The sequence below is a fragment of the Perca fluviatilis genome, chromosome 13, assembly GCF_010015445.1.
Source record: "Perca fluviatilis chromosome 13, GENO_Pfluv_1.0, whole genome shotgun sequence".
Classification (NCBI taxonomy): Eukaryota; Metazoa; Chordata; class Actinopteri; order Perciformes; family Percidae; genus Perca; species Perca fluviatilis.
Genome location: NC_053124.1, coordinates 23,056,908 through 23,291,907, shown reverse-complemented (window position 1 = coordinate 23,291,907; position 235,000 = coordinate 23,056,908). Strand labels below are relative to the sequence as shown.

Below are 235,000 nucleotides of genomic sequence, written 5' to 3'. Positions count from 1 at the left end.
CACAATAATGTTAGTGAGTAAATCTACTGAAATGGCCACCACACCATAACAGAGGAGTGTGATGTATAAGATGAGAATGCGGAGGTTAAATCATGGATGTGGTTGTAAAAAATAAGTGGCAATTGCACATCTTTACCAAGTGCTTACCATTACAGAAGATGTCCATAAAGTGATGGGGAGGGTCATGCCTCTTTTTGCAATCATTTTGGAGGGTCATAGAAATGTTTTCACTGGCGAAGGGAGGGTCAAGTCTATTTTTACAAAAGGTCCCAAAACTCCACCGGTGGCCCTTTATATAAATAACGAACAGTCCCTAAGAGGACAGTAAAAATGATGCATACCGCAAAAACTAGGGCAACGGACAGTCACTGTCGGCCAAACATCCATCACCCACTCAAGTCTGATGAAAACAGCCCCCACCACACCTTTAGCAACAGTAGATAAAAGTTGTCAGTACTGTACCTGCACGATGCCAGCCGTAGCTGAGCTTGTGTGTAGCAGGTCTAGAGGAGAGCCAGAGGGATAACAGGCTGATAATGAAGCTGACTAGGTCCACAAGCAGGTGGGCAGCGTCTGTCATCACTGCAAGACTGCCTGCAAAATACCCACCTGCAGAAGGAGACAATTAATTCATAGAAATATTATGATATTGTATGGCTAAAATGCTAGATTGATTGTGTAGGAAATAAGCAATAAGCAGAAGTTAAAGTGGGCCGGTATGATCCGGAACGGCGATCCTGCACCTTCGATTAATAAGTAAATTAATTTTATTGGCAGTTTCATACATACATACATCAGTTTTTCCTGTTCCTTTAAAATAAAAGTTTCCCCTATTTATTATCAGCAGCGCACCACCATGAGTCTATGAACGAGGAAACTGTCTGTGGTTAATAATAGGTCTGTAATAATAGCAGGACAGTCGTGTACTATCAGGTAAAGTCAGCTGAACAGGTGAAGATCACGTTGTCGGTAGCCTACCGGTTACAAACAGGACCGGCTTGCCTTTATTGTTCTTAGTGAAATTAGCTGGAAGTGAATGTAGCCCCGGTGGGTTTTATGTGGACTGACTGCGTGAGACACGGTTTTAAAAAAATAGCTTTTAAATGCTTGTCAGCAACCGGTTGTATGGTAACTTAGGAGGCAATTTGGCCTTGTATGCTCTGATAAATGTGGCATGCAGTTCACACACCATTCATAATTTAAATGAAAACTCAACTCCTGGCAATTTCTGCTGATGTTCATCAACACTGTTTTGGAAGGAAATAACAAGAGTAGCAGGTGAACTAGCTTTAAAAGTGAGTTTTGTTTATGTGTAACAGATAGAGTATCCCATAAATCAGGGATTAAAGAAATGTGAGGAAAACAGAATGACTCACCAAGGATTTCACCGATCATGAAAACCAGGCAGATGACTGAGACTACATACAGCCTCCTCTTTGCGACTTTCTTCTCTAGTTCACGATCCTCCTGTGCATGGCTGTTGTCATGGCAATGCTTGATGTCACCTGTGCCGTCCATCTGTAATGCCTCCTGGTTGGACACGCTGGGCAGAAAATATGCAGTGAAATGACTTTGTGACTCTTTAACGTGTTTAGGGTGCAACAAATCATTTTCATTGTCAATAAACCTGTCAATTATTATTCAACGTGCCCAGAGCCCAAGGTGCCGTCTTCAAATCATGTGCTTTGTGCAATCAACAGCACAACATCCCAAAAATATAAAATTTACAATTATATAACAGAGAAAAAGGAGCAGATCCTCCCACTGGAGAGGCTGGAAAGAGCAACTGTTTGGCATTTTTGTTTGATAAATAGTGTATCAACTCCTACATTAGGCCAATACGGTGGAATCAGGGGAGAACTTGCTTGTTCTGCGTGCCAATAATCAATATCCACAATTTGTCTGCATTTCGGCCTGCTTACCGTCACACAAGCATACAGTCCATTTCATTTTATTTCTGGTTTAGTTCCATCCATTATCCTTGTCAAACAACTTAAACACTGACACAACAAACACGGTGAAAAGCTGTCTGCTTTCCCCATTTTCCACACACCAGTGTACCTGCGGCTGATTACCTTTATGCCTTCCCAAAGGCAATGCTCCACCCAGTGCTCAAACATAAAACTGCATAGTAATTAGCATAACCAACATGGTAGCCTATATAAACAAAACAAAGTGGTGTAATGGCTCCAACAAATAGAGTTTATCGATTGTCACATTTGTCTGAGATAAATATTGATTCTGCTTTGTTTTACATTTGTACAGGTAAAGGTATGCTTAACTTAATCATGTGCAGCCTTTTCTTATACTCTTATTTTTTTGTGTGTGTGTGTGTGTGTGTGTGTGTGTGTGTGTGTGTGTGTGTGTGTATATATATATATATATATATATATATATATATATATATATATATATATATATATATAAGTTTAATAAAAACAAACAGTGGAATTTTAAGTTATATGAAGTGGGTTTGTTGTATAATAGGATATGAATAAACTCGAAATAAGTCTATTTTGGGGGAAACTGGGTGGAAAATTAAAATAGTTTATAAAAGGGAAATAGGTGAATAATTTAATCCAGTGATTCTCAAAGTAGGGTCTGTCTCTCTCTGAAAAGTTTTCAGAGAGAGAGAGAGAGAGAGAGCGTTTTCTCTTGGTTTGCCTTTGATATTTTGTTTAGGTAGTCTCAGTGTCACTTGCACCTAATTGAATTGATGTCAATTGCATTGTTTTATGGGTATTCTGTGTTGAGATTTTTAATACATGTCTAATATATTTCTAATTAATGTATCGTGTGTTGTTCTTTCACATAAATAAGGATTTAGAAATATAAAGATAGGCTACGTCAAATTATTCCAAGGGAAATATATGAGGGGTCCCCGGGATATTCTCTGTCTTGTAAATAATGAAATATTAGAGCAGTGCTGTAACCTGTGTACACCTCCCTGTGTTTTTAATTGTGACGTTTCCATCAGCAATGAAAGGAATGAACCTGCACGTTTGCGCACTGCTAATCAGAGCAGCAGAACCCAGACCAGTACCGTGTGGAAAACTAGTAGTTCACAAACTAGGGAACGTGAGCAAAGACAGTGCCCACTGCACAAGCATTACTGAGAAAAAAGTTGTATATTTTCACAAATGTTTGTCAAACGTCCTATAGGCTATGTAGGCTTATTTGAGTGTCACTAAAAGTCACTGAACAATTTCAGGTAAACAAATTATATAAACAAATAAAATGCTTCATAACACAGCCTAGGGATAAACAGATAATTATAGCCATGTTCTTCGACTAATATAGCGCAAATGAAAGAATAAAGGTTTACCTTAGAGTGGTGTATGAGTTCCTCACGTCTGACACCAGGGCCATTTTTTCTGGATCCTTTTTTTTGAACATGACTGACGATGTGGAGAATATCAGATTTAAATAGCTCGCTCAAAGTCGACTAAAACAAACACATGCTAAAAAAAACAAAAACTATAAAATGTAACTTAAAAGTAGCCTACTTCTAAGAAAGCTATATAGTTCTGTTAATACAAACTTAATTTGTATGTCTTGTTCTGATCTTCTTTAGGCTTTGTTGTCTCCTCTCGAAATGTGTTTTTAACAGCCGCTGGACATCCTCTGAAACCATCCGGAGTGCAAACGGCTACATATGTGATGCAGCCTTGTGACTAGCCTACCACTGATTGTACCGTGTGCAGATGCACCGCCGGTTGGCCGCCTGCAGCGCTATCAGAAGAAGAAGTTGGCCTACGGGGATTCAAAATATAGGCTAGATGTAGCCTACGATGGGTTTAAAAGACACCAACTCTCTAAGCACAATGTTGGTGGGAGAAGCACCCCATAAACACCTATCAATGTCATTGTTCTCTTGAATGTAGCCCTAAAAGTTGAAGACAAATTCACCTTGTGCGCACTGCTCATCTAAATCGGGAGGGGCACAAATAGCCTAGTTGTTCTGTTGTGTTCAGCGAGCCAAAGGCTGAACTCATTCGGGATCCGCCCCCCCCCTTCCCTTGACCAGCCGCCACTGGTTGTACAATCAAACCCGTGAGCTCTTTTCGTGTGTTTCATCACATGGCCATTCATTTCTGAATACAGGCTCATCCCAGTTTAAATAACAATCGTAATGCTGTATAAATAACATAGGCCTACTTGTTAATCGAAAAATCTACCTTAAGCTGTAAACACCAGTATAAAGTTAATTTTACTTTAGTGTCTCCTGTGAGTTTAGGATATTGTTGATTGTCAAATATTAAAGTCCCCCTCACTCAAAAATGTGTTTTTGCTTATTGTAACTTGTAAGCTTCACTTTGCAGAATGATGTGATTTATTATTTGACACTATAAGGCTAAAAGTTTCTCTGTGCTCACTTTAATTTAGAGTTTAACACATGTTATGTATGTATGTATGTATGTATGTATGTATGTATGTATGTATGCTGATTTTGATTTTGAGACATCACAAAGAAGTCAATCTTGGAAGAAGAAACTTGAAGCCTCCGGTGCACAAACACTGATCATTTACTTTTCAGTGAAGTGGGAGACATCTTGTGTCCAACAGTTAAACTTTTAAAATAATATTACCATTACCTGGTTGGACACGCTGGGCAGAAAATATGCAGTGAAATGACTTTGTGACTCTTCAACGTGTTTAGGGTGCAACAAATCATTTTCATTGTCAATAAACCTGTCAATTATTATTCAACGTGCCCAGAGCCCAAGGTGCCGTCTTCAAATCATGTGCTTTGTGCGATCAACAGCACAACATCCCAAAAATATCAAATTTACAATGATATAACAGAGAAAAAAGAGCAGATGCTCCCACTGGAGAGCTGAAAAGAGCAACTGTTTGGCATTTTTGTTTGATAAATAGTGTATCAACTCCTACATTAGGCCAATACGGTGGAATCAGGGGAGAACTTGCTTGTTCTGCGTGCCAATAATCAATATCCACAATTTGTGTGCATTTCGGCCTGCTTACCGTCTTACTAGTTTTTGATGAGGGAGAAGAAGTAGGTATAATTTTAAAGGTGCAATATGTAATACTGACAGCTTTTTAACCTGGAAATGTAACTTTTTTGTAGAAAAAAAAAACGTATCAGACACAAATTATTATTCAAAGAGTATATTATATATGTTTTAAAAGATAGTGGTTCCTAAACTTTTTTCACATCAAGAAACCCTAAACTGACACAAATTAGACCACAGATCCCAATTTGATAAGATTTTGTCCTGGGGTCCCCCATCTGATAGGATTTTGTGTTTTTGTTTTAGATGTTTTAATAAAGAAAGCGTATGAAACCCATAACAAAATAGTCATACATTGGGTCATTGTGTTACTCCCTCAGACCCCACTTTGAAAACCACTTGTCTGTTAGACAGTCCAAAAATATTAGTAAACATGATCAACTCTCTTTGTCTCAAATCCAAAAACTAGAGTGCTAAAACTCAAATTTGTGATGTCATCAAGTCTGGAACTGCTAATGTTCTGAGTTCTGTCTCAGGAATGAGAATACCACGATAGAATAAAGCTCATTTGGGTATAAATAAAGAACGTTCTGTGGGTCCACATTTCCATTCATTGTCTGTGGAGCAGCTCTAGACTTCATTCTTCATGAAACCACAAGTTTGAGACTTACTTCTCTGGTTTCTGACTCTAAAGGAGAGTGTAGCTCATGTTCACAAATATTCATTGAACTTTCCTAGGCCATGGAAATAACATATTGGAATTCCAAATTTAAGGTGGTATGTGTCGTCTTTGACATGGGGCATTTTGTATTTCATACGTCCATCTTAATGACCCATACCAGAGATTATGAAAAATCACATGTTGAGATATACACTCAGTCTCACATCTTTTGTAAAACTAAATTGCAAAGCGGTGCTCAACATGCCAGGACACGTTGAGCAGGCTTTAGGTAATTATAAAGTTTCCCAAGCTCATACTAGGCTCTAGGAAAATCTGCTAAAAGAATGAATGGTCCTTATATACTGTACAGTATGTTAATCTCTGCATCTCTGAAACACAAGCAGCAGTTGTCAATGTTTGATTCCAAAATGTACCACAAGATGGCGACAATGAGCCATGTATAGAAAGTGTTCCCATGTACTACACATCTGTCATGTGAAGAGGTTTTTAAAACCCAGGATGCTAATGATGCAAATTAATATATTATTATTATTTATCATTAATATATTTGTCTGATTGTTTATCAAAGATTTTGGCCCCAATGGCTTTCTCTATGTTTCTGTTTTACATTGTTCTGAAAAGGGACATTCTGCATAATGAGTACTCTTGGTAATTTAAGTATATTTTGATGCCAATACTTTTTTACTTCTACTAAAGTTTAGTATTTTTACACTGTGGTTTTGCTATTTTTACTTAAATAAAATATCTGAGTACTTCTTCCACCACTGTAATCATCACACCTGCAACACAAAAAAAATTGTGGGAAGAAAAGTGGTTGCAAACTTTAACAAAGACATACTGTCAAAATATACATTTGTTTTGTATCATTTTAATTTAATTTAATAAATGCATACTTGTGACACCTCAGAGTATAGTTCCTTTTTTCTTCCCAAAAGACATCATTTTATGATTTTATATTTTATATTTAAGTAATAATAATGATGATATAGATATAAATAGAGAATGATAGAAGGTGAAAAAGTGTAATATAATGCTCAATTATACACATTCACTCATTCACAAAGCAACTGGTGACGTTACAACTCATACAACTTACGTCAGTGCTCTTCAGTCTCTTTGAAACCCGCTTTAAGAGCATGAGACAATCACACAATGGAACTTAAAGGCTGCTTTTTTTAATTCCTTTTGAGAGTCATGGCATGTTGTCTTCTTGGAGAGGTCTAAAAGTGGAGTCAGTTTGACTAAAAATAGCTTTCAATATGTCAATGTGGCTATTTTGGTTGATACCGTCTGTGGACTCTTAAAAAGTGGGCCAGTGTTTGGTTTGCCAAGGCGTGTGTGTGTGTGTGTGTGTGTGTGTGTGTGTGTGTGTGTGTGTGTGTGTGTGTGTGTGTGTGTGTGTGTGTGTGTGTGTGTGTGTGTGTGTGTGTGTGTGTGTGTGTGTGTGTGTGAAATGTGAATAGATGGTGAAGTAGGGTTGCTAGGGGCTGCAGAGTGAGAGGAAAATGGCACGAGAAGGGTTAGTTACACATGGGTGTTCACACTGTTGTTAAGATCCTGCCACTCATCAGATCATGAGAGCTCTACGTACACTAAAGCCCTTTGTGTGTGCATGTTTGTGTATCTGTAAGTGTGTGTACATACCTTTTGTCCTCCCTGCATCCTCTTTTAACAGGCCATAACCATTGCAAGTATTTCTTAAAGACACACAACGGTTGTCGCCATGGCAACCGTCCATCCGTCCTCTCCATCCTAATGATCATTCTGTGTGTTTGTGCATCTGATAAAAGCCCCCCAAAAAAAAAGAAAAAAAGTGGTAAACAACTCCAGGTCAGGCATCTGGACAATGCCCTGACGTCAGACCTTCTCCGTCAACATTCACACGCCACACGGAGAGAGCAGAGGTGGGGGCTGAGACAGGAGTAGGGATGAAAGAGAGAAAGGGAGAGTGAGTTCCTCATAAGTCGTCAGAAGTGTGAGGGACCTCATAGCAGAAGAGACAGAGAGATCAGACGAGGCTGCATCTACACAGCACTACAGCTGAGAATAACACAAGACGCTGCAGAGGGTCTAGAAGAAACCCGGTTGGAAAAATTGAGGACATCACTAACCTGACATGATGGAGGTTGTCCTTACTAGATTGCGGGACTTTTCCTGCAAGACCTCCACCTTTGATAATTGTAAAACAGCAGGACAGAGTGCATGCAGGGATCCTCGGAGCAGAAATGGCTGCACAGCTGAAGAGAAAGGCAGAAAACTGGACATAGAGAGCGCTCTGGCCTGGCTGCGAAGGGAACTGGTAAGACTATGATGAAGTCTCACTCTTCTTTCTACATGAAGTCCATAGCAATGTGGTTTTTTTCAGTAGCAAGTACATTTACTAAGTACAGTACATAAAGATAATTTTGATGTGTATCTGAGAAATATTTACATTACTTTATACTTGTACTTCACTACAGTTAAGTTAGATATTTTACTTTTTTTTTTTATTTATTTAACAGCTATAGTAGTTGTTATAGATTAAAGCCCCTGCATACCCACACGGGTCATGTTGGAGTTGTGCAGGTAATGTAATGTAATGTAATTTTAATTTTTTGGCACAATTGCTATTTTCCACCAGTAGTCCCTGGGCAGGTAGATAGAACAATCAATTATTAACAGAATTCTATGCAAATGGAATACAAAACACCACGTTACTATAAGAATGATAAAGTTGTAACTTCCCACATTAGTCACAAAGTCCCACATTAAAACTAACAAGAGAGCCCCTGAAGTCCAGAAAGAAATCACACTTTTTATCTTGTGCTCTCAAATAATCATCTTGTGCACATAAGATAAAAACATATCCACTTTCAGGACCTTGGGGGCTCTATGATTTAACACTCTGAAAGGGGAAATTTTGCATGAGTACTTTTGATACTTTAAGTGAGACTATGTAACTTTTGAAAGAAGAAATTAATTAATTAAATGTTTCCTTTACAAATAAAAAGTTGAATTCATGAGCAATAAATGCACCCTCGCTCAGGTAAATACACTCAGGGATTTTGCTGCTACAGCCTCACTTAGTCTGGCATGACCAGTAGATTATGGTGCCTAATTTTAGCCAGTATTGCTATGTAACAAACATTAGTGAGTCAGTTTTTTTTTACTTGCTTTAAGAACTTTTTGCCGGTAATATGCAGTACTTTTACTTGGAACAGAGTATTTTTACATTGTGTTATTGCCACTTTTGATGGTTAGTAAATGATCTGAATATATCTACCACCACTGCTGTATGTGGTATGTTGTGAACTCCAGAGTTCCAGTATTGAATTGAATATTTCAGCAAAAGTGAAATAACAATTATATTAAAGCATTTTATTGTCCATAATGCTAAAGGTCAAATAATATGTCACCACAACAAAATTACCTCTTGGAACATCCTGAATGTTTCTGTGTGGGAAGTTATTGCCTTTTTGTTCCTGAGATGCATGTAGGTCATGTTGTTACAATGTCAACCCCTATCAAACCATCCTCTCCAGTCAAAGATGCTCTGTGTGTGTGTGTGTGTGTGTGTGTGTGTGTGTGTGTGTGTGTGTGTGTGTGTGTGTGTGTGTGTGTGTGTGTGTGTGTGTGTGTGTGTGTGTGTGTGTGTGTGTCTGTTTGCACCTTTGTGTAAGGCTCATTGTCACAGTTTAATATATCACTTGGCATTTAGTGCATTCAGCCAGACAGCTCGTCATGGTAACCGAGTGTCCTGAGCACACAGAGGAGGAGAAACCTTGTGTCTAAGTAGGAGGCTGACAAAACAGCCAGTAAAAACAGTTTACCGTATTTCAAAGCCAGATCTTACTAAAATATTATGTCCCATCAGTTATATGACATAACTTAGCATTAGTATGATATAACTTATCATTGTAAGGCAAGTCCACAGGGCAATCATTAGACCTTTAGAAACCGGGATAAAGCTCAAATAACTGTTCTCAAGCTTTTGAATCATATAATATGATCCTTATGAGCAGACGGAGTTTGCCAGTTGTCATAGAAATAGAGATGTTCAAATGTACAGTTTCTCTGAGCACTTAAATTAGCTTTTGTCCATGTTGGCTTTAAAGTTGAGTTTCAAGTTTTATTCTTGACTTTTGAAACAGCAGTTGACAAAACAATCTCACCTCCAAGTGCATGACAAAGGTGTTAAAACCACCATCTTTCAGCCGGAGCCCAGTCTCAGCCGGGAGCTGTAATTAACAGGGAAAAGAAATGCAGATGGTTTTTTGGTTTGGGACATTCCTCACTCCTGAGGACAAACTTGGACTCTGAAGTTGCTGGAATTCTGAATATCTTATTTTACAATGCTCTGCAATTAGACAGCCTCTCATAAAAAAAGAGAAGAAAGGGAACAGCAGAAAGATGCATTTGCATTTGAAAGAAGGCAACGTTTGAATGAAATGGCTGCAGTGTCACACTGAGCACGAACCCCCGTGAGTAAGAAAAAGAAAAGGCAAGAAACTCTTGAAGTTCAGTTTCAGTTTCTTTAGGGGTACTTTACTGTTCTATTTCCTTCAAGTTCATAATATGCTATTTGGGCCTGTTTGTCTGTTTTCCTCTCTTTCCAGCATATGTCTAAAATGTATAAAAGTAAAAACTAAACATATGTTTTTTTTATAGATGGAGATGCGTTCCCAGGATCAAGCTCTGATCCGGCAGCTGATCGAGCTTCACTCTGGCATCCAGGAGCTCAAGCAGGAGTTGTCTGAGGAGGAGCAAGACGATGGTAAAGACCAGGGGGAATCGGAGGAGGAAGAGGAAGGCAGCTACTGGGACTCTGAGAGCGAACAAGGAAGTGGCAGTGTCTATTCCGGCTCAGGGGAGGTGGGCTTTTCCATTTCCTGCCTGAAGACGTCTCCATCCCTTCACTCAAGGGTTTTATCAAAGAGGTCGTTCAGCAGGAGAAGCTCTGTGCCTTAAAAATCCAAATATATTGGAAGAAATTCAACTTTTGAAGTCCCTTCTCAACTTCCTTCCATATCCTCTAAGACAATCAACAAAGACAAGGTGGAGCAAGATAAATACATTCGCAATTTCCCACCATAAATTTACTTCCCTCTCTGTATTTTCATTTTTTTTTTACAGAGAAGCCAGACAAGAGGATAAGGGGTGTTGAGGGAGAATAAAGGGAAGCATGTAAATGGTCTTTTTATGTTTCATTCAAACCCTTGCACAAAATATGTCAATAATGGCTTCTTTTTTCTTACAATTCTAACCTTTGTTGATTCTATTTTCTTAACGAAAATAATAATGTAAATTAAAACACGACCATTTCTGACAAACTGCTATGAATTTACTGAAAGACATTTTTGGAAATACACTTATTCACTTTCTTGTCAAGAGTAAGCTGCATCCAGCATTTGGCAAGATTTGCTTAGCATAAAGACTGGAAACAGAAGAAACAGCTAGCTTGACTCTGTCCGAATGTAAACTTCAGTTTTTGTACAGATCAAACAAACGAGAATACAACATGTTAATTGGTGAGGTTAAGAGGTACTGGTAGGTGGATGTTGTTGACTTGGGACAGAGCCAGACTAGCTGTTTCTCCCGTTTTTATGCTAAGCTATGCTAAGATAAGCAACTAGTGACTATAGCTTAATATTTTAGAGATAGACATGAGGTATCAATCTTCTGTTCTAACTCTAAGCAAGATAGTGAAAAGGTGTTTCTAAAATGTCAAACTATTCCTTTAAGTTAGTAGGTTATATAAATTGTGTGACAAAGGATATATGTCCTGTATTAAACATTGACCTAAAGACAATCATTGTTGTCTTTGTGTAGCACTGTGTTTCAGAAAGGCACAGGTCAGATTTTTTGGACAAATGTTTTAAATTTCCAGATTTATATATATACAGTATGTACGCTTTTGTGTGTGTGTGTGTGTGTGTGTGTGTGTGTGTGTGTATGTGTGTGTGTTTGTGTGTTGTGTGTGTGTGTGTGTGTGTGTGTGTGTGTGTGTGTGTGTGTGTGTGTGTGTGTGTGTGTGTGTGTGTGTGTGTGTGTGTGTGTGTGTGTGTGTGTGTGTACACACTGGAAGCTCACTGACCTTTAATGACTAACTGCAAACCGAATGGATTCAATGCAGCAGCAGGACAGCCTGGAGTTCATTGCATCTTTATTGTGCACATTCTGGTGACAGTATGACATTGTTCTATGTATTCTTAAATATCTCTTTGAGAAAGTATTATTAGGACATCTAAGTTAGTACAGTGAACCAACATGTAAATCCATGTTTAAAAAATATTACTGTGGTCGATTGTGTATAGAAATATTTTTGAATTGAATTAACTACAATTGTTTGGGGATGAGACATAGATGTAGTTAACAACCATACCTGAACTTCTAGTAGTATTTCAAACAGGTACTACAGTGTGCCAATAAAGACACAATAAAGATATAAAATCATTGATGGTCGCATTTTATTTTTTGTCAAATCACAAAATATGTCAATATAAAATTGTGAAAAGTGATTTTCTATTTAATTTTTACATTCATAATGCATTGTTTCTTCACTAAGCAAAGAAACAAAACTTTCTTTAGTACAACTCTGCATAAGTGCAAAGAAATCTAAAAGAAAACAACAAAAAATAATGTGAGTATCACACAAAAGAAAGCAGATTCTGTCTTTTCTTTTTTTTCTCTACCCAGGTTACTTTACATGCAACAGGTTTCTACTTTTTTTTACCATGACACATTTTATTAAAATGAGCTATTATCACAAGAAAATGCTTTCAATCTCTTCTGTTCTTTTGCAACTTGCAACATTTCCTTGTCCGCCATGGGTTCCAGTAAAGGCATTCTGCCACCTCTAGTCACTGTTAAGTCTTTGCCCAGAGAAGGGGCTATCTACTGGGGCCGTTACTGCTGATCATCCCCCTCTACTTCCACACCTCCGAAACTCTCCCTCCTCAGTCTTTGGATCTCTGTGTTGAGACCCAGCAGTGTCTGAGCCAGCTGGAGGTCCTGTGAGCGCATCTCCAGCTGCATGACAACAATGGAAGAACTTGATCAGCCAGATCAGTTTGTAGCTATAATGTTTACACTAGATGCAGCGACACAAAAGGTATCCTTTCCTTCCACATTTTCTACATTAATGAACTGACAAAAACAGATAAATCAGACATTTCTGGACATGACAACTGTTGCAAACTGGAAAAGGCACAAAACGCCAAATCTGTCAGTCGACTCACCAGTTCAGACCTCAGCCAGGTTATCGCTCCATCTATCTGCGCCCTCCGCAGCTCTTCATTGGCTTGGTAACTCCTACCGATGCTGACTGGTCTGACGGTGGAACCAGAGTCTTGAGGGTTTTCTCTAGACTCTCCTGTCGCCCTGAAGGCATGAATCAGTTTGTTTTTAATGTTCTCCAGAACAATAGTGGACAAAGTATCCTCGCTTTGACTGTCCCGGTCCATGCTGGGAGGGTATGAATGTGTAGGGCAGGTACTGTAAGTGTGTGCCCTCTCACGTGTTGCCTCCCTGCACGTTCTTTGACAGCCTGATATACTCTTTCTCATAAAACTCTGGTAATCTTCTTTCTTCTCTTTTCTTTGCAATCCACTAGATCTCCACCTCTCTGAACCGGTCTTCCTCCTCTCCCTATGTGAACAGCACTCGGCACAAGTCTGTGTGCTTCTGTTCAGCAGCTGCAATCATCCCTTTTGCCTGCCTGGTGTTAAACTGGCTTGTTTTGTCATTGTTACTATGGAGAAACTACCCTCCGCCTGCATGCCCCATCCCCTCCTCCTTTCGGTAACCCTAATAAGAATGGTGGAAGATCTCGGACAAAGACTATTGTTGCCTCCTAAAAGAACTGAAAAGACCCCCCTAACCACCACCACCACCACACCCTCCCCCTCTTTCTCTTTTTTTTCTTAGTCAATCCCGCCCCCATACAATTCCAGTGTGAGAAATGTGTTGTGAGTGAGCTCTCATTTGGACAAAGTGCACAAGTGTAGATGGGTGTGTGTGTGTGTGTGTGTGTGTGTGTGTGTGTGTGTGTGTGTGTGTGTGTGTGTGTGTGTGTGTGTGTGTGTGTGTGTGTGTGTGTGTGTGTGTGTGTGTGCCCCAAAACGTTTTTAGTGCTTCTCCCTAAATAAGACCTGTTTGTCAGCTTAGAGATGGACAGGTTGGACGAGGAAGGAGACACAGCCTCAGTGTTAGCCGATTCAGAGGCACAAAGGCCATCCTACGGTGAAATATAACCAGGCCCTTTGTGCCCAAGTTAATTCCATTCCCCTGTGGGGTTTGTGGGATGGTTTTTGGCAGCTATGAGCCGTTCTTCCCCTGACTTCTGTACAGAGATGAGACAGGGGTCTAGTGTATTTTCCTGCCTGACTTATGGTCCTGGCTGTGAAGAGTGAGAGGGCAAATTCGGAGGGGACATCACACTCAGTCAATGTTTCTTTCCCCAAGGAAATTCTTTACGTTGAGAAATGTTTTGCTCTTTTAAAGTGCTATGTCATAGGAAAAAAGAGGTGTGTATGTTAGTGTGTTTCTGAGAAAGACTTGATACCTTGTGCTGTCCAACACCTTATCAAGAAACTCTTTACACCGTTGACCATTAAATACATGGCTTTGATTTGCAATTCTGTCATAACATAATTTGTAAAGATGGATGGACGAGCATGTTAGAGAGACGGGGTACTTGTCAGAGCTCATAAGAGACGTGAGCTATGACTCCATTTGTGAGGTCTGTGGAGCATGAGAAGAGGTGGGAGGGATTGGGCCATCAGTCTTGAAGGTCAGGAAGCAAGTCACATATGTAACAATGACAGAGACAAACAAGCTCCCAAATACACAGACTAAGCCTCAGGTTGTGGGATAGGTGGTCGTATTTGACTTTAAGATATCCTGTATTACTATATTATGGCCAGAGGCCACATTTTTTTGAGTACATTGTTTTGAGTGAAAAAGTGAAGGCTGCCCTCTTGAATTCTACTATATAGTAGATAGAACATGATAAAGCCAATACAGATTCTCCTATATAGTGGATAAAACATGATAAAGCCAATACTGTGGCCCAATGTGCAAAAAAACGTAAAGTACACTAATGGGTGCCCTTAAAATGGAGAAAACCCGATGCAATACTGTATTTGTATAACATGATTTTTAATATTTGGGCTTGGGGAAGAAGTTAGACGACTAAAGTCCAAGTTGAATATCAAGTCATTGGCGTTAAATAACAAGCTATGTGAGCATCAGCACACTTAAAAGTTTACAAATGTAATATTGAAGTAAATGTTTTTGACTATGTTGTATATATTTTAGGCTGTGATAGTTTTTTGATTAGTTTTTCATTTAAATATCTGATTAGTGTTTAACTAATCTTGCATGTATTTGTTAATACTACTGACAGTTATTTTTAATATAATGTTTTAATATTGTGTGCACCTGCCCGGGGACTGCAGATGGAAACTAGCATTAGCTAACTCTGGTACAAAACATCTTTTCGTAAGATTAATGTATTTTGTACATTGTCCCTGACAAATAAACTAATTAAATAAATAAATAAAATAAAATAAAGTTGTAAATATCTTTTGATTTTGTCAACTGACGTCATTAGATCTTTCAGATTTATTCATCAAGTCTGTCTCAAGTCCAAGCTATGTGACTCAAGTAAAACAATAGTAGGATTATAAAGTACAGGCTGAATCTGAAGGTATCTTACAAAAAAACATGTCTATTTCCATTTGAGGAAGCACAAAGTTAAGATTCTAGGGTTGTTTGTAGGAAAATACATTGTAGTAATGGACTGCAGGCTTCAGCTCCACTGTTTAAATGAAATTGCTGTAATTACACAAATGGAATATTATGCATTATGGTTAGTCAAACTTTGGGAACCATTATTGCCTTGAGAAGAAATCCATTCAATTAAAAGTGAAGTCACTACCTTGTATGACGATTGTTATGGATTTTTATCCACCACAGTCTTGTGATTTTTCTCTCCACCGAAGAGCCTCCACTTCAACGTTTTACACCTGACATTTCATATTAATCATCTAAATTCAGTGCTGATGGGATCAAGTGTATTATCTGAGTCGCATGTTACCTTTCAGCTAACTTTGCTGCCTCCTGGTGGTACTTTCAGAAGAAAGTCACAAATAGTGCTTTTTAACATGTAACATGTGCTTGTGGTGGTTTGTTCATGTGTACTATTTACTTGTACCGACATTCAACCAAATTGACTATTTTTTATTTAACAGCATAAGCTAGATCAGTGGGGGAGACTAACTGAAAGATCAAGTTGATGTGAAATGCATCATTGTTTAAATGGACTATTGGGCAGTCGCGAGCCAGAGAACTGTAAGGGAAACCATGAAGAAATGCTGGTGCATTTTGAACATCATCAAAAGAAAATAGGGCATGCAGGGAACACAATTCAGAGTGGAATTCAGCTACACAGCTGCCTTTCTAATGCCCTCAAATTTGTCTTTTTGGCCTGAAAACTGCTGCATAGAACAGGATCAGCTGAAACTGGGAGGTAGAAAGCAGTTGTTTAGGCTCTTCTTCAAGGTGTAGCATTTTTCCTATTTCTGTGATATGTTCCAGTAGCCTAAGGGACTGCAGTGTTCAGACATCTTTCAGCTGAGTTGGTTCTGTGTCACATGAGCAAACTACTGTTCTCCATGCTGAGCTCCTGGTCAATTAAAGTAGCTTTAGGAGTGGAGTTGTTCAGGCCAAACAATATTTGCATAGAACCTTTATACAATGTTAAGCAAGATTAGAACTAAGATTTGTAAGTAGTAAAGACAAAGCTGACAACTAAAAGAACATTTTAATAGATGTTTGCTATAGTCATTTGACAGCTAGTTGGTTACTTAGCAGATTCATAATTTAAATACAAAACATGTGCTCAGTTTTGAAATTCAGTTCAGATATGATCCATTCAACCAACAAGAGGCAAATGGTTAGCTTACAATTTGCTCCAGGCAGCTACAACATTAAAATAAGCTGCTGTATAACGTAGCCTAACACTCTCTGAAAAGGTTCATTCTGCATTGGTACTTTAAGTAGGCCTACTTTTTTTCTGTGCAAACAATTTAGTAATAATTTGGTAGGAGTAGGATTTTAATATTGTGGTGATATTGCTATATCTTTGTCTAAGAAGTAAATTATATGAATACCAGTAGTAAAGTAACTAAGTACATTTACTTCAGTACAATTATTTAGGTAGGCCTACTTGTATGCTGAGTATTTGCATTTTCTGCTACATTATACTTCTACTTCACTACAATTCAGAGTTAAATATTGTAGGCTACTTTATACCTTACTACATTTATTTAACAGCTAAAGTCAACAGTTCGGCCTACGTTGATTTTGCATACAAAATATGATCAAATGATAAAAAGTACTGCATCATTAAAGGCTATGCATACTCACAGGTGTTTTATGGCTAATTAAACCTTCTCATATTGGAGTTGTGCAAAGCTACACATGCTGGGATTTACATGGCATCATTATGTACTAATAATGATAAAGTTGTAACTTGTCTAACAAGAGAGCTCCTGAAGTCCAAAAAAATCCAATAGGGAAGAGCCGGTGTGCCAAGGTACTTATCCCCGCCAGGATTTGTATCCCCTGGCCGCGGGAGCGCGCGTGCACTCGGAGCGGAGCTTTGGTCCCCCTACAGGTTGTCTCATTGGAACTACAGCTGCAGTTAAAAGTTACATAGTGGAAGACTGACAGGGTTTTCCATAGTAACAAGGGTCTCATTTATCTCATAGACTGTTATACAGTCTATGGGGAAAAACTCTCAAACAAAATGAACCAACCTCAAGGTATTTCTTTTAACCATTATTTGTCAGGCAATTATGTCAATTCCTTTTTTATGAAGCCTACTGATTGCCATGAAGTCTATAAAATCATTTCAAACTTGCGAAGCACATACACTGCTGGTGAGGATGAAATCTGTAGTAAAATTCTGAAAGCCATTGCACGTGATATCATGGAGCCACTTACTTATTCCCAGGTGAAAAAAAATTCTATTAAAAATATACTTTAATAAAGTGTACTAAGTATATTTTCTAAATTTTGTACTATTTTCGTCAAATCCAAGTATAGTTAAGTGTATTCAATTATGTATTAACTTCAACTTAACATCTATTTGACTACACTTCAAGTGTAAATAGTATACTAAAATGGAACAACTTTTTTTAAACTTCAAGTGCACTAAAATACACTAATGAAAATCAAGATTCATGAGCAATTAAGCACACTTACAGTACAATTGCCATTCTTATTGAAATACACTTAAAATGGCATTGCAGCGCAACTTAGTTGCGTTTAAGTATATTTTGTTCATACTGCTATCATACTTATAATTACTATAAACTATGTTAATTTAGTATGCCTCTCTGATATTTCAAGTGATCTACAAATGCACTTCATAACTATATTTAGTGCTTTTAAAGTGTCCCACTATGACAATAATAATGTGTTTGAAGTGAAGTTCAATTACAACTTAAACATCATAAACACGTACTTTCAGTGCAATGTTATTATAGTGTAAGGTAGAAACAAATTGTTTGAAGTATATTTCATCTGTACTTTTATCCCCATTTTGTTATACTTAAGCATGAATGTTGCTATTACACTACAAGTGTATTATATTACAATTCAGTTCAAGTGCATTACATCAACAGATTATAAATTGCATTTCAGAAAAGGATCTTTATTATTGACACAAAAGTAAAACACAAAAGCAGATATTGGCAAAAGCAGGACCCTTGAACAGTAAAGGCAGCGTCCGAGAAAAAAAAAAAGAGAAAGAATATGAGCGATATCCGCCGTGCTCGGACATACGCCGCTGTGGACGATGTCTTCCAGTTCTAGTGTTAAAAATTCCTTAGAAATAAAAGTTTATTGATCTTTGAAAAAGTGTACCTGCATTATTATGCCATTATCATTATATTAGATGAAAATGGTCTCAGGACGACAAGATTATGGTTTATCACAATAATTTCTGGGACAATTTATCGTCCAGCAAAACTTGTTATCGTGACAGGCCTACTCGCTTTATACTGGACCAATGTCGAAGATCGTTGTTCCCAACAGTAACAACAACAGAGGAACATAGGGTCCAAGTTGAAAAACCCGAAGTTACCCTTTAAATTGTTCACTCTGTTTTCAAAATAGTTTTTCAAATGACAAAATTTTTTAACCCTGTGTAAAAAAATAAATAAATTCCATCTGGTATAGCAGTACCAAAGATGCCTGTTGGTCTTTAATGTAGTCTGTTTTCTAGAGAGAAAACTTTTGCTTGGTTTGCAAAAGGTTATTTCCATGCAGCTCCATGCAAATCCTGTCCAGTTAATTCAAACAAAAAAAACCTAGTCCAAAGAGTACAGCCATACCAACGATGCCTTTAGGGACAACTACGCTGTTTGGTTGATGGCCGTCTCTCTGGCCCTTTCACTGGAAGAGCCTGTTTTTTAGAGCAAGTGCTTTGTTGGTAAGTTTCCCTCCTCAAGTTCCATGCAAATCTTTTGGATCAAAGGCAAGCAGGGTAGCTGAAGTTCAGGGCATACTGTACATTAGTCCAAACAGCGTAGCAACAGGTAATGCTACATTATAAAGATCTTGCAACATCTTGATGCCTTCAAGGACAATACCAATGTCCCCTGGTTCATCACTTGAAGCATGTTCTTTAAGAACATAAATCCCAACACTGGTTTCTTCAGTGGCCTCGTTGATGGCGTCTTCATCCATGCCCTATTAAAAAAAAGAAGAAAAAGGCAGTCAATAAGACCAATCGAGAAACAAATACACAAGTATTAAATCATAAGGGAGTAGTAAGTAGGGCTAACGATTTTAGAAAATAATCTAATTGTGATTTTTTTCCACAAATATTGTGATTGCAATTTAATACGCAATAATTTTTTTAAGCTCTTTGTCTTCTGTATTATTCAACAAAGACAAGTAATACATCCTTGTATAGTATGATTAGACACAAGATTAGATAGATTAAGATTATTTCCTGAAGGCCAGGTCTGGATGTGATGATGAAATTAGGTGATGCATGAATTTATATGAATGACATCTTTTATTTAACTACTTCAATCACAGTAGTATATTGAGCACTGACCAAGCCTGGTGTAAACATTCATATGCAAGTCAGAAACAAATCACCCAAACTAAAGTGCAGATTGCAAAACTATGTGGCTTTACCACACTTAGTAGTACTTAGATTATTTAATTATTATTAACTGTAATAAACATGTGGATTGCATTGTTTGTTTTTTTAACACAAGTCAACTGGTGTACACTGTCATATGGGTACATATTTCTCTAAGAATATTACAACATGGTTAGTACAAAGGTACTAGCCTTGCTGTCAACTCCAAACACGTAGGAAAGAGATTGACAGTAAAGACAAAGAAAGATACAAATATGAAGATAAGTAAGAAAATAAATAGAGGAAAGGTTAAAACTGAGACAAAAAGATGAATATAGTAGGAGAAAGATGAAAAATAAGTAGACGTTGGGCCTTGCCGTTCTTGCCAATAAATTGTGGTATGTAAAATATAACCTATAACATTACATAACCTTTCCACAACTCTAAAATCGTAATGTTTTTCAAAAAAAGAAATAACACTAAACAACCAGTTGGTGTTTTAATGTTTCTGATACTGTTAAAGTTTAAATTGGCAATATATGTGAGAGTAGGTCCATTTTCATTTGTAAACAATTGAGAAACAAATAAATGTTTCCATCTGTAACTTTCAATTATTTTAGGAAATATACAAAGAAAAAACAAATATGACAGCACTTACCACTATAAAGCATTTGATTGTGTATGCTGTTCAAATAGGATCCTATGAAAGAAAACATTTAGAATCAGTGAGGTGAACCAAGCACATTGACTCAATAATTAAAAGACCACACAAAATAAAGCACACAACAAAGACACAAAGGTGGGCTAAAAATCCAGTTTGAGTCCGGACTTTAAAAACGCTTGCTATTTATATGAAAACTTAATGATTTATGGAGGGCTTCTTTAGTGTGCAGGAGGGAGAGAGATTTAGGAAAATGACATGGTAAAAAAAAAAAAAAAAAAAAGAGTTCCCATACACTGTGCTAACGTCAGTTGCCCCGATACATTTTCATGTCAGCAGCACCCCCCCCGCATATAATCGACACACAAAAACACACACACACACACACACACACACACACACACACACACACACACACACACACACACACACACACACACACACACACACACACACACACAGTCTGTAACTTAATAACCGACAGCTTTAGCTACAACACTGTCGCTTTCTTACCCGACGTTACATTGAACTTGTAGCTAAGCCTGTGGTCTTAGCTAGCTAACCTTAGCTATTAGCAAACCAACATATAACGTTATGCCCAAACAACTCGACGGACCTTTTTTTGTTACATAAAGTAACGTTACATCAGCATCAATGTAATCTAAATGTTGCGAACTAAACCCGACCACTTAACACTCATTCTTATGAGGCTGACTGGCTCCTCTTCACCGGCTGCCATTAACATTAGCGCTAATTGAAATACCCGTTTAGGAGCAGGACCGTCAGGGGGAGAAACACAATTATTAATGCTAAACTAAGTAGTTACTAGTTAGTGATGGTATTAGCTAACTTAGTTACAAGAAAACCGATATATTTATAGAATGCACAAACAAGTGAACGGACTTTTGTAACCGTTACATGCAGTACAAAAACATGAACATGAAAAAAATAATTTTGATTGATGCTAACTTACTTTTTTGTGAAGAAGACAACACATGGCTGCTGTAGAATTAATCCTGCACGCAGCCAACACATACTCAACATTCTTCTTGTTTTGGCGATGTCCTTGTTGAAACAGTTTGGCTGTGTTGGCAGCATAGATAGACAGTATATAAACGGTTGGTGTCAGTGCCCGGGAAGTGCCACCTACACTTCCTGGCGCCATTTGATTCAAATATACCATTTCCGGTAGTGACCAAACTTAATTCGATCATTTAAAATGTTCAATTCAATCAATTTCAATCAACGCAAAAGGAATCTATACAAAAACACCTGAAGTCTACAAGATTGAACCATGTTCTTGAAAGGAATATAAATGAATTGCGTAGCATATTCTAAATTCATTTTTGTAAATTCAAAGACCTGCTATTTATTTGTTCAGTGTACTTTGATATGCTAATAAAAGTACACTTATATTTAGTGCACTTTGTTTACAGTGTACTAAGATTACACTACTGATGAAGTGAAATTAGTGTACACTTTCAAAAATATACTAACTCTGTATTAAAAATAAGTGTACTTACTATAAGTGTACACTAAGTTACCACTATACATTTTTGTATTTTAACATATTTTATGAAAGTACTCTGATATGCCACTAAAAATACACTTATTTTAGAGTGTACTGTATAAAGTGTACAGAAGTCACACTTCTAATGAAGTGAGATCATAGTACACTTTAAAAAAGTATACTAACAATTAATTTCCAAAAAATATACTTCCCATAAGTACACTGAATTGCCACTCTAAGTATGTCAAATTTAATACACTTAAAAAAAATAAACTTCTATACTATTTAAAATACATTAACAAAAAAATACACTTCTAAAAAGTACATTTTAAAAAATAATTTGATTACTGGTAAATTAGTATACTTACTTTTTGGACTCTGAAGTTGAACTTAATTACATCTATTTTGAAGTATACATTTAAAAAGTACATATTAAATACTCTTTAAATAAAGCACAACAAGTAGAAGCATACTTGTTTTATACTTCATGTACTTCATTCATATTTCTAATACACTAAAGTATACTACTTTTTTACCTGGGTTGTATCAATCTATCAATTCTATCTGGAATTGTGCCGAAAAGGGCAAAAATTGCAAGAATTATACCAATATTTAAATCTGGGGATAAAAATGATACGACCAATTATCGTCCAATATCAATCTTGCCTACAATCTCTAAGGTCTTAGAGAGAGTAGTGTACAATAGGTTAAATGGCTATCTCAATAAATTATATATCATTGCTTCATCTCAATATGGTTTTAGGAAAAGAAGTACTACATGTATGGCTGTGCTAGATCTGATTGAAAAGATTAATGATGCCATTGATAAAGGTGACTGTGGTATAGGCATATTTTTAGATTTATCTAAGGCATTTGATACTATTGATTTTGATATTTTATTGAATAAATTACATCATTATGGAATCAGAGGAGTAGCACTTAGCTGGTTTACAAGTTATTTATTTGGCAGACAACAATATGTAAATATTAACGAACAAATTTCCATAAGCAAACCCAAATTTGGAGTCCCCCAGGGATCTATTTTGGGCCCTCTTCTTTTTATATTATATATTAATGTCTTTGAAAATTCTACCATGACTTTACATAAAGTCTTATTTGCTGACGATACAAATTTATTTATGTCACATAAGAGTCCAGATGAATTACAAGACATAGTAAATAGAGAGTTAAGAAATGTAGAAATTTGGTTTCGGTGTAATAAACCGATCTCCGAATCTCTTAACATCAAAAAGACAAACTACATTGTGTTTCATTCCAACAAAAATGAAATGAAAAATAGGCATGTTTGTCTTAAAATAAATGACCAAATTATTGATAGAGTAAAAAACACTAAATTCCTTGGTGTTTATATTGATGAATGTTTAAATTTAAAATGTCATATTGGTCATTTAACAAAAAAATTATCTAAATATGTTGGGTTATTTTTGAAGTTAAGACATTTTCTCCCGCACTCAGCACTTCTCACCTTATATAAAAGGTTGTTTGAGCCTCATTGAAACTATTGTAATGTCATATGGTGTAATACTTTTCCCAGCCACTTGAAAAACCTACAGATTTTACAGAAAAAAATCATACGGGCATTAACGTGGTCTGAGCCTAATATCTCCACTCGTCCTCTATTTCGTCGTCTTGGCATATTAAGGCTTACTGAATATAATGTCTATCAGAATGCCTGCATGATATTCCAGGTTATCCATAGGTTAAATTACCGTTTATGTGAGCTTATTCCAATAAATCGTCCACTGCACACTTATGACAAAAGGAAAAAATATCTAATTACTGTCAAAAAACGACGGTTAAAGTGTACGAGCCTGAGTGTAGTTTGTAGGGGACCACAGATTTGGAACGAGCTTGAGGAAAACTTGAAAGTGTCGTATTCTATCTCCATCTTCAAGAAAAGCCTAAAGGAAAAATTGCTCATAATATATGACTGCTAATTACTCTTTTAACTGTTTTAGTTTGTGCTGGGATTGTTCATTGATTGTTTGTAGTATTTGTTTGTTAGTTTAAGTATGTCTGTATTTTGTTGTATTTTTTATTTTGTATTTTGGTAAATTGAGTTTTGGTTTGTATATTTTTTGTTGTTGTTTGTTATTGGGCCCCCTCCGAAAAGTTTTTAGTAGCTTATTTGGGGTTCCCCATTTCACGCGCCTTGTATATGATTATTGTACTTTATGAAATTGTGTTAAATGATACATTGATGACGTGTGAAAAAATAAACGTAAAGTAAAAAAGGAAAGTAAAGGGTCTGTCCTGTCATCATGTGTGTTATTTTCTGTGTCTACCAGGTCACAATAAATAACTTGAGATAATATGGAGATGTCTGCTGTTTTCTAGCAATAGTTACATAGGGATACACAAAATATCAGGCCGTTTTTCACCTGATATAATGTGTATCCCCTCCCATAACATGCAAAGGGTCTGTCCTGTCATCATGTGTGTTATTTTCTGACTTTACCAGGTCACAATAAATAACTTGAGACAATATGGAGATGTCTGCTGTTTTCTAGCAATAGTTACATAGGGATACACAAAATATCAGGCCATTTTTCATCTGATATAACGTGTATCCCCTCACCTAACAAGCAAAGATCTGTCCTGTCATCATGTATGTTAGTCTGCTTTTGGTTTGTTTTTTATTAAGTTCAAAAGCTGTTTTAAAAAATCAATACAGTAAATAGGCCTTTACCAAACAAGCGCTAACTGACTTATAAAAAAAGTTAAATTATACAAAATCTTAGAAAAAGGACTAGCTTTACGAAAATTATAATAAAGAACATTACCTAAAACAAGTATACATATGCCTGTTTAGGCCCTCAAATATGCAATTAACAAATTAACAACTACAAAATACTCAAATTACACTGGAGGGAGAGGGAGAGAGAGAAAAAAAAAAAAAAAAAGGGAAAGAGGGACAGAGAATTGGGTTCATGTCACACACGCGGAACAAATGAATGATCCCTCTGCTGGTGGGCTTTTAATGCACAACTGGTGGAACCAACGGCAGCAAAGGTCACATTGAATCTGGAAAAAAAAGAAAATGTCTTCAGTGAGAAGTTACACATTTTCATTCTTGTGTTACAGATCTAATCTTAATATACCTGTATTTCATAAGGGGCTGAAAAAAACTAAAATCTTAGTCCTTATCAAAATAGAATAACCTAACAAAAAAATATTGTCAAGAACTATAGTATCACCATTTTCAGCAAAACTGCAGTAACAGAACATATCTGATTTCATATTATAAAATTGCAGCTTTTTACGGTTATTGGTTTTGTTACCCAATTACAGTCCAATGCATGCTCCACCTCTCCACAAAAGTGACACGTCTCTGTCAGGTCATCTGTTGAACAGAAAAACAGCAAAACAGCAAGCCTGCTTATTTTCGTCATGTATCCACATTGTTATAATATTTAGGTACATTTAGAATGATTCTGACAAGTGCATATTGTATTTTGACAGCAACTGTAAGAGTGATTATTTCATTTAACAACACATCCCATAAAAGCCTAATACTTACCACTCTCTAGGAGGAGAGTGATGGCGATTTGCAGCCTATATTGGTTAACGTCCTGTTGATTTGCAGGAAAATCTACTTCTTGTTTTTTTAAAAGTAGCTCTGCAAACTAAAGAAAAATTGACATTAGAGAGATTCCAAATTACAACCTGTTAGTAACAAAAAACCTATATATATATAAAGCCTTACAGAGACAAATCAGTTGTCAGTGAACAACATTTTAGTTTAAGTCATTGGTTGTCTTAAAAACTATTTTTTGTCTAGCATTTATAACTGGACATCAGTGGTATTATACATTGATATGAGAGGGAGGACACTCGTCTGGTTAGTAACATACTTTCAGGGCAAATACACCACAAGAGGTGGAGTCGGACTGTTTGGGATGCTGGACTGTCTCACATCTTCACCTTGACACATTGCATCCCTTTATTCGCATGAATGCCCTGAAGACAACAATATTAAAAAAACATTATAATCATTAATGTTGGCATTGCGGCATGCAAATTATAATATATACAGTATATTTCATATATTTATGTCCACTGTCATTTTTTCATGTAAAGTGGACATAAGACAAACATTTTTAATTTTTAGCAATCCTTACCTTGTTGTTTCCAAACATCTTTGGAGGTCTTTTTTGGACTCCCCCAGCAGATCCAAGAATAGAGACTTCTTGGATCCTGGGTAAATGACCTTCATAGTTAAGAAATAAGCATTATAAAAAATAAGCAATACATTTTTTCTTGACATGAAAGTTTTTGCAGATTTATGTTTAGAATTTTTTCTACCGCTAGTGTCCAGTGGTGATGGTCATTTATAATGCCCACAACAATGTTGTACTCCTGGGGTTTCATCTAAAATTGAAGAAAAAAATGTTGGAATGAAGATAAGTGCAACTTTATGAAGGATTGCAGCCATTCATTCTTATTCGTCTTTCAATACTGATCTATACTGCTCTCTTATCAGCTGACTGTGTGTTAACCTTTCTTAATGAAAAGTTGTTCCAGACACTATGTTGCTGAAAAAAAATACAACTACTTATATTTTAAGTTTTTCCAAAAATGTTATACTTTATATCATGGCCATTTTTAAGTCATCTGAAGAGTTCATTGGAGTACATCCATGAGATATATGATACCAATACAGACCTTGAGTCTTGGAGTCCCCCTGTTCCAGATGGTAGTCATAGCAAATGAGTCTATAAATGCTGCCATGGCTGTGTTTTCACGATTATGGTTACGCACCAATACCGCCAGATGTGCATTGATTGACTGTGAACAAATATTAAACATATTATATTGTTTTTCATAAAAAGGTGTTGATAGCTCTATAGCTGACATACAAATTAGCCTCTAAATTTAATTTCCAAAAATGTTTAAATTACATCATCTCACCTCACTTTCCAGCTCCATGTTGGGACCAGTTCTCTTAATGTCCCAATAAAATAATTTATAGGCCCCTATCTTGGAGAGCAGGACATGGGCATCCCTTCCTGCCCAAGCATCCTGTACATCTGTCAAAAAGAATGTAAAAATAAATAATTACAATAATCTACAACACCTTCTAAAAAAAGTTGGTACACACTGCCAACAAAAGACTGGAAACATTGTGAAATGCTTAAAGAAAGAAAGTGGTGAAATGTCACACATTTAATCATACATTAGCAAGAATGGCAAAACATTTCACATTAAAAATATTAAAAAGTGGTCTTCTCAGTTACCAGAGTCTTCGTTAAAGAGGAGGTGATGAAGAGAGGTAAACATGACCTGGCCCCAACTTTTTGGAGACGTGTTGGCCACAGAAACAGGACAGACAAGAAAATTATTTGTTTGTATATTGAAATATAATACGTACATTTCTCAGCAACAGCTAGATTGTATTGAAGTGCTGCCGATGTTGCTGGCTGCTGGGGGGCTGCAGCTACTGGAGCTGCTGGCTCCTGGGTGGCTACTGCTGGTGTAGAAGCTCAATGCCTTTGAGCTGAGGCTGGTGGAGCTGTGGTCTGCTGTGGAGCTGTGGTCTGCTGGGGGGCTGCGGCCAGTGGGGCTGCTGGCTCCTGGGTGGCTACGGCTGGCGTAGCAGCTCGATGTCTTCGAGCTGAGGCTGGTGGAGCTGTGGCCTGCTGTGGAGCTGTGGTCTGCTGTGGAGCTGTGGTCTGCTGTGGAGCTGTGGAGCTGTGGTCTGCTGTGGAGCTGTGGCCTGCTGGGGGGCTGCGGCCAGTGGGGCGGCAGCCAGCTGGGGAGCTGTTGTAGCACCCACTGGAGCGTTGCGTTTGGTTTTATCCCCCCAGTGTGGCACTCGGGGTGTTTCCCTAATGTTGTGTTTGAGCTGGTCAATGTTTATTTTGCGCAGGAGTGCTCCATTTTCATCCTGCAGATCAGCACTTTTATGTTCCACTGCCATGATTATGAACGGTCCTACAAAATGTGCCTCCAATTTCCCCCCCTTCCTTTGTTGGCTCATAATGTTTTGCCTCAAAACACTGTCCCCGACTTGGAAGACTGGGGTTTTCTCACTGGCTTTTCCTTTGTTTTTTCGTGTACCTTGGCCAGGTTTTGTTGAACAAGGTCCATTAACTGTTGTTGTTGTTGTATGTCTTGGGCGTCAACTTCCTGCCCCACAACGTCCTCCACAGTGCTGTCAAGCTATAACCAAAATTACATTTCCATTAAACCCTTACATAACGGTGTGTTATGCATGTCTGTCATATACACAAATAGATAGATAGAGATAGAAAAAAGGATTGAAAAATAAAAATATATGAGAAAACAACGATGTAATGCTCAGGGACTAGCGAGCCTCTCTGCCGAACATGAGGTAGTAGGGCGAAAATTTTGTTGTAGTTTGTTTTTTTTGTTCGGAGACTGAACATTACAGCATCCAGATAATCGTCCCAAGTATCTGGATGCTGGCCCACTAGTTTGCTCAGGGCTCTGACAATGAAGACAAACATATTTATGACATAATCATCGTAATATTTATGACTGTGATCTTCTTCTTTTTTATTGTATTTATATATTTCTCTGTATGCCATTTCAGTGTAAATAGTACATAGAATAGTATAAGAATGTTATGACACATAAGTATAAAATCTTAATGTAGTAAAACAAAGAGCTCACCTCTGAATTGTGTCATTCATCCGCTCAACCAAACCATTAGTTTGCGGATGATAAGGTGAGCACAGGCTCCTTTTGATGTTTAAAATCTCACAAACTGTCTTGTTGATCTGCAAAAATAAGCCAAAATCATAACATACATTTTGTTACAGTAATAGCTGGTATATCAACAACATGTACACAATTTTTGGCTAGGAGTGAAGTAGGCTACTTACGGAATTGACAAATTCTTTGCCCTGGTCAGTTAGAATCCTTTTGGGGGCTTCAAACTGATGGACAAATTTTAGGATGCAAGAAGTCACCTCCTTGGCTGACTTCGATTTCAGAGGGTAAGCCTGTGGCCATTTAGTAAAATAGTCTATCATGACACAAATATATTGATGTCCATTTTTTGTTGTGGACAATTTTCCAACCAGGTCCATCCCTACCAATTCAAATGGTTGAGTGACCTGAAAGTATTGACAAACAAAAGATTTCATGTTGAAATTTTTATTTAAGACATAATTTCTTAAACAACTTTTATTTTATCAAGCACTATGAAGAGAAGAGTAGGTGGAACCAAAAGCAGAAGACAGAATGCACAAGATCTGAAGAATAAACATTATTCACTGAAAAATTATTAATATAAATGGGTTACTAGAAGAAAATAAACAGCCATAACTACTCTTGGCTGAGGACAGATCAAAAGAAGTTCTGCTGCTTTACAGTAAAGAAATTGTTATTACTTGTAAACTCATGGCATGTTACCCAACTTGTACAAGCAACTGTCTGACGTCACACAACAATAATGTCACCCGGTGGCAGCTTTTTATAGTCATCCAAGTTTTTCTATTTTTGTTCTCATGGATGTTGGTGTGTGGAAATTCCAAGTCCAAAATATCAAACTTCTGAATTGTCTGTAAAGCAGCATTAATCAACTAGTAATACTATCATGAAAAGACCAAGTAATGGAAGATTTATGTTGATGTATTTTATTTAATACTTTTAATTCAATGTTTTTAGAATTCTTTGACATACTTTTTAAAATACTTTTTAAAAAGCCTTTTAAAGTTTTTGGAATAACTAACTAACCTTTATTGGGGTGTACTCTGTTGGCTTTTTAATTGTTATGGTAGACGCCTGGCATGCAGAGCATTGGGAAACCTGAAAATTATAAACACATAATTTAAATAACAGGAAAACATTTTTATAAATCATTTTAAGTATATAGAAAAATAAGACCCATGAAATGACAAGCTTTGTTATAGAATAATAACATACAGTTAATATTGCTGACTTACCCACTTGTTGATATAAACTGACATCCCCAGCCAGTAAAATCTGCGGGATATGCTCTCCCGGGTTTTGGTCTGGCCACAGTGTGCCCATATGGGGCTTGCATGAAAGTCACGAAAAATGTTGTCTGCTTCACCAGCACCACAGACAGCAACACTTTTGTTTTCACAGATTTTGCAGTCCCTTTATAGCGGGTGTAGTAGAGCTCGTCCCCTAAATGTCGATAAAAAACATGCTTGCTTACAAATTGATTTACATCAAACCTAATACACCTGTACCTGGTAATCACCATGATAATAGTAGGCCTACAAGCTTGAAGAATTATTTGCAAATCATTTATAAATCGATCTTTTTTAAGAAAGACCTATAGAAATAAATGTACACAGGCTTTTCTTTTCAATGCAAGTGTCAGGTTATCATGGCCTTTGTCAGGTTTACATGGACTTTTAGTTGGTGTTCATTGACTTTCTGTTTGTTTCCCCATTCACCGTCACCAGCACTCACTCCTCTCATTCTCCAGCACACTCCTCCTACTGATTACACACTCCTGCACTGCATCAAGCACATCATCAGTTTACCACCTGCAGCTAATCAGTGACTCCCTACTTAAGCAGCACAGACACTCACACTCTTCGTCTAGTCTCGTTTCTACACGACGCTCTGACCACTCACGTATGTCTAGTTCATCCAAGTTTACCTTACCTGATGTCTGCCTGCTGCTCTGAGCCTGACCTACTCTGCTGCCGGATTCCTGCCTGTTCTCTCTCTTCTCAGTTTTGGATCATTGAAATAAAGCTCTGTTTAACTACTCCAGTCTGTCTCCTGGTCGTTCCCTGACAGCAAGTGCAAGTGATATGAGGTTATACATGTTTCATCAACAGCGAAAATATGTAACCTAAAGTTTTTTGCAATTAACTTGATTAAGCCACAATGCTTTAACCAGTAGCCTATAGGGGAAATTGAGCTGAGTAGGCTATAGGCCTCCACCACTGTTATTACAACATAATACCGGCCCATGCTCGTTAACTGGCGGAGTAAATTATCAAAGAAAGTTTCAAACTCAAAATAAATTTAAATTAACCTACCTTCAACATCATAAAGGCCAGCTTTTCTGCAAAGGAGCAACTTTTCGGTTTTTGACAAGTTTGCTGGATACTAGCGTTTCCCTTTATAATTAACTATCTTTTGTTATTCTTCAGGATCCATTTTGAACGATGTTGAATACTGACAGTAGTTTCTTGACTCGTAATAACCTTAGCCTCTGACCTCAGACGTCATGTAACGTGACCATGGGGAATTGTAATTTTTGGCTTTGATGTCATTCGTGTTGTCCTGGGGTAATTCTGACCCCAAATTATGATAATGAATATAGACTAAAAAATGTAGGCATCGAGTTCAGTCACAATGGTGATAAAATACACAGAAATAGTAGAAATAACACATTATTTTTTACATTTGTTTTGGGTGAAGGACACAAATTGTCCACTGGTGTCACTAGTGTGCTTTTGAGTGATGTCTGTTTAGGTAGGAACCTTTAAGCAGATAACATGGGGTGCTGTTCATCGGAGGAGCACAAATAGTTTTTGACCGCATCAAATCGCAACACACCGCAACGCTAATGTGGATGTGTAAATGTTTGTTGGTGGAGCTTAATGGACATATTTTTTATTGCACGTTCATTCAAAAACATTGTAATCAATAAATGTCCATCAAAACGCAACGATGACTAATGGAGTCTATGATTTCAACAGTAGGCTACTGAGCGTTGTAAGGTAGAAGAGAACGTGTCAGCTAGTTTACTAGCCATAGACAGTTTGTTTGAAGTCCGTATAACCCTCAGTGGCTTTAAATGATTAGGCTTAGCCATTATTGCTAGAAAACAGCAGACATCTCCATATTGTCTCAGGTTATTGTGACCTGGTAAAGTCAGAAAATAACACACATGATGGCAGGACAGACCCTTTGCATGTTATGTGAGGGATACACATTATATCAGGTGAAAAACGGCCTGATATTTTGTGTATTCCCTCTGTAACTATTGCTAGAAAACAGCAGACATCTCCATATTATCTCAAGTTATTTATTGTGACCTGGTAAAGTCAGAAAACAACACACATGATGGCAGGACAGACCCTTTATGGGGTTCCATTTGTGCCAAAATTAAGTCGACATCCTACCTGTCTGGGAGGGGATACACATTAGGCCTATATCAGGTGAAAAACGGCCTGATATTTTGTATATCCCCTCTGTAACTTATATGGCAGATAGGTGAAAAAAAGCGTTTAATTGAAAAGCCATATTAAACTAAATTAAATTAAAACAGAAATCACGTTACAGGGCAGGGAGAGACGGGTTAGCAAAGACGAGGAAAAAATATTGTTCACTAAAGGAAAAAATATTGTTCACTAACCTGCGTGACATCCTAGGGGATTCAAATCCTGGCGGGGATAAGTAGGCTACCTTGGCACACATTTTTTCGATTATTAATGAGTGTTTTTCATTTAAAGGTTCGACTACATGCTTATTCAGTAGACCATTTAGTGTTCTCCACAATCCCAGACTTTTATATTGCATGCTTGTTTACATGGAAAGCAAAACAGGTTATAATGGCATATGTCTATGTCGGGACGGTTGAAACAGCTGTTTCAACTGTCCCCGACCTGTAACTCCATGTATTTTAAGTAAATGCACAAATATCTGTGTTTATACAATATGGAGGGGAGACATGGAAAAGCAGTTTTAGAAAAATGAAAATATATTTGGGCCCCACCAGGTAGGGGGTCGAGTTTTTATCCTATGGAGACTGACGGGCTATGGGCACTTATTTGGATGTGCAGTGACCTAACCCACGTAAAAACCTAGTAAACGACATTTTCCACAATAGAAACATGATATAAATGGGAAAACGTACTGTTCTAGATATAAACATGGCAGAATCATCCACAGTGCATGCTATTTCAAATACCGCTTCATACACGCTTCAAGGTGACGGCAATTAGTGGTTAACAGATATTCACCAAGCCCAGCAACAATCTATCTAAAATAACACCTTTTGGGAGTATCATTCATGATATGTAGTAAAATATTTAAGTTGTGGGAAGTTTATAAGGCTTAAACTGTATGTTTCATTCGTCCCCCTATGCTGTTTCATGCGTCCCGACCAGGAGGGACGAATGAAACATTACGCACGTCCCACTTTTGCTGTAATAGGCCTAATTCCTGAACGGTTTTGTTCAAAGCTGAAAATGCAACTGCATTTGACAGATGACAGGTGTAGGTTGCTAGTGACAAAATAGTAGCTTTCAGTGCGATACGATCGCTTTGTAAATTACGTTTAATTAAAAAGGGTTTCAACTGTCCCGGCTCTCCCCTACTGGCATTGCTCTGAAATTGGACATAGGCTACTGTATGAGTATACTTTTGGTACTTTGAGTAGGCCTATATTTTAATGCCAATGCATCACAGTAAATTATCTGATGAATACTTCCTCCACCACTGAAGGTACATCTCTCTCTCTCTCTCTCTCTCTCTCTCTCTCTCTCTCTCTCTCTCTCTCTCTCTCTCTCTCTCTCTCTCTCTCTCTCTCTCTCTCTCTCATCAGCACCACTCTGTATCTTGCTGAGGTTTTTTTAAGGGTCCAATCCTGTCAGGGGGAGAGAGGACGCCATCTTGTTTGTTTTAGTCGGAGGAGGGGTGGAAAAACAGCCACCACCACCACCCGCAGCAGCACCACCACGGCCGGCAAAACGAGATAAGCACAAAACGGCTATCCAGTGAGTAAGTTAGGCTTACGTTTGATGTGATTTCTGTTATTTATCGTTTTTTTTAACAAAGACACGCTCAGGTTTTAACGGCTAGCTTGTCTGCATCATCACCTGTTGTGACACAGGGGAGAGCGTCACCGGTTAATGCGGTTAAATGCAACTGTCGGTCTGTCGCCTCATTTTAAAGACATTAACGAATAAAAATGCCTGTCTGTTTTTTTGCCCCGAAAATGCTGGACGCGTAGCCTACCTGTGTAACGTTAACGTTGCTGACTCATTTTGTTTAAAGTGATAAGTCTAATATCTAACGTTTGGTGTAACGTTACAGGTAACGTTACACCCATGGGCGTTACATTATAGTGCTGCCTGCCGGTGTTGTGCCCGGTATGGCTAGATACCAACCTGGCAGACGTAGGCTTACCACATCCACGTTAAAACAGTAACATCTTAATTGATAAGCATCACAAGACTGTTCAGATCTTGTACTAAAACTGGCAATACCACAGTTTAGAACTACTCTGATACAAGTAAATGTCCATTCAAAATTGTAGTTATAGTTAGGCAAAAATACGTAAATCAATATCATCTCCAGCTTGTTACTCCTATAGCCTACTTACTGACTTAATTACTCTGCTTTTTAAACTACCAGTTCCAAGGGGAAGAAAGAACCGTAAAGCTTTAAAATGACAACTATAGAAAATATAGAAAACAATTATCATTTAGTTTCCAGTGGTGAAAGAAGTCTGATCTTTTACTGAAGTAAAGTAGTAGGGGTGGGGGAAAAAATCGATACAGCATAGTATCGCAATATTTTCTGTGGCAATACTGTATCGATACACAGACGCCAAGTATCGATCTTTTATTATATATGTGTTGGTCAGTTTGTCTGCTTGACAATCAGATTTTGCAGCAATACAATTGAAGTGAGATAAACAAACAGATAAATGTATCTTTTTAGATAAAACAGATGTTGACAAAGTTTCCTTTTGGGGACATAATTTGAAATTGGGAAAAATTTGAAGTTGGAAAAAAGTTAATGAATTGCAATATATCGCAGAATATTGCAATATGTTTAAAATCGCAATAATATCTATGTGTATATATATGTGACATAAGTATCGTGATGATATCGTATCGTAAGGCCTCTGGTGATTCCTACCCCTATAAAGTAGCAATACAGTGTAGAAATACTACAATTAATAAGTAAATGCCCTGCATTCAAAATGTATTATACAAGTATTAGCATTAAAATATAGCCTACTTAAAGTACTGAAACTAAGTACTCATTATGCAGAACGGCCCGTTTTAGAATACACATATTACTGGATTATGACTGATACATTGATATGTGCTCTATAATAATACATAATTTATTAGTTGATTGTTGTTTATTTATTATTGCTCTGCACTGACTGGTGTATGGATAGTGTAGAGCAGAGCGGGGCAGTGCTGAGATTATGTATGCTCAGCTCACCCAGTCTCACCCAAGCCTGTAAAGTGAAGCCAATGCAGAATTGCATTAATCCTACATTATATCTCATTTCCAGCAGGGGGCGACTCCAATGGCTCAAAAGACCTATTTCTGCTCAACTCTGATAATTATCCTACTAAAGTTCATGTCTTAATTAATCAGCTTGCATCCTTCTGTCTTAACCTAATCCCTACTAAAGTCAACCACTGTCTAATTTCAACATGTTAAACTGTACTTTGTGTTATTTCCTCTCTGGCCTGCCCCTTTCTTTTTTCCCTTTGTGAGGAATTTTAGAGACCTTCCCCCCGCCGTTATGCCCATTTTGCTCACTCAACGGGCCGCTGGGCCAACGTAAATCTGGCTGGCGGCCCACTGGGACAAGAAGCTGACCAAGGCACATGTATTTGAATGCAATCTGGAGAGCAGCGTGGAGAGCATCATCTCACCCAAGGTAATTTCTCAGGGTCTTCACTTTCACAGAGCTGATGGTTTTAATTATAACATATACTTTATTGTCCCCAAAGGGAATTTGTTTTGGACTTACAAAGGCAACACAAAATACAGAAAATAAGCATCTCTCATCTCTCTGCAGCACAAAACATGCTTTCATATAATTGTCCTTTTTGTTATCATGTGTTGATCTACAACCAGTCATCCTATAATTACAAAGGTTCTGTTTTATGTATTTTTGGGACCCGATTGGTATTTTGGGCTTAATACTCTGATTTGGGTCAAAAAGTTAAGATATAAAACAGACAGCTTTTGATATTAGTTAATATATTACAAAATGTATCATGCATTTCAAACATTTACTGTAAGTCCCATTTAACAATGTCTGATGTATTATCAAACTTTTATCATTATGTCTCAACTTTCTTTTTATGTCCATCAAGGCTCCTTGTATCATCTAGTGCTGAAACATTCATTGATTTGGTCTAACAAAAAAACTATAGCTAACAGTTGGTTGTATTGTCTCAAATGCAAAACATTACTGATGTTTGTTTACTTTAATTGTATATCATTCCAAATTTAGTATTTTGAGTTTTGTCCCTGCTTGTTAGACTTAATTTTTTACACATAATTTAGGGCCTTTGTAACACGTGATTGTTATTTGATTGAATGAATTTAATTGTATCATCACTGATCATTTATGCACATTTTATAGGTGAAAATGGCTTTACGCACATCAGGGCATCTGCTGCTGGGGGTGGTAAGGATCTACCACAGGAAGGCCAAGTACCTGCTGGCAGACTGTAACGAGGCCTTCATCAAAATCAAGATGGCATTTAGACCAGGTTGGGGGCAAAATCTTACTTATGAGTCAAATAAAACCATCAGCGGTGACTGAGTTCTATGCTTTCCTCCAGTGGTCCATATGACATACAGTATCAGTCAGACATGACATGCAGCAAAGGGCCGCAGGTCAGAGTTGAACCTGCAGCCGCTGCGACAAGGACTGAGCCTTTGTACATGGGGCACAAGCTCTAAGAGTTTTTAACTGTTTATGAAACAGTCTCAATTTAATACTGATGCCTCTATATGACCTATATAAGCAAACAAGTCCATCAGAGAGAATATTTGCTATTTTCTGGCCAGGAGCAGAGCTTCGCCATCACTGGAGTCTAGCAGATGCAGATATTTACAACACAAGGTGGTAGTGCTCAGGAAAACGCTTTTGTCCACAGGGGCCGCCAAAATCAATATAAAAGTCCCTTGTAGTAACTTTAATGGAATATATGTATCTACACAAATGCATGCACACATGCCACAATTATTAAATATATTCTACAGTATAATTATGACAGTGTACAGAGTTTATACATACAGTATTTACCTCTAAAATGAGAGAATGCAGCAAGTTCTTCTGATACATGTTGACTCTTAAAGAAACAAAGAAAACACACTGTATGCACACCTACATGCAATACTTATACCGTACATACAGTACAAATACACCAATTCCTTCACCTTCTGTCTATATGCAAAAGTCATATACCAAATGTATTCAGATATTAAGTTATTTCATTATTTATTATAATTAAATTTGTTAAAATGGTTTTCACCAATGTGTCCAGCTGTTCTTGGTTTTTCTGTACTTTAGCACCAATTTTAGGATTGTTCTTAAAACTGCTTGTGTACATAAACATATTATCGAACTCAGTCTGGTTTATCTGCATGTTGTTACTCTCTTCCTGCACTGTGGTGTTTCAGGTGTGGTGGATCTTCCAGAGGAGAACAGAGAAGCAGCCTACAACGCTATCACGCTTCCTGAGGAGTTCCATGATTTTGACCAGCCACTACCAGACCTAGAGTGAGTCCTCTGTCGGTCTACCTCTTCCAGAGAGAGCAGTAGTTAGAGATATGATAGAAACTAAGAGCTATAATAGAAACTAAATTTAACTGCGCAAATGGAGGAGTGGCTGGGGGTGAGAGTCAGGTGACTGGGGGAGGTGGAAAAGTGTTTGGAGAGAGGAACAGAGAGGCAGTAGAGAGATGCTGGGTAAACAACATCAATTTGAATTGTCTTTCTAGTAATTTTCTGCTTGTGAAATTGATTATTTATAAATAATGTATAACCATGCATGATTTTTCTTTCAATTGGTGTAATTGTTATGATGGCTCTCGCTCTTGCTCTCCACCTGCACATATGACATATTTCTATATTCTGGGAAATGTAGGTAATCGCTACTAACACACAAATGTTAAAAGAGACAAAACAGGTGAGCTGACAAGCACTTCATCACAAAATAACTGCTGGAAGACACTAAATGAGCATTGAAGTGTGGATATATTTTAGCAGCACATTTCCTCTTACACTGCTCGTGAAAAATGTATTTGAAGAAAAGTGCTGTAAATATAAACATTGAATTGACTGTGGTTTGTTTTGTACAGTGATATTGACGTTGCTCAGCAGTTCAACTTGAACCAGAGCAGAGTGGAGGAGATCACCATGCGAGAGGAGGTGGGAAACCTCAACCTGCTGCAGGACAATGACTTCGGTAGGCATCTTTCCTCTGAAAACTTGTACAATAATGTTATGCTTTAGAGTCACATTTTTGAACACGTAATGTACTTTTCATTGTTAGTTAAGAGTGTAGCTTCCTCCACTGGCCCACATTCCTCACTGTATAGTGTAAAGACACACATTTCTGTTGTGCAGCTGACTTTGGTATGGACGACCGGGAGATGATGCGGGAGGAGAGTGCGTTTGAGGTGGACATCATGGGAGTGTCAGCTTCCAACCTGCTGCTGGAGGCTGAGGGTGGAGCCAACGCGATGGCTGACAAATCCAACCATCTAGAGTACGATGACCAGTACAAGGATGACTTCGGAGACAACCCCATGGAGAACAACGAGGGAGGCATGCTGGGTAGGATCTTGTCAATATAGGCACTGATGTAAGCCATTTGTAATGATGAATGTTGATAGCTTCAACATGTCTATTTGAAATTGTAGCATTTAGATGGACTGTTAATCAAAATGAATTATCTTGATTGTAATAATTGAATGACCTCATCCCTCTGTGTAGTGGACAAGCTGCTGAGTAACGAGGATGGAGGCGGCATCTTTGACGACCCTCCAGCCATCGCAGAGAGTGTGATGATGGCTCAGGACCACGGAGACGATGACGACGACTTTGATGCTCTCTCAGGTCAGTTCCACAAGTAACCTCAGCAGTAGATCCTTAAAAAAAAGCCATATTGTGTTGCAATAGCTTTGATTATATACAATTGAAATGACAATACAGTTACCTACATATCACAATGTGTATCCAACATGGTGTGATTGTGCGTTGTTAGCGGGCGCCCCAGATAGTCCAGACTCAGGCCCAACAGAGCCCCTACCAGCCATGGCAGACCAGACAGAACAGACCACCCTGGTTCACAACGAGGAAGAAACCTTTGCCCTGGAGCCGATTGACATCACAGGTAATGCAGCTGGTTTTAAGAGACAACATTTCTTGATCCCTGTAATTTCCATTTGTGTGCTTCAGTCTGAATTTCCCATACAGTTCCTAGTTGTCATTTTTTAATAGATGGCCTTCCCTTTCCATGAACAAGATCACATCTTGAGCACAGATTGCATGGGTGGCATAGGGATCCAAAAATCCTAGACTATCAACAGAAAGAAAAAGCTAACAACAACAAATTGGTGATTAAAGTGTCTTGATAAGTTCTGAGTAGAAATCAATCAATCAGTGATAATCCCATGAACACACCAGACCAGCAATTTCTACAAATAAAAATTGAAGTGTACAATTACAGAATGGCAGTTTTTGTCTACGCAGGAACAATGTGTTTATATGGAAATGGTGTTTTTGCTCCAAATATCAGAGCTATTTTGGTTCACTGAGCTCATTTATCTCCGTCTCCCTATGGACTGTGCAGTGAAGGAGACCAAGGCGAAGCGTAAGAGGAAGCTGATTGTGGACAGCGTGAAGGAGTTGGACAGTAAAACCATCCGTGCACAGCTGTCTGATTACTCTGACATTGTCACAACCCTGGACCTGGCACCGCCCACCAAGAAGCTGATGATGTGGAAGGAGACGGGAGGAGTTGAGAAGCTTTTCTCTCTCCCTGCTCAGCCTCTCTGGAATGCCAGGCTGCTGAAGGTAACAGAATGTTTCAGATGCACAGTCATTCAGGGATAATTGTATCAGAATCCATAAAATGGATAGAAAGGTCACTCCCATTCGAATCAACTGGCAGATAAGGTTCTTGTGGCGTGAGGTTTTGGTTCTGATGGACCGACGCCTCCTACCAGACCAGAGTGGAGTTGTTTAACAGTTTGTATCCGGGGTGGGAGGGGTTAGCCACAATCTTTCCTGGCCGCCTCAGGGTCCTGAAGGGACAGGAGATTGCAGCCAATCACCTCCTCCGCAGAGCGAATGATACGCTGCAGTTTGCTCTTGTCTTTGGCAGTGGAATTAAAATAGTGTATCTCACTGGTTGTTCTCTCTATCTGCATCTTCGCTTTCTCTCGTTAGATGTTTACAAGGTGTCTGACGCCACTGGTACCAGACGAGCTTAGGAAGAGGAGGAAAGGTGGAGAGGCTGACAGTCTGGATGAGTTCCTCAAGGATCTGGAGAACCCTGAGGTGCCCAGAGAGGAAACAGCAGGACACCAGCAGAGAGACATCATGGGTAAGAAGTGGGTGTTTTTTTGTACATTATATGTTTATGCCATAACAAAACAAAAAAAGGGCTGGGGTTGTTGTAGTGCTTGAATTTGGGTTGTTAATGACGTGGTACGAAATTCATACAGGTGTATGGGTTGAAAAAGTGGTGACGGTTTGAAATATAATATTTTTGTTAATTTGTGGCAGTCTAGACCAGTTTGTAGAAAGAATGACCTTGAGTTAGCCATTCAGTGGGAAAAGAAAAGATTATGTGCGATTGTGGATGCCCACAAATCGATGATCTGAAACATTCAGCGTTCCCATGTACAACAACATAAATAGTTGGTCCATGCACAGTTTTTCTAACATGCACAGTATGTCCCCCTTTCCTTTCCAGACCAGACCATCATGGAAGAGGCCAGTGTTCTGCAGACTTCAGTTGTGGAAGGCAGCAGGACGATACTGGACGAGTCGGCCATGCCACCTCCGTCCTCCCAACCTAGCCTCAAACGCAAAGCCCAGGACACGGAACCAGCCCTGCCTGTGAGTACAGAGGTCCCCTATTAGTAGTAGTGCCTGTATATACTGAAGCAGATACATCCTTAAGCCGCCTACACATGATCAGAGGTAAAACCGCGAGGTAGGGTGCAGAGCATATTGCAGGCAGAGAGGCAAAGGGCAGCGCAGGTATATGTCATCATTGCTTCTGGCTTTTGGTTGTGCCTTGAAAGGTCAACGGCAACGAGGTCAAAATTGAAATGATTTGAACTTTGAAGCACAGTGCTCAGCTGCAATTTGGAGCGGTGCGCCATGCTAAGGGTAGTGCATTCTCCGAGTTGTCTCCACCGCTCTCCCCATGGGAAAATAATGGAACAGCGAGCGCAGAGCGGGTTTTACTGCAGATCATGTGCTTTACACCCATGAGATTTTTCCATATCTGATATCACGCTTCTTTCACTAGATGGGAGCTTTGGACCAGCAACAACAGCCGCAGGGGTCCGGAGCCTCTGATGTGTCCCAGCAGCTGGAGACATCCAATGTGGATCTGCCCCCAGAGGAAACCACTAACATCAGCCAGATGATAGAGTTGGACCTGCTTGGTGACAAGGACAAGAAAAAGAATGATGGTGACTCTGATGAAGAGGTGAGATTACACAATAGGACATTACATTAGATAGCCTTTATTAGTGTTTCTAACTGTGTTTTCTGTGTCAGGAGGAGGAGGGGCAGGGAGGAGACCAGGACCAGGAGGAGAGGAGGTGGAACAAAAGAACCCAGCAGATGCTCCACGGCCTCCAGGTATGTATGTTTTCACATCTTATTGGAAGAACTGAAAGAAGAGGAGGATATCTTGTTGCTAAACTAAAGAGTTTGTTTTTAATTACAAACTGCAACACCCTGGACTATGTACTTTTTTATTATTGATGGAATTTTTTATGAAATCTTAATTGTGTTTTTCCTGGTATTTGAACTGAAACTCTGATATTATATGTTTTTTAAACTTTATTGACAAAATATCGAATACAGCTTACAAACAAGAACAAGACAACAAAAGTAGGTATTACATAACAAGAACAATCTAGCAAACAATATATACAGTAATTTTTTCATAATTTATATTAAAAAAATTAAAACAAAAAGAAATTTAATTCAAAAAACAAAAACACATTACAGGTTATTTGTACTCATGTAGTGGTAGTTCTACGCAGTGTTGTGCTTGAACGCGTTCATTGAACGGTAGTTCATGAACTCGTTCATATTTTGGGTGAACATGAACTGAACGTACTGTATTACTGCCTGATGAACGTTACTGTGAACTCGTTCATTCTGGTGTCTGTGAACGGCACGCTCTCTCAGTTTAACTTCGTTCAATAGGGTGCCAGATTTCTATAGAGCCTTCCAGGCGAAAACCTGGCTAAAACACCCCGTAAACAGGCCTTAATATGTAGTGGAAAAAACACCCAATATGGCAACACCAGCCACCAGCGTCGCACCGCCGCATGCGTCATCAAAACAAAAAGTAGCATGGAGGCGACAGCAGCTTGGAGGCGTTTTATGACAAGGTCGGTGAAGATGGGGAAAAATCTTATATTTCTGTGCAAACTTTGCCCGTCGGCTTTCAAAAAGAAAAATCCGCACTTCAGTCACATTCACAGCAAACCTGAAACGGCACATTGAACTGAAGCAACATATGGAAAAAAAGAACTATGAACTAGTTCATTTTTGGAACTGTGAACTTAGTTCAAAATTTGAAGTATGAACTATGAACTGAGCTAGTTCATTTTAAAATGTGTGAACTGAACTTTGAACTAGTTCATGTAGAAAGTGAACTTTCCCAACACTGGCTCTACTTGTGCTTAAAGAGTGCAGGAGACGCTAGATTTCTGTATCTGATATCAGGTAGCCTATCGTCTGCTGCTTAAAGTGATGGTTTGGAGTAATTTCACCCTAGGGTCCTTTGCGCCATGAACTCGAGCCAAACAACCCTCCAGAAGCTTTTTTCACCTGGATCGAATATTGGGCGAGTTAGCGTTATCAGCTGAATAGCTTAGTGCAGGCGCTAATGGATCCAAGAGTGTATCTTGTACATTACCCCAGTAATAATGCCCGAAATGATACCAAACTTCTACACTAGTAAAAATAGGTTATGTACTCATAAAACGATGGATGGAAAGTTTGTAAGTACACCAGGAGTTTATTTAAATAACACTTACCTGCTGGCTTCTGCTCTTTGCTGCTACTGCTACCGGCAGTAAGACGAGTGCTTAGGGACGTCTACAATTTACAACACCGAAAAGAGATACAACAAAAATATTTATTAATTTATCTTATTTTTTAAAAGTGCTGTAGTACAACTAGCAGGAGACAAGTTTGGAGACACTACCTTATTTAATCATTAAATTAATAAATATTTTTGAAGTTACTCCGAACCATCACTTTAAAGTGAAAGCAGCAGGTGAGTAACAATATTACAGTCAACTTATAGATGTACCAAAGCGCGCTAACCTGACTCCGCCAGATGGATTGCTTCGCATTTGCTCGGCATATCCATCTGGGAAATTCCGTTGGAGAACTTTTGGGAAGGGGCGAAAATACTGGTTAGCTGATTGGATAAACCATCAGTCTATCACCTATGTTAGTGATAGACAGGCCAAATCAACCAATCAGATCAACGAAGCGTATGAAAATACAACCACAAGCCCCTGCTGCTGCAGGCAAAGCATAGCTCGTTAGCTCAGCAAGCAAGCAACATGTCGGTATAGGATATTTGCCGTTTGTGTAACGAATTTACGAAGAATTTACGAATAAAAGGCACCCTTTCAGGTTCCCGGTCCATATTCCAAAAGAAGGATCCAAGAGAAAACAGCATTAGCGAGCAGCTAACAGAATTAGGGCTACCGCTGGCTGAAAATACTGGTTAGCTGATTGGATAAACCATCTGTCTATCACCACCTAAACCTGCCTAAAAACCAACGCTGATTGGCCCGGTCGTTTGGCGAACGGCTCCAAATTTTCTCTATCTCAAGATGCCAGACTGATCTGGTAGTGGAAAACTGGAGCTCGCCAGATCAGGACGGTCTCACGAGGCTAAAAGCGCGCTACTTGAATGACTTTAAAATATTCTTTTGAATGACGCCCTCCCCTCCTGACTGCCTCTGTCTCACCTTGCCACAGAGGGTGATGGCCAAAACAGGCGCCCAGTCGGTCGGCCTGCTGGATCTGTGCAGGAACAACAACAAGAAGCAGGCGGCTGCTAAGTTCTACAGTTTCCTGGTTCTGAAGAAGCAGCAGGCGGTGGAGCTCGTCCAGGAAGAGCCTTACAGCGACATCGTAGCTACGCCCGGACCTCGCTTCCACATCATCTAGAAAACACAACACAACTCTACACTGAGAAAAGGAAAAAGGAACCCTGCACACAACACTGTGTGTCTGTCACGTTTTATTTATTTATTCAAATTGTTGACTTTGTTTTGTGTATGATGTGGAGTTTTATCTTCTGTCTGCAATATTTTAATATTAAGCTACGGTGGAAGGAATGAGGTCTAAATAACATGGTTGGATTATTAAGAGGTTTCTTCCAACTCCAAACAATGGGCACTTTCCTTATTTGTTATTTATTATTATTTATTGTATCTTTTTATTATTAAGACTCACTTTATAGCCAAGTTAGTATTAAGAAGATAAGATAAAGTGAGCACAGTTTATTCCCTTTTTGTCTGGAGTTGCCTTCATCAACTCAATCTCATTGTTTTTTTTCAAGGTGATGTCACCAACTTTGACGAGCACTTCTTCCCTCTACAACCTGTTGTGTTGCACTGGCATGGCACCTAAGTTAAAAGGAGTCTATTTTAAGATATGTTTACAGTAGGCGTGATAACTCAATCAACCATGTTACTTGGAGATTAATCTGTCCCACCACTGCAGGAAAGAAGTTCTCATGTATGTAAGGACATTGGCCAAAAGAAGCATGCACTACTGTATATCCAGAGTGTGCAAGTACATTTAAACAGTTAGTATGATAGTGATTCGCAAACTCGACCAGCAATGAAGCATTATAAAACTGTAGTGTAGCACTTTAAGCATTACAAACTCCAAGTTGTCATTTTTGCAAATGCGTTGCTTGCATCATCGACTGTTTGCACAAAACTGAAGTTGTGTCCCAAATCTATACTACATACTAATCCAAAAATTTTTGAGTGTGTTGTTGTTGCACAATATTCTCCTACAACGTAATGCACAAAGGAAATAAAAGGAGACCCTCATAAGTGGGAAAAAGTTCAAGCTAATTGTAGATGCTGGTGAAACTGCTCCAGGAACAAAGAACTATTACATTTCTGGACAAACATGTCACTGTCTCTTTGTTTAGTTAGCATTCAAAAGCTGCAGTTTAATTAACGCCAGACAACACTTATATTTTTACTGTGATTTCATGTATACAAACTGGAAAAACGTATACTATAAAGGTTAGTATAATACATACTGTATATAACTAGTACGTACTATGGAGCTGGGACACAGCTTATGAAAAGAGCTTCAGTTTCAACCTCTAGATGAGCTAAACATCAATAGTCTGTTATACTTGCATGCTCTGTCCTGAAATATTTTATTAGAGGGGATTTACTCGAGAAACTACCATTTGTATTACCGTGTTGCAATTCATTCTTAAGACTTTATCCAGTGTCCCTTTTATATATGGATTGTCATTTAGTTACAACTGGGTGACACACAGTAATGTTTAACTGACGGTGTAAGTCAAGTAGATACTTGTTCAAAATTCATTTATTGATATATATATATATACAGTACAGGCCAAAAGTTTGGACACACCTTCTCATTCAATGTGTTTCTTTATTTTCATGACTATTTACATTGTAGATTCTCACTGAAAGCATCAAAACTATGAATGAACAGATGTGGAATTATGTACTTAACAAAAAAGTGTGAAATAACTGAAAACATATATTAACATATCTTATATTTTAGATTCTTCAAAGTAGCCACCCTTTGCTTTTTTTGATAACTCTGCAAACCCTTGGTGTTCTCTCAATGAGCTTCATGAGGTAGTCACCTGAAATGGTTTTCACTTCACAGGTGTGCCTCGTCAGGGTTAATTAGTGCAAGTTTTTCCCTTATTAATAAAAAAAGCAAAGGGTGGCTACTTTGAAGAATCTAAAATATAAGACATGTTTTCAGTTATTTCACACTTTTTTGTCAAGTACATAATTCCATATGTGTTCATTCATAGTATTGATGCCTTCAGTGAGAATCTACAATGTAAATAGTCATGAAAATAAAAAGGAAATGCATTGAATGAGAAGGTGGTTCCAAACCTTTGGCCTGTACTATATATATATATATATATATATATATATAAAAAGACACGATCAAGTGAAGTCTGAATGGACATATGTTATGAACGTTGTCGCTTGGACTCTAAACTCATTGTACCAGAAAATACAAGTTGAATTTAGCAGACACTCAAATTACTCAGCATACAGCGAAAACAAGCAGACCACCAAATCATTGTGACCACTCTTCTTGTGCTTCTGCAAAGAAAGCTGAATACATCATTTTTGATATCCACTTCCATGTAAACTGTATATCATGTAATGTCTAAGTGCATCTTATATTTTAACTATGTGCCTGTAAACCTGCTATTTTTTATTTTGTATAAAAGCCAAGACAAATCTTCTCGAACTCAAAAATACTGCTATGTTTCTGAACGTTTTCAGCCCTGTGCCCGTAAGCTGTAAGCCTGAGTCCTGGAAACTGTTGCAACATTTTTCTAAATAAACAATACCATGAGCAGTATTTTAAAATGTAATTTTGTGTGATAAACATTGATTTATTCTATGCAGTAACATCAGAAAAAAATGACCAGGAGTGTAATTATTTTAAATTGGGATCATGGACATCTTCAAACAATATTTATGCAAGAAGCAAACGGCTGAAGTCTCTGTCTTCCTGCTACACTATTTATTTGTAACCGCAGGAGCAGACATGTCTCCTCCCTCCGTCCTTCGTTTCTTGCGTCTAATTCTTTTCCTCTTCTCCCCCTGGTCCGTCTTCTTCGGCGGTGTTGGCCCGCCTTTCCTCTTCTTCAGGCAGCTTAGAGGGTTAGGATTGCTCCGTTTCCTCTTCCTCTTCTTTCCCCGCCTCTCTCCATCCTTCTGGCTGATGCCCTGCTCCTCTTTCAGGCTGTGGATACTCTGCTGCTGGGCCGGGCTGACCAGCTCTCCCAGCTGGACGGCCTTCACGTGGTCGAGGGACGTCTGGCAGGGCTTGTCCAGCACCATGGTGTTGAGGATGATGTAGAGCAGAGGAACGCCAGGGATCTTCTTCAGGCCGGCAGTTAATGTGTGGTCCTGGAGAACACACGCGCCGCACGCACACACACACACACACACACACACACACACACACACACACACACACACACACACACACACACACACACACACACACACACACACACACACACACACACAGATACACCAAATGTGTCTGAGGGGATGCCAAATGTATACATGTCAGGTACTTCCAACAGTTTTAGTTTGTCCTAAGGAACTTCTCTTCCTAGACTTGCAAATGATTATATGGGGAGATATCTAATTTAAATTAAAACTAAATAACTATTTTTTACACTATTTCAGGAGCTCCAGAGCTCTTCCATGACAAGGCTCATAACAAGCAGCAGCCTCTGCCAGTCCTGGGGGGGAGGGGGGGGGAATCTCTAAATAAATGATTGTCTTTGGATTGATGTTGTTAATAATGCTTTTATGGTGCTCTCAGGTTGTGTCATAACTGTTAAGGTCTTTCTTGCAAGTTGCAACTGCTTGCAGCCAGGTTTACCGAACCCCAAGTGGTGTACCACTGCTGTAAAAACCCCACACTAAGATGGAACCGATACATTGTACGTCCACAAGCCGCAAAGTACCAACATGCCAATTTAGTTAAGGTATTACTAGACTGTGTGGCAGGTACAATCAGCCAATTGTGGTGTATCAAGTTATTGTTCATTAATACTTTCCCTTTAACCTGACGCAATTTGACATTTTGCCACCCATTCCACCAAGCATGTCAATATTTGTATTCCTAGTCCTAGGTCACTATTAATTGGCAAGCTCTGAGATATAAGAATCTAAAATAATGCTTTATTAATGGAGCACATGCTGCAGAGGTCAACAAGTTAGTATATGGCTTATATACAAAAAGGATGATTTTAATTTCCAACAACAAAGACACTGTTATTTGTAGGGGTGGAGGAAAAAATCGATACAGCATAGTATCGCGATATTTTTCGTGGCAATACTGCATCGATACACAGATGCCAAGTATCAATCTTTTATGATATATGTGTTGGTCAGTTTGTCTGCTTGACAATCCCATTTTGCAGCAATAAAATTGAAGTGAGATGAACAAACAGAGAAATGTATCTTTTTAGATAAAACAGATGTTGACAAAATTGTCCTTTGGGGACATAATTTGAAATTGGGAAAAATTTGAAGTTGGAAAAAAGGTAGTACATTATGTTTAAAATCGCAATAATATCGTATTGTGACATAGGTATCGTGATGATATTGTATCGTGAGGCCTCTGGTGATTCCCACCCCTAGTTATTTGTCATTTAATTTCCCCCCAGTGGGTGATGTGTGTATCTGTTAAGGATCTCCTTATATTTACCTGTGTAGCAACAAAGTAGTGGTGTGGGTTTGTCTCCCCCAGCATGGACAGCAGACATTCTGAAGCCGGGACAGGGTCCTTGAAATGTGGACATCTCCTCACCTGAAACCTCTGCAGGATGATTTTGGCTCCGTACAACTCTTTTCCCAGAGTCTCCAGTTCTTTCAGTGCACAGCTGCGAATAAAGAGCCAATCACGTGATATTAGATCAGATATTTACATTTGACCTGTAACGTTACGTAAAGTAAATCTACTCACTTTGTAGTGCACAGCTGCACCTCTCCCATCAGGTATTTGGGCATTTGCTCTTTGATCTGAATCTTGTTCTTTAAAGCCGCCTGACAAAAAGTCCCGTCGAAGAGGATCTGAAAGGGCTCCCTAAAGCTGAAGTTGTATTTGTAGAAACTTAAGGTTTTCTTGGCTTGTTTCTGTCGCTTGATCCCCATGGTGGCTGACAGATGAAGTCAGAAGAATGGCTACGAATAACCGTTTACGTTCAAATATCCGTTACCGTTGAAAATGATTCTTCCGGTTACATTAACTCGTTTTATCGACGTCTTTCATACACATTTACAATGATCCCTATCGGATTCTTAAGCATGGACATTCTACTGTACACACAACATGCTTGCAGTCCTGCTTCTCATGACTCCGTGCGGAAACAAGTTATACGACGATGGTTCCGGAGAAATGCGCGCAGTAGTCTGCTGTAATGATTTCTACAGCAATGTACCGTTTGAAAAAAAGGATATAATCTTCTTTGTGGTATTCATCAATGGTGATTGTTATTCTAAAATTAGGGTTTTCAAATATGTATACATTTTAGTATTAGCCTACATTTGAGGACATGGGTCACTAAAGTCTTTCAGACTGCATGTTTGGTCTGCCACAAAATGTATGTCCTTATTGCACATATGATATTTTATTTTGTGTTCACTTCAGATCATGCTCAATAACCTTGGCGAATATGGAGAAGTTATTACTTCCAGATGACCAAGTAATCGAATCCATGGTCAATTTTAACATTGACAAATGAAAACATATTTTATTTTTAAGATGAGCCATTCAAAACCTCGTTGATTAAACAAAACTAAAACGACAACTTGAGTTGACATTTATGTAGATAGCGTTTGATTTAGTTGGTCACCATTTTTACTCCCCATGAGTATTTATTTATTTATTTTATCATTCCTAACATTTCATCAACGTTTCCCCCATATTTTGTTGATAATTGATTTATCGACATTTTACTATTATCGTTATTAGTAAGCTTATCATGATTATGCTGATTATTATTTATCATTATTTGGGATAGGTGTTTTATTTTTTTTAATCCCCGCCCCTCGTCTGTTTTTCCCGGAAGCGGAAGTCCTAATTCAGGTAGAGCGACAGCAGCAGCAGCAGCAGCCTCAGCTCGGTTGGTGCTGGTGACACTTGTCGTCGCCTCTGACTCACAGCTAACGTTAGCTCGGGTCGGTACGTTACACACTCACTTGTACGGCGGATATTATGGCGGCCGCGGATCCCCGGTCCTCAAGTGACGGCGGGCCGGCCAGCAGAGGCGGATTTCCAGCCGGGGAAAGCAGCAACGACCGCGACGGGCCGGGCGGCGGCGGCGGCGGTGGTGGCAGCGGCGGCGGCGGCAGCGGGGAGGGCGAACGGGAGCGGGACCGGGCCACCTTCGAGTGCAACATTTGTTTGGACACTGCCAGGGACGCTGTCATCAGTATGTGCGGCCACTTGTTCTGGTACGAGACGATGCGGGGGAAGGAGGGGACGTTTTAATGTGTGGAGGTGGCTGTTTTTGTTTCGGTTCTGTAGTTTTGCTGTCTGTGCGGCCTCCTTTTACCGTCAGTTTGAGTTATTTCACGGCTAAATCACGCCCAAAACGCGCTTTTACCAGTCGTTTGTCTCCGCATGATTATTATTATTATTATTATTATTATTGTTATTATTATTGTTATTTTGGAGATGACAGCGGCCAAGATGGCTTTTTAGAACTGAACATGGTATCGGTTTGCTGTTAGTGCTGTGGTGATGAACGAAGTGTGTGGCTGGACATTGTAAACCGTGTTCGTGGTCCTGATGTCTCGAAGGAAGGCTCTGATCTTGTGAGGAGTTAAGTGGCTCAGCCTGATCATATGATATTGTTTGATGTAGGTCAGAGGTCACAATTGGTCACTCACCTTCTGTAACACATTTACTTTCAGGTAATCATTGGCAGCTTTGAGATCAGGTCCATGCTCAGTTTTTCATTCCAAACATGCCACTCTCTCTGATTCCAGATTCTCAAATGTACTAAAAATACAATGTGACCGTTGGTTGGATAATACAATTGATTAACTTGTGATGGACATTTCCCACAGTTTTCTGACAGTATACATCAATCAGTTGAGATGCAAATAACTTAGCTGTAGCCCTGGTAAATCAAAATGATGCAATACAAATTAAACTTTGACCAATAAATAAATGTATCTTCTAATATCTGCTCAATGTATTTATATTGATATTGGTGTTGTGTTTGAAGGCTCATTCATGATTGTTGACTGAAGGCCATCGTTGCTTGCAGGTTGAGGCTAATGTGAGATTAGAGCCAAGAGATTGGGATTGGGGGTCAAACCTAAGGGCATTATAATCAGTAGTAAAACTCATTCACACCAAAGAAAAAGTAACCTCTCTTCACCTGTTAATGAGGTGCGTTTTGTAATTTTAAACGATAACGATCTGTTTGGGTGTGCACTGCGTGTTTTGGAAACAGAAGTGGAGTGAAGTAGGTAGTAGGATGCTCCCGCTGTACATTTGTAAACGGTGATCTCTTTGTGACTACGGATGTTATCTCCTTTCAGTGTCAAGGTTTTGACTTTTTGATGGAGAAACTCTGTGGCAAACCAAAGAAGGCCACAAACTGGTTTTAGCTGCACAAGACCATCATGTACAAGGGGTGACATAGCTACCTAAACCACGGTTTTAAACTGCCGATCCGGCCTGCAAGTGAATTACTTATTGTCTATTTGAAAATAATAAAATATCTGGTATGGCTGCAAAACTAGCATAAACATTGGCTTTATTTGGCCTATCTGAACAGCTTTTAAAAATGGAAACTGAAGTCCCTTGCCAAACCGAAAATAAAGATTGAACTGGAGGACAGACAGTTGTAAGAGTGTTGGGACAGTTGATTGTTGCCGTTAGCAGATTCATGTGACTACTTTCTGTCTCGTCAGGAGTAGTGATCCTAACAATTACCCATTTTCAAGCACACAAGATTTTATTACTTAATATTGTCTAATGTTTTACTGTAATTTATTTAATATTTGATCTGAGAAATTCACCTCAGTTACATGTGCAGTTGCTTTGAAGCTCCTGTGTTAGGGGAGCTGATGTAACTTAGTTGCTATGTTACCCCTCATCTCTCATCTTCTGTGATGAAACTGTGATGAAACTATCAGCAAGGAAGAAAGGTGTTGATGTCAGCCCACCTGCTGCAACTTCAAATTTCAACTTTTATTGCATATTAATTGTGTTTATTTCTATTACATTTTTTTAAATAAATACATTTTAACATACATTTAGTCACAGATTACCTTAGTGTGAGTTAAACTCCTAATCCTGGCTGCATCTATTCAGCTTTTATTTAACTTTGACACCATTTATTGCTTTGGAGCAACCTATTGGCATTTCTCCATTAGTTAAGCTGCAGCAAAACAAGTATTTGTTGCCAAAATGCCCACAAATAAATAATTAGCACAATAGACGTGCTTTGCAGTATCACTTTTCTAGCATCAGAAACTATTAACTGGTACTCAACCTGCATTTTACACTTGATTGGGTTGAAATGTGACAAGAGAAACTATTCAGGAAACTAACGCATTTCTCATGAGAAGACTGCCCTACACCACCTCACTTTAGTTTGAAATTAAAATATCAAAACAAAAAATGAGAAAGCAGCCCTAGTGGCAAACAGTGCAAGAGATTCTAGAGGAATGATTTGTGTGAAAGGGACATTGTCCCTTAAATATTAGGTTATAAGGGTTAATGAATGTGTGACATCTTTACGATCCGAGTGAGAGTCCACTTGTCGTCGTTACAGACTGCAGTGAATTTTCTCCCCCTGTCTGAACACTGAGTGAGAGGTCATCGTGTTGGCATTTGAAAATTTAAGAAAAGTTATATCAAAAAGGAAAGCGAGAGAGTGGAGGGACATTTGCACAATAATACCATCCATCTAGCTTCTGACAAAGATTTCAGTGTTCGCATACACTACCGGTCAAAAGTTTGGGGTCACTTAGAAATTTCCATTCCACAGAGAATACCAGCTGAGATCAGTTTGTTTTTTTTAAGCAGGGCAGCAGTTTTAAGATTACATTATGTGCTTACATAATTGCAAAAGGGTTCTCGACTGTTGTAGAAAGAAGTGGCTGATCCATAATGCAATATCTACATGGGCTATTATCAGCAACCATTCATCCAATGTTCCAAAGGCACATTCTGTTTACTAATCTGATATTTTAAAAGGCTAACTGAGAAAACATTGAGAACCCTTTTGCAATAATGTAAGCACATAATGTAATCTGAAAACTGCTGCCCTGGTTAAAAAAACAATGCAACTGATCTCAGCTGGTATTCTGTCTATAATGGAGTGGAATGGAAATTTCTAAGTGACCCCAAACTTTTGACCGGTAGTATATGTAAAACCTTCAAGATACACAATAATGCCCACATAGAAAGTGGTTTAAAACAGTGGTTTCAGTTTGCCTTATTCCTTATATTGCCTTATATTTGCCTTATTATTTTGGAGGTCTATAAAACTATCTGGTAGAAAACCTAATAATCTCAACTCAAAGTCTACATACTTGCTTTTATTAGAGCTTTCACCTAGGGCTACAGTTAAGGATGATCTGCCAATTACTTATTTTTAAGATTGACTGAACAGTTTAGAGCTGAAACAACTGTTCAACAATCAGTAAGTCGATCACAAAAGTATCAGTCGTCATTTAAGTAAAAATGCAAAACATTGTCTGACTCTAGCTCCTCAAATGTTGAGTGTTTGCTGCCTCTCTTTGTCACATATGAATATATTTGGAGTTTGGACTCTTGGTCGGATTAAGAAAGCTATTTGAATACTCTACCTTGGGTAGGGTCAAATTAAATATTTTGACTTCTCTGCTCACTTGCAAACGGATTTTCTTCGTTTAAATCACTGTTTACTGAATATCTTAAATTTTGGACAATATAAGACACATGAAGATGTCAACTTTGGAATTAGGAATTAGTAGTTGCAGCCGAAAGTTTAGGACAGTAGTTGCATGCAGCCTTGTCTAAATCCACGACGTTCCACTTCCGGGATTGCTCCGGTGCCGCAGGAAATTCCGCCGGATGCATGTATTTTTGCCGATTTCCGTTTCATTTTTTAGGAATTTTAAACTCCAGTGGATTTATGAGGACTATGGTTAACTGCTCCTCAGATCTCTGCAGGGTAAATTGAAACCGCTAGCTAGACTAGACTATCTGTCCAATCTGAGTTCTCTCTCGCACAACTATTTTACAGCTGCTCCGTGCGGAGCTTAGCGTCGCCTATTACGATTGTGATTGAATTTCTTTTTTAATTATTTTTTTTAGATCAACTTTTTGATACATACGGAACAGAAAAGGAGAAATACAAACTGAGCAAGAACAAGAACCCTCACCCACCCCCCACCCTCTACGGTCTCAAGGAAAAAAACAACAACAAATAAACAAACAGAATTCACACCTTGCCTAGTCACTCTCCTCTAGTTCTTGTGGCGCTGACAATTGTGATTGATTTAAAGAAATGCCAATAAACCAGAGCACGTTTTTCTCCCATCCCAGAATACTATGTGAACTAGCCAGACTCTCCTCTGGCATGGTCTGGCAAAGCGAGACTACATGCAGCCAGACTCTTTCATTGCTCCTGCTGACATTTCAGATGCCTAAAACAGCCACCAAGCATTGTGTTGACTGAAACATAACTGCAGTCTGTCTGTAAACACATCATTAAGATCAGACGGGAGTAACTAGACAAGAATCCAGCCTCTGCTTATGTTTTTATTCTAATTAAATGATGAAAAAAATGAGAGATTCTGCATCCATTTAATGGAGTCTGTGTGTGTACACTCTGCAGTTTTTTTTAAGGTCACAAGAGCTCAGGCTATACGTGTTAAATCACAGTTGAATGGGTTGTTATGTCAACTTAGGCCTTACGCTTTGTTCAGCTGTTTGGGAATGCCATTCTCAGCAGCGATCTGATAGCCGGAGTCACGTTAATACTGTAACACTGTCAGCCGTGCTCAATAGATACAAATGTGTGGAAACGCCTGCAGATTGGCACAAGGTTGTGTTTTACTTTTTAGTTCATTTGTTCACGGTCATGTCGAGGTGTTTGGTTAGGCCCACCTGAGGCAATGAGGTTTTGACTGTTTTATGGTTATGAAACAGCGAAAGTGTCAAAAACCAGTCCTGCCTGTTCCTCTGCATGATCAGACTTATTCTGCTGTTGAAGTTTCTCGCAAGGAATCTGTGACAGAAGCATTTAGAGACTATGAGAACACGGAGCGAGGATAAGAGGCAACATGGATAAATGGCCCGCAGCCGCACCAACAAGACCGTTAAAAAAAACAGTGAGCACTGAGAGTTACCAAAAACAGACAGACTTTACATGTATTCTATCCATTGAGATGTATATGATGCATATAATAAATTGTCTCCAGGATTGTGCTGTTGTTGAAGCAGGAGGCTGACATTTTAAGAGAAAAGAGCTGTTGTGAGAATGCAAATTCATCTTTGTGTTTGTCTCTGTCTCTACAGCTGGCCCTGTCTGCATCAAGTGAGTATTTCCTAATGTCACCCTTTGTTTGGTAATACTCGTTAAACAGCCACACGGGTGTTTTCCATACCCTGACTGATTAGACCTCTACTTAGGTTAAAGTCACCAAAACCTGTGTAGTAAGAAATAGTGGGTCTAGTAAAATGTTTATTGGATGACAAAAACGATTTTAATAACTGATGTATCGTTTACGTCATTTAGCCAAACATTCACAGGTTCCATGCAGATTGCGGTTTTTCTGATTGACAGGGAATTCATCTGCAACTATTTTGACGATCAATTTAACTTTTGGCTCACTTTCCAAACAAAAATGCTAAACATTTATAGTTTCCAGATTTTTTTTTTTTTTTTTTTCCTTCTCTCCATTTTATATGAGTGGAAATCTGTGGGTGTTTTTTAGACTGTGGGCTTTTGTTGGTCGGACAAAATGTGAACGTGTCACGTTTGTCTCTGGAAATTTGAACTATTCTGATAAATCAATTCATCGAGAAAGTATTGGCAGATTAATGGATGACAGTAAGCCCCAAAAAGAACCTATTTAAAAAGACATCCTGGTTCTGAGAAATCAATTTACTATTCTCACTTTTTTTAATAGATGAAATGATCAAATTAAAACAATTGATGGATTAACTGTTAATGAAAATACTAAATATTAATTTCATTAATAATTATATAATAATAATAATAAATATTATTAATATAAAAAATAATTAATTTGCATCAGTCTCTGAGAATATTATCTCCATTCCCTCACACTGAAGCACATATAAATGATTAATTGATGAACATGTATTTGCCAGTTTCTGTGCGAGCTCCAACCAGCTCAGGCAGTTTCATATGTCAAAACCTACCTGTCTTGCGCGTTTGTGGCCGAGCCATCGATTAAATGTCCCATCAATCGGTTTCATACACCACCACCAGACTGCAGCAAAGCTCTGTCTGCACATCTACGTCTTGTTTTGTTGCATGCTGTTGGACTGTGTGGTCTGTCTGAAAACGCTTTATCAGAACAAGACAGAGGGTCTGTACCTGTCCACACAGTCGTCTCTAGTCAGACACAGTGAGTGAAAGCACCTGTGTGAGCGAGCTATTGCTGAGTAGGGCCCTTCGGACTCCAGCACTCAGCAAGTTAACCTAAATGTTGTGTAAGGATGTGATGTAACCTCAGCGTGGAAACTACACGTCGGTTGACTTAGTGCAGCTTAAACATGCTAATGCACTTAATGCCTCTGTTTACTGCAGCTTTTTCTCTGTCACTCACTACTACTCAACCACGTAGAGCTGTACTTTGCTCTGTGTAGCAGCATAAGCACTACATTTATTCAAGTACAGATTAAAAATGACTGCAACCATTTGTGGAAATGTACGTACTGTTAATCCAGAAAAAAAAGTTGTTGTGATGTGCTGCTGGGGCCAGTGATCCTTGGTGTGCTTCAGGTAACATTCGCAAGAGGAAATCTTCAGTTAGACTGTTGCCGCACAAGCCTTTCTTAGAAAATGTGCCAGTATTTAAACAGTTAGGAAGGGGGTTTATCTGATCTGTGTTATAAACATTTTGACATCCTTATCCTCTGTGGCTCCTCTCAGTGGTTGGAGACGCGGCCCAGCATGCAGCAGTGTCCTGTGTGTAAAGCAGGCATCAGCAGGGAGAAAGTCATCCCACTGTATGGCAGAGGGAGCTCCAGCCAAGAGGACCCCAGGTAGTGTGTGTGTGTGTGTGTGTGTGTGTGTGTGTGTGTGTGTGTGTGTGTGTGTGTGTGTGTGTGTGTGTGTGTGTGTGTGTGTGTGTGTGTGTGTGTGTGTGTGTGTGTGTGTGTGTGTGTGTGTGTGTGTGTGTGTGTGTGTTTGTGTGTGTGTGTGTGTGTGTGTGTTAGTGTTAGTGTGTGTTAGCCTTATGGTTGCCTTATGATTTGATGTTACTGTGGTCGTTCAGGTTGAAAACTCCACCTCGGCCTCAGGGACAGAGAACAGAGCCAGAGAGTCGAGGCGGGGTGAGTCGTCTTACATCCACTGATTAAGTTCATAACTACAATAATCTCTTTTATGTATTGTAGGTCTTCTCATTTAAAAAACAAAAAACGTAACCCTGTTTTTACTGTCAGATGTTTCAGGGTTTCGGGGACACTGGCTTCCACATGTCTTTCGGCATCGGGGCTTTCCCCTTCGGCTTCTTCACCACTGTCTTCAACGCCAACGACCCCTTTCACAGAGCAGGTAAACGCACAAACACAAACATCGTTTTCTCACTGATTACATGAGCCAACATCTTTCCTTCCAAGTAAAATCAATCAGAAGCGTCTAAATAGCTGATGAGTGTCTTTTGCTTGCTGGTTTGTGTTATTCAAACTGAGGAGCCATCATTTGTAACCAGGTCTGATTTAAAGCACAGCTAAAAAGGTAAATATGCAAAATCTAGTTTTAATAGATGACAACTATACTATACTAAAAGTAGGCCTGTCCTTACTAGAAACAACAGGGGAACGTTTCTTTATAACTGTCTTCTACTAAAGCTGTATCAAGAATTTTCAGTGGCCATGGTATACATGTCAGTAAATGAATGTACTTATGAATAATTGTAGTCTTTATTGTGTTCCAACTAAAAATCCTAAATTTGCATAAAGCCTGCGGCTGGATTATTGTGATTATTAGTGGGTAAAAAGCTCCATCCAAACACATCTGTTGCCTTCAGGGCGACATAATTACAGTACAGATGCAAACACCAGCACCCGGAACACTGGTGTGATAACATTTCCCACCCATCTCTCCCCCATGTCAGACCAGTATGCAGGTGATCACCAAGGCAACACTAACCACAACAATGGCAATAACAACTGGCAAGACTCCCTCTTCCTATTCGTGGCCATTTTCTTCTTCTTCTGGCTGCTGAGTGTGTGATGGAGACCGGTGGATAGGCGGATAGACGAGAGGATCGATGAGCGCAAAGAAAAATGAAAGAAACTCTTACACACTTAAGCCACACTCACACCACCATTTTAAATTTCCTAGCAGGTACTAACTTGGGAGAGAGTGTGGCATTGTGTTTGATCCCAAAACAAGAAATACAGGATATAATACTATGTTTGTTTGGTTTTCTCCTCCTGGCAAAGGCAGACTCACTTTAGGATTCTCAACCACATGCTACGTTGATTTTGTTTATACAAAAAACACTGGAAAGTAGTGGTGCGTGAATCCCAAAAAAGGCATGTTGGAACTCCCTCTCTACATGGACCTGTAGATATATGCACACAGAAAAATAACTGTTGGGGTTCAGAGACAGTATTAGGTATCAGGGTATCAGGGTGAGCTATGTAAAGGATTTTCATATTTTTTGGGGGTGCAGAAAAGAGGTGGGTGTAGGATAGTTTGGCTGACTTATTCTGTTTCAGTTTTTCACATTCCTCTTAAAGGTTTATTCCTTCAATAGTTAGAGGGAGGTTGTGGACAGTTCAAGTGGGGTTAAAACAGGGAAGAGAGGGAGCACTATGACATAATGTAGTGGTTGCTATAATAGCAACTTTTTCTTACTCTAAAGGGCCAAAGAGTAGCAGACCAGTCATGTACGATGCCGGGGGATGAAAATTGTAATTGAATTATGTTCCTGTTAACAGTTCCCTTATGAATTAAAAAAAGTACTTCTTGAATTTGTGACTTACTCTTAAAAACAGATGGAAATAGCACAGATGGACGCATTTTTTTTTTTTTTATATATATATATATACATTTGTCTTAACAAAAACCTGCCATTGCACTGTGAAGTTATTTGTATACGGAGCTGTCCTAAAGATTGAAGCGTGTGCTGGTGTTTAACCACTTGCTGTGTCTTTCCTCACAAAGCTGTACAAAGATGGATAAGTGTACTGTTAAAGGGCCAGTTTGGGAAATATTTGCATCAACATGAGAGAGCAATCTGACAAGCACAGTTTGTCAATTAAAATTCCCGACTAATTAGTAGCTCAATGAGATGCTACACAATACTTGTGTAGCATCATTAGGGCTGAGTCGATGCGGTGTCCTAGGGGAGGAGAATCCTTTCAATTAGTCGTGGAGGTGGAAGGGTCAGCACGCTAAGAATTTACTGGAATGACCAGCAACTGTTCAATGAACTTTCTGTCACAGTTGATTAGTTTTTTTTTTTTCTGACTGTATGTGTCTGAGTGAGTGTGTAAACATTATATATTTGTATATATGAATATTGTAAATGCTGTTTCTACGTGTTCTGATTGGATGGCCAGCCACAGAGGGCGATAGGGGACGAGATGAGCGAGTAGGCCTAAAGATGCTTTTGTAAAGCGAAAAACGATCTGGTTCCTGGTTTGTCATTATTACCTTTTACTCAAGAAAAGGCTTACAGCCCAAATGAATAACTCTTCTGCTAACCTCTAGATAATTGTCTTTCTTTCCTTTATCATTCAGCTCCTTTGCTCTCTTGTAACTGCATTTTAAACGTCTCCCTTTTAATGTACAAACTGTTTGAAGCAGTTGAGCAACGTAAAAGCAGAGATGAGGACTGGGCTACTGGTAAACTCACTTCCTCCTAAACTCCACTCCCCCAGATTTTTGTCATTGATGTGTAATCTCACTAGGTTTCAGCTGAACTAGATCTAATGAATCAGGTGTTTGGCACATTCAGGGTCAGAGATGAAACTGTAGGATGGACAGGATGGCTGCTCGGGCTCTTCATTGCCTGCATATTTGTCTGTTCAAGCTACACTTTGTATTATAAGGCTTATGTGACACTAAAAACAAGTGATGGAGGTCATGATTTGACAAACTAAAACTGGAGACGTGCAAAACCATATGATGTAGAAGATTAAAACTTCATTTAAACATTGACTTGTTTTTTGTCGTCATTATCTACATTTTAATAATATCAAAGGACTCTGTGTATCATCCGTTCATTACATTATTTAATTCAACCTGGGAAACAATTCGTAGGCTTTAGAACAAGCGTTTTCTTGTTTTCGTTTTGAAATGGATAATCTAATAAACAAGATACCAAAGATTAGAAAATATCCACCAATATGTCTGTCATAAGGAGAAACAGTCAAAGGGTTTAAATGTAGGTTGCTGGCAGCCAAACACAGTAGTTGACCGCTGGGTCATGTACAGTCATATTTACAACTTTTACATTATATTCAATATAAGCAATAATGTGGTCATGAAAATGTTTTGTATTTGTATTGTATTTATATTTTTACAAATATTTGAAAATATAGCACGATTTAAGAATCTTTTTTTGCAATTGTTACAATTTGTTTAGTTCCATCTGAAGAAATCACATCCTTCCTATAAGTCCTCTATAAAAGATTCTCAGCCAAAAGTAGAACAAAACTAAATCTTACCCGCATGAAAGCTGCTAAACTGGATTAACGGACACAGTCTAAAACGTCCCAAGTGTGCAGTGTTAATGTTAAGTCGTCTGAACAGAAACCAATATTCTTTAAAATAATAGAAGAAAATGTTTTGGGACTTTGAGTCAAATCAAGATCAAAAGCCAAATCAAAGATTGTTTTAACAAACCTTGCAACTTAACATTTAACATAACATTACCTGCATTGACACACTCAGTCTTTTTATGTGTACAGTCATTAATACTACATATGCTCATAAACACAATAAAACAATTATTTAAAAGTGCAAATTAGTTTTGGTTAACTTTTTTGGAAAACAATGGAGTGTTAAAATGTAATGTAAAATAAATAAATAAAGAACTTGGGATAATGACCACGGTGGGAAAATGTTCTTCAGTCTTTGTCTTTACCCTTTTTTTGTGCTTTGTTGGATTTGTTGAGGATCTTCATGAGGTTTTTGGACATAAAGTATGGCTTCTGTAAAGATCCATCGTTCCGCTCCAAGTCCTCCACTGTAAGAAAAAGAGCCAAATTGAGTGACGTGATGATATAGCTTATTTCGGTGTGTATTGTTGTGTTATTCAATTAAAAAGGATTCTAGTTAGCTTTTTAGCTTGAAATTGACACATTAAAATGTGGTTATCTTAAAATGATTTGAGTATATTTGCATGTTCCAAAACCTTTCCTTATACAAATAAAGATTCCTTGTGTCGGTAGTATTTCTGTGTGAATAACGTGACTGGTAAAGGCGTTTAAAAACACTTGCGGTAAACTGCAAAAATCTACTCACAGAAGCAGAGGAAGAGTGTATCGACACACATGTTGTACACACTGAAGAATCCGTGAGCTATGAGGTAGCTACCAAACACCACCGTCTACGAAAAACAGATTTGGAAGAAGAAAAAAGAATTAGAACAAACTAAATATCAAAAACAGAGAAGAACCATTTGTAACTTACAATAATTGGCATCCAGTAGTAGTTGAGGGTTTCCGAGTTGAAGGTATTGCCTGGTAGCACTATTCGTCCAGAGAAGAAGAAGAAGGACAATACGCCTGGAAGAGACAGAGATTTCATTGTCTCCAATCTTTCCTGATGCATTCATGTTCATTTCGTATTGGGCTTCACTGTATTAAGAACACATCGTCATTCATTTACTGTATTTATCTTTTTTTATTTAGGTAAGATACTAAAGATACTCAGAACAAAATATTGTAAATCTGAATGTTTAGTCCAAATATATTGGTATCAGCCTTCAAAATTCAATCCATCAAACCCATCACATTTCTTTAGTCTTGGATTTGCCTAAGGAGGCCAGTATACGCAGAACTGCATGTTGGATGGTGGTTGGCTGTGTCCGACAATTTCTGTAACTTTCGAAACTGACGATGCGACATGCATGGAGGTGAGAAAGGAGCCACAGTTTGAACTTTTCTCTCCACCTCTCTTTTTTTATACTTGTCACACAGCTTTAACGTGTACAAAAAAAGTATCTTCATGAAAAGACTGAAGTCTGAAGATGCGCCCAGTTATCCCCGTATTTAAATGACATCACGACTCCCGCCTCTCGGCTGGCTCTCCACTCTGCCTTCCAGTTTGGCCGTTCCGAACAACTATAAACACTTTTGGTTTCCAACATAATCAGACAACACGTCGTATGAACTGCTTCTTCTCTAGTCTTGTTCTTCTTACCTACTCCTGCGACCACCAGCAGCTTCCCGAAGAGCAGCAGCAGGTCTGTCACTTTATCAAGCACCACGACCCTGAGGGGACACAGGCAGAGTCAGAGAATCATGACACTACTCACTGAGTCGCTCAAACACAGGCAAATATATTCATGTTAGGAACAGGTCAGACAACATGTAGCCAGCCAGCATTGGAAACACTAAATCTCATTTAGAATAGGGAACATGATTTCAGCACAAACCTCACAACATTTCTCATGAGCAGGGAGAAAGCATTTTTGGCTGAGACGCAAAAGTTTTTCCCATAAATGGCAATCTGTGGAGAAAAGAAAATCAACTTTTTTAAGGAAAAGAAAATCGAGAAAGTCTATATAATAAAAATAATATCCAATATATTATATGAAAACATTTTTGTTGTGCTGCTCAGTAGGTTTTTAATGGAGTCAGTAGAAAAAGCGTAATTTAATTTCCAGCAAAGCATGTTTTTTTTCCCCTTTTGATAGTACTTTGTATGATTTAAGATGAGTGCTACAAACATATTATTACCACAATAATAATAGTAAAAATTAAGATAAGAGGCCTAACACCTGTACAATAATATGCTGTGCTCACCATGATGTAAGCGTTCCTATTGATGAACTTGATGAACTTCTCCAGACACCAGAGGCAGCACTTCAGGCAGCACAATATGAAACGTGCACATGGATTCTGCGCCGCTGGAGATAAGAAGCCAAAACATGTATAAGTAGCCCGTCATTTATTGGACTGTTTCTTTTCTGCATGTCAACTGCCTGCAAATCTTTAGTATTCATTCATCCACTGAGACATTTGTAAAATAGGACTGGAGATTAAGTAAAGAGACTTTTAAAATTGTGTCTGGATTCAATCTCAGAGAAAACAGATCTTCGCAGTGCTGTAAAAACTATGCCTCTAAAATGTCATCTTTTTATGAGCTAAGAAAAACAGCTTTGCTTTGTGACCATGTATTTTTTCAGCTAACCCCATGGGTTTGTAAAAGTTTATTTACGTACCCATAAATTAACATGCTGTCCTTTAGTTTATCTGAAAAAGATAGTTGTTTTGGACAGTGACAGCATGTAGCTTAAAGGGCCGTATTAATACATCGGCCAATAATCACTGAAATATGTCCTGGGATTCATATATTATACCCTCAAGACTAAAAGTTGCACTGACTAAACTTTGATCCGATGTCAAGATTAGGATTTAGCAGATAAAACATGTTTAGTATTCTTTTAGGTAACACAGACAGTGAGATGAGGGTAGGTCAGCCTCTTACCTTTTGTTTTGTGGTCAATGTACTCCAGAATCATCCTTACTATCTGCACCAGGGTCAGGATCAAAGCACCAAATGCCAAGGAGCCCACATGGTACCTGAAATGTAAAAGATGGTACCGTCTCACTGTCTGGCTGAGGTCTGCTTGCCCAAACTGTTATGTGTAGGTCTAATGCGCCCTCTAGAAGCCAGAGAGGGAACTGCAGTCCGCCACTATGTCCTTGGATGTACTCTGAACTTTTGGGTGAAGTTCCATTTCTGCATCACCCTCTACAGGTATTTAACCGATGTGACAGCAGCTCATTAACCTACCTGAGTGAGCGTATAAAGCTACCACACACGGGAAACATGGGGATGTCAGCTGGTTTGGTGAAGGCCCAGTAGTAGGAGGAAAAGGCACCGGCCAGCGTACACTGCCCCAAGGCGATGACGAAGTTGACACACCAGAGAAAAGCCACCACGTTGTAGATCTGCAGGTTGAAGAGGTTCCTCTGGAAGAGACCCTCGTTGTTGTATTTGATGAAGATGCAGCTGGCTGAGGGGCAGCCTGGGTAATCGGACGAGGTGAAGTTCTGAGAGGACGAAAGAATGAGAGAAAGAATGATGAACAGTTGGTGCAACATTTTCTAGATGGCTAGTATTTTAGTTTTACAGAGGAAATATTTAATATTATTATATTATAGTTGTCTAATTAAACCAAAGATAAAAATGTGAGAAGGTTTCACTGTTTATGTCCACCCTGAGTTCCCATTCTGCCCGCTCACCTGAGGGTCACAGTCCACAGTGCCATTGATCATCTTACAGTCACTCAAAGTGGAGTTGAGAGCCACCACTTTGTAGATCGGGCCTCCTGAAGTGGCCAAATATCTACAATCATCAGTTTAGGAGAACAGATCCTCTGGACTGTAGAGTAACAAATAAACACACAACCTCAGACATGTTTTAACAATAGTCCGTGCCTACACACGGTGGTATTAACAGCATGCATCCAAACATATACACACATAAAATTAAAGGATACAAAGCAGTGGCGCCCCAGTAAGCAACACACACCAGCAGGAGAACAAAGGTGACCACAGGGTACAGCAGGGTGGACATCATGTGGCTGATTGCCCTGGAGATTATGAACACACACATCTTGAGGTTATGCCGAGGTCATATGCACTCTTAACGGAAAGATACGTAAAAAGAATTTAAACATTAACCTGATTAACCTTTAAAAGTTGCCCACAAAACTGTTTTTACTTGCATTTTTTGAAATATGTTAGGTCCATATGTGTTTGTGTTATGTCGTGAATGTGAAAATGAATTGCCACCTCCTCTGTCAGCTCTAGCCACTGAAAAGAAATAAGCGGAGAAATCAGGCCAATTACAAAAGCTGGTCAGTCTGACATCATGTTGCCTAGGCTCATTACTATTCATGAGCTCGTCCAGTTGCGCTGGGTAAAGGATGCTGATAGCCAGGCTCTCATTGGCTAGCTGTTAGCCAATCAGAGTCAAGCAGCTTAGCTCATTGAATATTAATGAGAACTGGCACAAACTGAGCTGAGTCTTCCTGCAGGCTTTCTATACCACGCTAGAATGGCTTGAAACAAGGTAACCAAGGTATTTTATTTCCACGTTATAGAGTCCATGGTAGAACTTCAGACATTACCACAAAGTAATGAAATACGTGTGGCAGGGCACCTTTAAATAAATTCCTTTTAAGATTGAGAACATCTCACATTAACAGACATTGGTTAATATTTGGTGTAAACCCTGTGGACAGACTTTTACTGTGTGGCATCAGGACTCACTTGCTGGACTCCTGGATGAGGGCGATGGCTATGAGGATTCTAGTACGCAGGAAGATGAGGGTCAGGAGAAGGATCGCCTCCACCACAGATATGATAATCACTGTTCATAATCATAATCATAATCATTAGTTCATAATATCAAATATGAACTACAAGTTGCAGCAATAACAATAACCCTTACATCAGGGTTATCATTTATCAGAAGTATTTTACAATGTAATGAATAAAGTGGTGTTGTAAACATGACGTGTGGCTTGTTCGTATACCAGCAATGGTTTTATTGAATTATTTTTCAGATGTGGCTGTGATTTGGCATTTATGATGTCATTAGTTATTTCCATTTTATACCTCTCATTTCCTTTGTATTGGTATTGTATTTGCCTGTGCAAAGGCTGCTGTGTCTTTTTATTCAATTTTATTGATTTCTAGTATACAGAGATCTTTTTCTTTGTTTTGATCTTTGAATCCAGAAGCTAACCTAATTAGGTTTTTGACATGAACACACCTGCCCACACACCACACCTAAAAAATAAAAAAACAACAGAAAAATAAAAAAAGATAAGACTTATCCCTACACTGTGAGAAACCTTTTGTGATGTTAATCAGACTCACAGAACGCCAGCCAGGTCTCTTGGACTTGCAGGTAAACCGCGAAGTTAGTGGTGAAGCCAATGTTAGAGATGGTAGCATTGGCTTGCTTGTAGTTGGCATACTCCCAGTAGCAGTGCCATATACCTGCAAGAGAAACACTCCAACAACTGAGAGGCTACTAGGCACATATATTTTTGTCATAACAAACAAACTGCCCTTGTCGACTTTGTGTTCGTTTGAGCTCCACTTGTTCACAAGCGAGGTTAAACACAGGACCAGCAACACTTGTTTTTGGTTGTGTGAGAGTCCGCGGCAAAACTTTGCATTCATAACCTAACTTCTAATAAGGAAAGTTATTTATCGAATCCACAGCCTTTCTATTCCACATGTTCAAGTGAATTTCCGAGCAGAAAAGAATGGAAGAAATAGTACAATTATTAATATTTCTTAAGAAATCTATATTGGTACTAAAAATCCTACTTTGCCTTAAATAACTGCTCCAGGTGAGTGTTTACCATATGCCCCAGCGCCCAGGACTCCTATGATGAGCACCCACACCATGACTGGAGCAGTGAATCTCAACAGCAACAGGAACAGCATACTGACCACCATGGCTATTAGCAGACCACTGAGAGGGGAAATGAAACCGAGGATTAAAAATAAAATCTAAAACCAGTTTAACAGTTTAACAAAGGATGAAGAGGTTTAAGAGTTAAGCATATTTTTATTAAACTATAAGAAATATGAGACATATAAAATGTATATCAAATGAACATAACAACCTGTGATCTAGAATTGTGTTGTCATAAAATTCTAAATAACAATTAAATGCTTATTTGATACAACCAGGAGTTCAGCTCTGTAATAGATGGCAACTCACAGGAGGATCCATGGCCATGACGACGCAAAATCCTCAAAGATGCGGACGCCAATCTCTCTGGCATTGAAGCCATTCACAATATCCCTAATGAAAACAAAAGCAAGGACAGGCTGCGTTGGCGACAGTTCTCCTTTTCAAACAGTAAAAGTGAAAAGTAAAGGGTCAGGTAAAACAAATACAGCGAAGAAACAAGGGAAAACTAACAAATGTGTTCATAAAATAAACAAAGACAACATTTCTGTAAAGCCTGTTGGAAGTTACTAAAAGTAATGTAGTGGTAAAAGCAGGCTAAAAAGATCAGAGCTAACCCCAGGCACTTAGTATAGAGAGACAGAGAATGGACCTTTGTATGTGTTGTAAAAATAATATACAGTAATGCGCTAACTCTGCAAGCACCAAGAGAGCATTTCACACGGCATCTAAGGCAACAAGAGCAACTACAACCAGCTGCTACACTAAAGGTCAACACAAAAACTCACGAAGCCACCAACCCTTTGCTGGTGATGAGCAGGAAAAAGAAACGTGGTTATTAAAAAGTGTATTTGTCTTCATATGTGCAGTTGTCTGTGATTTAAGACCATGTCCTGAAATTAAGATTCATTTTATTTTCAAATCAACACATGATGAGGTCAGGAATCCACTGGATCTTACCCAGTACCGTTCTTGATTATGCCGACTGTGTCATTGACTGAGGAGGGTAAACCTGGAATATTGGAGAATTGTGGAGGGATGCTCCCCAGCGCTGAGATATCGGGCAAACATCTCCCCAGCACTACAGTAGAGAAAATAATCAGCTTGAAGTGGATGAAATTATAATTCATTATTTGATTTGTTGATCTCTTATTAATTTTGCAAACTTTGCATCACAATCCACCATCCATTGAACATACAGAGACATAAACAAAAGGTAGCAGTATACTTTCTGTTTAGTAGCAGTTAAATTAGTACTAATATTTAAACGAGCCGAGGCGTGTAACTCATGAGCAGCCTTTACTACAGTGCTAATGTGTCCACCGCTTACCAGGGATCGTGGGTATATAGAAGAAAGGACACAGCTCCTTGTCCACAATTTCTTGAACAGTCTGTAAAAACATGATCATGTTGTTTAAAAAAAATAAATAATAACTACATTTGAATGGCTCAAAATGTCAGGTTATTTTTGCTGATTATTATGCAGCCCATCTTTTATAAAAAAAAAAAGGTTGCATTGCATTTGGGATTTTGGGACACACAAAGTTTACAAGTGGTAACAACATGGGACTTACCAGCCAAGTATTCATCAGGTTTATGGATGGCGCACAGAGGCTTTGATTGAAAACGTCTTTTGGCTTTACGTTTGGCAAATATGCCTGTATTCCCACAGCCCAGAACTGAGTGGGACAGCTGTCCACGCACACCTACAGGTAGTGAATAAAGAAAAATGTTTCTGGGACACTGGGAAAGTAACATTAGAAACAACAAAATCAAGCAGCCTTCTCTACCTGTGTGGTTGGACACTGAAAACCATTGAGAGCAGTTGCCATAACGTTAATAGATGTGGCACATTTGAGAATGTCAAAGTAGAGCAAGTTGGGTTGGCCTCTGAGAGAGAGAAGACAGAAAGAAAGAGGTGATTTTTAATCAGTAAAATGCATATTCATTATCTCATGTAACAATGATATGAAAAGGCGAGAGAGAAAAGGGATTACTTATTTGGTCCAATGCCACAGAACCATCCAGTTGAGTTTCTTGGATAAAGAACATGTCTAGGATCCCCGAAAAGCCAAGCTGATAGAAAAAAAAGCACATTAAAGCGCCCATATTATGCTCATTTTCAGGTTCATAACTGTATTTTAAGGTTGTACCAGAATAGGTTTACATGGTTTAATTTTCAAAAAACACCATATTTTTGTTGTACTGCACAGCTCTCTCTCACTGCTGCAGATCCTCTTTTCACCTGGTCTCCGTTTTAGCTACAGAGTGAGACCTCTTTTCTTCTTCTGTACTATCTTTGATTGCACTCGCACATGCACAGTAGCTCAGATGTAGATCATGTCAGCTAGCTAACTCTAGAGACAGTAAAAGAAAGGCTGTTTCTCCAACTTTGGTCAGTTACAAGGCAGGATTAGCTGGGAGACTTCTAAATGAGGGCGCACATGTAAGTAGTTCTTTTGTAGATTATGGTGAACTTGTGTGTGTTGTAGCAGTGCTTTGCTATTGAGAACGAGGTAGCATGCTAGCGTTAGCATTAGCGTTAGCATAACGCTACGAGCTAACGGTTGTGGTTAGCCTGCTCGTTTCGGATTGTGACGTCACAGTCCGAGCCGATTTTGAACAGCTGGACAGCAGGACACGTTCAGAAACCGTATCTCACTCAAAACAGCATGGATGGATTTTTTTCAAAGTTTGTATGTGTGTGGAAGCACCAGAGACACAAAATAACACCCCAAATCCCAGAAAAAGTGTTTTTTTTTCATCATATGGGCACTTTAAAACAGAGATAAGGAGAAAAGTCAATGACGTAAAAATGAATGAAAAGTTAGTCAGGCAATTTCGATTTTATGTTTTGCACTGAAAACAGTTCTACTGCATGTTTTTACTTAACACAAAAACTGCACTTTTTTGCGTTTGTTTGGGAGGGATGTGAAAAAGATTCTCTACTGATTTATTGATTGAGGCGTGGGTGTGAGTTTGGTGTTACACCAAATCTGTAACCCATCAGATCCTCTAAACTATTATAAACTACTGTATCTAAACTAATTAGGACATTTTCAGTACAAATATTTTCATCATATTTACTCAATCACATACTTTATGTATTATGTTATATTATATTATATTATATTTGGTTAACATGTCAAATATTTAGATTGGGTCACAAATGATAATTTTTGTTGACACCTTTAAAAAATAAGGTGTCTTCTTGTTCCTTTTTAATCCTATTCAGGTCACAGAATTTGATGTAATACCAGCAATTAAAGAATTGTTTCAGTCCAACCACAAGAGGGCGCACAGTCTGACAGGATGCACTTTCAAGTTTTGATAAACATTTCTGTTGTTTGAATGCACTTATTGTAAGTGGACAATAGTGTCTGCCAAATGAAGAAAATGTCCATGTATTGTTTCTTTATCTGAGCTAGACACACACATGCCACCTCTGTTGATGTCATATATTTAGTGATATATTTGGTTGCTAAGAAATAAATCCAGCCCTCATGTACAAACACTGGCCAGTAGATATCTCCACTTAACCACTTCAACAAATCAACCTTAGCTAACCAATGCTTTTGAACTGGCTCCACTAAAGGGAAATAGCTGATTATTTGGGACAAACTCAGCGGCTGACACCCTTTACGTATCAGCCCTCTCTGTTGACTCTAGATAAGAGAGTTTGAATGAGTTTGATGACAGGGCAATAAAGAGCCACTGTCTCACGTAAAAATCAGCTGTTTGTACGTAATATTATTACTAAACATATAAAATGTACCTCTTTTTTTGTTTTAAAGCTATAGTGCGTAGTTGCTGTCGCCCCCCCATGAGGAATTCTAAGTAATGACAACAAAACTGTCGGCGCGTCCACATGATACAAGCCTTCCATGATCGCGCCCCCACACCTCCTCGATGCAGTTGCTAGCAGCTAAGGAGGACAAGATGGACTCTTCAGAAGAGGTCATTATCTTCACTTGAGTTTCTGCGCGGGAAAGTCGCCAGACAACACAATCTTCTGAACATAGCCAGACTGAGAAATACAGAGAGAGTTGTGTGGAGCTGATAGTCTTAATTAGCTTTGTAGCAACTAATTTGGCCATGGCTTGAATGTAACGGGCGTTCATTAATATCAAAAAGTTACACACAAAAGCTTTAATAATAAATCAAAGTATACAAATTACAATACATTAATTTGAAGAAAGGTAGGAGAGAAAAAAAAAAAACTAAGGATCAATAAATAAGAATATTCAATTAAATTCACTGATAAACAGCTAAAGCATTGTGGTAGCTCTGGCCCAACTGTGGAGTTCTTTCTATCTTGCGTAGAATGACAATTATGATATTGTTCCCCATTAACTGATTAAATGACTGCAAGCTTTAAAGAAATAGTAAAGATGTACTACCAAAGAAGTGAATAAAACAAGAATTAAATTGATTTGAGGCAGTGACTCTTACAAGCATTCAATGGAGGGATTGAGCAAGCCATGGTGAAATGTCAAAGAGACACACAACAGTCATTGTCTGAGGTTTTAATGGAGCAACTGCATTTTGGAACTCTGACCGTTGTGAAAGCTTAGTTACTTTGCTGGTTAGGATCTACAGTACGTAAATCCAGGAAGTAAAACCACAAACTGTCGTCTTTACACTTCAGTTTTTGTACGAAATAAACCAACAAGATCAAATGTGTTAATAACTGAGCTTTAGAGCCGTCCCCTGTACCCAGTTTTGGTGCTAAGCTAACCAGCTAGAGCAGTAATCAATGTTCTTATCTAACTCTCAGCAAGAAAGCAAATAAACACATGTCCTATGTTTAACGTTTTTCTGAATAAACAGAATAGACAAGAAAGGCCCAGAGAGGAGATGGTGGAAAACAATGATTAGGTATCAGTGGGTTAGGGAACGAGGGGCGGTGTTGGTGTTGTCAGTTTACTCTCACCTAAAATCCCGACTACTATGTAGCCGAGGATGACTGCCATGAACAGGATACAGCATAATATATCAGTGCACCCCCTGATGAAGAAAAGAGAGACAGCAACAGGTTAAAGTGAGTTGAGGCTGAGCTTTGCATCAAAGTTTGCCTTGGGGCTGACAAATGTGATTCAGTCAACAACAGAAACTTGGCAAACACACAAACAGCTAGACTGAGGATTTGGGGATTGAAGGAGTTAGGTAGAGAGAGGCAGCCTGTAGCCAATTGAGACAGATTCACCTTTTCTTAATTGGTCCATTGAATGCTGGGTCAAACTCAGCAGGTTCTCCTGGGAAAAGAAAACAACATTAGCTAGCTTTCAATGCAAATGAATCACTGACTGGTACACCGTTATCATGTTGCATTAATCAGCAACTGTGTTTGGTTTCAGACAGATAATCAAGGACACAGTTTATCACTCACTTCTGTAATGGCACTTAACCTGCAATTCCACCTCAAGGAAATGCACTGCTGATTAAATCAGTATATATGTGTGTGTGTGTGTGTGTGTGTGTTTTTTTTGTGTGTGTGTGTGTGTGTGTGTGTGTGTGTGTGTGTGTGTGTGTGTGTGTGTGTGTGTGTGTGTGTGTGTGTGTACAGTAGTTGAAATACTGAAAATAGGGGGAAGTTGGTGTGCATAAAAAACAAAGACTCTTAAGGGGAATGGCTAATTTTGTTAATTTTGACTCAAGTTCACTTTGAACACGGTCATTATGGGTATGAGTTTCAGGGTTAGCAATAAGAAAGTTTGTCCTTTTCTTAGAGTTAATGAATTGCAGTCTACGTGAATGAGGAAACACTTTTAGAGCCAAGAGAAGGAATCATGTATTTTTATAGGTTAGCTGCTCACAGGTGCTTTACAATAAAACCACTGTAACAGAGGTGACAGGTATTACAGGAAAGAAATGTTGTTTCCTGAAAACAGAGAGCCTGACCCTGTGAGCAAGCACAAACAATAAAATCTAGTGTGTCACACAACAAGCTGCTTTCCTTATGAACTAAAAAAACATTAGTTCCTTCATGTGCTAAGAGAGTAAAGAGAAAAGGGATCAGAGTTGAGGCACAGCCTTGACACTAGCTCAGGCTTATTTGACTAGAATTTGAATTTTAAAGCTTTCGGTGGAGGGAGATTCACAGAGGTTTAATCATTTTAATTGTTAAAATTGATCTGAAAACATGTTTGAGGAGATCCCAACTGAAAACATTCCTATAATGAGAGTCATCTTTGAGTCCCAATTAGCCTCCGTTGCAGGATAAACTGTCAGGCAGGATAAACTGCTCAGAGTACAGTAGGAGTGTGGGAGACTGAAGGTATGCCAGGCGGAGTGCCAGGACGGTTACAGTAGTGCAGGCAACAACTGTGTGGCCCTGTGCAGGTAACCGCATCTCTTCAGGAATAATTCCAAACAGTGACATAAGAGGGCCTGGATTAATTTGAACAGCTAAAACTGTAGAGAGAGCTTTGAAAATAGCCTTTCAATACCCCTCTAAGTTGGGACGGAGCAAGAACATGTGAATCAGTGTTGCATCTGCAGACTTTTATCACATATAGGGTTCATTTGTGAGTATATCTTAGCTAGTTTGGACTTGAACTTTAAATTGAACCAGAGTGTCAAGCACACATAGACGAAGAGTGAACTCAAAATTAGCCCAGGTCTCCTCATCAATTGTTATTTGAAGGTCTTGTTCCCATGTGCTCCATGTTCAAATTTTAGACAAGGAAGGGCTGGAAAGACATGACAGCATCAATCATTTTGTTTGAGGGTTTATTGGGAATAACACCCTTAAGATAATGTCAAATCTGTTAATATCTTTAAAAGAAATTGGTTATGTTACATTTTTTCTGACAACTGTTCGAAAAAGGGAAATTTGTTTTCTATAAAGAGGTCATTGAAGCAATTCAGGCCCCTCCCATGCCACATGTTGAGAGGGGTATTGTGTAGTTAGTGGTATGTGATCATGAAGATGCCTTAAGAAAGGTGTCAAGTTGAAAAACACACCAAAAAAAGGAGAGAATCTGCCTTTTTGAGCTCCAGAACTTTACTAGAAAAATAATAGTGGTAAAAGGTTGTGATGGAGAGCCTGAACCGTGATAAAAAGTATGCAGGTGTTCCTTTGGTTATGTGTCAGATTTCTATCTGATACATTAAAATACTAACATGCTTTCTCAATTTGATTGGTGCCAAAGGTATGGACATTTAGCCAGGCAGCTCACCATAATAATTTCTCATAGCAGCTATAGAGCTGAAATTATCTCCACTGGCTGTAATTTGAATAGGGGTGAATGGAGACTGTGTCAACACTGCGAGCACACTCTCGCGTCAGGACATCAGAGTAGGATGCAAATATTCAACCAGGATGCAATACATTTGCAGCTTTTTATTTTTTATTTATTATTATTTTATTTATTTATAAGCTTGGCACAGGATCAGATTCAGTCTAAACAATATACCAAGAAACTAAACACACACATTCAGAATAGGAAATGTTCCATTGAGCACTGGTACACTGAAACAAAAATTCCCTGTCTTAGATGAGAAGGGCACTCCTCTAAACAAACTCCTCTCAGTAATATCTGATATGGATCTTATGTTAACAACAAACAAGTGTGTGAATGATGTCAATGCCTCTGTGCTGTTTCCTAAACCTTCATTTGTGGAAAATCTGAAAAAACACTCTCGGCTATGATACTAAATGTTCTCAACAAAGAAACCGGTTGATCAGCCTCTTGTCATGCCATGAGTGTCAGATTTCAGCTCTGCTAGGATAGTGTCGTGTGTTTGGACTAAACGACAACGTGGACAATGGCTCACCGGGACTGTGTGACACATACTGTATAAAAAAGGACTTTTCAGTTTTATGCCCTCGTAAAAAGATGGAGGAAAGCTTTAAACCTTTAAACCTGGCTAGCTGTAAGACGATGGGTGTGACAGTCATCCGTTGACCTTGTGTCTCTAATCTTACTTTACTTTGCCAAAGTTGGGTAACATAATGAATCAAAAAGGTAATCAGTCATTTGGGGCAACAAATGAAGATAATGATCAAAGAAATTGATCACTTGACTGAAGGGATGCCTCTCTTTGTGATCTAAGTAAATATTGTAGACTGTTGGTTTACTGTACAAACCTCACTCTTCTCTATATTTCACTGTGAAAAAAAGGATGACAACAAGGTTAATTAGTAACTTGTCCCAATGGCAAAGAAAGAAAGAAAATCTTCTTTACAAAGTAGTGTAAGAGGGGAAGGGATGTAATGATTTAAAAGTGATTGTCTAAACTGTTATGGGAGTCCTGAATACTTCTGTGGTTAAACAGGTCAAAGCCATGACAGCAACAGAAAGGATTTCTTATTGTTTTCAATATTCAGAGAAATGGAGAGGGTGCAACTCGCGATTATTTTTGATTATAGATTAATAAAATGTATTCATCATTTAGCATACAACATGTCAAATAATAGTGTGAAATGCCCATTAAACTTCTCCAGAGCCCAAGATGCAAAAGTGCAAAACCTAAACATAACTGGTTTACTACAGTATGGCAGAGAAAAGCATCAGTTTCTCACAATAGTGAAGCTGCAACCAGCAAATGTTAGGTTTTTCTTAGACAAATGACACGTAATTGTTAAGTGCTAATCACTCACCAAATACTTATGACTTGTTTCCACTCTAATGGAGAGAGTTGCTGAATCTATTAAAAGTCAGTAGATGTCTGTTCATTAATCAAATTGTCTTTACCCCTTGTTACCTCAGCAGATTTAACAAACTTTCTGGTCAATGATTTGCAGAAGCAACCCATCGCATGCCACTTATTTCCCAACACTGAGTGTCTTCACATTCTTAACAGAAAAATAGGTTGCATTTGAAATGTGTAACCGCTCCGAACAAGACAAAACCCAGACATATTGTACAAGCGGCAACAACAGGCAGTCTGAATTAGGAAGTCTTAATGTGTTCAACATTCAAAAGGATATCTACTTCCTCAAGGCTACTACAACAGTAGAGAACTAGCAGGAAACAGATTCCCAATTAGAAATGATGATGATCATGAATTTACATATAAAAGGCATTTTTTGTTAACAGAGGTTCAGTTGTCACCATGAGTAGTAAACAGCCAGATCCGACACTTTTTTTGGCGACATCTTATTCTCTGTTGTTTACATAAGTTATTTGAGAAGACATGAAATGTGATTAGATATTGACCTCCTCCAGGGAAGGTTTGTTTACTGTAGCCTTACAAAACCTCCCAGACTGTCAATAGATGTGTGACTCCATCATTTGGCCTACATCAAATACCACAAAGAGTAAACAGGATGCAGAGAAACAGAGATCTGCTACACATGACTACAGACAGCTGAAAGTCAAACAGTCACAGGTAGGTAAGAAATGTTCCAGCAGATCATACTCCAAATATCTACTCTGTGTCTTTTAACACTTTAAAGCAAAAACAACAACAATTCTCTGAAGACCTGCAAAGGTGAAATTATTCAAAGTTTTTTTTTTTAAAGAAACAATAAAAAGAAAACTTTAATAATAAATTATAAAATATGTATTTATTTAATTTCTATAGCCAACTCAAAGCTGGCTGTTTATTTTAAGCATTTATCTGTAGTACAATTGTCTAGGATGTTTTGGCTCAGCTATAAATATATTATGACATACCGGTAACGTTAATTTAACAAGTTGTTTGTAAACCATTAACGTCCATGAGTGTACGAGTGTAACGTTCCCTCAGGTAGGCCTTGTTGGCACTCAGGTATACACTCACAAACATCAAGCCTACATTTGGCTTTAGGGAAATATTTCAGTTTCTCTCTTTGGCTCTATTTCACTAAAAAGGAAAAAATCTGGTGTAAACAATATAATTAGCTACCTATAACATGTAATATGACTTGAACAGTAGCTACAGTAAAACAGACAGTAAGATATCCATGCCAAAATAAATCACGTAATAAATCGTGAAAATCATTTGGTAAAATCAATTATTATAAACTTTTCTTGAAACACAAAATGTGTTGAGAACTCAGTATGAGACAAAAAAATAATCCAACATTATAGTTAGTAAACTACAGATAACTATGTAAACAGTGAACCCTCTGAGGTCGCTAACGTTAACGGGCGATGTCTACTCACCATATTCGGAGTCCGGCTTTGTTTCCTGTTTTTTACCCATTCTCCACCAGAACCTCCACCTGTATCTTCCTTAACTTCTAAAACACAACTTCCGTTGCTTAAAGTAATGTTAGGCCTAGTCTTAAAACTGTTTTGCAAACAGCTAAAATCGCGTTTAAAACGAGCAACACCGTGTCAGAGCGGCATGGTAACTAAGTTAGGAAATCTTTTTCTTCCTGGCAGTCGTAACTAGGCAGTGACGACATGAGCGCACCTGCTGAGGGATGCGCACCTGCGCATGCTATCAAAGATTGTTTATTACAATGAGGGATCACTCTGATCTGATTAAACCTCTCTCACAAAGAGTGAGAATGACCGCGTGGGCAAGGCTAACAGTATAGTTGCTATCATAAATATACGTATTTATATCCATGAGTGGTTATAAGTAGGCTACAATTTTGAAGTCCTTATACTTTACCTGAGTATTTCCATTTTGTGTACTCAATACCTGTACTCCACTACATGTTGGAGGCAAATTGCACTTTTTACTCCACTAGATTTGACACCTTTAGTACTAGTTTCTTTGCAGATAAACTATAAATAAATTAATAAATGATGATATATTATAAGCCAAGCTGTCCAGCATTATATAAAGTAAATAAAATTAGCCCCAGATTCACCAGCAGTATCAGCAACGTAATGTAGGCTACACATTAATGCATCAATAATTATAATCCAGTAATGTATATGATTCTGAAATGGGAAATTCAGCATTGACTTTGAATGTATTACTTTTAAGTGTAGTTGTAACAGAGTGTTTTTACACGGTAATATTGTCAAAAATCGGAATACTTTTTGCACCACTGTTCATCAGGTGGCAGCCGCACAGAGGCTCTTTGGTAATACTGCTTGCATCACTAAAAGCACAATATAAAGTAAATTGTTGGGGCTCTAAAGTGATACCATCATTATGATCTTGAGGGTCTAACCCAGTGGGGTGGGGGTGGGGGGGCTCTGTGTTCTAAAAACACAACTTGTGCTTAATGAAGTTACCACTAGCTAATAACTAACTCATACGTACACGAGGTACAGGGTGGTAAACGTTTTTCATAATTTTAAGACTTGGCTACTTCTTACTTCCTGAAAGTAACTCCTCCTTTGACAAGAAATATAAGCAGTTTTATAATAGTGAGTCAGTGTTAATCTTTAGACTTTATAAATGGACAATAGATACAAAGTTAATTAATAACGCAGGAAGTTTGGTTGGGATAACCAATGAACATTTGTTCTCAGGGAACTAAAATGTCCTTTTCTGCAATTCAGAGACTCATGGACACAGAATTAATGACAGAGTGGGACATCTTTCTTTCACTTCGTTTTAACATCTGGAAGTGCCAGGCAACATTAATGATGAGAGCTCACATCTCTCTAAAAACTGACAATGTCAAATTGTATATGCACAGAAAATCACTTACGATATAGGTCAGATTATAGGATTACAAGGGATATTGTAAACCAGTGAGCACGGATTTATAAAGAGAATGTCAAATTTAAAGTGCTCATATTATGCTTTTTGCCTTTCCTTAATTGTGTATATATATATATATATATATATATATATATATATATATATTTATTTTTTTGTGCACATTATAGATTTACAAAGTGAAAAAGCCCAAAGTCCACCCAAAGGGACTTACCATCTCGCAGAGAGAACACTGTTCATAAACTGCTCCAAACAGCTCTATTGTAGTCCAGACTTTACTTCCGTGACGAACGTGCATCACTTTGTAACACACGTTATAATGCTCGCCTATAGCTGCTAGCGTGGCACGCCCTTATACTCTGCTTCTGACTGGCTAGTAGTCTTTACCTAGGTACTGCACATGTGCGACTCCCAACAAATATGGAACAGAAGTGAGATGCCTCACTCTGTAGCTAAAAGAGAGCTCAACACACAGGGTGAAAAGAAGAGCTGCAGCAATGTGCAGTACAAAAAAAATAGTGTTTTTTGAAAATCAAACCACATAAACCTATCCTGGTACAACCTCTAAATACAATTATGAACCTGAAAATGAGCATAATATGAGCACTTTAATACAAGAGCCCAAATATCAACTCATGAGCTAATTTATTATACTAAATGTGATCAAGAAAACAATGCGTATAAAAAATAAAGCTAACATAATCATCCATAACCAACGCTATCTCTCAGGTCCTTATTGAGTCCAGTATGGGCTAAGGGTTGACCCATTACTGTACTGTGTTAAAAATGCATTGCGTTTGTTGGCACAAAAGAAAATACATATGTATGACAATTACATGACGGCAGACTAATGCACTTCATGTGTCAAGGCAAACAGACAGTGATATACAGTAAACATACGGTATGTACAGAATCACAAGTTGTTGTGATTTATACCCACACAGTTTAAAAATATGTAAAGGCCCATGTCCTCTACCTGATGGGAAATGATCCTCCTAAGGTGGCACATTTTAGAGAAAAAAAAAGGACATTTCAAGTAGAAAAAACAGCACCATGCACCAAACACAGAATTTCAAACATGATAGAACCCTCAAGGTGTATTTCCATTGCCAATGTGCGCATGTGAAATGGATGAGGTTAATCCAAAGGCCCCGTGGGTAAGCGTTTTAAGAGTTTCCAAGCATGGTCATCCCACAGTCAGTTCCCGATTCTGCGCAAACGTCCAGTCGAGCCAGTCTATTCTGCTCCAAGGCGATGGCCTCGGCTGAGTGTTTGCATTTTTCCGATCCACACTGACAGGTGAAATACTTGCTCTTAATGTCCCAAAAGCGATCTCCATAGTCGAATCTGTTGAAACAGACAAATTAAAATAATAAAAGCTTACATGTGCAAAAATCTCTCCCCAAAACAAGGCAATCCAATGGAAATGATCGTACTATAATAGAGGTTTGCGAAATATAAATGTCAGAAAGACTGGAAAAATTACAGAAATAAGCTCTGAGCAGGTGATCATAAACATCTCAACTTCTCACCCCAGCTCTTGTCCACTGTGGATGTCTCTGGAGCTGAAGAAGGCAATGCGGGGAAATCTCAGGTCCTGGTGCAGCATGAACACACGTACTGGGATGAGGTTTGGGTCGCACAGGTGGTTGATGAAGCGGCTGATGTTGCCATAGTACCGGGCATCAATACAATACACCTCCCCATCCTTTACAAAAAACACAAAAAAAACACACAAAAAAACATGCATTGTGTTAGAAATATATACATTGTGCATGATAAACAGATCCTGATATCTGATATTCCAAGTTAAAGACCACATGTAAAAACACTGAGATTTATTGTAATACGTTAGTTTTAGAATGAATAAGCACTCTGATGTGTTTTGTCTGTACGAGTTTTATTGTCTACTTTGTAAAATAAATTCACATATATTATTATGATCTTAATGTTTGGCTTGTTCTGCCTTTTGTTTCATTGATATGGTGGGATTCTGGCAGCGGGGCGACGATTTCTTCCACCTGAATGAAGCAGTCCCGCATGCCTGGATTTGTTTACATCTGTAAACCCCGCCTCTGTCCGGGAGGGGAGGTGGTCTCGCATTGCTCTATCGTGAGAACTGGAAGTTTACACCCCTGTCCGCTCACTGAGATCCTCCTCAACAGGCCTACTGCATGTCCCTAGTGTGAACCTCAACACCTGTATGAGAGGACTATCATTTTTAAATAAAATGTATTATTATTAGGGGTGTGACGAGACACTCGCTCACGAGACAAGACGAGACACGAGATTGGGGTCACGAGAGCGAGACGCGATTTTAACACTAATTTAAAGAAAACTTCAGTTAAGAAATATGACTGGGAAAAATAGTCTTTACTCAGAGAACCAAGGTTACAAGCTAGGGGTGTGACGAGACGCTTACTCCACGAGACGAAACACATCACGAGATTGGGTTCATGAGAACGAGACGAGATTTCTCGTCGCGGTGAAAAGTTGTCTCGTGAGGCGAAGTGATGTCAGCGTGATGGAGCGTGGAATTACTATTGAAAATCCCCCTGCCACTTTTAAATCATTTGTGTGGCAACATTTTGGTTTTCCTGCGGAAATAATAAACGGCGAAAGAGTGACAGACAAGACGAACACAATATGTAAACATTGTAAGAAAAAAATGCCGTATACCGCGGCTAACACGAGCACTATGCAAAAACACTTACAGCACCACCACAGCTCTCTACTAACTACTGCAGTTAGTAGTACGGCATTTCTTTCTTACAATGTTTACATATTGTGTTCGTCTTGTCTGTCACTCTTTCACTCTTTTCACCTCGACGAGAAATCTCGTCACGCGAGATCTCGCGAGATCTCGTAAAACGAGATCTCGTCACACCCTTAATTATTATTATTATTATTAATTGTTTTGGAGTTGAATTATATTATTATTATTATATATAAACCCACTAAAAACATATGTACAACATATGTATAACATCAGCAAAATACAGAGACGGACAACCAATGACATACAACTGTTTTATGTTTTATGTAGCACAGTATTTCACAACAGAATGGTGTCTGATTCGGCAGATTTCAAATAAAATTTGACTTTGACTAAATTTGTTAAAATTATAAGTGCAGTACATTGAGAAATGTCAACAAAGGATGGGGAATTCTTCAACACTGCACTTGCCATAGAAAATGTTACTTGTTTTTTGTATGAGTTTCCGTATGAGTAAAGGTCTGGCTAATTAGTTCCTTTAATAGTCATGTATTATTGGTTATACAGGAAATATGCCAAATGCTCTCTCTCGTGTTTTCCGTCAGTCATCTCATTTTTATACAGCAGAAAATAAAAAAGAAAACACTTTTATTTCTCACCTTGTTGTCCAGGTCAAACAGGTAGGAGTCGTCTTCTCGAACATCTGCCTCTGCGTCAGAGATGAGCTCCCCAACATATCTGTGTGAATGTAAGGAAAGAAGCTTAATGTCTAATCTCTGACCTTTCATATACAGTAACAAGAAACATGTTGTTTGACTAGTGGACAGTCCTCTCACTCGCAGATGAAGCTTCCCTGGGGAATGTCCTGCAGAGCTCGAACTCCCCAGCCCATCTTCTCTGTCCTGTAGAGCTGAAGACGAACTCTGAAGGAAAAAAAAAGGAAATTATGAGGGTTCAATGCCCCGGCATATACAGCTTTTGCCTTCCAGTCAATAACTATAATAATTAGGTTAAAAAAAAATTCTTACTTGATGCCTGCCTGTACCACCCTGTTTTTGCATGTTCGGTAACAGGAACACGCCATGTTGCATTCAAATATAAGTGGAGGTTCAATTTTGTTGAATTCCTGGAGCAGGCGCTGGTCCTAGAAAATATTATAAAACAAGATAAGGTTAGTTTCAGTCCTTTAGTTTCTCCTGTAACTCATTAATCCCAGTCATTGACCTCATGGATCTTACTGACTTTCAAACCAAACCTCATTAGAATTCCTGCTAAAAATTGCAGATTATACAGATTTCTATTGACCTCACGGTGCTAGTCAGTCAAGGCTTTTGATTAAATCGTACAGGTTTTCTGAGCAGATTACTTTAATGATGTGGCCGTAAAACAACATTTCTATTTACCTTGTCGTACCAGCAGCGGATACTCAGCTGTCCACAGAGGCAGTTACTAGATGAGCAGTCATCAGTGCAGCTACAGTGCTGAAGTAAAGATAATTAAAAAGGCATGAGATGCATTTTTCATTGCAGCTGAAATAATTGGGTAAGAAAGATTACAGTTCAAACGAGAGCCTGATTAATATTTTACCTGTAAGTGTGTAATATTGCGGTCTATGTTCATTGCTGAAGTTTCACAGTTTTCTGAAACATATTTGTAGTCTGAAGGACAGCCCTCATCGTCCACTGCGTTCACACAGGGAATCGGTACGTTCTCATAGCCCTGAGCAACATCACTGGAACAATAAACAAGGAGTTAAATCATGAAGAAAAACAGGAAACAACAAGAGGAAAAAACAGACTCCATGAAAATAGCACAAAACCTACCTGCAGATGATTCTCTCAGTCCGAAGCATACGATTGGTTATTCCCCTTCTCAGCTTCCTGTTGATCTGGAGTGCCACCCACACCGGCGTGTCGGCCCGTGCAAGGCTCAGAGGCGTATCTCCTTCCCTGTTCATGATGTCAATGTCTGCACCTCTGGAGAGGAACAACCTGCAGAAGAAAGAGAACAATTTATTTCTTGGTATATGGTAGTGGGAACATGGACAACTGTTAGGGCTTCGAACTAAAGCAAAGAATACATGTAACTCATACATTAAATTAGGCTACAGCTTGTGATTGACATTGACTCACGTAACACAGTCCAAGTAGCCCTCTCTGGCGGCGATGTGGAGCGGCGTGTCTCCGTGCATGTTAACCGAAGCAAGGGGACAGCCAGAGTTCAACACCAGCTCTGCTATATCCACATTCCCTGCATACGCCGCCCAGTGGAGACACACGTTCAGCTCCTGAAAGGAGGGTAGAGACTGTTTAAAGTAATAACCTGAAACATTTTCATGCAACTACATCCATTTTGCCCTTTTGTCTGTGTCACTACTTATTACAGGACAATAAAGCTGAGAGGGCCAGCAGAGAGAAGATAAAAAACAATGGATTGCTCCAGAATCACAGAGGACATTTCACATTTTTACCCACCGAAAAATTCAAATTCAAATGAATCAGTCTGATTATCAGGCAAAAAAAAAAAACACGCACACTGTGCTTTGCTTTGGTAAGCAAATATAAACAGGCATACTCAGAGGAGCTGCTATGCATTTAGCAAAACAATGTCATGTAACACAACCTACAAACCTCAGTGTTAGCGAGTAGAAACTTACCTTGTCATTAATGGTGACATCAGCTCCTCTGTTCAGCAGCACTTTTATCACCTCTACGTGTTTGTGCTCTGCGGACCAGATGATCGGCGTCCAACCACCGCTGTCCTGAAACGACAGGAAGATTCAGAATTACTCTACACTGGCCTTTTAAATCGGTCACCTCCAGTAAGACAGATATGATGTACAAACTGACAGTAATTATAAACAAAGGGTTATCCGATGTCCCTAAAATACTGACATTTTGGCTTTTCCTTTACCTGTGCGTTCACATCAACCTGACCCGTTTCCAGAAGCATGTTGACAATTTCCAGGTTTCCCAGCTTGGCTGCGTGGTGGAGGCCAGTATATCCATCATCCTCCTGAAGACATAAACAAATATCAACCAAACCCCTGAAAGTTCACAATTATGTTTTAATTTTAGGTGCTAACAGACACTCACACTATGATAGACACAGGCGCCGTTCTGGACCAGGTAGTGAGCCACCTCAATGTGATTGTTGATGATTGCTTCCAACAGAGGGGTCCTTCTGTCCTTGTCCAGGGCATCCACTTGGGCACCGGCCTGTCAATATACAATCAAATATAACCCCTAATCTCAGGCACAAGACCAAATAAATGCAAAGAATAATGAGCGCTCTGTTTTAGGTTTCATTTTGGTAAGGTAAGGTAAGGTAAGGTAAAGGTACTTTATTGTCACATACACATAGCGAAATTTATTCTCTGCATTTAACCCATCCCTCAAGGGAGCAGTTGCTTCAAATAATGTCAGCAGTGACCCTGAATGCAGGTGTTATAGATCATTTTAAAAATGAACCTGCAATAACAGCTTTTCTTTTTCACTTTACAGCACATGTACTAGTTACATAAAAGAAACCAACAAGACAGAAGCTAAAATTTGTCACCTGTACAAGTATGTAGCAGACTTCTAGCAGACCTCTCTGGGCTGCAGCATGTAGAGCAGAGCGCCTGTTCTGAGAGTCAGGCTGGTATGTTGGATCTATGCCCTCCACTTTGACACACACACACACACACACACACACACACACACACACACACACACACACACACACACACACACACACACACAACACACAACACACAACACACAACACACAAAGCTTTTTTATATTTAAACCATCTACAACACTCTGTCATAAATGAAAAGTGCAAGCTCACTCACTCAGCATGAGCAGGACTCTCTGCACTTCTCCTTGCTTGGCAGCAGGGTAAAGCTGACGGGGGTGGAACCTCAGTTTCTTCTTCCTGGCAAATCAAAAACAACAATCACCAATTTGGTCTCAACTTGTCTGATGTCCTCTTGTCCACTGAAAGCTTTGTAATTTCCCTTGGAAGAGCTAAAGCTAGCAAAACAGGAAATCATTTCACTGCAACTTGTAATTTTGTTGTGGCTGCAGAGTGTTCTAACAGCAGAGAATGAAAATACTGATTTTATTCGTAAATTGTCTGCTGCTAAAGATCAGATATGTTCAAATAGAACAAGTTTCTGAACTGCTGGCACAAAAACTTCCAAAGAGTAAAATGTAAACAAACTCTTTACCTTAAGGGACATTAAGGATACTCTTCTTTGAAAACTCATTTTTTAAACTGAGCGTTTAAACTCAACATTACATAAAAGATCCAAAAGAACATGATTTAGAAAATACTCTTACATCTCTCAATTACTGTATCTATTCCACTGTTCAATCCTTCAACCTACTGTGACGAAAAATAGTCAAATCTAAATTCCAACCTCTCAGTGTCCTGTGTGAGAATGGCCTTCTGCAGCGCCGCCCTGCTGGGCCCAGGTGGAAGTGCAACAGGGCTGATGGGTTTCCCATTTGGCATACAGAGAGAGGGCCCCACGCTGTCCACCCCCTCCTCTGCTGGGGGGATGGTGGCGCCAGTCGCTGCAGAGGCTACAGGCTGCGGGGGCTGCTGCTCCACTGCCGGTGTCACTAAGCCATGACTACGCATACGTGCACTGGAAGGAGGTAGTGAAGGGGAGCACAGGTAAAAAAAAAAATGAACTTTTCTATAGTTAATAGAAGAAAAAAAAAAGGGAGCCAATAACATCTCTCACACGTCATCCAATCTTACCTGACAGGTCTCTCAGGCATCTTCCCGTCCTTCATCCCTCCTGTCGAGGCTGTGAGTGAGGGTGCCGTAAGAGCAGACGGCGGCAGAGATGGGGTGGTGGTGGAGGAGGCCGACATGGTAACGACGGTGGTCACGGAGGCTGTGGCTGAGCTGAAGGATGGGATGGTAACCTCCTGGGCCTCGGAGGCATCTTCACCACAGTGGGGACAGAAAAGCATACCGCCGCCATTTGATCGGCTGCGCCCAGCGCCCAGCACCGTCACACAACCTCGATGGAAACGGTGAGCGATGCGCTGGTCTGGGCAGCACTCAAGAAATGTGCCCTGAAAGAGGAGAAAGTGGTAGGATATGGAGGAGGAGAAATAAGAAAAGAAGGTAGGATATAGAGAGGGAGAAAGAAGAAAATAGGGTAGGATATGGATGAGGAGATCAAGAAGAAGTATGATATCAAGAAGAAGATAGCATTAACATTAATTTAAGCCAAAATTAAGTTATAGCTTGTAAAGCCCTACAGCATTAACAGCATTGGTAAAAAAACTATTGTGCAGCGATTGCACAATTTCACAACTGAGCCACATTAAATCCAGTATATTAGGCGCTTTAAACACTTTACCGCTATGCAGAAGTATCCACACCCAGGACAGCAGTGGTGTTTGACCATGTGTGAGCGATGGACTTCACAAAGCACCATGAGGGGCACCCGACTTGACGGCCGCATGGTCTCCCCCTTTATAGTCCGATTGGAACAGGCCCTCAGCTGACAAACAGCAGGAGACAAGATTACACAGTTACACAGATGTGGCTTCAAGGAAAGTTATCCGTGCACTTAATCAAATACCAGACCAGCAGAGACACTGTCCTGCTATCCAAGTCTACAAAGACAAACCTCTCCATTGATGCTCTCAGTGGCCATACATGGTCTGCTGATGCGGTGGCTGGTGCTGTCGACTCGAGGAGCCTCCATTCTGCAGCTGCAGAGAGGAAGCTCCTCTAGCCGCTCTGTGTCTCCTGCATCACTTCCTTCTGTAGAGGGGAGTTTAAACATTAATTGTTTATGATGTTCATTTATAGTCTTAAGGCAATTGTCCATTTAACATTAAAGTATGGTCACCAACCCTGAATATGTAGTGTTTATAATACAGCTGAAATGCCCTGGCAGTAGTCAATACTAAGGAAGAAAATAAATGTAATTGTCCCAAAACTTCGCTCTGTGACTGTTTTGTTAATACTACCCTGATTGTAGAGAAAAAGATTTTCAACCAATTCAGATTACAGAGACATATGTGTATCATAAACCTACCGTGGTGAGGAGAAAGTGTCAGACTGTCAGCAGCAGCGATGTCCAGAGCACCCAAGGGAACCTCTGTGTACTCAGTGGACCTTTCTTCTGAGAATAGACCAAATTAAAAAGTATAAGCACTGGCCAGGAGGGATGATGATTTAATGAGGTGCACATGCTTAAGATACAATAGCAATAAAAAAACAATACACTGGGAGACTTTTTTTTTTTACACAAAAAATAGAATTTACAGAAAAACTACTGGCCCCATTTTCATTAACCTTGGTGGAACGGTGTACCATCGGAAAAGGAGTAAGAGTAACTGTACAATCATGTGTAAACATGGAAAAAGTCCTATTAGCAAGGTTATAACGGGCCGTGTCTGCCATTGCACGAAATTCCATCTTATTTGTGACGCCTCACAAAGGCGATAACAGCAAATAATCTAATGTTACAAGCCAAAAAACTTAGTTTTTCTGTCTACACGTCAACACTGAAAAAATAAGTTTCTGGATATCTTCACCCTGGAAGGAGTTTTCCAGAAGATCTGCTTTCAGTGACCTAGAACGCAGTTTGCTTGTGGACAAAAGGACGCATAGAAAAAGCTATGTTTAAAAAAAAAATACCTGTGTATGTTTGGACTAGGCCTCAGGTGGGTTATAGTAAACGGGGTGAACACTTGCACAATTTATTTTACATTGTACTTAATTTAAATTATTTTGTATAGATATTTTCCCACTATGCCATTAAAAAGATGTTTCTGTTTAAAACTATTCTAACTACATCTAAAATGATCCAGTGTTGTAGAAAACCCACTAGGTAATTAATGTCACTCACCTCCCACTATCTCCACCACATCAGCTGTGTTTCTCTCTTTGTCCGGGTCTGTTTGCTGCCACAAAGACTTCTCGCTCTCATTTCTACTCTGGACGGCTCTCTTTGTTTCAGACTCTGAACCCTGCAAGGGAGAAATTCTGTCTGAATATAAAAGTGTGACATCTGTGAAGGGTAGAAAAAAAGGTAACTGACGATTTTATAACACAAAACAAAGAAGGTATGTGAAGTTGCAGTGTTGAGGTGTCCTGTGGAGTTGTTCCTACCACTGTTTTCCCACTATTCTAAAAGGTGGTGACGGTAAAAAAAAAACACAATTTTAAATAAATAGATTACTTTTTATTGGCTTTGCAATAGTTTTATGAGGAAGCAAAATGCACGTACGTTGTTTGTAAGGGGTAAAACTGAATGTAAACATAACTGTTTGTCCACAGGGCACCTTTAAACGTGAATTATTGACTTGCAGTCTTCCTATTTCCCATTTTACAGTGCACATTGTGTTGCATCTACCTCGGTATTCTAGTGGGATAGCATGTGTGTCAGCACAATCTTCACCCTCCAAGTATGTAAACATGACCCAATTACAACTTTTCGACTAGCTAAATGGCTAGAAGACAAAGTAAGAGATTAGTGTAGCTAGAACTAGATAAGAGGGTATTAAATTAATAAAATAGAATGACTCACATGATCTGACATATTCACTGACCCCTCTATGTCTTTAGTGTGCTGCCTTGCTTCTGCCCCACCATCCTCAAACTATAATAGAAACGCAATGAAAACAGGTTTGACAATAGAAAAAAAGATTACCATTCAGTTTGTTCTTTTATAAAAATCATGAAGCACACATGCTATAGCATTATGTGATCACTTCACTCACACCTTTTCTGAATTTCGCGTGGACCGACTGGAAATCTGAATTTTCTCAGCTACTTCCTCCTCTGACCTCCCCTCATTGCTGTTGCTCTTCTCTGGTGCAGTCTTGGTAACAGACTCCATCTTTTTGTGAAATAATGTTTCTTCCTGAGTTTTAGCAGAAATAAAAACATTAACATCAACCTAATTACATGTTATTAGATTAGTAAATGTAAATCATGTACCTGCAAAGATGTAATCTTACCACAGTTTGAACATTTTCTGGAACGTTCTCTGACTTCTCAAGTGTGCCATCAGATAAAATACCCAGTTTTCTCCTTTTTGCAACTATTGGAAACATGACAACCACGACAGAGTGAGTCTTAACTTATATAAGACACTAATTAATTTGTATTCATAGCAATTTAATTATTTTACACAGGCAAACATTAGTTAGTGTGAGTAAATTACAGCCACTAACCAGTTTCAGAGTCAGAGGATCCTGGAGGTGCAATAGGTGCTTCAACATGGCTCATCTGTAAAACAAAAATAGTAAGTGATTCAAATGGTAAAGAAAAGGTTGCAACAAAAAACTGAGCCACTGCTTCACGGTGTAAGTTTTGTCAGTGGCTGAAATATTTCTTCACACTGAAACATCACAACACACTTCCAAGAGTGTTACTCAGGTCAAGAACAAAAAAGGGCCAATGCAGAACAAATGCTGGTACACAATCAAGACAGAGGGGTACACATCTCATTTTACTCATGCCAAATGGAAATGCTAACTACTTGCTATATAGGCTCACCTGCCCTAGTGGAGGCCTGTTCATGGTCTTGCGGGCCCGGTGGATCTTGGGTGGGCCAGGGGAGACAGAAGGAGATGAGGAAGCTGTGGCAGAGGATGCAGAGGATGAAGAGGAGGAAGAGGACGAAGAGGAGGAAGAGGAGGAGCCAGGTGCCAGGACGGATTTACTACTGCCAGGTCCAGATACACTCATCTTTGCTCGGCCAGGGGACAACGTTGAAGACGTAGAAGTAGAGGAGGACAGTGATAAAAGGGACTTTGCTGCATGTCCTGTAAGAGGGAGGTAAATGCATGAATACTTTGAACTTCTTGAAAAATTATTTTAAAGCTTTTCCAATAATGAGTAGCACATTCAATTTGACACATGCAAAGCTGTTATTCTAACAGCAATAAGAAATATAAAAAAGTATATATCAACATGTTTATCTTCCTCAGCTAAGCAAACTCTTGCAGGAAAATAATTTACTCTCAATGTATGCTTTGGGATCAAATCACCTCAATGTCAAATGTGGTTAATCAAACAGAGAGTCACCGCTTTAATAACATCAATTAAAGCTGTACGGATCCAAAGTCTTACCTGCTGCAGGTTTGTTTGGAGAGGATGCAGGTGACCATTTCTCTCCCTCCTCTCCAGCTCTGGAAGCGTCCTTCCCAGGCTGCAGAGATAACATTGATGGCATGCCACCCATGGGCTCTGTCTTCTTGGCAACAGCAGCAGTGGTGAATGCTGCATTATCTGGAAAAGTAGTAACAACAAAATCACACAATGATTATGTTTATTTGTGTACCTAAAAGGCACAGATGTCAAACATTAGACATCTCCCTATAGACATACCTTTCTTTACTTGACTTGGTCCAGCTAATGACTCTGCAGGTGTTTCTGAGTCATTTCCTTCAGGAGGCTCCTGACAAAGAAACAACAATTAGCAAGAAATATCATGTTAAAAATAGTAATCTTTGTCCTTATAAAAAGCAACTGATATTCAGGATTACAGACTACTGGATCAATTTATTTATTATTCACCACAGTACACATTATTGCTGATCTGCTGGTAAGTTCAAGAAGCCGCACCAATGTGAAACCATTGAGCTATACTTGGTATTATGAGGTACACAACTGGAAATGTTCAATTACCAAATATCTAAATTAAGTACATAGGCTGTAACATGTATATAACCCAGGTTTGGCAGTGTCTTTGTGTTATACCAGGTAAGAGAGAGACACAGTTAGACTGTTTTCTTTGTCATTGGCTTGTTAATAAGGAATGCAACATTTTATAAAATATGTAACAGGGTTACAATGGATAACTTTTGTGTAATAAATACTAACTCTTTTTTTTTTCAACCAAACCAAGGCTGTCCAGTCCGCGGTAGTAATTAGCAAGTCGATTTAAAGTATATTTCGCACACTATTTTAGACCTAGAACATGTTGCTAGTGAAACACATTCCCCAGGAAACAAAGTTAATACTAACTCAGTGGTTCAGGCTTTAGTTTAGGTGTAATTAGCGGTAAATGTCACATATTTGAAGTCTGTTATTCCAGTGTAAATCAGCATGACTGACAATATAACTTTACTTATACGTTACCATTCTCTCTCTGACTATGACTATGACTCTGACACACACACACACACACACACACACACACACACACACACACACACACACCTACCTTTTGGGTCATTATAACTAATACAAATCTGTTTAGTGCGTCTACTTGACTACTACTACTAATTTCCGCAGTCTCCTTTCCAAAATAAACTTTTCAACAATAGTCCGTAAAATGAAAAAGGAACTGAGTTGGATTTCACACATTGACTGCTTCAAACCCACAACCATAATTTAACATCTCCACATAGACAATCATTTCTCTTTTTTATTGCAATATTTGCACATTAACACTGTACATTTTATATTTTATATATTATTACTGTATATTTGTTTTTATTATAGATGTTAAAAGTCTTGATAATATATGTTGTTTTTAATTTGTTGTTTGTATACCTGGAGTGGTAATAAAAATAATTTCCCCTTGGGATTATTAAAGTATTTCTGATTCTGATTCTGAAACCCTCCCTTCTTTTCGCTGGGATTAACTCATTAACGTTACAATGTAACTTTACAAAAGGACACTTTGTCTCAATATTAGCTTTAAAAACTGGGTAAACTGAGCATACAACATACAAAATACAATACAGAAACAGCAAAACATGACAAGCAACGGAATACGACGGGCATACAATGGTTTAAAGCTCAAGGAGTCAAGAAAAATGGCAAAACAGTAACAACATTAGAGCAATTTAACGTTGGTTAACAAAAAACTGTTACATGCTAACGTAGCTAGCAGTGTAGCACAGCTTGCAACAAAGAGCTCCTATAATCGACAAGTGAAGACATTTTGCATTAAAGCAGAGTGCAGCTTTACTAGCATGTTTTTGCTATGTAGGCCAATGCGTTTACAAGTGGTTAAACAAACTTCAATTCCGTTAGCATGTAATTTTGTGTTGCAGAGGGTTTGCTACCTTCGTCGTTGTCTCAGATGCCGACATGTTTCGCGACGCGCATCAACGACGTATAGTAAACGTACCGCGTCACCGTGCAGAGCCCCGCCCTCCGTGTGCCAATTTAGTTTCCTAGGATGGCGAAGGCATGACCCGCCCTGCTCTCCCTCTGATTGACTGATATTCGTTGCATTTGTTGATTAGGTTTAGGCAAGAGGATTGGGATTGGTCAAGGTTATGATAAGAATGTTAGCGTAAGCCAATCAGAGGCAAATCAGGGGAAAAAGATACTCGCCCCCCCCCCCCTTGTGTCCACTGATTTGAAAACAACTGATCAGAAGTCAGCGTGCGTACTGTTATTCTACCTCTAACCGCGAGGAGAAGCTTCCCACGAAAACCGATTCACAGTCAGTTTGTATTTGTTGTCACGAGATGTGATTCCTCCAAAAATGAGCTAAAGTAAACAGAAATCTAGCTAGATAGCTAGTATGGGGATGAGGAAATACACTCGGTTAGCTAGGTAACTAACAGTAACTGAATCAACGGTTGTCCTGTTAAAACTAACTGACATTTTTATTTCAAGACATTCAACCAAATAAAAAGGGAAGGTAAGTAACGGCAAAGTTTCACGATAACTGGAGAGCTTTTTTTTTTTTTTTCTGTGGTGGGTCTCAAGCAGATGCCAGCAAGCTAACCAAAAGCTAACGTTAGCTAACGTTCAGGCCAGAAGGAAAAGGATTACAACAATTGTGTTAGGATCGAGTTAAACCTCTTACGGCTATTGACTAACGTTAAATTGACTAATTTTATAGTAGACTCCACTAGCTACTCATAAACAACATTAAATGTTTGTATTCATAGATGGCTTTCCTTACACCTAACGTTACATGTTAGCTAACTTTTCAAGTCAAAGCTGGCGATTATCAATAAAATGTCGCTGGTGATGTGTGTGTGACTAGCGTTATGGAAACCCATTTCCGCCAGTGTGATGGAAAAAGAGATCCTGTCATTATATTTAGTTAGTATCTTAAAATAATGAGAAACTTTCTCAAAATAATGACTTGGCATCCATTATTTTGAGATACTAAATAATTTTTTTGAAGTTTCTCATAAAGTTTTTCAGGATTTGTTGTCGTCACTTTGGCGAAAATTGCCTTCTATAGAGACTAGCTAGATGCCAAATTTGATCTCAGATGCCTATTTGGTTTAGATTCGGTATCTATTTTTTTATCCTTGATTTAAAGAGTAGCTAGCCCACCTCACTGAGTTATTTGTGATGAAACTACCTCTGTTTACATGTGTGCATGTATGTACATATGTGTATTCTTATGTATGTGTATATGTATAGGTATACACTTTTTATATACAAACTTATATATGTACATAGTCAAATGTTAATGTTTGCCTTGTTAAGCCTTGTACTTGTTTTTAGCCATATGCCTATTCCTGTGTATGTACTGCTAGAGCAACAAAATCCCAGAGTCATATTCCTTAAATATGTTTACACTTGCTTGGCCATTAAAACCGATTTTGATTCTAATTTCTCTTCAGACATGATGGAAATGCTGTGTTTCCGGTTACCGGGCCACGGGGACACGACCCTGAAGCACCTGAATTCACTGAGGTCTCGCCAGCACTTCTGTGACATCACCATTGTTGCAAGCGACAATAAGACGTTTAGGGGACATAAGGTGGTGCTGGCTGCCTGCTCGCCCTTCTTAAGGGACCAGTTCCTCCTCAACCCGTCCCCCAAGCTTCAGGTAGATAAATGTCAACACACAATGTCACACTACCAACTCTGTGTCTCTCTAATTTCATGTGTCTCTTCAATGTTATTTTGCTGAGTAAAAACAGTGCTTCTTGATGTTATTTGTTTCACATCCTTACCCAGGTGTCGATGTTGTACAGCTCCACAGTGGTGTGTGATCTGCTTCAGTCTTGTTACACTGGCGTCCTGCAGTTTAACCCAGAAGAGATTGTCAACTACCTGACCGCTGCCAGTTACCTACAGATGGAGCATATTGTGGAGCGCTGCCGAGGAGCACTGAAGAAGTATGTGCAGCTAAAAAACCCCAGTCCACCGAAGGTCAGTAATCTAAAACAATAAATTTAAATGCTTATATTCATTCTAGTTGAGTTGATACATATGTTGTGCAGTGATGGAAAAATAGGTACCCCTCTTTGATTGTCTGGAATCTTTTAGGATTAAATTGGTCATAATTTATAGCTTCTGGGGTAAAAAAAACAACATTTTTCTTTTCATTTTTCCTGTTTCATGTAAATCAATCTTCATTGTAAGCCATTTATTATTCAAATTTTATCACAACCATAGGAACTTCCTTATCTCAGTAATTGTATGTTGCAATAGGAGTAATTTCAGTTCTACATTTTGTACATACAGTAATACATTTTCAGCACTTTCATTACTTGTAGTAATGCAATTTCCATACATTTTTAGCAATCTCATAATCTGTTTCCTTCCTCTAGATGACTTCAGACGAGAGCCAGACTCAACCGTTGATTGTCAGTGGAAGCATTCACTCTGTTGCATCTCCTCCCACTAGCCGACCCTCACCTGTGCACCCACACAGTCCTGTAGTACGCTCGGTGGAGGAGAACGGTGGTGACATGTCTGCTGAGGGCAGCAGCCAACACCACGGTGGCAGTCCCACGCTGGATGAGCCATGTATTAAGGTTTGTGTGTGAAAGAAAAACCAGAGACCAGGGTATCTTTTTAATCTACATTGATTTACAAATCTACAGTGTTCATGTCATAATAAAAACACTACTAATAATTTCAACTTCATTTATGTAGCACTTCTCTAAACAGTTACAAATTGCTTCAAATTAAAACAAAAAGCAAAAAGGCTAAACTGATTAGATTACAAGAATAATTTAAAGAATAACATAATAAAACATTTAGAAGCATCCAATAAAAGTGAGTTTTCAGAAGTTACTGAAAAGAATGTCCCTTTAACCAGCTTTTGGTTGGTCACTGATGTGAATTGAAACACTGGTGTTTTGTCTGTCCTGTTGAGACGTATTCAAAGCAACAAAGATAAGCCTTTTCTGATCCTGAATAAAGTCTGGCCACACACAACGGAGGAAGACCTACGTTTTCCTTTGTCCCTTCAGGACTTTTATACAGAAATGGCAGATGGTCAGTGAAGTGGTACAGGGTAACAGGATGAATAGATGAAGAAGATAACCGAGAGCATAGGATCAACACAGAGAGATGTTTTTAGGGAGAATGAAAATTCTTCACAAATGTCAATTACCTGTGTCTGTCTTTTAAAGCACAATTCACCAGTACAAACATAATAGTACCAATAAAAATCATTAAATTGCTATTTTAGTCCTGTGAGGAATGGCTGCTTTTCTATGTTTTTATATCACTGTAAATTTAATATCTTTGGGTATTGGATTGTAGGTTGGACAGAGTGAGCAATTTTGGAAATTTAGATTTTTCACATCAACACCACACACACTTTATTCCGTCTTCTTTTCTGTTACAGGTTAATGCATCAGATGAGGAGGAAGAAGCCAGACAGGAGGACTATGATGTGTTCAGGGTGTACATCTCAGATGAGCAAATGAACAGAGAAAGGGAGGAGAGAGGAGCTCCCGCTGATGGACCTCAAGATGCGGGTTACCCAGAGACAGAAAGTGTCGTTATTGGAGGAGAAGACGGCGAATATGACTTGAATCCAACAGAAGATGATCTCAATATGGGGGGACTTTCAGTAGAGGGGCTACGCGCTCTCGGGCGCAGGCTACCTGACCCCAAAATTGGCCGGGGCCGAGGGAGAGCCAGGGGCGGGGTTTTAAGAGGAGAAGGTGGGTGTCATCGCAGGAGAAAAGACCTCCAGGCATGGCTCACCACCAGGATTTGTGGTACCTAGCATCTGGGGGGATGGGAGGGGGTTTCAGCTTGGACTACAGCCAAGAAGGACTTAAGGCAGGAAATTACATCCCAGTTGAACTCCCCCAGTTAGACTTCAGCATGGGCGACACGCAGGGAGAAAAGGCCTCACCAATGGCTGCCAACAGTTTGACCCAGTACGCCCTGGAGGAGTCTAGTTGTGGTCCTGGAGAAGGGAGTTCAGGGCTGAGTTCAGCTGTGGCAACAAACGAGGGAGGGGATGAGTCTGTTGCAGTGGTAGGATCCACTTCAAGTGTAGCTGGGCCTGTAACCTGCGAGCACTGTGGCATGACGTTCCCCTCAGCACACTCCCTGGCCATCCACTCCCGCTCCACTCACCTGCTGTACGCCTGTCCCTGCTGTGGCAAACACTTCCACCACTCCGCCAACCTCACCCGACACATGACCGTGCACCGAGGCGCCGGAAAAACCCACCAATGCCCCCTGTGCTATAAGACTTTCACTCAAAAGTCCACACTGATCGACCACATGAACCTCCACAGTGGTGAGCGACCGCACCACTGCGCATACTGCCACGCCCGCTTTGCACACAAGCCTGCCTTACGACGCCACCTGAAGGAACAACATGGAAAAACCACGGGGCAGAACTCTCTACATGAGCAGGAGGAGAGGGAGCGAGCCGGTGGAAGAATAAGAGAGGAAGAGCAAGAATGCCTGGTTACTGCGCAATTGTCATAGACCAAAGCATTAAAGACCGTTAAGTGTCTTGTGTAAACATCTAAAGCTCCTCAGGTTCGGCAGCTTACTGCAGTGATAGTTCACCAAGTGACGAGTCCAGAGGGGAGGTCAGTATGTGTGGGGGCTCACAATCCCCATGTAGATATGAGGCCTTTTAAAATGTCAGACTGTGACAACAAAAGCCCTTTTCAAATGAAAATGGTTTCAGATGTGCATAAAAATATACTGAGTGAAGGATGTGGGTAAAATGACTGGGACTGAATGGTCCTCCACCCTCTTACACTGAGACAAGGCCTTTTTGACACCAGACATTTTGACTTGGCACAGGTATTACTTATAACATTAACGATGACTCTGTTGTATTCAAGAGTCCCAGTAATGCCCAATTTATGGTTCTGTCTGACAAGCACCTCCCCAGAAATGTAACTACACGTTGCGGCAACGTAGACCGCAACAACTGTGATCGTTCCGCTTGGTAGCGGCGTGAACAACATGAAATCGAGGAGAGGGTTAACTTTTCATCCTGTAGCTTTTTGACCGTGCTCAGAAAGCACAGGAGAGAGACTCTTTCCGCAATCTTTCATTTTGTTATTTACACCTGTGCTTTTCATACTGTGACATGTCAAAGTGTCCCCAGTGACAAAGTCCCATTGATTATCGTGTCTCTTAGAATAAAACTGTAATGTTAAACTTGAATATATGTAATACATGTTCAGTACGATGACATGCCACAGTTCAAAGAAAAGATTATGTAAATCAGTGAAAATAAAATAATTTGAAAGTCTCCTCAGTTACATACAAACATTAGTCTGTATAATATTAATCCACGCACAAAAGGTTTTTTTTCCACTTTTGTTGACTAATTAGAGGCATCTCTCACTCTGCTGTTAGTTTTGTTGCACCTGTGAGGGCTGTTGTTTAAAACTTGACAACCTGACGTTTGACATTTAGAAAGTGGTATTGTTTTTAAAGGATTCACACAATTACTCATTCAATTTTCAATGTTGGAAAGTTTGTCTCAGGTCATCTGTGGTTTTATGGTAGTACACATAAATACATACACATCCAACAAAATGGTCTCTAGGCCCTCGTTGTTCAACAATTCCCACTTTGACAGTGTCTTGTTGATACAAGGCTCATGAAAATCTCGCTTAAGATAACAATGTTTGGATACTTTTTATTGAGCATAAAACAGTATCTCTTTAATTTTAATGAGCCACACTGCACATACCGACCATGTAAAGTGATCTAATCCAAAAGACAACTGATGGTTTTGGATTTATGCTGCAACACAGACAATGTAAGCAGCTGACAAAAACATGAAAAGCTATATGCCAAAATAAAAAAAAACAAAAGTTTTTTTTTTTCATCGCAGGAAATCTTCACTGTACACGACTTGGTTCCTCTTGTCCCTGTAGGAGCCTTTTGTGCTGTTCTGCACAGCTGTGAAAGAAGAGAGACATTGTTGAAGGTGAATCCACGCTGTGCAGACACACAGAGGGTCTGATCAACGTCTAAACAGACAATAAGAGCGCTGTGTTTATTACCCAGTGACGCCCAGACAGATTTGCCAGTGGCAGCCTCCAGCATGGGCTGCTTCCTGGCGATGCTGACTTTGATGTGAACATCTCCCACCGTGGCTCCATTCAACTGTGAGACAACAGCGAGGTGAGTTTAGAGTGTCGTCAGCTTCGTATACAGTCTACAGGAGCAAGCCGTAACCTCAGGGTGTCTTCTAGTAACATAATGACTAGATTTTATTAGACATAAAATAAAAGGAAAGATGAAGGAGGCTGTTCACATACAACGCCGTGGTTACCAGGTTACAATCTCCCCGCCTGTAGACCAACCATCATACTTAGGTCTAGTAATGATTAAGTAATAAATCCATCGCCCATTGACAACTAAGCAAATTCCCTCCGCTAATTATTATATTAGGCAGTCTCTTACACATAAAAATTAGTTTACTCTAAAATCCACACCTACGTTGCATTACACTTCATGCTGTAAAACATGTATTCATGAATATTCTACTTATTGTTTTAATGGTCGGCTGAGTTGCTGATATTACACGTATGTATTATTATTATAATTTTTTTTTTTTTTAAATGGCCTTTAATTGATAGGATAGTTTAAAGACAGGAAAGGGGAGAGAGAGGGGGGACGACATACAACAAGGATCGGGTTGGATTCAAACCCAGGCCGCTGCCAAGTTCTCAGCCAACATGGGGCGCACACTCTACTGGGTGAGCTAGAGGTCGCCCCACGTATATTTTCCTTAAAATGTGTTTGCTGATTCCTGTTTGTTGCTGTGTTTTGGAACTTGTATTATTACCAGAGGAAAAAGATCATATGTATAATTGTCTGTTTTTTCTTATATGGAATAACACCAACCTCAGCTACAGCCTGGTCTGCAGACTCCATCTTCTCAAAAGTGATAAATGCACAACTAGAAAGAACATCAAGAAGAAAAAAAAGTCACAACTGTATCATAGAATAAAACGCAGGAGAAGACCGTATAGTATATGTAAGAAGACAGCAACACATTGATAACAGTAGGTAGAGATGACCACTATGTGCACACAGAGTTGTTGAAAACCCTTGTGTTGACTTTGGGTCAAATTGACCCATTTTCAATTTTTGTTTTATATCAGAAAATATGGGATGTAGAAATAAGCGCTGAAAATGTGTAGAAGAAAAATTTTACAATTTAAAACATTGGAAAAAGCAAAAACAAACTGTGAAAAAAAGGTGTAAAAAAAATGGTTGACGGGAAGACAACACAAGGGTTAATGGCTCCATACTTGCGTGGGTTGTCCATAGAGAGGTCGATGATGTTTCCATGTTGAGAAAAAGCAGAGCGCAGGTTGTCCTCGCCGAGCCCAGAGCCGTAAACATACACCGTATTCCCCTTCCGTACCCCTCTCCGCTCTGGGTACGAATCTGACCCTGAGAATGAAAACATGGGGGACAGAGAAAAATCAGTGTCAATCAAATCAATGTGTCCTTTATGTGTCCCAGCATGCCATTTCACAACCACAATGCATCCACACTATGGCATGGCTCTGCACAGCATTCTCGTCAACTGATGAACTGCATTTCTGCCTTTCCTAAGGATGGATTCTTTTTTTCTTGGTTGGTTACTCACGTCTGAACGGTCCATCTCTTTCTCTGTCTCGTTCCCTGTCGCGGTCTCGATCCCTTTCTCTGCTTTGGTCTCTTTCTCTGTCCCGTTCCCGGTCTCTTTCCTTGCCTCTGTCTCTATCCCTATCCCTCTCCCTCTCCCTCTCCCTCTCCTTCTCCCTCTCCCGGTCTTTATCACGGTCTCTGTCCCGCTCTCTATCCAGTTCTCGTTCTCGCTCTCTGTCTCTGTCCATCTCGCGGCTGGATGACATGCCGCCTCCGTCCTCCTCATCCCGATATCGGTCGTTTGAGCTGACAAAGCTGCAGGGGGCACACGGGTAAAAATTATGAAAACACCCACAGATACTTACCGTCATTGTTTTTGCATGTTCATCGTGGTTTTTAAGATATTACCTTTCATACAGAGACTTCCTGTTGGCTCTTTTCCCAGACTAGGAGAAGCACAAATATGACCACATCAAAATAAGCTGTTACACTTTTGTTTTCTGTTCAAATACAACTAAGAGCACTACAGCTTTTTCCTCCACCTCTATTCATTTTCAGACCTTGTAATGTGCATAATATTGCCTATGTGTTTTTTTAACGCTACCACTAGGAGTCACCTTTGACAGAAATTCTACATAAGGCATTTAAAGTAGAAAACACTAGCTGAATGTGTCGCAACCAAATCACAATCGGCTGCCAAAGCAAGATGTAAACATTGCATTAGTATTTTTTCCCAACAATATTCTAAATTTCATGACTTGATGCAGCAGCCATGTTTTTTTTTTTATCATGTTTTATATCCACTATACCTCAGGTTGTTCTTCATCTGTAGAGACACTCCTTTGGAATGGTAAGAAAGCAGGAATTGAGCCTTTCTCAGGGTCCTGCGGCAGATAAAAAGCAACAATTAAATTATCAAACAAAGCAAAGCAAGAAAACAGCTGAACATCAGCCAAAACAACTCCGTCTAAGGAATGACAGCTCACCTTGAGTTTAATTTCCAGCATTCGAGAGCGTTTAAAGCCTGAGTTCTTGTTCTCTGATTTGATGGCACTGATAGCACCCGTCTTGATCAGCATCTTTGCTTGCTCTGTTGCCGTTGCAGTGTCAACAACAGGCTGGTCCGACAAAGCTGTCATGAAGGAAAGTGTTAAGTTAATAAAAGTATACCCAGTGTTTAAGTAGATTAAAGTAGTATAAAATAAAACTGGGCCACAAGAAGCAGAGTATACAAATAGGCATATATATATATATATATATATATATATATATATATATATATATATATATATATATATATATATATATATATATATATATTGTCTGGTTATATTAGTATTTACCTTAATTATTTTGTGTTTACTCTTGTCACTGTGTTTTCATTTGTTATCTTAAATTCTTGTGAACAGGTCATTTTTGTACATAAGATAAGAGTCTCAACAGGTGTCATTGTATAAATTAAAGTGATTGCGTGAATGAATGGCTTAAATCATACACACTGGATATGCTGGCGGTGAGTAAACACAAGGTGTATTTTAGTTAGTTTAGAAAAGACAAACGCTGAAGCAGTCAAATGAACTTACTCCGTTTCAAGCCACTCTGGTTTGTCTGGTTAGTTGAACTCTGCTTCTTCAAGGCAAGCAGCGCCTTTTTCTGAAAAGACAGTGGAAAAAATGAAAATGCTAAAAATAAAATAAAGACTTATTTCAATGTGGTCCTTTGAGTTGCTCACTCCATACCTGGGGAATTCAGCACTTGCTATTGAAACAGATGTGATATTTTTAAACATTCACGTCTTCATAAAAAAAAAAAAAAATGCAAGCCTTACATTTCCATGGTATTAAAAGGATGTTAAAACAATCGTTAATTTATTTACCTTTTTCTTGAGTTTAGCATATTTCTTTTGCAGAGCCTCCTCTTCCTCCGTCAGTGAATTTGGAAACACCGCCATGATGGCAGCAGCTACAATACAGACAGTAACACAAAATAGCCATTAACAAATTCGCGTATTTGGTATTTACTCCCGATCACAGCTGCTAGCCTAGGTAACCAAAACCCGACTTTCTTCCGAGAATGTAAATGTAGTTAGCCCATCCAGACCACATAGAAAGTAAACTACTAGCTTGCCAGAATAATAAAAAAAACATTCGTGTTTTCTTTTAAAACTACTATAACAGTTATTAGCGTTTATCAAATTCATTCACTCACCAAATTCAAACGGTGGTGTCTCAACAAAAACACCGACGCGTAAATATGACGTAAACGCTACTAGTCGTGTTTAGCTTTTTTGCAACAAAAAATACTAGCAATTACATTTAGCAACGCACACAAAACAACATAAATCCGGGAAATAACAACGAATTACATGTTATAGACATGGTTGTAGACAGGTTTGTGAAAACGGGTGACGTGTTTACAGTTTAGCTTTAATTTAGCTAGTTCAGTAGCCAATTCCGCCTATCCATTTTGGCAACTTCCGGGGCGACAGCAGGAACTAGTTGGTGGCAACTTTTAGCTCTACTTGGGAGCTATGCTTGGGAGTGGGAACATGGACAGAATAAGTAAGATGTGGCTTATTAAATGTGTAGTCAGGTTGCATATTAATGTTTATATTGAAACGCGTTTCATCTTGCTAACACGCCTCACTGGTGTAGCTTGTGTGATGATGTGGCTAATAGGGTAGCTGTCAATCAGTGCTCCATTCAGCAGCCTCATGGCTGTTAGCTATATATATTTATATGTCATTCAGCGAATTACTCAATCGCTGTATTTGTATCTATTCTGTCTTTCTTGAAAAAACCATAAAGACAAGTTAAGTTAGCATTTGGTGCATCTTCCTGTTGCAACATGCATTATTAGCCTTATTGTATTTGTTTGGTCCATTCATACTCTCGCTCCCCTCTGCAGATGTTCCCCCCGCGGGCCCCATGGACCTGCCGCTGTCCCTGCTGGAGATGGGATGCTCTGGCAGGTTTGAGCTCATCACACACCCCATACCTAACCAGCCTTTACCCCCACAGAGCACAGTGAGTATGCAGCAGGATGACTGTGTACATTTACTCAAATACTGTACAATTAAGTTCAATTCGCACTTACTTTGTGTACTTTGTATTTACTTTGATTGTATGTGTTTTGTCTTGTTTTTGTCTGTCTTTTGCTATGTTATGTATTGTGCTATGGACTGTTTTTTTGTGTCCTGAATAAAGTAAAGTAAAGTTTGTATACTCACACTTCGAAGAGGGGGATATTGTACTTTTTAATACATTAATCTGACAGCTGTATAGATACTAGTCCAGAACACATAATTAGCTCATAAGTTATGATGCAGATAGTATGCAAAGTAGCTAAAACTGCTGCATCTTGACCAACAACATTAAAACATCTGTATTAATGATCCAGTAATGTAATACATTTTTACAGAGGCATTTTTTTCTGCATAACGAGTACTTTTACTTTTGATACTTTAAGTACATTAGGCAGCTAATACTTGCGTACTTTACTTTCATACGTTTTTCAGTGCAGGAATTTTACTTGTAGTGGTGTATTTTAACATTGTTTTATTGTTATTTTAGTTTAAAGCATCTGAATGCTTTTTCTACCACTGCTGAGCTTTCATACCTCCAGTCTTTTTTTTTTGTTGATAGGGACAGAGCACATTAATAAACATCAGTATAAAATACAAGATGTAATGTAAACATACCGGAGTTAGCAAGAATGCTGATTTACATCTGTAGTTCCTAGACAGGTAACAAAAACAGCACATTACCAGAACAATATGTAGATACAAGTATACAATACACAAGTAGAGGAGAACAAATACATTATGCAGTATGTTGCTATCAGTTAGATTCAACTTAATATTATTAATATTAAAGTAACTAAAATGTGTGGTTATAAATAAATGTCTTTTAAAGGAAAAAATTACACTTACTATATTACATATACATTATTATTAATTTCGTTTGTATTATTTTTGTGCCATTTTATAGATGGATGGATGGATGGATGGATGGATGGATGGATGGATGAATAAATACTTTTGAAAAGATAGACTTTAGTAGATACAGTAGTTGACAGTAATCATGAGGGAGAATGACAGGAATTAATATGTGATATAAGAATCAAACCTGGGATTTAACGGTTACATGGTATGCATCTGCTGGCTCACTTAATAATAAGTAGCTGAACATGTGATCCTATCTTTCCCTTCCTCAGCTCCCTCATGGGCTTCCTCCCATCAGCCTTAGCCTGGAGACAGAAGTAGAGAAACAATTTTTACGGGACGCGGCCTGGCTTCCCATTCACGACACAGACTTTGCCTTCCAGAAGTTTCTCAAGTACGTATTCCTTACGCATGTGCTTTAGATTTGGCGCAGGTTGCTAAAATGTAATGTGCATATACTGTATGTTTATAATTGATTTTTGTACACCTTTGATAAAACCGTATATTAAACCATTGATTGAATTTGAATTCCCTGCTTTTCCTGAAATGTTGCCTTAGAGATTAATAAATCAAAGTAGCCAGTGTATGAAATAAAAATGAGACTTAAAGAAGAATGAGATATGATTTATGAGCTGGTATCTTCGTGTCTGGGTGCTTACCCGGCCCATCCATTATAGGATTATTCAGACACATTTTAAATAAACACTTTCCTAGTGCTGACACAAAACAAAATAAATACATAAAGGATACAAATATAAAATTAACAATTCAACACAAAAACAAAGTAAATACAAGGAGGGTACAAACATAAAGTTAACATTTCAACATTAAACATTTCAGACCAGAAAAAAACTATGATACAAGTAGAAAATAAGCAGATTAGGCAAATATTGTTTATAGGATTTTTTTAAAACAACCATATATATCTGACGAAGATGTAACTGTTGTGTCGTCGTCTTTACCAGGGTGACTCAGAGAGAAGTTAATGTTGATTCTCTAATCAACTGTACTCCATCTTCACTTCACTCCGATGTCTCTGTTGTCAGAGATCCAACCACAGGGATGCTGCTGGACTTCACAGAGGTAGCTCACAAACACACTGGCCCACTCTTCCCATTGTACTGTTATTAGTTTAAAGAGAATAATGTCATCTAGAGTCGGTCAACAGAATATTAATCTGCAACAGCATGTTTTACGATTTTCTGATATTTTATAGACCAAACGAGTAATATAATAATATTGAAATAATAAAATGAATTGTTAGTTGCACCCTTAATCATGTCATCCTGTTTTAAAAACTGGTAGAAATGATCCTACTGAGAAGAACATAACATAACTATATTATTGAAGAATCGATCCATGAATCCATCTAATTTAGCTACTTTTTGGGGTCTGTTTTGTTTTTAATTCATCTTTAGGTGTTACTGGAGAACACAAGCCTGTCAGCAAAGAACTCACTTTCATTACAACGCCAACCGGGGCCTCCTTCAGAGAGCCTTCGAGGAAGCAATACCAACTACCCCTTCCTCCCCGGTGAGATAGATTCATTCAAAGCGTTTTCTCTTCAGTCATTTACGTAGTCTTCGTTAAGTTGCAAGTCATAACAATATATTTGTTGCGATGGTGTTCTTCACAGGAGGAATGGAGGAGCTTACTCTGGACCAAATACAGAAGAAATCTGAGCTGGAGGAGGACATAGACTTTGAGAATGGTGATTTTTTTAATTTTGACATGCAGTGTTGTAAAATACTGGTAAGACTTCTGTTATTATTTCAGCTCTTTATGAATTTGTCATTTTATTTCTTCCCTCAAAGATTTACTCAGAATCCCACCTGGACTTAAAGCGGGGATGGACTTCACTGACAAAGGTTAGATCTTTTAATTTCTAATTAATCCATTAATCTAAAAATTAATAATAACAATAATAAATTATAATTTATATATATATATATATATATATATATATATATATATATATATATATATATATATATATATATATATATATATATATATATATATATATTTTATATATAAAAAAAACATTTTTTTTATTTCCTGAAGATGCCAAGATTGCAAAGGCAGAGGTCAACCTCATGTCCCTCCTGTCCACATTGAATGACATCACTTACTTGCAACCTGAGGCAGAGGAGAAAGAGGAAGGCAAAGGAAGTAAAGAAGCTCCCAAACTACCCAGAACAAACAGCCTTGAAGACCTGGGCATCAAGGTACTGCAGTTTGTTTGTTTTCTCCTCTCTGAAATGATATTCAACTCTAAAATGGTTAACTGTGAAAAGTAACATTTCTTACTTCAGATATTAAATATATATTAGTTTCACTTTAGAAATGTAGAAACATGCTTAATTATGTGTTATGTTAAATTGACCAGTTTCAAAACCAATCTGGATACACGCAGGACTGCTGGTGTTTGAGTTAGGGCTCTCGTGGTCATTAAATGCATGTTGTTGTTTTTTTTAATTTACTGAAGAAAAGAAATGGATGAAAATAAAGTCCATAAAAACATTGGAAATAAAACACTGTATGTCTTCGTCATGCTAATAAAGAGTACAGGCCAGCAAGTCTGTGTGCGTTAATCAAAATGTACAGATGTTTGACATATTTGTAGTGTATTTTTGACTTAAAATGATCAGATTTATGGTTAACCTTTTATTGTATACGTTTGCATGATGAGATGAAAGTTTAATGCAGAAATCTCTTTGTCATTTGACAGTCTCTCGACTGTTTTCAATCCCTGCAGGTATTCTACATGTAGGAAAATTATGTAGTATGAATAATATGTCGACTGGTTAATTTTTCAAACAGAAAATCAATCACAAAGTAATGTAGCCCTGTCTTTTCCAAACCACAGTAGTACTGTTATAGATACAATCTCAAATCCAAGTTCCAACTATGCCTCTGGCTAAATTTGAACTACACTGAAATCTGATTCTCCTCCTCTTTCTTCAGGATGTTGTGTCATCCTCGACTCCCTCAGATAAAGGAAAAGATGACAAATCAAAGCCAAAAGGGAACTTGGAGGAAAATAAGAAATGGGCTATCCCTGTCAACATTACTTCACCCTGCGATGATTTCTATAAACGCATCCCCAACCCAGCTTTCAAGGTTAGTATTCTAGAAATCATCCAGTTAAAAATGATATACTGTATTTTTCTTCATATGTAGTCTTCAAAACATCACATGTTACCACCATATGTATTTGCATGAAACATGAAAACATGAAAATCTGCTGATCATCCTGTGATAACTGATCTGTCTCTCTCCCCTCCTCTGCTACAGTGGCCGTTTGAGCTGGATGTCTTCCAGAAACAGGCTGTGCTGAGACTGGAGGCTCACGACTCTGTGTTTGTAGCCGCACACACATCAGCTGGCAAAACAGTAGTGGCCGAATACGCCATCGCTCTCTCACAGAAACACATGACAAGGTGTGTGTATTTGTTGGCACAAATCAATTTTCTCTGCCCTCACTGTGTGTGTGTGTGTGTATGTGTGTATGTGTGTGTGTGTGACTTAAGAGCTTGGAGAATTTCACAGAAGAGCATTCAACATGTCCAAAAACATGAAAAATGACCAAATTAGAGAAACTTTAGCAGCAGCGTGCTTTCTTTCACGCTCCAATGAAGGCAAGTTTATGCATGTCATTGTTTTCTATGTAGAGATATAACGTTTTTAGGGGACTAACAAGTATCTCAACAGTATCAACATTTCTTTCTTCTTTTGTGTTTATTTTAATAGATTTTCTGTATCTGCATATTCTATTCTGATCCTCTTTCTAATCTGGTGTTTTGATAGGACCATCTACACCTCTCCCATCAAAGCCCTGTCCAATCAGAAGTTCAGAGACTTTAAAAACACCTTTGGAGATGTTGGACTTCTGACGGGCGACGTGCAGCTTAGTCCTGAATCTTCGTGCCTCATCATGACCACTGAGATCCTCCGGTACTCTGGCTGTTTGTTTTAGATTATAAACTCCTGTTTTTAATAAAACCGAAAGAGCTTGTTATATTTCTTGCTCTCTTCCAGGTCCATGCTTTACAACGGATCAGAGGTCATCAGAGACTTGGAGTGGGTGATCTTTGACGAGGTTCACTACATCAACGATGCTGAGGTCAGGAACGACCCCAACTGCTTTCTGTATTTTTCATTGATCTCATTTTACTGTTTAAGTCAAGACTAATGGTTTATCCTCTTTTTTTTTTTATTACCGTGCATTGGTTTTTCCTCAGAGAGGGGTTGTATGGGAGGAGGTTTTGATTATGCTCCCCGATCACGTCAGTATCATTCTCCTTAGCGCCACAGTTCCAAATGCTCTGGAGTTTAGCGACTGGATCGGGTAGGTGCACTCAATACAAGAGAGTATTTATCAAAATAAGAGCACATCTGCTATTATTTATTGCATTTTGTATCCTTTGAACATTTCCCTCACTCCCCCATGCATTTTTCTTTAATTCCTAGTCGTATAAAGAAGAAGCATATTTACGTGATCAGCACAATGAAGAGACCTGTGCCTTTGGAGCATTATCTGTACACTGGAAACAGCACCAAGACTCAGAAAGAGATGTTCCTGCTGATGGATGCTACAGGAAACTTCCTCACTAAAGGGTACAAGAAGAAAGTTTTGTGGTACTCCCAATTATTTTAGTCCAGAAAGCAATTTCTCATAAAGAAAGCTGTGTTTGTTGTTCAGGTACTACGCAGCCGTCGATGCCAAAAAGGAGCGCACCAGCAAACATGCCCAATCATTTGGCACGAAGAGTACTTCTCACAACACCTCAGCTAGTCAGGTAACTCCTTTCCCTTCTTTTCTTTGATTTTTCTCTTACAACATGTTGCTTCACGTTCTCATCCCTCTCTGCATTTTTCCCCCTACAGGACCGATCGGTGTGGCTCACTCTCCTGCACTTTCTGTCCCAGCGGCAGCAGACGCCGGTGGTTGCGTTCACGTTCTCTCGGACACGGTGTGACGACAACGCCCGCTCGCTGGACTCCATGGACATGACCACCTCCATAGAGAAGGCTGAGATCCACTCTTTCTTCCAGAAGAGCCTGAGTCGCCTCCGAGGAGGAGACCGACAGCTGCCTCAGGTAATGATCGGCTGGCTTAGCCCTCAGATTTTTCTCACCTCAGGCTTTTATTATAGGCGGCATCCTGAAGGGATGATGAATTTCCTTTTTAATATTAATATTTAATAGTCATTTGGCTCAGACAGCTCCCCTAGGTACAATGTAGCGATCACAAGGGAAGGCTAGGAAAATATTCTCTATTTTGATGGTACATACACTGCACCGGGCAACTAATGTGCCATTGCTTGGCCACTGCGGTTTAAAGCTGCGCAAATCAGTATTTTTATATCAAGAATGGATCACATTCAATGTGTTATGTGAAAGGGGTGGTTCTTAGTAACAAAACCACGCAGAATTATTACTTGACTCCCCTCAGCATTTTACTTTCTTTTAGCTCATTGTTTTGTTTTTTTGGCAGGCAAATTTACTTTTTGATTCAGTCTCACAGCTCATATCAGCATTGTTTTCAGCTAAAAAGCTCTAAAACAAGAGCTCTTATAACTTAGCACTACTTCCATCAGGAGATGGTGGACACAAAAACAGAGCTTAAAAGAAGTTTTAAAGAATATTGATATTATTATATATTATTATGAAGTTTGTGTTTTGCAATCATGTCCTGTATGCCAGGAAGTGTCTATATCTCACACCAGAATCTGATTTTTGCCAAATGAATATAAGAATTGTGTACAGTAATAGTAATCTCTCTGATGGGCAAACAATCAATCATTTAAAACAACCATCAATGTGTTGCAGCTTATGAAGCATAAGCTGCAACAGATAACCCAATCTCCAAAAAAGCATGTACATTTAAAGTCCGGTCTGAGTCAAATGGCACACCCAACCCTAGGTGTATCTGTAGGAAGTTAAGTCTTAATGCTCTATTAACAATAAAGTCAACCACAATATGTGATTGTAACACATACAAATGCCATGTTTAGATCTTGGTCATGAGGGACCTGTTGAAGAGGGGAATAGCAGTCCATCACAGCGGGATCCTGCCGATTCTAAAGGAAGTCATTGAGATCTTTTTTTTTCTAAATCTACGGTGAATCAGTCGGATGTGTGTGAGTGTCTATATATATATATATCATCATTTATAATGACAAATAAATGATTCTGATAATGTCTTCACCAGAGGCTCTCAGTATCTAACGTCCCTGTTGGCAACACTCTGATTTTATTTGTTTGTTTTTTTTGTTATTGTGTTTTTGTTCAAAGGACTTTAAGTTTCATATCTTAACTTTGTATTTTTATACATTTTATTTATCAGAACTTATATATATATAATGTTAGGGAAATCTGTTTGTTTTGTTACGTGTTTCTGGATTTTTTTTTAAATATATATCGGCCAATATATTGTAATATCAGATATTTAAATCACCAAATATTTGTATCGGTATCGGCCTTAAAAATCCTTTATCAGTCGGGCTCTAGTCTGAATGGTTCATTAATAAGGAGAGAAGATAAAATATAAACCTTTTTCAAATTCAAGTGTGGTACTGTCAAAAAGATAGAAACACTATGTATCTGTTATTTCAAGAATAATCTGCAAATACACGTCAGCCAACAGATGGTTGAAACAATACTCCTGCATCTCTCAGGTGCTGTTTGCCACAGAGACATTTGCAATGGGAGTAAACATGCCTGCCAGGACTGTGGTGTTCGACAGCATCAGGAAACATGACGGGACCGGCTTTAGAAATCTGCTGCCAGGTTTGGCCCTCTCTGTCTTCGTTTCCTCTCTTTCATCTGAGCTTGTTTATCTCTGAGAATGAGTCAGAGTTGAGAGAAAACTAAAATATTTTATTTTTGATATCTTTTGAATTTGTTCTTGGTTCAGGTGAGTATATTCAGATGGCGGGCAGAGCAGGCAGGAGAGGTCTGGACCCCACAGGCACTGTCATCATTCTGTGTAAAGCCGGAGTTCAGGAGATGTCAGATCTGCGTGTGATGATGCTGGTAAGGTCCATGTTTAAACAGCAGTTTATATATCATTTGGTGTGGTATTAAATCTCCTTCTAAAGGTCAATATTGCAAGATATGTATAATCTCTTAAAAGCAAAGCCTCCTGTATATTTTGGCGGTGTTTCAAGGTAAAGTGTTACACGCTGAGTTAGTCATTTAATATTTGACCGCACAGTTGGGTGGGCTCTTTAACTCACTTCCGCTTTGAGCGAAATCTTTTGATTTCAATGTTCTCGTCAACAGAAATAATTCTCCTTCCTCTCTACTGAGAGTACTTCCTGACTAAAAGTGCTCTTTTCTTTCCCAATTATTTTCAAGGTATGTTTACATTGGCAAACTTTATATGGATTTAAATATAAAGGCAAATGAAATTGCTGGCAGTAAAGGATATGTCTAGTTGATACCCAAACCAACAATGACTTGATCCTGAAATGGATTCAGAGCTATGGTTTCAGAATATATATATAAAAAAGGATGACTTTTCTTTGACTGACTATCATCCTTTTTATCTGGCTCAGGGTAAACCCACCACACTCCAGTCCCAGTTCAGACTGACCTATACGATGATCCTTAATCTTCTGCGAGTCGAAGCCCTCCGCGTGACCGACATGATGAGGAGGAGCTTTTCTGAAAGCCACAGGGACACTCAGGTAATGTACACCTGCTGAAAAACAACAGGTTTGATCATAAATGCTATACGGCAAACGTAAAAAGGTGTAAGTAGACAACATAGAAACATTACATGCAGTTTCAAAAAGTAATGTTCTCCTCGCTCCTCTCTCTGGCATCTTCCCTGAGTCACGACAACAGACAATTCTGTTATAAAAGCTCTTTCTTTCCTCTTCTTCTCTTCCTTTTCTTTTTTCCACATGCTGTAGGCCCATGAGAAGAGGATCAGCCAGCTGAAGAAGATGGTGTCTTCTCTGCCTCCTCTGGACACAGAAGGCCAGCTGTCCGACATGTTGCCCTACTACCACACCGTGACGGAGCTACGGACCACCACTGAGGCCCTCCAGGTAAACACGACAAAGTTCATATTCGTACAGCTTTAATCTGCTGTTTGCTACATTTCCTCACTGCTGTCTCTGGTTTTAGCGCGCTATTCTGGAGTCTGTCAACGGGCTGAAAGCTCTGTCTGTGGGTCGAGTTGTGGTGGTGAACAACGAGCAGCATCTTAACGCCCTGGGAGTTATCCTACAGGTAGGTGTGTGTTAATGTGTGTGTTTTTCATGGTGGCTTGAAGAGTAGCAGCAGACGAAGACATGAACATCACACTGTACACATATCAATCTTAGCTGCTTTCTAAAACCCTGCAAAGTGACAATATGTAATTGTAAGCCCTGCTGTTCTAAATCCAAGCATTAAAATACAATTCTGTTTTTGATGTATGTAAAGTTAACAGACTGTCATACTGTCTGTCAAGTGGTGTACAATAAACTAGAGTGTTGATGTTCTGAGGAGTTTCTAGCTATTGGTTGATTTATTTATTTAATCTTTATATATCTAGCTAAATCCCATTGAGGTTGCAAACCTCTTTTGCAAGGGAGACCTGGCTGAGATGGTTGCATAAAACGTTGAGTTGAGAAAATTTAAATTAAAGAAGAGCAAATAGATGAGGAACATACTATTGGCAAAAGGGATACATGTTCTGGACAGAAAGTGTAGCAAAGATTTCCTTATGGTAATTTGGTACAGGTCAAACAACCACATAAGTCTCTAAACATAAGAAAAGAAAGAAGTTAATGTAAAACTATGCAAGTCACTTTAGTAGGCACCCAGGATACTCAGTGGGGTTGTGTAGGACTGGAGCCGATCCCAGCATGCAGTGGGCAGGCGACAATTAAGCTGGATGGATCACCAGTCTGTCGCAGGGCTGACACACTCAGACATTCACACCCGCAGGAAGTTTAGAGTTTCGATGTCACCCAACCTGCATGTCTTCAGACTGTGGGAGGAAACAGGAGCCCCCAGTGGAAGCCCACACGTGGAAAAAAAACATGTTCCTGATTCCTACACCCATCTCTTGATATCTACTCCTGTCCTTTCTCAATGCCAGGTGTCCAGTGACTCTGTAAATCGCACCTTCACAGCTCTCGTCATCTGTGAGAAGGGCAACGAGGAAGGGGAAGGAAAAGAAAACAACAACACATTCCCTCACTTCTACAACACAGCTCTCTTTATACCTGAAGGTTAGACATGACGTACATTTACATTTCAGTCATTTTCATGAGGCTTTCACAGAGTCATTTGCGGTGAGTGTAACAGAAGTGTAAGCATGTATGATGGTTCCCTTGCTCCTTTTGTTTTTGTCAGGCCCTTGCAGCCACACAGTGCAGAAGTTGAAGCTTCAGGATATCTCAGCCATCACAGTAAAAACCCTCAAAGTGATTCCAGACAGGATCATCGACAACTACAAAAAGAGGCAACAGCCGCGATTCAGGTGTGTGTGAGAGACCTTTCCCCATAGAAATAGAATGAGAGTAGAACAGACTAGTTAGCCCGCTACAATGGTCATAGTTTACATACTAGTTAATAGTTATAGTCCTAGTTCATAGTGCATATAAACATGGCCACCGCTCTGACCATCATGCTATGTTGATTTGAATGTGAATGCCCGTTCTACTCTTATTCTATTTCTCTGGGTTTTACGCTATTCTGCTGACTGACGGTTGGGGGCAGTAAAGACCCAAGAAACATAGCATGCACTGTTTGTTTACAAGAAAACCCCTTCCAAGTTCATCTTAAGGCTTTAAAGTCCAACAAACATAAGCCAGCCCATATGCAAAATAAAAGCCCTCACTTTCTCGTACTTCAGGCTTGACCCTCCCGGCCAAGCCATCTCCACGGCAACCCAGGAGCTCCTGCGATTGGCCGAGGCCAACCCCAGCGGCATAGCGACCCTCGACCCCGTGAACGACCTCCAGTTGAAGAGCGTCGATGTGGTGGAGGACTCCATGAGAGTCCGTGTGCTGCAAGACATCCTCCGAGAGTTCAACTGCATCCACTCGCCCACCTTCGCAGAGCAGGTGTGTGTTTGTTGGTTGATGTGTTTAACTGCTGAGAGAGCACTCTTTTTAAGTTCTTTCTTCATCAGATAAATGATGAGGCAAGTGTTTAATTTCACCGTTTCTTTAATAAAGACATTACCTTATTTTGTGCCGCAATTGCATATTTATGCAGCTAATAACATCATACCCTTACATAAGACACTTAACAATTGGCCCAATTCTGATGCCCCCTTTATTTCTCCCAGCATCAGTTTCCTTTTATACTTTCATAATTTCTCATCTAGTTTCAAAATAATAACATCAAACTCAACCACAATAGTTCTGCTTTTGTGTTTGCGTACCCTGTCTTCCTGGCAGCTTCGTTGAGGAGATAAGATGCAAGAATCGGAGCCGGCTGTTTCTATAATTACCCATATATAGGCTCGTAGCTGCAGCTCATCACTGTCTCACTTTGTGTCATTTAAACTATTTTACACACACACACACACACACACACACACACACAAAAGCTTTCATTACTTTGCAAGATAACAAGCTTACTTGCAGTATCACTGTCGCCTCTCATCACTGTAGATTCACACTTTCTTGTGTCTTTATGAACCATAGTGGGTATTATAAAGCGGTGGTTAATGCAGTATGTTTCACAATGCAAGCTGTTAGTATACAGTAATTGGCCTCTGTGGGTTTATGTAACATATTCACTCCTCTGTGCTGTCAATGACAGTACAATAGGCAATGTTTTCTTCTCTTGGTTATTTTGTTGCACTGAAATCAGGTCAAGTGCTGCAGTACTGCTGTTGTATACTCAAGTTAAGTAACTTCCTTCCCCCTCACTGTGTGTGCGTGTTTGTGTTTCAGTTTGCTCGTGTTAAGGAGAGGATGAGTGTGCAGGAGGAGCTGGACCGGCTGCTTTTCCTGGTGTCGGACCAGTCTCTGTCTCTCCTGCCTGAATACCACCAGAGGATCAAGGTTTGGATCAGACGTTTGGCTCGCTGTCCTGACCTGTTTCTGCCAGGGCGTTTTTTTATTTTCGAGATATGATTTAGTCTGGCCTACGAACTTTTACTTTTTAAAGGGCGTTTTGCCATTTCAAAGAGGAGTAGTATTTTAATTGCAGCCCGACTCAGCTCGATTGATCCTGACTGAACAAACGCACTGAGAGGTTTATTTCCCCGCTGCTCTGCCTCAGGTGCTGCAGTCCCTCCAGTACGTCGACAGCAGCGGGGCGGTGCAGCTGAAAGGCCGCGTAGCCTGTCAGATCAGCAGCCACGAGCTGCTGCTGACCGAGCTGCTGTTCGAGAACGTCCTGAGCCCGCTGGCGCCCGAGGATAGCGCCGCTCTGCTGTCCTGTTTGGTCTTCACACAGAACACACAGGTGGAGCCGCACATTACCAACACACTAAAGGAGGTAAGGAGGAAGAGGTTCACTCGTGCTTGTATCTCCATGAAAAGCACAGCCATTTAAGTGATGATGTCATGATGTGTGTGTACTGACATACTGTACAGACTTTGCCTCCTCCATGGGTGACTCACATTCGCTCTTGCTATCACATTTTACATTCTCTCCCTGCAGAAAGGACAATAAGGGCACTTCACCTGAAACATCCCAGTCACTCGCTCAGTTATTAATTTACTCTCGTCTGACTCTGTCAAACTTCCCTCTGCTGTGTCAGTTTGTGTTGTGAACGGCCCCTGATACATGAAAGTGCTTTATGAGGGCCTGAATTAGTGATGAACCGAGCTTTGTAGACCTGCAATAGGAGAGCAGATGCGCCATTGGTATGGTTTGTAAAACAGATTTCTGGAACATCAAATAGAAGCAAGAGTGATGCATTTAAGGGCCGCTTGTAATACTAAAATCTCTTTCAAGCATAACTTACTCTTTCCCATATGTTCACTATCTCTCTTGCTCTCGCTCTCTCTGTCCTTTTCTTACAGGGCATCGATCGGGTGCTGTCAGTGGCCAAGCGTATCGGAGAGCTGCAGAGGGATTGTGGGATACCACAGACAGCTGAGGAGTTTGTTGGCCAGTTCAAGTTTGGCCTGACAGAGGTGGTGTACTGCTGGGCCAGAGGCATGGTGAGGTTTTACTCTTTGTTGTTGCACTTGCTTTTGACCCCATTTACACCTGGTATTATTCTGCTATTTGTATCTGGATGAGAACTCACGGCACTAAACCATATTTACATATCAAGATTAGTTTACTTTTAAATGTTTCTGGTGTTGTGTTCAAGATCTCTGCAAGGTGTAAATATAAGCTGTGCTGTTTATTCTTAAAAAAAAAAATACCGGCCAAACCAGTTCAAAAGTCACTTAACTCCACCTCTTCCTGAGATCTCAAGCAAGCTGGCAAAAAGCTACAGACGACCTTTAACCTGAGACATGCCATATTTGTTGCCAGCTCTGCCTACCTCATTTTTCATTTTGTGGCCTTATAACGAAGCATGCAGAATCCAGCTAACAAGATCACTGATTATAACAAGTGTTAATGAAAAGGCACGTTATCAGAGGTCATTATTCAGATAATCTATTAAGATTAAAACAGCAACTAACAATTGTTTTTATAATCAAATCTGCTCATTATTTTCTCCAATTGATATATTTAGATTGATTTTTTTATTAAACTGTATGAGATCTCAAAGCATGAGTTCAGGCTAGTTTTGCCCATCTATCTATTTATTTATTATTAGCTTGGTTTGTTTTGATTGTTTAAAATACTTTTTTTTTTAAATACACTGCAGCAGATTTTACAAAATGAAAAGCATTGGAACAGAATATGTATTTCCTTCTGAAGTCTTTCCCTGCTTGTTGCATCATTCACCATCTCACCATGTCACGTCTCACCTTCTCTGGCATCCATCCTCCTCCTGTCTCGCTCCTGCTGTCCCATCACAGCCGTTCGCAGAGATCGCCCAGCTGACGGACGTCCAGGAGGGCACAGTGGTCCGCTGCATCCAGCGCCTGGACGAGGTGCTGAAGGAGGTGCGACAGGCCGCACGCATTGTGGGAGACTCCGTCCTGGGGAGCAAGATGGAGAAAGCCTCCTTGGCCATCCGCAGGGACATCGTCTTCACCGCCTCCCTCTACACCCACTGAGAGAAGGGCGAATGAGAGATCTGCCTGCAGCCAAGTGTTTCTTTGTTCGAAAGGTGTGAGAAAGATGGGGATACAAGTGGGGGAGGTAAAGAGATGGTTAATGTTATCAATTGCTGTATGTGCCTATAAGACATGTTGATGTTTACATGAAAACTCCTGAGCATTAAAAAGGGAATGATTTTAACCAACAGACCAAAGTACAGACTGTGGGAATGAAATCTGGATTGTAATTTATTGTACAGTAATAAAAATCTGTATTCCAAAATGAACATGTTTGTTTGTGTCGGATATTTGTAGAAATTAAAATGATAGGAGATGTTTGAAAATGTTTGGTTGCATGCGTCATATCCAGTGCATTCTCCTGGCTTTTCTGACATCCTGTAAACCCCTCGAGGTAAAATCTGCCATCTGAGGATAACGTGCCTGCGAGGAAAAACTGAGGTGGTGAAATGTCAAGCGAGTAAAGAAATCCGTGGCTCCGTTGAGCTGTGATGGGATGCTCCAGCACAGTGCATGTGTGGTTTCGCAGTCCGGGCTGTCGCTTTAAGACAACGATAGCGTTGAGTCTGATTAATTCAATGTAAGGCGACGCGTTAGTGGAGAAACCTTTATTAGCCGCACAAAGAGAAAGGAGAGGAGGAGCACTGTGCGCTGGGAGAGAATTGGGTTTACTCTAACACTTGGAAGTTACCATAATAAAAGCGTGGGTGTTTTTAAAATGAAGACATCTTGAGGATGGGTTGTTTGGAGTAAAAGTCTGCATCATCGCGCACGAAAGGAGGGATTTTTCACCATCAGCTTGGAGTAAAAACACCACAAGTGGAGGACAGAAGATCGGAAGGCATGTCGTCGGAAAAACACGGTGAGGTGTTTTAATTGTGTAAAATGTGGCGCATTTTAAAGCCTAATTGGTAGCCTAATTGAGCCACTTCTTCTTAACCCTCTTTAAGATGTGAGAATTTGTTTTTGTTTTTTTAAATGGACATCGTTTTGTTTCATCTGCGGATACATATCGGGCTGACGAGATCTTTTTGTCCAGTTCCCCTCTTGTCAACATCTTCATCCGCTATTTATCTGCACAGCGGTGTTTCTATAGGATGATGCACCGCTGTGTGGGTGCAGACTGGCGAGCAAAAAGCACCATAGGGCCTCTTATTATATCCATGGGTTCTTTTAATAGAGAGTTTAAAGTGACATTATTAGACTTTATGTGATTGTATTTGTATCGTAAGCAGTGAAGTTATTTTATTGATGTTACTGCTTAAAAATATATATTTATGTAACAGGCTACTTTACAATTTATTATGGGGTTATTGTTATTTTTTTTCTTTTGTGCCTCATTACCATCATTGCCCACAGGCCTACGTACATCTCTCCTGACTATAGACATCAGTGTGGGTGTTCTCTGCGCGTGCACGCCTTCACTTGCGCGTTTTTAACAGCCTTAATTAATAATCCTTAACGTCTGGTGCACTGAAACAAAAAGCAATTTTGTCTCGTCTTTCCAGAATTCTCTTCCATTTCAGGATGTTAAAGTGCCAATGAAGGCGCTCAAACAGCAGCTTTACAGTAAAGAATAAAATAATAAAGGTCATAATGAAAAGCATAAAGTTGCACTGGTACATTACAGGAGACTGCAGACTGTAAACCTTACTGTTGTCTCGTGCGTTAATCAACCCTGTGTGGCCCATAATCCATCACTGATACAAAAACAAGAACAACAGCAGACCGACAGTATAATGTTATTCATGAGGATGCAGTACATTGTCAATACATGTAGGGATATGATACCTTGCAGATGTCTGAGTGGGAATGGTTTTGGTTCATGTTAAATTCAGCACAGCTCAGTTTTATGTATTTGAGATGATATTCATTCAGTTGTCATGGTTCACCCTTCTGCTTCCCTCTAACCTGGGGTTAAATTACACCTGCAATAACCTGCAGTACTGTTTATTCCTACTATCCTAAAAGGCTAAATACAGGCACTAGCAGCTACTTATTTTGTCACTAGGAAAGGATATCTTAAATATTATATATAGGCCTACAACATTTTCATAACATTTCATCTAGTTACTTATCAACAAAATGTGTCATGTTCCTTAATATGTAATTGTTAATAATTAGGGCACTAATTTAAGTTCCTACTCTTCAGTGCAGAATAAACTGTCGACACAGAAATCTGGGCTGTATGAATAAAATTGACCTGACCTGTCAAACACAAGTGTATAATAACATTACTACATTCATTTTAGGTCCCAGTATGCACAGTGTTGGGCATGCTGGTTCACTGGATTAAGCAGAACAAGCATAAATGTTATTAGTTACACTTGTGTGCTTTTCCTGCTACTACAAGTCAAAAATGTTCCCTGTGAGAAGTCTGTTCAATTTCTATTTAGTTTGACCAAACAAACTGGTTTTTATTTGTTTTGGTAAAAGTCAATATTTTCAATTCGCCTGCTAAAATCGAACATTCCAATTGTAACAACTAAAATGTTGCTTAAAAACTACTATTCAAAAATAAGTATTTAACAACTAATTATAGCTAGAGTTGGATCAATAGGGACTTTTAGCCCAATTCTAAAGGTATTATAGCTCAATATAATTAAATAAACCTGCCATTTCATATTCCTTGTACATAGTTATTCCCAACAGTATTACCTGTATAGAGCCACTACAACTCAACAATGTGCACTACCCAGAAGTGGAATATCTCATCTGTCTATTCTGTGCAATGACAAAAAAGAAATTATATTGTATTATATTGTATTCTATTAGTCTATTAGTTTAAGAATTGAGGACTAAAAAGCAAATGTTAAATTACCTCTAAAATGTATAAATCAGTCATTTTACTTTGATTAATAACACTTGATAGCTATCCATCCATTTTATCTCTGGCAGCTTGCAGCACACACCTACAACTTGGCTTTTATTTGTGAATTTGGTGCTTTTTTTTTACTGGAAATACCTGCTGCATCACCTGCTGTGTCGCCAATGTTTAGAACATGTCACATGTTACCTATTTTAAATTGAAAATCCACCACTCCCTATATTCTTTCTTCTGTTTAATCCTACTTTGACAGATGTTGGATAAATAGCGAAACACCAACATTTTGTCTCTCGTGTTTGCCAAGCTGCTCTTCACGTCATGCTCTTTTTTTATGATTAACACATTTTGTTTAACTTTAACACAAAACATACAATTTGCAACATGCACATACCCCCCTTTGACATCACTACCTACCCAGACAAAAATCCAGAAAAGATAACATGGACACAACTACAATATTCAAGACCATACAACAAAATGACAACATAGACAATAAACTATAAACCAAAAAAACATATGCATAAGCCCATCATACTCTCCCTCCAGAAAGCTCAGGTGCTTTCCCCATTTTATAGTGAAGACATCCAATCTGGAAAACCGTTTGTATGACATCTTTTCAAACGCCGCCACCCTAACCATCTCACAAGCCCACTCTTGAATTGATGGCACATCATGCCCTTTCAAAGGTGTCCCTTACCTCTTGCTCGCTCCTTTCACCTCTTGTCTGTTTCTGGTCCATGTCCTGCTTCTTAGTTGTGACGGAGTCGGGGACTCTTACGTAAAGCCGGTCCCCGAGCACAAGTTGTCATCACTCATCACTCAGCTGCTCTGCTCTGCAAACTGCCTCCTGCTCTCTCCTTCCTCTGTCCCATCAAATCCTTACTCCTCCATCCTCACCTCCATCTTCACTTCCTCCTCCCTCCTCATGTCCCTGTCAAACTGGATTACCGTACCCTCGGCCGCTTCCCTGCTGTGAAAACACGACACCCCATCAGTCATGTTTAATGTTAAACAAATACAAAGGAAGCAGAGGTGTGAGCATCAAATGTTCAAACGCAGAAGGATGCTTCAGACACATGAAGTTCTCCATCTCAGAAATGCCACATTTCTTTCTTTTTTGGGGCATTTGTAGGCCTTTATTATGACAGGACAGCTTAGACATGAAAGGGGGGAGAGAAGGGAATGACATGCAACAAAGGGCCGCAGGTCGGAGGTGAATCTGCTGCTGCTGCGTCGACGACTGAGCCTCTGTATATGGGCACGCGCTCTACCAGGTGAGCTACCCAGGCGCCCAGAAATGCCACATTTCTAACCGCTAATAAACATTGTTTTTGAAAGGAGAAGGAGAGAAAAAGGCCTTTCTTCTTTGGAGGTGAAAATGTCAATCACTAGCACACAGACTACGAGGGTTTTCTGTCTTTGTGAATGCTGTTTGAAGTCTTGCTGAGGAGCTGTGGTCTGTGTAATTGTTTCTCCCCCTCCTCAACAGTGAGATAAGACATATTACATTCAACATGCAGACAAATGTGTAACAGTGCTCGAGTTAGATAACGCTTGCGCGCTCACTCTTACATCTGTTTCTTCTCTTGCTCTTCCTCTGCTTTTTCTATTTATGATTCCTCTCCTACCTGCTTTGTTCTTATCTTTTCTCCGTCTTCCTCTTCATCTCTCAGGTCTCGATGACTCTGGCCGTCAGACCATGCAGCCTCCTCCGTACCTCCCCGGCCCGCAAGACCCAAACGTACCTCATCATCCCAACATGCAGCCTGCACCGGGCACCCAACCCAACTACCCTCCTCCGCCTCCTCCTCCAGGATCAGATGGATATCTTCAAGAAACCCACTTCCATTGCGGCCCGCTGGGTCCCCAGGGGGCCCCGCAGGGCTACGCGGTCCAGACCCAAGGCCCCGGAGGGACCATGCCTCATGCCCCTGTAGGATACATCCATCCGGGCTACCCGCTTCAGCTGCAGCCCTGCACAGCTTACGTACCCGTCTACCCCATGGCATCGGTGAGTCTGAGACGTGTAAAGTGCTTTGAAAGATTGTACAAGTCTGAATTACACCAGTCTCTGTTTGTTTATATATACGTTTCTTTTCACCTCATATCACAGGTAATAGTTATCATGTTTTCCATCCTATACACTTTATTTTACAGGTCCATAGTTTCATAATAATTGACTAGGAAGTTTGCAATTTGGTACTAATTATAGGGAAAGTACAGTGGTCTGTTATCTCAGTTGTTTGTTGTTTTCAGTTTGTATAGGTGTTGATTTTCAAAGGAATTTCTTTTAAAGAAAAGCTCCATTGTTACCAGTTAAATTGACCAAATAAACACTGTCTCTAGTTTTCCCTATAATTAGTACAAAATTACATACAGTACTTCTTTCCAGGAAACTTCATCGGAAATTATTAAAACATTATCAGAAAAACTACAAACCTGTAAAATAAAGCGTTCCCTTTATTTTATGTCAAACTCTGTTATATGTCTTCTAAACTATACATTTGGGGGCGGCCTATAGCTCACCCAGTAGAGCGTGCGCCCCAAGTAGGCTGAGTCCTTTGCGGCGGTCCGGGTTCGAGTCTGACCTGTGGCCCTTTGCTGCGTGTCATACCCTGTCTTTCTCTCCCCCTTTCCTGTCTATCCACTGTCACTATCGAATAAAGGGAAAAGCCCCCCAAAAAATAATCTAAAACTATACATTTTTTGCAGTATGTTGTCAAAGATGTTGTTGCATATCGCACGTATATCTCTTTTACAGTTTAAAGCAACTTTAAGTAAATTTTTTATTTTAAGAATTTTATTAAAAAACGGTTTGCAGCAATGTTTGTAACAGCTAATGTGATCAATGTTGATTTTTAAGGACAAACCGATACACAAGCATCTAGTAGAATATTCACTGACAGCTAATCTATATCCACAACGTTCCACTTCCGGGATTGTTCAGGTGCTGCCGGAAATTCTGACAGGTAACAGGAAAGGCTAACTTCATTTGATTGACACATTTCAAACACCGGTTAATTCAAAGTGATATATGTAAGACACTGAGACTAAAAACAACAGAATATGACATAAATTACATTTGCTTACCATCGTGAGATGATTAACAACATAGGAGAAAAAACTACTTCTGCAACACAAAAAAGTGACTTTTTAAGTGTGTGCTTTTTTGCTTGTGAAATAATACTGGAACAAACCGCAAACTCCCAGATTCCCCTCCTTTGTTGCATGTCATCTCTATCTCCCCTCATTTCCTGTCATCTTCCTACTGTTGGCTATCTATTAAAGGCATAGAATTCCCAAAACAACAATGAAAAAATGAGACGGGAACATCCGTCTTTGTCGCTCACATTTCATAAAATATGCAAGCTGAGACGAGGGGATGTGAGTAGGCATTGCTTTGGTATAAAAACAGGTTGTGTACCAGTGCTCAGATAAATTGCTATTGTACCCTTTACTTATTCATTAATTTTGTACAATAATAAATCTAGCTGCACATGTTTACACAGTAGATAAAACCATCCACACCACCCCCTTGAAGTAAACTGAAAGTGGTGTAATTAGGCCCCAAAATGTAATTGAGTCATCAAAAAACTGAAAGTGCTTTTGTGCTACTAAGTCTCACCACCAAGCACTGAATTGAAAACAAGAGTTCCACCTCACCAGTCTATTTTGAAATGAAATATTCAAAATCCCTGGCAGTATAATTGATGTTGGTGTGCATACATTCTTGTGTACGGGAATACAGGAGGGTGGGGGAAAATGTAATCAAGAGCCAACTCACTGAACCATCTTGCAGGCTAGCTGTAATCTCACATATAAATCATAAATCTTTAGACATTTCTGATAAAGCTACGACATGCACAACTCTTTAATACAATACAGAGACTGTGATAATGCAGCTGAACTCCTCTTTGACTGTGTCACCTTGTTCCTGTGTCTTTGGAGTGGAAAGTGCTTTGTAAGCTGCTCTACAACAGCTCTTCTGTTTTTAAATAGCACTAGTACTTACTCTCTGTCTTCTTCTCTCCCTCTGTTTAGGGTCAACCCTACATGCCAGCCGGAGGAGGCCACCCAGGGATTCTACCGGGCCAGAATTATCCCATGCAAATGCCACCCAGCATCACCCTAATGGACCGTCGACCACCACACGACTACCTGCCCATCGCCGTGCTCACCACCGTCTGCTGCTTCTGGCCAACAGGCATTATTGCGATCATCAAAGCAGTGCAGGTTAATGCCACTTCATCATTCATCTTTTGATCTTTGAGTTTTATTAACATAATGTCCCCTTTACCAGGGAGACTGTAGTGTGAATGGATTCTAGAGTCATTTCGCCCTTCATTTTATTTTCAGAAGTGTACTTTTAGAAAGACACTGTGATAAACAAAGTTATAGTATGCAGAAAAGTAAGATACTATAAATCACACTTATTTTAGTCACATTAAGATTGAGTGTTTTGGGAAAATGTCATGTTTATATCCGTGCTAGCGCCATGACTCTAGGGATGGTCATGTCATTCGGTCCAGCACTTTGGTCCAGACTGAATTATCTCAAAAACTATTTGATGGATTGCCATGTAATTTAATACAAGACGGTCATGGCATCCAGAGGATGAATCCTAATGACTTTGGTGATCCCTTGACTTTTCCTCTGGCGCAAAAGTTTTTTTTTTATTGTGCACATAATTGTGTTAATACAGGTGATTTTTCAAACAAAATGTATATTTTGTGTCAAAATTAGCTTGTATTTGGCTGCTTGGATTTTTTGTTCAGTTCTCCGGCCCCTCCCTGTCAAGGACGAAATAGGCAAGACTCTGTAGTGTATAACTGATGTAGACACCATATGTTTTCAATTGTTTTAAATTATGCAGAATAAGGAAAAATAGTCAGCAGCAGAAGGAAACTGCCACCGCAGGATTTATATACACATTTAAAGAGAATTTATCTTGGGTCAGCGCACCACCATTACACCTAAAGTGCATACTTTCAGCATAGACAACTATACCACCTCTGCATTAAAAGGCACAGTTTGGTATCTTGGTCGAGTTAAGTTGAGCGTGATGTGAGAAATGTAAAGGCTCAGTCTGGTGGCTCTCATACCTCACACTGCCTGTTGTTTGCCTCTGTAATGGGAGAATGTGCTGACCAACATGCACACAACAGACCACATTACGTAACTGCACCATTGTCGGCGCAATGGTATTGAATGGATTTTTTCCTCTGGGCCTGCTCAGCTGGCTTTGAGTTAAGTTGAGCTGACAAGGCATGGACCAACCGGTCTGAGCTGTATATGTTGTTATGGTGTGTTAATGTTGTGTGGAGTGGCCTCTTTCTCCACATTCAGGCTGTGCTGCAGTGAAATCGATCCATTCATGGTGTTTTAGACTTTCTCCTGCTCCCACTCATGCATCTTCTTGTTACATAACATATTTTCTAATTCCTCTTTTCTCCCATACACCCATCCCCTCCCTCCTGCACCACTTAGGTGCGCACAGCGATATCCAGAGGGGACATGGTGACGGCGGAAATAGCCTCCCGTGAGGCACGCAACTTCTCCTTCATCAGCCTGGCTGTTGGCATCGCCACCATTGTGCTGTGCACCATCCTCACCGTCGTTGTCATCATTGCCTCGCAGCACCACGATGACGACTGGGAGCCGTAACTCCACGCAGCGTCAGACAGATGGGAAATCATGGCATTTATTAGCTAGCTAACTACTCTCAATCATTTGGAGGTGCACTGAGAATGCACACAAACTGCTACTGCATTGCTGGCTCTCTGTGTACAGCTACACACACACACACACACACACACACACACACACACATACACACACACACACACACACACACACACACACTGAGCTCTGACCTAACCTGCTGCCATCAAACACACGCCGACGACCAAAAACAACCAATCACAGCTGATGTTCAAACACCAAATACAAGCAGCTGTAAAATTAGGCCCAGTTTTGCTGTTAGCACAGTGACCACTTAATATTTACACCCAGATATGAGCTCCATGAGGGAAACAAAGCTCCTTGTATTAATAATTCATTTGACGCTGATTAATTCATACTGATGATGTAGTTAGATAAGAGGATAGGTCACTGTGTGTTTCAGTTCTAAATATTCCAACAACTAAATCTACTAAATGTGCCCACGCAGAGTTATTTTTTGGATGGTTAAATGCATATTTTAGTCTTAACTGCAAGTACTAGTATACATGTGTTTTCTTCTTTAAAAACACTGTGCCATGTTGAAACTGTTTTGATTTACAGGAGTAGTGTTATTGCTGACAGAGACTGCCAAACTGATTGAAATTGTTAGATGGGGTGATCAATACACATTTACCACACCAAATGGAGACTCAACTGACAGAGTTTCTAATGTAACCAAACACAGAGTATTTATTTGAGATTGGTTGTTGGTATATTACATGGACATTTTAGCTGGATGAGATGATACATTAATTATAAATTATATGTTGGTTGATTTATTTAAAATCTGTTATTTATTAATTAATTCAATATCTACCCATGCATTGCCTTTGTCTTCATTAATTTACAGTATATCACTAGTTTTTTGCAGCAATATCTGACACTTTGAAATTGGCTTAAAATTTGATTTCTGACGATGTTGCGCTTTGTAGTAATCAGATGATATGATGTAGCTGCTTACATTCAGAGTTCTTATAGTGCATGATAAATATAAATTTAAGCTAATGGGGCGTTTATTGCAATAATAGCTTGTGTCCCAGCTGTTGGTGGGAATATTTCCTAAAATGTCTAAAAGTGTGTGGTACAGTAACTTTCAAACAAGCTACTGTAAAGAAGACAATTTAAATGAAAGTATTTGAATCTTTGCAAATATTGTTTTCGCAAGTATTAGGTAAGTGTTTTGACCTTTTTTGTGTTGCACATCCCTTAGCTATTTAATCTCTGAGACCCTGTGTGTGAAACTTTAGTACAACATTAGACTTCTAAGGCAACATAACCCTGCATGTCATCTACAGTTTGTTTCCATTTGTCTTAAATATCGAGGCTAGATGTGTGCTCCTTTGACGTTGTTTCACTGTAACACATTGAGTCAGGGTTCATTTCCTATGAGTATGGTCTCCATAATGTAGCAGCAGGTGTGCTGTTCTTTATAAGAGCCAACATGGCCGTAACGTTACTGTATGAACGACTATATGAGGTTTCTGGAGTAATGGGAGGAACTGAAAATGAATGTTTCCAATAAGACAGAGAGAAAATATTAATGCCAATACTGTATTGTAGCACTTTCAGCTCTATGAAATGTTTCCTCTGGTATCTTTCCTCTCTCTGTTTGTCTTTCTCCTGTCCACATGAGTTATTAGACCAATTCATATTTTCCTTCTGCTTCCCCCTTTCCCCCTGTTGGTCTCTATGATGATGCTATTTTCAAGAGAATTATTCAGAGATATTAAAAATGATGTTTGTTGACAATGAACACAAATAGAGACAGTATAAATACAGTTTATTATGTAGTTTATATATTATTATTGGTATTATTATTATTATTGGCAACTGCATTGCATTTGATTATCACTCATAATATTAAATACATATGTGCATGTATTTATCAAACTTCTAAAAACTACAATTAATAATGCTCTTAAAAGCTTAGTAGTAAAAAAAAGTGACTTCCTCCTATTTACAGCCAATAACTTTTTCTTGATTGATCACATATGCTCGGAGCAGGAATAGCCAATCAGAGACAAATATTTACCCAACAACTGCTTTATTGTTTATTATTAAACAAAACAAAAACAACCCTTCATCCAATTACTCAGTGATGAGGTTTTCTGCTAAAACGTGATTATTCTTACTGCTTTCAGATAACATTTTCATTACAAAAAATTATAGTTAGTACAATCAATCCAAAACTGTGTGTACGCTAAATGTAACACAACAGCCAGGAGACGATGATCTTAGCTTAGCATAAAGACTGGGAAACGGGGAAACAGCTAGCCTGGCTCTGTCACCTCGGAATTGTTGTTTTTACACTTTAGTCTTTGTTCATATAAAAAAAAGAGAGAGACATAGCGCAAATTGGCTAGTAAGTGGATTTTATTACCTTTGGATGACACCAGGCTAGCTGTTTCCCCCTGTTGCTAAGCTAAGCTAACTAGCTTCTTGCTGTTGTTTCATATTTATGGTATTGGTATCGATCTTGTCATTTAACTCTCGGCAAGAAAGCGTAGATAAGCAAGTAACAATGAAAGATTTTTACTTTAAACTTAACTTTTAGCCTTTTGATAAATACATGCCCTGTCCTTTATATGACTCAGTGATATTTCTGTGTTAAAAGAGTAAATGAAACACAGTATTATTTAGCATTATTATTGTACAGAGGGCTCTGGCAGCGAGTGTGTGTCTACTGAATAGAGTCACTCCTAGCATATCTAGTTTATACAGTGCTAGGCTTCGTCTCCCTGTGTGCTTTCTGATGGGAATCTTCTGTGCTCAGCAACAAAGCTGTTTATTACCCAGCTGGTAGATGGGTTCTTCATTTTCATTCTTTTCGTTTTGTTTTTGAGCTTGTAAATGCGATGGGTTGCTTGTTTCAAAGAGCCAAAAATTACCTGTGTACATGTGATTCTCTTGGGGTTTATTATTATAATTACAGTATGTACATGACTGTGTTGCACATGGTTGGTTGTTTGAGTAATGAATAAAAGAATCATTTTTGGGTTGTGAACGACACGTTGGTGAAGGCAGGGTCTCATTCTGCAGCTCTGTTTTTTCTCTCTTGGTGTCTCTACATCCTCTCAGTGTCTCTGTGGCCTTTCCTCTCTCCCCTCATCACTAAGGTGCTATTTATAGTTGCCCTGGTTTTCTCCCTCTCCATCTATTTTTCCTCCCTCTGTCAGAACATGAACTACAGTATCTCTCACTATCTTCTGTCACTATCATTGTGTTTTACAGCTGCTTTTTGTACATTATGGTGGCATTTGTGTTTTTGTGCATCATCTGTACCACATAAAAAGATTTTGCCTTCCCTTCCAGGCAGCTCTGGCCTATCTTTTGGGCAGTCCACCACTTTGGTCCAGACTGATGTATCTCAACAACTACTGGATCGATTGCCATTGCATTTTGTACAGATATTCATGGTCCCCATAGGATAAATCCTAATGACTTACGGTGACCGCCTGATTTTTCCTCTAGTGCCACCATGAGGTTGTCATTTGTCAGTTTGGGTGAAATGTCTAAACAACTATCGGATGGATTGCCATTAAATGTTATACACAAACTTATGTTCCCCTTAGGTTACTATGGCTGAACAAACAAAGAAAAGAGTGATGACTACAGACGATGAAACTGAGCAAAGTAAAAGATCTAGTGCCACCATCAGGTCAAAGGTATTTTGGTTTATGACCAAATACCTGCAAAACTAACGGCCATCACTGCAGCCTCAGTTGTACCTTGTATTAAATGCTAGTGTGAGAATGCTACAACACACAGATGTATTATAAGAACTTGCCTAATACATCCATGGGAACAATTCTACATTTTCAATCAGACCATAATAGCTTAGAATGTCTGTTCCATGTCTTGTTATGTCTTCACATCTCTTATTTCTCTGTCTTCCCCTATTTTTGCTGCTGTTTCATCGTGATTACGATTTAAAATCCTTTAAACCTGCAATGACTTTTTTTTAATTATAAATCATATCTGTGAAAAGGTGAAGTATGGCGCCAAACAATCCGTCCAATGGAAAAGAGGTTTGAGGGAGAAACTAAAGGTGGGAGCTAAGCCAACCTGTGTGTGAAGGATCACAGATGGCCATTTAGCCTCCTGAGGACAGCCAGCATCTCTAAGATCGTTTAACTTGGCCTCACGCTGCACGCGTCTCTCCTCCATCACACAATCCCAGCTTCCCCCAGGTCAGCCACGCTGGCTGTCTCACTGTGTGTTTGTGCCATCCTGCGGCTCTCTCGCAGGGCTGTCATCTCAGCCACAGCACCAGGACTGATGGGTAATCGCTGGTGAGAATCCCAGCATCCTACACACAAACATGCATAGATATACTGTATAATCCACCTACACACATAAAACCAAAGGGTTGAGAACACAAAAATAAACACACTCTGGTTCCACTTCTGTTGCTGACATTTGAGGTAATACAAAACTAAATCCAATGATTCTACTGCAGAATGAATCTACTGCAAATCAAATCACAAGAATCTATATTTATTATTTGTGCAAATAATTTAAACAGCAAGGCTAAGGCTGTGATTGTCATGTGTGCAAGAGTGCAAATATTGGTTTACAGCAGCTGGATCAGACAGCGTTTGGCATGGTGCAGAAATTGTTGGGAGCAAATGGACGAGGATCCAGGTTGTGCAAATACGGAACTGGCATGAAGACAGCAGCCGAGGTACAGGTGGCTGCAAACTGGAGACTTAAAAACAGAGAAATCAAAAGTGTGAAGCTCTGAAAAGGTTCCTTCATTTGACCTAAACAATATAATCCATGTTTGCTGCAATGGAAGTGCTCCTACATGTCAGTTTGTCTGTTCAAGAGCATGGGTTCAAAGCAAAAGTCTTGACACTGGTTCTGTTATTGAAGGATCTTCTTTTTGATGTACTGGCAGAGGCAGAGAGGGGCGGTGGTGCAGTGATTCCTCTGGGGGCGTAGGCGGTGGTGTGACGGTCCTGACAGCCTCTTAGACACCAGCAGCTTCACATAAGCTGCACTGTAGGTCATCAGAAGCTGGTAGGCTGTAGCCTGCAAAAAAGTACAATACCACTAATAAATTGTAGTAAGCTGCTTTCACTATGAGAATGAAAAGAGTAAAACCAAGATCGGTGGTGATACTGAAACTACTTAACTATAATTAAACATGTGCAAAAGAGCAAACTTCAGGCCCTCACACATAGAGGAACAGGGGGAATTTTTTAAAATCAAAACTCCACATTCTCCTGATCTAGAAAACTAACCCAAAACACCTTAAAAACATTAATTGATCTAGTTTACATGCACTGCAATTTCTTTTTGTGTTTCAGCAAACATATATTGCTCATTCTGATGTATCTATAATAAAACAATGCTGCTGATCATATAAATATAAATTCCGTCAGTGTGGGAGCAAAGACATCTTGCAGCATCATGTCTCTTTACCTGAGCAGGTAACGATGCGTTAGGGATGAGGCTGTAGTTGGTGGTGACTTTGGTGCCCTCCTGTTGGCTGGATGAGGTACAGCAGCCGTTGTCCTCATGTCTCAGCAGAGGCCTCCGTTCATTTGAGTCCTGCTGCTCCACATCGGACCCTTCGTCCTCAGGGACAACAGCCGCGTCCTCGGTCACAAGAACGAGATGCGCCATTTTCCTCTCCAGCTTTTTCTGATGAATGTGTGAAATTGATCGTTTTAAACTTCCTCCACGCTGTAAAAAATTGAAGCTATGAAATGTGTTATTGTACTTCAAAGACTAAACTTCTGTTTACCAGAAGAAGATGTAGAAATAAATATCCTTTCAACAGCAGCTAGAATTATGTTTCTATTGATTTTGAGGGAGGACTAACATGGAATCACAAGCAAAATCAATAAAGCAGCAGGAGAACAAACAGAGGGACAGATGTACCCGACTCACTCACCTGGGTGTCATTCACCACAAAGCTGCACTCCTCTAAAGTTTCAGTCAGTGCCCTCAGACAGTGGGACATGTCCCAATACACAAAGTACAGCTGCAGAAAGACACACAGAGATAAATACAACAGCATCAGTGGCTGCAGAAGCAAAAATATTTAATTTGTGGTTCATTACTGGTGTACTAGCCTGGTTCCAGACCACTAAATCACCACCCACATCTCAAACATTTTTATTGATCACATAAAGCTTTTTACTCCCACATGATTAGTGGAGATGCACTTCAGTACAAGACATTTATGGTATTAACATTTTGTTTTAGCATTTGTATTTTTATATTTTTATTTTATTACTGACCTCCACATTTTCTGTTTTTTTATTAGATATATACTATACTACTTGTTTGTCTTATTCCACAGCGCTGTGGAGATAGGTCTGGCAATGCGAGACAATATTACAAGTAAAATAGACCTATTCCGGGGTGCCCAGATAGCTCAGTTGGTAGAGCAGGCGCCCACATGTAGAGGTTTACTCCTCGACGCAGCGGTCCCGGGTTTGACTCTGACCTGCGGCCCTTTGCTGCATGTCATTCCCCCTCTCTCTCCCCTTTCATGTCTTCATCTGTCCTCTCAAAAAAAAAAATGCCCAAAAAAATAATCTTAAAAAAAAAAAAAAGACCTATTCCCTGAATTACCGACAGATCTTGAAGATGACCTTTGTGCTGTTTGTTTTGAGCAAACCCACTCAATACCAACTTTTTCTTGTTGCAGGCCCTTTAGTCAATAAAACTCCAATGATTGGTTCATTGTACAAACCCATAAAACTTTATTTTACATTCTAGTGGAGATCCTAAAGTTTCAAAAGATACCAAATATTGCAGAATATATTTTGGGAAAATGTCTATAAAGTAAAGCACAAAACATGCAGACGTTTTATTGTATGATGCAGCGATAAAGGATGGCATACTGGATTTCAATAATTTACTACTTTCTACTGTTTTTTTTTTTTTTTTTTTTAGATTAATAGACAACTAATCATTGTCATCTCGTTGTGTCATTGATTGGTTTTGTTGAATAATTCTTCCATCTTCTTGTTGCATTGATCTCCATGTCATAAATTCTCCTCATCATCTTGTTATTATATCTTTGTGTTGTTCTTCCTGGCATGTTGTTGGGTTGTTTGAAATGTGCAAATAAGATGAAACTAAGAAACGAGACAACCACAGGTTGATACACAAAAGCTGTGTATCAACCTAAATAATATCTAACAACAGTAGACATGGACACATGTATAAAGACGTTTGTACACTTCTGGCCCATATGGGACCTGATATTCTCACAGTTTCAGTTGATTTTATAAGAACAACCTTCATGTTTCCAGTGCAGGACTGCACCCAGTCGGCCACGGCCACCAGCAGCTTGTGTTTCACCATCCTCTCATTCACCTGGATTAACCGAACGTCTACGTTCATGTTGATCTGACAAAGAAACAGACAAAGAAATACGTTTGAGAATCATTTATTTCCCATTTCAAGTTTGTAATTTATTTCAAGGAATTTAAGATTCCTCTTCAGATATGAAGGTGTCAGTATTAATGTAGTCTATACTCTATATCGACGACTTTCTCTTTTCCCGGGATTGTTCAGGTGCCGCCAGAAATCCGGAACTCCGGAACTCCGGTGGATTTTATGAGGACTATGGTTAACAGCTCCTCAGATCTCTGCAGGGTAAATCCAGACAGCTAAACAGCAAAACTCAGAATGGACTGTCCAATCTGAGTTTTCTGTTGCACCTAAAACAACTTTTGAATGTACACATGTTCCACTAAAACAAGTTCCTTCCTGAGGCTATTTTGCAGCGGCACCGTTGCTCTGTCCGGCACTTAGGGCCGCCCAAGACGACTGTGATTGGTTTAAAGAAATGCCAATAAACCAGAGCACGTTTTTCTCCCAACCCGGAATGTTGCGTGGACTAGCCAGACCCTCCTACGCGTCGCTGTGTAGGAAGGTCTGGCAATGCGAGACTAGTATTACTGTTAAAGGTCCGATGACATGGTGCTCTTTGGATGCTTTTATATAGACCTCAGTGGTCCCCTAATACTGTGTCTGAAGTCTCTTTCCCGAAATTCAGCCTTGGTGCAGAATTACAGCCACAAGAGCCAGTCCCACAATGAGCTTTCCTTAGGATGTGCCATTTCTGTGTCTGTAGCTATTGAGGAGGAGAGAGGGAGGGGCAAGGTGGAGAGTGGGGGTGTGGCCTTGACCAACTGCCACTTTTCTCATTTGAAAGCCATGATATCTCTCTCTCTCATGGGTTGGCCAAATTCTCTGGGCGGGCAAAGCAGAGAAAGGGGAGGTAACCTTGCTCCTTATGACCTCATAACAAGCAAGATTCCAGAACAGCTCATCTGAACAGGATACCCAGGGCTCGGTTTACACCTATCACCATTTCAAGCCAATTGGGGACCATAGGCAGGCTGGGGGAACTCATATTAATGTTTAAAAACCTCATAAAGTGAAATTTTCATGCCATGGGACCTTTAACTAATTTTATGGTAACAGACCCCCTCTTTACCTCCTTGTTACTGTAGTGGAGAATGAAAATGATGACAGTGGTGAGGAAGATGGAGACCAGGCTGACAGAGAGGCAGAGAACCCAGTAGTCACTGACAGTGATAAAGAGGTGGAGGGTGGAGAACGTAGCGCACCACACCACCACATACAGCACCTGGAGGGAGAGGAAATATTAATTAGTATATTCTCAGTGACAGGGGTATCCAGCATTTAAAAAAAACATTTTGGGAAATATGCTTATTTGCCTTCTTGCAGAAAGTTAGATGAGAATATAAGAATATAAATCTCATGGCTGTCCAGTAAATAGCAGCAGGAGGCAGTTAGCTTAGCATAAAGAAGTAAGGGGAAACAGCTAGCCTGGCTCTGTCCAAATTCACAAATACACCTACCAGCACCTTAAGCTCACTGATTAGGCTAACACACGTTAGCCTATATCTTGTTTGTCTCTGTTCATCAAGAAATAGTTTAAGCATGTAATTCTACGTAAAACTTTTACATTTTTGTTTTTGTATGGCATAAACAAACAGACAAGATAAGAATTAATGTTGGGCTACTGTCTCCTAGCTCCAGCTGTGGAGCAAAACAACCTGGTGTTTCTAGAGCTTCTTCATTTTTTATTTTTATTTTTAAATCTGTCTCTTGCACATTCCCAAACTTTATGGAAGTGTAACACTAAAACATTAAAGTGCTCATTTGACACAAACCAAAAACAGAAAAAATGAAAATGAAAAAAATGAAGTAGGCGAGAGTTAAAACTGAAGAGGAATAGGGAGAGAGGGATATAATCAGACTAAATATTTGGTAAACTGGACAGAAAGCTGGAGGACATACCGGTGCCATTATAAAATGGAAGAGAGCCGAGTTAAAAACCATGTATCTCCTAACTGAGGGAAGGTCCAAAGCTGTCTTCAGTGGAGCTTCCATGTCTCTGACTGGAATCTAAAAAAAATTACAATTTAACAACCTGGATTAAACACAGATTAAAGTAAAGATATATGAATTTTCCAGTGCCACAGTAGGTCATGTATGTGCGTGTGCTGACCTGAAAGCCATCATTCTCGAGTTTGGCACGACACAGAGACAGATCAAAGCTCGGGTTTAGCATCGAACAGTTTGGCATCGCCACAACACACTGACCTGAAAGTAGAGAGAGAGAGAGAGAGAGAGAGAGAGAGGCATGAGAGAGAGATCATCATTATCACTACATAAATGCTGAAAATAGAAGTGTGAACCTGCATTTGTCTGAAACACTTGTCTGAAAATGTTTTAGGACACAAAAACATAAAAAGGCTATACAGTCAAATATACTGTAAACAATCCCTCAAATCTCACTGACCTAGGGTGGGCGAGTCCCTACAAACTCATTCATATATTACAAGTCTAATGAAGCTCAGCAAAAATTCTTTCAGGAAGACTTCTATATTACGGCAATCACCACTATCACTCCCTAAAACTATTTAGCTGTTAAGAGGCTTTCACTTTTCAGTAAACCAACCAGAATTGGCCACAGAATTCATTATCCAATCACAGCATGACATCCTGCTTTAAATGTCTTCTCTCCTTGCTATCAGCTGTCTTTTCAGGCAAACGTGCAACCCTCCTCCTCCCCTTCCACCTCCGGGCATCGTCAATCACTGCAACCTGAGTCCCTTTCTGGCAGTCAGGTCCTTCGTTCGGTCCTCTCCTCCATCACCAGTGTCTAGGCTTCATCTGGGGGAATATGTCTGGCTTCTCTACCCCTTTAAAATATTTTTAATTATGGAGTCTAATCCCCAAAGACCCTGTACATTTCATATCATATTATGCTTATTTACAATAAATATTTGCATATCTGCAACAAAGTCTCTCCTGATTGAATTAGGCTCTATGTTGAATTGTTAAAAGATTTCTCATTTACATCTATGCATGACTGTTTACTGGCATCTGAGGCATGTGAGTGTGATGTTATGGTGACTACACAGTGATAATGCTTGTCTAATGGTGTAGAAGTACTTGTACAGTACACACAGTAGGGCTGGTCACGAGGTAATCTAAAATAAAAGCACTGATCTTTTTTATACTTTAGTGACATAAACTATAAAAGAAAATCTGAAACAAGCACTGTAGGGCAAAGGTTTATGAGACAAGACAGCTGTAACACTTAAGTGTGACTGGTGCACATTTTATACTTAACTTGTCATGGTTGTGTATGTTTCTGTTTCCTGTTTTATTTTGTAGTCTGTTTTTCTCCTTTGTCTTGTCTTGTTTACTTCCTGCCTTGTGTTTTCCCGCCTTTGTAATTGTCTGCCCCACCTTGATGTGTTTCACCTGTTCCTGAGCCATAGTGTCACCTATTACTTGTTTCACCTTGTTACCTCTTGTATTTGTATTTAGTCTCTGTGTTGTCTTTGTCTGTTGTCAGATCAGTGTACTGTATTGTTTGGAGTGTTTGTGTGTGGAGTCTGCCCCGTTGTCTCAGTGTTCTAGTTTTTCGGTATTCCTGTTCTTTTGCTTCCTCTACATTCTGGAATGATTTTGCCTGCTACCTAGAGGACTCCTTTGGTTGTATATCTTTTTATTGTGATTAAATCCTCAAGCTCGCCACTGCCTGGCTGTCTCTGCATTTGGGTACTGCAATTCTCTGCACCTTGTAAAATAACTTTTGTTACCAAAATCTGTTTCAGGATTTATTGAGGGTGACAATGACATTCAGAAAGATGCAGTGAATAAGTAATCTAATCTCTGTTTATGACTATTTGGACAAAGATTAGATACATTTGATAATGTGTTGGCCTTTTATTAAATATCAGCTATAGATACCAGATAGATACCAGCTTGTCGATACTGTCTACTGCCAATATGTGTCAAAAGCTTCACAACAACAGTTTATCACCTGCAATTCCGGGAAATATATGAGATTCCATCTGTGCAAAATATCCATGTTAATTGTGGACTGGCGCATGTTTTGCATCGGCAAAAAACAACAGACATCAGTCCATGTAAAATGTCAAATGCCAGTAAAATGTAACACAGTGCAGTCATTAACATTAAAACAAGAGTACTACTATACTGTAGGTCTACATGTATGCTATAACATTCAAAAACAGTATACAACAACAAAATTGTTTACACAAATGAAACTCCATATATATATCACTACCTTTTTAAATACAAAAATATGTATGGTAGGCTGTATATATTAGCAAACTAGCCCATGTGAGTCATCCTGTTTTTGCTGTACAATTCACCAAATAAAAACAAAGAGGCAGCTGATTACCATTTGACCAGGTGGGTCTGTTATTGTTGCTGGTCTGCTGGGGCTGAGCTTTGGTTTGTCTGATCTGCACATCCACCTCACTCTCCTCCATCACATGACAAACTCTGTTCTTGTCCTCCATCATCTCAGAGGTAACCACGTCCTAAAAAAAAAACAGAGCAGGAGAAAACGAGGAAAAAGCTGCTGTCTTAAGCATAGAATTCTGAAAGTGTGTTACGATTTCCTGTTAAGAATTTCTAAAAAAAACAGAAATTGAATGAAAAGAGGTCTTGAAACCTGACACTCAAACATCCCTGAATCTTTCATTTCAAGTCAGAACAAAAGAGGATCCAGTGGTTTCATGTGACAGCAGACATGCATCGTTAGCAATTACATAAAGTCACAAAAGAAAGGACTGCGACAGAGCTCATGATCGAAAGCCATAGGTGCCAGCAATCTAAAATAACATGAAATCAGTGTTCATGTGATTGTGACTGATACAGGAAGGTAATAATTATTCAGGAGCAATTTTGTTTGGAGAAACTTAGTGAGGCAGCATATTCTTTTGGTATTTATTTACTGTATCTGGACATGACGTGATAAAGACAAAATAATTTTCAGGAATTACACAGCATTCAAAAGGAGATTAAACTTGAAATTAAAAGGGCTAAATGGGACTATAAACTCAAAGTGGAACACAAACTTAGTAATAACCTCTTAGGCTCAGCATGGGACAGTATTAAAAAAATGGTGGGTCTAAATGACAAAACAAAGAAAAGGGTGGCACTGGAAGGCTTTACCCCAGATACATTCCTGGCCCAAGAACTAAATCAATTTTATTCAAGATTTGACAAATATGATTTTAGCAACGAAATTGTTGGCCTAAAACAGTCCTTACTTCCCCTGTCCCAATCATCTGTCTGCTTCTCTACACAAAGTGTTGTGACCATCTTTAAACACTGCAAAGCCAAAACAAGTCCGGGCCCAGACAACATTGTTAGCCGTGTTCTCTCCTGTTGTGCCGAACAGCTAGGCCCCATTTTTAATTATATTTTTAATCAATCAATGTGTCAACAGAAGGTTCCTGACTTATGGAAACAGTCATTTATAGTCCATAAATAATAAATAATAAATAATTAAAAGAGTTAGCGTTAGCGAAAAGTAAAGGATAAACAGTTGAAAGAGTTAGCGTTAGCTAGTAATGTATAAATGCTTAAAACTTCCAGCTTAATGTTACTCCATGATGTAACTGTTTTGAGTAGGGCTGGGTATCGTTTGGATTTTTATGATTCCGATGCCGAACCGGTACTTTTAAAACGATTCCGATTCCTAAACCGATTCTTGAAAAACAGAAAAATGACATCAAAGAAAGGCTCTTTTATAGAGTTTAAAGCCACACTTTAAACCGCTTCGCTTTAGGCTTTTTAAATGCACTAAAAGCTAGCTTGCTAACGATAGACTAGCAGAGCAAGTGCAACAATCACGTGCAGTGAATGGTTAATATGCTTTTACATCCGTTTTGGTGAGCCCAGAGGGAAAATATGCCATTTTAAAAGTAGCCTACATTTACGGTAGCTAACTAACGGTAGACTACAGAGAAAGCGTGATATTTTTACGTCCGTTTCGGAGCGACAGAGGGAAAATATTTCAGTCGACATATTAAGTGGAACCGAAATGAGGAACCGAAATTTGCGTTCTAATCTGGTCCGATTCCTACCGGTTGCGTAGGAACATTCATAAGGGGAAGGTAGAGGGGTACTTGAGCTCATTTGATGTGTGGGCACATCAGACATGATGAAAGATTGGGAGCCACTGTCCTAACTAATAGGTTAAACATGTCATGCTTGAAGAAAAGGAGTGGTCCTGCCAGATGAGTGTGATCTTTTTCTAAAAGCCCTTAAGATTAACCACTGTCAGCCTTTATCTGACAGACATGTTTACAATTTATTTAAAGAAAGGCAGAACATCTCAAAACCTGCAGGAAACCAGATAACTTCTGCTGTCAGGGCTGATGGCCTTTACTGCAGTGACATCGTCATGGGGTTATCTGCTCTTATCTGCTATTTAAGTGAGTTTGCATTTTTATGAACCATTAGAGTTGCCGATATCTGTACTGCCTTAAAGTGTCCAGAATGTCATGTTTTCTCATTACATAGCTCTGTCTGTTTAAAGGATAAGGGGTATCTTTAGTCGTGACTCTGGACCTCCATATAGCACACTTTTTTTTATAAAACTAAACCAGCTCTCTCTGCGTCTCTTTCCATCTTGTAGGCCTACTCTCGCCTGCATGCCTGTGACGGAGCCACATTTTTGCACTTAAGTGTGAAAACTCAATGCTGCAGTTCTGATGTAGTCTAACCTCTTTCTCAGTCCTCTCTTTACACACAGGCCTCTCTGCCTTTATCTACACTCTCATTTTCACTTCCTTGCATGTAAATAAAGTCACACAGACTCTGGGCCATTTTATTACTGCCTGCTTACATTGCGCTGTGAAAAGGCTACCCTTCTCCCTTTTCACTAGGCCCTGTTCCCAAGATTGATACTGTTTTGTGTCTGTTTAATTCTTAATTTCACTGTAATGTTGTTGTTTTAGTTTGTTACTTTATTATTTGACATAGGCCTATTCGGCAGGTTTTATGGGTTCATTAGGTCCTTTCTGTAGGGAGGGGCTGGGCAATACTAAGGTGAAGAACAATAGGTAAAATAGTGCTGCAGTAAATGACATGTTTATAATATTTGGGGTGCCTACTGTAGTGGGTGCACATATATGTATAAATAGTAATGTTGGCAGTAACTGATCTATCCGATTGTAATGATGTTTTGAGAAACTTAAGTGTAACTGTTGCTCACCCTATAATCACCTGCGCAGGTGGTAGGTTCTAATTAGGCAGGCTGAGTTAAAAAGGGCTTCAGGAGAAGAAGGCTTGAGAATCTTGGCAGCTTGCTGTGAGGTTACTGTTTTGTTTGCTGTTATTTTGCCTCAGTTTAATATCTTGTTTTTTGTATTTTGGTTTTGAGTATATTTTGGTGTCATTTTGTTAATAAAGACAAATTGTGAACTTGAAAAGCCTCCTCTCCAGTCGTCAATCGTGACATGCACCTGCTCAAAAAGAGAAAAGAAAACATACTATTGTTCACACATGTCAGTGCAAGCAGAAGGCTGTGGTCAACACACAGGCAGCAGTATTTCCCTGTTAGATAGAGGAAACAGCCCAGATGTATTAAGTTTTTTAGTAAAAACTCAACTCACAATCTCATATCTTAAAATTGCTGTCTGTTTTCACGCCCATGTGTGTTGTGTTACATACTGCTGGACCTTATTACTTTGTATTTGTGTCTATTTAAGGAGCAATTCCTGCAGAAAAACATTTCCCAATATTATTTTTTCCTAAGTTAAACTGATATTTGCATATTGAGCTGTGTCATAGCCTACTTAAGTAGCTCACCTCTGAAGTCATGAAACCAAAACCAACTAAAATGAAACTAGGAAGTACATATTTAACATGATCAAACACAGCTTACCTGTGTTTTAGATGTACCATCATGTCAACAAAACTGTGATTATATTTCCATGTCGGCCAGATATGTATTAGATCCCTTGAAAGCAGCAATATACTCTATGTCTGCGCCTATATTATACAGTCTGTAGTCTGCTCAAACAGACTGTGGCGTATGTTGCTTTCTGACTTCGCTCTCTCTCTCTGTCTCTCTCTCTCTCTCTCTCTCTCTCTCTCTCTCTCTCTCTCTCTCTCTCTCTCTTTGTCTCTCTCTCTCTCTCTTAACGTGTGACTCAGATCAGCTCGGCCTCATGACTACAGGAATGTGGTTTGTGGTTCTCAGCTCAACACAATCAACCCTAGTAGAAGGCGGGTGAAAAATTTTATATGTAGAGGGTATTTAAAAAAGCCCATTCACACCTTATTTTGACGTGGGACTTGTGGTTTTGACATAGACTTAAGTCTGTCTTTTATTGGCATTACGGAGATTTTCCATTTAGTTTTCAGTTTGGCATCATGTAGTGGATCAATGGAGGTCATACATACAAGGGATAAAAATTCATACACACGTTTCCCTTACTGCAATTGTGAAGACATTGGATAGAGGTCTACACTTACAATACATTAATCTACTTTTGGTTATATATGAGTCTTCTGTTTTTGCTTTTTGCTGCAAATTGCTACAAAAAATAAACTTAACTTTGCAATTAAGACATGTGAATTGATTTGAAATGTAACTTTAACCATGGTGTTATTTTACAACTAAAGTGACTCACAGCATGGTTAAACTCCTGAAAACTGCACCTTAGTGCTGTATACTGTCCACAGGACTTTATACTGTACACTGAGTGGGTGGGATGTTGTTTTAGAAAAATTCTGCCCCTGTCTGGATAAAAGTTGTAAGTGTATTTAGCATTATGGTAATGAAAGAACATTACAATTAAATGCATATATCAACTGAAATGAATAACACATAGTCTATTTTTTAATCTGATAGCAGTTATCCATGCCTACTGTAAAAAGTAAACACAAAAAAATGTACTCCTTCCGCAGCTGATCTTCCAACTTAGCAAAGAGAAATGTGATAGACATTGGATATGTGGTTCGTAGATTTAAAATTGTATTGCAAGGTATTTTTTTTAATCGTTTTTTATTGAAATGTAACAACACACATTTAAACATCATCAGCAGCTTTATAAGGTACATTATTGTGCATACAAGCATCATTCCAAAATTATTTGAAAGCCAATATAACTATTTATAAATAACTATAAAGATAATCCTAAAATGCTAAATAAATCATAAGTAGACTGAATAAATTACGATTGCTCAAAAGAAAAATCAAACACTCTTCCTTTGCAAATGCTTTATTGTTATACATAAATAAGTTAATTTTATATTTGACACGACAAACGTGTATAGAACTGTGTAAATGACAATCATATTTACATTTAATATAAATAATATAAAGGACAAGAACAGTAAAAGAGAAAAAAACTATAATTAATTAAACAATTATAATAAATAAATAAATGCAATAACGTTAAATAAAGACGAAATGTAATTATATCATTTGAGTGTGTATATTATTTATTATTTAACTATTAAATATTTGTTATATATTTTTTTTTAATAATTATTCAATATTATTTAACTTCCTCTTTTATTTTGGTGCTTGACGATAGTCATGTGATCACCCACCTTGGTCACATGACATGTGCTGGAGTTTTGTGGATGAGCTCGAACCAGAGCATTTCCGCTTTTTATCTCTCCGTCCGTTTTTAGTTGTTTTTTTAAACTCATCATCTGTACTTTACTGATATTTATCTGTAGGAATAAAGAAGAAGGTTTCAGGATTTAAATCTAACAAACATGAAGACAGGAAGCCGGCTCGCTGCACTGTCCTTACTCCTCTCCGCTGTGTTGTCTCTCTGTGTTTGTACTTTAAGCCCTGATCAGGTACAGTAAACTAAATATCTTAGAAATACGTTACAACACAATGTAGTAGCCCTGCTGTAGGTATACATGTTGTTTTAGCTCCGTCGACTCATTCTTGAAGGAGGCACAGCTGTGTAAACAAGCACACTCGTTATAAACTAAAATGTATTAGTCAATAATTTGCCCCTCGTCAGTTAAGCAGATCAATGGGCAACTCCTGGCTGGAGGATAGACAGAAGGGTAGGGGGGGAGGCACTGACTCAGATAACTGCTGGGTTGTTTTTTGTTGTGTTTTACAGATCGTGAAGTGAGACATGCTTTTTTATGTAATAAAGTGTGTATGTTTTGATGTGTGCTATGTCTTGACTTTCTGTAGCTCTTAACAGAGTGAATGGCGTGGGAATAATTGGTGTTTTTCTCTCAGGCTGATGATTGCAGATGTGTTCTTATTTAATGTGTTTTGTTGTGATATCTGGTCTTGATGCAGCAATTTCCCCACAATTTTCTCTCATAAATAAAGCGTTCCTGAAGTGAAAGTGTGATCATCACCTGCTTGTGTCACCTGACACCTGACGCATCCTGCAGATATTCTAACTGTTTTTTCCAGCAGATATTTAAACTCTTTCCCTTTCCTTTAGTCAGCCTCTCTTCATTGTCCTGTCTTGTCTTTCTTTGATATCCAGATTGACCCTCTGCTGTATGAAGAGCAGCTGCTGTGGGTGAGTGGAGCCCAGGGGCAAGTGAGAACCTATAGGATCCCGCTGCTCACCTACACCTCTAAAGGAAGCCTGCTGGCTTTCTCAGAGGCCAGGAAGTCGACGAACAACGACGTGGGCGCAAAGTTCCTCGCAATGCGGCGGTCCACAGACAAAGGCAAGGACGACCAGCAGTCAGATATACAGACAAAACACACACACACACACACACACACACACACACACACACACACACACACACACACACACACACACAGGCACACAGACAGACAGACAGACAGACAGGCACACAGACAGAAAGACAGACAGACAATAACAGAGTGGTTACAAATTCACAGGGATATATTTAACATTCAGAAAAGGAGGGAAAAGTTCAAAACAATAGTTAATAATCACTTAACCTTACTGTAGTGTGCTGGTTTATGTTGTGACATAAAGAGTCAAACAGAACAAGAAGTCAAAGTCACAACTTTAACTTAATGAATAAACTGATTTTTTTGTTTTATTATATCATTAAATAAGTTGGTTATTATCAAATGTATCAACAAAAAAAAGACAAACACAAAAGTATAGAAATGAAAAAAATTTAAAAACTGATGTTTTTTTTTTTTTAATAAGTAGTGCAATTATTGAATTCAGAGTAAAAGTAGTCAGGATTTGTGTCTGAATCCTCTCCTGTTCCTCCTCTGTCCCTCCAGGAGCCACCTGGTCCCCGACCACCTTTATAGTCGATGATGGAACGAAGCCGGATGGCCTGAACCTGGGCTCGGTAGTGGTGGACGAGGAAGTGGGCTCGGTGATTCTGGTCTACTCCATCTGCTTCCACCTCTTCCAGTGCCACCCGTCCAGCACCATGATGGTGGAGAGCATGGACGACGGGCTCAGCTGGAGCCCGCCCAGAAACCTCTCGGTCCAGCTCGGAGTGAAAAACTTTGCTCCCGGGCCAGGCTTCGGCATCCAGGTCAGAGAACAAAGTAACATAATATACGAACCCGTGGCTGAGCTGCTTTCTAGTTGTAAAGTGAGATCAAATTGAAGCTAAATTACCTCCATGCTGCGTTCATGTCACATTGGTTTTATTGTGATTATGAGCTACTGACAGGTTAGTCATTCACGTCACGTACTAAGGATGATTACAGGTGTTAAAGTGAGTTGTTAAAGGCACAAAAACGTGATCTACTCCCTGCAGGGATATTATGATCATCTGTTGTTGCGGGTTTACTCACCACTGAGTGATGAATGAAAAGAAGTGTATATTGAACTACATAATTCTGTCCAAATTAAGGAGTGAAAACTATCTTAGTTCTAATATCAAGCTGAAACTAACCAACAGGGACACGATGGACACTGATATACTGGAAGTAGAGGATACTCTGTTATTTTTGTCTATTTAATAGAGTCAGACTGAATATGTTATACTCTTTCATTACATTATATACTATAGAATATTTCTATATTAATAAAAACAAACACTTAGTATCATTACTTAATCATGTATATTATTCTGGTGTACCCTCTCTGCTATACTGTGCTGACAGGGTCACTCTTGCCTTTAAATGCTCTAGTTTCTATTCTTATTTTATATACTTCTAATTATTTATTTTGTACTTTCTCTTTTATCTGTACTTATTTCTGTCCTCGTGCTGCTGCAACACCTGAATTTACCTTCTGGGAATCAATAAAGGCTTATCTTATTTTCAAAATTAGATGTTTGTGTTTTAGAATCAAGGTTGCATCATTGTTTATTTTTTGTGTTGTTTCTATTCCATATTTGTTGTGTCTTTGCACTGCAGAAGCGCTACAACCCAGCTAAGGGGAGGTTGGTGGTGTGTGGTCATGGGACATTGGAGGGAGACGGAGTTTTCTGCATCCTGAGTGATGACCACGGGCGTAACTGGTACAACGGCGCTGCGCTGAAAAGCATCCCTTACAACCAGAGGAAGCGAGCACAGGACTTCAACCCTGACGAGTGCCAGGTACATTTGCTGCCATTTGTGAATTACGCCAGGATAGTCACATCTTCTTTGACAGCTCACTGTAGGGTTAGTTAACGATGCTATGTGTGGCATTTTAATGCAATACCAGGAGAAAACCTTTTTTTTCTCCTTCGCCTTCATGAAGATGAAACTTTATTACAACAAAAAGTGCTTATAACTTCTTACAGTGCTCTTATCAACCCAGTTTCCAGTGGCAGAAATTTGTAAATATAAAAAAATTAGGATTAAAGAGGTGATAGAATGCAAAACCGATTTTACCCTGTCATAGTTGAATAACGACAGTTCAGTGGGTAAAAAGGACATACATAGAAGCTCAAAATCCCATTGACACCCCTTTACTATGAAAATCTCATATTTTGAAACTGCCGCTGAAAACGGGCGAATCTCAACAAAGCTGAGGTGTGCTAGCAAGCATCTCAAAAATCCGAACCTTAAGAGAACGGTCCACCCCCAACATTTACATAGGCTACACAACTGACCTGAGATCAGGTAGTTTTCTGAATCTAGCTAGGTCACGTATCTCTGCTATTCCATTACAAAATTCACTTCTGAAACTTTTTTATGTGAGAAATCAACTATGTAAAGCTCAGATATGGGCCGTTTACAAAAATGGATGGCTAATTGCAAATTTTGTCCGACTGTGCCGGGTTGGTATGCGCCGGTGCTGCCTGGGTTTGTTCCCCGGCCTGCTGTGAGCTCCGTTACGGCTGGCAGCCATACCCACCAGCGAGAGTCACTGGTAACACCGCAATGGACCACTAACACGCGCGCCTGCCTGACAGACCTCCAGGGCCTAGCTGGGGCCCCCCCCCCCCGGCTCCCCTCCCCCCTTAATGCCCGGTATTATGGGGGGGGGGCGCGGTCAGTGAGCTTGTTACACCAGCAATCTGTTACCACAGGTTCCAGTTACTCTTTTAATGTGTGTAATTATAATGTGTTGAGTTATTTAAACAAACGATTGGGGAAATAAACGCCGCTTGTCCGCGAGTCTCATTGATAGCGCCTGCGGCTGGACGTAGCTCTATCAATGAGAGCTAGCTAGCCACCTCTTAGAATTCCTCTGGAATTCACAAATATTCATTAACTTGAAATCGGACACCGTTGTTAGCTTTATAAGACCTTTAGGTAGATGTTGTATAAGTGGCGTGACAAAATTCAAACTGTAAATATACTCAAATTAAGGCGAAAAGGAAGCTAACTATCCGTGATTTGTAGCTAGGATTGACGGGACAGTCACAGCTAACGAAACACCTAGTCTTCACAAATATTCATTAACTTGAAATCGGACACCGTTGTTAGCTTTATAAGACATATAGTTAGATGTTGTGTAAGTGGCGTGACGAAATTCAAACTGTAAATATAATCGAATTAAGGCGAAAAGGAAGCTAGCTAACTATCAGTGGTTTGTAGCTACACATAGCTAGGATTGAAGGGACAGTCGCAGCTAACGAAACACTTTGTCTTCAAAAATATTAATTAACTTGAAATCGGACACAACGTTGTTAGCTTTATAAGACCTTTAGTTAGATGTTGTATATGGTGCGTGACATGTGTGTAACATGTGGTAACAGATTGCTGGTGTAACAAGCTCGCTGGCGCGCTCTCACTCTCACACAACGGGCTATTTAGCGCTAGCAGGAAGAGAGGAGTGGAAGGCCCTTGGAGCTCTGTCAGGGAAGCGGTGTTGGTAGTCCCTGCTGAGGGCTGCCAGCCGTGGGCGCGTCCAAGTCACCTCATATAGCCGCCGGGGTCTGTGAAGGAAGGAGGCCGGGCGGCGAGGCAGCACCCGCGGCGCCGAGGCAGCACCGGGCGGCTGAACTCCGACACACAGTCTTACCAAATTTGCAATTAGCCATAAATTTTTCGTAAAACGGCCCATATTTGAGCTTTATATAGTTGATTTCCGCTGAAAAAGTATCAAAGTAGGTAATTTATAACGAAATAGCCCGATAAACAATGTATAACTTTGCAGTGTCTGAAATATGAGAGTCTCCCATGTGTTTCTATGTAGTTTGCTCAAACCAATCAGCGTGTAGCTCATTCTGAATATTCATGAGCATACCATATTTGGAAGAAAAGCTCTTGTTCCAAATAGAGCCATTTTCACAGGGTAGTTAAGGGCCTAATAAAATATAATTCGGGCAATTTTCAGCCCAACCAATGTTACATACCCCATTAGGAGACCTTAAGGAACAGTGTAAAATACCCTATATAATCATTCTATCACCCCTTTAATGTATGTGATAAAGCCACTGTACGCTGCTTGTCCAGTACCATCAGCAGACAGACAAAGTAAGCAACTAGTTAAAGAAAAGTTCTAGCAGGTAAAAGAGGAGTTGGAGTCGGAGGAGAAAAAAACATTACAAAGCTGCAAGGAGAGTTTCGCACTTAAATTTGACGAATATATGACTCCTAATGAATGCTAATGTGTTGCATTGTGTCTGGTGGATGTGTGACAACTCTTATTAGGGCAGATTATCTGTCTCCTTGCTGTGGTGTTCTTCTGTCCTCTAGGGGCCAAAAGAAATGCAGCTGTAAAATGTATATTTATAAAAAAACTGGCAGTTATATTAACCATTTAGCAATGATACCAAGGTGTCATAATTAATCAAATAACAGCTCCTGAGAGCATTCGATACTGTCAAGCTAAACCTTTTCTGCTCCTCTGCAGCCGGTTGAGATGATGGACGGCAGCATTGTCATCAACGTTCGGAACCAGAACAACTACCACTGTCGGTGTCGCATCGTGGTACGCAGCCGTGATGGTGGATTGTCCCTGCCCGTAGACGATCTGTTCTTTGACTACGAGCTGGTGGATCCTGTAGTAGCAGCTGGAGCTCTGCAGAAAGACGGAGTGCTTTACTTCACTAACCCCTCAAATGAGCAACACAGTAAGAACTGCTCTTCTTCCTTCCTAACTTTTGTCACTAATGGTCAGTGGTGGAAGTAAAAGTATCAATACTATTCTGTAACAAAAAAAAAAAAGGTCAAATGTATTATCAGCAATATGTACTAAAAGTATTTGTTGGATAGAATTACCCCTTCCTCAGAATGGATTATTAGCATATATATTATATAATTGGTTAATGTGAATTTTATGTTTTTTATATGCTGTTGGGTACTGTAATCTATAACAACACATCATATTTTGTAACCAAATCTTTTTTTTGTAAAATCTTAAAGTTCTCATATGATGCTTTTGGGGGCTTTTCCTTTCCCTAATAAAAAAAAAAAATAAAAAAAAAAAAAAAAAAAAAAAATAATATATATATATATATATATATATATATATATTTCTTGTGCATGTTATAGGTTTACAAAGTGAAAAAGCCCAAAGTCTACCCCAAAGGCACTTACCATCTTCAACAGAAAACACTGTTCACAAACTGCTCCAAACAACTCTGTTGTAGTCCAGCCTTTACTTCCATGACAAATGAGCGTCACTTTGTAACACACGTTATAATGCTCGCCTAGCTGCTAGCATGGTATGCCCTCATACTCTGCTTCTGACTGGCTAGTAGTCCTTACCTAGCTACTGCGCATGTGCGACTCCCAACAAAGATGGAATAGAAGTGAGATGCCTCACTCTGTAGCTAAAACAGAGAGCTCAACACACAGGGTGAACAAAAATATGGTGTTTTTTGAAAATTAAACCACGTAAACATAATCTGATAAAACCTCTAAATACAATTATGAACCCAGAAATGAGCATAATATGGGCACTTTAATATAGAAAGTAACTTGTAACTTTTGCTAAGGTCTGTGTTGTAAAAGATCAGTATTATCAGTACATCATACTAACTGGTTGCCTCTGGCCCCTCAGGAGTTAACCTGACCTTACGTTGGTCACTGACTGATGGCAACTCTTGGGTGCAAGAAGCTATGCAGATATGGGCCGGTCCAAGTGGCTACTCCAGCATCACATCGCTGAACAGCGGCTCTCCAGAGGACCGGAAGTACATCTTTGTCATCTATGAGAAGGGCCACAAGGACTATGACGAGACTGTCTCGTTTGTTAAGATCCACCTGTTTGGTGGCCGGTAGAGCATGTGAGAGGGAGGTAAGCAGATGAGCATCAACAGGTACGATGCATGAAAACTGATTTCTATAGTGTTAGTTTGAACCCTGTTTTAATTTTCCCTTGTGTTTGTCTCCCAGATTCAAATGTTGGAGGGAAAGGGAAACAGGAAGCTGTTGTATACTCCCACTACTTTCTCAGGAAGAAAATAAGACTTTTTAAATTCACTTTATGATATTGAAAATGGGAGGCTCAGCACCATGAATGTCCAGCAGTTTTCGGCCTGTGATGATCTAAAAATTTTCGCCTTATTTTATCTTCCTCTTCTCTTAAATTCCCACACTTGATAAAGTCGCAAATCAATGTCCATTTTTATGTGTTTGGATATTTTACCAAGTGTTTGTTTTTGCTCAAATTGCACAGCCACAATATTTTGTGAGTTTTCTTGTTCATACTCAAAACAACATATGACAAAGCAAGGGACAGTTAAATGTTGAAAATTCAACTTCAGACCAAATACAGTAGTTTCCAATCATACTGTCATGGAAATATCTGTTTTGAAGTTGAATACTTAATTTTTACATATGTTTACACATTCTTCCATAAAGTAGACGACTAATGACTTTCAGCGGTTTCAATATGGTATGCAACCACCTCTGGCATCTATCACTAAACTGTCATATATGTTTGTTGATGGTGTTAAATGACTTCTATTTGCTCAGATAATATAATGTCATGGAAGTAGCCTACTTTCAAATTTTTTTAAAGATTATTTTTTGGGCTTTTCCGCCTTTTAATTTTTGACAGGACAGCTAACTGAGAAAAGGGAGAGAGGGGGGAAGACATGCATGTAATCGTCAAAGGTCAGATTTGAACCCTGGACCTCTGCGTTGAGACATAAACCTCTCCGTACACGTGCACCTGCTCTACCACTGAGCCAACATGGCCACTGCTTTCAAATCTTATATGGGTCTGAGTTTGTAATTTCCATGAATGCCTTCTTTAGGATGCGAGTGTGCCATGAATACATGCTATGTGTGTGTGAGTGTGAGTGTGAGTGTGAGTGTGAGTGTGAGTGTGAGTGTGAGAGAGAGAGAGAGAGAGAGTGGTAAGTGCATAATGTAGCCAAAGAATCATCTTTTGCACTTGTGCAGAATGTATTCTGATATTTTGTAATCAGTCTGAACTCCTCTCTATTCAGATTTGGATACGTATATCAAATTCATGAATGCCCTGTATTACCAGCATTGTGCACAGGGTTACATTGTTTTCATGCAGGAAATCTATCTAATTTGTACTATCTGTAAAATAAATAAATGATCTCTAACAATTGTGGGCACAGCTGAGCTCATTTGCAGTGTCATTCATAATTTAGTCAAAGAAATATTAGAATTGTTTTCCTAAGCAGCAAAAAATTGCATAAATCCACAGATTTTCTCATCAAAAACCCTGCAAAAATGGTCAGCAACAAATGTTATTTCCACACTCAGTGTTTTTGGAAAAGTAAACAGTCAGTTTCACCAGAACATGTTACTAGGTGTCCTAAATAACTTTTTAATGGACACCCAGCAGCCAATTAGAATTGGGTGGCGCTAAGCTCTGCACCGAGCCGCTGTAAAATTGTTGTGCGAGAGAAAACTCAGATTGGACAGATAGTCTAGCTAGCTGTCTCATTTTACCATGCAGAGATCTGAGGAGCAGTTAACCGTTGTCCTCATAAATCCACCGGAGTTTAAAATTCCAACACAAAGAAAGCGGAAGGAAACAGACATCGGCAAAAATACATGCATCCAGCGGAATTTCCTGCGGCGCCGGAAGTGGAACGTCAAGGATATAGACTACCATACCTGTGACCTGAGATACCCTCTTTGAATCACATCGCTCTCTTTGTTTTGATACTTTTCTCTGCAGCCTTTGCATTCCTTTTCTTTGCTTGCTCAAATATAAAGTTGATGTGTGCAAAGCATCTTTTGTCTTTTATTCCTCATAATGGGATTATGACAGTGAACGTGAAGATAGCAGATACAGTGAGAACAGTCTACACATTTAATTTCATACTTAATCCATATGGTAATGAGAATTATTCTATTAACGTTTATTTCAAAGCATTTAAATAAGGCTCACATTTTTTTTTTTACTGTAGTGCAGAGGTTCTCAATCTTTTTTCAGCCAAGGACCCCTTACAAGGTAGAGAATATGCCCCCTTATGTATGTCCCTTGGAATAATTAAAGTTTTTTTACACTTCTATAGTCTTAGTTATGTTATGTGAAAGAACACTGTATTTACTGACATCATTACCTTACATATGTTATGGCTCTGTCAAAACTTTAATTTATAATTGCCAATACGGCCCCAAATCACAGAGATGCCGATTCACACAGGATTAATATTATCACACAACCTCTGCGTTTGGCGAAATATGACAAATTACAGACATGGCAGATTCGTACCGGATTAAGATCAGATGACCTCCACAATTATTACAAATTACCAGAGGTCCCCAGGTAGGCCTAATACTAGTCCTGTGTAAACAGGGTTTTTGAAGCTTTTTGTAAAAAAAAAAAAATTTAATTTAAAATTTTTACATCATGATAACTTATTAATTAATGAATCTGAAACTTTTCACGGACCCAATGGCAGAGTTCCACGGACCCCTGGGGGGCCCCGGACCCACTTTGAAAATCACTGTTGAGGTCCCAAACGGCTTCCATCTCACGAAATTACCCAGTAGCCGTTGACGGCTCTTTAGGTGACGGATCGAGTCCAGCATTACAATTTTCTTTTCCCCTTTTCATTTATTTTTGGAATTAAAAGAAAACGAGTGCAAGTAAGCCGAACACCTTCTTTATATATAGCTAGTAACGTTACTACTCATAGTTAGATGGTGCGATCTACTGCAAAGACCTTATGTGTTTGACTATGCAGGAGGATAACGTTGCTTAGCTACACTAGCTAGCTGGGTCATTTGCTAGAAAGCTACGCGATAGCATAACGTTAGCTAACCTCATTCTGCGATACAACCTCGAGACAAGTCGGGACAAGACCAGGTCAGTGGCCGGAACGTGTTGCATTTCGTATGCAAACACCGATTAGTTACATTAGACTGATTAGAAATGATGACCATTGTCGTTGGACATCGAGTTAACTTACCCGAGAGGATGTTTTGTAAAGGGGCAGTCTTTATTTTTTTTGGAAAGGCACAGTTGGTTGTTGACTTATAGCCTAGCTTGGCTAAGTGGCTAGCTAGCGTTTGTCATATCAAATGGTAGAGTAATAGTTTTGTGAATAGCCATAACGTTACATATATAAATTCTCTGGTGAAACTGGCTACTAAGTTAGCTTGTTGTTTAAATATATAATTGTTTGCCACCGATCCTCTGTGCGTAGCTAACGGTTAATGTTAGCGGATACACGTTACTGTGCAGCTTTGAGCTAACACACTGTCAGTCTGCGATACACTGACGTTAGTTAAAACTGATGTTTATTTCTATGGATATTTTTTCAAAACGACAAAAATTAATTTGCCTATATTGCAGTTGTCTATTGTAATATAAGCTGTTTGAGCCAAGTTATGCTACACAACCGGTTATATTAACGTTAATATGTACCGGGCCTGTCCCCACCGCCATTTTGTTTTGTTCTCCCAATAAATCTGTTTTTTCCTGCGTTGTCCTGTGTCTTCTACAACACATAGAAAAGCTTAATAACATCGATGAAAACGTCCAGTCGTGATGTATGGTGTGTGATTCAAAACGTAGCACCTCACAGAATTGAAGAGCAAGAAGCTAATGTTACCACAAGGGATGCATTATGAAACATCAACGCAGTCCCCCTCCCAACGCCAACACTGAGGCCCTGTTAGCCAGCTAACGTTAGTTAGCACTACAATAAAGATATATATATATATGCGTCTGTAGCTTCAGCTATTTGTGGTTTATATATTTGATACTAATTGCTACCAGCTGATTTTGGCCAAATATTCTCGTGTTTATCGGTAACTTGATTTGTGGTATAACGTTACATTGCTGCAGTTATAGCTAGTGTGACTCTGATCTCTCTCCGCCTGCCTTGCGGTTGCTGCAGTTTCAGCTCCCTATTCTCATCCGTTGGTTTCGTTGTGTTGCTTTAGTTTTTATTTTTTTTTATACTTTGTCTGCCCCTTAACACACACACACATCACTCATGCACACTTACACCACTGACCATACTGACACCCACACCCCCGCATCTGAATAATCCTTTAATTTGGTCTAAATTGGTTTGATTTGGTTAAATAAAGTGAATTTTTCATAACGTAGTGTAATTTAGCTGCTGGCCCCCGTTAATCCCCATATAACACGTAGTTGACCAGCTATCCTACGACCTAATTTTTCTAATCTCATCTGGCTATTGAGGCATGGTGCAGTGCTGCTGGTGCATGGTATTCCTTCTGTTGTTTTGTGTATTTATTTTCCTCAGTGATGTGTGTATTGCAGACATCATGCTTTTTGTCATTATGAAGATTACCAGTGAGCAGTAGAAGGCAGTTGGCTTTACATTTGAGTCTTTCAGCATCGTTTTGATTGTGGTTTAATATTCATCCCTTTTTGAATCTGTTGGTTTGGCTAAACATAGTCACACTACTGTATGGGCCTTGTTGCAGTCATCTATATTAGGGTAGACTTGTTATTCAGGCATACTCACAGAGTGGTCATGATTTAGGATTTCCATTCTTTCACCTTTTCGATCATTTAAATATTCATGTCCCAATATTTTACAGAACAAAATAGGCTAACTGTTGCTGAAGTCTTTGTTCAGCTCTAAAATAGTTATTCTGGATTCATGAACCATGTGTATACGCTTGCATAATTCTCGCCACTCAATTCAAATCAAGTGAATGAAATTACTAATGTAATTTGTAGCATAATGATCTCAGGAGAATCATCTGTTCTCAGTAATTGTTCCTGGTAGGACTACGATGAAGTGGGGGCAGCTGTTAAACCTGCTGGATGCAGCCAAATCACTTTGATTAGATGGATGTCAGTGTTTTATTGATGGTACAGTAAAATGAGTTCAAGCTAAAGGCCTGGCAGTTGCCATGGAGCCAAGGAAAGGCATTGAAGAATATCATTTATAATGTGTTGCCATAGAGACCATGGATAAAAAAAAAAAAATCTGTGTGTAGTCATGCACTGTACTAGTTCTGCTCATATTAAACTGTATTTATGCTGGCAAAATGCTGAACCTGCCCTAGCTAAACTTTGTGTATCTAGATAACATACCTTTTTAAAAAGGATGCTTAAGTTATCCCAGTACTAATCTTGCTTTGCCAGACCCTCCTCCATAGCGCGCTGAAGATAGGTCTGCCTACTCCACAAAGCATTCGGGGATGGGAGGAAACGTTCTCTGGTTTAATGGCTTTTCTTTAAAGCAATCATAATCGTCATGGGCGGTGCTAAACTCTGCACAGAGCCGCTGCAAAATAGTCGTGCGAGAGAAAACTCGGATTGGACAGATAGTCTAGCTAGTTGTCTCAATTTACCCTGCAGAGATCTGAGGAGCAGTCAACAATAGTCCTCATAAATCCACCAAATTTAAAATTCCAGCACAAAGAAAGCAGAAAGAAATGGAAAATGCATGCATCTGGCGAAATTTCTTGCAGCACCGGGGCAATCCCGGAAGTGGAATGCAAAGGATATAGACTATCCCAGTACTAATCCACCTGCCCACCTCATAAAAAGCTGTGCTTTTCTACTAAGTTGCACACATGGTGTTGAAACTACCACGATAACCCTAAAACACCACACTTAAGCTTTCATCGTGTCAGTAATAATTGGGCTGTCAGGAAGACCGGGTGGTAATAGTAGGTTAACAGTGTAAGCGACGTGGATGGGACAAATACATGGCGCTGTCTCTGTAACAACACCCAAATACGAGAATGGCCTTAATACATTTATTGACTGGGCTTAACATAACTAATTTATTTTGATCAGTTTATATGTTATTATGGAACAGGCACTCTCATATCTGGTGCAAATAATAAAAATGTGCTACTCCATGGGACAGAGCCCTGTGGAAACTGTAAAGCAACTTTAAAAATTCTGATTTATGGAAAGGTCCATTGACATCTGACTTGTCTAATACTTACTACACATACAGTTCCTTATGTAGCCTAGTGTGAGATTGACAATTGTTATGTAAAGATTGGCCAATTAACTTAACAAGTCCGACCCTTGGGATGCTACCAACATATTTTTAGATGTATGGATTGGCTTATTCAAAAAAATACATGTCTTCTGGCAAAATTACATAATTAAGAAGTGACTTAAACTGACCGGAATACTTCAGTTGGTCAAGTTGTTGAACCTATAACATCTTTTGAAGCTGAGCTGTTGTACTGGAAGGCCATTGGCCAGCCAAAATGTCTTTCATAAACTGGTATGTTAAATGTTGAATGCCACAGTTTATCCTTAAAATGTCCTAAAATAAGTTTTTAAAGGAAATTCTTTGGTTGCAGGCATTACGAAGTGGTTTTGTAGCTTTTTTTATACATTTAACTTGCAAATGTACATAATTGAAGTGCCCAATGGTCAACAGGAAATGTATGTAGTTTTATTGGCCGCCAATGTGATTTTACTGTGCGAGAAAGAGAAAAACATCTCTGGAAAACAGAGTTGTGTATTGCAACATATGTGGATGATATTTTGTTGAAATGGAGGAATATCTGTTCTGTGAGACAGAGGACTAAAAATGTCAAAGCTTTAGAAAATGATTTTTTCATTTATTTCAATATTTATCATTTAGTCTTACTAGGTAGCTTACGGGATTGGTCTGCCTATGTTGTGATACCTATGTTTAACATTTTTTTTACACTGTTATACAACACTACTATAAGTTACTCTGAGTGCTTAATTATACCACGCACCGGGTTGGTTCAGTTGGTATGGACCAGCAGGCGCACATATATAGAGGTTTACTCCTCGACGCAGTGGCCGCGGGTTCGACTCCGACCTGCGGCCCGTAATGCATGTCATTCCCCTTCTCTCTCCCCTTTCATGTCTTCATCTGTCCTGTGGAATTAAAGGCCTAAAATGCCCAAAAAGATAATACCACGCTCATCCAGCTGTTGAATCCCTTCGCGTCAACGCACATGTTTAGGATATTTTGATTTGTGAAACAGTTTCTATTTTTCTAGTTGTTTTGAATGCATGTATATGTGTATATCTGATGTCAAAACTTTCTCTCTGTTTTTGCCTCCCTCTCCCAGTCTCAGGGCTCACCATACTCAATGAGCGGACAGCGCAATGTCAGAGCGCTCTGGGCAAACTGCAAAGGGGAAGGAAGGCAAAACCAAGTATGCGTCCCTCAACCTGTTTGATACATACAAAGGAAAGAGCCTTGAAACACAAAAGCCTGTTGGTGAGTACTTTGTTCTGTTATGTCCACATTTTTATTGTCACAACATACATCCACTGTAATGGATTGGCCTTTTTGTCTTTCTACCCAGGGTATTTATTTTATTTAATTTTTTTGTATTGCTTGCATGTCAGGCTCTGTTTACATTCTGCCATTTTTGTTTTGTCACAAAGTGTGGCTCGTGGCGAGGTAGAGTGGATTGGCCTTTAACCACAAGATTGGCAGTTCAATCCCATCCTCCGGCCACATGTCAAAGTGTCCTTGAGCAAGACCCTGAACCCCAAGTTGCTCCCCGGATAAGGCTGAGCAATTTTATCGATTCAGCAATATAAATGGATATTTTTTTCCCCCAAGAAAGTATCGATTTTTTTAAGCCGCAAGTATCGATACTTATTCCCATTCAAATCCCCCGTGTTTACCCCCGTTCGCGTTGCAGGAAGAGCGATTTGGTCAGCCAGCCGCTAGTGTCGCTGTAGAGCAGCCAACGTCAACTAGCGGCCCGGTGCCAAAGCTTTTGGTCTGGCCCGCAGAATAATCATGAATTCACAAAATGTAAAGAGGAAAAAATGCGTTCTGTTATTTATCATTTCAAGCATTTAGAGTAAAAACCCAGCCCCCTGTATTTACATCTCTATTCACATGCCGGGATTCTGTACAGCGATGCCCGAGCTCCACACACACAGCTGAGCCGAGATGTGTGTGCGTTAAAGGTTAAAACGCGCAGCACCTGACTGGGAACGATAGAGTTACCAACGGCCGCTGGGGCAGATGAACTCACGCTAGTCTCTTTTCTGTAAATAGGTTACAATTAAACCTTCGTGAGTAGAAAGTCAATACTTATCAATGCACTCACCTGTGTAGACCAGCATAAACATGTAGAAAGCGATATTTCAATCTGCTCAGTCCACAGTTTTACACAAACACAGCTCTACTCTGCAAATAGCGAATTTTTACAAACAAGCTAAAACAAAAGCTGTCGGTTTTTAGTCTAACTGTTTATCTTAGGTTGCAGGGAATCTGGAAATTTTGACAAATTCTTGTAAACCTCACTGTTGGCTGAACAAACCAAACTCTCCGCTAGAGCGGACAATCTGGAGCTACTTAATATGCACGTGAATGACGCGATCGTTATGTTCGAGTGATGATGATGCTGGTTGTATTATTTTGCAACAACATTGTTTCATTGCAAATGAGGCATACATGACGAGTGCATAGCCTGCTTATCAGTCCTTTTCCACGTCAACTTTTCCTTTCAGCCTCTTTGACAGTGACATGTTTACCTGACAACAGCCATTTCTTTCTGCAAGCATTTTCCACCAATCAGGACGCTGCATACTACAATAATGTTTCCATAATCACAGACTTTAACCATCACTCCTCAGTAAACTGCCTCCTAGTTTGAGAACTTTAACTAGTTAAAGAGCCAGTTATCATTATGGAGTGTCCATGTTTTTAAGGAGTTTGCTCACACTAATGCATGTAAATTAAAAAAAAAAAAACTCTCATTACTGTATTAATGATATATATATATATATCATTAATACAGTAAGAAAGTGAAAATTTCGAACAAGAATAGGCGTATTAGGTATAAATTCATTTTATTTTCTTTATTTGAAAGTCCGGCCGCCAGAGTGCTTAGAAAAATTCTGAAAAAAATGTAGTTGATGATCCCTGCTGTATACTCTCTGTCCAGTCAGAGACATATATTGTGTAATTGATGTTTTCAGTTCAATTAATTAAATCCAAGTAAATGGAACACTCACAAGATGTCACCAAAATCACTCTGTCCCCTTTAAATCTTTCAGAAAATGATGTAAGTGTATCGAATTATATCGAATCGTATCGTTGGCTGAATATCATGATATATATATCGTATCGTGAGCTGAATATCGTGTATCGTATCGTGAGATTAGTGTATCGCTACAGCCCTATCCCCGGATGCTGTATCTAGCTGTCCACTGCTTCTAATACTTAGGATCTGTTAAATGCAGTAATTGAATTTCACTACATTATACTGTACAATTCTATATTGGGAATAATAAAGTTTCTTCTTCTTTTGTATGACTTGTTTGGTAATTAATCAGATCTAGACATGAGAAACAATTCTGATATGCACAGTTTGATTTACCCGTTGGCTGTTTTGATTTAAAGTGCCTGGCTGTGCTGTGTTGTCTTCTGACACCAAGTACTGTAACTTTGATGCATTAGCCTACTGTCTCCCTAATAGCTCTGGGGCTGATTTCCAATACAGGAAGTGGATGATGTGCTGCATCTCTCTGCTGCATCTCTCAACTGTCTGCCAACCTGGTTTTGCTGATGCTGTTAATATTATTCAGGGATCAAGGATATTTAATACTCTATATACCTGTCTCTGAGAGAGAAAAAACATTGTCTATTACAATGTTTCTCATCTGTAGCCATATAAAAAGAGATTATGCACGGTCTGGAGGGTGACTGGCTCTCGAGCCTTAACATGTCCGCTGAGCCTGACTTGAGACAGAGGCTTACTTGTTGACGGTGTTTGACTTCTGTGCTGAGTCCCCAGTCAATGTTTTATTCAGAAGCTCCCCACTAGCTCTAAGCAGCTGTCGAGTTTCCAAACTACAGACTTCCCCCTCCTACGTAGTGAAGCCATCCACTGCTGTGGTTTCTCTAAGCCTCATGGAAACAAATTGGGGATTGATATTCAGCAGGGCTTCACTTTTTAGAATCTGAATCTGATATCCTAGTACTTCTCCATTAACTGAGTTTGCTGGAAGTTTTTAATAACATCTTGAGGCTTTTTTAATCCATATTCATCAGAATCACCAGACTGAAACTACCAAACCTCTAGCTTTGTTGGTTGTTTAGCATCCTAATTGTGTATCCAGCAAGCGCCATCCCTGTCATCAGGCTGCTCCTTACACCCAGTAGATCTAATTGGTGTCAGGTTTCAGTGGTCCATCTGTGCTAATGACCTCCTTTCTCTTTCCCATATCAGTTCCCCCCCGCCATGGCCTGCAGTCTCTTGGTAAAGTTGCCTCCGCACGGCGTATGCCACCCCCTGCCAACCTGCCCAGTCTGAAGGCAGAGAACAAAGGCAACGATCCCAACGTCTCACTCGTTCCCAAAGACGGCACAGGATGGGCAAGCAAACCGGAACAAGCGGACCCAAAGAGGTAAGTAACTCCCCTTTAGCACCAAATCCATCTACTTTTACGTGTTAAAGTTACAACAATTGATAGTCAAAAAAAATACAGATTCTTTTTTTTTTCTTTTGCTGAGGCTAACTTGTCTAATAATTTTTTTTCTTTCTCTCAGTACCGATGCATCGCCAGCACCGCAGCCGGAATCGCAGCAGCCTGCGGCTTCACCGACACCTGCACCGACCCGCCCGAGAACCCCGCCAGCTTCAGAGGTACACGCAGTCCCAGTAACATGAATGAAAAGTCATACTTTTTGTTGAAAATGTGCATGGAGATGTATCGCGGCCATAGTTGACATGTATCATATGGTGTTTGTCTCTTTGTGTGTTTGCCCCCTCTCTTAGGCTCTGGCCCCAGCTTCAACCCAGGTCGTAGGGGCAAGGTCCTGGGCACAGGCCAGTGTTACACATGGAACACAAGGGGATGGTGAGTCTTCCTTTTTGTACATGTTTCAAAAGAAATATGTTGGAATAAGCTTTTCGTTACACATGCCACCCTCATCATCATCATCATCACATCATCCCTCGTTTTCCCTTTCTGCAGGTGGAAAGGCATCAAACCTACCGTCGCCATTCTCTCGCGAGGAATTTCCCACCCTGCAGGCGGCTGGCGACCAGGACAAAGCTGGCAGAGAACAGGGCACTGCAGATCAGTGGTATGGGCCCGGACCAAGCCTCCGCCCCCAGAGTGAGTGATAACCCAACTAATCTCCAATATTTGATAAACTTTATTGAAGTCAGTGGTGGCTAGAAACTTCTCTGACAATATTGTGTATAGGAGTGGTTCAGTTGATAACATGGGGCAGCTGAGCAAATAGTCAGCAAGCTTTTTTCCTATTGATTATTCATTTGGCTTGTATTATTGTTACAAATTCACAACAAGAGTGGTCATAATGTGTATGTATTATCTTCTTTATGCTTTGGTTGGTATGCACTTTCCAAAACCAAGTCTAATTGGGGAATAAGGCGAAATAGAAAAGTTTCTTAGTTTTATTTTTTTATTAACAAAAAATTGTATGACAAATCCTTAATCCATTCATTCAAGTACTCCAGCAATGGGGTCTTAGGTAAAAGGATGTGTTATCTTTCTAAAGTAATGGCTTTGCATCTCTGACCTTATTCCATTAAAGCCTATAAATCATACTGACTGCTCTGTCCTCTCCTGTGTTCGCTGTCTTCAGACGTTACAAGTTGGCGGGACGGTGGGGGCCGAGCCCTGGCGCCCACCCTGTCTGGGGAGGGGGCAGTGGAGGGTGGCACTGGTGTGACTCTGGTGATGGATGGGGCAGCTGGGGTCCCCCCTCCGAACTCTCAGTCCCACGGGCCACCTAGGAACCCTCCCGCAGGCAGCCCCGCCTTGCCCCTGCCCCTGCCCCAGCCCCCTGTGGGGCCTGGGTTCCCCCAATACCGAGGGATCATGCCTCCCTTTGTAAGTTTTCCTCTTGTTTTTCCCTCTTTTTGATTTCAGGCTAATATTCTGGTATATATATATTTTTTTCTTTCTGTTAATATGTTTTTCTATTGCTACTCAACTGCTTTGCAATGCATTTGCAGGGCCTACTTAAATAATGTAACATTTGTCTGCAGATGGAGTGCAGAATTGGCCAATGCTGTACTTTCTTTTGATTATTAGGGCTGGGTATCGCCACTGATTTCCGGAATCAATTCTGGTTCACAAGGTCCCGAGTCGATTTCTGATTCAATATCGATTTGGGATGTTTCAGTTGCAAAACCAGTTTCGCTTGGATATGAAAAGTATTCTAAAATTGTACAAGTTTCTCTCTAACCGGCATTATTAAAAGTATCAATGTTTACATTAATAATTGACCCCAAAGCAATTGCATTAATGTACTATAATAATTTATAATAATTTTATGTTTTATTTAACATGAACACACTACAGCAGTGACACAATAAAGTGCAATTCTACAGTCAGTAATTATTCAGTGACATTTCATTCAGATATTTTGAGGTGAGAGTTTAAGGGACCCTTTTAAAATGGCCATGCCACTTTTTCTTTGCAAAAATGTAGCCCATCTTTGGAGTGTTTTTTAACCCCCTTACCAACAAGCTAGCATGACATTGGTACCAATGGATTCCTTAGGTCGACTAGTTTCCTATGATACAGACAGAGATTGATTCTGGATTTTATGAATCGATATTGGATCATTCAAATGAAAATCGAATAGAATTGGAAAATTTATTGATTGATGAATTTTATTTTTTTAAACCCAGCCCTACTGATTATAAAAAAAATAAATTGTACCTGAACCTGATCTTTTTTTCTTTTTTTTTTAGATGTATCCTCCCTACCTGCCCTTTCCGGGCCCATATGGCCCTCAGGGGCCCTACAGGTACCCGGCACCTGGAGAAGGGCCTCCTCCAAGGTATGTTCCTTGTCGAAATCAAGTGTAAAGCTAGTATTGTGCTACTTCATGACTTTTTTTTCATATTGAAACCCATTTCTCCTGCCTTTTGCCGCAATGTTTTTTTGTTTTTTTTTTGTTTGTTTTTTTGTATTGTCGATATATGGCTTTCAACGAATTTCCTCCCCTCTTTCAGGTTTTCTCGTGGGCAGGGTGGTCCGGACAGCAGGCCTCAGGGCGGCCCACGTGACGGAGGTGGAGAGGTGGTAAAGCGACCCTCTATCCTAAAGCAGGATGACTTGAAGGAGCTAGACGAGCTGGACCACGATGGAGATGAGGGCTGGGCAGGTAAAACAAAAAGCTCATTCACAGATATAAAACTTTGATATAAAACCTGTAAATAGTGTTGGCTATGGATAACCTGTTGTGATTTATTTTGTTTGTATGTAATGCCAATGCTGTATTTTCTCCTTTTTGAAATTTATGTTCCGTCACGGAGTTTCTGGTTGTGTTTTGGCCTTTGTGTTGTTATCAACTGCCCAGTTTGACAGCCAGGCCGGGTTACCAGATATACCTGTAAAAACGTAAACCCAGCTGTAACATTAGTACAGCCATGAAAGCAGCAAAAAAACGGAACAGGACCAACCAAGATAAATTCTACCTGACCTAAAAAAAACGTCCTGTTTCTAACGGTTGCGTGACCAGAGATGTAACGGAAATATTGTAAATATTGGAAATGTATTTGAAAGATGCAGACTGTTTAGATCCCAAAAGGACAATTTCCTCCTGAACTGGTAAATATTAGCTTCAGGCTAATTTATCACGGCTAACGTTACAAGGGACGGGCATTTAATGTCATTTAAAAATTTGTGTACTTACATTGAATTGTACAGGCCAAAAGTTTGGACACACCTTCTCATTCAATGTATTTCTTTATTTTCATGACTATTTACATTGTAGATTCTCACTGAATGCATCAAAACTATGAATGAACACATATGGAATTATGTGCTTAACAAAAAAGTGTGAAATAACTGAAAACATGTCTTATATTTTAGATTCTTCAAAGTAGCCACCCTTTGCTTTTTTTGATAACTCCCTTGGTGTTCTCTTGATGAGCTTCATGAGGTAGTCACTTGAAATGGTTTTCACTTCACAGGTGTGCCTTGTCAGGGATAATTAGTGGAATTTTTTCCCTTATTAATAAAAAAAAAGCAAAGGGTGGCTACTTTGAAGAATCTAAAATATAAGACATGTTTTCAGTTATTTCACACTTTTTTGTTAAGTACATAATTCCATATGTTCATTCATAGTTTTGATGCCTTCAGTGAGAATCTACAATGTAAATAGTCATGAAAATAAAAAGGAAACTCATTGAATGAGAAGGTGTGTCCAAACCTTTGGCCTATACTGTAGCTAGAGTACCCAAGTTGGTTACTTGCAAAAACAAATTGAGACACAGCCAGTAAAGTGATCCCGATTTGTCCTGGTTAACGCCGCCATGCTAACCCTGCTAACATTACATTCATGCCATCTTAACTTGCAGATGTTTCTGCATATCATATTTCCTGCTGGTCCGAGTGGAGGATCTGATTTATCAAAGTGAAGTGTGATGAATGATGTGCAAATGCACTGAAAGAATGTTTGGTACAAACATGGTTCTGATGTTTTCTTGTTGATTTTCTGCTTTAACAGGAGCTCATGAGGAGATTGATTATTCCGCCAAGTTGAAGTTCAGTGATGATGAAGAGGGGGAAGAGGAGAGAACCGAGAGCAAGAATGACTTGCGGTATGTGACCAAGTACATTCAGCATGTGATGTCACTTCAAGTTATGACAGTTTTTCAGCATAAATGTGATTACATTATACAAGCTACTATCATTTGTTTGACCAAACATTTCTCTTGTCCTCAGTGAGCAGCAGAGGTCCCAGGATGCCCCACCTGCAACCTCTTGCTCTCGAGCATCGGACAGCTGCGGAGACGCCCGCCGCACTCCTCCCTCTAATGCTGACAATGGCCCCCAACCCCCCTCCGGCAAGCCAGGATGGGCCGAGGAGGGAGGCAGTGGCTGGGGGGGCCAGGGAGCACCAACCAACTACCAGGTAGCATGCTGACCAGCAGCAATAAGGTGTTTCCCAGGCGAGCCATGCTCAAGCTTTGAAAAGATGTATGTCCAAATTTTCAACACAGGACAATTTGGGCATTCTGTTAAGCAAAGACTTTGTGGGCAGAGTTGTGTTTCTGTCAGTGTAGATTGTGGTGCAGCATGGCTAACTGTGTCTGCCTGTATACAGGGGCGCAGGCCTGGATTGGGTGGTCCCCGGGAGCAACCCTCCCCCCCACCTGGGCCCCTCTTTGGACAAGGGTCTTACTCCTTTTACCGACAGGTAGCCATCCGGATAGCGCCTCCATAGATAAATCATTTCTATCATTATCTCATCCACCGCCCCAGGTCTTATGGATAAGTCATCTTTAGTTTTAAGTTCGCTTTTTGAATCTTGAGTTTTGTTTCAGTTTATGTAATCATTCGTGATTTCTCTAGTGTTATCTAGAGTTGAAAACTGCATAATAGAGCAATCCTATTTTCTAACTGTTCAGGACCGGCCCCAAAACCAGGGCGCCTCTCAAGGCCCGGGGAAACCTGTCCCCGCCCAGCATCAGCCAGCACCAGGAGGTCCTTCTCCTCCTGCACAACCAGGTCTGCTGGTTCCTGGACCCCAGGAAAATGATGAGGATGAGACTTGGCGTCAGCGCAGGAAGCAGTCCTCTACTGAGATCTCTGCTGCTGTGGAGCGAGCCCGTCGCCGCCGTGAGGAGGAAGAACGTAGGATGGAGGAGGAGAGACGCGCAGCCTGCGCAGAGAAGCTAAAGAGGCTGGATGAGAAGCAGCAACAGCAGCAGGGCAGCAACATAGGAGGTGCTGGTAGCGGCTGTAAAAGCCCCAGCCCTGATGGAAACGCTACAGTCGCCACAGCAGGCAGCCCTAGTCCATCTATTTCAGCCTCTGCCTCCTCCCCCAACATCAGCCAGCCCCCATCCCCCTGTGTGGACCCTGAAGAGCTTCCAGTGCTGGTTGTCCAGCCGGGGTCCAGTCCTGGAGTCGGTGACCGACAGCGAGCCAGCAGCAACAGCAGCTATGACTCCAGTGCAGGTGAGTTTGTACATGGACACGTGATCAGTGATGACTGGTCATCTGAATCGTTTAGATCACTAACACCGGATTCGGCTTTCTTATAGGGCTGGGCAATGTATCGATTATATATCGATACAAGATTAGATATCGTCTTAGATTTTGGATATCATTATATCGTAATATGGCATAAGTCTTGTATTTTCCTGTTGTTTTTTTTTTTAAAGGCTGCAGTACAGTAAAGTGATGTCATTTTCCCAATTTACCAGACTGTTCTAGCTGTTTTATTATTTACTTTTACCCACTTAGTCATTATATCCACGTTATTGATCAGTATTTGTAAAAAATCTCATTGTGTAAATATTTTGTGAAAGCACCAATAGTCAACCCTACAGTATCAATATCGAGGTGTTTGGTCCAAAATATCGTGATATTTGGTTTTCTGCATATTGCCCCGGCTCTACTTTCTTAACACCTGATGTTTAAAATGGCTGTTCAAATAAAGCTTCCACCGCTTGATTATGGCCCCTGATTCAGCCCTACAACCTTCTCTCTTGGTTCAGAAGCCCAACAGTGTCCCCAGCCGGCTGTGTCACAGCCACAGCAGCCCACGCTGGACATACCTTTACCAGGAGAAAATAAGGAAGAGACCATGGGCAGTCCACACATCCGTGCAGGAAGTGTAGGTGAAAGAGGAGTCGACCCAGTGAAGATTGAGAATATCGGAGGGGGAGCAGGTCGTCCAGCCAGTGGTCCACCTGGCCAGGGTTACTCAAAGTACCAGAAGTCTCTTCCACCTCGATTTCAGAGGCAGCAGCAGGTTAGGATCTATACTTGTCTGTTGTCTTTAGTACAAGTATTTCTTGAATGGTTGTTGTGTTCTAGATGAGTTTGACTCTTATTCAGAGACAAAAATAGCCACCACAAGGGAGCTATGTATTTTGCCACCAATGCAGGCATGGCTTTATAGATATGTCTGACATTCCTGTTCTTAAACATTCTGGGTGCTATGTTTTTATGTTTATTTATTTATGTTTTTTTTTTTAGGAGCAGCTCTTGAAGCAGCAGCAGCAGTGGCAGCAGCAGCAGCAACAACAGCAGCAGCAGCACAGCCAGGCATCACAAAGCCAGCTGTCCCCCCAGCCCCAGGCTCAACAGGGTCCTTCACCAGGTTCAACACCCCAGCCTGGGCCTGGACCCAAGCAGGGTGGACCCATGTATCAACCCAGCAATATGGTCCGACCCCCGCCCCTGCCAATGAATTTTGACCCTCGTTGGATGATGATGCCCTACATGGACCCCCGCATGATGCAGGGCCGCCCTCCACCTATGGACTACTATCCAGCAGGCATGCACCCGTCAGGTGAGTTGAAGTGACGATGAAATGCTTTGAAGATAAATGATTCAAAAGCTCACTGATTGAGTAATGAGATAAGATGATACTGCCATATTGCAAAAAATTGCATCTCTCTACTTTTTTGCGTACTGACCGAATTACGTCCACGGACCGATTCACGTTAAATCAAACGTTGCCAATTTTCGGTACCTGAGAGGGCGTAAGTTTCTCTGCATGTTGACAGAGAGCGTAGCTCTGACACACACACACACACACACACACACACACACACACACACACACACACACACACACACACACACAAACAGAGGTGCGGACAGAGTGAAACTATGTCTACTACGTTTGTTAAAGTCACAGAGAGTCAAGGTAATGCTGGTGAAGCGGTTGCAAGTGTGGTTACGGTTTTCAAAACTCCACGCTGACAGCGTTCGCTGCAAAATGTTTCTGGAAACATTTAGGTTAGAAATTTTTCAGTTTTTCAGCCTCCAATTTTTACGCAATACCGGTAGCACTGTCTAGTTGTACAGTTTTATCCGAGTTCGGTCTAAGTTTGAGAGAGAGATTGAGAGAAGCGGCTCTCTCTCTTAGTCTGCTTCTATACTCTGTGTCCTTATGCAGAAGTACAATCTGTGGTTTGAGCAAAAGCCTTAAGAGCCATCAAAAAGCCGCCAGATGACGCAGAACACGTCATCCAGTGGCTTTTTGCTGGGGTTTTTGAGTAGGGACATCTGGGCGCCGGTTAAATGAAGTGAAGTTTAACATAGTTCATTTACACATACTAACACCATTATTATATATAAAGTTGGTTAAAAATCAGCAAAGTATCCTTTTTTAAAAATAGTTCTTCAATATCGCAGGGCTTATTGGGCGTGAGCGGTCTGATTCAGGGGGATCTGGTTCAGACTCCTTTGACAGGCAGCAACAGCATCCAGGGCATCCTCACCGTGGGACCCCCCCTATGGATCCTAAGATGGCCTGGGGGCAGGAGGTATTCCCTGGCGGAGGGGAGGGCCGTGGACTAACATCCCCCCTCAGGCAGAAGCAGGCATTGGAGGATGACGATGTGGCCAAAGGGCCCAGGTATGGATATTTTCCAAAATACACACACTGCTGATAGTATGTCCTCTATAAACTGCATATGCTCCACATACTGAAAGTGTAAGGGGGGGGGAGTTATTTTGTAATACAGGTTAACTGGCCCTTTATTTAATGGATTGATTTAGTAATTTGTATTCTTCTATCTTTTTATCTTAGGAGCGACACTCCTCCACACCGCATGCGAGAGGGTGGATTGGGACCCATTCAGCAGCCCAGCTCCACCTCTGGGTCATCCAATCAGACTCCACCTCCAGTTGGCACTCAAGTTGGGGTCCAGGGAGGTGGCCACCACCCTCATCACTACATAAGTGGGCGGGGCAACTACAGCAACTTCCCTGACCAGGGTGCGAGGATGCATCCCCACCAGCAGCAGCAGAGGGCGGAGAGGGGAAATCAGCCGCATAATTACACCCACCAGGATGAAGGGCCTCCACGAGGGTCTCAGCAGGGACAGATATGGGGAGCCCCACACCCTCACTACGATCGCAACGGTCGTGCTGATCACCCCCCTGTTGAGAGCAACTCTCATCTCCACCACCATCACAGCCACCACCCTCAGCAGCCTCACTTCATTCTCCACCCCCATAAGCCAGAAACCAGCCGAGACAGGGTTGTTGAGGCCCCAGCTAAGAAGACAGACTCTACTCCCCCAATCCACCAACCTTCCCTCTCATCCTCCTGCTCTTCCTCCTCCTCTTCTGCCAGGGAAGATGGGAATGTCAAAGTTGCCCTGCATCACCACCCATCCCAGAGAGAGAGTGAAGTTGGTGTCGGGCACAGTCATGGTGAAAGAGGCAACAATGGCAGTGCCGGCAATAGCAGCCATGTGAAACAGGAGAAAACAGGCCCGGCATACGCTCCCCCTTCTTCCATGACCTCTAGCCCACCTCCCTCTCAACATGGCAGTCATAATCAGCAGCAGCATCACCCTCATCCTAAATCAAACCAAAGAGGGGGGCGGGAGCACAAGACAGAGACCCAGTGGGGCCCACGGCCTGGCAGCAGCAATACAGGTGGGGGGTCCTCTCATGGTAGGAGGGCCAACAATGCAGGAGGTGGGAACAACTCCCGTGGCGGGGAGGACTCCTCCAACACTCCCTCTGACCACAGACCCTCCAACCAGATGGGAGGCAGCAATTCCAACAAGCGGGCTGGCCCCATTAAGAAGCCTGTGCTGAAGGAGATGAAGAGAGATGGAGGGGAAGCTGATGGAGTAGAAAAAACAAGTTTTGGGAAAGATAAAGAGAAAGATGGTGGCCAACCCACCCTTATGAAGCAGGAAGCTTCCTCCACCTCCCAGAACACATCGGCTCCATCTAAAGATGAGCCAGCCCAGGCAGCCAAACCCAGGAACGGAGGAAAGGAACGACCCTCAGGAGGAGGGGGTGGGTCTGGTAGAGGACCCAAAGATGTAGACACCACTTCCTCAGGATTTACAGGGTCCTCCTCCAGGAGGGACAGGGACCGCTCCTTTGAGAGAGGAGGAGCCACCTCCCACCACCATGGAGTCCCCGCCAAGGGCAGCAGAGCCAGTCGCGGAAGAGGGGGAGAGTTCTACGGGCGTGGCCGGGGTTACCGTGGCACCTACACGGCAGCTGCTGGGCCCACTGGCGGCAGTCGGGGCAGAATGAGTGGCAGGAGTGGCAGAGACTACCGTTCATCTGTTGGCAGTGGCCACCACCATGAATCGAAGGGGGAGGGGGGCGGTGGCAGACATGGTCAGGATCGGTCCCAGCATAACCCAGCCAGGGCCAGGAACCGGAGTGAAACCCGCAGTGAGGGTTCAGAGTATGAGGAAATACCCAAGAGAAGGCGGGAGAGAGGTTCAGAGACTGGCAGTGAGAGTGGTGCGAGTGACCTTGCTCACTCAGACAAGGAAGACCACCAGAAATGTAACCCCAAGAATGGCTCTGATAATGCCCACACCACTGGCAGCGGCAATATGTCATCTGCACCAGCCAGAGGTTCCCAGGCCCGGGTGTTCACCCCCAGGGGTGTGCCCTCTCGGAGGGGCAGGGGTGGAGGTAGCGGGGGAGGAAACATGTACAGAAGTGGTGGCAATGTTGGAGGACCACCTGGGGGACACCGAGTTGGACCCAGCTCAGCCTCTCACAGTGGGTCCTCCAAGTCATCAGCCTCTGCCCGAAAACAGCAAGGCCCGCCACAAACCTCTGGACCAAAAGACTTGGGCAGGGGAGGAAATGGAGGAGAGAAGAAGGACAAGACAGCTGATGCAAGTCAAACTCAAAGTCAGGGGTCCAATCCCCCTCAGCCGTCTTTACCCGCTGCAACTCCCGCCACTTTGTGTTCCACTGAAAATGGCGGAGTTGTGACCCAGCAAGCTTCAAACAACCCCACGCCAAACTCTGGAGGTTTAAATGCGCTCCCTCTTCCCACTAACCGCGGGTTTCCTCCCAGTGGGTTCGAGCGACCACCTAGACGTCGCCGTCACGGGCGGTCCCAGCACCAGCAGGACAAGCCCCCTCGCTTCCGGAGACTGAAGGAGCGAGAGAATGCCGCACGTATCAACGGAGGAGTGGGGGTCATCGGGGTAGGAAGGCCCTCTTCTCCTACCCTGAATTCAGTTCAGGACAGTAACGGAGCCCCTGCCTCTGCTCCCGTGACGGGCAATGCCCAAAATGCTAACCACAACACCACACTAACAACCAACAGTAACAGTGGTGGCGGGCATCTTAGCAATGCAAATAGTCACCACCACCATCACCACTACAACCAGGGCAACGCTGGGCAGACCCACCCCCAGCACCACCACAGCCATGGAGCAAAGTCCCCTGACTTCACCAACCAGAACTCGGACCAGGCCAACGAGGAGTGGGAGACGGCCTCCGAGAGCAGCGACTTCACAGAGTTCAGAGACAGGGAGGGAGGGGGGGGAGGAGGAGGAGGAGGAGGAGGAGGAGGAGGAGGAGGAGGAGGGGGGAAGTCCTATTCTTCTCACCATCCCCATCACCTGGGAAGGGGGGGAGGGGGAGGCGGAGGTGGGGTCGACCGCAACATGACGGGGAAAGAGCCCTCAGCGAATAAAAGAAGCTTCTCAAGCCAGCGTCCTGGCATGGAGCGACAGAATCGGAGGGTCAACCCTGGAGGAGGTGGAGGCGGAGGGGGAGGAAGAGGCCCACGAGGGCCGCCTGGAGGTGGCTCTGGCGGGCCTGGTAATGGAGGTGGCAACCGCGGGGAGAGGCGTGGCAACTGGCCCTCCCCGAAAAATAGGAAGTGATGAAATATTTCAAAACATTTCAGATGACTCCCACCCACATTAAACCCACCCTCTTGCATCCTTCTCCCTTTTTGATAATTACTTCATGGCTTATCTGTTGGCATCCCTAAACTGAGTAGTGCATTGTACAGTATATGGAGATGGTATTCACATTCACGTTAGTGCCCCACCCCAGTCACCTCTTTCCCCTTGCATCAATCTACCATCAACCGTCCGTTATTGTAAATTTCTCCGTTTGTTCTGTCTTGCTCTCTGTTCAGTTGTGCCCCCCCCCACCCCCACCTTCCCTCAATAATTTCACCCCAGTTGGATTTGACAAGCATGTGGTTCTTCAGATGGGAGGTGCACGTCGTTTTGACAGAAGACATTCACACAGAGCTCCACACACACTTGCGTATACAAGCACAAATATGACATCTTTACGAACATACGGAACACATGCAGTCATATGGTTGCAAAATCAAAACAAGGGATTAAATTGGCAAATGTTTGGATTGGGCTAATTTTTATATATATATATGTACCTAATGTATATTTCTACCACACTTTGGCCTTGGGTGGTATTCAGTAGTGCAGTTCTGCATTACTTCCCTCACAAAGGGAAAGAGTGCAGCTTCATCTTTTAACGAGAACAATGTACCATAAGATGTTTTTGTTTTTGTCTTTTTTTTTTTTATTATTATTATTATTTTGGCCTTGTGTCAGTTGAGTTTCAGCCTTTGGGAAATGTTAGGGGTGTGTGTTTTTTCTTCTAAAAAGCAGGTCATTAAAATACCTTTTTACTAAATTCCCTAATTCCTCCTCTTGCTGACTCCTGCAAACTCCGTCTGTGATTACTGTGATAAGACCCATTGAAGTACTACTGCTCACCTACAGTTTGCATTGATCACATTGATTTGTCTTTGATATCAATGTTTCTGCTGCTTGTTCAGATAGACATCTGATCTGACATTTCATTAGCTATTCGTTGGTCCTTTTTATGAAATAGAGGCTTTTTTTTAGCTTCATCGTAGCACCCTCCCCACCTGCAGAATTTTTGCGTAAATCCAAGTTCCCCAATTTTTATTCTGTCATTCATGAGTTTTGTTTAACCTATGAAGACTAGGCTAGACTATTGATAGCTTGACGGCTTATTTTAACAACCATTATTTCCTCAGTGACTTCCACTTTTATGGAAACACTTTTTTTTTTCTCTCCCTGAAGATGAAATACCACATTGTAAGGGGGATAAAATGAGTGAAATGATAGAATGAACAAAAAAAAAAAGTTTGACTTTCATAAAAATTGTTAATGCTTCAATAGGTAATTGAATATGTCCTAATAAGCACTCCTTGTAGTATAACACAAACCCATGGTTGCTGGAATATATTTTTAGTTTTTTTTGGGCAAGTTACATGTTCTGCAACAGGACAGGTACTCTGTCTGGGCCCAGAGTACAGAGCTGGGTTGAGTATTGTACTATTACACACCCCCCCCTCCCCCCATCCCCCACACTTCTCTGTGCTTTTGTGAAGACTCCTCACACCAAGAAAGGACTACTACCAAGAGCTCCTTGTCTGAGGAAGTATTTTTCAAAGTGTGTTCTCTGGATGGCTGTTTCAGTACATTGTGGCAACCAGAAGCCCAAACTAGTTCAATTTTGGACAAAGCTGACACGCGAGTCACTTTCTTACAGTTAACACGGTTTCCACGATTTCACTCGCAACAAATAATGCCGGCCTGGAGTATTGAGAAAATATTGGATTGATGTAGGATTACACTTGTAAACATAGTTTGTATCATACGTAACAGACAACATGGCACACGGAGACGACCTCCAAGGGGAACTAAAATCGATTTATACATCTGCGTCAACTCTGTCACTGCTGTAAGTTGGGGTTTGTTTGTTTACTGACAACACTTTGAAGATAGTCTCTGGGATGTTGTGAGTAGGGCATTTAATGATTTGTGTATGTGTGTGCGTGTTTGTGTGTGTGTGTGTGTGTGTGTGTGTGTGTGTGTGTGTGTGTGTGTCTGTGGCATGTGTGCGTTTTTCTGGTGTTAGTGTAACAATTTGGGAAGGGGTTGGGGACCGGAGAGGTTAACATGAATGGCAAGCACTTTCTGCCTTGTTTGCCCACATTTGATTTAACCATTATTAAGACAATTCTACGGTTTCTTAAATACATCCACATGTATACATTCAGCTGTGTGTATATGTTCATCCTCCAAATGAAGAACATGCAGTGGAGAACTTCACCCCTTTTGTTTTGTGTAATTTAATCATACATTTTTCTGCAGGCAAGTGAAGTTGGATATATATATTTTTTTTCCCTCGCTTCTAAGCATGAACACACCCATGGGTGCAGCTTGCCTTGTCTGTTACTGGTTTATACATTGATAGCTGTACACTTAACACTGGCTCAAAGAGTCCTTCATCCCTCCTTTACTCTTAATGTTGATGTGCGCATTATTTCATGTACCCATGTTAAAAGAAAACAAATAGTGTATTCCAGAAAAATTACTCAAAGATTGTACTGTTTTCCAGCATTACCAAGGTACCTGGAGTGGTTCAAACTGTTTTTTTTTTTTGTTTTTTTGTTTTTTAATAGCATTTATGGTTTTATTAATGGAACCGTAATATACACACATGTATGTATATTGGTATGTATCTAAGTTTTGTCTACCCCAACTTACATTCCCACAACCAAATGTTGCCATTTTTAGTTCAAGGGAGCAATGTACAAGCAGAGAAGTGTCTTATTATAATAAAGTTATACAGAGAAGGCAAAGTTAAATAAACTACTTTTGATTTAATGGAAAAAAAAATAATTGCATGTCTCATTCTTCTTGGAAAATTGTGAAAAGTTCAGCAAGATGAAATACCTTTCTCACTGCACGTGATTTGACATGTCATTGCAGGACAATAATAATAATGAAGGTTTAATTCTATGTAGAGGTGTGTCATAAACCATACCAGTGAGCCAGCATCATAGGAATGCTGCTATAATTTTACATAATTTGTTCAACCTGTGTTTCACAATATGTTCTACATGAAAGGAATCTAACGATCTATTGTCCTGACATTTATTTTTCAAGTCAATATAATTATGTAGACCTTATTACATTACAATTAATGCAAAGAGTATAAATGTCTTTGGGCTGTTTTTCATTTGGAAAAAAATAATTCCAAACTTGATGCATTTTCTTGAAAAAGGGAAGGGTAAAGTATGAAAATACAGACGCTAACCGCGTTAATATGAAACCTACTGCTATTCTTGGCAAGACACGCCCTGTGTAGCATTCAAGCCCAAGGATTGGCCAGGCGTCCATGCTCGCACGTTCAGGTCCTTTCCCCTGACCAATGGGGCTATCCTTACCCTAACCACTCGGAAGTTGTTTTTTTCTTATATACTGTCTATGTTTTTTATTTATACAACTGATTACAGTCAAATACAATACAAAATACATAGAACATATTACATCAGATACACCCTAACCTTTCGGAAGTCATCGCCCTCACCTTACCTTGCTGACGTCAACCACTCAGCTGCTACGCAGGGGCGGGTCTTGCCAAGAAAAGTAACCAGTGGCATTATAGTGAAGCAACCAACTGTTTTTTGAGGTACCATACCTCATTTACTCACAGAAACTGTAGAGCATGTGCTAAGTTGCAAGAAAATATGTTTCAGAGAGAAATGACATGTTGGAATAAATGAAACGATTTGGGCTAACAGAAGCAAGAGTAAAGGACATTTTGAAATGTGGTGAAAGTGGACATGGGCAAGGCAGAAGATGCTTGTTCAGCTTTCTAATGAGAACAGGACTGCTGAGGAAAATCTGACATACTGGACACTGTAGGAGCAATGACTGTAAATAATATATTGTTTTTATACGGTCTATGTGTACAAGTTAACTAACTCCAGAAGATAGCAGTAGTGCAACATAAAAGCTGCAAGCAGCCGTTATAAACACAAAAAAAGAAGAAGTAACCAGTTAATCAAAACCTTAATACGTCCATGACTAATACTAAAACTCCAGAAGATGGCATTTTAATACGTCCATGCAGTAGTGCAACATAAAGTCTGCAAGCTGCAGTTAAAAACACAAAGAAGACGTAACCAGTAATCAATCCGTTCGTAAATAACCAATAAACCAGAAAAATTATGTAGAGGGGAGACTTTATTGCTTTAATTTTTCTCAACTGTGTTAGGGCTTTGGGCGTTACTGACGCCATTAACTCTGGTTACAAGCATATAAATAAATGGATAAGAAGAAAAGTCTCGCTGGCGCTTTGTTACTGTTCTCTTAATACATCCATGTTTGTTACGGAGAACTTCCACGCTCTGAATCTCGGCACAGCCATGGATGTATCATAAGACCTACACAGCACCGTTCTCTTAATACATTAATACATCCATGCACAGCACGTAACATATCTACAGAGACGGTTTATCACTAGTAACCAGTGGGCGGCAGCAGTGCATCATCGGCGCTGAGTGCTGCCTCCGAGTCTGTGTAGGAAGAAGAAGCACGTAGATGGTGAACTGGGAGGTGGTGTCCATCTTATTTACACCGGTGAGATTGCTAAATTTTCGAGCTGTCGGGTTTTTTAAGGAGTATAAAAGTTGAAAGTCGGGTAAGTTGGCAGAATCACTCATGTAACCGTAATTAGACGTTTAAACGCAGAGGCAAGGGGAGCTCCAAAAAGAGCTAATCTTTATGATGAGGCCTATTTTCTAACGATGCGCCATATTGAATTTCACCTAGCTGCTAGCGGGGTTTAGCTTAGTGAGCTAACGTTGGCTACTTTAATCGTTTGCCGAAAATATTCTTCCTATGATGGCTAGGGTATGGGCGGGCATGACCCGCCTTACGCTCCCTCTGATTGGCTAGTACTCATTGTCTGCTCTGGTTGGGTTGGTTAGGTTTAGGACAGAGGAGTGGGATTGGTTAGGGTAGAATAGGGTAAACCAATCAGAGGCAGAGTAGGGCGGGACATGCCTTCGCCATCCTAGGAGAGAAAAATACTTGCTAACCATTTGTCGTCGCGCATAGATATATCATATATATATATATATGTATATTAAAGGTTCGATTTATTTCTCGTAACATGTTTTCGAAAGATTCGAGAATTACAAACTACTACAACGAGTATTTCATAAAATGAACGGTGTTAAGAAGATAACATTAGCTAGCTGTTTAGCCTAGCCTTCATCGGTTTGGGCAGAAGCTATTGCTTTATTCAGTTACTCTTGACATGACAGAGTTTCATAATTTTTGGACAAACTATCATTGTGAAAATACTGAAGGAATCTGACCCGTTGAAGTATGAGTTTGACATTGGCATTTAGTCTTATTATAGTTATTATGTTGCTAAGTGTGAGTTCAGTGTTTATGTAGTTGATTAATATACCTGAGTATTTTATTCACATGTCTCTTTATAGGTCTTCAGAGATGAGCAGTTCAGAGGAAGTGTCATGGATCTCCTGGTTCTGTGGACTGAGGGGGAATGAGTTTTTCTGTGAGGTGAGTCTGACTAACTATTAATTGTTGACATCCATGTAGTGACATATTAAAATAAAGTCCAACTAGAAGCTGGACTTAGTTTTAAGCAGAAAAAATTTAATTTAAGTTTATTTATAGTGTCAAATCATAATATAAGTTATCACTTTACAGATAGAGTAGTACTAGACCACACTATAATTTACAGAGACCAAACAATTAATTTGGTGCAACAGTGACGAGGAAAAAACCAGCTGCCTCCATCGGTTGGAGAGAGAGAGACAGAGAGTGTGTGAGGTGTATTGCACTCCATATTGACATGTCTCGCTTACTGTTACTTTCACCACACACAGGGACATAGCCACAACTAGTCCTGATCTATGACTGTGTACTTATGTGTCAGGTCCTACATCATTATAGGAGCTCACTTGGTGGTAGGAAGTCTTCGTAGTGACCTACAAGATTAGAAAGCATGGTGTCAAGCAACTGTAAAATAACAAAGGTTTCTTCCAATAAATGTAATAGAAACTGAAATCTCAGTCGGTGAAGATGAGTGAGGAAGCAGGTGTGCTGCATCCTTGGGTTTAGATGCTCTGTATTGACTGAATACATCATTGCTTCATTTGTTACTTTACACACTTGCTTGACATCGTTTTTCCGAGCCTTTGAGTTGCTAAGAACATTTCTTACCATTCAGTGAGTTTGTATTTTCACACTTTCAACAACATGGTCCTGAAACAATAATGTTCTTACCCCTTGTTCCTTATTAAATAGGTTCACAGTTTTTCAAGTTTAGCTTTAAACAATACTCCCATGCCCATATTTACTTTGAAAGAGTTACTGGTCCCTGCTATCATTTCTCATGTTCCTACTGGTCCTGAAGACATCCCCACGTAATGTATCTCCAGTTTTAAACCCCAGCTCTTAGTATAACATTTGGAAGGGTTCTCTTCACCGCCGGTATGCACAGGAGGAATGATTACAGTGGTTAACAACTGTTAAATTGACCTTTTGGCATAGACTTTAAAAAACCTCAACCTATGCTGTCAGTTATATGCTATTCTTTCCGAATAATCAGTTGTCTCACCTGATTTCTCCAACTAAAGGTGGATGAAGACTACATCCAGGACAAGTTCAACCTGACAGGGCTCAATGAGCAGGTCCCCCACTACCGCCAGGCCCTAGACATGATCCTGGACCTTGAACCAGGTCTGTATCTTATGTTCATGCCTCAACATTCTCAAATTTAGTTAAGCACTGGTTACCATCCATTGATTTGGTTGAAACGGTGGATAATTGTCTAGGTGGGTTCGACTCCGACCTGTGGCCCTTTGCTGCATGTCATTCCCCCTCTCTCTCCCCTTTCATGTCTTCAGCTGTCCTGTATAAATAAAATAAAATAAAAAACAAAGAGAGACGTTTGGTTATTAGAGACGGGCTGAATATTCTCGTCCCCTGACCTGTGACCTATGAATGACCTGATGTTGTCTAAGCTATCCCTTAGTCTCATCATAACTCATTATCTATTTCCAAAGAAAAAAGAAATAAAATTCTTTGGAAGTGGATCTTCGGGGGAATTAATTCCCTGCACCACAAAGGTGACAAAGCAAGTGTTGCCTTCGACTCATCTTGCACTTGTCATCTATTAAACAGAAATGAGAATGAGCATTTGATCTCCGCATTGTTTAGTTTTAAGGCTGTTTATCCTGCTCAGCTGCTGTGCAGGTTGTTTCTCTCCTTGTCAGATGATTATAAATATTTCAACACATCCAGCAGTATAGGTCCCCCCCCCCTCAAAGTCATTGTACATTTTCACAAGATCTTTGAAACCATGCAAGTTCTTTTAACTGCTCTTCAGGCTCCTTCTGAACAGCTGTTGTTTGTTTTATGCCGTTTCAAAGAATAGAAAATGTTTAGAAACATTGTGTCCCTATTCTTCTTTAACCCTTGTGTTGTGTTGACCATGCAACTTTTAGTTTTTTTGGGGCAAAATTTAAAATTAACAAAGTGCTTGGGTAGCTCACCTGGTAGAGCATGCGCCCCATGTACTTTTGTATTTTCAGCACTTTTGCCGCTTTTCCCCCGATGTTTTTGACCCTTTCTTCCAAGTTTTTGTCACTTTTCCCGACATTTTTGTTGATTTATTTCTGCGCTTTTTGACGTTGTTGTGATTTTTTTTTTTTTTTTTTTTTCGTTTTTAAAGCTTTTTCTGACATTTTTGTCACTTTTTTCAACGTTCTTTTATCAATTCTTTTTTTCAAATGCTATAAAATTAAATGAAATACCCAAATTCAACAAAAGTAGTGAACTTATTTATTTTACGTGGGAAGAGCGTTGTATGGAAACATCCACGTTACCTTTTTTTTGGAAAATTTGGAAGAAACCCAAATTACTGATATAGAAACTTTTTGAAAATGAGTAAAATTAGACCAGAGGACAACAGTCTAATATACCTTATCCATCTGAAAATCTTTCTCGGCACAGTTTTACATCTCTGTAAACTATCAAAAAGAAATTTGGACACCAACCATTGTCCTCTGTTTCCTTCTGTCTTCAGATGAAGAGCTGGAGGACAATCCCAACCAGAGTGACCTGATCGAGCAGGCAGCTGAGATGCTGTACGGCCTCATCCACGCACGCTACATCCTCACTAACCGAGGCATCGCACAGATGGTAAGCGCCAGGAAAATCCACTACCCATGTCTGCATTAGAAAAGCTGACAGGGTGAAAAATTGTATACACCATGTGAGATTAAACTTCAAACACTGATGATATTAGTGCTGTCAAACGATTAAAATATTTAATCGCATTAATGTAATAGTTAACTCGCAATTAATCGCACATTTTTATCTATTCTAAATGTCCCTTGATTTCTTTTTGTCCCATTTCTTTTTTTCTTATTGTAATGCTCTTATCAACATGGAAAAGTGGATCGGCTTGCTTTGTGCAAATGTTTTTTTATTGAAAACAACGTGTTCAATCAATAAGTTTGTTCTTAGTTGTGGTATCCATGTGCTTCTGTCTGAAGTCATCCATTGTCGCCTGGCTTTGACGAGGGGGCTGAGAATTTGTATCAGCTGTATGCTTGGCTATCAAGTGGTATTTCAGACTGGACGTGCTGCGATGATAGCTCATTTCACAACGACAAAACACACAGATCACTTTGGTCTTGTTAATGGAACCATTTGGCAACTTTTTAAAAGTAAACTTTCCATTCAGAATCTCATTGGCATACAGTCCTACCATTGATTATTTACCGCATAGGTTTGGATTTATAGTTCAGCATCCGATTTGACCTACTGATAGTACCATCAACACTAGATGGATTACATATATTTGTATTCCCAACAGTATTTGTGTTTACATTCTTTAATTCCCTTTGTGATATAAAGCGAAAGTTTTGTTTTGCCTTATTACTAAAAAGGCAAATCTGCTCAAAGTGACTTAAACGATGTAGAGCACCAATGATTATTGCAATTCTATGTCACAAACAGGAGGTTAGGCAAACTTAGGGCGTTTTCACACATACCTCGTTTGGTCCGGACTTTCTGACTTTTTAGTTTGATCCGAACCAAAATTAAAGGTGCGAAACCTCCCCCGGACCACGGTCCGGATCAAAAGACCAAATTTTGGTCCGACAAAAAGAGGTGGTCTCGGTCCGGACCAAACTGAACCATGGTCCGGTTCGTTTATAGTGTGAAAGCATTTTTTGGATGGTTCCGACTTTCGGACCAAATACAGGAAGCTCTGGCAGGCTCTCCTCGTGTTACAAGACCAGGGAAGCTCCTTTAAGGAATAGCTCGGTGCTGAGAGAGAGAGAGAGAGAGAGAGAGAGAGAGAGAGAGAGAGAGAGAGAGAGAGAGAGGGTAAATGCGCTCAGAGCAGACAGCTATCAGAGCAGAGAATACATCAGCAGTTTATTTGTTAAGTGGTAGTAAATGTAAAGTGTAGGTTTCAGTTTGTCTCTGAATAAATGCTCCAGAAAGAAAGTTCCCGTATCTTGCTTCTCTACATCACAACAAAACAAAAAGAGCCGCGGTAGGGGAGAGCAGCGGTCAGTTGAATAGCCTAAACTCGGACCCAGAGAGAGGATACGAGAGGACGGGGAAGCCCGTCAACAAACCAATCAGTTCTAAGTATCTGGAGACGCAGCTCACGTATGTGATGACGGCAGGACGTAGTTTTGTCACGTAAAGATCTTTAGTGCGCTTGCAAAACTGCAGTGTGAAACCAAAACTTACCGGATCAAATGTATACAATGTAACAAAAACATGAACCTTGGTACGGACCTTGGTTCGGACTTTCATGTGTGAAAACGCCCTTAAAGGAACTTAGAATATGGTACAGTCAAAAACAAGACTGACAAAAACACCTCTGTTGTTCGAGGCCATTTGTGCCCAATATTGCATTTACTTTTGTTGGTCTTTACTGTAACAACACACTTTCCCCTGGTGCATTATTTCCAGGTCTACATTTCAAAATACAGTGCAAAAGATGGACAGACAGTTTGGCAAACCGTTAAAGAGATGTAAAGTATTTGAGCCCTGAGTGAAAGCCTTACCATACCAGTGAAAGACCGTTGTTAAATTAGGCTTGTTTGCCACTTATTATAATTTATAGTATATATCCTGTTTTTTATACCTTGCAGTTGGAGAAGTATCAGCAGGGAGATTTTGGCTATTGCCCCCGGGTCTATTGTGAGAATCAGCCTATGCTTCCTATCGGTGAGTAAAAAGATTCATTCTTAAATACAAAACGTCCATGTTTTCAAGATATGGTAAAGCACCACAAGATAGCTGATAACCATTAAAATGCTGTGGCTTATATAATAGTGATAAACATTATGTCTCTATAGGTGTCACAATGTTCAAAGCTTAGCATTACAGGGTTCATACGTTTTTGAAAAAACCCGGAAAAATTATGGAATTTGAAAAATGCAAATTCCAGGCCTGGAAAGGTTTTGGGAACATAAAAAGACCCTGAAAGTTTTGGAAAAGTCATGGAATTCTTTTTAACACAGCATAATAATATGTCATTAATAAATGTATTTTCACGTCGTCTTAACCTCAACATTCTATTCGGGGAGCGATATTATGAATCCCACTATGAACCACATAAATTGTCATTCATTTTATAGTTAAACTTCTGAGGGTAAACTTTAACACAGATTTGTATTCTTATTGTATAATGTCGACTGACATTTTCAGGAACACATAGTCATGGAAATTTGCAGAAAAGTATTGCTTAAAATGCGTATGAACCCTGGCATTAAGTCTTTGCTCACTGTTGTAATGGAACACATTTCATGTTGAATATAATATGACTCAAAGAGTGTTATTTAGGAGTATAGCTACAGTCTGTCTGGGGCTTTGTATATGCAAATATCTGCAACAGTTCTTATCTGAGAAACTGGTGTCACACAGAGAGGTCATTTATACCCTTTTCCCACCGATAGCGTGTATATGCAGGGGTTTTAAACACAAGTACATCTGCTAAAGAGAGAAAAAAAGATATATGAGCAATGATGCAAAGTCCACCCTTCCTTATCCCACCTGTCAACTGCCACTCTACCCCACGATGCCCCACACATTCTCCTGTGTCACCTTAACTAGCTAATTACTAAAATTGCCCAAAATGCAACTGTTAGCAACCAAGCTTATTTTCATCCACTTGGGCTGTAGATGATATTTCAATCATAAAAGTTCACAGGAAACAACACTTCTGGGTTTCATATGGGCCGTATAGAGGTTTCCTGTAGACTATTGGTGCCAACTAATTGGGCGTTCAAGCACTGCTTGGGTGAAGACAAGATGACCGAAGTTGCCAACGGAGGTGACGCATCGGAAAATGGCCAAAAATTAGTGCATCCACCTGGGTGTACTATTTCCATCACTTCTGTTTGGAGCTGGAGCCGATAAATACCCGGTGCCTACTGCAGAGTCATTTGTCCCGGGAGTGAATGTCCATTGTAACCTTTCCCACTGCAGACAAAAGCCAGATGTTAGTGGGTGTAAGTGGGTTTTTTGGCCAGTGGGAGAGGGGTATTAGACTGATGTTTTGGTTTGGGAATGTCTGGGAATGTTTTTTTTACTTACAATATGTGGTCCGTTTTTAGCAAGTTATTTATGGTGTGACAAACCTCACAGTGCAACTCAAATTGCGCCATTTGTTTCTATTCAAATGCAAATGGGTGTGACAATGAAATGGATGAAAATACCTGGATGGAACTAAGAAGTATTTGTACTTTACTAGCAGCATTCCAGTGCTGTCTCTATCTTAGATATAATAGATAGAGCCCGACTGATATATCGGTGGGCTGATATTATCGGCCGATATTAGGCATTTTCCAAACTATGGTATCGGCATTTTTAATGGCCGATAAATGAATATTTAAAAAATGAAATAAAAACGGACGAAACACCCTTCAACCATGTTCTGAGTGTTGGCGTTGTACAGTTTGTCCACCAGAGGGCGCTCTACAATGTCCTTGTTACCAACACTCATGTTTAACCCTTTGGGCCCTATTTTAACGATCTGAAACGCAAGTGTGAAACGCAAAACGCAAGTAGCTTTGTGGGCGGATCTCGGGCGCTGTTGCTATTATACCGGCGGGATAAAGGACTCTTGCGCCCGACGCAAATCTTAAATGGGTTGGTCTGAAGCAGCTAGGTGTGGTTTGGGCGTAACGTGAAAATAACCAATCAGAGCGTCATCTCACATTCCCTTTAAGAGCAGGCGTATTGTTCCGTGGCGGACTGCTGTTATGACGGCGGATTTGCTTGCCGCACGCCAGCAGGAGCTGTCTGGGATGCGGCAAAGTAATAATTGCCCGTCTTGGCCGGATGGCGATGTTGCTGCGGCCTCTCGGGCGCGTCTCCTCAAGTCTGGAGAGGATTGCTGCAGCCATGGAGCGTGGGCCTCCAAACGCACCACCTGCTCCTGTTGTGCCCCTAACCTCCTCCCCCCACTCCATCTCCATCCACCCGCTCCACCAGGAGCGCATCGCGCATTGCCACTCCAGGACCAGATTCCGCCGGAGTGTCCAATCCCACCGTAGTTCAACATCACGTCTCCTTAAGTCCTCTAATATTTCCTCATTTATGTCATCAACACATCCATGATTCATGGAAATGTGTAAAACACAACAAGCCACAAAGAATGCTGCGACTTTTTGAGGATTGTACTGTAAAATGCCTCCTGATCTATCCAAACACATGAAGCGCATTTTCAGTAATATTTTTCTTTGTAATTATGTATGGATTTCAAAAATGTGAACTGCTGTAGATGAGAGAAGTGTATGCGCGTTGTGCACACGCTACATTATGGCCAACCATTCGTCCCTAAAATAGCATCTGAATAACGCGCCACTGACTTTAGACTAGTGCCACTGACTTTAGACCAGGTTTTTCCTGGTCAGTGGCAGAATTGTTTTCTGAAACTGCAAAATGGCACCACGTAACGTTTGTGCCGGAACACGCCTCCTCTTTTCGCTGAACTCACTCGAGCGCAAATACATTCCCTAATTTACCAACGTGCATCTGTGGAGGGAAAAGTCCGCTGTGCGTCGGGTGCAAAATAGGAATGATACATGCGTCGGTGTACAAAGGCAATTGCGCTGAGTGCAAGATAGGGCCCTTAAAGTTTCATATCGTATTTTTATACATTTTATTTATCAGAACTTATATATATGTATGTATAGTACAGGCCAAAAGTTTGGACACACCTTCTCATTCAATGTGTTTCTTTATTTTCATGACTATTTACATAGTAGATTCTCACTGAAGGCATCAAAACTATGAATGAACACATATGGAATTATATATATATGTGTGTGTGTGTGTGTGTGTGTGTGTGTGTGTGTGTGTGTGTGTGTGTGTGTGTGTGTGTGTGTGTGTGTGTGTGTGTGTGTGTGTATATATATATATATATATATATATATATATATATAATATATACACACACATATATATATATATATATATATATATATATATATGTGTGTGTATATATATATGTGTGTATATATATATTCATATATGTATGTGTGTGTGTATGTATATGTTGATGTTCCTCTGTTCTGTTGTGACAAGTTTATTTTTAAACTGCATTATCATTATTTTATTGAGGACTCATAAATAACTACAAATAACTTTTGTTTTGTTAGGCGTTTCTGGATATATATTTTTCTGCCGATATATTGGAATATCGGATTTTTAAAACACCAAATATTTGTATCGATATCGGCCTTAAAAGTCCTTTTATTGGTCAGGCTATAATAGTAGATTTACTCTCATGCCTTAACCAGTTTCTTCCTCTCTCTGTCCCTACTCCTCTTCCTCCACAGGTCTGTCAGACATCCCAGGAGAGGCCATGGTGAAGCTGTACTGTCCTAAATGTATGGACGTCTACACACCCAAGTCCTCCAGGCACCACCACACAGATGGAGCCTATTTTGGCACTGGCTTCCCCCACATGCTCTTCATGGTTCACCCTGAGTACAGGCCCAAGAGGCCCGCCAACCAGTTTGTCCCAAGGTTAGAACAGCAGGCAGAGACTGTAAAAATAATGGATGTAGCAGCAGCGACGTCTGCACTCTGACCAATCGGTGTATGTTTTGGAGCATGCTGTGTCTAACCGTTCTCACCATAAGAAATGTAACACATTATAAGGAAAGAGTCCACCAATCGCAGCATCTATACTAATTGGGACCAAATACTGTGAATCATGTGGATCCAACTGATGAAATAGAACGTGTTGTTGATCGCCCTGATGATTGTAGTTGAAATTATGCAGCCCTACACTGTAGACTGGTGGATGTACTCAAATTAGCATCAGAGTTAGTTATTAGGGTTGCAAGTAACAATTTCTTTCACAATCGATAAATCTGCCAATTAGATTCTCAGTGAATGGAGTTATAGTTTTTTTTCTATAAAACCTCAGACTATTGTTTAAAATGCACATGAACAATACCAATGGACGTGATACGAAAAGATAACCATATGCTACGAAAAGATAACCAGTTTAATTTCGCATAAGACAAAGAAAAGAAGAAAATACTCACCATTTAGAAGCTGAAACTAGGGAATGAAATATTCTATTATTAAAATAGTAGCTGATTGTTTTTTTGTCGATCGATTAAGCGACTAATTGTTTCAGACCTAGAGAATCTGCTAAATGTGAAAAATTAATTTGAGCCAATGTCAGCAGATTCCTGATCACTTTAGGACACCCAAGTCTATTTTCTCTCGTATCCGCCTCCTTTTCTTGCATCCCATTTCAATCTGTTGACAGAAAACGTCATGTGAGGGACCGTCTGGGTGGGGTGATGGGAAACCGTGAGAGCTTAAGATCATACATCGCTGCTCTCTCCCTAAAAGCAAATACAGCACTGATCACAATGTACAGAGCCTCATCAATTGTGGTGTGCATGTTTTTGTTGCATCTTGTTGATTTGATTTGAAGTGAATAGTTGATGCTTTTGTGCCCCTCTGGACTTTTTAATCATGTTTGATTAACAGTAGCCAGAAGAAACACTCAACCCTGTTTGTCACTTTCTTCTTTCTCCAGGCTGTACGGGTTCAAGATCCATCCCATGGCCTACCAGCTGCAGCTGCAGGCCGCCTCCAGCTTCAAGAGCCCCGTCAAGGCCATCCGCTAGAGCGCCCTGGACAGAGGAGATGGAGGAGGATGATTCGTAGAGAGAGAAGACGGGAAAGAATTACCATCAGAAGGGGAGGGGTCACCTGCATTTTACAAAGCTTTTCAGGTGCCCCCTCCCAACCTTGAAGACTGTATTATTTTGGTTTAGATTAGGGCAAATGAAAACGTGTAAAGATTTTTGAGTGTGAGGGAGACCTAAAAACGCACAGCCATGATCTTAATCACAAACCAACACACACACACACACACACACACACACACACACACGCTCATACATACAGAAATACATGAATGCATCCACACACTTGGGATTCCATGCATGTACCTTACCAAACTCATCAGTGCCAAAAACAGGAGGTGAGATAAGAGGAAGCTGAACAATCCAGGGGCTTCTTGCTGCTGCTGTTCACGAGCACACTGATGATAAAATGATATAATCAGTGGGACACTACAGGGAACTTTTCCTCGTAGAAAAGGTTTTATGTCCAGGGCTGTTAGGCGGAAAGCTAAAGAGAGTGCAACGGCTGAGTCAGCTTTGACCTCTGGCTCTGTGTTTGTTCTGTATTTGGCACAGTTTGGTAAAGGGTGGTGGTAAACCCTCCTTCATTGGAAGCCTCCTCTTCCCATAAGCCCCCCCCCCATGCATGTACACTCAGGCTGGCACTCGCAGAGACAGTTTGGATGGTGGGTGTCTTTCTGTATGAAAGAATTTGGTTACCGGTTTGTCTGATGTTTTGTGGTGGTGTTGCACAAAGCTTTCTGTTAAATTTGCCTTAAGATTCAGAGAACACACCCAGATTGTTTTTGTTTTTCAAGAGACACAAGCAACAATGTTTTTTTTTCTTCTGCTGTTAGAGGAGGTGAAGTAGAAATAGATTTAACTAAAATTAATTCTGAATCGTTCAGACAATTGTAATCAGCCTGCGTCATTTCTCCAGCTGTCTGTGCGTGTGTCAAACAACTGTCTGTATTGGTCCTGAAGTAAAAATATAACCTGTGCTACATTTTTCTGAGACGTGTCCCCTCCTGCAGCAGCCGGCTTAGCTGTGTTTGTATTATCACCCCCCCCCTCCCCTTTCCCTCGTAGCTTCATCTCCCTAAAAGAAATAGTTTGACATTTTGTGGAATACACATATTTGCTTTCTGGCAGAGAGTAGATCAGAAGACTAGCTAGCGGCTGGTTAACTTTACTTAACATAGTTCTCGGTAATGGGAAAACAGCTAGCCTGGCTAGTTCTGTCCTAAGGTAACTAAATCCTCCTAGCAGCCCATTTTCGCAGCATTTCACAGGTTTACAGAGGGTTATGCGCCGGTTAGCAGTTGCTAGGCAACCATTGTTTCATTCCAGGAAGTTGCTAGTCCTAGCCAAGACCGGGCTGTAACACCACAACCAGTCGTTTTTACACTTAAACACTTGTACAGATTAAACAAACAAAATATAAAGTGTTAATTAGCTATAGAGCTGCTTCTAGTAGCTAAAGATCACTAATTAACACATATCTTGTTTAATCGGTACAAAAATGCAAATGACAATTCGCCATTTTAGAGGGGCTTAGAGCTGATTAGCAGTCGATGGGCAACCAGTAGTGACTCCAGGAAGTTACTGGTCCCTACAAAGAAATAGTCCGGCCCATGACCAAAATGCAAATAGTTTTTACACTTTTTTTGGACGTATTAAACAAACAAATACGACTTGTTGTTGGTAGGTGGATTTTATTACCATTGGACGGAGCCAGGCTAGCTGTTTTCCCGTTTTTTGTATTTTTGCTAAGCTGAGCTCACCGGCTATTGGTGGTAGCTTTATATTTAACATACAGATATGAGAGTGGTGTCTGTCTGCTCATCTAACTCTCTGCCTAAATGCAAGTATTTCCCAAAATTTCAAACCATTCCTGTGAAGATCAAGGAGGAGACCCAGAGAAAGAGGAATTTAGACAATCTGAATCCTTCAGCTCACTCCACCACTGCACTGATCCTACTGGTGTCTCTCCACAGCACAGTCTCATTATTTATGTTCAGGGTTAGAGACAGACCGACCACCAGCCGCTTATTTTTTTGTTTCTGAAGCAGTGGGGCAGATACTCAGATGCCCTTTCTTCACTCCCTCCCCTCTTTAAGTTTGTGTGACTTCAATAGATTGTTTTTGGATTTCATGATACAAGAGAAGCGGTATTTATGTGTCCAGATTTTAACTAATGACTGTCTGTGTTGTTGTCTTTCTGCTACTGTGGAAGGGTGAGCAGGATTCAGAATTCTCAATAAACTTCTATTTTCTTTTCATACGCTTTTGTACTTTATCTTTAAGACTGCAGTTCTGCCTTCCTGCCACATAGTATCACTAGAGAACTTAATGCTTTAAAATATATATATATATATATATATATATATTCTACATTTAAATATTTCCAAGGCACTACTTGTTGGGGCAGTTGTATTTAAATCATAAACATGAAAATGTACTGTAACACAGAGGAACTATACAACACACAACTGTTGCTGCATTCTTAGTGTTTTTGAGGTTGTAGGAAGATTCCCTGTGGTGATAGAGATGATGGTTGTCTGGATTCTGGGTGTGGTTGCTGTGACATTTCACATGACTGAGTAACAGCGTTGGTTGTGAAACACGCACAAACACACACAACAAATTAACGCCATCTAACTGTATCGACAAAATCATAAGATCTCAGTCAGGCTTTTGTAATTACTTTTTAAATTAGCTGTTGGATGTCCGTTAGCCTTTTGATATAGTTGATAAGTCAGAATGGAAATTACAAATAAGCATAATACATCTTGTACACAATCCATACTAGATCCAGTTCAAGCCATAGAAACGTATGGATATTTACGTATGACTCATACAAACTTGTTTTCCCCCTCTGCCTGGCAGCTGTCTTTGGCAAAAAAATGACTGGCAGGACTAAGTTGTCTTCATGTGTTGTGTACTGTCAGTTTTTCCAGAGGGAGAAGAGGAGGAGATTCCGTTATGACTCAGGATAACCTCAAACCAAGCTTGGGACCTGCCCTTCTCCTTTTCTCTCTGTAACTCCTTTTAACTTTGTGTAGAGGAATCCCCCATTTTTGTAGCTGGTGAGTGTCAGCAGTTTTGGTACAAGAGCAGACTCTTCCTCCAATAGTCTGACAAGTAAAGAAAGGTGTCTGTGTGTTGGGCTGGAAACAAATCTCCAAATGTGGCAAGAAAACAGCTCTCAGAATACTGAGAGTATTTGCAGAGTAATAATCTTGTCAGTTCAGCGGCTCATACTGCAGTCATGTAAAATGTTCAGCCTCTGCTTTGCCACGCCCAGAGGCCATATTTGCTCCATTTTCCTCACAGGTTGTTTTTTGGGATGCCTATACAGATCTACTAGACAAAACTATTAAGGAAATATACCAGCCACCGAGACTGAGCCAACGCACAAAAACATACTCTAAAAACATGTATTGTTGATATATAATATTTGGTTCGAGTGTCTTTACTCTCCACGTGTAATGCTTCAGTCTGTGCTGAGGTTAGTAAGAATGTTACAAATTCCGTTGGAGATTCATTAGAGCTCTAACTTGACAAGACAAGTTGAAGCTGATATATATCAGCCATTTTGGTAACTTGGCCTTCTACTGTGACTATAAACATTTTTCACCCCCCTCTTGGAAGTGTTCATGTTTTTTATTGTATTAAAACATTGAAGCAAAGTAGATTTAATGTGGCTTTTTCGACATCGATCAACAGAAAAGAAAATTAAATGTCAAAGTCTCTTGGTCTTTGCGCTGACTTGTCTCTTATTTTAGGCCTTTATTGCCAGGACAGCTGAAGAAGTGAAAGGGAGGGGGGAACAACATACATCAAGGGGCCACAGGTCAGAGTCGAACCCCAGGCCCGCTGCATCGAGGAGTAAACCTCTATATATGGGCGCCCGCTCTACCAACTGAGCTATCCGGGCGCCTGTCTGTTTCCACTTTAAAAGGTCTTTTTCTGATCAGGTGATTTCATGTTGCAAAACAACAAAACATGACATTTTCCGCTTATGTTAATATATAAACTTCCCTGCTTTTGGTTCCACCTTATCTACTTCTGCCTACTTTGGCTTTTGCATATTGACCACCACTTGCTGTTATTGCTGTGACAGATAGAATCAGGGTTAGTTTGGCTGCCTTCTCCCACACGCCCTCTTTTCAAGTGACAACAGTTGAGAAACTCTGAGGATCTGTGGGCAAAACAATAGAGGCATTTCACCGGCCCAAACAGCCTCCCTCTCAGCAAAGCATTTCAAAACGATGACTCTGAAGACTCTCATTTTATTATTGCTCTCCCCTGCCCCACCACCCAAAAAACCTCCTGTCCTTTTGTGACTGATGTGTACAAACAAATTGCCTCACCCATGGCTCTACCTTTCAGTAATTTATTAAATGCTTTTGTCGTTTCTCCCTAAGGCTGTTAGCAAACACTCAGAGACAGAGACACAGTACAATGTTTGGGGACTAACTCTGGGCGAGACCAGAATTGCTTAATATGTGAATAATTTAACTCCAAAGTTTTTTCTTAAAATTAAGTGAAGTGAGGCTGCTTCATCACATGGGAGGAAGGACCTGCAGAAACCTCCCTTCTCTAGTTTGGTCTTGATGAAAAAAAAAAAACACTCTTTAAACATGTCTGTTTACTCTTTTCAACAATTTTGTGTCAAAACCACATCTTGTTTTTATATTATTATAAATAGATATAATATATAATGTAACAATATAGGCCTATTATTTGAATTTTACAGTTTAGATTTCTCATGCCTCGATAAGCAGTTTCAAAGCAAACAGGAGACTGGGATTTACAGCAATTTCAGACAGTAGTGCAGAATGTATTATTGCTTCCAATACTCACATAATACTTATTTGTCAGGTGGAGTACAATATTACTCTAAATATCAAGAGTGCGCAAGAGTTGTAATTTATGCATAACCTGGAATCAGTTAGACTATGTTGAATTAGTGGATAATGAGGAGTGGATGCAATAATTAAATGTGTTATAATTTTATATAAAAAAATATAAGTTTATACTGTATGATATTTTGGGTGTCCCTCCTGCTGCTGTGACCAACATGATGGCCCACGTTTGCTTTACAACCCCATTGTACTCTAGACAGTTGAGCTAAAAACATGACTTAAACCTGTGTCTGTCCTGCAGCTCTGGAGGAAATGAACTCTTGTCTAATAATTTAGTGTGTTATAGAGTAAAGAATAGAGCAAAAGCTGAATAACTTTACTGTGTCATAATGGACTTAATTTCTTAACAAATGTACTCATTTATAACTGACCAGTTTAACTTTAGACTTCACTGACCTGACACACACTTTCTTTTTTTCATTTTTTAACCTGTTGAGTTAGGGCAGGAGATTTAAGAGGCCATCATAGACTGGGGTACTGTATGTGATCTGTTAACTGAGTCACTTTGAGCAAGAGGTGCCATGGGTAATTGCACCAGGAAGACAAATATTGATAATCCTGATTTGGTCAGTTATGTCAATGTAGCTGTCCCTTTTGGCACTACAATAGATTAAAACTCACAGGGGGAAGAAGTATCCTTTAGATAGGATATTGTGAGTAGAGTTAAAATAATATTTGCCTCTAAAACGAAGAAGTACAGAATTTGAATACATGTACTTATAGTGGCTTAAGGGGCCATAAACAACATGCAAGACACTTTTCAGCACCACCAAAACACTATATATCCATATATTGTAATGACACATAAGGGGTTAAATACATCACCCAGTTTTCCCAGCTTTTCCACACTTTAACTTCCTGCTGAAATGTAATATCACCCAACCCGTGATTCCCACAGGTGGGCGAGCTATAAAAAAAACTGTGTGGCTGTCCCAGAAGACCTCCTCTGATTGGATAACGGTGACGTTTGGATGGGTGTGGGAGATTATAAATGGTGTGGAAAACGTTTGTGGTTTGTTCAAACATTATAACGGTCTGAGTCTCAGTGGCAAGCACCCGCTCTAGAAAGTCGAGTTTGTTAGCCTACCTTATTCCTGTCCTTTTTCCAAGATGAACAGAATTATTCTCCAGCTTTTTGCACTCGGATTCTGCTTTGCAGTCGGTAAGTAGGCTAACCCTAAATCATTTATGACTTCATTAATTTAAAATTGCAAATAGTTTATCATCATTTTAAAACGTTTAACTTATAAAAACGTACCTCTAAAGGTGAAATTAACTTATTAAAACTTATTTATTTAAACATTTCCCCCGAGGTAGGCTACATGAAGTTAAGTGCGGTTGTGTTTATTGGTTGATTTAATCAACATCACAGAAAGTTGTCTTCAGTATTGCTATGTTCAGAAATGACCCTTCTTTTTGCAAGGTGTAACGTTAGATGATTAGATAAGTGTGCGTCAGCAGCGTCACAAGTGTTCCGATATTTTTTAGTTTAACCTATTTTGCGTAGTGTTGAAGGCTGCAGACCTTGGTGCTGCTATTTAATGTATTTCATTTAAATACTCTTTATTGAGCCCCAATGGGGAAAATACAGTTTGAGTGTACACTCTGTATACCAGTGATGTGCTCACATCATTTAAGGGCAGGGTGCCCAAAACTGGATCTGGGCACCTTTTGTGACTAAATGGCCAAACTGTCATTTAAGATTAGCCTACGTGTAGCCTAAATGGAGCGTTTTTTACTTGTTGTACCATTCACAACTTTAGAGAGAAATGTAAAAATAACTGTTCTGATGTAGGCCTACAGTGTAACAAACTGAACTCAACGGAATAAGAACCAGACTGCTTGGTGGACAAAAGACTATAATGAACTTGTTTGACTGTTACAGATAAGCCCTAGCTATAACCTCACCTGTTTGGTTGTTGTATCCATTTTGTGTTTTTCATGTCATCTAAAAGAGCCATATCAGTCATCCCAATTGATTTGGGTTAGCCAAAAGTAATAGGGAAAATGTTTAAAATAGTTACAAAATAATGGGGAAAACCTTTAGCTAAAAGTAGGCTAATGAAACGGTTGAAAATAAATGTTAGCATATGTACAGTTTAAATAGTTAACTAACTGCAGGTAACTGATAAACTGTTGAAATAGTCTTTAGTTATGGAAAAACAGTTGGCTAAAAGCAGTTTATAGTTGGCTTAATGTAATTAAACAGTTTAAATGGTTAGCTAAAGGCAACCAATGGTTGAAATTGTTAGCTTAACAGTTGAAACCGTTAGCTTAAAGTAATGTAAAAACTGTTGAAATAATCAGCTAAAAGTAGGCTAATGGATAAACTGTTGAATCATTCAGAGCTGAAATAATTAGTCGACTGACAGAAAATTAACTATTTTGATCATTGATTAATTATTTCTTTAATCTTTCAAGCAAAAATGCCTATGTGAGGATTTGCTGGTTTTCTTCATATCTGACAGGAAGCTAAATATTTGAACTGTGGTTCCGATAAAACCAGAAATCTGGACAAATCGCCTTGGTTTGTTGCAGCCCTAAAAACATTTGTTTTAAAGGACTAAATCGTAAGATTCAACAGAACACAGAATGAGTCACAGATAAACAAAGCTGCAGTTTTGCGGTTTACCCTCTGTGCACATCCCAGGCTTTACTCTAATGCTGTTATTACAGGTTGGGGTGAATCCTTTACTTAAATAGTTGCTTCACTATAGGGCTGTTGGAAGGGGCTATAGGGCTGCCTTCAATTTTGAATAAATCCCCCAACAGTGTCACCAGCAAAGCACCCCCACACCATCACACCTCCTCCTCCATGCTTCACGGTGGGAACCAGGCATGTAGAATCCATCCATTCACCTTTTCTGCGTCGTACAAAGACACGGCGGTTGGAACCAAAGATCTCAAATTTGGACTCATCAGACCAAAGCACAGATTTCCACTGGTCTAATGTCCATTCCTTGTGTTTCTTGGCCCAAACAAATCTCTTCTGCTTGTTGCCTCTCCTTAGCAGTGGTTTCCTAGCAGCTACTTGACCATGAAGGCCTGATTCGCGCAGTCTCCTCTTAACAATTGTTCTAGAGATGTGTCTGCTGCTAGAACTCTGTGTGGCATTCATCTGGTCTCTAATCTGAGCTGCTGTTAACTTGCGATTTCTGAGGCTGGTGACTCAGATGAACTTATCCTCAGCAGCAGAGGTGACTCTCGGTCTTCCTTTCCTGGGGCGGTCCTCATGTGAGCCAGTTTCGTTGTAGCGGTTGTTGGTTTTTGCGACTGCACTTGGGGACACATTCAAAGTTTTCGCAATTTTCCGGACTGACTGACCTTCATTTGTTAAAGTAATGATGGCCACTCGTTTCTCTTTACTTAGCTGATTGGTTCTTGCCATAATATGAATTCTAACAGTTGTCCAATAGGGCTGTCGGCTGTGTATCAACCTGACTTCTGCACAACACAACTGATGGTCCCAACCCCATTAATAAGGGAAAAAATTCCACTAATTAACCCTGACAAGGCACACCTGTGAAGTGAAAACCATTTCAGGTGACTACCTCATGAAGCTCATTGAGAGAACACCAAGGGTTTGCAGCGCTATCAAAAAAGAAAAGGGTGGCTACTTTGAGGAATCTAAAATATAGGACATTGGAATATATTTATACATTGGAAATCGAAGGATGCACAATAGTTTTAACTTTTGAAATGGACATCCGAGTATAAGTGCTTATGTTATCATTAGTTAGCTGCTTCTGGTTTCCTAACTGCGTCGCGAGTTATAGGAGCTTAGCTGGGAGCTTCATGGAGACAGCTAAAGTTAACGTTAGCTGCCCTACAGCTGTCAGAGTTAGCATTGACTTAATATATTACCTTCTAACCGCTGTATTCTCAGTAACGAGACAATCTGCAAGAAACAAGTTTCTTATAAATCACTAAAATAGTAATGGTAGCACGGTTTGGCTTAGTTATCAATGCCGTTGGCATTGTGGCTAACACTGTTACTTTATTTTATGACAAATAGTTTCGGCTGTGCTTTCTAACATGATGTTATTGAGCTAACGGAGCAATGTTAGCCTTTACAACAGAGCCGCTTCACTAGCTACACTTGTTAGATAATGTTTCATTACGGAGTTCTCTGTTGATTATAATATAAACGGTATAATGTAAACGGAGAGCGGCGCGCAAGAAATGCAATGCGCCATGACGTAGATACCCTTCAAGGTCAGGCTGATGTTGGAAGTCACTCTAGTGGACAGAACGTGCAATAACAACCACATGCTTATAGCGGCATTGTCAATGCATAAGCCTGAGTAGTGAAGTACATATTTAACAGGCTGCATTTGAGCATTAAATATTCAAATTTATTCGAATATAAAAAAAATAACAAATGAAATTCAAATTATAGAGGAAGACTGACAGCTCTCATTCACAAATGGTAAATTATTGAATCTGGTTGATTTTTGAGGTCAACATGTTACAGGTTACTAAGAGGTTTCTCCCAAGCACCAGCTGCCAGTAAAATGGACAAACTTGGCTACATTTTAATCCAGATGGCAGTAAATTTGTCAAGTTGGGAGATTGTTGTCCAATTTCTGTATCCCCTTTTTTAGTGTATACATCTTTGTCTTTAGAGTAGGTCAACTCTTCTGTTTTTGGATTTGAATTACATTTTGTACTAAATATTAAAATTCTTACATGCAGAGCGTAGTACTGTCAGGCTTCTGCATATGTCGCTAAACTGTTAAATATTTGTCCACTCACTCTCTTAGGTTAAATATGCTATAGTATATTTACTGTTTGTCCCACGCCACCGGCTTAAGACCTGAGACGATTGTGCTTTTGAGTCCAAAGCACCAAAACTATAGAATGCTCTACCCCCTGTGGTTAGTTCTTTCTGTGCATTCCTTTAAAAACCAGTAAAGCTGTTTAAACAGGAGTTTGGTTGACCAGTATGCACCTTGTCTGCACTGTCAACATTATTGGGTGACACCCATTGTGTATTGTTTCTAGTGTGCTGTATGCCTCTGTAAAGCACTGTGAAAAATAAATATTTACTTAAATTATGTTTTATTAATCTGTAAAACATAATTCAGACGGGGACAAAACATTTAATCTGACTGCTCCTTCCCATCAGTCTGGCTAATCCTATCCTTGCAAAATAAGTATATTTACACAAGACTCTAGACCCGCCCTATTCATGTTTACCTTTTGTGAGGTTATAGGTGTGAGACTGATAATGGTCCCAGTTTTAGCAGATGCTTTGATGACAGTCTTTGAATATTTACCCTCACATTACTTTTCATAATCTTGTTTGCATATTGATCTCACGACATGCCGTCTCACTTTAACTTTCCGTGCACAGTGGATTTGGTGTTGTAGCGCATGACTCGCATTGAGTTTAATTTCGGCTTGTTTACTGTTTTTCTTCCCAGTTGTTCCCCACAGTGAGTTGAGACATTCAAATAATAAATCATACAAAGAATAGTACAAAGCTTTTTAAAATCTTTTAGTAGTGAATTAGGGATGAAGGATGCCCTCAAGTTATTGGGTGACTCTTCCCAAAGCACAAGGAATATACCTAGACACTATTAACCACATAAGTGGTTATTTCTCTGTAATCACTTTTTTTTTTCCTGTCCTTAGTATTAGATTTTAACAGGACTTTAGTCTTTTAAACAAAGGCACTGTTAGTTAATTTGTTGTTCTTTTGTTATTTTTCTGTTTTGGGTTCCCTTAATAGACGGATTAAAGTTTTCACATTACTGTAGTAGGTGATACACTTACATTCCCCATCATTTACAGAATCTATAATTTCCATAATCTATCCTATGGTTAACAAAGTTGTGATCAATGAAGACATCCTCTACAATCATTTAGCCAAATTTGTTTTTACAGTAACCTCTGGCCTCTCGGTTGGTGCCCATGCACACCTCTGGATCCCTCTTCCTATTCCTTGTGGTCTATCATGCTCCTTAGTGTACTGTAATAGGGTGACCAATTGCTAATAGGTGAAATCAATTAGCAATAACGAGTATTCATTATGTGTGGTTACATGTCATTTAAATGTTCGTACATACACAAATTTAATATAGCTGACAAACCAATTCAAAATATATAGGTTTACCAAACTGTTTAGTGATTAACCATTAAGAGCAGTTGGATTAAATGTTGGTGAAATGTATATATGCAAATCCGAAGAGAAGCATATCAAAAGTAGTGTGAGCATTGCATTGTGATGGACAATTACTTCATATGAAAGGTTATATACAGTCTGTGGGTAGAACCTGAGGGGCTAATGCTCCATGATTTGTAGTTTCAGTGACAGAGCATTAGAGGGCAGTATTCAGCTGACACTGCACATAATGTGCCACACCTTTGTTTAAACTGTTTCCTTGTTATAAAATGGATGGCAACGGTTGAGTTTTGCTCAATTCTAGGTGGAATAACTAGTTGTAATATTTTAATTCCAACCTCAAAAGTTATTTTACTAATGAATAGGGCTCTTTTAACTTAACTACTGTAATTTATTGAAATTAATGATCTGCACCGTCTTTTGTTTACAAATTCTGGTAGTTGTATGTATTTAAGGCTGTAAATCCTTTTGAATAAGTTTACATACACTTAACAGTCCTACAAAGTAAACACAGTGTAACATATTTGGTAAACATTTAGTTTTTTTGGACGGACACATAGCAAAACGGATTAATTTAATTCCTTAAAACTATATGATCATATTACATATTAGCCTCTCATGGAAGATTTTCCAAAGGTAGTATGAAGTGTTAGTATTGTCAGTCTGTTGCCAGTCTTAAGTAGAATAATCAGCCAGAAAACTAACTTCAGTTTTTGCAATAACTGCTCTCTGGCCTTTGTAGGGCAGATAACCTTACTCATGTAGTACAATGCAGTGCTACTTGTTAAGTATTTACATTTTCTGCTACTTTATACTTCTACTTCATCTACATGTCAGCGACAAAGTTTTAAAAAAAATTTAAATTACATTTATTTGTCAGCTGTAGTTAATTACTTCGCAGATGAAGATATTGTATACAAAATGAATGCAATATTGTAGCTTGAACTACCCAAAACAAAACTACCCATATATTAAAATGCTTCTTACTAGCTAACAGCTAACATTAACTTTAGCTGTCTCCATGAAGCTCCGAGATATACTCCTTATAACTTGCGACACAGTTAGGAAAACGGAACGAGCTAACTAATGATAACATAACCATTTTGGCTTGGTGGATGTCAAATTTAAACTCCTGTTAAAACTATTTTGCATCCTTCTTCCGATTTCCAGCCGCAGCCTGTTACTTCTTGAGTGAAATGTTGAATGCAGGACTTCTAGCTGTAACAAGAGTATTTATTTGTATTATTTATAGAGTATTTCTACAATGTTTTGCTACTTTTTACTTAAGTTAATTAATTTAGCTTTTTTTTTTTCGGTACCGGTACGACAAATTCGGTTCCAGTACCCAACGGTACCTTTTTTCAGTACTTTTCCTCTGCAATAACAAAATATTTCAGTTGTAAAAATAATTCCAAACCTATTTATCCCATTTACTTAGATCATCTTGTTATTTATTTAGAACATTTTACACTCCACACAAAATAAAACCCCTCCCCCTCCCAAACCGTCTCTACAACTTATCAAATCAAATAATACATTTTTACACTACGCTGAAACTTTTATTCTTGTATTTGTACCGTTTTCATTCTGTGTTCCATTTTCTATAGTTTTTATTTTCTATCTCTTTTTAAACTGCTCTATAATGTTTTATGTAAAGCACCTTGAATTGCCTTGTTTCTGAAATGTGTTATAGAAAGAAAGTTGTCAGTCAGTCAAAAGGGCATATTGAGCACTGCCTGTCTAAGTGGAAGTGTAAAATGTTTTCGGCTCGCCATTATATTGTAGCGAACACCGTCAGTGTGTTTTTGAAAAATCATTGCAGGCATTGCCGTGACTCACTGTGACCTAGCGTGTGCTTGTGTGTCCAAGAAGCCACCTGCGTCATGAATAAATAATTGCGGTAATTATGCAAGTATGTAGCCTGCGTCTCACCTGCCATATCTACACTGCTGTGTCTTGTTTTTGTACTATACATACTTAATCTTTTATCCATCTTTCGGGAAATATGCTGTTGTGTAGATAATCTGTTGCAATCAATGGAGGTGAAGACACAACCAATTATATATTGAGACACTTCAGTGCAGTGAACACTCTTCTGTAATTGAACATCATTAAGCTTTACTGTTCATATGTCACTTCACCTCCAGACTCTCCTCTCACAATAAACCTTTTGTGCTGAAAAAAGTCTTGAGCAAGACATTTGTTTGTGTGAATGTGTGAGTGAGATCAGGTCAGACTAGATTCCACAAGGCAACTCGTTGGTTAGCATTGTATAGCGCTTACGTTTTGCTAGGTGTGGCTATGTCAAGATCATATGAGACGGTTATTACCAGTGACTTACCTTAGGACTTGTGTGCTGACATTTTACTATATAACTATTTTTTAGTAATCTTGTAAAAGCATGTGTGATTTGTAGGCACCCTTATTTCTAAAGTTCTTTTGGTCATTTTGTCTCCCTGATGAAATCTGTTCTATCTCTCAACAGAATACATATTAAGTGTATGCGTGAGATTATCTAATAATAGGAGTAATAACAGAAGACATGAGCATTGTCTTTAAATTGTCAGTTTCTACACCAACTCGGGTGTAACTGAAACCAGCAGGACAGGGTGTGGGACCGTTAGTGTAAAAAGGCGTGGCCATGCTTTTTAATCTCTGGTATTATCGAATTAAAATTGAAATCTGGCCGTCCCACAGGATCATACAGGTTTTATTTTGTGACATGAATACATGTCAGACACAGCAGGGGGAAAAAAAGGTGAATATTGAGGAGTCGGCCCAGCAAACATGTCAGTAATATAGCAGTAAATATTTCTCTCTCTCTCTCTCTCTCTCTCTCTCTCTCTCTCTCTCTCTCTCTCTCTCTCTCTCTCTCTCTCTCACACACTCAAATACTGGAGTTAAATATCATCCATCTTCTCTACCTGAGTGCCTTACATGTTTTTGTAAAATGTATTGTGATACTTTAATGTGAGACGGTTTGCTGATAAGAGCTGCATCTTTCCTCAATGTGTGAGATTATTCTATTCTTTAGAATTCTAGTGAATTAATCCTTTACTTAAATAATCGGAGTTAAAAATAATAAGTTGATTGGCCTCAGTTCTAATAATCAATTGCTGCATTGCTGACTGAAGCATCCACAACTATGTTGCTGGCAAGTTGGTTGCTAACGCTTGTCTCACATAGCCAGACAATACTTCACATTAGCATTGTTGTCAGAAAAGCTACTATTTAAACTTAGCTTGTTTCCTTAATATCTGATGACGCATTGGGGTCATTTTTGGATTTATTACTGTAAATATATTACATATCTGTGGGTGAGCGTAGACCTTGTTAGTGGATAATCTTGGTCATATTTACGGTTATTTTTGTGCTTAGTACAATGCCAAAACGTTGCTGTGTGGCGTTGTGTGCCTCTAATAAGTAAAAAAATTAATAAAATAAAATAAAATAAAAAATCATGATCTTAAGTTTTATATACTGCCAAATAGACAGACGGGCCGGTGTTAATACCACTTGCGTCGCTGCTACAGTCCAAACTAACAGTTACAAGGAATTTATTCATTTAACATGCTCAGACATACTGTTCTTTAATATAGCTTTAATGAACGTGGGATAACAATAGACTGTTTGATGACCCTGGGATAACATTACTGATAATACAGTCAGATTGAATCCTCTAAGATAAGCGAACGGTTAACGTTAGCTGGGTCTCATCTGGAGACTCAATCAGGTAGCTAACGTTAACAAAATATTTCGGGGAAATAACACCTCTGGCCATTCTGTTGGGTCGTTTGTCCAGTCACCTAGAATGTACGGACAATCTGACCCAATACGGCTCAGTTTTTTGTAATGTATCTGGCTCTGTCAGGCGGTAAAAGTTATTTTGAGTAGTCCATACTGGGTTGACGCTATGTTATCCATTCACGGGAATGGATTGCCACTCCGCTACAGGCCATGCCCCAGCTATGACAAGTCACTGACAAAGTGTATGGTTGCCAAATGTCTTGCTCATGACCTCATCAGTGTGCATGTCTGAGATAAGTCATTTTTAGGGGCCTGAAAAGGTAAAACGATAGTGTTTCACAAGAAAAAAGCAAAGAAAATAAGATTTATTAATTTTTCTGGCAGAATTAATTTTTTCCTTATTTCCTACCCAGGAAATCCTCTCATCCTGCCCCTTTAATTTATTTTATGATCCACCAGATTGGGAACCACTCGGTTAAATTATACAGTGTTTTGCAATAAAAACAGACAAGCCCAAAAAAAAAATTATTATAATAATGTGTGTAGCAGAATTTAAACTATTTCCTACACCCTAACACAACAGTCTTACTCTTTTATCTATTCTGCTTAAGGAGGCTCTGGTTAAAATTCACAAAATTGAGCTGTACAATGCATCTGAACCTTTTATGACTTTTAGTGTGGGGATTCTTGTATGAACTTCACACAATCCCACAATACACACAATAAGGTCAAACAACACTCAGAGTGGCTTCACAAACTTGTTTAATAGTTTTAAACTAACTAAATCTTGATCAAACATTAATAAAAAGAAAAGGGAACTTCACAGAAATTACTTCAGTGGTTACTTCCCATGAAGATTCCAGTCATGGGATACTGACGTAGAACTGGACCGACATGTTTCTAACAAAGGCTTTGAGTATCTTCCCTCCCAGCACTTAGTCACATAGTTTCAGTCTACAATGGCCACTTGGCTTTAAGGCTTGGTGCATCACCACGGCAATAAACAGCATTGAGTTGGTTCTCTTAAATCTATAAAAAGTTATCATTTGAGTTATGGTTAGTAGCAGGAAAGTCTGTCAACTTAAGAAGTAAGAAAAGACAGCTGTGACCTGCAGAGCGGCTTTATTGCTAAACATGTATTTAGTTTGGTGTGTGTCCAGGAAAACCTTAAATCCACCTTGTAGTAATAGAGGGTTTGTTATCAAGTAGCTTTATTAATTTATCAGTTACAGTGACCTATCAAGTTTATAGGTGTTCCTGAGAGAATTTTAATTTATTACTTTTTCACCTCCCAGATGACTTGAGGCCAGTAACCCTCTCAAGCCACAGCACCCACTGGTTTGGTTTTATTTAAATCTCCCTCACTAGATTTTCTTCCAATCCAGTTTTTTAACATGCAATTTTACAATCCAACAGTTTACAATTTTACAATTGTTTACTGTTGGAACTTTGTTTACACAATTGCACAGCTGGCATGCTTATAAACTGTTAAAACTCACATTTAAATGTGATTTAGGAACTTGCAAGGGACCAATGTAATAAAAGAAATGAAATCAAAGCTGCAGATATATTGACTAAATAGAGAGGTTAATTTAAACTCATCCAAATAAATAAATAATTGCACATGAAGTTAGACTGATCATACAGTTTCAATAGTTACAATAAATTAGTTCACATCTATTATGTCAGCAACTTCACTTGCGGCTCTGAAATTGTCCAAATTGACTGCCGTTCTGTTGTTAAAAACCTGCTTCTTTCATGTGAGCCGACAAACCTGCATCCTGAGTTGATGACTACCTTTAAGGCCTGTTATCTGTGAGGCATGGTCTTTGTCAACAAAGCTTGAATATAAACCGAATTCAGATGTCCCATCGTGCAAACTAATGGTTTGAATGTGTAGGTTCTACACAGGGTACTATTACCTGTAGTCTGCAGTCATTTTTCTGTCTGGAAACTAATAACAGCTGGTAAAATAGGATCAGGATTTGTTTATACAGCTTAAAATCCCCAATTTGAAGTTTTTTTTTCTTTTTCTTTTTCATATATGCAAGAAACTCAATCCTTCAATTTGGATAAAGAAAAGCACCACAAAACATATTTAATTGGTGAAAACAACTTTTTCATCAAGGTTGGAACTAGGAACCATTAATTGATCAATTTGTGGATCAACAGAACAACATGGAAACCGAAGAATAGGTGTCATGTAGGCTATATAAGTATAAGGTGTTAACATAAGTCAATAATAAATATTAAGTGTGATAACCGTTTTATGCTAAGTGTATGAGTTAAGACTGAATCAGGTGCGACCAACAGCTGGTATGACTTCAACCATAAAACCTCCTCTGTGCCAAAGGGCAAAGATCACCCATTATTTCATATTCACCATGATCACTGACTTTGTCATTATCTCATAGTCCACCATGTAAGAACTGTAAGGCCGAACTGCATCATGTGACTGGATGTTAAACACTTAAAACTGTATACGTTTAAATTAGCCTACGTTTTAACCTCCCTTATTATAGCCTGTTGCAAATCTGTTTACGCTAATTTTACTATTGTTCTTCTCTCCTTGCCTCCATCTCCCTTCCCCTCCAACTGTCTGATACCAGTTCAAGCTCTGACGTGCTACAAATGCGAATTTGGCGTTGGTAACTTCTGCATTACCAGCCAAACTACATGTGACAGCGGAGAACTATGCTTCAGTGGTGTCGCGAAAGCAGGTAAGGAGCTCAGAAGTTAACAATCTCACCGGACAACATTTTTTCCGAAAGGAAGGTTGTCACCACTTCAACACTTGCATAAAACCAAATTTTTGCATTCTTAAAATGCATATGTAACTGCAATAAAGGAGAATACCTTGGTGCTTGTAAAAAGCATTTTCATCAAAAGGTTAAGACAAGGATTGTTTGATTACTCAATCGGTTGATCAACAGAATTGTTATTGGTATAAGGTTATTTTATCTCATGGTGTACACCTGCAGATGCCAGGGTGTACGCGGAAATATTGTGTAGCTCAGCTGTGCTGCGTGAGTTTTAGTTTTCTAAATGTGTCCCGGACAGCTGTCTGTTTCCTTTCATTTCTTGCAGTATAAGCTTGAGTTGTGAAATTCATCATAGTGAACCTAAATTCTGCATTTAACTTTATGCCAATGATAATGTAACTTGTGTATATACCTCACTACGGTTCAGCTGATAATTGGTTAGTATATCCTATGGAAACCAATGGCCAACAACCACAAAATGCAGTGCAACCATTTCAGTCCAACACAATGAACATTAGACATGGACGGTGATTGTGTGAGTGTTTGTTGTTACTTCACAGTTGGTGTCTTGGATATCAAGAAAAAGGGCTGTTCAGCAGTGGCCAAATGCAACGGCACCGAACAAAGTACCGTCGGCGGCAACACCACCGTCTACAGCCTGACCACGACATGCTGCAACACCGACCTGTGCAATGCTGCGCCCGGTCTGCCCGGGACCTCCGCTCTGAGCCTGGCCCTCGCCACCATCACTGCTCTGTTTGTGGCCAACGTCCTAGTTTGAAAGAAATACAGCGGAAGATGGATAACCCAAAGTGCACACAAACACACACACACTTATTGCACACACACCAGCACTACAATGATTAAATGCTCTCTCCTCAGACATGTGTTGTTTTTTTGTTTTTGTTTTTTAAACGTATGGGTCTTGTGGTCACTATTCTTGATCTACACACAAATTTTATATCAGTTTAAATTCCCTCTTTTCTTTTTGTATTTAGATTACTCCGTAAGCTATCCCAGTCCTCATTTTACTATAAGAGATATTAAATTCTTAGTTGACAATTTAAAGTGTAACACAAGACATCAAAGATGATACAAGTAGTCCACCACTTGTCTAACATGCCCTGTAATTTACTTTCTCAATTTGAAAAATGTGTGGAATTAAGTTCATATTCATGAATCACATGGTAGGCATTTCACTGCGTGACTAAATAGTTTTTGTAGGTGAATTAGTACAAGTCAAAAGAATAATCCAACATTTTGGGAAATGTGCTTATTTGTTTTATTTGCGTTTTATGGCGCTACAGCCAGTAGCCATTAGTTTAGCATAAAGACTGGAAACGGGAAATGGCTAGCTTGGGACAGTCTAAAGGTAAAAATTGTGGCTACTAGCACCTCCTAAAGTGCACAAACTATCTAAGAGTTTAAAAAACAACAAATTGTGTTTTATTTTATATAATTTTTTTTTTTAACCCACACGTAACTTTACTATTGAGCTTTTAAAGCTGGTAGTGATTTTGTTTTACAAGTGGACACAGCCAGGCTAGCTGTTTTCCCTGTTTCAAGTCTTTATGCTAAGCTAATAGTCTGCTGGTTGCGAATTCATGTTTACTGTGTGTGTGCGTGCGTGCGCGCGCGCGCGCACACACACACACACACACACACACTGGTATTGTTCTTCTCAGCTAACTATGCAAAACGAGGATTAATCGTACTTAACAAAATGTTGAACTATTCCTTTTAGTTTGTTGCTGTTGACCCACTGCGTTGTAATTTTTAAAGTCATAACATTGTCTATCTATCTAAAGCTCCTATGAACATTTATGTTTCTTGTAATTTCATTTATTGCCATTTGTTCACTTTGTAAACGTGTTGCTAACATAATGTAAATCGTCTCTTGGCTTATGTCTGGTAGTGTCTGTGAAAATATTTCTCTTTGGTTAGCTTGTTCACACAAATAGCTTCATCAGTTCTGTGTCTAACCGGTTATTTAAACTATGGTGTAAAAGCTTTGTTTATCTTGTTAGTTTTGGATATGTGAAATGTGTGGGGAACGTGATTAACTTGAATCATGTTTGTAGATCTTGAAATGTAATTGAGATTGCAGAAATTTTAGACAATCTTTAGATATTCTATATTTAACACATCATTGAAGTTGAATTCCTGAAATTGACACTTTTGGCATTATTTTCTGAAAAAGAAATGTGTAGCTGTGTCAAAATTTTGGTATGCAAACAATTTGAAGAATGCAATAAATATACAAATTGGGGAAAACGGAACTTCCAGTCTGTGTTTATCACTGTTGTGATTTAGTTTCTTGTTATATGTCGACTGCTCATTGCCACTCTGCAGGACCAACTGGTTTTTCGGCCTTTGGGGCATCACAGTGGAAAGGATGCCACTACTGCTATGAAGGAACCATCTGTCCTGATTTCAGGTTTTGGCAGATTTTTATTGTATGAAAAAAATCTACAATTCAAACAAGAATAAAGCTGCTTGCAAACAAAGAGCTTTCAAATCCTCAAATAACAAAAGACCATCTTTTTATAATTCAAATGAAGAATTATTGAATGTAGTCTGGCCTTTGTGATCCAGAGGCTTTAATGATATAAAAAAAAGTAGGTGATACTTATGTGAAAAGTGATCATGAAAGCTTGAAATTGTTGATTCTGAAAAGTATGATCATTGGTTTCATAACACACGCTGTTTTTAACTCATGTTGGTGCGTTTCTTCCATATTTCCTTATCAGAACACATGCAATAGTGGTTTATTTTTTTATTCGATACAGCTCCTTGCAACAACAATATGCTTTAGAGTTGAAAGAATTGGTTGATTGATCAGTTGATCAATCCTTTTTCAAGCTAAAACGCCAAATATTCTCTGGTTTAAGCTTATCAAAATTGAATATTTGGTGCCTCATGTGATAGAAAACTGATTATTTCTTAGTTTTGCACTGGTTTTCACTTTTTATGGACTATTAAATGAAAAAATGACAAGCAAATTCACTATATTGTATACATTAGGAATAGTCAATGACTGACTCTTTTACTTGAATGGCAGTTTGTACACAGCTTGTTTCTCTGGTTCAATCACCCTTTACTCTCAGTGGCTCTTACCCCGAGGTAAAGCTGATGACAAAAGACTGAAACCCCCCTCTTGTCCCCTCCCTTCACCTGTCTCATGTATAAATACAGCCCTTTACCAAACAAGCTCATCAGTTTTTGCTACATACAGCATCCGATCACCTGGGTGGAAGGATTTTTTTGTCTTTGAGTAGAAACCAAGAACCAAACCAACACATCAAGATGGGAAAGATCCTATTTGGAATCATTGCAGCTGTTGCATCTTTCATGCTGGGTAAGATTTAACAATTATCTATCAATTATCACAAATGTATTACTGGAAAAAAAAATTATACAACAAAGAAAGAAAGAATGGACAAAACAAATCAGGAAAACATTCTGGCAGTGTCTGTATGTTAATGTTAATATATAGTAATATTTTCAAAGCCTTTTTACTTATTTTCTTAGTATTGTTTTATCACTCAATTGAAGCATAACTAAAGAAGACAAAGTGAGCTTTTTGTGCACAAATCAGAATCATTTCATTTGCACAAACCAATAATGGATCAATTCCATCAACGTTCTTTAACAAATCCTTAAACTACTGCAACTGATGAATTTCTTAACACTTAGAAAACTCATGATGCTTCTCCAACATGTAGCTAAGGGAACCAAGTTTGACTTCTCTGAGAAGGGGTCAGCTCACCCAAATTATGTATTTGAAAAACTGAAAACCATGAAGTTAATCAGAATTTGATTGTTTAGCTTGGGTTGGGTTTGACGCATTTTGCTTGCGCCACAGCGCAGAATGTGTGATAGATGATAAATTATTTAGAAAAAATCACTGCCATAATTGTAAAATATATTACAGGTTAGGTTTCAGAAAGGTCTACACAAACCTCCCACAATTTTGAATCTACCTGTTTTAATCTATTTTTTATGACTACTGTGGAAATTCTACAGCATAAAGTGTTTTCTTATTTCAACTTTTGTGCTTTCTTCTGTGTGTTTCAGTTGAATCCCTGACCTGCAACCAGTGCAAGTATGGTCTGCTGGGCTTCTGCTTAAGCAACAGTCAAGTGACCTGCTCAACCAACACCAGTGTCTGCTTTACTGGAAAAGCAAGTAAGTCTTCTCCTCAATGTCTAAAAGCTCACACCCTTTTCTTTGCCAGCATTACATAACAGCATAGGCATGATTAAATTTAAATCACTCCCCAATACTGTGACGCCCAGTCACACATAGATCAACAAGCACACCAGCTGGGAAACCAGTATCCCATCTGACTACAGTGCCTTGCGAAAGTATTCGGCCCCCTTGACCTTTTCGACCTTTTGCCACATTTCAGGCTTCAAACATAAAGATATAAAACTGTAATTTTTTGTGAAGAATCAACAACAAGTGGGACACAATCATGAAGTGGAACGAAATTTATTGGATATTTCAAACCTTTTAAACAAATAAAAAACTGAAATATTGGGCGTGCAAAATTATTCAGCCCCTTAAGTTAATACTTTGTAGCGCCACCTTTTGCTGCGATTACAGCTGTAAGTCGCTTGTGATGGTCTCTATCAGTTTTGCACATCGAGACAGACATTTTTGCCCATTCCTCCTTGCAAAACAGCTCGAGCTCAGTGAGGTTGGATGGAGAGCGCGTTTGTGAACAGCAGTTTTCAGTTCTTTCCACAGATTCTCGATTGGATTCAGGTCTGGACTTTGACTTGGCCATTCTAACACCTGGATATGTTTATTTGTGAACCATTCCATTGTAGATTTTGCTTTATTTTTTGATCATTGTCTTGTTGGAAGACAAATCTCCATCCCAGTCTCAGGTCTTTTGCAGACTCCATCAGGTTTTCTTCCAGAATGGTCCTGTATTTGGCTCCATTCATCTTTCCATCAATTTTAACCATCTTCCCTGTCCCTGCTGAAGAAAAGCAGGCCCAAACCATGATGCTGCCACCACCATGTTTGACAGTGGGGATGGTGTGTTCAGGGTGATGAGCTGTGTTGCTTTTACGCCAAACATAACGTTTTGCATTGTTGCCAAAAGTTCGATTTTGGTTTCATCTGACCACAGCACCTTCTTCCACATGTTTGGTGTGTCTCCCAGGTGGCTTTTGGCAAACTTTAAATGACACACTTTTTATGGATATCTTTAAGAAATGGCTTTCTTCTTGCCACTCTTCCATAAAGGCCAGATTTGTGCAGTATACGACTGATTGTTGTCCTATGGACAGAGTCTCCCACCTCAGCTGTAGATCTCTGCAGTTCATCCAGAGTGATCATGGGCCTCTTGGCTGCATCTCTGATCAGTCTTCTCATTGTATGAGCTGAAAGTTTAGAGGGATGGCCGGTCTTCAGATTTGTAGTGGTCTGATACTCCTTCCATTTCAATATTATCGCGTTGCACAGTGCTCCTTGGGATGTTTAAAGCTTGGGAAATCTTTTGTATCCAACCGGCTTTAAACTTCTCCACAACAGTATCTCGGACCTGCCTGGTGTGTTCCTTGTTCTTCGATGCTCTCTGCGCTTTACACGGACCTCTGAGACTATCACAGAGCAGGTGCATTTATACGGAGACTTGATTACACACAGCTGGATTCTATTTATCATCATTAGTCATTTAGGTCAACATTGGATCATTCAGAGATCCTCACTGAACTTCTGAGAGAGTTTGCTGCACTGAAAGTAAAGGGGCTGAATAATTTTGCACTTCCACTTTTCAGTTTTTATTTGTTAAAAAAGTTTGAAATAGCCAATGAATTTCGTTCCACTTCATAATTGGGACCCACTTGTTGTTGATTCTTCACAAAAAATTACAGTTTTATATCTTTATGTTTGAGGCCTGAAATGTGGCAAAAGGTCGAAACGTTCAAGGGGGCCGAATACTTTCGCAAGGCACTGTATATCAATGTTTTATCTTCATACTGATTCAGTTAGCAATTCCTTAATCTATTTTTTGTGTAAAATCCTGTATATAGACTATTTTACTTAACTAAAATACTTCTTTACAAGTCTTTAGTAGTAGCTGTAAGTAGTGAAGTAGGCTACTCATTTTACTCATCTCATTGTCAGGCAAAAACACTTGTATTTTAAGGTAGTGAAGGCAAGAATGATAGATAGATAGATAGATAGATAGATAGATAGATAGATAGATATTCATTTGATTTAAAAATAATGCAGTGATTAAATAGAAACACTCAAATAATGGACCAGTGCCTCCAAACTGTATTTGATGAAATGTACAACAGTTATTTTCCAGCTCTGTAAAAAATATTCACAACCATTTCTCCTCAGGTTTCACCTCACTAGCCTCTGTGGGCTTCAACACCCAGGGGTGCCAGGAGCTTGCTGGCTGCAACACAACCACCAACGGCACCCTGCTGAATGTTCCATACACGATCACAGTCAGCTGTTGCTCATCAAACAACTGCAACCCCGTCCAGGTCAGCGGTGCCCCATCGACCAAGATGACCCTCACCGCTGCCATTGGTGTAGCTGCCCTGGCCTCCATGTGGGGCAGCATTCTGTGATACGCCTAACGCAAAATCACAGAAACAGCAGCAGACTGCTGCAGTCAGATGCACCTCAAATCCATTTGTACTGTAATACACTATATCTTTAACCATACCAGAAGGCCAAGAGCACTATCTGAAATAAACTCTTCTGACCTTATGAGTTTATAAGTATGATTATCTATATGTTCATATGCTGTGACACTCTTTTTTTCATAACTTAGGTCATGTCAGGGTTCAATTTTAATGACAGATTATATAAAATCACCAAACTAAGGTTTCCACGTCATGGAAGTTTATCAATGGGATGTTTCAGGGAAACATTGAGCTCGTAAATCTTCGTGGCTGCAGCTGTTATGCTTTGTTTTTTTATTTATCATTGATGTCAAAAATAAAGAAAATCATTGAAAAACATCTGTTGCCTCTGCTATTTGCTCTTATTTTATTGCATCAATTTACCTTACCCACTTATCCTTTAAGGGTCGTGGGGGGCTGCAGCCAATCCTAGCTGACATTTGGCGAGAGCTGGGGTACACCTGGACAATCACAGGGCTGACACATAAGAGTCATTCATGCTCACATTCACACCTATTTTAACATCATTCAGTACACAATATTAGTAACTCTATTCAATTTTTAGTATGTTTCCCCCAAAAGTACCCTCTACATGGTTGAAATAGTTAAAATAATAGCATTATAGTTAAGCGTTGAAATAGTCAGCCAAAAGTAATAAACATTAATATAGTTTGCTAAAAGTAATGACTTAAACAGGTTCCCCTTTTTAAAAACAACAAATCCACGATGCATGTGCAGAACAGGGATTGAAAACAACGGTCATGATTGCTTGATTATGGACATTCATTAGAATGAAGTAACGGTGTGGTAACCGTCAAAATACTGTTTAACAGGTACATTTGTATGCTGCGCCTGTCAAAACGTTTTACCACATGCTGTTCTTAGGTTGCATTCACACCAATTCAGGTGTTGCTGCGATTAGCACAGGGTTGTGCAGCGCTGTCAACTAAACGACCCATTTCTGTATGCATTGTGTTCCCCATGATGCTAGCATTTAGCCATGCTGCTAGGTTGCCGAGTGCTATGAGTGATCGTCTGTCTGCATCAACAGATTTAAAAAAAAAAACACGTTTAGGCTGCGTTACAAATCGTATGTACTGTTGCATGTAGTATGCATATAATTGGGACATACTACTTCTTCATAACATTGCGTCTTGAACTTTGACCCTCTTGCCCATATATGCTGCACAATTTGCACGATTGCGGGTCAGAAAAGCCAGAAAAGCAACCAGATGCAGTCGGACATTCTGGTATTTTTGGCATACTGCATTTGACATTCTATTTTTTTATTTTTTATTTAACCTTTATTTATTCAGGGAAGGTTCACTGAGAGGCAGCCTCTCTTTTGCAGGAACGCCCTGTATTGTATCTGTATCTATATATTGGCACATACTATTACTTTCAAAAACTAACCAGGATTCGAGGCCTAGCATTATGGTGGGTTTTTTAAACTTGTGTACAAGGCCAAATTGAGTACACATGGAAGCAGCACGGATCCCTAGACAGAAGTCCTTGCTCCCCCAAGTAAAGTTAGCATAAAAAGTAAGAAATGAGTAAATGGTTGAAATGTTCTGCTTCTCTTAGTACGCATATAAATCTAAGCATTGTTAATTCAATTGTATGAAAACAATACTGTGCCAGTGAGCCGTACTTGAGCTCATCTGATGGGGTTGTGGGGGTACGTCACCCAAGGAAGTGTTGGGAACCACTTTTCCACTGAAGGACTGTACATTAAAGTTGCACTTCCTGTTACGGGAATATGTCACCCCTTGCAAACTTTCGTATCACTACTGTTGATATGTACTACTGATATAACTTCCCAAGTATAAATATGTTGACCGTGAGTCCTTGTTCCTCAAAATTGAATCCCACAGCTTCTGAAACAGTAAGATCTTAAAAAATTAGAGACTGACCAACACTGTGGTATTTTCCCCATCTAAGAACATCAGGATGAACAAATTTCTGTGGAGCTGTGCAGCATTATTGACTCTGTTTGTTACAGGTAGGAGATTTTTTACTCTATTTTGTGGATGGAAAGCAAAAACCTTTAACTTTGTGTATGGGCTCAGCTAATGATCAATAAGATTTTGAGCTTGTGAATTTGTATTCAGAAGTAATTCCAAGCCTGTGGTTGTACAGTAGATCATCTTCTGTGAACCTGTGACAAAACTCTGCATGAGAAACTCACATAAAACATGTTAACTTTAACTATGTATTTAGACATTCTCAAAACTGCTAATCTTTTTCCACATACTAGAATTTCTCATGCTTATTTATAGGCTTTAAAATTATTTCTGAACGTCTTTTCACAAACTCAAAATCTTATTAACCCTTATTCGAGCCCATACACTTTGCAGACAAAGGGTATCCAGAAATAATGAAAGTGATTTTTGCAGATATATGTTTAATTGTTTAATTCAATTTAAAATGTGTGATGTTATTTGATTTGTTTGTTTGTAACACAGGGCAGGATATATGACTTTGAAGCAACCAAATGCTTCATCTAAGAAAATCACAACTGTCCTGCATTGAAAGGTTCAGTTTACCCAAATTACAAAAAAAACCTATTGTATCACATACTTCTAGTACTATTTAGCAAATTGTTTTTGTTTTATTTGCACAGGTTTTCAGATATAATCCATTTTATTTCTGCCACAAACCAGAAACTGACACTGTAGTTTTGTTTTTATTTTGCAGAATTTGACAAAACACACGGTAAACATTTTTTTACGGTGTAAAAACGGTGCTGCTGTAAAATGTCATTTTTCAACGTTTTGAGAACCACAAACAAAATGCAGTCACCTCCAATGTATCCAGGTGGAGGCAGAAAATCTCAAAACTTGCTTCAAAGTCATACACATGTATCCTGGATTGAATTCCGTTTTAGATAACACATCTGCAGCCAGTGTTCACCTTGAGAGCTTATGTAACCAACTCTTGATGTGTACTTTGTGGTTAGAGCAGGTCCTTGTTTGATATCAGGTGTAACTGAATGGAGCTGGATGAATTGATTTAACTTTATTTTCCTTCAGTAGGCCTATATGACAAAAGATTGATACTTTGAGATCCAAAACATTCTTTTTACACTTTCCTATTGGTTTATCGTCTCCACAGTTGAGCCCCTCTCCTGTTACACCTGTGATGAGGGGATCCTCGGCACCTGCTTCCTCAAGGCTACTGTAAATTGCACCAAAGCTCATGACAGGTGCTTCACTGCAGTAGCCAGTAAGACAATCAGCTGAATGACTCATTAATCATTTTTGCATGATCCCAAAAATGCCCAGTAGCTCAATTATACCTCATCCTCCTCTGATACTACAGAGGTTCACGGCCACAGCTAAAACAGGGATCAATAATGTATTTAAATTGGATTTATTTCCACATTTTCTACCCTCTGAATTGGCCTATTGGGATTTATAAATGAATACACGTGTGTTATCTGTAACACTGACTTTGTTTTAGTTGTTTTGTTAAGAGTTTTAAATCCCCAACATGCTTTGAATACTGCACATTGCCATAAACTATCATGTATTATTACCTTCTTCGTCACTTGAAACTTGAAAATCTGTTCCAAACACGTAGGAATCACAAAAAAGTATCTCCTCTTTCTTCCTCTAGAGTTTAGTGCCGACCTGTTGGATATCCATGAACGAGGCTGTATAGAAAATTCCAACTGCGTAAACGATAATGGAACCATCCTGACTGTTAAGTACACCATCACCAGGACCTGCTGCAGCACCAACCTGTGTAACGGAGCTTCCTCCATCCAGCTGCCTCTCACTGCAGCTCTGGGTGCTGCTCTGGTGGCAGTTTGGAACCAGTGGGCCCTTTAAAGAAGAATATAGGAGGAAGAAAATTGGTTGCTGCTTCTCATTTTCAAAATCCATCATTTTTTGCTCTTTAATCTTTTAAATATGCTTTAAAGAAGTGTCCCCATGATATACAGTGCCTTGCGAAAGTATTCGGCCCCCTTGAACTTTTCGACCTTTTGCCACATTTCAGGCCTCAAACATAAAGATATAAAACTGTAATTTTTTGTGAAGAATCAACAACAAGTGGGACACAATCATGAAGTGGAACGAAATTTATTGGATATTTCAAACCTTTTAAACAAATAAAAAACTGAAATATTGGGCGTGCAAAATTATTCAGCCCCTTAAGTTAATACTTTGTAGCGCCACCTTTTGCTGCGATTACAGCTGTAAGTCGCTTGGGGGTGTCTCTATCAGTTTTGCACATCGGAGACTGACATTTTTGCCCATTCCTCCTTGCAAAACAGCCCGAGCTCAGTGAGGTTGGATGGAGAGCGTTTGTGAACAGCAGTTTTCAGTTCTTTCCACAGATTCTCGATTGGATTCAGGTCTGGACTTTGACTTGGCCATTCTAACACCTGGATATGTTTATTTGTGAACCATTCCATTGTAGATTTTGCTTTTTTTTTGCTTTGATCATTGTCTTGTTGGAAGACAAATCTCCGTCCCAGTCTCAGGTCTTTTGCAGACTCCATCAGGTTTTCTTCCAGAATGGTCCTGTATTTGGCTCCATCCATCTTCCCATCAATTTTAACCATCTTCCCTGTCCCTGCTGAAGAAAAGCAGGCCCAAACCATGATGCTGCCACCACCATGTTTGACAGTGGGGATGGTGTGTTCAAGGGTGATGAGCTGTGTTGCTTTTACGCCAAACATAACGTTTTGCATTGTTGCAAAAATTCGATTTTGGTTTCATCTGACCACAGCACCTTCTTCCACATGTTTGGTGTGTCTCCCAGGTGGCTTTTGGCAAACTTTAAACGACACTTTTATGGATATCTTTAAGAAATGGCTTTCTTCTTGCCACTCTTCCATAAAAGGCCAGATTTGTGCAGTATATGACTGATTGTTGTCCTATGGACAGAGTCTCCCACCTCAGCTGTAGATCTCTGCAGTTCATCCAGAGTGATCATGGGCCTCTTGGCTGCATCTCTGATCAGTCTTCTCATTGTATGAGCTGAAAGTTTAGAGGGACCCGGGTCTTCATTAGATTTGTAGTGGTCTGATACTCCTTCCATTTCAATATTATCGCTTGCACAGTGCTCCTTGGGATGTTTAAAGCTTGGGAAATCTTTTGTATCAAATCCGGCTTTAAACTTCTCCACAACAGTATCTCGGACCTGCCTGGTGTGTTCCTTGTTCTTCATGATGATCTCTGCCGCTTTAACGGACCTCTGAGACTATCACAGAACAGATGCATTTATAGGAGACTTGATTACACACAGCTGGATTCTATTTATCATCATTAGTCATTTAGGTCAACATTGGATCATTCAGAGATCCTCACTGAACTTCTGGGAGAGTTTGCAGCACTGAAAGTAAAGGGGCTGAATAATTTTTGCCGCCCACTTTTTCAGTTTTTATTTGTTAAAAAGTTTGAAATAGCCAATGAATTTCGTTCCACTTCATAATTGGGACCCACTTGTTGTTGATTCTTCACAAAAAATTACAGTTTTATATCTTTATGTTTGAGGCCTGAAATGTGGCAAAAGGTCGAAACGTTCAAGGGGGCCGAATACTTTCGCAAGGCACTGTATAATGGAGAGATACTGGCTGCACGATATGACTCAGCTCAGAAATTTGTAGCTGTTATTATTCTATTTCAGGACTGAATATCTATACTTTTCTATGTAATTCAAATACATTTTAACACCTCATAGCTATAGTGCGTAGTTTCTGTGCGCCCCATGAGGAATTCTAAGTAGGCTAATGACAACAAAACTGTCGCGGCCTCCACATGATACAAGCCTTACGTGATCACGCATGCGCCCCACCGATCCTCCACGCAGTTGCTAGTAGTCAAGGAGGACACGGAGGATTAAAAAAACATAATGGTCTCTTCAGAAGAGGTCATTATCTTCACTTGAGTTTCTGCACGGGAAAGTCACCAGACAACACAAAAATACAGAGAGTTGTGTAGAGCTGATAGTCTTGATTAGCTTTGTAGCAACTCATTTGGCAATGGTTTGTATGTAACGTTTATTAATATCAAAAAGTTACACACTAAAGCTTTAATGTAATCATGTATTTCAAAACCCTTCCAGACTAATGTATCAGTCTACATTTTAAAGCTGTTGTATTTGTGTTTTCTGTTTATTTTGGAACAAAACCTCCTAAATGATTGATATGATGGTATATGCTCAGGTAATTTCTCTGATTTGGATGTTGCAGACGTTAAACTAACAAAGCAGTAGTTAATAGTTTGCCATTTTTGAGAAATACTTCTTTCTTGCTGAGAGTAAGATGAGGAGATTGATACCACTCTAATGTTTGTACGTTCAATTTCTATTCTATTCTATGCTTGTAAATTGACTTTTGAATTTAGATTATTTTGTCATACTTACACACGCATGCATGCACGCGCGCGCGCACACACACACACATGCAGTGACACTGTCATCCATCTTCTGTTTTTCTTTGTTCTTTGTTTGGCTTTTTAATAAACTTCCCTCTTGTCAAAAAACCCTCATTATTTTAGAGAGTATTTGTTGACAAATACCAATGTCATGATTATCTATCTATTTTAAATGCCTAGTGATGGCATACATTTAACATAAAAGCAGATGCCCTGAGCTGATGAAGCTCATTTGAAACCTACTTCAGGTCTCCTGGGTTAAAGTCATGTGTTTGCATGTGGACTCTCCCGCTCTTTATTCCACGTCTTATTATAAGTCAATAGAGACTGGCATGAAATGGCACGCGAAAAGCAAAAATGCATTGTGATAATTACGAAAATTACAGCATTTAGCCATGCTGCTAATTGATGTGTTATATAGGCCTTTTGGTGATACCAGGCTTCTCCAAGACAATATATTTCATGCTGATCAGAAAGGGATTAATGTGTCATAATAGATGGTGTGGACAAACAATGTATTTTGTAATTTAATTTAGAGAACTTGTTTTTTTACTGTAAATGGGCTAAATCATGATCATTAGCAGTTCATTGCTAGAAATACTGGACTGTAATTTACAACTTAGCACTTAGGCCAATGGTAAGGTGAAAAATGTAATATAGTGTTACTTCTTTAACCTTGAAGTAACCAGGTTCAGTAAAGCCAGTGTTTATGTTTATGTCTGTGTCAGTCTGCTACTCCTTTACTTTCAGCCATTGTTGCTGTTGCTATACTTTATATCCTTGACGTTCCACTTCTGGGATTGCTCTGTGCCTCAGGAAATTCCACCGGATGCATGTCTTTTCACTGATGTCCGTTTCCTTCTGCTTTCTTTGTGTTGGAATTTGAAACTGGTGGATTTATGAGGACTATGGTTGACTGCTCCTCAGATCTCTGCAGGGTAAATTGAGACAGCTAGCTAGACTATCTGTCCAATCTGAGTTTTCTCTCGCACGACTATTTCAGGCTTAGTGCCGCCTATGACGATTGTGATTGGTTTAAAGAAATGGCAATAAACCAGAGCACGTTTTTCTCCCATCCCAGAATGCTGTGTGGCGTAACCAGACCCTCCTCTGCTCTGGAGCGTGTGGATGGTCTGGCAAAGCAAGACTACTGTTGCTATAATACAACTTAGTACTATACCTGTCATTCTCAAAGCAAACAGTATAAACCCTTTAATGCCACACACACACACACACACACACACACACACACACACACACACACACACACACACCTGAAATGTAAATTTCAGGCCAACTGGGGTTAGAATAGTAGTATTTTTTTTTTATAATTCAAATGAAGCATTATTTAGTGTAGTCTGGACTTGTGATCCAGAGGCTTTAATGATATAAAAAAGTAGGTGATACTTATGTGAAAACTGTCAGATCATGAAAGCTTGAAAATTTAGATTTTGAGAAGTATGATCATTGGTTTCATAACACACCCTGTTTTTAACTCAAATGCTGGTGTGTTTCTTCCATATTTCCTCTTCAGAAGACATATGCAATACAGTTGTTAAAACGCCAAATATTCTCTGGTGTTAGCTTATCAAAATGGAAGATTTGATGCTTCTCTGCGTCGTGTGATAGAAACAAATTATTTTTGAGTTTTTCACTTTTTACTGACGATTAAATGAAAAAATTACAAGCAAATTCAATTTATTGTATACATTTGGAATCATCAATGACTGACTCTTTTACTTGAATGACAGGTTCAGGCAGTTTGTACAGCTTAGAGTATTAAGTCAGATGTTTACTCCCAGTGGCTCCCCGAGGTAAAGCTGATGACAAAAGACTGAAATCCCCCTCTTGTCCCCTCCCATCACCTGTCTCATGTATAAATACAGCCCTTTACCAAACAAGCTCATCAGTTTTTGCTACATACAGCATCCGATCACCTGGGTGGAAGGATTTTTTTGTCTTTGAGTAGAAACCAAGAACCAAACCAACACATCAAGATGGGAAAGATCCTATTTGGAATCATTGCAGCTGTTGCATCTTTCATGCTGGGTAAGATTTAACAATTATCTATCAATTATCACAAATGTATTACGGAAAAAAAAAAAATACAACAAACAAAGAAAGAATGGACAAAACAAATCAGGAAAACGGTCTGGCAGTGTCTGTATGTTAATGTTAATATATAGTAATATTTTCAAAGCCTTTTTACTTATTTTCTTAGTATTGTTTTATCACTCAATTGAAGCATAACTAAAGAAGACAAAGTGAATTCAGCTTTTTGTGCACAAATCAGAATCATTTCATTTGCACAAACCAATAATGGATCAATTCCATCAACGTTCTTTAACAAATCCTTAAACTACTGCAAATGATGAATTTCTTAACACTTAGAAAACTCATGATGCTTCTCCAACATGTAGCTAAGGGAACCAAGTTTGACTTCTCTGAGAAGGGGTCAGCTCACCCAAATTATGTATTTAAAAAACTGAAAACCATGAAGAAATTACATTGGGAAAACTCAACATCAATGTGTTGCCAGAAACAATTACTCCGGATAATTCACAAACTTAAAAAAGTAAAGGGACTATTTCTTTGGAAGAAAGTTTGGACCTTCATGGTTGAAACTTTAGACCTTCGTGGTTGAAAGCTAAACTGACACTTATTAAATATAAACATAGCCCTTTGATTCTTTTTTAACCCTCCAAATCAGATAAACCCCTACTTTATCAATAAAAGCGCACCACTGATTATCACCTTTCACACCTGATTTTTTTCCCCTTGGGTTAATCAGAGTTTGATTGTTTATTTATTATATTATTGGGTTGTGTTTGACGCATTTTGCTTCGCCCACAGCACAGAATGTGTGATAGATGATACATCACTGCCAATATCTGTAGACCAAAAGTGTTTAGTTTCAAAATAAAATTAACGTAAATTCTTTAGAAAAATCAATGCCATAAGCGTAAAGTAAATTACAGGTTAGATTTTAGAAAGGTCTACACAAACCTCCCACAATTTTGAATCTACCTGTTTTAATCTATTTTTTGATGACTACTGTGGAAATTCTACAGCATAAAGTGCTTTTTTATTTCAACTTTTGTGCTTTCTTCTGTGTGTTACAGTTGAATCCCTGACCTGCAACCAGTGCAAGTATGGTCTGCTGGGCTTCTGCTTAAGCAACAGTCAAGTGACCTGCCCAACCAACACCAGTGTCTGCTTTACTGGAAAGCAAGTAAGTCTTCTCCTCAATGTCTAAAAGATCACACCCTTTTCTTTTCAAACATTACATAACAGCACAGGCATGATTAAATTTAAATCACTCCCCAATACTGTGACGCCCAGTCACACATAGATCAACAAAGCACACCAGCTGGGAAACCAGTATCCCATCTGACTATATCAATGTTTTATCTTCATACTGATTCAGTTAGCAATTCCTTAATCTATTTTTTGTGTAAAATCCTGTATATAGACTATTTTACTTAACTAAAATACTTCTTTACAAGTCTTTAGTAGTAGCTGTAAGTAGTGAAGTAGGCTACTCATTTTACTCATCTCATTGTCAGGCAAAAACACTTGTATTTTAAGGTAGTGATAGATAGATAGATAGATAGATAGATAGATAGATAGATAGATAGATAGATAGATAGATAGATAGATAGATAGATAGATAGATAGATAGATAGATATTCAATTGATTTAAAAATAATGCAGTGATTAAATAGAAACACTCAAATAATGGACCAGTGCCTCCAAACTGTATTTGATGAAATGTACAACAGTTATTTTCCAGCTCTGTAAAAAATATTCACAACCATTTCTCCTCAGGTTTCACCTCACTAGCCTCTGTGGGCTTCAACACCCAGGGGTGCCAGGAGCTGGCTGCAACCAACCACCAACGGCACCTGCTGAATGTTCCATACACGATCACAGTCAGCTGTTGCTCATCAAACAACTGCAACCCCGTCCAGGTCAGCGCGCCCCCACCCCACCGACACGCATGACCCACGACTCACGCATGCCATTGGTGGGTAGCTGCCCTGGCCTCCATGTGGGGCAGCATTCTGTGATACGCCTAACCGCAAAATCACAGAAACAGCAGCAGACTGCTGCAGTCAGATGCACCTCAAATCCATTTGTACTGTAATACACTATATCTTTAACCATACCAGAAGGCCAAGAGCACTATCTGAAATAAACTCTTCTGACCTTATGAGTTTATAAGTATGATTATCTATATGTTCATATGCTGTGACACTCTTTTTTTCATAACTTAGGTCATGTCAGGGTTCAATTTTAATGACAGATTATATAAAATCACCAAACTAAGGTTTCCACGTCATGGAAGTTTATCAATGGGATGTTTCAGGGAAACATTGAGCTCGTAAATCTTCGTGGCTGCAGCTGTTATGCTTTGTTTTTTTATTTTTTATTTATCATTGATGTCAAAAATAAAGAAAATCATTGAAAAACATCTGTTGCCTCTGCTATTTGCTCTTATTTTATTGCATTCATTTACCTTACCCACTTATCCTTTAAGGGTCGTGGGGGGCTGCAGCCAATCCTAGCTGACATTTGGCGAGAGCTGGGGTACACCTGGACAATCACAGGGCTGACACATAAGAGTCATTCATGCTCACATTCACACCTATTTTAACATCATTCAGTACACAATATTAGTAACTCTATTCAATTTTTAGTATGTTTCCCCCAAAAGTACCCTCTACATGGTTGAAATAGTTAAAATAATAGCATTATAGTTAAGCGTTGAAATAGTCAGCCAAAAGTAATAAACATTAATATAGTTTGCTAAAAGTAATGACTTAAACAGGTTCCCCTTTTTAAAAACAACAAATCCACGATGCATGTGCAGAACAGGGATTGAAAACAACGGTCATGATTGCTTGATTATGGACATTCATTAGAATGAAGTAACGGTGTGGTAACCGTCAAAATACTGTTTAACAGGTACATTTGTATGCTGCACCTGTCAAAACGTTTTACCACATGCTGTTCTTAGGTTGCATTCACACCAATTCAGGTGTTTCTGCGATTAGCACAGGGTTGTGCAGCGCTGTCAACTAAACGGCCCATTTCTGTATGCATTGTGTTCCCCATGATGCTAGCATTTAGCCATGCTGCTAGGTTGCCGAGTGCTATGAGTGATCGTCTGTCTGCATCAACAGATTTAAAAAAAAAAAAAAAACACGTTTAGGCTGCGTTACAAATCGTATGTACTGTTGCATGTAGTATGCATATAATTGGGACATACTACTTCTTCATAACATTGCGTCTTGAACTTTGACCCTCTTGCCCATATATGCTGCACAATTTGCACGATTGCGGGTCAGAAAAGCCAGAAAAGCAACCAGATGCAGTCGGACATTCTGGTATTTTTGGCATACTGCATTTGACATTCTATTTTTTTATTTTTTATTAAACCTTTATTTATTCAGGGAAGGTTCACTGAGAGGCAGCCTCTCTTTTGCAGGAACGCCCTGTATTGTATCTGTATCTATATATTGGCACATACTATTACTTTCAAAAACTAACCAGGATTCGAGGCCTATCATTATGGTGGGTTTTTTAAACTTGTGTACAAGGCCAAATTGAGTACACATGGAAGCAGCACGGATCCCTAGACAGAAGTCCTTGCTCCCCCAAGTAAAGTTAGCATAAAAAGTAAGAAATGAGTAAATGGTTGAAATGTTCTGCTTCTCTTAGTACGCATATAAATCTAAGCATTGTTAATTCAATTGTATGAAAACAATACTGTGCCAGTGAGCCGTACTTGAGCTCATCTGATGGGGTTGTGGGGGTACGTCACCCAAGGAAGTGTTGGGAACCACTTTTCCACTGAAGGACTGTACATTAAAGTTGCACTTCCTGTTACGGGAATATGTCACCCCTTGCAAACTTTCGTATCACTACTGTTGATACGTACTAGTTACTGATATAACTTCCCGAGTATAAATATGTTGACCGTGAGTCCTTGTTCCTCAAAATTGAATCCCACAGCTTCTGAAACAGTAAGATCTTAAAAAATTAGAGACTGACCAACACTGTGGTATTTTCCCCATCTAAGAACATCAGGATGAACAAATTTCTGTGGAGCTGTGCAGCATTATTGACTCTGTTTGTTACAGGTAGGAGATTTTTTACTCTATTTTGTGGATGGAAAGCAAAAACCTTTAACTTTGTGTATGGGCTCAGCTAATGATCAATAAGATTTTGAGCTTGTGAATTTGTATTCAGAAGTAATTCCAAGCCTGTGGTTGTACAGTAGATCATCTTCTGTGAACCTGTGACAAAACTCTGCATGAGAAACTCACATAAAACATGTTAACTTTAACTATGTATTTAGACATTCTCAAAACTGCTAATCTTTTTCCACATACTAGAATTTCTCATGCTTATTTATAGGCTTTAAAATTATTTCTGAACGTCTTTTCACAAACTCAAAATCTTATTAAGCCTTATTCGAGCCCATACACTTTGCAGACAAAGGGTATCCAGAAATAATGAAAGTGATTTTTGCAGATATATGTTTAATTGTTTAATTCAATTTAAAATGTGTGTGATGTTATTTGATTTGTTTTTTGTAACACAGGGCAGGATATATGACTTTGAAGCAACCAAATGCTTCATCTAAGAAAATCACAACTGTCCTGCATTGAAAGGTTCAGTTTACCCAAATTACAAAAAAAACCTATTGTATCACATACTTCTAGTACTATTTAGCAAATTGTTTTTGTTTTATTTGCACAGGTTTTCAGATATAATCCATTTTATTTCTGCCACAAACCAGAAACTGACACTGTAGTTTTGTTTTTATTTTGCAGAATTTGACAAAACACACGGTAAACATTTTTTTACGGTGTAAAAACGGTGCTGCTGTAAAATGTCATTTTTCAACGTTTTGAGAACCACAAACAAAATGCAGTCACCTCCAATGTATCCAGGTGGAGGCAGAAAATCTCAAAACTTGCTTCAAAGTCATACACATGTATCCTGGATTGAATTCCGTTTTAGATAACACATCTGCAGCCAGTGTTCACCTTGAGAGCTTATGTAACCAACTCTTGATGTGTACTTTGTGGTTAGAGCAGGTCCTTGTTTGATATCAGGTGTAACTGAATGGAGCTGGATGAATTGATTTAACTTTATTTTCCTTCAGTAGGCCTATATGACAAAAGATTGATACTTTGAGATCCAAAAACATTCTTTTTTACACTTTCCTATTGGTTTATCGTCTCCACAGTTGAGCCCCTCTCCTGTTACACCTGTGATGAGGGGATCCTCGGCACCTGCTTCCTCAAGGCTACTGTAAATTGCACCAAAGCTCATGACAGGTGCTTCACTGCAGTAGCCAGTAAGACAATCAGCTGAATGACTCATTAATCATTTTTGCATGATCCCAAAAATGCCCAGTAGCTCAATTATACCTCATCCTCCTCTGATACTACAGAGGTTCACGGCCACAGCTAAAACAGGGATCAATAATGTATTTAAATTGGATTTATTTCCAAATTTTCTACCCTCTGAATTGGCCTATTGGGATTTATAAATGAATAACACGTGTTATCTGTAACACTGACTTTGTTTTAGTTGTTTTGTTAAGAGTTTTAAATCCCCAACATGCTTTGAATACTGCACATTGCCATAAACTATCATGTATTATTACCTTCTTCGTCACTTGAAACTTGAAAATCTGTTCCAAACACGTAGGAATCACAAAAATGTATCTCCTCTTTCTTTCTCTAGAGTTTAGTGCCGACCTGTTGGATATCCATGAACGAGGCTGTATAGAAAATTCCAACTGCGTAAACGATAATGGAACCATCCTGACTGTTAATAAATTAGTACAAAATGACCAGCACCTGCTCGCAGTAAACTGTATAGCGGCCCACCATCGCTGACTCTTACCTGCGCTCTCGCAGGTGCTGCTCTGGTGGCAGTTTGGAACCAGTGGGCCCTTTAAAGAAGAATATAGGAGGAAGAAAATTGGTTGCTGCTTCTCATTTTCAAAATCCATCATTTTTTGCTCTTTAATCTTTTAAATATGCTTTAAAGAAGTGTCCCCATGATATATAATGGAGAGATACTGGCTGCACGATATGACTCAGCTCAGAAATTTGTAGCTGTTATTATTCTATTTCAGGACTGAATATCTATACTTTTCTATGTAATTCAAATACATTTTAACACCTCATAGCTATAGTGCGTAGTTTCTGTCGCCCCCATGAGGAATTCTAAGTAGGCTAATGACAACAAAACTGTCGGCGCGTCCACATGATACAAGCCTTACGTGATCACGCATGCGCCCCCACCGATCCTCCACGCAGTTGCTAGTAGTCAAGGAGGACACGGAGGATTAAAAAAACATAATGGTCTCTTCAGAAGAGGTCATTATCTTCACTTGAGTTTCTGCACGGGAAAGTCACCAGACAACACAAAAATACAGAGAGTTGTGTAGAGCTGATAGTCTTGATTAGCTTTGTAGCAACTCATTTGGCAATGGTTTGTATGTAACGTTTATTAATATCAAAAAGTTACACACTAAAGCTTTAATGTAATCATGTATTTCAAAACCCTTCCAGACTAATGTATCAGTCTACATTTTAAAGCTGTTGTATTTGTGTTTTCTGTTTATTTTGGAACAAAACCTCCTAAATGATTGATATGATGGTATATGCTCAGGTAATTTCTCTGATTTGGATGTTGCAGACGTTAAACTAACAAAGCAGTAGTTAATAGTTTGCCATTTTTGAGAAATACTTCTTTCTTGCTGAGAGTAAGATGAGGAGATTGATACCACTCTCATGTTTGTACGTTCAATTTCTATTCTATTCTATGCTTGTAAATTGACTTTTGAATTTAGATTATTTTGTCATACTTACACACTCACGCACACACGCACGCACGCACGCAAGAATGCACACACACACCCACCACACACACACACACACACACAGTGACACTGTCATCCATCTTCTGTTTTTCTTTGTTCTTTGTTTGGCTTTTTAATAAACTTCCCTCTTGTCAAAAAACCCTCATTATTTTAGAGAGTATTTGTTGACAAATACCAATGTCATGATTATCTATCTATTTTAAATGCCTAGTGATGGCATACATTTAACATAAAAGCAGATGCCCTGAGCTGATGAAGCTCATTTGAAACCTACTTCAGGTCTCCTGGGTTAAAGTCATGTGTTTGCATGTGGACTCTCCCGCTCTTTATTCCACGTCTTATTATAAGTCAATAGAGACTGGCATGAAATGGCACGCGAAAAGCAAAAAATGCATTGTGATAATACGAAAAATTACAGCATTTAGCCATGCTGCTAATTGATGTGTTATATAGGCCTTTTGGTGATACCAGGCTTCTCCAAGACAATATATTTCATGCTGATCAGAAAGGGATTAATGTGTCATAATAGATGGTGTGGACAAACAATGTATTTTGTAATTTAATTTAGAGAACTTGTTTTTTTACTGTAAATGGGCTAAATCATGATCATTAGCAGTTCATTGCTAGAAATACTGGACTGTAATTTACAACTTAGCACTTAGGCCAATGGTAAGGTGAAAAATGTAATATAGTGTTACTTCTTTAACCTTGAAGTAACCAGGTTCAGTAAAGCCAGTGTTTATGTTTATGTCTGTGTCAGTCTGCTACTCCTTTACTTTCAGCCATTGTTGCTGTTGCTATACTTTATATCCTTGACGTTCCACTTCTGGGATTGCTCTGTGCCTCAGGAAATTCCACCGGATGCATGTCTTTTCACTGATGTCCGTTTCCTTCTGCTTTCTTTGTGTTGGAATTTGAAACTCTGGTGGATTTATGAGGACTATGGTTGACTGCTCCTCAGATCTCTGCAGGGTAAATTGAGACAGCTAGCTAGACTATCTGTCCAATCTGAGTTTTCTCTCGCACGACTATTTCAGGCTTAGTGCCGCCTATGACGATTGTGATTGGTTTAAAGAAATGGCACAAAACCAGAGCACGTTTTTCTCCCATCCCAGAATGCTGTGTGTGGCGTAACCAGACCCTCCTCTGCTCTGGAGCGTGTGGATGGTCTGGCAAAGCAAGACTACTGTTGCTATAATACAACTTAGTACTATACCTGTCATTCTCAAAGCAAACAGTATAAACCCTTTAATGCCACACACACACACACACACACACACACACACACACACACACACACACACACACACACACACACACACACACACACACACACACACACACACACACACACACACACACACACACACACACACACACACACACACACACACACACACACACACACACACACACACACAATACACATTTCAGGCCAACTGGGGTTAGAATAGTAGTATTTTTTTTTTATAATTCAAATGAAGCATTATTTAGTGTAGTCTGGACTTGTGATCCAGAGGCTTTAATGATATAAAAAAGTAGGTGATACTTATGTGAAAACTGTCAGATCATGAAAGCTTGAAAATTTTGATTTTGAGAAGTATGATCATTGGTTTCATAACACACCCTGTTTTTAACTCAAATGCTGGTGTGTTTCTTCCATATTTCCTCTTCAGAAGACATATGCAATACAGTTTTTTTTCTCTACTTTACTGTTCTCCTTGCAACAACAATATGCTTTAGAGCTGAAAGAATTGGTTGATTGATCAGTTGTTAAAACGCCAAATATTCTCTGGTGTTAGCTTATCAAAATGGAAGATTTGATGCTTCTCTGCGTCGTGTGATAGAAACAAATTATTTTTGAGTTTTTCACTTTTTACTGATGATTAAATGAAAAAATTACAAGCAAATTCACTTTTTGTATACATTAGGGAACATCAATGACTGACTCTTTTACTTGAATGACAGGTTCAGGCAGTTTGTACAGCTTAGAGTATTAAGTCAGATGTTTACTCCCAGTGGCTCCCCCCCCGAGGTAAAGCTGATGACAAAAGACTGAAATCCCCCTCTTGTCCCCTCCCATCACCTGTCTCATGTATAAATACAGCCCTTTATCAAACAAGCTCATCAGTTTTTGCTACATACAGCATCCGATCACCTGGGTGGAAGGATTTTTTTGTCTTTGAGTAGAAACCAAGAACCAAACCAACACATCAAGATGGGAAAGATCCTATTTGGAATCATTGCAGCTGTTGCATCTTTCATGCTGGGTAAGATTTAACAATTATCTATCAATTATCACAAATGTATTACTGGAAAAAAAAAAAAATACAACAAACAAAGAAAGAAAGAATGGACAAAACAAATCAGGAAAACGTTCTGGCAGTGTCTGTATGTTAATGTTAATATATAGTAATATTTTCAAAGCCTTTTTACTTATTTTCTTAGTATTGTTTTATCACTCAATTGAAGCATAACTAAAGAAGACAAAGTGAATTCAGCTTTTTGTGCACAAATCAGAATCATTTCATTTGCACAAACCAATAATGGATCAATTCCATCAACGTTCTTTAACAAATCCTTAAACTACTGCAAATGATGAATTTCTTAACACTTAGAAAACTCATGATGCTTCTCCAACATGTAGCTAAGGGAACCAAGTTTGACTTCTCTGAGAAGGGGTCAGCTCACCCAAATTATGTATTTAAAAAACTGAAAACCATGAAGAAATTACATTGGGAAAACTCAACATCAATGTGTTGCCAGAAACAATTACTCCGGATAATTCACAAACTTAAAAAAGTAAAGGGACTATTTCTTTGGAAGAAAGTTTGGACCTTCATGGTTGAAACTTTAGACCTTCGTGGTTGAAAGCTAAACTGACACTTATTAAATATAAACATAGCCCTTTGATTCTTTTTTAACCCTCCAAATCAGATAAACCCCTACTTTATCAATAAAAGCGCACCACTGATTATCACCTTTCACACCTGATTTTTTTTCCCCTTGGGTTAATCAGAGTTTGATTGTTTATTTATTATATTATTGGGTTGTGTTTGACGCATTTTGCTTGCGCCACAGCACAGAATGTGTGATAGATGATACATCACTGCCAATATCTGTAGACCAAAAGTGTTTAGTTTCAAAATAAAATTAACGTAAATTCTTTAGAAAAAATCAATGCCATAAGCGTAAAGTAAATTACAGGTTAGATTTTAGAAAGGTCTACACAAACCTCCCACAATTTTGAATCTACCTGTTTTAATCTATTTTTTGATGACTACTGTGGAAATTCTACAGCATAAAGTGCTTTTTTATTTCAACTTTTGTGCTTTCTTCTGTGTGTTACAGTTGAATCCCTGACCTGCAACCAGTGCAAGTATGGTCTGCTGGGCTTCTGCTTAAGCAACAGTCAAGTGACCTGCCCAACCAACACCAGTGTCTGCTTTACTGGAAAAGCAAGTAAGTCTTCTCCTCAATGTCTAAAAGATCACACCCTTTTCTTTTCAAACATTACATAACAGCATAGGCATGATTAAATTTAAATCACTCCCCAATACTGTGACGCCCAGTCACACATAGATCAACAAGCACACCAGCTGGGAAACCAGTATCCCATCTGACTATATCAATGTTTTATCTTCATACTGATTCAGTTAGCAATTCCTTAATCTATTTTTTGTGTAAAATCCTGTATATAGACTATTTTACTTAACTAAAATACTTCTTTACAAGTCTTTAGTAGTAGCTGTAAGTAGTGAAGTAGGCTACTCATTTTACTCATCTCATTGTCAGGCAAAAACACTTGTATTTTAAGGTAGTGAAGGCAAGAATGATAGATAGATAGATAGATAGATAGATAGATAGATATTCAATTGATTTAAAAATAATGCAGTGATTAAATAGAAACACTCAAATAATGGACCAGTGCCTCCAAACTGTATTTGATGAAATGTACAACAGTTATTTTCCAGCTCTGTAAAAAATATTCACAACCATTTCTCCTCAGGTTTCACCTCACTAGCCTCTGTGGGCTTCAACACCCAGGGGTGCCAGGAGCCTGCTGGCTGCAACACCACCAGCGGCACCCTGCTGAATGTTGATTACACGATCACAGTCAGCTGTTGCTCATCAAACAACTGCAACCCCCGCCCCCCGTCAGCGGTGTACATCGACAAAACCCCCCCCCCCTGCCCCACATTGGTGTAGCTGCCCTGGCCTCCATGTGGGGCAGCATTCTGTGATACCTAACGCAAAATCACAGAAACAGCAGCAGACTGCTGCAGTCAGATGCACCTCAAATCCATTTGTACTGTAATACACTATATCTTTAACCATACCAGAAGGCCAAGAGCACTATCTGAAATAAACTCTTCTGACCTTATGAGTTTATAAGTATGATTATCTATATGTTCATATGCTGTGACACTCTTTTTTTCATAACTTAGGTCATGTCAGGGTTCAATTTTAATGACAGATTATATAAAATCTCCAAACTAAGGTTTCCACGTCATGGAAGTTTATCAATGGGATGTTTCAGGGAAACATTGAGCTCGTAAATCTTCTTGGCTACTGTTATGCTTTGTTTTTTTATTTTTTATTTATCATTGATGTATGATCATTGATCAAAAATTAAAAAATCATTGAAAAACATCTGTTGCCTCTGCTATTTGCTCTTATTTTATTGCATCCATTTACCTTACCCACTTATCCTTTAAGGGTTGTGGGGGGCTGCAGCCAATCCTAGCTGACATTTTGCAAGAGCTGAGGTACACTTGGACAATCACAGGGCTGACACATAAAGAGTCATTCATGCTCACATTCACACCTATTTTAACATCATTCAGTACACAATATTAGTAACTCTATTAAATTTTTACTACAATGTTTCCTCAAAAAGCACCCCCTACATGGTTGAAATAGTTAAAATAATAGCATAATAGTTAAGCAATAAATAAATCTTATACCGTTGGAAAGCCTGTTTAGTTCACTTTCAAATGGTGCCCCATTTGTAAGGAACATGCATTTGTGGGATGAGCAGCAGCGCTGAGTATGTGGGTTGCGCCCATGAAAAATTTGCCAAATCTTCTCTGCCATTGCCAAACAGGTTATTTTGCTGTTGCTATTGACACTTGTTTTGAGCTTCTGGTACCCCCATGTGCTGGCAATCAGAGGCCCGTTCCAGAAACCCTGAGATGAGGGAAACTCTCGGTTTTCCGTTTCAGAAAGAGAGGTAACTTAACCTCAGAGTCAGTTACTATGGTAACTATAGATGTATTTTCATTTCCACATAACCGATTTGAGAGGTATTTTTTATCACAGTCCATTAGATACCTTATCCGTCCTCATACCACTAACATCAACCATCGTAGACAGGCTTTTACATCCAAGCAGATTCTTTGTGTCGCATTACGTTTTTTGCAGTGTAGCGGATCATACTGTAAAGCCACTGTAGAGCCGTCAGAAAACTGTGACTCGCTCTGAAACGTTTTTTAAACGTTTTTGTAGTGTTCCCTGGACACAAACCAGTGAGAGCCATTAAAAAGAAATAAATGATTATACAATATATATATAGTTCTGTTAATGATCATGGTGCTGCAACCTCAAAATGGGATTAGTATAGTTTACTTTTTCGCCCGCAGGATTGCACCTAAATGAAATTATAGGGGTAATACAATTCCAGTTTTCACCAGTAATATTATAAATTAACTGTGATTAAATATGAAATTAATACACTGTTAATGCGTACGCATTGACTCGAGCAGCAATTTTCTCCCACACCAATTCTCTCTCTTTTGCAGCAGCAACCGCTTTCTTGCTTTTTTAACGAAATGCATGTTCAAACTCGCTGTTTGTGCGCATGAGTATTTCCGCCGACCCGTTTGTTTGTGGTTGTTACCATGGTGAATCGTAGAATCATGGCTCCATTCATGCTGCCTTTTTATTGTGGTTATGCACGCGCGTAACCCTGAGTGAACATACTCCGAGTTGATTGAACCAACTCAAATCAGCTGTTCTGGAACCGAAAACTCTGAGTTTCCCATCTCAGGGTAAATCAACTCAGACATCAGGGTTAGATTCAGAGTTTGTTAAACCTCCTTCCTGGAATGGACCCCAGGTGCCTAATTGGCACTCTATCCTCCAAGATGACAACGCTCGCCCCCACAGGGCGGGGTTTATCAGAGACTCCCTCCAGAATGTGGGAGTGGAGAGGATGGCATGGCCTGCCGGCAGTCCTGACCTCAACCCCATTGAACACTTGTGGGATCAGCTTGGGCGTGCTGTTCGTACCGGAGTGACCAACACAACCACGTTGGCTGACTTGCAACAAATGCTGGTTGAATAATGGGATGCCATCCCACAGCAGAGTGTGACCAGGCTGGTGACCAGCATGAGGAGGAGGTGCCAGGCTGTTGTGGCTGTGTATGGTTCTTCCACACGCTACTGAGGCTCCTGTTTGTGAAATGAATACATTGTTAAATTGCCAATATGTCTTGTTTCTTCAAACTTCAATCATCCAATCCACCAAACACCAAACGAGTCAATGGCAGAATAAGCTATTTGGCAAATTTTTCATGGGCGCAACCCACATACTCAGCGCTGCTGCTCATCCCACAAATGCATGTTCCTTACAAATGGGGCACCATTTGAAAGTGAACTAAACAGGCTTTCCAACGGTATAAGATTTATTGCCAAAAAGCATTGTTACCACAGAGAAATAATCCACCAAAACACAAATTTCCTTACTTTTTGTTTTTAGTTTAGTTTGCTAAAAGTAATGACTAGACAGGTTCCCCTTTCTAAAAACAACAAATCCACGATGCATATGCAGAAAAGGGGTAGAAAACATTTTGCCACAACGGTCATGATTGCTTGATTATGGACATTTTCAGTATTTAGAATGAAGTAATGGTGTGGTAACCGTCAAAATACTGTTTAACAGGTACATTTGTATGCTGCACCTGTCAAAACGTTTTACCACATGCTGTTCTTAGGTTGCATTCACACCAATTCAGGTGTTGCTGCGATTAGCACAGGGTTGTGCAGCGCTGTCACCTAAACGGCCCATTTCTGTATGCATTGTGTTCCCCATGATGCTAGCATTTAGCTATGCTGCTAGTTTGCCGAGTGCTATGAATGATCGTCTGTCTGCATCAACAGATTTAAAAAAAAAACACACGTTTAGGCTGCGTTACAAATTGTATGTACTGTTGCATGTAGTATGCATACAATTGGGACATACTACTTCTTCATAACATTGCGTCTTGAACTTTGACCCTCTTGCCCATATATGCTGCACCAAGGATTGCAGGTCAGAAAAGCCAGAAAAGCATACTGGCTTGCAAACTGCAAAATGCAACCAGATGCAGTCGGACATTCTGGTATTTTTGGCATACTGCATTTGACATTCTATTTTTTTATTTTTTATTTAACCTTTATTTATTCAGGGAAGGTTCACTGAGAGGCAGCCTCTCTTTTGCAGGAACGCCCTGTATTGTATCCAGATGTGTATAAAGTACTAGAGACCCAGTAAAAGTAGAAGTGCTCTATCAAAAAAGTGACTTGAGTAGAAGTTGAAGTGCTCTTTAAGCACCACACTTAAGTACAAGTACTAAAGTATTCAACATTTTTTGTACTTAAGTATTGCAAGTAGTTTATTTTAAAATCTACTACTCAAGTACTGAAAGTAAAATTACAAGTATTGTGTTATTTAGTTATTAAAGAAAGCAAGCGTCAAGAGTTTGAATATCATATTGTTTATATTATTTAAAATGTTTAGCCTAAGGCTGTAACCAAAGGAATTAACAAATATTAAATATATTATATTAAAAATAACAAATATTAACAAATACTGAAATAAAATGTACAATTATCACACTGTGCAAGAAAAATGAATATCCTCTCAGTAACGATTAAAGCCCCAAAAAACGTATCACACACTAGCTAGTAACGTGTGATGTAGCTACAGGAGAGTTAGCAAGCTAGCAAAATAGAGATAAACTAGCAGCTTCACATAACAGGGTCAAACGGTTAACATTCAGGACTCATTTCAGACTGAAACAACTCAGGAATAGCTTAATCTGCTGCAACAATAGCTTAATATAAAGAGTACAAACTTACATCGTCTCTGACTTCTGAACAGGCAACCGTAATGAAAAGAAACACAATGCGATCTCGGGGATTTCTTAGCGTACGTAACTAACGTAGCCGTAACTACACACACTAACCTACACAGTCTCCATAGCATGAGGAATTCACAACAGTAACGTGTAGGGTTGGGTATCGTTTGTTTGTTTTTTCGATTCCGGTGCTAAATCGATACTTTTAAAACGGTGCCAGTGCCTAAACGGTGCCTGAACCGGTACTTTTCAATAAAGTTAAAAAAAAAGAAGAGGAAGAAAAATAAGGGTAGTAAACAACAGTCAGTGACTGGTTTATTGCTAAGGCCATGGTCAAAATTAAAGATTTAATAATAATGTAATAACTATAACATAAACAATAACTTATTTCACCAGTATATTGCTGTTGAACCCCAGATGGGAAAAGGCTATTTTACAATTACTGTGAATGCACCACGAGGCTACCTGTTTTAAGTGAATGCACCGTTTGTGTTGTTTAATTCCGACAATGGCAGCTGCAAGTGAACGCACCGTCTGTGTTGTTTGATTCCGACAACGGCAGCTGCGAGTCTGTGTTGTTTAATTCCGACGACGGCAGCTGCAAGTGAAAGCACCGTCTGTGTTGTTTAATTCCGACCATATAAACATACTGTATATCTATGAATTCCGACAACGGCAGCTGCTGCGCTGCATTTCAGACTGTTACATCCCGCTGTTGAAGTCCTCCACAGTGAAATACAGTCACACTTTACACTGTTTAACGTTAGCTGTCAGCATTTTACCGGTGTTTAATCCAGCTGCTAGCTAAAGGTAGGCTAACGTTACATGCTGTCAGGTGTAGTGTAAAGTCAAGCACCGAAATGAGGCACCGAAACTTTCGTTCTTATTCGGTCTCGTTACTACCGTTTACGTCGGCACCGGTTCCCTATTGGCACCGAGTTTCGGTACCCAACCCTATGCAGCACATAAAAAAAATATCGGAGTAAAAGTATTTCATTCATCAACAATATGTACTCAAGTAAAAGTGGAAGTAGGAGAAAAAAATAATAATCCAGTAGAGTACAGATACAGGCTTTTAGTACTTAAGTAGTGAAGTAGTTCTACTTCTTTACTATACAGCTCTGATTGTATCTGTATCTATATATTGGCACATACTATTACTTTCAAAAACTAACCAGGATTCAAGGCCTAGCATTACGGTGTTTTTTTATTTTTATTAAACCTGCAAGGCCAAATTGAGTAAGCATCACGGATCCCTAGACAGAAGTCCTTGCTCCCCCAAGTAAAGTTAGCATAAAAAGTAAGAAATGAGTAAATGGTTGAAAT

General features: G+C 39.5%; 18 protein-coding genes and 1 long non-coding RNA gene across 29 annotated transcripts in view; 11 read left to right on the top strand and 8 right to left on the bottom strand.

The window, feature by feature from the left end:
- Window positions 1-3,988, bottom strand: part of slc30a8 (solute carrier family 30 member 8) — a 10,103-nt gene extending 6,115 nt beyond the window's left edge. Inside the window, exons 1-4 of one of the 3 annotated variants that reach the window (XM_039819888.1) lie at window positions 3,910-3,988; window positions 3,326-3,398; window positions 1,377-1,543; window positions 463-609 (exon numbers count right to left, since the gene is read on the bottom strand). In XM_039819888.1, coding sequence (XP_039675822.1) covers window positions 463-609; window positions 1,377-1,543; window positions 3,326-3,396 — 385 coding nt within the window. In that variant the 5' untranslated portion in view covers window positions 3,397-3,398; window positions 3,910-3,988. The other 2 variants (XM_039819887.1, XM_039819889.1) reach the window with 2 other exon arrangements.
- Window positions 3,989-11,934: 7,946 nt separating this feature from the next.
- Window positions 11,935-13,369, bottom strand: si:ch211-153f2.3. The gene is made up of 2 exons (XM_039819916.1): window positions 12,873-13,369; window positions 11,935-12,663 (listed from the first exon to the last, which is right to left on the bottom strand). Exons 1-2 carry the CDS (start codon window positions 13,197-13,199, stop codon window positions 12,541-12,543), a joined length of 450 nt encoding a protein of 149 aa, XP_039675850.1. The 5' UTR covers window positions 13,200-13,369; the 3' UTR covers window positions 11,935-12,540.
- Window positions 13,370-19,110: 5,741 nt separating this feature from the next.
- Window positions 19,111-21,692, bottom strand: LOC120571177. The gene is made up of 3 exons (XR_005641199.1): window positions 21,433-21,692; window positions 20,457-20,498; window positions 19,111-19,395 (listed from the first exon to the last, which is right to left on the bottom strand). It is a non-coding gene; the product is annotated as an uncharacterized LOC120571177 (long non-coding RNA).
- Window positions 21,693-35,468: 13,776 nt separating this feature from the next.
- Window positions 35,469-45,619, top strand: LOC120571151 (double-strand-break repair protein rad21 homolog A-like). The gene is made up of 13 exons (XM_039819876.1): window positions 35,469-35,584; window positions 36,299-36,428; window positions 37,345-37,444; window positions 38,026-38,132; window positions 38,294-38,503; window positions 38,663-38,785; window positions 38,934-39,062; window positions 39,522-39,745; window positions 40,121-40,277; window positions 40,650-40,795; window positions 41,214-41,396; window positions 41,468-41,551; window positions 43,928-45,619. Exons 2-13 carry the CDS (start codon window positions 36,305-36,307, stop codon window positions 44,117-44,119), a joined length of 1,779 nt encoding a protein of 592 aa, XP_039675810.1. The 5' UTR covers window positions 35,469-35,584; window positions 36,299-36,304; the 3' UTR covers window positions 44,120-45,619.
- A 654-nt stretch (window positions 45,620-46,273) lies between these two features.
- Window positions 46,274-56,392, bottom strand: utp23 (UTP23 small subunit processome component). 2 transcript variants are annotated; one of them, XM_039819903.1, is made up of 3 exons: window positions 56,129-56,392; window positions 48,437-48,611; window positions 46,274-47,118 (listed from the first exon to the last, which is right to left on the bottom strand). In XM_039819903.1, the coding sequence occupies exons 1-3, from the start codon at window positions 56,170-56,172 to the stop codon at window positions 46,726-46,728; spliced, it is 612 nt and encodes a 203-aa protein (XP_039675837.1). In that variant the 5' UTR covers window positions 56,173-56,392; the 3' UTR covers window positions 46,274-46,725. The 2 variants fall into 2 exon arrangements, with proteins under 2 accessions (XP_039675837.1, XP_039675836.1); XM_039819902.1 differs by lacking the exon at window positions 56,129-56,392 and adding an exon at window positions 48,695-49,809.
- Window positions 49,822-60,110, top strand: rnf5 (ring finger protein 5). Its single transcript, XM_039819906.1, has 6 exons — window positions 49,822-50,184; window positions 55,259-55,277; window positions 56,865-56,977; window positions 57,211-57,268; window positions 57,380-57,491; window positions 58,054-60,110. The coding sequence occupies exons 1-6, from the start codon at window positions 49,946-49,948 to the stop codon at window positions 58,170-58,172; spliced, it is 660 nt and encodes a 219-aa protein (XP_039675840.1). The 5' UTR covers window positions 49,822-49,945; the 3' UTR covers window positions 58,173-60,110.
- Window positions 60,111-60,166: 56 nt separating this feature from the next.
- On the bottom strand, window positions 60,167-76,931 carry slc44a4 (solute carrier family 44 member 4). Its single transcript, XM_039819874.1, has 22 exons — window positions 76,658-76,931; window positions 71,770-71,818; window positions 71,497-71,570; window positions 68,561-68,639; window positions 68,354-68,453; window positions 68,138-68,269; window positions 67,894-67,954; window positions 67,524-67,644; window positions 66,873-66,956; window positions 66,508-66,620; window positions 66,014-66,136; window positions 65,402-65,501; window positions 64,627-64,719; window positions 64,370-64,472; window positions 63,918-64,177; window positions 63,609-63,703; window positions 62,924-63,027; window positions 62,554-62,627; window positions 62,319-62,389; window positions 61,587-61,681; window positions 61,419-61,503; window positions 60,167-61,140 (listed from the first exon to the last, which is right to left on the bottom strand). The coding sequence occupies exons 1-22, from the start codon at window positions 76,695-76,697 to the stop codon at window positions 61,022-61,024; spliced, it is 2,175 nt and encodes a 724-aa protein (XP_039675808.1). The 5' UTR covers window positions 76,698-76,931; the 3' UTR covers window positions 60,167-61,021.
- A 1,784-nt stretch (window positions 76,932-78,715) lies between these two features.
- On the bottom strand, window positions 78,716-91,953 carry ehmt2 (euchromatic histone-lysine N-methyltransferase 2). Of its 3 annotated transcripts, none has more exons than XM_039819868.1 (28): window positions 91,885-91,953; window positions 90,197-90,266; window positions 89,939-90,097; window positions 89,363-89,631; window positions 89,038-89,092; window positions 88,822-88,904; window positions 88,584-88,724; window positions 88,389-88,460; window positions 87,708-87,828; window positions 86,892-86,978; window positions 86,478-86,614; window positions 86,205-86,348; window positions 85,592-85,914; window positions 85,245-85,475; window positions 84,675-84,757; window positions 84,397-84,503; window positions 83,934-84,056; window positions 83,752-83,853; window positions 83,495-83,599; window positions 82,971-83,143; window positions 82,662-82,829; window positions 82,426-82,570; window positions 82,242-82,319; window positions 81,867-81,982; window positions 81,675-81,761; window positions 81,498-81,576; window positions 79,655-79,830; window positions 78,716-79,469 (listed from the first exon to the last, which is right to left on the bottom strand). In XM_039819868.1, the coding sequence occupies exons 1-28, from the start codon at window positions 91,909-91,911 to the stop codon at window positions 79,289-79,291; spliced, it is 3,642 nt and encodes a 1,213-aa protein (XP_039675802.1). In that variant the 5' UTR covers window positions 91,912-91,953; the 3' UTR covers window positions 78,716-79,288. The 3 variants fall into 3 exon arrangements, with proteins under 3 accessions (XP_039675802.1, XP_039675803.1, XP_039675804.1); XM_039819869.1 differs by having other exon boundaries at window positions 82,971-83,125; XM_039819870.1 differs by lacking the exon at window positions 88,389-88,460.
- A 209-nt stretch (window positions 91,954-92,162) lies between these two features.
- LOC120571152 (zinc finger and BTB domain-containing protein 12-like) lies at window positions 92,163-97,270 on the top strand. The gene is given in 6 exon segments (XM_039819877.1): window positions 92,163-92,471; window positions 93,415-93,623; window positions 93,755-93,949; window positions 94,351-94,557; window positions 95,379-95,670; window positions 95,673-97,270. Coding segments are annotated over 5 exon segments (1,713 nt in total). The 5' UTR covers window positions 92,163-92,471; window positions 93,415-93,416; the 3' UTR covers window positions 96,485-97,270.
- A 232-nt stretch (window positions 97,271-97,502) lies between these two features.
- On the bottom strand, window positions 97,503-101,966 carry nelfe (negative elongation factor complex member E). Its single transcript, XM_039819895.1, has 11 exons — window positions 101,822-101,966; window positions 101,490-101,575; window positions 101,197-101,266; window positions 100,600-100,745; window positions 100,423-100,497; window positions 100,022-100,059; window positions 99,633-99,928; window positions 99,289-99,433; window positions 98,879-98,933; window positions 98,032-98,134; window positions 97,503-97,927 (listed from the first exon to the last, which is right to left on the bottom strand). The coding sequence occupies exons 2-11, from the start codon at window positions 101,562-101,564 to the stop codon at window positions 97,851-97,853; spliced, it is 1,080 nt and encodes a 359-aa protein (XP_039675829.1). The 5' UTR covers window positions 101,565-101,575; window positions 101,822-101,966; the 3' UTR covers window positions 97,503-97,850.
- Window positions 101,967-102,043: 77 nt separating this feature from the next.
- skiv2l (SKI2 homolog, superkiller viralicidic activity 2-like) lies at window positions 102,044-116,976 on the top strand. Its single transcript, XM_039819921.1, is given in 29 exon segments — window positions 102,044-102,174; window positions 102,521-102,639; window positions 103,829-103,950; window positions 104,522-104,639; window positions 104,975-105,089; window positions 105,193-105,267; window positions 105,371-105,424; window positions 105,621-105,784; window positions 106,524-106,679; window positions 106,854-106,999; window positions 107,367-107,513; window positions 107,598-107,682; window positions 107,801-107,907; window positions 108,030-108,176; window positions 108,262-108,358; window positions 108,447-108,659; window positions 109,577-109,708; window positions 110,240-110,351; window positions 110,479-110,597; window positions 111,122-111,253; window positions 111,482-111,619; window positions 111,699-111,803; window positions 112,660-112,792; window positions 112,917-113,043; window positions 113,419-113,629; window positions 114,470-114,580; window positions 114,801-115,019; window positions 115,550-115,690; window positions 116,507-116,976. Coding segments are annotated over 29 exon segments (3,777 nt in total). The 5' UTR covers window positions 102,044-102,143; the 3' UTR covers window positions 116,708-116,976.
- Window positions 116,977-117,136: 160 nt separating this feature from the next.
- On the top strand, window positions 117,137-127,539 carry prrt1 (proline-rich transmembrane protein 1). Its single transcript, XM_039819905.1, has 4 exons — window positions 117,137-117,569; window positions 121,208-121,545; window positions 123,576-123,767; window positions 125,022-127,539. The coding sequence occupies exons 1-4, from the start codon at window positions 117,551-117,553 to the stop codon at window positions 125,196-125,198; spliced, it is 726 nt and encodes a 241-aa protein (XP_039675839.1). The 5' UTR covers window positions 117,137-117,550; the 3' UTR covers window positions 125,199-127,539.
- A 613-nt stretch (window positions 127,540-128,152) lies between these two features.
- Window positions 128,153-140,668, bottom strand: LOC120571157 (transmembrane protein 268). Of its 2 annotated transcripts, none has more exons than XM_039819892.1 (9): window positions 140,479-140,668; window positions 136,978-137,119; window positions 134,764-134,858; window positions 134,553-134,660; window positions 133,723-133,875; window positions 132,516-132,626; window positions 131,158-131,247; window positions 130,683-130,946; window positions 128,153-130,289 (listed from the first exon to the last, which is right to left on the bottom strand). In XM_039819892.1, the coding sequence occupies exons 2-9, from the start codon at window positions 137,099-137,101 to the stop codon at window positions 130,122-130,124; spliced, it is 1,113 nt and encodes a 370-aa protein (XP_039675826.1). In that variant the 5' UTR covers window positions 137,102-137,119; window positions 140,479-140,668; the 3' UTR covers window positions 128,153-130,121. The 2 variants fall into 2 exon arrangements, with proteins under 2 accessions (XP_039675826.1, XP_039675827.1); XM_039819893.1 differs by having other exon boundaries at window positions 130,683-130,904; window positions 140,479-140,666.
- Window positions 140,669-142,162: 1,494 nt separating this feature from the next.
- neu1 (neuraminidase 1) lies at window positions 142,163-150,468 on the top strand. Of its 2 annotated transcripts, none has more exons than XM_039819890.1 (7): window positions 142,163-142,412; window positions 143,075-143,264; window positions 143,806-144,068; window positions 144,901-145,083; window positions 147,776-147,995; window positions 148,928-149,164; window positions 149,263-150,468. In XM_039819890.1, the coding sequence occupies exons 1-6, from the start codon at window positions 142,326-142,328 to the stop codon at window positions 149,146-149,148; spliced, it is 1,164 nt and encodes a 387-aa protein (XP_039675824.1). In that variant the 5' UTR covers window positions 142,163-142,325; the 3' UTR covers window positions 149,149-149,164; window positions 149,263-150,468. The 2 variants fall into 2 exon arrangements, with proteins under 2 accessions (XP_039675824.1, XP_039675825.1); XM_039819891.1 differs by having other exon boundaries at window positions 148,928-149,186.
- A 1,359-nt stretch (window positions 150,469-151,827) lies between these two features.
- Window positions 151,828-173,668, top strand: prrc2a (proline-rich coiled-coil 2A). 3 transcript variants are annotated; one of them, XM_039819864.1, is made up of 17 exons: window positions 151,828-151,950; window positions 156,370-156,521; window positions 159,499-159,676; window positions 159,819-159,915; window positions 160,048-160,129; window positions 160,247-160,390; window positions 160,884-161,131; window positions 162,001-162,089; window positions 162,265-162,416; window positions 163,764-163,857; window positions 163,982-164,171; window positions 164,364-164,456; window positions 164,668-165,220; window positions 165,763-166,019; window positions 166,247-166,562; window positions 167,413-167,635; window positions 167,810-173,668. In XM_039819864.1, the coding sequence occupies exons 2-17, from the start codon at window positions 156,407-156,409 to the stop codon at window positions 170,889-170,891; spliced, it is 5,913 nt and encodes a 1,970-aa protein (XP_039675798.1). In that variant the 5' UTR covers window positions 151,828-151,950; window positions 156,370-156,406; the 3' UTR covers window positions 170,892-173,668. The 3 variants fall into 3 exon arrangements, with proteins under 3 accessions (XP_039675798.1, XP_039675797.1, XP_039675796.1); XM_039819863.1 differs by lacking the exon at window positions 164,364-164,456; XM_039819862.1 differs by lacking the exons at window positions 151,828-151,950; window positions 164,364-164,456 and adding an exon at window positions 151,978-152,170 and having other exon boundaries at window positions 167,810-170,891.
- Window positions 173,669-175,363: 1,695 nt separating this feature from the next.
- On the top strand, window positions 175,364-188,318 carry csnk2b (casein kinase 2, beta polypeptide). Of its 2 annotated transcripts, none has more exons than XM_039819907.1 (7): window positions 175,364-175,509; window positions 176,318-176,399; window positions 177,482-177,584; window positions 178,933-179,048; window positions 181,025-181,100; window positions 184,721-184,910; window positions 185,944-188,318. In XM_039819907.1, exons 2-7 carry the CDS (start codon window positions 176,328-176,330, stop codon window positions 186,032-186,034), a joined length of 648 nt encoding a protein of 215 aa, XP_039675841.1. In that variant the 5' UTR covers window positions 175,364-175,509; window positions 176,318-176,327; the 3' UTR covers window positions 186,035-188,318. The 2 variants fall into 2 exon arrangements, with proteins under 2 accessions (XP_039675841.1, XP_039675842.1); XM_039819908.1 differs by having other exon boundaries at window positions 175,377-175,448.
- Window positions 188,319-191,964: 3,646 nt separating this feature from the next.
- Window positions 191,965-205,880, top strand: spaca4l (sperm acrosome associated 4 like). The gene is made up of 3 exons (XM_039819920.1): window positions 191,965-192,127; window positions 203,449-203,559; window positions 204,162-205,880. Exons 1-3 carry the CDS (start codon window positions 192,076-192,078, stop codon window positions 204,380-204,382), a joined length of 384 nt encoding a protein of 127 aa, XP_039675854.1. The 5' UTR covers window positions 191,965-192,075; the 3' UTR covers window positions 204,383-205,880.
- A 921-nt stretch (window positions 205,881-206,801) lies between these two features.
- On the top strand, window positions 206,802-214,090 carry LOC120571843. Its single transcript, XM_039820934.1, has 5 exons — window positions 206,802-206,959; window positions 207,679-207,789; window positions 209,965-210,198; window positions 213,372-213,482; window positions 213,876-214,090. Exons 1-5 carry the CDS (start codon window positions 206,908-206,910, stop codon window positions 214,088-214,090), a joined length of 723 nt encoding a protein of 240 aa, XP_039676868.1. The 5' UTR covers window positions 206,802-206,907.
- Window positions 214,091-227,666: 13,576 nt separating this feature from the next.
- On the top strand, window positions 227,667-229,763 carry LOC120571842 (alpha-elapitoxin-Oh2b-like). Its single transcript, XM_039820933.1, has 3 exons — window positions 227,667-227,824; window positions 228,906-229,016; window positions 229,564-229,763. Exons 1-3 carry the CDS (start codon window positions 227,773-227,775, stop codon window positions 229,761-229,763), a joined length of 363 nt encoding a protein of 120 aa, XP_039676867.1. The 5' UTR covers window positions 227,667-227,772.
- Window positions 229,764-235,000: the final 5,237 nt, after the last annotated feature.

Excerpts from the sequence above, each read along its gene's own strand:
- si:ch211-153f2.3 (XM_039819916.1), bottom strand. The coding sequence starts at position 13,199 with ATGAGAAAGAGTATATCAGGCTGTCAAAGAACGTGCAGGGAGGCAACA. Across the intron at positions 12,664-12,872 it reads CCTGGCTGAGGTCTGAACTG|CTGGAGATGCGCTCACAGGA; the intron begins GTGAGTCGACTG and ends GTTGTCATGCAG.
- LOC120571151 (XM_039819876.1), top strand. The coding sequence starts at position 36,305 with ATGGCTTTACGCACATCAGGGCATCTGCTGCTGGGGGTGGTAAGGATC. Across the intron at positions 40,796-41,213 it reads ACACGGAACCAGCCCTGCCT|ATGGGAGCTTTGGACCAGCA; the intron begins GTGAGTACAGAG and ends TTCTTTCACTAG. Across the intron at positions 41,552-43,927 it reads AGATGCTCCACGGCCTCCAG|AGGGTGATGGCCAAAACAGG; the intron begins GTATGTATGTTT and ends ACCTTGCCACAG.
- utp23 (XM_039819902.1), bottom strand. The coding sequence starts at position 48,882 with ATGGGGATCAAGCGACAGAAACAAGCCAAGAAAACCTTAAGTTTCTAC. Across the intron at positions 48,612-48,694 it reads GTGCAGCTGTGCACTACAAA|CTGTGCACTGAAAGAACTGG; the intron begins GTGAGTAGATTT and ends CTTTATTCGCAG. Across the intron at positions 47,119-48,436 it reads ACTACTTTGTTGCTACACAG|GACCACACATTAACTGCCGG; the intron begins GTAAATATAAGG and ends TGTGTTCTCCAG.
- rnf5 (XM_039819906.1), top strand. The coding sequence starts at position 49,946 with ATGGCGGCCGCGGATCCCCGGTCCTCAAGTGACGGCGGGCCGGCCAGC. Across the intron at positions 56,978-57,210 it reads TCCAGCCAAGAGGACCCCAG|GTTGAAAACTCCACCTCGGC; the intron begins GTAGTGTGTGTG and ends GTGGTCGTTCAG. Across the intron at positions 57,269-57,379 it reads AGCCAGAGAGTCGAGGCGGG|ATGTTTCAGGGTTTCGGGGA; the intron begins GTGAGTCGTCTT and ends TTTTACTGTCAG.
- slc44a4 (XM_039819874.1), bottom strand. The coding sequence starts at position 76,697 with ATGGGTAAAAAACAGGAAACAAAGCCGGACTCCGAATATG. Across the intron at positions 71,819-76,657 it reads AAAGCCGGACTCCGAATATG|GAGAACCTGCTGAGTTTGAC; the intron begins GTGAGTAGACAT and ends TTCTTTTCCCAG. Across the intron at positions 71,571-71,769 it reads AATGGACCAATTAAGAAAAG|GGGGTGCACTGATATATTAT; the intron begins GTGAATCTGTCT and ends TTTCTTCATCAG.
- ehmt2 (XM_039819868.1), bottom strand. The coding sequence starts at position 91,911 with ATGTCGGCATCTGAGACAACGACGAAG. Across the intron at positions 83,854-83,933 it reads GCGCCTGTGTCTATCATAGT|GAGGATGATGGATATACTGG; the intron begins GTGAGTGTCTGT and ends TTATGTCTTCAG. Across the intron at positions 83,144-83,494 it reads ATGTCACCATTAATGACAAG|TCTCTACCCTCCTTTCAGGA; the intron begins GTAAGTTTCTAC and ends TACTTTAAACAG.
- nelfe (XM_039819895.1), bottom strand. The coding sequence starts at position 101,564 with ATGGCGGTGTTTCCAAATTCACTGACGGAGGAAGAGGAGGCTCTGCAA. Across the intron at positions 100,060-100,422 it reads CAGATGAAGAACAACCTGAG|TCTGGGAAAAGAGCCAACAG; the intron begins GTATAGTGGATA and ends TGCTTCTCCTAG. Across the intron at positions 97,928-98,031 it reads ATCTGTCTGGGCGTCACTGG|CTGTGCAGAACAGCACAAAA; the intron begins GTAATAAACACA and ends CTTCTTTCACAG.
- prrt1 (XM_039819905.1), top strand. Across the intron at positions 121,546-123,575 it reads CCGTCTACCCCATGGCATCG|GGTCAACCCTACATGCCAGC; the intron begins GTGAGTCTGAGA and ends CCCTCTGTTTAG. Across the intron at positions 123,768-125,021 it reads CGATCATCAAAGCAGTGCAG|GTGCGCACAGCGATATCCAG; the intron begins GTTAATGCCACT and ends TGCACCACTTAG.
- LOC120571157 (XM_039819892.1), bottom strand. The coding sequence starts at position 137,101 with ATGATGGAGGACAAGAACAGAGTTTGTCATGTGATGGAGGAGAGTGAG. Across the intron at positions 134,661-134,763 it reads TCGAGAATGATGGCTTTCAG|ATTCCAGTCAGAGACATGGA; the intron begins GTCAGCACACGC and ends AATTTTTTTTAG. Across the intron at positions 133,876-134,552 it reads TCCATTTTATAATGGCACCG|GTGCTGTATGTGGTGGTGTG; the intron begins GTATGTCCTCCA and ends CTCTCCCTCCAG.
- neu1 (XM_039819890.1), top strand. The coding sequence starts at position 142,326 with ATGAAGACAGGAAGCCGGCTCGCTGCACTGTCCTTACTCCTCTCCGCT. Across the intron at positions 142,413-143,074 it reads GTACTTTAAGCCCTGATCAG|ATTGACCCTCTGCTGTATGA; the intron begins GTACAGTAAACT and ends TTTGATATCCAG. Across the intron at positions 144,069-144,900 it reads GGCCAGGCTTCGGCATCCAG|AAGCGCTACAACCCAGCTAA; the intron begins GTCAGAGAACAA and ends TTTGCACTGCAG.
- prrc2a (XM_039819864.1), top strand. The coding sequence starts at position 156,407 with ATGTCAGAGCGCTCTGGGCAAACTGCAAAGGGGAAGGAAGGCAAAACC. Across the intron at positions 159,677-159,818 it reads GAACAAGCGGACCCAAAGAG|TACCGATGCATCGCCAGCAC; the intron begins GTAAGTAACTCC and ends TCTTTCTCTCAG. Across the intron at positions 165,221-165,762 it reads CAGCTATGACTCCAGTGCAG|AAGCCCAACAGTGTCCCCAG; the intron begins GTGAGTTTGTAC and ends CTCTTGGTTCAG.
- csnk2b (XM_039819907.1), top strand. The coding sequence starts at position 176,328 with ATGAGCAGTTCAGAGGAAGTGTCATGGATCTCCTGGTTCTGTGGACTG. Across the intron at positions 176,400-177,481 it reads GGAATGAGTTTTTCTGTGAG|GTGGATGAAGACTACATCCA; the intron begins GTGAGTCTGACT and ends CTCCAACTAAAG. Across the intron at positions 179,049-181,024 it reads ACCGAGGCATCGCACAGATG|TTGGAGAAGTATCAGCAGGG; the intron begins GTAAGCGCCAGG and ends TATACCTTGCAG.
- spaca4l (XM_039819920.1), top strand. The coding sequence starts at position 192,076 with ATGAACAGAATTATTCTCCAGCTTTTTGCACTCGGATTCTGCTTTGCA. Across the intron at positions 192,128-203,448 it reads CGGATTCTGCTTTGCAGTCG|TTCAAGCTCTGACGTGCTAC; the intron begins GTAAGTAGGCTA and ends GTCTGATACCAG. Across the intron at positions 203,560-204,161 it reads CAGTGGTGTCGCGAAAGCAG|TTGGTGTCTTGGATATCAAG; the intron begins GTAAGGAGCTCA and ends GTTACTTCACAG.
- LOC120571843 (XM_039820934.1), top strand. The coding sequence starts at position 206,908 with ATGGGAAAGATCCTATTTGGAATCATTGCAGCTGTTGCATCTTTCATG. Across the intron at positions 206,960-207,678 it reads TGTTGCATCTTTCATGCTGG|TTGAATCCCTGACCTGCAAC; the intron begins GTAAGATTTAAC and ends TGTGTGTTTCAG. Across the intron at positions 207,790-209,964 it reads CTGCTTTACTGGAAAAGCAA|GTTTCACCTCACTAGCCTCT; the intron begins GTAAGTCTTCTC and ends ATTTCTCCTCAG.
- LOC120571842 (XM_039820933.1), top strand. The coding sequence starts at position 227,773 with ATGGGAAAGATCCTATTTGGAATCATTGCAGCTGTTGCATCTTTCATG. Across the intron at positions 227,825-228,905 it reads TGTTGCATCTTTCATGCTGG|TTGAATCCCTGACCTGCAAC; the intron begins GTAAGATTTAAC and ends TGTGTGTTACAG. Across the intron at positions 229,017-229,563 it reads CTGCTTTACTGGAAAAGCAA|GTTTCACCTCACTAGCCTCT; the intron begins GTAAGTCTTCTC and ends ATTTCTCCTCAG.